Source organism: Clytia hemisphaerica, unplaced genomic scaffold, assembly GCF_902728285.1.
Source record: "Clytia hemisphaerica strain Z4C2 unplaced genomic scaffold, Clytia hemisphaerica genome assembly, whole genome shotgun sequence".
Taxonomy (NCBI): Eukaryota; Metazoa; Cnidaria; class Hydrozoa; order Leptothecata; family Clytiidae; genus Clytia; species Clytia hemisphaerica.
The window spans coordinates 30908-319265 of record NW_027104383.1 but is presented as its reverse complement, the minus strand read 5'-3'; the positions used below and the strand labels follow the sequence as shown (position 1 = coordinate 319265).

The 288358-nt window shown below is 35.5% G+C and overlaps 18 protein-coding genes across 22 annotated transcripts; 7 read left to right on the top strand and 11 right to left on the bottom strand.

Annotated features, from left to right (window-relative positions):
• Positions 1-7337: 7337 nt before the first annotated feature.
• LOC136819315 (sodium- and chloride-dependent GABA transporter 1-like) lies at positions 7338-32462 on the bottom strand. The gene is made up of 14 exons (XM_067075562.1): positions 32366-32462; positions 31217-31347; positions 29827-29961; positions 28144-28348; positions 26859-26991; positions 26219-26353; positions 23828-23931; positions 22051-22181; positions 20440-20552; positions 12055-12186; positions 11315-11414; positions 10330-10430; positions 9756-9926; positions 7338-8010 (listed from the first exon to the last, which is right to left on the bottom strand). Exons 1-14 carry the CDS (start codon positions 32434-32436, stop codon positions 7927-7929), a joined length of 1746 nt encoding a protein of 581 aa, XP_066931663.1. The 5' UTR covers positions 32437-32462; the 3' UTR covers positions 7338-7926.
• On the top strand, positions 17669-19481 carry LOC136819306 (mucin-2-like). Its single transcript, XM_067075551.1, has one exon. It carries the CDS (start codon positions 17673-17675, stop codon positions 19479-19481), a length of 1809 nt encoding a protein of 602 aa, XP_066931652.1. The 5' UTR covers positions 17669-17672.
• A 13467-nt stretch (positions 32463-45929) lies between the features above and the next one.
• Positions 45930-47537, top strand: LOC136819284 (meiotic recombination protein SPO11-like). Its single transcript, XM_067075515.1, has 2 exons — positions 45930-46741; positions 47024-47537. The coding sequence occupies exons 1-2, from the start codon at positions 45982-45984 to the stop codon at positions 47467-47469; spliced, it is 1206 nt and encodes a 401-aa protein (XP_066931616.1). The 5' UTR covers positions 45930-45981; the 3' UTR covers positions 47470-47537.
• Positions 47538-51591: 4054 nt separating this feature from the next.
• Positions 51592-79817, bottom strand: LOC136819314 (uncharacterized). Its single transcript, XM_067075561.1, has 4 exons — positions 79225-79817; positions 78492-78615; positions 77592-77647; positions 51592-51821 (listed from the first exon to the last, which is right to left on the bottom strand). Exons 1-4 carry the CDS (start codon positions 79717-79719, stop codon positions 51684-51686), a joined length of 813 nt encoding a protein of 270 aa, XP_066931662.1. The 5' UTR covers positions 79720-79817; the 3' UTR covers positions 51592-51683.
• An 8853-nt stretch (positions 79818-88670) lies between these two features.
• Positions 88671-89645, bottom strand: LOC136819220 (uncharacterized). Its single transcript, XM_067075439.1, has one exon. The coding sequence runs from the start codon at positions 89643-89645 to the stop codon at positions 88671-88673; it is 975 nt and encodes a 324-aa protein (XP_066931540.1).
• A 371-nt stretch (positions 89646-90016) lies between these two features.
• Positions 90017-90664, bottom strand: LOC136819218 (uncharacterized). Its single transcript, XM_067075438.1, has one exon. The coding sequence runs from the start codon at positions 90662-90664 to the stop codon at positions 90017-90019; it is 648 nt and encodes a 215-aa protein (XP_066931539.1).
• A 9999-nt stretch (positions 90665-100663) lies between these two features.
• LOC136819285 (cysteine sulfinic acid decarboxylase-like) lies at positions 100664-112158 on the bottom strand. The gene is made up of 15 exons (XM_067075516.1): positions 111979-112158; positions 111462-111695; positions 111116-111206; positions 110164-110270; positions 109294-109339; positions 107315-107384; positions 106733-106815; positions 106067-106121; positions 105029-105145; positions 104543-104607; positions 103790-103868; positions 102944-103099; positions 101945-101994; positions 101746-101797; positions 100664-101049 (listed from the first exon to the last, which is right to left on the bottom strand). Exons 1-15 carry the CDS (start codon positions 112127-112129, stop codon positions 100786-100788), a joined length of 1620 nt encoding a protein of 539 aa, XP_066931617.1. The 5' UTR covers positions 112130-112158; the 3' UTR covers positions 100664-100785.
• Positions 112159-112702: 544 nt separating this feature from the next.
• Positions 112703-114430, bottom strand: LOC136819198 (uncharacterized). Its single transcript, XM_067075410.1, has one exon. It carries the CDS (start codon positions 114369-114371, stop codon positions 113211-113213), a length of 1161 nt encoding a protein of 386 aa, XP_066931511.1. The 5' UTR covers positions 114372-114430; the 3' UTR covers positions 112703-113210.
• Positions 114431-116276: 1846 nt separating this feature from the next.
• Positions 116277-119576, bottom strand: LOC136819241 (uncharacterized). The gene has a single exon (XM_067075456.1). It carries the CDS (start codon positions 119381-119383, stop codon positions 116447-116449), a length of 2937 nt encoding a protein of 978 aa, XP_066931557.1. The 5' UTR covers positions 119384-119576; the 3' UTR covers positions 116277-116446.
• A 1218-nt stretch (positions 119577-120794) lies between these two features.
• On the bottom strand, positions 120795-151900 carry LOC136819247 (talin-2-like). 2 transcript variants are annotated; one of them, XM_067075469.1, is made up of 47 exons: positions 151759-151900; positions 151416-151491; positions 150958-151188; positions 150482-150564; positions 149986-150088; positions 149702-149771; positions 149138-149264; positions 148923-148993; positions 148598-148661; positions 148403-148507; positions 148028-148117; positions 147507-147572; positions 147063-147164; positions 146585-146848; positions 146043-146203; positions 145648-145801; positions 144928-145293; positions 142273-142482; positions 141855-141986; positions 141401-141643; positions 140884-140997; positions 139985-140119; positions 139510-139638; positions 138878-139189; positions 138493-138618; positions 137854-138191; positions 136652-136790; positions 136157-136324; positions 135651-135794; positions 135037-135198; positions 134709-134849; positions 134071-134252; positions 133689-133821; positions 133040-133315; positions 131997-132143; positions 131541-131666; positions 131122-131241; positions 130120-130620; positions 129796-129921; positions 128755-128871; positions 128129-128314; positions 127189-127399; positions 126571-126692; positions 126056-126181; positions 123306-123365; positions 122845-123027; positions 120795-121396 (listed from the first exon to the last, which is right to left on the bottom strand). In XM_067075469.1, exons 1-47 carry the CDS (start codon positions 151816-151818, stop codon positions 121160-121162), a joined length of 7539 nt encoding a protein of 2512 aa, XP_066931570.1. In that variant the 5' UTR covers positions 151819-151900; the 3' UTR covers positions 120795-121159. The 2 variants fall into 2 exon arrangements, with proteins under 2 accessions (XP_066931570.1, XP_066931569.1); XM_067075468.1 differs by lacking the exons at positions 120795-121396; positions 122845-123027; positions 123306-123365 and adding exons at positions 123700-124604; positions 124922-125104; positions 125450-125506 and having other exon boundaries at positions 151759-151862.
• Positions 151901-164196: 12296 nt separating this feature from the next.
• Positions 164197-195787, bottom strand: LOC136819246 (talin-2-like). Of its 4 annotated transcripts, none has more exons than XM_067075465.1 (47): positions 195623-195787; positions 194199-194274; positions 193875-193975; positions 193477-193551; positions 193314-193368; positions 192877-192968; positions 192584-192683; positions 191716-191912; positions 191216-191286; positions 190831-190894; positions 190539-190643; positions 190085-190240; positions 189695-189796; positions 189005-189403; positions 188470-188630; positions 188149-188299; positions 186422-187012; positions 185935-186066; positions 185293-185436; positions 184722-184934; positions 184324-184458; positions 183857-183985; positions 183229-183540; positions 181977-182102; positions 181160-181497; positions 180881-180975; positions 178850-179061; positions 178315-178458; positions 178103-178123; positions 177699-177860; positions 176981-177121; positions 176380-176561; positions 175740-175872; positions 175297-175398; positions 174608-174928; positions 173924-174172; positions 173553-173699; positions 172822-173175; positions 172306-172431; positions 171856-171972; positions 171384-171566; positions 170541-170751; positions 169873-169997; positions 168407-168532; positions 166079-166132; positions 165340-165522; positions 164197-164710 (listed from the first exon to the last, which is right to left on the bottom strand). In XM_067075465.1, the coding sequence occupies exons 1-47, from the start codon at positions 195686-195688 to the stop codon at positions 164477-164479; spliced, it is 7713 nt and encodes a 2570-aa protein (XP_066931566.1). In that variant the 5' UTR covers positions 195689-195787; the 3' UTR covers positions 164197-164476. The 4 variants fall into 4 exon arrangements, with proteins under 4 accessions (XP_066931566.1, XP_066931567.1, XP_066931564.1 ...); XM_067075463.1 differs by lacking the exons at positions 164197-164710; positions 165340-165522; positions 166079-166132 and adding exons at positions 166318-167116; positions 167312-167494; positions 167751-167798; XM_067075466.1 differs by lacking the exon at positions 178103-178123.
• A 10628-nt stretch (positions 195788-206415) lies between these two features.
• Positions 206416-214972, top strand: LOC136819197 (uncharacterized). The gene is made up of 5 exons (XM_067075409.1): positions 206416-206538; positions 211758-211862; positions 212188-212451; positions 213062-213169; positions 214236-214972. Exons 2-5 carry the CDS (start codon positions 211761-211763, stop codon positions 214365-214367), a joined length of 606 nt encoding a protein of 201 aa, XP_066931510.1. The 5' UTR covers positions 206416-206538; positions 211758-211760; the 3' UTR covers positions 214368-214972.
• A 3025-nt stretch (positions 214973-217997) lies between these two features.
• LOC136819217 (general transcriptional corepressor trfA-like) lies at positions 217998-221639 on the top strand. The gene has a single exon (XM_067075437.1). It carries the CDS (start codon positions 217998-218000, stop codon positions 221637-221639), a length of 3642 nt encoding a protein of 1213 aa, XP_066931538.1.
• Positions 221640-224662: 3023 nt separating this feature from the next.
• LOC136819310 (uncharacterized) lies at positions 224663-230845 on the top strand. The gene is made up of 6 exons (XM_067075556.1): positions 224663-225002; positions 225306-225336; positions 225887-226027; positions 226915-227050; positions 229044-229159; positions 230574-230845. Exons 1-6 carry the CDS (start codon positions 224997-224999, stop codon positions 230633-230635), a joined length of 492 nt encoding a protein of 163 aa, XP_066931657.1. The 5' UTR covers positions 224663-224996; the 3' UTR covers positions 230636-230845.
• A 3117-nt stretch (positions 230846-233962) lies between these two features.
• On the top strand, positions 233963-238337 carry LOC136819309 (uncharacterized). Its single transcript, XM_067075555.1, has 3 exons — positions 233963-234165; positions 234693-235016; positions 236946-238337. Exons 1-3 carry the CDS (start codon positions 234147-234149, stop codon positions 237872-237874), a joined length of 1272 nt encoding a protein of 423 aa, XP_066931656.1. The 5' UTR covers positions 233963-234146; the 3' UTR covers positions 237875-238337.
• A 16626-nt stretch (positions 238338-254963) lies between these two features.
• On the top strand, positions 254964-262601 carry LOC136819308 (uncharacterized). Its single transcript, XM_067075554.1, has 3 exons — positions 254964-256031; positions 256938-257882; positions 262402-262601. Exons 1-2 carry the CDS (start codon positions 255262-255264, stop codon positions 257614-257616), a joined length of 1449 nt encoding a protein of 482 aa, XP_066931655.1. The 5' UTR covers positions 254964-255261; the 3' UTR covers positions 257617-257882; positions 262402-262601.
• A 3576-nt stretch (positions 262602-266177) lies between these two features.
• Positions 266178-268029, bottom strand: LOC136819286 (beta-1,3-galactosyltransferase 9-like). The gene has a single exon (XM_067075517.1). It carries the CDS (start codon positions 268016-268018, stop codon positions 266873-266875), a length of 1146 nt encoding a protein of 381 aa, XP_066931618.1. The 5' UTR covers positions 268019-268029; the 3' UTR covers positions 266178-266872.
• Positions 268030-273219: 5190 nt separating this feature from the next.
• LOC136819307 (uncharacterized) lies at positions 273220-287857 on the bottom strand. Its single transcript, XM_067075553.1, has 2 exons — positions 287776-287857; positions 273220-275249 (listed from the first exon to the last, which is right to left on the bottom strand). The coding sequence occupies exon 2, from the start codon at positions 275235-275237 to the stop codon at positions 274179-274181; it is 1059 nt and encodes a 352-aa protein (XP_066931654.1). The 5' UTR covers positions 275238-275249; positions 287776-287857; the 3' UTR covers positions 273220-274178.
• Positions 287858-288358: the final 501 nt, after the last annotated feature.

Here is a 288358-nt window from a genome sequence, read left to right as displayed (position 1 = left end):
ACCAATGAAGTTTAATGTTTATTAATCCAGGGAATCTTCACTGCATTCCTTATCAAAGCATGGGAATCTCCATCTCTCCGTTCGTCGTCGTGATTCCTCGAGCTCTAGATCAAGGAATCCATGGATGAAGTGCTGGGGAAGCAGCCAGGATCCCGCCCAGAGGGCCCTCGGTACTGTCGGTACGTATTCAGCGGATTTTCAGCCCGGGGAGGAGGGGGGGGGGGAAGGCAAAAGGAGGGTACGGGTATGTGCCGCCCTTAAGGGTTCACTAAGGCAGACTAAGGGTCGTAAAAATTGTCCCATTCCCAGTAATTAAAGGGTCACAGAGTTCACAAAAATTCGGGCAAACCCCCGAGGTTTCAGGTTTTCTGTCAGCTTATTATCCTTTGCAGATTTGATATAAATCGCAGCTGTAAATCTTTTACAAAAGCAAACTTTAGTAGTCTTGGTCTGCTAACCGATGCACGGGAGTGATTTTTCTATTTTGGTTTTTTTGCGACCCTAATTGGGAATTGGGACTGAAAAAGGTACCCTGTGCTGACCAGCTCTGCAAATCCCGCCCGTACCCTTTTTTGTGCAAGTACACCCCCACCCCCGGGCGATAACGAGGAGCAAAAAATGGCGTGGGTGTAAGACACCTTCTGTGGTGATTCCTCGAGATGACAGTAATCGTTCATATTTTGCACACAAGCAATTAACTTTCCATCTCATGTCATAGCATACATAAAGGCCATAAAGCAAGAATTGGATAAGTACTTACGTTACGTCAATAAATGAGGCAATTAATTAAGTCATAAAAATATCTCTTTGTTGTGTGTTGTGTATTGCATGTATGAAAACACTGTTATTAAAAATAAACATCGCGTTTTCATGCCATGGCATCATCAGTGTTACTGTTACAAAAATCCTTTTGCCTTATATATTAGTATTGTATTGCTTCTGTCTCGCACTCTAATATTCTTTGGGTTGAAATGTGGCCTATCTATAGACCATGCACAAAACATTATGATGAATACTGAAACACTGAAAACCGAAGGTACATAGGGTGCGAGCTGACGGGTAAATACCGGGTAACATTTATCAACACCCCTCGTGGACCCGATATTTGGAATACGCCCGGGGGCGGGTACTAGGGTTGCGAGCTGACAGGGGGTGCCGCCCAAATTTCGACCCTCGGACCCTTACTGGGACTAAAAAGAAGAAAACAAAGGAAAACTTTTTGAATTTTACGACCCTTACCGGGACAAATTCGACCAATTTTGACCAAATTTCGAGCTTTTCTGCGGGTAAAAAGTTGAAATTTTTCTATTTCTCCTACCTTTATTGGAACTGAAATTTGATTTTCTGATTTTCCCGACCCTTCTACCGGACACGATCGGGGAGACAGTTAATCAGAATTGCCTGTCTTTTAGAGTGTTAGTTGAGAAATTTTCATATATTTCGTGGTCCTTAGAATAACAACTGTGTCTCATCAATATATATGTTTCTTTTTCGATATCATCCAAAACAATATCCACTTTCTGTATATACTTAGTTACTATAATAGTATCAATAAAAGAAAGTCATCATCCTGTCTCATAATTTCTTCCTTGACATGACTAAGCTGAAAATGATGACGAAGAATAATTTTTTCGTAATTTTTCCATTACAAAAGCTCATTAGCTCATTTTTCAAAACTAACTTTTGTGTCATATAATTGCAAATTTAAACCTGTAAGTCTATCACCCGGGGGTACTAGGGTTGGTGGACGAGGGGTATGTGCAGACGGGACCTCCGAAAACCTACCCTTAGAGAGACTGATTTTTGCTGAAAAGGTGACCCTTAGTTACACGCTTTTTTTTTTATAAGAATGGTGTAAATCCATTTCATCATGGATATTCTTAACTTTTTTGGGAAAATCATCCTAAAATATTCTTACAACATTCTTAGGTTAGGATCCTAATTGACAATTTAAAATTTAAAATGGTCTAAAAATGGCATTCTTAGCTTGAGTAACAAAATTCTATGATGGTGATATTCTTAGCATATTCTTGATTTTTTGGCCATTTTCATCATGGACATTCTTATAAAGTGTATTCTTATAAAAAAAAAGCGTGTAGAGAGACTTGAAATCAAAAAAAAATCCTAAAACGTAAAATCGTGAATTTTCCAGCCCTTGGAGAGACTAATTTAAATCTTCTGATTTTTCTGATCTTTAGAGAGACTTTGAAGGGTGAAAAAACCGACCCTTACCGTCTGTAAATACTTAGCACTCATTTTTGCCCAATAGTACCCCCCGGGTCTATCATGACAAAACTATACATGCAAATTGTTTTTACAAAAGTTTACAAAACAATGCAAAAAATATTTTTTGAACAGGAAAATTGTGGGACAAATCACTAAGTGTGTAATTAAAACACGTGTTGTTAGCTAATAGTGTTTCACTTTGTCGCTTTCGACATCTGACTAAAGTATGGCAGGAAAACCACCCAATGATTGCCATTTTCTAATTCTGTCCTTATGATGCTGAAAAAAAAGTCTCAGGTCAATCAATGGGCTGTTACTTTAAATCTCCATACAGGAGGGGGGGGGTGGCACGAACCTTTTCAAAGCAAAAAAAGATTCTTAGAAATTTGCGGATAATCCTTGGAAAATGGCTAAATTTTTCAAAAGAACCCTCGAAAAGGGAAATTCTTTTCATACCTTAAAAGTTAAAAGTGAGGGTGGAAGGACTAAAATCAGTCTTTTACCACCTGGAGATTTTAGAACAACCTTTTATCTCCTGGAAAAATGAAAAAAATAGTACTTTTCGACTCCCTGGAAATTCTTCTCTGATTACCCCTTGGAAATCTCGTCAACACCCCTGTATGGATATGAAATGGAATGGCTTAATGGACAAAAAAACAAAGAGAATGTGCGCATCCCTGAAAGAATCGAATCCAGACTCGAAAAACACTTCCGCTTGGCAATTTTTTTTGTGGTGTAACCCCTCTATCTACTTAACTTTTGTCACCAAATTTGAATAAAAGAGCAAGTATGATCAATTGTGTGTACCAAAATACCTAGACTGGCACGCCAGTCGGGATGGAACGGTATCACACGAGAAAAGTGAGCGTAGGATAGGAGTTAGGTAAGCGTAAGAAATTTTGTCGGCGGCAAGGGCTGAAAGCCCTCTGTTAACCAGCAGCCGCTCACCAACTTTTACTCGTTCTCCTACGCAGCTCCTATTCTAGCAAACGCCCGCCGCCTTTATGTTCCCGCCCTCTGACATGATTAATTAACGGACTAGTTTGCTAGTCTACAAAATACCTTTCTCATTGAAATTTTAGGGCAATAAGTCCCATCTTGTATACGTGATCTTGAGGACGATACGCGCATCTCTTATAACAAACATATCAGAGGGATGCTGGCAACCTAAAACCAATGACAGATACAGAAAACAATAGCGCTTCGTCGTGCAAACGTCACGATTATAACTTCTCTCATTTGACCGAAATTCAATCCCACAATCCTTTTTTGTTTTAATTCAAAAGTCGTGAAAGTTATTACTTTTTCTTTGTAATTGAGTGTAATTTGCGTGCAAGCATAATTAACGCAAAGGTTGACGGGATTTTTAGATTCGCTACGGTATGCTATTCAAAGTGTAAAATAGATAAAAATTAAGTTCTATCAAGATTGGATCGATGTGACACTTGCTGTATATAGTTTGGAGAACAGTCTGTTAAAAGAAATATCATTTATAAAATGTCCAAATATTTTATAAAATGAAAGAGATATCAATGACATTTGTGTCCCATTTTCTGTAATCTTTTTAACACAGCCACTAGTTGTGATATATGTCACAGAAACACATTTTCAGGCATGAAATCGGGCACGAATGGGCTTTTCCAGAAAAAAATTGAATATAGGGGGGGGGTGGATGATATAACATTTTTTTAGAAATTTAGCGCCTAAACATTGTGACTTTTGGCCCCCGAACAGCAGGTCTACCCCCCCAAAAAAAAACATCATTGACCCCCGGAAATTCAAAATTAACCCTAAAAAGAGCAAAGTTACCCCCAAACAGAGCAACTTTTCCCCAGCTCCCAGCAATATATCCTCCACCCCCTTCAATGTACGTACATTTTCTGGAAGAGCCTAATCAAAGAGCCGGTGTAGGAACCCCGTACTCACAGAAAATCAACGATACTTGTTCCCATTAGAGAATTATCTGGAAATTACCTGTTAGAAAACGAACACAGATTTATAAAGACCGAAAGGCTAGATGTCGTGCTTTAAGCCATCGCAGGTAAACAAATTGAATATCGGGAAAATATTGTTACTATTGTTTTCGAAAACCCACGAAGCTGATTCGTCAAGCGCTGACATTCTATTGTAATGTTACGTGACCTAGGCAGGATTTTCTACCTAACCACAGCCGAAGCCCAACATCTAGCCCTTCAGGCTTTATAAATCTAAATCTATGAAAACGGCACTAACAACTCGTCATCACTCTGAATAAAACTATAAAAAGAATTACAGTGAAATGAATGGAATCACAAAGTGCTCAAGAAAATGCAAAGAAAAATCGAGCGAAATATCAAGAAGTAACTCACAATTGCTATACGATGTTTCATGCTGGCGCAATATTCGGCCAATGCATTTATATTGTAGTTTTAATTGAAAGAAATTTAAAATTGTTACTGGTTTCAGCTGTAAACATAGAATTTGCGATCCCTACCTGTAGCCACTAAACACATTTTTCATTCCCTTGGCATCAGCTCAATACTCTCGCCCAGGCACTACGACTTAGGGTCTGTAACATGTAGAAATCGAATATCGATGGGTATCTACTATTTAAAATGTATCTTTAGGTCAAAAAAATATATAGGTCATATTTACACTGAATATATATAAAAGCATATGGGAACAAGCTCAATAATTTTGAATTAAAAAATATATTAACAATTTTATAAAATTTAAGATCAATTTCGATTAAAATATATCTATACCTTAGTTTTTAAGAATACAAGAAAAAAAGTAAAACCCTATTAAACTAAATCAGATAAGCATATAAAACCTAAGCATATTAAACCCTAATTTCCTATAGGACTTTTCCAAATTTCCCTTTCTCCAAATTTTTTTCGCACTTTTCACTTAAAATCTCAAACCATTTTCTTATAGAGTCAGGGTTTCTTAGATCTTCAAAAACCCTACAATGGCACGGGTCAAAAAATCCACAAAATCTAATTTCAGTCTCCCCACACAAATTTGCGGTTCCTCAAAAAGCTGAATTCTCGCAAAGAATTTCGAATAAAGGTCACAATTACCTCCCCAAGAGGGAAGAATACTAAATGTTTTGTCAAATTTGATCGCCTAATACGAAATAAACAACAACACGTACAAACTCATTTTTGTAGTCAGTAGTGCTAGTGGAAGTCATACTTTGTCAGTATTACGCAAACGCAGTGCTAGGTATTACCGTCGTTTTGCATAAGATTCCCTTTCTCGCTCTAACATTCTGCTGACTTTTCCAGGATTTTTCCGTTATTTTTCCAGGGATAGCCGGTACGAGATCGGAAAGAGATTTTAACTAAAGGTACAAAGCTTTAGTGGAAAAGCGTGCCGAGTTTAGGTAGGAAATCCTACCTAAGTCACGTGACATTTCAATAGAATTTCAGCGCTTGACCAATCAGAAGCTTCACAAGTTTTCGAAAACAATAGCAACAATATTTATTTTCTGATATTAACTTTTTTTTGCCTGCGATGGCTTAAAGCACGACATCTAGCCCTTCGGGCTTTTTAAATCTATGGTTTAGTTACGAGACAGTTACAAATTCCGAACCTCTTTTTCCCGCGGTAGCAAAGTGGTAGCGGAATCTTAGAGCAGAAAAGGGACTCGTCAAAACGACGGTAGACATTGACCTCTATTAAAACTCTGAACAAAGCTATATCCGCCATCTTTGAACCAAATTCTAACAAAAGTAATGCGGGAAGTAATGTGACCACATAAAGGCCATTGATTAGCGAAACAGCATACAAGATTGTAGCGAGAAGTAGATTTATAACGCTGTCGATGCATTAACAACGCTCAGGGTGGCCACTCAAAAAAACAAGTCAAATTCCAGGACTTTTCAAGGACTTTTCCAGGATGTTTTTAAACTTTTCCAGGACTTTTTATCCTAAAAGAAAAGCATTTTCTCTCGGAACTGAGCTATGTATGTGAAAAATATTAACGTAAAAATGAGGTGCAAAGCTTTCTCTAACTTGCTCCAAAGCAACGAAATAGAGAATGGGCTAATTTGATTTTAACCAAGAAGACAAGAAGCCCAGAGGGCACGAGGGCCCAGAGAATAAAAATATGAACTGAACAAGACTTAAGTAACAGAGAGGATTTGAACCTAAAACCAATAAAGACGATTGCAATTGTTTTTATTCTGCCAATCATGTTCTAAAAGAGCCAATCAAATTTTTCACAATATGTACTAGCCTGTGCTTGAAATAAAACGCGTATCGCCTAGTAAATTGTTATACACTGACACCGGGCAGAATGCTAATGAAAGGCCCACTACGCTAAAGCTAGCTGGGCCAATAAAGAAGATTTGCATAGACAATCACATAGCTTTAAAAAGAATCTTACAAATTGTCTTACTTGTTGAGGATATTTTTAGGCGACAAAGATTTTGTAAAGTGAGAGTTAACCGTACATTACTCTTGTATTTTTGTTTTTAAAGTAACCAACAAAACCGAAAGTAACGAATTTCGAATTACTTTTCGAGCGAAAAAAATTGGGTTATATGTTTTAAATTGCATTCAGCTAATTGGTCATGAGGCGCACAGTTAGATTACCATTCGAAACTGCTAGATTGTCAAAAAAAATTGCAAAACTAGATTTCAAAAAAATTACCAAAATCTTATTGCGAGCAAAGCGAACATGAAAAATTTGAAAAATTATTTCACCAAAATTGATTTCAGGGCGCAGTTTAAGACGCACAAAGTCCAACTTTTAATAAGATTTAACAAAAAAGTTTTGGTGCCCCTTTCCCTTTCTTCCCCCAAAAAGCCAATTTAAACAATTTTAGTGGTGCAGCATCGTTTTCATCAACAATTGGAAAATATCACTTTTTTAGAAACAGAAACATAGGATTATCTCTTTGAAACGCAACAAGATAATATTTTCGAAGATAGGACGTGATATTCTGAAAAACTTCGATGGGTGTATTCATAAAGCTGGTGTTTTATAAGTGTCTCATAGGAACCAGTTTTTAGACGATAATGCTTTTGGCTTTTAGCCAAACTACTCTTGGGTACCTAATAAGTGTACCCCTCGCTAATTAATATTTTGAAAAATTTTCCACCCATGACATTCTTATTCCACCCCACCCCCTGCTAATAAAGTTTTGGGAAAATGTTTTTGATAGTTCCCTCTTTTGCCCTAATTCTTCTGTATTAGCCTGCTTTTCCAAAGTTTTCCACCCAGGGCATTTTAATTCCAACCTCCCTGATTAGATTTTGAGATTTTTTGCAACCGCTTAATTCCAGACCCCGTCCATTGGTACCCGAGAGTATGCCATCATTTTTGACGATTTTGACAATATTTATGACTTCTGCAAACACAGATATTAGAATACAGAAAATAAAAGCAATAATTATCTGATCAGAATACAAATTCCCTCACGCTTGATCGCTTATAGAGAAAGGTTAAATTCCAGGACTAACAAGGAAAAATATTCCAGGACTTTTCCAGGACTTTAATCAATTTTCTGAATTTCCAGGACGCTTTTCCAGGACTAAAACAAAATCCAGGACTTTCAAGGACTTTCCAGGACTTTCCAGGACGCTATCAATTATTGGTGGCATCCAGGTTAACACTTTCAAAAAACTCTGATCAAAGAATTTGATTGGCCGGGATAAAAAAACTCCCTTTAGTTTTATATAAAACTCACAGTGCTCTATCTTCTTTTAACTTTACATTTCGACAGCGTACAAGGGCACATCCGCATCTTTGTCCACTTTGAAACAATCCACTGCACTCATTGAATCAATCAATTTCTAGAATGTCAATAAGAAGTATACATGTATCTGGGTTAAGAGTTTTCGATTTTTTGAATTAAATAAAAATCAAATTCCATTATTCCAATACTGATGAGCACAAAACCAAACCCGAAGGGCTAGGCTCGAGACTCATGGATGGGAAATGAGGCCACCTATTATTCCCATGCAGAACGCCTGCGTGTGGTTTTTATACAAACTCCAGATAGAAAATAAAATCTATCGCTAGATTTCAAAAAATGCAGTCCTCAAAAACAAAGGAACCGCTAGATACAATCCTTCGTCATGACTGCGGCGTGTTCTAGACGCGTTCTGGATGGGAAATAAGTGGCTTCACTTTTTCTTGCCTAAGAAAGGTTAGAGATTCTACTATAGCCCTTAGGGCTTTAAACTCAATGTCAAGAAAGACTTTAGGCTGTGCACATCACTGAAATAGTTTATGGTATAAGTAAAGCAAATCAGACTCGAAAATGGTGTGACCCTTGTTATTAAAGTGTTGTTATCAAAATCGAATCAAAGTTCATGACCGTGTGTACCATGATAACTTTCTAAATTCTAATAATGTCCAACCTCAAAAAAACGTGAAACTAAAAAAATTGCTAAGCCGACCTGATATTTGAGATCAACCGGCAACCCTAGAGAGGGATGTTAGAAATCTAAAAAGGTTAAACGATGATTCACCGATCAAAAAAGAGAATGAGAACAATAAAATAAAAGATGTAAGTATTCTGTAAGTGATATAGGTGGTTCCACTCAAAGGAATTACACCATGGATTGAACCGAAGAGTGTTCACTTGCAAGGATAGTTACATGAAAAATAACAACTTCTGTGTGTATAAAATAGGCTCTCGCTTATTCGAATTTCTATTATTCGATTCGATCTACAATTCGAACTTATTCGCAGTCCCCGCCAAGGAGAAACCAACCTAAAATGCTTTCTTTAATTTGAATCTTCTGTAATCCGAACAAAAAAAAAAAGTCTTCCAATTCGACTTCGAATTAGCGAAGTGTCAACTGTCCATTATGTGAGGTGCTTTACTTTAAAGCGTGGCGTTTTCTTGCGTCCGCAGTCAGAGGTGACTCAAAGGCTCCTCTTTCAATAGCCATCTACCCGAACGTAGAAGAGGGCTCCGCTCTTTCTCCCTGGATTTCTCTGGACCTTCTCTATAGGATGGTTATGCCTCAGGAAAAAATCCCCTAAAATCCCACTGGTGGAACATCCCTTTTTTGGGACATTTCTTTTTTCCCCAGGCAAAACCCTAAGGGCGAATTTTTTTGAAAATTCCAAACTCATTTTCAGACATTATCAAGTATACCACCATTCGAAAGCTCTCGAAAAACTATATAGAAGACTTTTAAACGGGTATAGCCGATTTCATTACCTAACTCAAGATAATTCACGCAGAAGATGCTATTCATGGTCAATTTTAGACCAAAGTGTGGCGAAAAGTGGAACTTACGCATGAAATATCTCGAGTTTAGTTATTTATTTTTTTCCCGTAAATTATGCTAAACGACCCCACTAAGGGACAAGATGGAGTTTTTACAAGCTCTTATTTGATTTGGTTGGTCGTTAACCAGTAATAAAATAATTTTGTTACTTTTTCTTAAAAATTCGTCATTTTTATTACTTCAACTGACCAATTATTAAAGTATCTTATAAAAACTCTTTCTCATCTGGCAACATAGCCTGGTGATGTAATTTTTATTCTATGCTGTTAAAATTGGGTCGAAGTTATGAATACCTCTCGGCTTGTATTTCCATCAGCACTATGCCACGAAAGAAGAGCAACAACGGGCACACAAATCATCGAAGCGATCGCCATCAACCATCCAACAGCTTGTGACCAATCAGGATACATATAAGTCTCGTATGTTAAAGGTTTGTTTGTGATCAAACTCGACAAGAAGATGGCCTGGAAAAAATGATGCAGAAAATGATTAAAGTCTGATAAAGATAAAGGGTAAAAGATTTTGTATTTATTTTATGATATCAAAGGAGTTTTTCAAGGGGTTTTTAAAGATGAAACGCCTTGCCATATTACTTCATACTCCGTCAAATGTTATTTTTAAGGATGTTATCAGGAGAACTTCTCAAGGAAATTTTCAGTTGTTTCAGGAAAATCGTCTACATTCAACTCTCTCTCTAATTCGAACTAAAATATTGGTCCCCTCAGCTAGAAAGTAGTACAAAATAGTCTCTGTAATTCGAATTTTTCTCTAGTTCGAAGAAATTTCTTGGTCCCTTAAAGGTCAATTAGAAAGACCCAACAGTATAATAAAATTTATCACAAAAAGTACTAATTAATTATGTCTTACGGTAACAATGACAGGAGTGACAAATTTCCACATTATGATCCAAAATGAGGAGATTTGAAATCCAACCAACGATTCAATCTGGGTGCGGAAATTGTTAGCACCTGCGACGAGAAAAAGGTAAAAGTTAAATAGAAATTAAAAATACTCATTAAAACCCAGACCTCATTTTAAAAGTGAAGTCCCAATGGAAGTTTAGGAAGGCCTTGGAAAAAATGGAAAATAACTACTTTTATAATGTTTACTGTAATAAAAGAAGCGAGTATTTCAACAAACAACATGCATGATTTGACAGTAAAAGGCACAAAATCGTTCAGTATTATAAGTCCCCGCGACATCTTAAAATTTCGCGGATGAGCTCAACCGCGAAATTCAATCTCCGCGAAAATTAATCCCATTAAAGTATATATAGATCATATAAGAACGAAGAACGAAGAAAAACGAAAAACGAATAAAAACGACAATAACGAGAAAAAATGACAATAAAGAGCAACATATTCAACCATCCCAATCTCGACCTAAAAAGTGACACCACCCTACGTATTTATTACTCTATGTACTTTATCCTGTTCAACCTTCAACGGATTAAAGGACGATAATTTACGTATGCGCATCATATGGAATCCAACTGGCGCATCCATTGTATGTCAGCTTATGATTTCTCAGTACTGTACAGGGTGTCCCGAAAAAAAGTATCGAGTTCGAACATAATTCTGAGTAGAAGGTTGTTGCGTTTGTTTAACAAAATATAAGAAAATATATACCAAGACAATAATTGTTTTACAACAGTCATTATGATTAAAAAGAATCAACAATTGTTAAAAGTTATTCATAAAAGATGTCTCATGACAATTAATATGACAAAGAGAAAGTTTGATAAACATTGCAAATTTAGTGAAACACACACAAAAACTTCCTTTCTGTAGAAGTGGTACGACTCGATACTTTTTCGGGACACCCTGTAGAGTCATTAACACCAGTATCTTACCAAATATCCATCCAACGGTGATTAACTCGCAAAGTCCCAAGAAGAGAAGAGATATACCAGCAGAAAAATTATCGATCAAGTTGAACCAATACATCCCACTCTAAAATTTGAAGAATAATAAATTCGTTGTTGGGCTTTTCATGAAGAAACCCCCGTTTTTCTGCAACATTTTGTGCCTGAAAATAGTTCGAAAGTTAAATAATTAACTCGAGAAAATCGTCCTCAAGGTCTAAAACACTTGTGAACTCTAATGTGCTATAAGATGATATGTTAAGCGGATAAATTTTCGCGTGGCCTTTTTTTCGCGAATTGAGAATCTAAAATTTTCGCGTGGACAAATTTCGCGAATCTGACACTTTTATACCCAATTTATTTCATTTTCCTAGGGGCTTCGGCCAAAATCTTGATTTTGAATATTTCGCGAGGACTAATTTTCGCGAAAAGGGCTAAAATTAGCGAAAGTCGCGAAAATCAATCCACGCCAAATTTAACTCACTTAAATAGTGACTCCCCAGCTCCCGGACTACTAGTGAATCGGCTTACCCTTAGTTGCTTATGAAAGCAGGGGTTGAAAAAATCAGGCTATTAGAGCAAAATGAGTGATATTTCCTTCAACAGCTAAAAATGTTTCCAAAAATTAAAAAAAAAAAACGAAAACTTTATGAAACAAAGTAGGAAAACCGATTCGTAGTTGCAAATGTCACAATAATTTCACAAAGGCATATAATGGTCAAACTCACTCTGGTCATGCATATTAATCCACATAAGAACAACAGCACACAAACTGCAAGAACAACCCATTCTTTTCGTTTCTTTAACTTCTCAGGATATTGTTCAATGATGGCTGCACAAATCAATTCTACTTGACCAAACTACACATAAAGAAAAAGACCAATAATTATTTTTCTGGATCACAGATCTTTAAAAAATCATGATTTACAGAAACGTGAGCAGCCTATTAAAGGTTTTATTTTTACAGAAGTGTTCCCGTTTCATATCAGACACATATTTCATATCAGGACAGTGTCTGCCTATTGTTATATTATGCTGATATAAGTAAAAATATTATCAATCAATGAGCCATGCCAACATATATAGATTTAAAAAACAAAATATATAGTAGGGGGAATTTTATTCGATTTTTTGGAATCGCTTGACTGTTTTGTTAGAAGCACTTGTTATACATTTTTGGAAAGCTAAGGGGTAGGGGAATCGAAATTACTATGTTTCCAATTTTTTTTCGGACACTTTGGTGTGATTTTCGGACAAATATGACGGTCTCAGGCAAAAATCATAGGGTTAAAAATTAATGAAAATTTTAGCTCGAGAAAACGGAGACCTGTTGTATATTTTTGGAAAGCTCTCAAAAAATTAAGATTAGAGATATATTGCAAGTATAGGTGATTTCTGTACCTAACTCGAGATATTAACCCTTGTAAACCGTGTTTTTCAGCCAGAAACAGCTACTTTGTCCAGTTTTTGCACTTTTTGAAGCTCAATATCTCGAGTTAGGTACTGAAATCACCTATACTTGCAATATATCTCTAATCCTAATTTTTTGAGAGCTTTCCAAAAATATATAACAGGTCTCCGTTTTCTCGAGCTAAAATTTTCATTAATTTTTAACCCTATGATTTTTGCCTGAGACCGTCATATTTGTCCGAAAATCACACCAAAGTGTCCGAAAAAAAATTGGAAACATAGTAATTTCGATTCCCCTACCCCTTAGCTTTCCAAAAATGTATAACAAGTGCTTCTAACAAAACAGTCGAGCGATTTTACAAAATGCCCTCTACTAATATGTTTTTAAGATTTATATAAGTAAAACATGTTTTTCTTCTCCTCTTTCTGACCAATCTTGCTCCACATCCGTGTCAATTCAATTTAAAAATACTTGTAAAATAAAATTGGTGAGAAACCAAACGATTTCACTTTAACTGTTCAGAAAATTTTTTAAGAGGGTTGTGACAGAAACAGTACAATTTTATATTGTTGTATGTTTTTCTCATCTCAAAGTAAATTTTCGTGAGCTTTTCTCTAACAGTGAAAAAATAGAAGAAATACGTTCCTTGCAGAGAAACTTTTTTTGAGCAATTTCAGTTTTGGAGGTAACAGGTAGGAAAGCATCATCGAAAGGACCGAAAAATGTAAAGCACTATTCCTTAGTATGCATTGGTTTCAAGTTCCTTTAAAACCCTGGTTTTAAAGCGACCGTAGTGCAGTGGTAGAGCATCCGGCTATGGTTCGCAAGGTTATGGATTCAACCCCCAGCCGGATCATACCAAAGATTCTCAAAATGGTACTCGATGCCTCTCTGCTTGATGCTCAGCAATTAAGAAAAGGATCAAGGGTAAGTGGGACGATCCAGGGAGAAAGAGTGGCGCCCTCTCCTACCATCGGGTAGATAACTATCGAAAGAGGAGCTTTCGGGTCGCCTCCGACTGCGGTCACAGACTTATTTTAAAACCATAGAGGGGCTAGGCTGAACGAACCCCCTCTAATTTGATATGATTTGAGCAGGTTGACAGTAAGTCAAAAGAATCTCTCTATTTTCTCAAAGGGTCAGGATTTCTTCATTTTTGGGTGTTTTTACGGGTACGAAAACCATGAGCCAATCTTATATCTGTACATGAAGTGTAACTTTTTCGCAAAAAAGGGTCCCGTCAGCACATACTCGACAAGCTCCCGGATATAAAACATGGGCATTAAAGCCAGTATAAAATAATTTCAATGTCTGTCATTTATTTTTACTGTCTGAGTAACGGAGATAATCTGTTTTAGAGAAATCTCGATAAGATCAATTTAAAACATGATTTTATCGATTTGAAATTATGATTGAATGACTGATAAAGATTTTGATGAATATTCCATGAGTATGCTTCGTGACGAGAAACAGACTCGTTAAAAAACTTTATTTTCTAATACAGATTATAAGTATATGATAAAGGGTACACCCATAGATGTCGGCCTTTAAGCGATCACAGGCAAAAAAAAGTGAATATCGGAAAGAATATTGTTGCTATTGTTTTCGAAAACCCGCGAAGCTTCTGATTGGTCAATCACTGAAATTCTATTGTAATGTCACGTGACTTAGGTAGGATTTCCTTCCTAGCCACGGCACACTTTTCAGCAAAAGCTTTACATCTAGCCCTTCGGGCTTTATAAATCTATGGGTACACCGCTTCTATGGAAATATCGTAAGCAATTATGTAGATCGTGAGAACTAAAGGTCAGACCCTTCCTCTACCCTTTCTCTGAATCGTTATAACAGGAATAAATACTTTAATTAATGATCCACAAATTAAATTCCTAAACATTTCTTAGATGAAACTATCAGCAATGCTTGGACGCAGAATTCTCAGAAGATGTTATTACACGCATCTTTTATAAGAATACTTTATAAAAATATTCATGATGAAATTGGCCAAAAATTAAGAATATACTAAGAATTACACCGTCATGGAATTTGGCTACTGAACCTCACCATACCATTTTTAGAGCATTTTTAGCTGCAAATTGCTAATTATCGCCCAGCAATGCTAAAAAGTTTCACAAATATGCCAAGTTTTGTGCATAAGGTATGTGTTCCATACTACATTTAGCCGGGTTCTAATCCGAACCTAAGAATACCGTAAGAATATTCATGATGGAATGGAATTAAAAAAGCGTGTAATTAATTATACACAAATGCATCAATTTATTATCAAAACGGGATGGCAATCATTAATGGAGATATCTTTATAATATTATGATTTGTACAAATCAATGAAAGTTTATCAAGTAAAACTCCACTGGACGTTTCGCTTATGTCCAGCAGCTGTAGCTTTATTGTCTAATTCTAAAAAACACTGTACAGTTATCAGGGATTGCCTAATTAATCTAGGAGCTTTGCGCGTTTGCAAAAGTGTCTTTGATTGAGCTTGCCCCCGCAGCACAAGCTCAATATCATAATCAGCTCTTGGCTGAGATCCAATTAGATTGTGTCCACATAATAGTAAAAAAAAAGCAACGTGGTGCAAACATACTAGATAATTCAAGAGACTCCTTCGAGCGTGGGTAATAAACAAAGATACAACCCTTAGTCAGGCTAATCCAGCTCATACTTTAACAAAACAGTTTCTAGGTTGTAAACAGCTGGTACACAACGTTGTTTCAACGTTTAATTAACGTTATATGGACGTTTTGAATATAAGATAAACGTTGAAACAACGTTGTCAGCCACCTGGGAGGTACATGAGTCCGAATACTCTTTTTTAACCTACCTGGAGGTCCTATAAATTATCTGATGTTCGTTCGTTCGTTCGTTCGTTCGTTATCAACTTTTCTCGAGATTGGCTCATTAGTTTTTCCTGATTTTTGGCACAAAGATGCAAAATGGTAATGCCCAAATGTAACGGAGATCGATTTTCCGAAAAAAAATTCTCATATATGCCAGTAAAAAACGGTTTTTTGGCATTTTCTCGAGATTTCATCATTTGTTTTTTCTGATTTTTTCTTTTGCTCAAAGATTCATATTAACAATGCCCAAAACATGGCCGAGTCCGATTTTCGAGAACAATTCTTTTCAGACCGAAAATGTCGGAAAAATGCCGAAAATCGTCGCTTTTTGCAGATTTTCATTGTTCCTTTTCCTTAAATCTCTTTGTTTTATTCACACAAAAACATTATAGATTACAATGCCCACCATCAAGCATGGTTCAATTGTCAATAAAACTGATTTTTGAAGCCAGAACTTTCTATAAATCGCCGGGACAGCCGAATATCGCCGGAAAAAACGGTTTTTCTTGAATTTCTCGAGGTGTACTTTATATTTTTCCATGAAATCTAATTTTTGAGAAAATTCTTTTCCGGCCGAAAATGCCGGAAATATGCCGGAAAACCGTTTTTTGGCATTTTCTCGAGATTTCATCATTAGTTTTCCCCGATTTTTTAACAATGCCAACCATCAAGCATGATTTAATTATCAATAAAACTCATTTTTGCAACTGCAACTGGAACTTTCATTTCTTTTTTCCCTACTTCTCTTCCCTCCTCCCATCAACAATCAATGATAAAATTTAAGGCATTTTGCATTCTCGCTATGAACGCTATATTTTCTGACTGATAGTTTTCATTTTTCTACTTATTACTATCTAACTTTCATTATCAGGTAGGTCCATTCAGCATCTAGCTTGTTATTTGGGATTTCCTTGTTTTCGATCTTTTTAGAATGACCTCGTGTATTATTCAAAAATATGTTTATTTACTGATAAATTTTACTTAGCAACGATATCCCTTTAAAAGTATAGTCCTGTAACCATCTGATTATCAAGAGTGAATTTGAATTGTGGAAGAAAATAATTTTCATCTAACTATAAAAATGAAAGGAAAGCATGGCCCAACAACCATCAATGAGTCATTACCCCACTCCTTTTCAGACAATGATTTAACTTATCTTTTCATCGATATATAAAGGGCAAGGAGCTATCAAGAAAAGCATCATTTAAGCTACACAACTGCCAAGCAAGGAAAAAGGTAGGAGATTGTTTCATCTATGCAACCTGACTATTTTGAATTTTATTCTAAATAGTAGGGGGCATGTGTTGTGTTTTTCATAAGTAAGTAGGTTTACGACCGCAGTTAAATGGCGACCCAAAGGCTTCTTTTTCTATATTAGCAGTCTACCCAGAGGTAGGCGAGGGCGCCACTCCTTTCCCTAGACTGCTCTACTTACCCTTAACCCTTCTCTTTAATTGCTGAGCATCATCATTTAAATCAAATTTCTGTAAATCTTTGGTGTGACCTGTCTAAGCATTGAATCCAAAATTTGGCGTACCGTAGTCGACTGTTTCAGCTTTATGCCACGGATCCCAATTGGCGGATTAAAGGACAGGGCTTAAAGGACCATCAAAGGATGATTCATTACCCATTTTTCGAGAAAAAAACTGACCTCCGATGAAATTGTCAACAATTAACACAACAATTAGCACTTCCCCTGCCCCCTGTCACCACGCTACTGTTACCATATTTTACTGTTTTCAAACCAACTAGTGAGTTTTAAGGATTTCGCTATTATTTACAGCCCTAACCGATGTGAGCTCAAAATTAATCAGCGGCGGAATAAGGATCGGCGTAAGGAAAGGCCGATAAGCTACTATTTTGGTCTATGCGATATTTTCTCCGGATCTCACAATAAGATAAGCTTCAACCTCAAAGGAAGATTTTTTTGTAATAAAATGTATAATTCTTTTTCTTCTTTATCTCAAACTTTATTCTTCCTTCCTGGAAATTTTTCCATGTTCTTGTTCTGTAAAGCAGCTGAAAAAATCTTTTTTACCCTGAAAAATAACTTTCCTTGATTTTTTTTTCAGACGGATAGATGTGTAAGATGATTGGAAAAGCAGTATTCGCCTTGGCATTATTGTATACTTTACATGGAATCTTGGCAAACAGCAAACCAAACCAAAATCCGTTAATTTCAAAACACGAAGCACACATGTTTATAAAATCGCGGCAAAGAAGAAGCACCCTAAGTATAGTCCACGAATGTTGCGAAGAAAAGTCATGCGATTACCACGAGCGTGACGAATCTGCTGACAGTTCAAGCTGGGGTGATGTAATAGACGCGTTGTGTGACGCGACGGAGAAGGATCCTTCTCGATGCACGTGCAAACATCGCGGACGGTATCATTATTGTGGATCGCTTTACCATCGCCGTTGTCGTAGAAGAGCTTGTCGATGTACCGGAACACTGTCCAAAGATCTTTGGAGTGTTATCAAAGTTGATTATGATACTGCTAAAGGTACTGTCGTACGAACACAAACAAAACATGTTCCGACTATCACCATCAATAACTGTGACTCTGAGATTCCCTCGGAGCCAACAACCCGGTCGATTAAAGAAAGCGTCACTTTTACGGAATCATTCTCACAACGTAGTTCAGTATCTTTAGAGAGTGGTGTCAAATACACAACTGGAGTCCCTGATGTTGCTTCTGGTGAAATCAGCTCCACTTTGACAAACAACGAGGAACGTACAACCGGGAAGGATAAGAGCGTAACCGACGAGATCACAGACACATTCAGCTGTCGTGCAAATGCAGAAACTTTTGTCACATGTAATGTCTACCTTAACAAAACTGTTGTCACTATCCCCTACACCATGACTTTGAGCCATAAAAGATTCGGATGTAGGTGTCACGTCAGCGGGGTATACAGGAGAGTGGATTATGGTTTTCACTTGGATAAGAAAGTCGAAGATTGTTCGAATTGTACTTTTTATGGAAACTGTACATTCGGTAACACAACCACTGAAAGTCCTGTTACTACACCAATCTTATCATCTAGCACCTCCATTACCAGTACACAATCACTTACTGTCAATACTGAAACACTTGAACCAATATTGACGGCATCCAGTATTCCATGTTCGGCTCATATTTCGACTGTTACCGTTCACACTTGCCCTTCAACCACCATGATAGTGCCTTCTTCGTCGAAACATGTTCCAAGTAACACTGTTTCACCGAGCACGAGCATCCTGCCGACAATGGCAACAAACCAAACAACTACAACAGAAAAACCATCCACGACTCCACCGAATCGAACGACAACAACTGCTCCAACTCCACCGAATCCAACCACGACGACAGCTCCACCGAATCCAACGACGACGACAACTCCATCGAGTCCAACGACAACGACAAATCCTCCGAATCCAACGACAACGACAAATCCACCGAATCCAACAACAACGACAAATCCTCCAACGACAACGACCAATCCTCCGAAGCCAACGACAAATCCACCGAATCCAACGGCGACGGCAGCTCCTCCGAATCCAACAACCACGACAACTCCACTGAATCCAACGACGACGACAACTCTATCGAATCCAAGGACAACGACAAATCCACCGAATCCAACGACAACGACAAATCCACCGAATCCAACGACAACGACAAATCCACCGAATCCAACGACAACGACAAATCCACCGAATCCAACGACAACGACAAATCCTCCGAATCCAACGACAACGAAAAATCCACCGAATCCAACGACAACTAATCTATCAAAAACAACTACGGCCACAAACCCGCCGACAACCTCTGCTAATCTACCGACAACGACAACCGATATAGAAACAACCGATGAAGGTGTTTTGAGCGGACAGTCCAAAAAATGAACAAACGATCGCACTTTAAAGGCTACACTTTAATACGCACACATTGAAAGTATATAGAATGGCTTTGACAGACGATTAAATATTTTGAATAAGCTAATAAGTATTATGTTTTTAATAACTAAAATCTACTCAAATTTATATGAATGACAAAGTCCCAGGTGTCTGATTTCTGCTAAAAATGATCAAACAACACGGCCTTTATTGAAAATTTATAATATTTCTAAACTACAATAAAACCTGTGCTTAGCACACTTTACTGTTTAATACATATCTAATACACATATGAGTCTTCATATCCAACTGTAGCGTTCGAATTATTGAAGTTAAGTTACTAACTTTTATTAAAACGAATTTACTTAAGCGTCTGAATTCACTTCGAACGATAGAGCCGGTTTTTATATGACGCGAACCGTCAAAAACTAATAAAATAGCGACAAATCTAAGATGGTCGAATTAAATATGATTCAGGAGCTTTCAGGAGTTTTTTTATCGTTAGGAGTGGTTTCCATCCAGATTTTAAAGTAAATTTAGTTTTTAAGTAAATTAATTTTGTTTTTAAGTAAGTTTGATTTCATTATAATTTCTAATTTATTCCTTTTTGCACCGTTTGAAAAAAATGTATATATAAACCACAATCAAAGTCATAATATTTGAGAAAAAAGGGAAATTCTTACAACCACAAACAATTTGGAAGCGCTCTAAATTGGGTTAGACGGGTAGAGTTTTAACTCTGAGTCTAACGCTAGACTTAAGACTTAAAACCTTAGGATCTGAGGAACTAAAAGTCCAAGAATGGTCCAAAAGGGCTCGGAATATAGCCTGGAAGTCTATAAGCCGCTATCCCGAATTGTGGTTTTCGAATAAATTTATCAATTTTAATTGCTGAAAACAAGGAATGAACCAAAATTCCCGATATATTTTTTTTGACCGACATTGCAGTGAAAGTAATAAAACTTACTTGACTGTCCAAACCCAGTGTGATTAACATCAAGAAGAATACTACAGACCATATTTGTGGTTGTGGTAGCGTTGCCAAGGCAGCCGGATAAACGATAAACACTAAGCCAGGTCCTATAAGAAAAGAAAGTTACTAGTACTAAAAAAATCAGGCATAAACTATAAAGTGAGTCAAAAATGGTAGAATTTTGTTGTTTGTTAAGACTCTTATCTTTCATTTTTCGTGCATTTTGGCTTTTAACTATCTATTCTGTTTTTTCAAAGCCTACTTTGCGCCTGCCTTTACCATCAGTGATGAGAGTTCGATGACCAACGTCACTCCTTGAACATAAACACACTGTTCGTACACCATCTTCGCGCCCTCGTCCACCTCACCCCATTTTTAAGTTACCCTTGAGCTTCAAATAGCTATCCTCTTAAACCATATTATCCTATTTAATGAAATGGTCGCGAATTGTGAACATAGTATGAGGTGTGGTGATAAAAACGCCCTTGTTACGCCCTTAACCTGCCATCTCGCTATCGTTAGCAACAGTGAGATCGTCAACATATTTTTCTTGAAATTCAGCCAGATAGCCATATTAACCAGCCGTCTTACATTCTCTTCTCACCCTCGTGCTATCAATTGCGATTTTGGGGTCATCAACATTTTATCCTTGAACTGCAGCTAGATCTTTTACACCCTCTCACGCCCTCGTCTCGCTCTCTAACCAACAGTAGCAAGAGAAGGACCATCAACATCTTTCTCTTGAAACTTAGCTAGATAACCAGCCTCCTCAACACCTTCTTTGTGCTCTATTTCAACCATCTTACGCCCCTTACGCCCTCTTCATACCCGCCTACCGTCAGTAGCAATAGTGATATCATCAACTTAAAACTTAGTGAGATAACAACACTCTTTTACACGTTCTTACGCCTTTTTCACACACGTTAACCGTCAGTAACGATAGCTGAATCTTCAACGTCTTTCTCTTAAAACTAGATAACCACTCTTTTACACCCTCCTCACGCCACTTACCGTCAGAGGCGATGGTGGGATCATCAACATATGTCCCTTAAAACTCAGCTAGATAACCACTCTTTTACACCCTCTTACGCTCACTTCACGCCCACTTACCGTTAGTAGCAAAAGAAGGACCATCAACGTCTTTTCCTTGAGCTTCAGCCAGATAACCAGCCTCTTATATCTATCCACGCCCTCTTCACGCCCGCTTACCGTCGGTAGCTATAGTGGAGTCATCAAAGTCTTTTCCTTGAGCTTCAGCCAGATAAACACTCTTTTGCACCCGTCCACGCCCTCTTCACGCTCGCTTACCGTCAGTAGCGATAGTGGGATCATCAACATCTTTTCCTTGAGCTTCAGCCAGATAACCACCCTCTTATATCCACCCACGCCCTCTTCACGCCCGCTTACCGTCGGTAGCTATAGTGGGGTCATCAAAGTCTTTTCCTTGAGCTTCAGCCAGATAAACACTCTTTTGCACCCGTCCACGCCCTCTTCACGCCCGCTTACCGTCAGTAGCGATAGTGGGATCATCAACTTCTTTTCCTTAAAACTCAGCTTGTTAAACACCCTCTTACACCTTTCCACGACCTCTTCACGCCCACTTACCGTCAGTAGCAATAGTGGGGTCATCAACTTCTTTTCCTTGAACTTCAGCTAGATAACCAATGATTGTAAACACGACAACACCGGAGAAAATACTCGTCAAAGCATCTATTATACTTATCAGCAAAGCATCTCTATGGTGAAAATAGAATGTGAATTGTAAGGGGTAAGTACTGACCTTTAGGCCATGTTGAAACGTTACGCTTATGTATCGTTTCGGTATGGTTTACGTTACAGATCGAGAGTGTTCATATCGGTTTCGGAACGTTTCAGAGCAAGAAAAGAGAACATTTCCATTCCTTTGTTTTGCTTTGTAATGGGCTCTTCCAGAAAATATCCGTACATGTGGGGGTTTAGGATATAGTGTCCAGGGGGTAGTGAAAAATCTAGTAAACTTGTTCTGTTGATTGTCCATTGGATCAACAACTGATGTTTGTCTTGGGGTAAATTTCCAAAAAAAATGTTATATCCTCCACCCCCCCACCCATACTCAAATTTTTCAAATTTCTCAACACTGTATTTGCTTCTTTGCGGGTACCACAAAACCAGTCAAAGATGGCGGATATAGATTGGTCCAGGACATATAAAAGTTATCGGGTGTAAGGAGTATGATTTTTAAATTTAGAGAAGTCAAAGAAAATAGAACATTTCTTTATCAATATTTCGGCCTCTTGGCTTTCTTCAAGATAACAAGTCTTGTGATTACTCCTACTCCTAATAAACAGTTGTGCTGATGCTCTCGGAAAAGTTAAAGTCGAACTCCTTAAGGGAAGATATTTTCACCGGAACAAATTTTCGCTGAATTTTATTTCGCGGTTTTTTGACAATTCGCGAAATTAAATTCCGCGAAACAAGAATATTCTCATGATTTAAAAAATAACATATAAAATTGGTGTTTTTGGGACACCCCTGTCTCAGTGCCCCGGTGGCCTGATTTCAGTACATGATTTTTTTCAGTACATGGTTTCAGTACATGATTTTTCCTACGTCACTGCAGTAATCAAATTTTTATTGCACTCATTTGTAATCATCCTAAATGGCTTGGGAATTCAAGAACTGTTTTTTATTGTCGCTGTCTTTATTCAATTTATATCTCAATTCACAAATGAGTGCAATAAAAATTTGATTACTGCAGTGACGTAGGAAAAAATCATGTACTGAAACCATGTACTGAAAAAAATCATGTACTGAAATCAGGCCACCGGGGCACTGAGACAGGGGTGTTTTGGGGCAAAATAAGCCATATTTTAAACAAAAATTCCTCTCAACCGCAAAATTAAATACCGCAAATTAAACACCGCGAAAATTTATTTTCTTAAGTTATATAAGGATTTAAGTAAATAAGTATGAAAAAAATGCTTAGCTTGTAAAATATTGCAGTTTTTAAAACTTATAACTAGAAATCACTAATGATTCGATCAAACATAGTCATACATAATACTTTCAGCCCTAATGTTCGATATAGAAGCCAAGAGAAATAACTTTTTAGGAGGCTGAATCCATTCGGTTAAAATTCCTTTATTGAGAAACTGAACCATCAGGGGGTAGTTGGAAGCCCAAACTTTTTGGGAATTTTAAGGGTGGCAAAAAAACGGTGACAAAAAAACTTGATATCTTTGGGACCTTTTTCGGGACACTTTCTTTTCTTTGCAACCCTCACAGGGAGACTTAAATTGTGATTTTTTAATAACATAACATACAGGGCCAGCCTATAAGGGTAACATGTGTGCCACCCCCAAATCTGTGTTCTTATCCTTAGAAGAAAAAGTGATCATCTTACCTGACAAGATTATTATCTTGTTTGTTGTAACTAGCGAACGTTAGCATTACACCAAATCCCAAAGTTAACGAATAAAAAACTTGCGAGGCTGCATCTACCCAAACCTAGAAGACAAAGCAGGTAAGCTGCAGTTTTCTAGACGGCCGACTTTCTGTATTGTCTATTCTAAATGTCAGTGAAGGCAAAAAGTGGACATAAAGTCGGCTGTCTAGAAAACTAGATCTAAGAGTTTAACAGCCAGCCAACTTTCTGTCCTGTCTATTCTAAATGTCAGTGAAGGCAAAAAGTGGACAGAAAGTCGGCTGGCTGTTAAACTCTTAGATCTAGTTTTCTAGACAGCCGACTTTCTGTCCTGTCTGTTCTAATTATCAGTGAAAGCAAAAAATTGGCAGAAAGTTGATTATTAAACTCTAAACTCTAGTTTTCTATACAGCCGACTTTCTGTCCTGTCTATTCTAATTGTCAGCGAAGGCAAAAAGTGGATAGAAAGTTGGCAGTTAAAATTTTAGATCAAGTTTTCTAGACGGCCGACTTTCTGTCCTGTCTATTCCAATTGTCAGTGAAGGCAAAAAGTGGCGAAATGGACGCCGTCTAAACCAGAGCTGAGTAAATCTCTGCTCTGGTTGCGTTGACTGTTTCGTTGACAGTGGTCTCCATAACTCGAACACGCAAGAGGAACACAAATTTGATCGAGTTAAGGACATTTCGAGGAGTAGGTTCACGACACATTGCTAACTGAAGGGGTCATGGAACATGTTCGAGTTAAAGAGACATTCGAATTTTAGAGGTTCGAGTTGAAAAGTCGTATTGTTTTGATTAATTTTTCTTTTCTTCTATTGGGCTTTTCCAAAGGAGGTCTATCATTTTGAGGCTATCATAATGCAGTTACCCCCTGGAATTCCAGGCAATTTCAGGTTTAAACCCCTCTGGAATTCTGAATTTTAGTAGGATTTAAAAGGCTACCCCCACGGAATTCCAGTTATTTTTGACAGACTTTTGTATCTCCCTATGGAATTCCGCCACATATCAAACATTACCCCCTTGGAACGGAAATGGACCTCCTCAACAGGGGGCATACGGTTTTTTTCTGGAAAAGCCCATTTTTTAACGCGTTATAAAACAAGATAGATATAGATAGATATGAGCCCCCCCCCCGAATGAATTCGGAATGGGTCCTATCACGGCGCTGATAGATGCGAGCTGCCAAGCCATGGCGTATACCGTGACACTCGAATGACACTGGGAGAGCGATGCTCGCGCGAGGCATGTCACAATATCTTTAAAACAAGACTTGAAGGGAAACTATAATTCAACCTGTTAGAACCATCAACTAAAAGACAATTCGCTCAAGAATCGCTAAGAATTTTCTTAGGCTAAAATTTTTTTAAAGGGGACGTCTGGTCTGATTTTAGGTATTGTTTTTTTAGAATTTTTGGAAAAATTATTACAGGGAGATTAAAATGAGCTATCTCACTTCAAGAGATTTTTTTTCAATCACTTTCTATGGCCATTTAAAAAATCCCTCTTTTTCAAAATTTATGACGTAGCTTATGTTATATGTGTGAAATCAAGTGCGTATTACTTATGGGTAATACTACGTATTACTTATGGGTAGTACTGGGAAGTACATTAGTGCAGGATCCGTTGATTCATTACTTATGTTATATGTTTTCTATGTACTTTCAAGTAAACAAGATTAACTCCTCTTTCTGTGCAGCTGGCATTTTTATAAGAAAATTTTAGGTAAGTCAGAGATGTGCAAGAGCATTTAAAGTCGTTAAAACATCTTTTTCCCAACATTTTGTCAATGAAAGCTTACCTATCTTCATAGAAAACTGAAATATTTATATAGTTGTGGACTGGAAAAATCATCAAAATTAGAGGTTTGAATGTTCTTATCAAAAGTTGTTAAAATACAGTACTTTAGACTACAGACAAGATTTCTGTTCTTATAAATTACGAACAAAGGTGACGTCAAAAATCAGGTAAAAGAGAGGAAATTGTAAAACACTAAAATCTGAATATGTCAGTCAAAACTAAATATTTTGAGTTCGTTTTTTCTGCAAACTTTTTTTTACTAATTTAGCTATCTGGCATATAGAATTATGACTGAAATGATCTACCAAAGCAGACGTCCCCTTTCACTTTGCGACTTTTTCGAATGTTTGGGGGCCCGGGTTTTCGGGCTCTAAACATTCGATTTCTTGACGTGACTTTAAACTGTCGAAGCTCCTGCAGTAGCAAAAATATCGAATTTGCGTCAAAGCACTTGTGGCTTCTATTTTTTCGCGAAAGTCATCAAAATAGAACTCACTAAGAAACGAGATGAAAAATCCCGGATTTTAGTGAGGTTATCGCACTAGTTTCATCTGGATTTATGTGTAATCATACCTGAGGCTTTGCCAACATACTCCACACAGGTGTGATGTAATACATTATGCCTTTTGTTGCACCAGGTAATTGAACGCCGTGTATGAAGAAAATGAGAAGCATGACGTAAGGTAAGGTCGCTGTAATATACACCACCTTAAAATAAAAGAAAGAAAAAATCAGAATGAATACGTTCTTCTTGAAATGTATAAAATCAATGCGAGCCTCGTTTTCAAGACATTATTGCGAACATTACGGTATTTTGTGAAAACATATCAAATGTGCAAATGTCATTTGAAGTTATTGTTCTGTTTGAAAACGAGGCCTGCATCGATGTTAACTCATCCCAAGACGCGTGTATCAGCTTAAATCTTGTTGACTACGAGATAAGACTAAAAGAACTAAAAAGATAGTAATGCATCAAAGATTTATAAAAAAAGCAAACAAATTTGTCTTAGGGAATTTTCAAGCCAAGTACAATCGATCAATGATAGATTTCCAGGATTTTTAAAATGCACTAACTGTACTCAACTGCAAGAGTCAACTTGCACTTGCACTGCAAGGGTCTAAAATTTGAGAAGTATGAATCAATCTTTGGGTGAAATTGGGAAAATCTCAAAAAAAACCTTGTCCGTAACAGTTAGATAGATGGGAAACTTACTTTCCCGGTGGTTCGAATTCCTTTGAAGATACAAAAGTAAACAAGCGTCCATGCTAGCAATAGACATAGGGTCACTTTCCAATTGATGACACCGTAATCGTCCACAGCACCACTGATGTTCAAAACTTCATGTCTATTATAAATCAAATGAAAATGACAGTAAAAAATGTACATCATGCTAAGAGTTTTCTGTACTGACGTAGCTTTCTTTCTAAATTAAACTCTAGCTAACTCGTAAATCATCCTCCCTCTGGCTTTAAATAAAAATTTCGGTGGTTTTGAAACTTTGGTTCTCCATCCCGTAACAATTTGAAATGACTTAGTTGGAATCGGTACAGAAACCTAGGATGGCCGACCACAAACAGACAGACTGTTGGAAGTGGATCGGCCACAGCTGAAAAGTACGATTATTCGGTTTATGCTGGAAACAACTATTGTTTGTTCTAGCCGTCTTGTCTTAAAAACACCTAGAAAATCTTAGCGGCGCAGTTGGCTTTTTAGAGGGCTGGAAATGAATTTGAAAGGCAGATGTGTTCTCGAGGCACAGCATTTTTAAAATACAACTAAATCAAACTTAGCTAATTCCTACCAAAACTTTAGAGACATTTTCTTGAGTCTCTGCGGTGGAGGATAAACTTTTAGCATTGAATAGGTTAACTATATTGACGTTTCTTTATCGTTTCAATACATCACCGAAAGGAATTTTCTTTGTATATTTCGTTACCAGTCTCCTCGTGCCGCTAAGGGTTGATAAGTGTGTACTAAGGGCCCGCTTACATGGATTGTCGGTACGGTCTGAGATCCAGAACGGTCTGAGATCCAGAACGATCTGAGTTATTCTCTTGTTTACATGAGGTGTTTCGGTACGGGCTGAATTTTCGATTTTGGTTCGGGTTGGTTTGGTTCGTAGTACTTTAGCAGGCCAAATGTTTAACACAGATTTCAAAAATAAAAATCTCAGCCGTGGTTGGAAAACTTTGGAAAATGCCGTTCCAGTAAATTTATTTTGAGTTCTTTTAAATAATCGGCCTGAAAAGAAGAACTACGACCAACCCGAACTGAAATTTATTTTCGTTTACATTCATTTTCTGGACCGCACTGAAATTTCGGTGCGGTGGCTTTGACCAAACCGAAAGTTAGGGCGTACTGAAATCTCAGACCGGTCTGGCATGTAAACGATATGAGACTTCAGACCGTAGACCGTCCCGAAAAATCTCAGTACACCCTGTACCGAAGATCCATGTAAACGGGCCCTAAGATACATTAACTCGCTTAATCTACTTACTCAAAAAAGTATTTGCTTTGTGAAGTCACGTCAACAGTTAAATTATTGGTCGAATTGGTGAGATTGCCAACAGTACTAGCCATCCCACCATCCCAAGGAAGAGTTGATTTGAACGAATTGAAAAAGTAGAAACAACTCCACGCTAAGATAACATTGTAATAAATGGACACCAAAAAACATACGACCACCATCCCGTAACCTATACCTAGAATAACGAAGAGAATATCAAGTAGGAGCGAGTATGAAATATAGTAAGTAAGTCTGCGACCGCAGTCGGAGGCGACCCAAAGGCTCCTCTTTCAATAGCTATCTACCCGAAGATAGGGGAGGGCGCCATTCTTTCTCCCTGGATTTCTCCACTTACCCTTGATCCTTCTCTTAATTGCTGAGCATCAAGCAGAGAGGCATCGAGTACCATTTTGGAAATCTTTGGTATGACCCGGCTGGGGGTTGAACCCACAACCTTGCGCAGCGTAGCAAGATGCTCTACCACTGCACTACGGACGCTTATTATATGAAATATAATGCAATGCTTAGTACTAATCCCTATATTAAAATGCTTATAAGGACAATAATAAACAGTTATTGGACAAAGTGTTAATTCCTATTTTGTGACGCAACGTTAAAAATTGTCATCAAATTCGTTACGTGGTGACGTCAATTTTGGAAATATTCAAAAAATGCGCTATTTTGACGCGCGTCGGATAATACCGTTAAGTATTGATTCGAGCTTGCTTAAGACAGTTGGTGCTAAAATCGCATTGCCTCAATCGAACGACAAATGACGTCGTAAATAAAGACCGCTACAAAACCAGCAAAATACTAAATTCAAAGCAATCAATTTGAAGTACGCGCCTTCATACTGACTTCACCCTCTCGCTCAAGTATTGCTTTAAAGGTTTTGTTTTTACATAAGTGTTCCCGTTTCATATTAGACACATATTTCATATCAGGACAGTGTCTTCCTATTGTTATATATTATGCTGATATAAGCAATAAAATGTGCTTTTCTTTTCCTCTATCTGACCAATCTTGCTCCACATCCGTGTCAAACCAATAATAAAAAGCTTGTGAATTAAAATTGATTAGTAAGCAAACGATATCACTCTTATTTAAAAACAAAACCTTTAAAATCAGCTTTAGTGTAGTTAACACGAGGTGAGGTGAACGTGTCGCAGCGTATACAATGAAACTAGCACTGGTCATGAAATCAGTTGTTCAAACAGTGAGTGCCAGGACAAGTAACAGTATATGTATTTTAGATAGATAGAGTCGATCCATTACGTACGGATAGCCCAGTTATCATGGCCCCCGTCACCGGGGGGCCAGGTGGGCCATGCCCCCCTAATATTTTGCAAAGTATTTTTTTTTTTACTTTAAAAAATCTACCGTTTAGAGGGGTATAAGGGTAAAAAGTCTAAAATTTTCTTCTTCGCCCAACCATGATGGGCGACATATTTTTTTGGCCTCCTCGATTCGATTTGCACGCCGGGGGCCGTGGTAATCTAGGACTTTTAGGCAACCTTTCCAACTGTCTTTTTTTGGGGTCCACGGCCAGCCGGCTCGGCTATCTATCAATTGAATTGAACATTGGAAGGAGCAGGGATTCAAGCCACGAATTTATATAGTAACGGTATGCTTTTTTGAGAAGTTTAAAACTTATTATATATGCCCTAAACAAACCTGTCATCAAAGGGCATATCTTTCTCCATGCTTTCAGTGGACCAGCCTGTGTCAGTTGACCGAGCCCCAGTTCCAACATAAATAGTGGAATACCGGCCAATACCAAACATATCAAGAAGGGAATCAGGAAAGCACCTTAAAAAACAAAGCGAATAAAATTTATTGTGTCAATAAAGCTTGATTTATCTGCTAGATCCACCGAGCTTCATTTATATAGACCCTGGAAGCAGTTCATCAATCCCGGCCAAGCAAAATATTTTTATCGGAGTTTTTTTTTGAAAGTAGTACCCGCATCGAGAGCGCTAGATCCACTTTTGCTTTGCACACTAGTGAGACGTGGCGCCGTTTGTCGCTAGGTAAAATTTCAACAATGTCCTTTTTGCGGGTACCACTGTCAAAAAATCTCCGATCAAATATGGCGGATATAGCATGGTCCAGGGTTTATGAAGGTCAGTGATTTGACCCAAGATTTAAAGTTCGGACGATAAGGTCGATTTAACCTAATTAATTTAACCAAATATTTTAATTTGGGAGGGATGTATAGCCTTATTGGACCTTTTTTGAACTTTTCGATCCTGAAATGAAATCCTAAGGTCGCAAGTCTTAAAGTTTAGCATTAAAACTCAGAGTTAAAACTCTACTCTTCCAACGAAAGTTAGAGAGCTTACAATTCGTTTGTGGTTATAATAATTAAAGTTAGTGGCGGGGAATTTCCCTTTTGTCTTAAATATTACTAGCAGTATGTGCAGCGTCGCACACTGCGTGTCCCAATTCAGCAAATCACTATACATCTAAAAAACTCTAACGTAAGCTGCCGATTGATGATAAGATTTTGACATTATAAAAGAGAGGAGAAAAAAAATAACATTGCATTGCAATTTTTAACTACAATTAAGTAAATGGCTTAGAAGAAATATATTTTAGATCTATTTAGGCTAGCCATCGTGGCACGACGGGCACTACAGTTGCAGGTGACTTTGAAAGACTTTAAAAAGTTTAGAAAGTGATAGGGAGCCACTATATTAAACAGAAAGATTGAAAAAGCATCTGAATAAGAATTCTTCAGAATGAAAAATTATATTTGAGAAGAAGGTTGATTTAACCCGTCCAGCTCCCACGCATCTTTTTAGAAAATAGCATCTTGGCATCTCAAAGTTAGTTCATTGTTAGGAAATCTGCATAAGGTGCAAAAACATGATAGTTTAACGCCACGAAGAGGAGGCTTTGTAGAGCTTTGTTAGATTTTCGAAAACTTTTTACAAAACGTTGTAAACACACGCGTTTTAGCGTATTTAATATATAGATTATTATGAAAAGAATTGTCGACTGACAACTAATTAAGACAAAGTAAAAATCAGGCACAAAAAGAAGAAGAAAGAAATATAATCACCTCCTCCATTTTTGAAGCATTTGAAGGGGAATCTCCAGAAGTTTCCATAACCCACTGCAAAACCAACACAAGCAAACAGAAACTCAATCTTTCGTGACCATTGCTCTCGTGGCGGTGCTCCTTGTGATGCCCTGGTAATGAGAGAAGGATACAGGTAAGAATTGTATTTCTCGACTTCATTTATCTATGTTTTTCATAAGGAACACCAGTCTCCAGTATGCACGTGAAAAGGTTGTACTACTTTAGCACCAAGTTTGCAGAGTGGCGTCCATCCTTAGACCACGCCATTTTATTGGTTAAATTCAAGTTTGACGTCACTTCTAACCAATAGAATGGTTGGAAACCTTGTCTTATTGTGTTCATCAAATTACGGTTCAACTAGAAATGTTAGAAAATATTCTTTAACCAAAAGGCTCCCATGAAAGACCCTTCAAAAAAGAAAGTTAAGCAGGTATTTGCAATTCAAAGTTTGTAAAACATTTTAGCGCAACAGATTCGAAGGAGGATAGACAGGAAGTATCCATCTATATTCGATAATAATTCAAAATATTAGGAGCAACCCTGTTACGTTGCTTCTAGATGATAACATATTTATTTCCAACTTAAGAAGCCTGTCAGTGCTGGTCAGTAAATGTGGTTTAACGGTAGGCAGTAATTCATGATATTCATGACGTAATGTTTTCTACGGAAAGACCCCGGTTTTTGCGAGTAGTGGCAAATTTTATACAACTTTTGTCTAGTTTAAATTTGCCACTACAGGCTAAAACCGGGGTATTTCCGTAGAAAACATTACGTCATGAATATCATGAAAAGCTATCTATAGTAAAGAAGAAGCCAGTCATAATAAAACAGGATTTGAAACCAGAGATTTATAAAGCCCGAAATGCTAGATGTCGTGCTTTAAAAGCCATCACAGGCAAAAAAAATTTAATATCGGAAAAAAATATTGTTGCTATTGTTTTCGAAAACCCGCGAAGCTTCTGATTGGTCAAGCGCCGAAATTCTATTGTAATTTCACGTAACCTAGGTAGGATTTCCTACCTAGCCACGGCACACTTTTCAGCCGAAGCACGACATCTAGCCCTTCTGGCTTAATAAATCTATCAACGCTCAAGTTTGTAGAGTATAGATATTTTATGTTTTTGTTACTCGGTAGTGCTTGTTCCTGGTTGTTCTGGATCTTTTGAAGTGTTCGGTGCTACTTGATTTGCTGATGCCATCTATCTCCACAGATATCTTATGATAAAACACTAAAAAGATCTACTCTGTATTTCCCAAGCAACGGCAGGTGAAGCAAAATAATCCTCCATCTTTGCTGAAAGTAAACCACAGTAGACCTCGGTTGCCGGCACCGATGGCACTATGGTCAACTTATTAAAGATGGCGGATTATTTCGCTTTAGGTAGGGACGTAAAAACTTCATCTAGTGTTTTATGTATAAGATATCCTTGATTATCTCTTGTTATAGTCAACTTGGTTTGAAGAAACAGATACTAAATAAGTCAAATTCGATCCTCTCCCAACACTACCATGTCACATGTAAGTGAATATCCAAAACAAATGAAGTAGCAAGTCGTGCAACTGCAATAACTTTTTCAGTAAACCCCTTGTCGCGTGAGTAAAAACGGTCTCAATAAACTCCATTAATCCAAAGGGTAAATCAAGGTCTTGATTTATCCCGGCTTAGTTATAAATATGACCTGATAATGTAAACATATTAACTGAGCACAGAGCTTTTTGGTAAACAATAGTTGAGATAGTTGCAAATACTAGTAAAAGTTTTAATCATCAAAAGATTAAAGTTCAGAATTCATTAACTCAAACAGCAATAAATAAGCAGCCTGGATCTTCCAAACACTCAGCTGTATCATTACCTGTAAACAGACTTGATATCTACATGAATTTTAGACCATGTTCAGACGTTGCAGTTCCGTTTCATTTTGGTTCCGAAACAAGTGTGAACGTTAAAATTCGAAACGCCAAAAAAGAAGACGTTACACAGCAAAACAGATCAAAACGGTTTCGCTCCACTATTTTCATCGGATCGGAACTACTCCGAAACGTTCCGAAACTAATATGAACACTCTCGATCCGTACTACGAACAGTAATCGTGAATAATTTGTAGTGGTTACTACTGGCCTATATCCCTTATTACACTTGGATAACTAACCAAGTATTTAACGCGGGAAAAATGAAAATGAAAATGAAATATTAACGCGAAAGGCAGGGTTTTCGAAAATCACCACAGCTCAAATCTTGTTTAAATGGTTGCAATTAAAGCGAGTATAACCGATTCGCTTTAATAACTTGAGTAGTTGTATAAGTGTAATTAGCTAACCCCTAAACTAAGCTATATGCGCCATCTTTGAGATTGGGGCTTTTTTTAAAGTGGTACCCGCAAAGAGGCAATTACAGTCTCCAAACTTAACAACAAACGGTGCTACATCGTTAGTGTGCAAGAAAAATCAGATCTAGCGCTCTCAATGGGGGTACCACTTTAAAAAAAAATCCGATCAAATATTTTGCATGGCTGGAATTTAGAAACTGCCTGCAGCGTCTCCAGGGTACAATACTAAATAGCGAAGAGAAAAACAAGTGCATTCAATCAGTGGAAATTTCATTTTACAATTTTAAGGATGTTATTTTTAACAACCATATGGCATTACAAATTAAAGAATTGACGTTCTTAATCTTTCACACAACGTTGTTTCAACGTTTATCTAACGCTCACAACATCCATATAACGTTAGATGAGCGTTGAAACAACGTTGTGTGCCAGCTAGGTAACCTTTCACACATAATTGAGATATTTTTTTTAGAAACTTACCCACTATAAGCGTGTTTTTTCTTACACAAGACCATGTTTAAAGCAGAAAAACTATGTACAATACAGTTCTTCTGTCCAACTGACCCTCTAAATTTAGCCACATCAAAAAATGATAGATTTTTTTGACATATTGCAACGTGCCTCTAAAAGATGGTGTGATATTTTACACCCACAATTTTATTCCAACAAAAACATTAAAGACATTATTTTTTGAATCTCATTGAACTCGTATTACTTAAAAAGGGTGTCAGATGTCATCTTTAACGAGGTGATAGAAGCTTGTTATCAAACTTGTGGTTGAAATGAAATAAATTTCCTTAAAATGTCTCCTTGTTATTGAGAGTCTCTCAAATATCTTTTTTTAACTTTCGAAAGTCAAGGTTCAATAAATGAGAGCATTTCATTTGTCAAAAGGATTTAAATAAAATTGGATATTTGATATTTAGTTTTTCATTGAAAGAAAAAAAGAAACAAACAATAAATTTTAGACCACATTTCGTTTAGGAAAAAAAAAGCTGAAATAATTTTCAACTACTTTTACACCTACACGTTTTTTTTTTATAAGGAACCTTAATTTTGCTCTGAGCCTGGAGTTCCTTATTTTTCCAGAGAATTTCAGTCTCAAAGTTCCTTATGGAGTTCCCTACTACATAGGAAATTTTGAACTTTTTGCCCCTTGAAAGATCAAAATTTGGTCAAATTAGTCCCAATAAGGTACATTATTTTCAAATCCACTTATTCTCAGCTTGAGCAGTTCCTTAACAATTCCTTATTTTTAAACCATTTTCAGCCTCGAGTTCCTTATAAACGTGTTCCTTATAAAAAAAAACGTGTACATAGTTTTGAGGTGCACGCATCCCCTTTGATATGTTTTATTATAGAGGATGCACATCGTGTATAAAATTTCCGCCCGAAAGTTACCCCCGCCTTGTTTTTTTTATTTAGGAAACTTGATTAGCTTGATTAGTAAAATTTATATGTGAGATCTTTATAAATTTCATTAAATTTGAATTAAAAATTTGAATGGCTAGAGGTTAATAATGTCATCAAAACATAATTAGAAAGAATGGGACAAGCTGGAGTTTTTACAAGATAGAGAAATGCTGAATTTTGCAGAACAGCATCAATTCATCCTTTCTTACTACAATATTTAAAACTACAAAGTTACAGTCATTGAAATACTGAATATATCGAAATTCTATCAAAAAAAAAATCACACCATACTTAAGTCCCGAAGTCCCGAAGTCCCAAATTGAAATACATCAACTAAGTCCCGAGGTCCCGAGGTCCCGAATTGAAGTACGTCAAAATTCTATCAAAAAAACTTTACACCAACCTAAAGTCCCGAGGTCCCGAAGTCAGGAATTTCAATAAATCAAATTTCTGAGAAAAAAAAAAAAACACCACCAAAAGTCCCGAGGTCCCGAAGTCCCGAATTGCAATATATCGAAAATCTATTAAAAAAAAGTCCCGAATTGAAATACATCAACTTTCTGAAAAAAATATTACACCAACCCAAAGTCCTGAAGTCCCAAAATGCAAAATATCGAAAATCTATTCAAAAAAAATCACACCATACCTAGGTCCCGAAGTCCCGAATTGAAATGCATCAACTTTCTGAAAAAAATATTACACCAACCCAAAGTCCCGAGGTCCCGAAGTCCCGAATTGCAATATATCGAAAATCTATTAAAAAAATCACACTATACCTAAGTCTCGAAGTCCCGAAGTCCCGAATTGAAATACACCAACTTTCTGAAAAATATATAACACCAACCCAAACTCCCGAGGTCCCGAAGTCCCGAATTGCAAAATATCGAAAATCTATTCAAAAAAATCACACCATCCCTAAGTCCCGAAGTCCCGAATTGAAATACATCAACTTTCTGAAAAAAAATATTACACTAACCAAAAGTCCCCAGGTCCCGGAGTCCCGAATTGAAATATATCAAATTTCTGAGAAAAAAAAATTATACCAACCAAAAGTCCCGAGGTCCCGAAGTCCCGAATTGCAATATATCGAAAATCTATTAAAAAAAAGTCCCGAATTGAAATACATCAACTTTCTGAAAAAAATATTACACCAACCCAAAGTCCTGAAGTCCCAAAATGCAAAATATCGAAAATCTATTCAAAAAAAATCACACCATACCTAGGTCCCGAAGTCCCGAAGTCCCGAATTGAAATGCATCAACTTTCTGAAAAAAATATTACACCAACCCAAAGTCCCGAGGTCCCGAAGTCCCGAATTGCAATATATCGAAAATCTATTAAAAAAATCACACTATACCTAAGTCTCGAAGTCCCGAAGTCCCGAATTGAAATACACCAACTTCCTGAAAAATATATAACACCAACCCAAACTCCCGAGGTCCCGAAGTCCCGAATTGCAAAATATCGAAAATCTATTCAAAAAAATCACACCATCCCTAAGTCCCGAAGTCCCGAATTGAAATACATCAACTTTCTGAAAAAAAATATTACACTAAAACCAAAGTCCCCAGGTCCCGGAAGTCCCGAATTGAAATATATCAAATTTCTGAGAAAAAAAAATTATACCAACCAAAAGTCCCGAGGTCCCGAAGTCTCGAATTGAAGTATGTCAAAATTCTATCAAAAAAAACTTTACACCAACCTAAAGTCCCGAGGTCCCGAAGTCCCGAATTTCAACAAATCAAATTTCTAAGAAAAAAAAATTACACCAACCAAAAGTCCCGAAGTCCCGAATTAAAGTATGTCAAAATTCTATCAAAAAAGAATTCACACCAACCAAAAGTCCCGAGGTACCGAAGTCCCGAATTGAAATATATCAAATCTCTGAGAGAGAAAGTTTCCACACATGTCTCGTCTTAATTGATTTTTACCCCTACTCTTTTCATACTATTACTACCACCTCCCTTTACATCCATCTCACCCCTTTCTCACCCCCCTTTTGCATCTATCTCACCCCTGTCTTCATGTATATCTCTGACCTCTCTTTACGCGTCATCTCGCCCTTATCTCGTGTTTCATCCATCATTTATCCAAGCCCCTCTTTTTGCTTGAGTTTCATCCTACCCTTGCCTAATTCAACAATCCGATCCCCCGTCTCACCATGTCTAATCTATCATTCTTTTTCTCCGGTCCTTTTTCAACTTTAGTTCCACCCCACCCGTTTTCCTTCCTTATGTGAAAATTTTATTCATGTCCATTTCATTAATCTCACCCCTGTCTCACTGTATTCAATTTATCATTCATTGTCTCCGCCCCTCTTTCACCCCCACCTCTTTTGATAGATTTCCAATCTTTCTTTATGTGAAATTCACTAAACTCTCCCCTCTTTCCACTCGAGTTTCCCCCAACTCTGTGTGGAAATTACACCCTTGTCTATTTCATCAATCTCATCCCTGCCCAATCAAATTTAATCAATCAGTCATTTCCCCCGGTCCTCTTTCTACTTGAGTTTTCATATTTCCATTGGGACTTCGAGACCTTGGGATTTTTTATTGGGGTAACTTTTTTTCAGACTATACTTTGGTAAATTTCCATTCAGGACTTCGAGGCTTTAGGTTGGTGTAATTTTTTTTTTCTGGTAGATTTTGATATATTATAATTCGGGACTTTCGGGACCTCGGGACTTTAGGTTTGTGTAATTTTTTTCTTCGAAATTCGATATAGTTCAATTCGGGACTTTCGGGACCTCGGGACTTTTGTTTGGTGTATTTTTTTTCTTCATAAGTTTGACATTTCGGGACTTCGGGACTTTAGGAGGGTGTAAATTTTTTTTCTGATAGAAATTTGATATATTTCAATTCGGTTGGTGAATTTTCTTTTTAGATAGAATATATCTCAACTTATTCTGTTTTTGTGTTCTGTGAAATACACATCAAAAATCATGGCCGACGTTGTAAAAACTCCAGCTCATCCGGAAAGAATGCGTGCAGCCTAATATGGCTTTGGCCATAACAAAAATATTTTCATCCAAATATCGAGCCACCTAATCTTAAAGAATTTCTCAGACCACAAATAACTCTTTGTCACTCCACTGTCTTTCCTGTATATGCTTCACATAGGTTTTTACCATAGGTCTCCAGGAAAATATGATTTAATCATAGGGTATGTAGGAGAAATAGCGCATTTGAGCCAACCAGAAATACGTGCTAGGCTGTTAAGAAAATTGAAATTAACAAAATTAATTCATTCCGAAATTACTTCAAAGATTCAAAGAACATAGAATTCTTTCTTGCAACAAGCCAGCGTTTTTGCCAGAAAGGATATTTATTTAGTGTAGCCGACATAGGGTGGAAAAAATGCCGTAAAAAAAACAGAAAAGGTTTCAACATACTAGCTATTTTGGCTATTTTTCTCTGTTACCGGAAAATTCCTCAGCCAAAATCCTCTTCTAAAAATAAAATTTACCTAATTTTCTGCCGGCAAACTGTTTATCCAGTTAATGACATTTGCAATTATTAATTACTAAGCAGAACAATGAAATATGTACTGATACATTTGCCAGTACTTAAAATTACTTGCAGATTGCTACGCCCCATCATACTTGCATCATTGTGCAAAAAATCAGAAAAAAATTATGAGTCAACATTGAGAAAAGCTATATTTTCTTATTTGGTTAAAGGGAATTTCCCCAAAATACGAAAATCCGTCTTTTAAGGCGAATAAGAATTTTCCAAGAAAAAACACTTCAGCCATTCTTTAGAAAATCTTGCCCTCATCTTTGTACAAAAAATCAGAAAAAAGTAATGACAGGATTTTGCACAAAGTCCAAAAAACCCTATTTTTAGGCAGTTTTTGGCCCAAATTTGCCCAAATATATATTTTTTCGAAAATCGGGCTCCGTCACATTTTAGGCATTGCCATTTTGCATCATTGTGCAAAAAATCAGAAAAAAATAATGAGTCAACTTTGAGAAAAGCTATATTTTCTTATTTGGTTAAAGGGAATTTCCCCCAAAATACGAAAATCCGTTTTTTAAGGCGAATAAGAATTTTCCGGGAAAAACCACTTCAGCCATTCTTCCCAACATCCAAGCTCTCAAACATCACAAGCCGAATGAAATTACTTTCGATTTCCCGTAGAAATTATGCGATGAACAATCCGGGGGTCAATGAATCGACGATCGAACGCAATCGAACGCAATCGAACATCAATCGAACGCAATCGAATATCAATCGAATCTGAAAATTGCGGTAATATTCGATTGAGATTCGATTGCGTTCGACAATCGAATTTCAATCGGTTGATTGCTTTCGATTTGGTTCGACTGGTTCGATCGTCGATTCCGTTCGATTGAGATCGTCTGGCCATATCAAAATGACAGCAAAACTTTCCTAATTTTTGCCCTTATAGCTAGAAAATAACCCGAAAAAATTAAACAGTCTGTATTTCTTTATTATCTTGGTCGTTTTTGTATAAAGGTAAAACTCTAACACCAAAGCAAACTTGATCAATCAGGATGTAGTGTAAGTATCAAACAAACCAGAGTAAATAAATCTTATTTTTCTTTTTGTTTTTGTTTTTGTGAAAATTCGAATTTCGAATGTGCAAAAGACATTCGAATTTTCAAAAAAAAAATTGAAATTTAAAAAAATTCGAAAGTTTTTTGTCCCCATTTCATTTATATTGATATAACTTTTTTTCATTTTAAATAAAGTATATATCAGTCTAAACAGGTTTCAATTGGATTTGTTTTAGCTTTTGAGTATAATGACTGTAAATGAGTAATAAGTATAAATGACTTTGAAGTTTGTTTATTTTGGACTTTTTCAATATTTTCAAGTTTTATTTTTGATCAAGCCTGAAACAAAAACATTTTTTCTGTGATAGCATTTGGTATGAATCTATTGTTCTAAAATTATGTACTAATAATAGCTTCTTCTAGTTTTTGCACATCAATTATATTCAGATAATATTGATTCAGATTGATTTTGCTAGCTTCATTGGGTTTGTATTTATTGTATTGTTTTTTTTTCATCATTTTCTATTTTAGCATATGACATTTTTTGTGTTGTGTTGAAGAAAGAGTATTTCAAAAATGAGTGTTTTTGAAGTTTCTCTTAATACCCTGTTTGTGTGGGAGGGGGTGGGTCCCCTTTAAACAGCTTTAAACTCAAATTTGTCAGACTGGTATTGGTACTAAATTAGGGGGTGGCTCCCATGATATTTTGTTAAATTCAAAATGTCATGTTGGTATCGATACCAAATTAAGGGGGTGGGTCCCCCCTTTTTCTGAAAATTATGATTTTCAAGTTGGTATCAATACCAATTTTGGGGTGGTGGTGTTAACTTAGCTCAAAAGGTTAAAAGTCGGGTTTTTGGGTTATGGGTTGGTATTATAAATGTTGACCCCCCTGGACTTACTTAAACCTTATACAGTTTCGCTGCAACAACTTTTTTAATTTTTTGTTTTTCTTTGAAATAACTGATAATGATTGGAGAATCCAAGAGCAATACGATGAACAAATAGCCAGCGTGTTATTTTCCTCCGTCAGTGACATATAATGTGCTCCATTGTTCTGCTGTGGATTTCTTCTTCTTCATTTTCGGAGAGGGCAAGTTGGGTTCAATGGAAAATAAACAAGCAACATGCTGAATGGACCTACCTAATGATTAACTTCAGATGAAAATAAGAAAAAAGTGACAATAATTGTACAAAAATTCAGAATGGAAAAATAAAGCTTGTGTGTTGAATAATGTAAAATGGTAAAAAGGAATTTCCCCAAATATGAAAATCACTTAAACCATTCAGGCCCAAAAAACCTTCTAAGCTGTTTTTGGCCCAAATTTGCCCAAAATAATTGTCCTTAAAAATCAGAGTCAATTATGAGTCAACATTGAGAAAAGCTATATTTTCTTATTTGGTTTTTTAAAGGGAATATCCCCAAAATACGAAAATCCGTCTTTTAAGGCGAATAAGAATTTTTCAGGAAAAACAACTTAGCCATTCTTTAGAGAATATTGACCTCCATCTTTGTACAAAAAATCAGAAAAAAGTAATGACAGGATTTTACACAAAGTCCAAAAAACCCTATTTTTAGGCAGTTTTTGGCCCAAAATTGCCCAAATATATTCTTTTTCGAAAATCGGGCTCCGTCACATTTTAGGCATTGCCATTTTGCATCGTTGTGCAAAAAATCAGAAAAAAATAATGAGTCATCTTCAAGAAAAGCTATATTTTCTTATTTGGTTAAAGGGAATTTCCCCAAAATACGAAAATCCGTTTTTTAAGGCGAATAAGAACTTTCCGGGAAAAACCACTTCAACCATTCTTTAAAGAATCTTGCCCTCCATCTTTGTATAAAAAATTAGAAAAAAGTAATGACAGGATTTTCACAAAGTCCAAAAAACCCTATTTTTAGGTTGTTTTTGGCCCAAATTTGCCCAAATAAATTTTTTCTCAAAAATTGGGGTCCGTCAAGTTCTGGGCATTGCCATTTTGCATCATTGTGCAAAAAATCAGAAAAAAATAATGAGCCAATCCTGAGAAAAGCTGGTAACAGACGGACGAACGGACATGGGTTAATTTATAGAACCTACAACCTACTACTTTATTGGGATAAACTTTTGCAGGGATTAAATTTTGCAGATTTAGCAGATTTGGGTGTCATACGCGAAATTCCGGGAAATTATGTCCAAATGGAAATTTGGAAGGGCCTCATTCGCGAAATTAAAGTACCAGCAAAAAAATTGAAATCTTTCTTTGATCCAAAAAAATTTTAAATTTTTATCGTCGTTTCAAAGTTAAAAACAAAATCATTCTATTTGCAATTTACTTTCTTTAATTTTCTGTTTCAAGACCCATTTTACCAGCGTCCAATCAAATTTCTTTCATACTATTACGAGTTTTGATTTGCCCGATTCTTTAATGAAAAAAGAAATCTTATATTTAGCCACTGAAGGTCTGCGAATCAGACTACTCAAACCTCGATTTGAAGAAAATCTCTTTGTTCTTATCCTAATTTTCGCACACTACCATATCAAAATTTTGAGAGAAGTTCTGTTTGCAAAATTTGGCATCACTTTAGAAAAATTAGATTTAATCCTGATTCGCGAAATTACACGAAAAATCAGGGAACTCCTCATTCGCAAAATTAGGTCTGAATTTCGCAGATTGGTCCTACCCTGAAAATTTAAACCCCTGCTAAAGTTTATCCCATTAAAGAAATAAAAGCCACCATTCATATTTACAAACTTTGGAAGCTTCCCAACTTGCTATCGATTGCAATTGCAGTTACCTTATTAAGGGAACTAATTTTTTCACCTTTGAAAACAACTAATTGTGCCCCATCCGTCACACATTTTCAGTTATAAATCACGTTTGGTTCTAGACAGGAGAACCGTCGTGTGTTTTTTTATAATTTGATGTACACAAGACGGGTTCGAGCTGTGAGTCCAATATTGGACAGTGGGAAATTCGAATTTAGCGCTGTCTTCACTTACTAAAATAAAAACCAGATTTCGAAAGTTGCGCTTTCTCTAAGAAAGTGTGACCAGTAAAAGAATAACAAAATTTGATTGGCTATGTTTTCAACCGTTATTAGGATCTGAGAAATTCAAACTCTCAGCCCGTACCATGCTATACATTTCGACATCAGTTTATCAAAGAAGAAATCATAGCATGGATTCCCAGGCTAGTTTGGTTCAAGAAAATGGCTTGTAATTTTCAAATCATATAATTCCATTATAGAGTAATATTTTTACATAAAATTGACAAGAATTTGGAAAGCCATATTTCAAAATGAGTGGTACTGGTAGGAAGACAGGCATATGCATGACGGGGCGTCACAGATTTTTGCCAGTAGTTCAAAGACAAAACAAAATATCAAAACAGATTTGGCACAATTCATCTTTGTCAATCTAATTTCCGGGATAGCGCTTTCATTCGTTAGACCTTAAAATTTCATACTAAAGTAAAAATAATTCTGCACATATGTAAATGGGTCAGTGTTTCAGGTCCGGCAACCTTTCTGAGAAATAGCCTATCCAGCGTTGCACAGATAGATGGCTGTCTCCACTATAAAATATTTTTCTTGGAAAGTTGTTCACCCTAATTAGTGTCTGATCTTAGCTCTGTTCAATTTCTTTATTTATGGTTCAAAATTTAGGTAATATCTCATAGTTTTAAAAAATGTTAAAATTTCATTAAAGCGCATCATGGTTTTTTTCATAAATCCATTTATTGTAGAAGTTTTGCAGTGCATTCTTTTGCATGCGAGTGAATTAAACAATGAAGTGCTTTCAAAGCATTAAAATCTTTTGGCAGGACGCTAGTGTGACTGATTGGTGATGGTGACAACTTTTGTCTTCAAGTGCTTATGAAGCTGATGAGTGCGCCTAACTGTAATTTTGTCTATTTTCTTTTGTTTCATTCAGCAATTTTTAAACAAAATATTGAGCTCTTTCCCAGACGATGCCAATTGAAAAACTTCGAACAAAAATCGCAATCGAACCAATTGAATGTAATCAAACGCAATCGAATAATTGCGATTCGATTGTCGAATGTAATCAAATCTCAATCGAACGGCCGACTCCTTGGTAATATTTGACTGTGTTCGATTGCGTCCGAGTAAGGTTAGATTGGTTTGATTGATAGTTGACTATGTTCGATGATATTGGTTCGATTGATTGTCAATTACGTTCCATTTCGATCAATTACGATTATGTCTGATGAGTTTGATTGCGTTAAAATGAGTTAAATTGGATCACTCCAATTGAATAGAGCTTTTTAGCGTGGACAGCCGAGCGCTTAAGTAACGTGAAAGCGTGATAAGATCTAATATATTGAATCACAGTTGACACACAACCTGCAGTAAACATGTGGGCCTGCATGATCTGCATGTTCTAAAATCCAAGCTAAACTGATTCTTATCATCTCGTTTTTAACTCTTCAAATGTTGAACGAGAATCACATTATTTAACAGAATCAATTAGTCGAACCAGTCGAATGCATAAGCCAACAGAACATAGTCGAATCAATCGAATCAATCAAATCAATTGAATACATTTAGTCAATCGAACGCAATCGAATCAATCGAAGACAATCGAATCCAGGCACCACGTGCGTTTGCATAGGGTAAAATGGCGAAATGCGAAAATCGATTTTGGCAAAATCGTTTTGAAAAATGACCCTACAAGATTTGACTATATCTTTTTATTCCATGAAGAGATTACTTTCAAATAAAAAATATATTGACAATGAATGAATGGGTAAGCTTTCTAGAAATCCAAACATAAGTTGCATAGCTTTTACCAAAAAATAGCACTTCAGAACAGAAACAGTCAAAAACCAGCTTTTTCCAATTTTCTTCGAGTTACAGGAATTAATTCCTTGTTTGTTTTGATCTGAAATTTTCAGTAGGGGTGGCCAACATGGTCCCCTTGTTCATATCAGGGGGGGTGAGACGGGGGTAAGAGAATTAAAGTTTCTAAGTAAAATCTTAATTATCACCCAAAAAGGTGCCTTTTTTTGTCCATATCTTTTAAATAGATTGTCCCAGCCTTATCCCTCTTTCAGTTAAGCTTCCTTCCTTCTCTAGAATTCTCATTCGAAAACAAGATGGCGGTGAGAAAAGCACGTCTTTTGCTTTGGACGAAAGGTTGTAAATTCTGGTTGGTTTTAAGGTTTTATCTTATCTTATCACATTTACTTTAATTAGTAGAGGCTTCTTCAATGTTTGGGAAGGTAAGTCTGTAAAAGTTATTTGTTTTCGGTGGAAAAAAGTGTTTAAAAAAGCATTTTTTGTGCTCAAGGTTTATTTTTCTTCGCAAATTTTTGTCTTCAATCTTAAATAGATGAACGAGTATTTGACTGATGCTTATGATTTTTTCACAGAACATAGTAAAACTATTCAGGAACTTAGACCTTTTTACAGAATTTCAAAATATCTGTTAGTTCTGGAGATATATTGAAAAGTTTAGACATGGGTAGTTCGCGTTCGTGTTTCGCGTTCCCAAACCAAACGCACGTGGCACTAATCGAACGCAATCGAATCAATCGAGAAAATTGCGGTAATATTTGATTGGCATTCGATGGCATTCGGCATTTGATTACGTTTGGCAATCGAATTTCAATCATTTGATTGTGTTCAATTGATTCGGCATTCGATTCGTTCGATTGACATCGTCTGGACGTAATCGAAGCAATCGAATGCAACGGCGGCAAATCCTGGGTAATATTTGATTGCGATTCAATTACGATTTGATTTGAGTTTGACAATCTAATTGTAATTATTCTATTGTGTTCAATTGGGTTCAATTGATTCGGCGTTCGATTTGTTTGCTTGACACACCGTCTAGCCTGGTGTCTTTCAAAAGTTCGCTCAGTAGTACAGTATTGCCTGCTTGGTCTAGAAGTTGTAGTGGTAGCTGACTTCCTTAGGATCCTATCTAAATAGTGTAAAGAAATGAAAAGTTGAAAAATGCAAAAAGTTTAAAATACCTTCTTGGTGCAAGAAAACTGCAACCCTCATTTCCATTTTTATTCTTCTCCTCCTCCATTTAATTCAAACTGGTGGTCATAGCATTCATTTATATTCTCGATCTTAAATCAATTCATTTGAATACTGAATCCTTATTTAGGTAGACTTAATCATAACCTTTACCATATTGGTCACTCAGTTTAACTTATCTAAATTTATCGAAATTTCGGCGACTGCCCTTGTGTCTGGCCCTCGACTGTTGACTGTTGACCGGGAGACCTGGATTCGGATTTGGATAAAGTTGTTCGCAACTGATCTACCATATTTGTTTATGCTTGGTCCTACCTACTAAAACATAAACCTCTTCTGTCATTTGAAAAGTTAAATCATTTTCTTAGTGCGTGCGACCCTAGCATAAACAAACTATTAAAAAACCGCGGGAAAAAATAAAGTAATCGCTTCGTGGAGCAAGACTTTTGTCTTTGTTGCAAAAGCTGAGAATCAAATCAAAATTTCCAATTGAAAAATGTATGGGTTGGAATTTTGGTATAAACTTCAAGAGCTTGAAGATGAATTGAAGTCAAATGAGAACGCATACAATCTTTTACAAAGAATAAAAGAGAAACAAGGGACCTCAAACGAAGCTGCAATATTTGCAGCAACAAAAATAAACAAAGAAGAAGTTCTTCAAAAAATAGAAGAGATAATCATACAATTCTTAGAATGCATTGCAAATGATACATTACCAAAGTTTTTATTTAACAAAAGAGGCTCTTTTAGTAACACAACCTATAGCAATGAAAGAGGGATGCAAATGGTAAATGATGTTGCACTACAAGAAGTATCCTTGGAGAATGAGAGCTCAGTTAAAAAGTATGCTGTGATGATGAGCTGTTTACAAACGGTTTACTCTTTGATTCAAAGTGGAAAACATGCTACTAAACGGGATATTTATTATTCCAATGTTAATTTTTTCAAAACCCAACGTGTGGTTGATGAAGCAATCTCTGATATTTCATGCATGTTGTGCATTCCGAGACATTCTCTCAATGTTTTATCTTCTTCCAAAGGTTTTGTTGGGGGAAATTTATCATTCAAAGATGCAGAAAAAAATATTGTTAATTGTAATGTCAATGAAGGAGTGCAAGTACCATGTTATGTTGATGGACTGAATAATTTTGAATCAAATGCCAAATTTGTACTCATTATTGAAAAGGAAGCAATTTATAAGAGGCTATTGGAGGAGAAGATAAATGAAAAGATTGGACCTTGTATTCTTATAACAGGTACTGATGGCATAAGAACTTGCGCCTCAATTTTAGTTACAATTGAATATGATAAAAATTCAAGATTTTAAGCCTTTTTATGTGAAAAGGTTAAGCCTACAGTACTACGAAAATTACGAAAAAATAAAAAGAGCTCTACGAGAATTCATCTGTTTTACAGAAGATTTATGTTGTTTTTGTGTATAGGTCAAAGATTCAATTCACTGATTACAATCTATAAACAAGATAACAAGATAGGATTTATAAGCTCGCAGGCTGAAGTGTGTTTATGTTATTTTTCAGGAAAAGGATTTCCAGACATCAATACACGAATGCTGATTCGAAAATTATGGCAAGGACTTCACATTCCTATTCTGGCTTTGGTGGATGCAGATCCACATGGGATTGAAATCATGTGTGTTCACAGATTTGGTTCAAAAGCACTCTCTCACGAAGCTTCTTATCTAACTTGTCCTGTGATACGTTGGTTAGGAGTTTTACCTAAAGATGTGAACGAGGTAAATATCAAAGAGGATCAGTTAATCAAACTGAGTGATAATGATCGAAAGAAAGCTAACGATATGATCAAGAGAACTTACATCAGTAGTAATCCTGCTATATTAGACCAAATGAAGTTGATGCTCGAAAAAGGATTTAAAGCAGAAATTGAATGTTTCGATTCCATTTCAAGAAGTTTTCTCACTGACATTTATTTGCCACATAAGATAAAGAATGGTGACTGGATTTAGAACGATCCAAGAATTAGTTAAGATGTATTTAGTTATAGTTTTTGCGTTTTGAAATAATTGATTGATGAATAAGGATGAAAACCGAAACTCGATGTGTTTTTAAACCCTACTGGAACTTATTTTTGACCATTTAAAAAGAATAATCGTTTTTACTTTTTTATTATCAAGGCATTATAATGAAAAATTTCACACGAAATAATTAGTCAGGTTGCTGGACCACTTTTTTAGAAATCTTAGTGCGAAGAATCTAAAACCTTTTGGAACTTGTTATATAACACCAAAGGATTCAGAAAAGTTTTACTGGCCATTTTCTATCCACCTCCTTTACTCGTTTCCAGGCCTTTTTAAAATTTTGTGACGTCATCAGGGTGGTCAACCTAAGGTGAAATTTGAACCTCCACAAAAATGGTCATATTATACATCGTTGGATCGGAAATTTAGATTAGATTTCAAAAAAGGTTTATCTCATAGGGTAAAAATCAAGTGAAAAAGAGTTATTAATGCAGAAAGTGAGCAATATGACGTCATAGTTAATTTTTGCTTACAAAATCACTTAATATAAACTAGGTCATGTTATACATTGTTAGATCGGAAATTTGATGTAGATCTCAAAAAAGGATTATCTGATAGGGTCAAAATCAAGTGTAAAAGAGTTATTAATGTAGACACTGAGCAATATGACGTCATATATAGTTTATTTTTCCCTAAGATGTTCCTGAATAGCACAGACCGAGACGTTATACTTGGTGTTTTTTTTTTCTTGCGACTGCCGAATTTACGGAACGACAATTTAGCTGACCAATCAAAGAGTAAAGCCATTTTCTTTTTATTTTGTTCTCAGTATCAATCCTTCCATTCGGGTTTAAAAAGATTTATCATGACTCTCTAAGACACTATCAGCCTGGCGTGCGGCTCTTAAAGGTTCCTTTTCCAAGCTTCCCATAGTGCACTTTCAGGGCTCTGACCATAGTCAAACAATTGATTTTGGTATTTGAGCATAAAAGCTATGTTTCAGGTTCCTTTACACTTTTAACAAAGAATTGCCTTTACAAATTGCTTTTTGATCAAATCCCATAAAAGTAATTAAGAATTTAATTGCAAAAATAAATAACGTTATGAACTTTAAAAAGACGTTAATAATATTTTGTTGTTCAAATGCCCAATTTTGTGCCGCTCGTAGAGTCGTTTTTGAAACGAGTGTCCCTTGGGACTATCAGGGTATGCACAGACCGGGACTAACCCCTGAAGAAAGTGGTATATTGGTATATACAGATCATCGGATCAAATGTCTTTGAGGGATAAATACTTATAAATCTTGCATTTCATTTTTTAAGCAAGAAGTTTACAGATTTTCTGTTTTGTCAACAATTTTTCGCGATCACAAATTTAATTTGGTAATCCACCCGCCAAAAGTTTCTATCCTTAAGGTTATTGTTATTGATAGACAAATTACATAGTTCATGAACAAATACAAAACCCATGTATGTGATCTATAAGCACGCTAGAAAATTTTTTCTTACATAATATTGCTCTTTTATTAGAGTAAGATAGTATATAGCACTATTTTTCTTATAGAATATGGCCCTTACTGTTCGACCATCTTCAATTAAGCACGTAAAAGAGCATAGTATAGTACTAATAAATTCTTACCCAATCTGTTAGCTTTTTAATGCGAACGTTCGAAGTTTCGTTCAACCATGATGGTGAAAACTTGATTCTATTGATTCTTGTAATGATAATACTATTCAACATTTGGAACTTTGGAAGCATCTTTTTTTTATTATCACTAAAAAGCAAATTTTAATTTAAGTAAATTTTTTATTTGACAAAGCTAGATCAAAACACGCGAATGAGATTAGGAGAACGTTAGATCTCTAGTTTTCAACTATCGAAAAAAGTAATAATAGTGAAACTTATTTCAATTCACATCTTTGACGATCGAATGGGTTAAAAACTAAAGTCTGTCTCAAAATAATTTGCAGCCGAGACAAAAATGACTGTAACTTTTGATAGAATATGAATGAAGTTGCGATTTTGTGCTCGTTGAAAAGATATTTGTGAGTGGAATATTATCAAGCAAAAAAAATTGAAAAATATAGAAAAATTAAAATGAAAAATGAAGAAGAAACAAATCAACTTCTTGTAGAAATGTGGTATAAGTACCATTTTCACAGGAATTTCACAGTGATTCTTTAATCTTTGACCATCATCACTGTGAAAAAAATTTTCAAAAATAATCATTCCAATCAAAAGATATCAAACAAAGTTTGTTATTGGTTGATTGACAAAAGGCTGATTTTTTTATTTTTACTACTTTATAGAGTAAACCAGCAATAATTTTTGTTTGATATCTTTTGATTGAATTAATATTTTTGAAATTTTTTTTCAGAGTGATGATGATCTAAGATTGAACTCCTTTGAAAATGGTAATATTTCTACAAGAAGTTGATTTTTTTCTTCTTCATTTTTCGTTTTCGTTTTTTTTTTATTTTTTTTATTTTTTGCTTGATACTTATAGTAATATTCCACTCACAAATATATTTTCAATGAGCACAAAATCGTAACTTGATTCGAATCCTATCAAAAGTTACAGCCATTTTTGTTGCAGCTGCAAATTATTTTGAAACAGACTTTAGGGACCTGATACTGAAGATGGTTTATCAATCAGCCAAAAAAAGCAAATTCAGATAGTAAAATTTTGGTTTCTTTATCAAAACATTTCTTTACAATAACTCTATAAACTGTACAAATCTAGAGATTTTGTTACAATGGATCTATGTATCATTCAAGAAAATAAAAACGTTACTTTAAAAACTTTCAAAATCTCAAAGAAAATGCCTACGGAGTATATCCTAAAATGGAAAGCGAGCAAGAATTCATAAATTACCCCCGAAAAACAGTTTTAATTGATTTCCGAAGGTCTTTTGTATCTCTATGATACAAAAAGATTCACCTTTTCCAGGGTTGAACTCTCGCTAATTCGAACTCAAACAGGGAATATCATTTGTTCGAATAACAGAGAGATTCGAATTACAGAAAGTATATTAAGAGAGTCTCTCCTCGACGGGAACTGACAGTTAGTTCGAATTATAGAAAGATTCGAATAATACCGGGTGAGCCACAAAAAAGTTTCTCTCTTTGAAACTGATTTTTTCGAAATCTAAGAATTAAGAAACAACCATTCCTATTTCATCAGAAAGAAGAAAGATAACTTAAATTTTGATGGGTCATTTAATAAATTCAATTCATTAGACCAAAATTTATGCTCAATCGAATAAAAAAGTTACTTTCAGAAAGTGCCCGAAACGTTAAAAATCGGGACTTATCAAATTTTTATTTTAAAATTGGTAATCGCAAGAGGCTTTAAATGATTAAGACCATTTTTCAGTAATTAAACACACAAATTTTGAAACTGATGGAACGAAAGGGTTTAAAAGGTTCATCAAAATCATTTCAATTTACTTTTAAGGAGATTTTCCTCAGATTTTTGGTTCTAGACTGGATAAAGTATATATAAGGCTTGATGTACCTCGAAACCCATATTTGATGTATTTTTATGAATTTTACCAGATTTTTTGGCTTTTTTCGACGAATTTTCTGCCTTTTATTGAAATTCAGTCTTCCTTTATATAACAAACAGTCATTTAGACAGCTAATTATCATTTTTAATGACTGAAACGAAAATACTGATGCATTATGTTATTATTTTTCTGTTTAATTTGATAGGTCGATTTTTAACGTTCTTTAGCACTTTCAAAAAGTAACTTTTTTATTCAATAGAGCATAACTTTCGATCTAATCAACCGAATTCAAAAATAACCCATCAAAATTTAAGTTTATATTTCTTCTTTCCAATGGAATAGGAATGGTTCTTTTAAAATTTTTAGATTTTTGGAAAATTAGTTTTAAAGAGAGAAACTTTTTTGTGGCGCACCCGGTAGAAGTTCGAATAAGCGAGAGTCTATACTGTACAGTTGAAAAGAGCAACAGTTGATGTTTGAATCGAAAAAGATCGAGTAGTTAAACGTTTTAAGTATTCTTAATTTGCAAAGAATCCAGAAATAAGTTAAACATATCTTCAAAATTGACGTCTTGATACCAGATAATTAGTTCCTGTTATGTTTTCCAGATAGTCTCTTGTTCCGAGGCAAAACATTGCAACCAGTAGCAACGAAAGATTTCAGATCGTCTATCCATCTAGTAGTGTCAAAATGTTAAGCTAGCCATAATTTCAATCTCCAAGCATCAACACCATTTAAATAATATCTCAGTAAACGTTTATCTCGAACAAATCCTAAGTTTTCGTATAATTTCAATGCAGCTCTATTGGTGACTTCTGTTTCCAAAACAACCTGCAAATGCAAAAAAAAAATCAAAATTCTACTCGAGGAGACACTTGAAATTCATCGAAACCAAATCAAAAAATGAGAAACTCATATTTTTTCTTTATAATAAGCATATCTACGGAAGCTTGTTAGTGCCATCTTGTTAACATGAGATAAAAAACAAGTTTTCTTGAGATAAAATATTATATCTCGAGATAAATCTTTAATTATAAATTTATCTCCAGATATAACTCAAATAATTATTATAAATTTATTTAACATTATATCTCGAGATAAATTTATCTTTGGGTATTATCCAGGGATAATTTTATCTCTAGATAAATATCCAGGGATAAATATATCTCGAGATAAATATCCAGGGATAATTTTATCTCGAGATAAATATCCAGGGATAAATATATCTCGAGATAAATATCCAAAGATAAATATATCTCGATGTAAATATCCAGGGATGAATTTATCTCTAGATAAATATCCAGGGATAAATTTATCTCGAGATAAATATCCAGGGATAATTTTATCTCGAGATAAATTTATCCATCAGAGGAGAAATATGACATCTTGACGAAAGAAGAAGGAGCTGTGCATTCCAGGAGACGACGAGTTCTGCATTCCCTTCGAGTTTCCCCTGATCGTTGGTTTGTCCTTCTAAACTCCGATGTTTTCTATGATTCACAACCAAAGAGAGCATAGTGGAAATAATTATATCAGAAAATGTTAGAGGAATTAACTCTGATGCTAGACATCAAGAACTGTTTTTAACGATATTTCGAAAAGGAACGCTCTCACAGTTTGCCTCCAGGAAACTTGGCGAAGCGGTGGTGAACTTTTTGAGCATGAACATATGAGGGAAATATCCAAAAGACACGCTGATTTTATCCCTGGAACAATAGAACTTGTGGATTTCACTTTTATTGGTAGAAAGAAAGATGGGGTGGAGACACGAGAAAGCAATTCAGGTTGGTTGGATGGAGCATGTTGCGTTGCACCAACGTAAAACTTCTCGTGTCCCCAAGCTTTAAGAGCATTTGAGTCGGCATGACAGTTTTCCTTTGCGGACATAGCTAGAATATCAATTTTTTGAAACAATGGCAAGACACTACTTTCCTCCACCGTTTCATAGGGTGTTTATACAGAGTCTTTATAATAAATCCTTGATCTCACTAAAAGCTTTGAGCTCGATCGGGACGTTAATTTTTTTTAGATTTTCTTTTTGTATCTTCATTCTTTAGCAACACACAAAAAAGGGAATAGTGGGAAAATGGACAACTGGCTGAGCGTGTTTCCTCATCCTCCCTACGAAATATGCCACATTAGTTTTTTAAAATGTCGAGTAGGTGATAAAGTGTCATGTTAAATCTGTCAAAATAAAGAGGATATCAAAATGCGGTAGAGAGAACAAAGTTACATAACATTTTTTTACAGGTACATGTATTTTTAATAAGAAAAAACTATATGAGAACATAAGGCTTCTATGGCCATTTCAAAGCTATACCGATTCTAAAACAGCCGGTTTCTTAGAAGAATGGGCAATTATGCAAATAAAATGGTGAAAATAAGACCCGGGGGGGGGGAGGGTTGGCGAATGAGGGGTATGTGCGGACGGTACCTCCAAAAACCGACCCTTAAAGAGACTGATTTTTGCTGAAATGGTTACCCTTAGAGAGACTTTTTGAATTTTTTTTTTCGATTTTTGAAAAAAGTCATACCCTTAGAGAGACTTTATTACAATTTTTTCTCTGGAAATCAAAAAATTTCCTAGAAATCCTGAATTTTCCGACCCTTAGAGAGACTAATTTAAAACTTTCTGATTTTTCCGACCCTTAGAGAGACTTTGAAAGGTGAAAAAACCGACCCTTACCGTCTGCACATACCCATCATCCATTTTTGCCTAAGTACCCCCCCCCCCACCCCGGGAAATAAGAACATGTTAAGAACATTTATAGGTTTAAAACTCGAAAAGTTTATAAGATATTGTTTGTACTTTCCTGATATTTTTCTTTCGATTACGTTTTGCCATTATGCTTTCTTCGGTTGTGAAACATAGAAAACATCGGATTTTAGAAGGACAAACCAACGATCAGGGGAAACTCGAAGGGAATGCAGAACTCATCCTCTCCTGGAATGCACAGCTCCTTCTTCTTTCGTCAAGATGTCATATTTCTCCTCATAATAATAATAATAATAATAAAAAATTCAAAAGCTTTTAGGCAGCTGGAGAATTGTTTCCGCGAAGGACCACTATGAACAGAACAAGAACGAATACTGAAACTGAAACAAGGACGATAGGCAACAAAGAATGACTTCAAGAAGATTTAAAAAAGATATATAAAGTTAGATTGCAGTCTTCGATGGATTATAGTTCGTCATTTTTCAGAATTTTCAAGATTTCAACTCTCTCAAGATTCACTCGTTCACCAGCTCTTGCGGTGAGCGGTCACGGGTGTACGGGGCTTCGAACCGGGTTCTAGTCCGATTTTTTAAATTCTCATTCTTTCCCCACTCTTTCCATCTTATTTTTTGAACTGTAAAATGTGTGTGAGAGCCACAGGGTTGGATAGTGGCAATCCAATCCCAGTTCCTTCTCTTCTAGTATGCTTTCTTCAACGTTGTGGCAGAAACGTGTCAAAGGTGTGGCGACTTTGTCTAGTAGAAAGTATACTTCTTTTCTCATTGTTATTTTAGTTTTTTCGGCTGGTTCCGTGTTTTTTTACGTTTTAGTTTATTTTATATTATTGCGTGCGTTTTATACTTTCACTAAACACATCTTTTTACATCTTTTTATCTGTGGTGGTGTCTAATTAACACTGCTTGGCCTACCTACACAACCCTATTTCCATCATATAGGAGGATATTTTCGTTAAAGGCCAAAATCCTGTGTAGGTCGAAAACTGAGGAACATATTATGTATTTTCTTGAAATATTTTTTGACTCATATTGAGTTACTTCTTTCCATCTTAACTCATATTGAGCTGCTTTCTTCCTTATAGTCATTTTAGATCACTAGTTTTACATTGACGGATTTCTATGTCATTACATTTTTCTTTTCAACTCCAACCTGATCGATTTTCTGTGAATGTTCATTCTAGATTTTTGTTGTAATTCGTATTGTCTTTTTGTTTTGTGGGTTTTGTCTTTAGTGTTTCCATTTTGAGTAGTTGAAGGTATATATATTCCTCAGTTTTCGACCTACACAGGATTTCGGCCATTTGTGAAAATATCCTCCTATATGATGGAAATAGGGTTGTGTAGGTAGGCCAAGCAGTGTTAATTAGACACCACCACAGATAAAAAGATGTAAAAAGATGTGTTTGGTGAAAGTATGAAACGCGCGCAAATAGAAAATAAACTAAAACTTAAAATCCACGGAACCAGCCGAAGAAACTAAAATAACAATGAAAAAAGAAGTGTACTTTCTACTAGACAAAGTTGCCACACCTTTGACACGTTTCTGTCACAACGTTGTAGAAAGCATACTAGATGGGAAGGAACTGGGATTGGATCGCCACTATCCAACCCTGTGGCTCTCACACACATTTTACAGTTCAAAGAAGAAGATGGAAAGAGTGGGAAAAGGATGGGAATTAAGAAAAAAAAAAAAAAAAAAAAAAAAAAGTCGGACTAGAACCCGGTTCGAAGCCCCGTACACCCGTGACCGCTCACCGCAAAAGCTGGCGAACGACTGAATCTTGAGAAAGTTGAAATCTTGCAAATTCTGAAATATGACGGACAATCACCCTACGAAGACTGCAATCTAGCTTTGCGTTATCAGCACCCTGACGGCACATTCTTTCAATGAAAACTTTAGCTTTAACTTTCAAACAAACGAAGAATAAAAAATGGATTCAGGCATGTTGCTATCTTTATGTGGCATTCGAACTATAGAAAAAGGAAAAGCGTCGCGCTTATCAAACAACTTGTAAATAAAAATCCCGTCGTTGATGGAAATATCTAGGTTTAAAAAAGAAGCATGAGATCCAGAATGTTCAATTTTGAGTTCGTTCATCTGGATAGATTTCTCCATACACAGATTGAAACAAGTTCCCATCATTGATAGCACACAAATCGTCAATGAATCTCTTTGTTGAATGAAAATGGCGAGCTTTAACTTTATCTTCCTCGATGAGCTTGCTCATGTACCGTTGTTCATATTGGTAGAGGAAGAGATTAGCCCAAAACGGTGCTGGATCAATTCCCATGGGAATTCCTATATATATAATATATAATATTAATATTATATATTAATCTCTGTATGATTATTGGAAAAAATATGATTTAGCTTTGGACTTGAAGGTGATCAAAGATTTAGTTTGGCGGAGGTCGGTAGGCAAACTATTCCAGATGTTTGTAGCATTGTATAAAAAGGTTTTAGAATCAAATTTATTTCTTGCTCTCTGTATCCGAATTTTCTTCTCTGATCCAGCTCTAGTATTTACACCTTGCTCATCGGGCTCACTACCATTTACACAGAGAACGAAACGCTTGGATAGATAAGAGGGACATATCTTTTGAACAGCCTTGAAAGTCAGTAGAGCAGTAGAAGAGCAGTATGTAATCAGCAACTTTTCCAAAAGGCTTGTTCATTGGAGTGACCCGATCGATTTGTCTAGACAAAGAATCAAATCGCCTATGAACATGCGATAGAGTGTTGCTCCAGGTATTAACGCAATATCCGAGATGTGGATATACCATTGCATTTACCAATAACCATTTCGTGCTATCTTTCAATGTTTAACTAACCCTTTTGATTTTATTGAGTCCAAGATAGGCTCTTTGTCTAACAAGTCTCGCAAGTTTTTCCCACGTTAAACCTTCGTCGAAAATTACACCGAGATATTTCATGTCGGATTTAGGTTCAATCGGGACGTTTTGAAAGGATAAAGGTGGCATTTCCTTACATTCTTTAACCTTTTGTTTCCTACCAAAAAAGATAACTTCAGTCTTGGTTGTATTTACTGATAGTTTGTTGCAATAAAACCAGGCACTTAGATATTCAAGCTGCTTTTCTAAGCCTGATTTGAGAGTTTGTGGATCTTTTGCACTTTGTATCATGACAGTGTCATCAGCGTATAGATGGCAGAAAGTTTTCCGATAGATGCAATCAAATATATCATTGATGTAAAGTAAAAACAAAAAAGGACCAAGTAAAGAACCCTGAGGGACACCGTACTTACCCTCCCACATAAAAGAAGATTTTGAATCACCAACAACCGAACACTGTTCCCTTTCACTCAAATACGACTCAAATCAATCAAAGGGAACATCTCTAATACCGTAACAAAAAAGTTTCTTCATTAAAATAACATGATCTACCGTGTCAAAAGCCTTTTTCAAATCCACTAAAACCGCTTCAACATAATTTTTCTTAGCTACTTCTCCTAAGACAAAGTCAGCAACATAGGACACTGCCGTGTCTGTCGAATTTTTATTTCTGAAACCGGATTGAAACTCGCTGATGATGTTGTTCTTTTCAAGAAATTCAGAAACTGGGAAATGGACTATTTTTCAAAAACTTTCATTGGGATTGGAAGGATTGAAATCGGTCTATAGATGTTAACGTCATCAGCATCCCGCTTCTTGAAAAGGGGTATGACTCGTTTTCTCTTCCAACATTTTGGAACAACGCCCGTTTTAAGAGAGAGATTATAAATGTGGATTAAATAGTAAGCCAAGATTGGAGAACCTGCTTTGAGTGATTTTACACAGATATCGTCCAACCCCGTTGCTTTTTCATGATTTAACCCATTTATGATCTTAGAAACGGATGAGAGTGAAACAGAGTGAAAGAAAAATTCATCCTGAATAGGCTTGGGAGAAGTATCAGAAGTATCAGAAAAAGGAAAGGCAGCGGTTAGTTTAGAACCAACGGTTGAGAAGAATTTGTTAAAGGTTTCAGCGATTTGTTTTTTGTCACTGATCTCTTTTCCCTCATCAATGAGAAAATGAGGAGCTGTTTTTGATTTTTTGTCATTTGGAATGAGTGAATTGAGAGTCTTTCAAAGCTTTTTGGAGTCGTCTTTATTCTCATCGATGACGTTCTGAAAATACTGTTTCTTCGACCTATTTTTCAGGTTAATCACAAAATTTCTTTATTGCTTGAAATTTAGCCAATCATTTTCGCTTTTAGATCTCGAAGCAACTTTTTTTGGATAGTCTCTCCACTTAATTGATGTAAGGAGCTCCTCGGTGACCCATTGAGGATTGGACTCCCGTATTCTCTTTTTGGTAACAGGCGCGAGAGTGTCCAAGATTTGAAGGACATTTTCATTGAATGCTTCAGCAGCAGCATCAACACTTGTTGCATTCACTACATTTAACCAATAAAGGTTTCCAAAAAAACACTTCTTGACTAAAGTTTTTGAAAGATCTACTCTTTATGAACTTAGGATGACGTTCAACTTTAAGTTCAGCTCTTTTGATGCTAATGAAACAATGGTCACTGAGACCAATGTCATAAACGTGGCAGTCTAAAGCATGATCGCTATTTGACAGAATCAGATCAATCAAAGTGGATGATGTTCCTAGTAGGAACTTCAACGAATTGTAAGAGACCCCTTTACATAGATCATTGATAATGCCAGAGAGTCTTTTTTTGCAACATATTACAATTGAAATCACCAAGGATGAAAATCTCAGTAATTTGTCAATACATGACATTAAAAAATATTTATGTCGTTCAACGACATCAAGATTCTGTCCTCTGACAGGTGGACGATACACGGCACAAACATAAACAGACTTGGACTTTTTCCTTTTAATCTCCACCCAAAGAGTCTCGTTCGATTTCTTTGAGACTTGCGAGAGTCTCTTCGTCGTAAGGTGGTTGCCAGCAAAGATAAGGACCCCTCCGCCATGGCTAGTTCGATCTTGCCTGCGGATGGCATATCCAGGTACAGAAATTTCTGAGTCCGGAACCGTGGACTCGATTTTGGTCTCATTAAGACATAGAATGTCAAATTTGTGTTGTCTCAAGAAAATTCTTAGGAAATCTATTTTAGAACGAAGGCCATTAATATTAAGATGAACAATGTTAAGACAAGATTTGTCTGTTAGTATAAGGTCTTAATTCAAATCAAGAGAGAGAACAACTTCTTCATCAAGAACTTCTAAGTTTCGAAACACCTTCAATCAGCACGTCAAGCTTTGAAATTGGCTGTTAAATCTTCAGAAAAACGAATGGATTGATTCTCATTGTAACACTCTAAAACATTTGGGGACGAAAAGTGCATGGAAAATCCCGACAGAGCACTCTGCACCAATGCAAAAAGAAAATGCTACTGTTTTTTGTGATTATTTTGAAAAGTTGTATAATAAAAACCCACATTTCGATCCAAAAAATTTGATAGAAATTCATCAAAGACAGATTTGATTTTTTATTTTCGTACATTTTAGCTTTTAATCTAATTATGCGGTCATGATGCCGTTATATCATTAGAATCGCTAGAAAATTCTGAGCAAGAAAATATTGGTATCTTTTATAAAAGAGGTCTCCCCAAAATATAAGCCGCTAGAGTTAACGCATAATTTGACCTGAAACAAAAGAATTTCGTCATACCACGCTAATTATACAACTATTTTGAAGCAACAACAAAAGAAATCAATTAGCTCGAAACAAACTCCCTTAAGGGCAAAGGACCTGGTATATGAAGAGCCGTTTGTCTATTGTTCTGAAGAAGCTGTTTTTCCTTCTCTTTACATTCCTCTGGACAGACAGTGTGTCAGTCTGACTCCTGGATGAGAAGAAGCCACATATTTCCTATCCAGAACGCCTACACGTGGCAATTACACAAACACCGAATTGAAACTAAAATCTATCGCTAGATTTCAAAAAATGCAGTCCTAAAAAAAAAAGGAACCGCTAGATACAATCCGTGGTCATGATAACGGGGCGCTCTAGGCGTGTTCTGCATGATAAATAAATGGCTTCACTTTTTCTTGCCTGGGGAAGGTTGGAGATTCTACTCTAGCCCTTTGGGCTTTAAAATCAATGGCTTGTACATGAGAAATTGGCAAAAATCAGTTAGTCATTTTTCAAGTGTCTATAATAGTTCTTAGGTGAGATTTCGTCAACAGTCTATGTCTAGAATCTATTTCTAGCCCTTTATAAAAGTCGACTGTTTTTTTTAAGCTGAGTACTGAGCTGCTATACTTCCTGGCTGGTCTTAGTTTTCAAAATAATAGGTTTCCTTGAGTCATTTATAATATGTGTTATACTGGAGCTATACCGGTTAAACGTTTTTGATTTGATAATATAATGCAAAATTGTCACGACACCACTTTGTCATGGACCCAGAAGATTTGTCCAAAATCTCTTCCACGGTGGAAAAGTACCCTACAGTTTCAAAATTGACTTTTTCCATCCCGCTATTTAGAATTCAAAAGCAAAATTTGAACTCCAAACCATCCTATTAGATTTTTGCCATGAGAAAAATAGAACTTTTATTCCCATTTTCAATTCAATAATATATTGAATGTATGCCTATTTTAATCTGAATTTTAGAATTTTTGACCAACTTGGTTTCATGAAAATTTAACTCGTCAATTTAAGGTGCACCATAAATTGACGAGTTAATTAACTCGTAAGATTAAGGTGCACCATAAATTAACGAGTTAAATTACCTACTTGTGACGTCATAATTTCCCATTGATGACGTCACATTTAACGTAACTCGTGTTTTTTAACTCGTGTTTTCCGAGCCTCAAATAAAACTGTCCAGAGTGCACACACTCACCAAATCAACTTACAGAAAAACTTTCGAAAGTTTCCCGCGCGCTCGTGACCTTTGCAAAACATTCGAATTATGAATCGAATCTTTTTGTGTCATAAGGCTCTAATTAGACTTGCGGGTAAAAAACATTCCGGGGGTCAAATACGCTACTTTTTCAAAGTGGAAAGTCTTTTAATGTTGACCTGAAGGTATATTGTTATTCGAATGTTTACCCCCGTCTTTTTATAAAAATAATTTTCACTTCATAGACTTTATAGTAAACTCACAGTTTTTGTTCAATTTTTATTTTTCAGTTCGAACCCCTTTATTTACTAATAAACGAGTACACTTTACAGTGCTAAAAACGTGGCTACCGCCTTACTGACTCCATGTATTCATCTCTAACCTCGAATAAAGGGACTACATCAAATATCTTTGTCGATTTTCACCCTTTTTAGAACCTAGGAGTACGTTTTCCAATTTTTCCACCCCCTTACGCTTTTTTCACATGCACGTAAAATTTTACTTAAGCAACGAGGAAACTACTAGTCGAGTTTTTTGTCACTCGTTGTCACACGTACAAAGAATAAACGTAACGTAAGCGAATGAATGAACACCAAATTTTCGTAAGGTCTTAAGTAAAATTTTACGTGCATGTGAGAAAATTTGTAGAAGCAGAAAAGTCGCCCTTGGCTTGGCACATCCCTGTGTTATTGAAAAACAATGGAGGGATCGTGTAAGACCCGTTCGGCTTTATAGAAGCCCTGGGGATACTAGGGTTGCGAGCTGACGGGTATGTGCCGCAAAAATCGAGGAAAAAACTGATTTTCGGGATTTTGTGACCCTTATTGGAACTTTTGGCTGTTTTTACAAGCCAAAAAAAATGGAAAATAACTCGGAAAGCTAAAGGAAGCAAAAATTCCCGAGTTAAAAATTCAAAAATAACTCGGAAAGCTAAAGGAAGAAAAAATTCCCGAGTTAAAAAATGAAAAATAACTCGGAAAGTTAAAGGAAGCAAAAATTCCTGAGTTAAAAAATGGAAAATAACTCGGAATGTTAAAAGAGGCAAAAATTCCCGAGTTAAAAAATGGAAAATAACTCGGAAAGTTAAAGGAAGCAAAAATTCCCGAGTTTAAAGATGGAAAATAACTCGGAAAGTTAAAAGAAGCAAAATAAACCGAGTTATGAAATGAAAAATGACGTCACTGAATTCCAAAAATGACGTCATAACTCGGGATAACTCGGTTTTTTTTAACTCGGAAAAAATAACTCGGGAATTCCGGGCCTCATTCTTAGGTTACGATCCTATTTCAGACTAGATTTAACATTTAGTACATACGTCTCAAGCATAAAATGGCATTTTTGTGAAAGGAGTGAGTCTTACTTAGGGGTAATTGACAATTTATAATTGAAAATGCTCTAACAATGGCATTCTTAGCTTGAGTATTAGTGATATTGTCATTGTTCTTAATTTTTTGGCCATTTTGATCATGGACATTCTTATAAAGTGTATTCTTAAACACGTTTTTTTTATTAGAACACCTAAAATTTGGCTGAGCCTGGATGTGCTTATTTTTTTAGAAATTTTCAGCCTGAAATGTTCTTAAATGCGTTCTTAACTTATCAGACTACTCTAAATCGATGATATCATACAAAATGAAGAGCACGTAAAAGATTGGTAAAATTTGGACAATATTTGACTCTCGATTTTAGAAAATCCATCCCTAAGTTCGGTTAAAACTGCTTGAAAAGAGGAAAAAAGTGTATTTTTTCCATTTTTTCCAAACTGAGGCTGGGCATGTTCTTACGATGTTCTTAAAATTTCGACGAATTTCAGCCGCAATGGTCTTATAAACTGGGTTTTAATAAAAAAAAACGTGTAAAAGAAAAAGCGTGTAACCAGTAGTGTTACGAATGATTCTATTGAATTTCTAGAGGAAAAAAAATACTAATTTTTCATGCTTTGTATCTGATCAGATCGACTTTCGATTATTTCGACAATTTACAGGGTTTCAAATTAACCAAACATTTTATCTGATAGTGTCAACTTTCCTAACACCAGGGAAATTTCATCGTCGGCTGTCAAGGTCACTGCCCCCTTGTCTGGGACCCCTTGATATTGTCAATATTGATGGACTTGAAAAACAAAGAAATGGAAAAAAAATTTAAATAATCAATTAAACTCTTTCCTCTTAAGTTAAAAACAAAAGGAAGAATAAATGATAACAATATGTAATTAATTAGTAAATAATAGAAACAATTATATTCAGCTCAATGAATTTTATACTTAGTAGAAATTTGCAATTTGTTATAAATTATTGCGAGGTTGGAGAAAATTTCTCCTGTGAAATAAATCCGAAAGGTTTTCCTGAAATCCAATTCTCATAAAAATGCAAAAAGATGACGCTTTTGCTTCTTTATTAAATTGTCGTATACGATGAATTGAGAGAAAAAGTTTTTAATTTGTTTCGCTATCATTGACGTTGTTTCGTGATATGAGCGTGCGATACCAGTATTGCCGTATTTTGGTGAAACAAAACAAATACACAATCGGGTTTGAGAAGAGATAGGCCACAACAAATAGTCTTTTTTCAGAAAAGTTCATCATTTGAGGAAAACTCACATCGATGAAGGAAACGACTATCTGTGGTAAAAGGAAGACAGACGTCCCAATATTTAATACCCAAACATCTTTGATGCTCATTGTAAGTCTTTTGATGATATCTAGACGCTCGGCTTCTGCACCATGAAAGTTTGTGATGTTCTGGATTCTAGCCTCGTTTTGACTTCGAACCCTGAGTGTCAGTTTAGCGAAAATAATGATATAAACACAAGTTATTATTCTCAAAAGAGAGAAAAGAGCCAGAAGATAATTGTTGCTGGGCACTAATTTCCCCTGTTGATCACCTGATGCACCAAAGAACGATAATGTAATGTCCACAACAAAGCATGTAATACTTGAAACGAGGATTGCAATATTGATCTTTCCTTTGGTGACAAGTGCGTGATATCTTAGAGCAAACTGCATTGCTATCCAACGGTCTGTCACGATCAACATTGTTATCACCAAAGACATAGAGTAAGAAGTGTTTAAAAAGGAGAATAAAATAAGATTTAATGCAGTAGCTCCCAAACTCAAGTCAAGAGCTTTCAGTAATCCAAAGAAAATTAACAAGACAATAGCCAAAGAATCAGCCAAGGACAAAGCGCGAATCAGATAATAATTATTGCTCGTGTGTAAGCGAATTTTGTAGATGCTCCACTGAACGGCAAGATGAAGACATAAAGTCAAACAAAAGATTACTAAAAGGACCAGAAAACCAGACTCAATGTCCTTGGAAACTGAGCTGATTTGTGGTCCAGTTGAGTTGTTCATATTTTGCTACAAGTTATAGTTGCTGATCCAACTAAACAAATGTGAAGTAAAGAGAGGGGAGGTTGGTTGATTTAAGGTAGATAAGAAACTTGAAAGAGGGAAAAAAAGGAATTAAAATGCACCAATCAAAATGCACCGAACCACCTGCATTCGATTTTTGATAAGTTAGCCATACTTGGCACTAAATCCCACCTTCATTATCCCTTAGACTCCGCTTTCATTTCAGCGGGCATAGATTTGGACGTTTTACGAGAATGGTCATAACTTTTTTAATCATTCGAACAAAAGTTATAAATTTAATCTACCTTATCGGGGAAAAAAATGTCAAATTCGTCACTTTACCCCGACTAAACTGTCCAAAAAAAACGGTTTCCTTCACTAGCTCGAAAATGGATCTTGTAATTCGAAGTTTAAAGCACTAACTTCGGTAAATAAAGGTGTAAAAAAATTAAATTTGAATTTTGGTAGCGGTATAAAATTTCGGCTAAATATTTTGGTCGGGAATAAAAAAATCGGGTACAAGTCTTGGTCGGGTGATAAAATATCGGGGAAATATTTCGTCACCCCCTCAAAATTTTAGTCACTTTCCCCCGACATTTTTTTCCCCGATAAGGTATTTTCTTATTAAAATCAGTCAAATTGCATGATTACTTTTGAAAATATTGCATTTTACATCCATTCAAAAACTCAAAATTTTGACCTTTTTTCGAAACAGTGAAAAATTAGGGTTTTTAGCTGGTGATTTTCAGCTACTAAAACATCTATCCAGCCAAAGGTTTTACTCAATACTATAAAAGTCTTTCAAAGTCACAATGGTTAAACTACTACTTAAATAGGCAAATGGTGGGTAGGGGTATATACCACCGACCTTAATGACGCTTTTATTATACCTTCAAAATTCCGCTAAGGGTCGCAAAAAACTTAAAATAAAATTTTAGTAAATAATTCACACAAGGGTTACGAAAAAATGACGAAAAAAGGAAAAAACACATCAGTTTTGCCTTTTGCTACATATTTTGAAAAATTCTGAAAAGCTTTATCAATAGAAGAGTACCACATATTTTCGCTTTTTTTCACGACAAGGCTTTCAGATTTTCAACTTGAAGAAAGCAAAATGTGTGACTAAACATTGCAAAATAATCATCGTTATCTTGCAACCCATAAATTCAACCAATCAACCAAGCCAACAAATCCTACCAAAGTTGCGCGGCCTTGAGCAGCGCACCTGTTTTTTACACAAATGACAGATTGAAACTAAAATTTACCGCTAAATTTCGAAAAAAATATCAATCGTAAACAAAGGAATTGCTAGATTCAATCTGTCGTCAAAAATACGGCGCATTTTTTAAGGCTTCACTTTTTCTTGCCTGAGAAAGGTTATAGATTCTACTCTAGCCCTTCGGGCTTTAAACTCAATGATACCTACACTGCCCCTACACTGTTTGAATACTTTGCAAACCAGAACTCTCCTTCGCCTGTTCGAAATCTCTATTCTAAACAAATCAGTTTTGTAATATCTGAACACAAGTCTTTGCTTTATATTTATTTGAAAAAAGTTTTATCCAAAAGAATCTTGGCCTCATATAAGTAAACAAGAAGCCCAGAGTTTAAGCGTCTTGGAGTAATTATCAAAGATTTGGTGAAAAATGATAATGAAATCCAGTAGCATACCTTCAGGGTCTGACCCCTTCCCTTATGCCAAAATTGAAAATTCTCTATCCCCCCTTCAGTTTTCCCTGCCCTGGCTCCCAAATTCCCCCCTACTTAAATACTCCCGGGCAAAAGTTTTAGTGCTAAGAATGGTTTCAAACAAATTATCTCAACACCAACCCGTATCACAAAAGACACAGCAACTTTAATCGATCATATTTTTGTTACAAAACCATCGTCATTCACAACTTCATGTGTTGTTGCTACATCTCTCAGTGATCATGATTTCGTTTATTGTTGTCGTAAGATCAATTCTTTTAAATACAGTTACCGCACTATCAAATGCAGAGACTACAGAGCATATAATCCAGTTAATCTACGCAATGACGTTCAATCAATATTGACTGGTTGCCAATCTACAGTAACGTCTCTGATTCGAACAAAGCTGCTGAATATTTATCATCTGAATTGAAATGTACTTTCGACCGACATGCACCTCTCGTCGAAAAACGTATCAAAGGAAAACCATGTGAATGGTTAAACGATAATATAAAATCAGAGATGAACATTCGCGACAAACTCGAGCGTAAAGCAAGAGGCTCTAAATCAAACGCTCACTGGGGAGAATACAAACGTCAAAAGAATCGCTGCATCAATCTTATTCGTCGAGCAAAGTCGGCTCATTATCGAAATACCTTGAATGAACATGACCGTGTATCCCCGAAAAAGTTCTGGAAAACAATTAAATCAATTTTTCCAGCAAAATCCAAACACTCTGCTTCATCTGGCACCATTCCAGCCACTGACCGTGCTAATAAATTTTCAAACTACTTTTCTACAATCGTGAAAAAGATGAAGTCGATTAGCTTTCCACTCAGAAACTGTACGTGGAGCTACGGCCGGAAACGTCCCTTGCGAACTAAAAGTATCTTCAAGTTCTCGTTCATCACTCCTGGCTATATCTTAAAACATTTAAACAAATTAAAACGTAACAAAGCAACTGGTATGGGTTCACTCCCGCCAAATATGTTAAAAGACTGCGCTGAGCAGATTGCTGATCCGATATCTCACATCATCAACCTATCGTTAATGACCAGTACAGTGCCCACCATTTGGAAAACTGCAAAAGTTAACCCAGTCTTCAAGTCCGGAAACGTAGATCTTGTCGAAAACTATAGACCTATTTCAATATTACCGATTTTGTCAAAACTGCTTGAAAGAACAGTACATGAGCAGTTATATTCTTTCTTGGAAGACAATAAACTTCTTTCAGACTGTCAGTTTGGCTTTCGAAAAAGACGATCCACCAAACTTGCTGCTACCCTCCTGTGTGATTCTGTGCGGAGAGGCTTTGAAGATGGACTTCTTGTTGGATGTCTGTTTTTAGATCTTTCTAAAGCCTTTGATACAATGGGGCACAGTTTGATCATTGAAAAACTTTTATTACATGGTGTTTCTGGGCCAGAACTAGCCTGGATCACCGACTATCTATTCAATCGTACCCAATGTGTTGAAATCAATAGCATCTTTTCGGAAAAAGAGGCTATCACATCAGGAGTCCCACAGGGGTCAATTCTTGGGCCACTCCTCTTCATTGTCTTTTTTAACGACCTTTGTGATTCTATCCAACACTCTTCAATCATCCAATATGCCGATGACACTGTTATCTATTTTGGTGCCAAAACAACAAATGAAATCGAAACTGCCCTCAATAAAGATCTGTCAAATATTGTGAGGAGAATGAACTTTTTTTTACTAAATTTCAAGAAAGGTAAAACTGAGGTAATGTTGCTAGGTACTGCTCAACGAATGGCAAGGTATGGAAAAAACAGTTACGATAAAGTACAACAACACCATCGTTAACTCCGTGACCCAATATTGTTATCTTGGAAATGTCATCGATCACCACCTCAACCTTTCCACTAATTTTGACAAATCCTACAAAACTGCCTCAGGTCGATTACGTTTGTTATTTGGTGTTCGAAAATTTTTAACAGCCAGTGCTGCACAATCAATTTATGAACTGATGATTGTCCCACTGTTGACTTATAGTTGCTCGATCAAAACCACCTTCAATGAGGGGCAAAAATCAAAGCTTGCTTCTCTTGAACGTCGTGCAGCTAAGATCATTGGTATCCCTTCAGTTAAAAAGACTGAATCTTTGATGGAGAAAGAACTTTGCACAATGGTGAAAAATTGTGTAAAGAAAGTGTACCAATATGATATTTTTGATAATCATTTTAAAGTGATAAAACATGATCGTGGTACAAGGAACAATAACAAATTATTACAGCTACCTAGTATCAAATTGCAAGCATCGAGGCCAAGTTTTTACTTTGGTGCTGCAAAAATTGTCAATAGTTTAAGTATATCAAACAGAGAATTTTTAGGTTCATATTAATTATTTTACCCTGGCACTGTGTAGTCTGATCAAATTTTTTCTAACTCCATTACTACTTTCCCGTAGTCTTCGAAGTTTATTACTATTTGATTTACTTCTGGTCTATGCATTTAGCCCTACGTTTAATTTTCTCTTTCCTTTTTTCTCCAGTGCCTTTAGCCTTTTAGATTTTTTCAATATTTTAGCTAATTTATTAATTATATTTTTTGATTTAGGTTTTTATATTTTATCAGGAATGCAACGGAAAACAGTTTTATTGTATATATTTATGTAAATATTGTACATTTTTAGAACTGAAAAGTAATCATCCTGAATAAATATTCGTTAATAATAATAATAATAAAAAATTTAACTTATAACAGTTGTAGCAATGCCCTTAAAATGCCTTAAATTTTGTATTTTTACTTAAAAATTGCATTTTGATACTTTTGGCTATCAATTTACAGTCTGAAAGCAAGAACAAGTTGAAAAAGTTGCTTCCCTCCCCTGGATGATCTGCCAAACCCTTTCCCCCCTAAGTTTGTCTTACCCCATCATCAAAAATAGCAACATTACCTTGATGGATTGATGCTTTCACTATTTTTTTGAATATACAGCACTGTTTCAGAGCATACCCTGGTAAAATTCTTGATAAGATCTGAAAAGATTGTTGAAGATCTTTCAAGATCTTTAATAAGTAAGAATCTTTAAAAATCTTTGTAAGATCTTACAATGATTCTTAGGCAATCTTGAAAATTTCTTCCAACAAAAAGATTCTTTGCGTAACTTATAAAGTTTTTATAAAGAGACTTTCCAAACCTTAACTAACTATTATGTGCAAAGAAGCTTTAAGATTTTTAGTGGTTCTTATCAAGTTCGGGTTAAGAATCTTAAAAACACGTAAATTTCTGGTTATGATTGTTTTTCATAAGAAGGAGTCTTTAGACTCAAGGAGAGCAATCTCTTAGGATATGTAGTATTTACGAATCAGTTTTTGGTCAGCTTCGAAATACGGTAAGTGGTTTTTCTTTTGTGTGTTTGCTATCATTGACTGTATTAATGCTTGGATGATTAATGGGAAGTATTCACGAGGTCATCAGTTGAATGCTGTCACTCGAGCGAAGCTTTCGGCTCTTATTCAATAACTGAAGGGGAATAGTAGTAAGATTCCGTCAGCGACCGTAGTGCAGTGGTAGAGCATCCGCCTACGGTGCGCAAGGTTGTGGGTTCAACCCCCGGCCGGGTCATACCAAAGAGTCCAAAAATGGTACTTGATACCTCTCTGCTTGATGCTTAGCAATTAAGAGAAGGATCAAGGGTAAGTGGAGCAATCCAGGGAGAAAGAGTGGCACCCTCCCCTACCTTCGGGTGGAACTGCGGTCGTAGACTTATTTTTACTTAAGATTCCGTCAAGATCTTGAATCACTGTAAGGGACAAGAATCTTATTCAAAACTTATAAAAAAGTCTTATCAGATCGTTAAAGATCTTGAAAGATCTTGGCACGTTCGTAGTAAGAAACTGAAAAAGAATAAGCAAAGTTTCTTGATAAGATCTTTTCAAGAACTTTTCAAGAATTTTTACCAGGGTACTGTTACATCTTACTGATTATTTCTGGACAGAAAATTTTAACTTGAATTTATTTTTTCCAACGAAAATCTGAATGGAAGTTGATTTGATATTACCCGAACTGAGACATTTTTTAGATAAATCCTCTCTAAATTGAAATCTATTGGAATTAAGTTATGATGATAGGGTATTTTCTTAGTCCTAATGAACTAAGGAAATGGGGAAAATAGTCCATTTCAATATTTACTGTTCTGAGTTAGATATTTTGACGAAAATGTTTGACCTACATTTTGAGGTTTGGCTGACCTATATTTTGGGGGTCTTTTTAACCCAACATAAAAAAGTCTGTCAAATAATATAAAACTTGTTTGTTGTACTTTTATAACATGAAAGTACTACCTGAGATGGTCGATGTTGATATGTTGAGCTTTTACGACGTGTCCCAGACCCGTTGGGGCCCCCGTCCAATCAGAAAATTTGCCTAAGTTTGGAGCAATAGAATTTCTATTCCAATTTGGACTTAAGTAGAAATTTTTGGACCCGATGTGGGAAAAAGTTCCACCGGGGCTGTGAGGCAGGGGTGTTACATTATTCACATATTTCAACACAAAATTTTCAACCTACAAAATAAAAACAACTTTCTTGTCTCTTCTTTTCGTGATTCCTTTTACTTTTCCTCATTTGTAGTACGATGAAATTAATATATTTGTGAATTTTTTGTCAGCGTATATTTCTAAAGTATGAATTTCACTTAGAGAACAATAATTTCCGATGAATACCGAAATTCCATTCTCAATAACCGAATCTTTTCACCTACATTCTGGGGGTTAAAAAGTGAAAAAATCCAATTTTCAGAATAACAAAATGCTCTTTAGAATATTGTTTTCGCATAAAACATTTCTAAAATTTGCTGTTAGAATTAATCCAATTGAAAAAATTATCAACATTTTACTATTAATAGATTTAAAGCCATAAAACCAAACCTACATTCTGGGGGCTATAACGAAAATGGGAGTCAACTTCAAGGACCAAAAAAATTGGTCTATCTATCAAAAGTAATGAAACTAACCCCTGGGAAAGGATTTTGGGAGTTCAAAATTTCGTTGAAAATATTTAATATCTTTTAAAATACAAATCTACATCTTTCAGGTCTGATTCAAATTTCACCTACATTCTCGGGGTCAGGTGCTGTAGTAACTGGGCCCAGATTTGTTTCTAGCACAAGAAAATTTTTTGGGGGGAGCCAAATTGTTGGGGGGACCTTATTTCATGCGCAAGTTCCACTTTTCGCCACATTTTGGTCTAAATTGACCATGAATAGCATCTTCTGCGTGTATTATCTTGAGTTAGGTAATGAAATCGGCTATACCCGTTTAAAAGTCTTCTATATAGTTTTTCGAGAGCTTTCGAATTGTATACTTGATAATGTCTGAAAATGAGTTTGAAATTTTCAAAAAATTTCGCCCTAGGGTTTTTGCCTGGGGAAAAAAGAAATGTCCCAAATATGGATGTTCCACCAAAAACATTGAAGAGAATAGGACCTAAAATAGATCCCTGAGGTACACCAAATAGCAAAGGTAGCCAATTACTGAAAGATGAACCAACCCTGACCCTGTGCTTTCTATTGTTTAGATAACTATGCATAAAGGCCAAGCTTCTATAACCCATTCCATATGCGTAGAGTTTAGCGATCAGAAGATCGTGAGGTAAAACAGTCAAAGGCATTAGACAGATCCATCAGAATCGCTCCAATCTTTTCAGATTTCGATAGGGAGCTCTGCCATTTTCGTGACATTTTAGTAAAGCACTCTGTGTACTATACTGTTTACGAGAACCACAGAGTCCATTTGAGAAAAAAGATTCTAGAAAGTTGTTTAGTTGATTTGATATGAGTTTTTCAAAAATTTTAGCCGGAGATGGGAGGAGACTGACAGGCCTGTAATTATCCTTGTCATGTTTACTGTTTTTCTTATGGACAGGGATTATATCAGCCAGCTTCAAGCTGTCAGGAAAATTCTGAGTTTGAAGAGAATGATTAAAGCACGATGTCAAAGTTGGAGCACAAACAAATTTGGTTAACTTTATGATTTTAGTGGGAATGCTACCACTGACTGACTTAGACTCATTCAGATGATTGATGGCTTTTAGCATATCTGAATTTGTTACTTGCGAGAGCTTAAATCTATCAACATCACGCCTTTTTTTCAAGAATTTTGATGATACTAGGGTGATCAGAATATTTAAGTATGGCAGAGTTGACACTATCAGAGCTTTCGCCTGTAACAGCATTCCAACTTGGAACGTCCAATCTGTCAGTAACAGTGTTGTAATGATCGTTGAATGTTTCAGCAATCTCCAAATCTTTGGACAAAATGCCTCCCACCTTCAACGAGCTGAATTCTTTCACCAGAAAAAATGACTTTATTTGAAAACAAAGGTTTAAATTAGGGGGGCGTACGGGGGTCGCAGACACCGAAATACCGACGCATATTTCTTGGATTACCGTCAACACCGACAGCAAAATTTGGTAAAATCCTTATTTTATCACCGCATGGCATGTTTGACACCGAAATACTGTCCCTTTTTTCTTCAAACATCGAAACCCCCTTACTCTTGTCTCCCGAATAGACGGGGGGTCCGAATAAGCAGGGGGGTAGGAAGATTTTCTAAATTGTAATAAGCGGGGGGGGGGTGGAATAAGAGGGGGAGGGTAATTTGAAGACATATTTTTTTTAACTGACATCAATTTCAACAACAAAATAGAAACTTTAGCAAATAAACACGTAAAATAGGAACCAATACTAACAAAAAGGAAAATTTTAACAAGCTTAAGGTCTATCTACACTGTAATAAAATGTTGAATTATTCGAATTTAATTAGCGCGGGGGGGGGTCTTAATAAGAGCGGGGTGGATGGATTTTTTTTTGAACAAATTAGCGGGGGCGGGGGACGTCTATTCGGGAGACAAGAGTAAATGTGTCCCAAAAGCCCTTTGGGATTGTTTCGGGTCATTTTTGCTGTAGAAAGATTTCTTAGTTTTCCTATTTTTATTGACAACAAAGTTTCTCTGCCGCTTATAACGAGTAATATCTTCAGGATGCTTGGTTTTAATAATAATAGCTTTCCTGATTTCTTTGGTTACATGTTGCTTATTATCAGCACGGACAAATTTTGTTTTTTGAGGTGCATGCTCATCTAATAATGTAATAAAAATATTTTCAAATACATTATAATCAACAATATTTCTATTTTTCAGTTGACAATTAAATTCATTAAGAAATAATACAGAGTTAAAATTTTATAATCTCTAAAGTTCTTTTTCACAGGTGATGATTTCTCAAATTTAGATTTCATCATTGTATGGACAAGTAGATGATAATCACTTAAACCCGTTTCTATAGCATCGGTGAATTGAAAGGAATGCTTCCTGTTCGTTAGAATCAAGTTAATACAGGTGCAATTTTTTGACTTGAAACAGGTTTTTTCTTTAACCAGATTATAAAGGTCACGTGCATCCATAAAATTTTTAAGTACTTGATTTTCAGGTTCTAAGTTAAAATCACCTACTACCGTAAAGTTATCATAACTTTGACTGTAGAAATCTAATCCAGAAGATAAAGAAGATAAAAATTGTTCAATCTTTTCCTTAGTTTTATAAATAGTAGGGTTTTTATAAATCATAAATATGCACCACTTAGTTTTCTTGAGATCGTTTTCAAAAGGAATGACCTCTATACCTTTAGGAAAAACAAAAGATGTAAGCTGATGCATCAAGATATCAGATCTTGGATAAACTAAAAGACCACCACTGGTGTCAGTAAAGTCTAACCTCAAAGGTTTTTTGTATCCTGGAAGAAGCAGACGGCTTGTTGTGTAAGATTCGTCAAGCTTAGTTTCAGAAATTGCTAAAATATCTATGTTTTTTCCTAAAAAAGTATGAATGTCATTTAACTTATGTCGTACAGAGTTTATATTAATATACCCCATTGTTAAATTCAAAGGAAATTTCAACTTATGTTCTTTGAGTTTTTCGATGCAGTTTAAGCAGTCTACCGGTTCATTATACCGTGAATAGCACAGGTCAAAATCATATATTGACGCTGTGCCGACGAATCGAGATTCTATTCAGCGCGCAATCAACGAAGACAAAAGTAACCATGACGACCATCCAAGATCTTAGATGAAGTTCAAAGTTGATATTTTTATTCCCGTCGTTGAAAACACAACTTAAAAATGTCATCAATGCTTTGTAAAAAGAGTCAGTGATAGAGAATTATAACATAAAGTCTGTCTATTATTTCGATTCAATTAAAGTGACATTTCCATAATTAAAAGTTTAGTAATTACTGTTATACATTTGGGGATCATGTAAAAGATTTCTTTCGAAATAAACTAATTTCAATTACAATTGGAGGTTTATGGGGAATTCGTAAATAGTAAACTGCATACTGATACAGTCTGCTAGACATTAATATGGTAATATTTGCTCTTCATCTTTGATTTTTTCTACAGTAATTAGATTGACACATGCGCGATAAGATTTCTATTATTGGTCTTCAGAGGTTAATATATTCTTTGAAAACTTAACCTCTGATACTCAGGGTAGGTTCAATCATTACTTAAACTTGGAGGAGAGTCGAATCAGAATTTACTTAGAAAATATTTGAAATTTAGTGCCAAGGTTTCCAATCCCTTAGGGTTCATCTGTAACTTTTTCTTCGAAAGACAAGAATAATCCACATTATGATTGTCGACTAGACCAATATTTCGTTCCGAGCAGAACTTCCTCAGGTCAGCATTTTTGTCATTTATTTTACTAAAAGTTCCACCAAGATCAGTTCGTAAACAAAGCTCAGAGAAGCAGATTTGTGTACCAGGACTAATTTCATGCACTGCGTCAACGATGTTTTGAAGGTTGGCGGTAGTATCCTTGATACCTTTGGTGATGTCATTTGTTCCAACATGTATTATGATTTTATTAGTTTGTTTTTTCTCGCTGTTGGTTTAACATAGTCAATCATATCCTTTGAAGTAGTACCACCAAACGACTTCACTACTGTGCAGAACTCTTTCGAAGAAACACCGTCACCATCCACCCCATTCACAATACTGAAATGAACACAATTTCTCTCTTTTTTGTTCAGATTGTTATCTTTCTCTTCTCTTTCTCTTTCTGAATAACATTTATACTTGTTTGACAATGACAATGCCATTGTCAATGAGATTGCTTTTCCTACTAATTTCTTCCTCATAAAAGATTATTTGGTTTTCCAGTATATTTATCATTTTATCCTTACATTTGATAATGGACGATTGATTGTCCTCTTGTAAAGAATTTGATTCTGCTCCCCTCTCGATTTCATCGCGAATAAACAAATTGTCTGAAGCCTTTTTAACCTCAGATTCAACATACATCTGATCTATATAATCCATAGTACTCTTTATATCATTACCTTTTGAAGTTACGACAAAGTCCAAAAAATTATCATTTTCAGCCATAACAATGTGAAAATTTCTCCGATCTTGTTCAAATTTACATAGGATTTGTGTTTTAGTATCCTTTATTGAATTCCTACAGTGGTATGTTTGGAGCGAATCTGTGTCGGGCTTGAAAAATCAAAAGAAACAGTTGCCAGCCGTGATGAAATTACAACAAAGTCCAAAAATGATCATTTTCAGCCATAACAATGTGAAAATTTCTCCGATCTTGTTCAAATTTACACTGTAATTGTAATTTAGTATTCTCTTTTGAATTTCAATGGCTGTGTGTTTGAAAGCTTCATTGTAAAGTTTGAAAATCCAAAAGGGACGACCACCATGAAAAATGGCGAAGTCCAAAATGTGATCATTTTTACAGCATAGAATCATGAGAAATGCACCAATCTTACTCAAATTTACACACAAGTAGTATACTGAATTCAAATATATTAATAGTTTGCTCTCAAAAAGTTTCCATCAATCTTGAAAAACAGAGTTTTTTGGTTTTGTGCGTCTAGAAGAGAAGTTAGCCATAGTTATATGCATTTTAAACACTCGATCAGCTGACGATTCATGGCCAAAATTTTTCCAAAGTCTTTCCACATTGTTAGAGAGCCAGTATGCATCAAACTTCTCATAAATCATGTCCAAAACATCATGAATAATGATGAAAATGATCAATTTTTCACTGAGATTTGCCAGTATTTGCTACACAGTCAGCTAGTCCACTTTCGGCAGCCTTCTTTTTCTTAATACTTTCGGCCAATCAAATCACAGTATTATCGGAATCAGATAATACGCTTTTATTAAATTGGAATAGATCATTGGATTAGATAAACAAACAAAAATGTCTTGACCGTCGTCGTCGCCGGACGAGAGAGAATTAAGGCTCCTAGGCCGGAGCAAAAAGAAAAAAGAAATATTATTTTTTCTAGTTTTTACGATGAATAAAAGGTTGCTTATATCAGTTTCAGGACTTCTCATAGTGTTCTCCCCCTGGATCTAGGGGCAAAAGATTTTTGGAAAAAGATGAATTGAAGGCACTTAGAGGCCTTTCTATTGTTTTTTAAGCCATTTTCGGCACAAAATTTCCCAGGTCAGAGCCTGAAAAGCATACTCGAAAATCAGTGAAATCAAAAACTTTCATCAATTAATTGTACCACTTTTGATTATTTCTATGATGGTACTAAGAGGGGGTATTAATCTGAACACAGAACCTTAACTTTTCCTCTGGAATGCAATTTCCGATATGGTCTTGTTTGCCGATACCAACTAGAAGTCCAAAAACTAAATAAAAAAGAGATAATTTAAGCAATTTTTCAACATTTTAGATGAAAATTTGTGATTTTTACCATTCTTGTATGTACTGATGATGCGATGCCATAAACATAAGCAAAAAATATTTCTAGAGGTCTGGTCACAGCACAGCGCTAATATTTTCTATCATTACCGCATTTCCTCCATTAAACTTATAAGCACCGCATCTAAAAATATGAACTTTGATATAAAGCGCCACCCTCCAATAAGCTTCCAAACTCTAAAAGCAGTGCTCACCACAAAATGACGAAATTCAAAATGTCATCTTCAATGAGTAGATCTAAAAATAGCCAAATTTGACAGTTGCAGATAAGACTTTGTACTATTTTTTTGCAATTCATCCATATCATCAATGTCAGGCATTACTGTAAATCTTAGAAGCAGCCTGTTATAGCACGGCAAGCATTTTATATTGGATAGATTCAAGCTTCTAAAGTCGACTTTCCAGGATGGTCGTCTCGTATATGATGATATCCCCATAGTCTAAGTGCGGTCTAAGATTTATAAGTTTATTATAAGTTTTAAGATATTATTCAGGGATAAATATCTCTAGATAAATATCCAGGGATGAATTTATCTCTAGATAAATATCCAGGGATAAATATATCTCGAGATAAATATCTAGGGATAATTTTATCTCGAGATAAATATCTAGGGATAATTTTATCTCGAGATAAATATCCAGGGATGAATTTATCTCTAGATAAATATCCAGCGATGAATTTATCTCGAGATAAATATCTAGGGATAATTTTATCTCGAGATAAATATCCAGGGATGAATTTATCTCTAGATAAATATCCAGCGATGAATTTATCTCGAGATAAATATCCAGGGATAAATTTATCTCGAGATATAATGTTAAATAAATTTATAATAATTATTTGAGTTATATCTGGAGATAAATTTATAATTAAAGATTTATCTCGAGATATAATATTTTATCTCAAGAAAACTTGTTTATTATCTCATGTTAAAAAGATGGCACTAACAAGCTTCCGTACATATCAACGTTAAGCAAACTAAGACCTGGATTTGGTGAGGAAAAAAAACAAGCATATCATTACATATTCTTGTTTGTTTTCCATTAAAAATGAACAATTTCTTTTTCGGAAAAATAAGCATAGCAAAAGCATAATTTGTTAAATGAAAAAAGAATAATGATGCATTTAATCTCAGAATATTATCTCACCTTAAAACCTAACTAATTTGCAAAGGAAAATTGTTAGCAAAAACTCCGAGAAAATCAAATAAAAAATGAAAAGGATGTCAAAAAGATGAGTAAATTAAACTTCCTTACCTCATCACAACCTTGTTCGATCATTTTTCGTATCGCTTTTTGAACCAGTTTTGTACCTGTTCAGAATTTAAGAATCATATAAGAATATTTAAAGGTTCAAAAAAAGAATTTAAGAATCACGACTCATTTTCTTACAAAAACTGTGTATGCTGCAGTTTTCATTTTTGAAGTTATTATGGTAGAATCATGATTGGTAGACTATCCACATTCAAGGGAGAATAATATGTATAGTCCACCAAAATCAGGGTACTAAGGTGTACCCTAATTTTGTACCTGGAAGACATTCAAGAAACTCTGTTATATCTTTGGAACTTGAGAAGTGTGAATGCCTTGAAATGTCATGGGATGTCAATTAAGAAGTGAGATCAATCAGCACTACCTATAAAAACTGAGGCTTAGCAAATTTTTAGGCACTGCCTATAAGCTTTATTCTTATAAAGAGGGTAGGGATTATAAAAGTGTAGTCCCTGTAGTTCCAGAGGGCTACTATGTTCGGAATCCTTCTGTGGAAATATATATTATACCGACGCAGACCGAAGAGTCCTAATAAGGACGAAATGCATACTATTTTGCTTCTCAATCTCCTGAAAGAAGATAGTTGGACAGAAATTCTAAGAATTTACTAATTAACTTTTCGAAAATGTTCCACCTAAGACATTCTTATTCCAACTCCCCCCCCCCGCTTATTAATTTTTAGGAAAATGTTTTTGAAAGTTCCCTCTTTTGTCTTAATTCTGCAGTATTAGCCTCCTTTTTAAAAATTTTCCACCAAGGACATTTTTATTCCAACCCCCCCCCCGCTTATTAAGTTTTGTGATTTTTTTCAACCCCCCTGCTTATTCCAATCCCCCGGCTATTAGGTACCCGAAAGTATACATGTATTTCTATTTAAAATCTTACCTATTTTGTATCTCCTATAATCTTTGTGAACGACTAACATAGCAATATAACCACGCCAAAGGTCTTTTCGGTGTTGATCTAATTTACAAACAACTGCTCCAACACACTCTTTACCACAATAAGCCTGGGGAAGAAGAAAATCACCAGTAAAAATCGAGAAAACATTTTTTTCTGACAACTGTAGACTTCCTGGTACTTTTTAGATCTGGTTTCGTGCATGATAAAAATTGCAGCTATTTGAATGATGTTTTAGAAAGGGTTTACGGAGGGTACTTAGGTAAAACGGGTGTCGGTATGCGCAAGCTAAAAAGGGTCCTTTTTTTACATCCTCGTAAGTCTCTCACAAGGGTACAAAAGCAAAAAATTAGCAATTGAGGCTCTGACAGGGTCCCAAAATCAACGATTGACTCCCTCAAAGTCACAGTGGTTATTAATCCTCGTAACTTGGATTGAAGTTTGAAAATTTTGGCTAAAGATTGGGAAAACCAATCTCTCAAAAGGTCATAAAAACGTCGAAAAAGGGTCAAAAGTTTTGAAATCCAGTCTCTCAAAGGATCAATCTTTTAACTTTAGCTCGGATATACCCATCACCCAGACCTAGTTCCCCTGGAACAAAAGGCACTTTAAGGTATAACTTGAAAATCCCTTTAGAAATATTATCATATACTCGTCCAGAATGACGAAATTCAACAGTGCATAAGGAAGAACTAAAGGATATAATTACATAGCTTACCAAAAAAGAAAGTTGCGGCCAATTATGTAGAAAATATCGATAAGTGTATATAGAATAAGGTTCTGACAAATCTTTGGTGATTAAAGCCGTCAAATCTGGTAAACTTTCTTCAGATTGGTATGCAATAAATTCGATAATTTTCTCTTCATTCGTACCACTCTCCTCTTTGGAAATAACAACTTTGGATAAAGATTCATCTAAGGTCCTTTGTAAAAATTGAGGTAAATCTCTGGGACTATAAACAGGTTGTTCATGTGTCGTGTTTTGAGTCCTTAAAAATATCTCATTATTACTACCAAGTGTCATCATTTGTACATTGTCCGATAAGTCACTCATACCTATTTCACCATTAATTTTCACCTCGCTATCCATTGCAATTTTCTCATGTTGAGCATGATTAATAACTTTTAGAGTCACTCCTCCACCTTCTTCGATTCTTTGTACGCTATCGTCTAAAAATGCTTCATTTTCAGCTATGTTATCTTCATTTTTCATCTTATATTTATATCCACCTATATGTCTTGTTAGCTTTCCTTTTTTTTTTGTTATTTTGTTGGCACAGTGATATTGTTGTTGAATTATTTCTTATTATTCTGAAAAGATACAAACGAAAACATGGATTAAAAGCATAAAAATGAAAAACCAATTTTAAATGACTATGGGCAGCCAAAAAGAGTTTTTGAACAAAAGGTTAAACATACCCTGGCATTCATTGCCAGACATTTAAACTAAATAAAATATTAATGCAACATACATATATAAAACTTTAAGCCGTGTGTCCACTCCAGACAATTTTCAACGGATCGGTTTGGATCGGAATATTTTGGTAAACCGATCCGGACAGTTTTGCAATATCCACTTCAAATTTTCTGAGCCAGATTCTTTCTGTTTACAATATTTATACAAAAAAAATTAATTAGTTTAATCTTCTACAGATGTTCGAAATCAATAGAACCGTTTCGATCCGGCACGGATCGCAAAAAAAGTTGAAAAAATCCAACTTTTTTTCTATCTTATCTGTTTGGACCCAAAACACGTGAACATTCGAACCGTTTACGTGAAACAAATATGTGCAAATGGGTTAAAGATAATCCCCAGAATAATAGAAACCGTTCCGAACCGTACCGATCCGTTGATGGAGTGAGCTTTTTGAAAAATCATTTTGCGTGAATTTGTTTCCCGAATAAGCAAAAAATCAGTTAAAATGGCCCTGAAAAAGCCATTTTTCTCACAAAAAGGAAATTTTAAAGGGTTTTTGAGCCAAAATCTGATCTTAAAAATTTATATCTTTAAATTTATGAAATAAAAAATTAAAAAAAAATTAACTGAGATTTTTGTAATATCGTTCATAGATTTCCTTTCGCTGCAGTTTAATCTCTGTTTTACTCAGCTTGATTTCTTTATTTGTTGGACCAATCACTAGCTTCCTGTCTAAAAAGGTTTGTGCATGACCATAAAGAGGTTGTTCATAACGGCTTAACTTCTCTTTTGCATCGTCAAGGTATTCATGAAAAAACTTGTCTAGCTTGTTTTGTTCATACGCCTTCTGCAATTTCTTTTTTGTGTACCGTTTTGAACAAATTGAAGTGACATATGGATCATCACCTGCATATATCTCATACTTTAAAATTTGTTGATAAATTCCAAATAACACGATAGCATTACTGTTAAGTGATATATCTATATTTGGATAATCAGGTTGAACCTCTTTAAAGCCAAAAACATTACCAATGTTTGAATCCATGTACCCCTGTTGAACGGCATGAGAAGGCAATAAATCCAAAATACATGCCCTTGAAAGGTTAGCGACATGAGTAGTTGGTAATACACAGTTCCCTTTATGTTTGCTCCAATGTCTGGTTTGGCATTCTTTGGAGCAGTAGTTAGCTAACTTACATTTAGAGCATTTAAATGAAGAATCTTTATAGCATATGTCACATTCTTTCATTATTTTATTTGTTATCTATACATATGAAACTATATAAAACACACTTAAAACATGTAAAAATCCAGTGTTGGTATCTTTTAAATGTGTTTAATTGTTGTGTTTGTACAGTATATGGGATGGATATTTTTTAATCTATTCGATTGACATCACCTGGATGAAGCTAAAGGCGGCCTAGCTTAATGTTAGATTTTGTTTCTTTAATTATTTCAACGGTAAACACATGAACATTGTGTTCATAAAAGAAGAAGAGCCACCAAACGATGAGAGTTTTCCCTTTCTAGATGCAAAAATCATGAAGCTGAGAGCAAAATTTGTCACTAGCACACATTACAAACCTACCCACACTGGCCTATTCACTAATTGGTACAACTTTACCCCTAGAAAGTGCAAACTTAATTTGGTTAAGAATCTTCAAAATAGAGCCTGGAATGGAGCCTGTTCCAATAAAAAGCTTTTCGAGAAAGATAAGGATGTGATAAAAGGGAACCTTTTGAGGAACAAGTTTCCTGAAAAAGTACTGAAGTTGGTAGCAGATGGTTTTGTAAGGAAAAGGAATTGGTACAGGATGAGACTGTTGTCATGACTGTTCCAAAGAAGGAAGTTTCTCTGACTTTACCATTTCTTGGTAACTTGTCTGAAGTTTTAAAGAAACGTATATTGGTATTGTTTAGGGTTACATACCCACAAATTGATCTTTTTAAGGTCAAGTTTTGCACCATTTTTCGGATTGCATTGTTTAATTTCAAAGATGAAATACCATTAATAACATTTTTTTTCTTGGATTGTATATGAAATGCACTGCACAAATTGCAATTCTTTTTACGTGGATAAGACCAAAAGACATGCCACCATTAGGTACAAAAAGCATTGCATTCCCAAAAACCCCTCTGCAGTTACGAATCACATAATCACTCAAAATCATGATTTCTCCCTAGATAGCCATATTTTAGTACATTACATTGTACTAACTTATCTCTACGACCAGATTTTTGATACCACCCTTTCAGTACACTTTACTGTCTTTTCTCAATTTAACAGGATTTTTGAAACCACCCTTTTAGTACACTGTACTCAGCTGTACTAGCTGTTGGCGTACTGTGCAGCCAGGACCCGGACCGGACCCTAAGAAGACCCTGGACCCTAAGAAAACCCGGACCCCGGATCTTTATGAAAACCCCGACCCTTCGTAAATTTTGGCAAAAACATGGACCCCCTCAAACTTTTTCGGCCTACACAGCTTTTTGCGCAATGCAATTGGTTCTTTTCGCATGACGACGGGCCTACACTGCACAGAGTTGCCCGTCGGTAGGAAAATTCATTGTGACGTCACTTTTTTCAAAGGAAAATGAACACTGCGTGGACATCATTTGTCTCATTTTTCATTTTTGACGTCAGTAATTAAAACAATTTTGGATTTCTTTTCGCTTGTATTTTCGCTATTTTTATCTGGATAAAGAACAAAAAAAAACGGAAAAAAAAGAAAACGGTTAACAAATACAATAATGACCGGTTTTTTCGGGCTTTACTGTGAAATATTGCCCTAGGTCGTTACTTGACCTCGGGCAATATTTCTCAGTACAGCTCTCATAACCGGTTATTATATTGTATTAATTTATCATTAGTTGTATAGGTATGCCTAGAGTCTTTGTAACAACTTTGTAAGCCTAGAAGATGAACGTTATATGTACAAGGAAATTCTTATTGTATTTTCTCTTTGGGATTGGGTTTCTATATTCTGAACACCACCCTTTTTAGTACAATGTACTAACTTTTTCATTATATTTTTCACAGAGGACCACCCTCAATTTAACCTAAACAAGTGATACTTTTATGGACCTACCTGGTTATGCATTTAACACATATATATAATTGATATCTACGTGAGTGTGACCATTAAACAATCATTCAGAACACAAATAGTGACAATCTATAAAAATTAGTCGTTTGTTTCTTATAAAAAACGTTTAGAAACCAAAATTTCATGCTCTTGAAATATTCTTTCACATTCAAGACTTTGTGAGCAATAAAATATCTATCTCATCAAAAAATTGAGTAATTTGGCTAAGAACATTGATGTATGCTTATTAATAGTGATTCTTGTAGATAAAGATGCGTTTTTTGAGCTGAAAATTGAGCTCCGTCACATTCAAGGGCTTCTAATTATGCATCTTTGTGCAAAAAATCAGAAAAACTAATGAGCCAATCTCGAGAAAAGTTGGTAACTAACGAACGAACGGACAGGGGTTAATTTATAGGACCTCCACCGGGGTAGGTCCAAAAATACATCACTCCACCCGCTATGGGTCAGTACACAGTACACATGACTTCTGGTGCAATACTCAATATTTTACTCGTTCCGAGATTTTACTGATATTTTTCCTCACCTAAAGGCTTGGAAAAATATTACGGAAAAATCTCAGAACTCGTAAAATATTTCTTGTATTGCACTCGAAGTCATGCAATAACTAGTAAATATTTTTGCGGGTACTAAATTTTTGTGTGAACTTAATTTCATGAGTGTTTCTTAGGAAAAATTTAGTCCAGTTTAAATTTTTGAAAAACAACAAGCAACATGCTGAATGGACCTACCTGATGATGAACTGTATAGTATAGTTAAAGTTGTATGACTTATAGTCGTAGATACTGGGGTGAATAAATATTTTAGCATGATTTCCTATTTACAATAAAAGGTGATTTTCCCCAAAGTCCAAAAACTAGGCACTTTTTGGCCCAAATTTGCGCTAAAAATTATTTTTTCGAAAATCAAGCTCCATCAGAAATTAAATACCTTATTGGAACTAATTTTTGCAGGAATTAATTTTAGCGTTTTTCGCGGTTTTGAAAAAATTTTGAAAATTTGATACAAAGTCCAAAAAACCCTATTTTTAGGCACTTTTTGGCCCAAATTTGCCCAAGAAAATATTTTTTTTCAAAAATCAAGCTCCGTCCGTCACTTTTTGAAAATGACCATTTTGCATCACTGTACAAAAAATCTGAAAAAACTGGTGAGCCAAAAAACAGCTCAAAACCAACCTCAGTTAATTCGAAAATTTTTAATTTCTGTCATTTTGTTACAATTTAAAACTATTTGCACCCTAATCAGGGGGGGGGTACAGAGGCACAGGGTACTAACCCATAGGGTACTAACTTGATTTTTCACTCAATTTCTTTTTAGTACCACCCACCCATATTTAGTACCGGATACTACTTCATTTTTGCTGTAAAAAATAGAGACACCACCCCCTAAAATCTTATATTTTACATATTAGACCAAAAGAGAGGGTAGTATGTTAGTTTTTCTGACTGGAATGGACAGATAATTCAAACAAACTATCATTGATTAAGTCAGAGGCTTTTGTCCTTTGATTTTAATAACACACTTCTTGACCATTTCGGAAGTTTTGCCTTCACAAAAATAAAAAAATCTCTCAAAAGTATGATGGCTCTGAGGGAGAATTTCCTCTCCATTTCAAATTCTCTTCTCCTTTTAAAACAAACAATAGGTCCTATTGTTTAACAAAAGGAGAAGTGAATTTCAAAAGGAGAATTATTTTCACCTTTTGTCAAAAGGAGAATTTTTTTCACTTCACCTTTTGTCACAAGGAGAATTTTTTTCACCTTTTGTCAAAAGGAGAATTTTTTTCACTTCACCTTTTTCACAAGGAAAATTTTTTCCCCCTTTTGTCAAAAGGAGAATTATTTTCACCTTTTGTCAAATGGAGAATTTTTTTCACCTTTTGTCAAAAGGAGAATTATTATCACCTTTTGTCAAAAGGAGAATTATTTTCACCTTTTGTCAAAACAAAAGGAGAATTGTTTTCACCTTTTGTCAAAAGGAGAATTTTTTTATTGCCTGGATTTGGACTAGTCGTCATGCATTTTAACCGTGAGTTGATGAGGAAAAGCTTAGTATTTCCCGTTGTCTTCGGACCATCTTTAATCTGGCGTTTGTACGAAAACCATGCAGGCCGGACAACTTATGTAGAAAACAATTTGCTTCAAATTCTACATAGGAGATTCACTTCTATCATTCGGCTTTACTTCATTTTTCCCTCCTCACTCAAAAATGCGGTCCGTTTTGTTTCTGGGAAATCTAATAAAGGTCATGTCATGTCATGTCATGGCCTGGCTATTAGCTAGTACTGTTTATATTCAACACGAATGATTGTCCACACACGTGTGCATTCCCTTAGAATTCCCGTTTCCATTTTGTCAAAAGGTGAAGTGAAAAAAATTCACCTTTTGTGTTAAATTCAAAAGGAGAAAAAAAATCCCCTTTTGATTAAAAGGAGAAAAAAATTCACCTTTTGTGTTAAATTTAAAAGAAGAAAAAAAATCACCTTTTGTGTTAAAAGGAGAAAAAAATTCACCTTTTGTGTTAAAAGGAGAAAAAAGTTAACCTTTTATATTTCACTTCTCCTTTTCATTAAAAGGAACGGAGAAATTTTGAAAAAGAGAATAAAACCGCTTTCAGAGCCATCGTACAAAAGAGTAAAAAAAAGTTTCTCAATTAAAAAAAATTTCAAATCAAAAAAATGATATTTGAAAAAAGAGCAAAACTCTGTGAAAAAGTACCGGCAGGTTCAAAATGCATAAAACATAATGCATGTTGCATAATGCATAATGCATAATATTTGAAAAATGTCAATTTTAGACGCTATAATAAGGAGAATTTGAAAGATAATACTTTCAGCAAAACAAATATTACACTTTCTACCAGAAAATAAAGGGTAGAAAGCTGTAAATTTGAATTTTGGATGATGAAGAAAATCCAGGATCCACTGAAAATCCTTGTCGCCATTTTGATTTTCATAGTTGTATTTTACAGAACGTAGTATAGTGTAGAAAAAACACGAAAATATCTCCTCCGTATATTACTTTTCTTACTGAAAACGTAAATTTTATAACAAGATCTTTATTCTGGGTTTTTCAGAGATCTTTTCGAACAATTTCTTATAAAGTTCAACGGGTTTTCCCTCTTATAAAACCATTAACCAATGTGGATGCCTTTTGTTAAAGTCAATATCAGGCCAATATAAAATAAAGAGCTTTATGCGAAAGCTAAATCAAAGAAAATAGACTTCGAATCTTTTTACATTGGAATGTTTATACGATTACCTTTTTTTGAGAAAGATGAAGGGGAAACCCTGTTTTGTTATGATTCGAATGTTTTATTTTCGTTTGGATTCGAAAAGTAAATAGCATATGTTTCTGGGGAAATCCCTCTTAAGAAACTCCTGAAACTCTTCTATTATAGTTCTAAAGAGCTTTGGCGGTTTTACCCTCTACAAAGGAGAGTTTTAGAAAATATAAAATCGTTCTGTAAATTACACAATACTATTATGCATTATGCAATATGCAATATGTTTTATGCATTTTGTACCTGCCGGAAAAAGTACCCAAATAGTACCCTGTACTTACTAGAAGAGTGAAAATACACACCCCCACCCCTAAAGTAGTACCGGACGTACTAATTTTTTTGAAATGCAAAATAGACACCACCACCCGGCTATGGGCAAATATATATTTACTGAATTGCAAAAATTAATACATGAAAAAACTTCTGGAAAGTAGCAAAATCGTCCCGTAATTAGTAATTACCCCAGATGACTATGATACAGCCATGCATAATTACTGTATCATGCATATTTAAAAAATAATGCATGGCTATATCATTGTTTTTATGCTGGAGTACATAATTATTCAACATGGCTGCCTCTTTAAAAACAGGTCTATTAGAGGAGGGATATCGACATTAGAACAAGTTACGGTACATCGCTTGACGTTATCTGTGGGGGGGGGTTCAGAGGATAACGTCAATTTGACGCTATGCGTTGTCGAATGAATATGGACGGGTCCCCTTATCCAATAGAGGATCAATTGATTGAAAAGAAGATTGATAAAGGGATCATAGAAGGATTGATATAATACTCAAGATTTTTAGAACTCAATTTTCTATTGTTATTGATCCCTTATCCGAAAAATAATCAACGGGGAAATATAGTTTTTTTTCGATCCCCAGACAGTGTAGCTGGAACCTCGATATTCCAGGATTAGAAAAAGCTATACCTGTTATCTTTTTTCTTTAATGAATCAACAAGCCATCAACATCAATAAATTACACACATTTTTCCTCAGAAACTTTTAAAATTATCTGCCATTATGACTTTCTTGAAGCCGTTCCGAAATTAACCAATCGGGTTAGGTATCAATCGGAATTCCTATGGGAGTTCTTTTCCGAGATTTGTAAAATAGCTAAGTTGGCAAAAAAACTTTTCCCGGGGGTTTGAGGAATAAAAACAGAACTGTTATCATTTGTTTTTTATATATATAACCATATATTTAAATTTGCGCTCAAAAATACTTATAAAAATAAGTTAATAATATTCCAGACCCGATCAGTCGAACTAATCGAACCGATTTTTTAATCGAACTAATCGAACTTAATCGAACTTAATCGAACACTCACAATTTTAAGGAAAATCTGAAAGTTCGATTAGTTCGATTAATCGAACTCTAATCGTTCGATTAGGTTCGATCAGGTTCGATTAGTTCGATTAAGAAATCGGTTCGATTAGTTGGACTGATCGGGTCTGGAATATTCAATATACTATTTGTATCTCTCAGAAAATAAACACTTACCGTGAGAGGTCCTAAAGCCGACAGCCCAGCCTAAAGCCGATGGGGTCTTTCAAAGATACAAACTAAAATAAAAACAAACCTTTCGCTGTGACGCAACGAAGATACTAAAGTGTCAACTTAACTGAGAGATTTGATACATTGAACCAATTGAACCAAATAACAATAATTGCTTCTTATAACAAAACATATTTTTTTATTGCAATATGCACAACGTCATAAATGACAACAGTGGTAACAGCATCATAAAAAGTAACGGGATGTTTTGATTTTCCAAAGCACACGAAAATATAAAAGAGGTCTGTGTACGAGCGTGCTCATTTTGAAACGTTACGTAATCAAGCCTGGTTTCTATTACTTTACACTGGCACTTGGCTTGATTGCGGGGCTAGGACTTTGTGTAAGTAAGGATACATATAGACGACGTATATTACATTATATTATATATTACAGGATAAGAATACAAATAGACGAAGTATATTACAACTATTATGTATTACATGACACCTTGCTAGTAAAGATAATATATGTCGTCAAAGAGTACACTTAAATGAAGAGCTGTCCGATTGCCGGCCTTTCGTAAATAAACATCCGGACTTATAGGTGGTAAAGAGGACGTTGATAGTTGCCGCCTCATTGATTCGATGTTTGTTATTCAAATTAGTGCTACCGCATCCGCCCTTTTTTCAACTTCACGCCATTTTTACAATTTAGTCTGTTTGTTTCTTGATGGAAACCAGTCCAAGTTGTTTCGTATTTTTCCCGCACAAGTCACTTTTATTACAAAACTGTTATCGTTTTTAACTTGCACTTTACTTACTTCGTGATACTTCGTTATTGATTATGTACTTTATGGTACTCATCCAATTCGTTGAATCCGATGATTGACCATTACTGTTGTACTGTTAGAGTCAGCTCTCCTGAAGTTGAAATAATTAGGAAGCAGCGGTTCGTCTGGCAGTGTACTGAGGAATTGGTCAAGATGCTGTTTAAAAGTTTGTTTGGTACAGTTTGTGAGGTTTCTAAGGGATTTTGGCAGAGCATTGAAGAGCCTTGGTCCTTCTTGTGAGAGACAACCTCTCCAGATATTTTTATGTTTGACATTTATAGCTTTCAAATTGCATTTTCTACCCAGTCTCTGATTTGTGTAAGAATGCACGCCGCCTGCCTCGTCATTGTAGTTGAAATTGGGGGCAATGTCTTCTAGTATGCACCACGTGTAAATGATTCTGTACCTGTCTCTTCTTCTTTCAAGACTGTAGATTTTCAGTTGGTTCAATTTTTCCCAATAGTTTAAGTGGCTCAACGAGGGGATACCGTTCAGGAATGATTTTTGTAGCAGCTCTAGTTCTTGAATGAGACATCTCTTTGATGGAGACCATAGTTGAGAGCAGTAGTCAAGGTGTGGAATGGCAAGTGACTTCCAAAGGGTTAACATGACATCTTTGTCCCTTGTCTTGAAAGTACGAAATATCCAAGAGCTGATAGATTTCACTTTGTTGATTTGGTTTTTGATGTGTTGATTGTAGCTCATATCTACATCTAGAGTAACTCCAAGGTCTTTGACTTGGCTTTTTGTTTCAATTTGATCTCGAGTATCAGAATAATAAACTGAATAGGGTTTCAGCTCTTCATTTTTTCCATATTGCATATGTTCGAATTTGAGTCCATTCAGTTGCATATTATTGATCTCTGACCATTTGTATACTGAGTTGAGATCGTTTTGGAGAAGTTGGACATCATTTTGACTGGCCAGTGCTTTCATCAGCCTGGTGTCATCCGCAAATGAAGACAGGACAGCGTTGTATATATCTTCATCAATATCCTGTATCATTACAAGAAACAGAAGGGGACCTAGCACAGAACCCTGAGGCACCCCGGATATGATATCTGCATTTTTGGATAGCGTTGTGTTGACAGAGACTCTCTGTGTTCTCCCTGTAAGAAATGACTTTATCCAGGATAGAAGTTTTCCACAAATGCCATTTCTTTCAAGTTTCTGTAGCAGTATCGAGTGATCAACACGGTCAAATGCTTTACTGAAATCAAGATAGATGACATCTACATTGTAGCCATTTTCAATATAGTGGATTAGACGTTCAGTGTGAGCAAGCAGTTGGCTTAAGCAGGATCTTCCTGACCTAAATCCATGTTGGTTGCTGTTGTAGAGGTTGTTTCTTTCCAGATGATCTTGCAAATTTTTTCTTACAATCTTTTCAAAACTTTAGTGACGTGTGATGTAAGAGCGACAGGGCGATAGTTTTCAGCCAATCCTTGATTTCCTTTTTTGAAAATAGGGGTGATGTAACTTGTTTTCAGTATCTTCGGAGTGAATCCTTTGTCAAGAATGTTCTGCCATATCAATCTGAGTGGTTTTGCAAGCTGTGATTTGTTTTTGAGTAGAAATATAGCTGGAAAGCCATCTGGGCCAGCAGCTGAGTTTGAAGAGAGGGTTTGTGTCTCTCTAATAAAGTCGTCCTCTGTGAGGTCAAAATAATCAAGTTTCTCCGTAACTTGCGAAGGATTGAGATCAGGATTTTCATATTGTGATTTTGGTGGTGTGAATACAGATTTATATTGATCTTGAAGTATATTGGCCATCTGAAGGTTATTGTCTGTTAGCTTATTTGTGATGGGATCTAATAATGGTCCCACTTTAGGTTTGGTTTTAGAAAATCTTTTTGCGTAAGAGTAGAAGAATTTGGGGTTCACTTTGATTTTGGAGATTGCATCTAGCTCTTGGTTGTACCTTTCGTTGGCATAGCTGCTTTGTAATTTTAGTTCGATATCAATCAATCTTGACTTTGTGTTCTTGTTGAGCTGTCTTTTCTTCAGTTTCTTTCTTTTTCGCATAAGAATTCGACGATCGCGTGGAATAATTGTTTTCTTTATCGGTTTTCGTAAAGGAATGTTGCTTTTGGTGATAACATCAACTTTTTAATTACATTAATTGACATCTTGACATTACAGCTATCTTGTTAGATGTTTTGTTTCGAGAGTTCTAGCAATAGTTTATCTTTCAACTTGGAGAGGGAATGTTTGTAAACATAGAATTTTTTTTCATAACAGTTATTTGGGGGTCGGAATTAGGCTGGGCTGTCGGCTTTAGGACCTCTCACGGTACTCGACAGTTTACCGTGAGAGTGGGTAACTTGCATCAGTGGAGGCTAACATGCATAGCCCTAAAATGAGTGACCTGGCTGGTCATTAAAATAAACTATATTCAGCTCCGCTCGCAGCTCTAGTCTACCATTTTTGTTTTGATTTAACTTTGTATTTTAATGACCAGACGGGTCATTCATTTGAGGGCTATGCATGTTAGCCTCCACTGATGCAAGTTACCCACTCTCACGGTATCATTTGGAATACCCCCGTTTTTGGACCATTCTATCATGGGCGAGCAAAATAGGGCGGAAACTAAGAAGCACCCTCGCTCAGTTAGTCACACTAGCTTCCCGCCAAAATGCATATCAAAGATTAATGCTGCGAAAGCGCTATATCGTTTACTTGACTCTCAAGCAAAAAAATGCGCCGCAAAACTTCTAAAGGGATTCATGAAAAAATAACCCGGCGCTTTTTAATGAAAATAACATTTTCAAAAACTTTGAGAAATCGCCTAAAATTTAAGCCATAGATGAAAAAATTTAAGCCAAGCCAACCTTGAAAACTAATTTGAAGAGCAACTTCCCAAGAAAAAGATCTACGGGGGAGGCGGAACCTACCTAGATCCGCGCACCGCCGGATAGGCTTTTTCCCGGAAATTTTGCCGGACCTCAAACAATGACCCATTTACATGTGCGGAATTATTTTTACTTTAGCGTATAAACAAGGCCTTAAAAATCGAAGCGCTGTCTCGGGAATTGAATGACAAAATTTGGTTGGTTGATATTTGGCTGCTGCACGTTCGCAATCGGTAATTTTGTCTCATTTTAAGTTTGCAAGTTTTAATTGATTGTCTTGGGATCTTGAACTTGATTCAGGTAACTCTCATCCTTGTTGTTGAAATACATCCTGTAGATGACTGATGTTGTTTTTTCTGCAAGCTTAATTTCCTAGTGTGACTAACTGTCGCTCAGTGCAAGATTGATGCCTCATCTCACACAGCTCTGCTCACAGCTTATACTCTACCATTTTTGTTTTGATTTAACTTTGTATTTTAGTGACCAGCCGTGTCATTCATTTGAGGGCTATGCATTTTAGCCTTCACGTCTCTCATGCAAGACTCATGCAAGTTTAACACGGATCGATCTCACGCACACCCACCACGTAGCTAAAACTATTAATGGAAAAACATGAATGACCATCTATCCACCTACCAGTGTACATCGTTTTCTTCAATCTCAGTCAATGGATGTCAGTTTGTTTTTTTATTTTTATCCAAACACTTGCTCCATGTTGGATTTTTTGCTGTGCTGACCCATTTACCTGAATACAACGTTCTTCGTAGAAATCCAATCCGTTTCCGAAGAGGACGTCTCTGATTCAGCTGTGATTTAAGAGATCACGTTATTCGAGACAATAAAGATATGCTATGCATTGGGATTTAGCTCCGTCGCCAAATACCACAGATATCTAGCCCGAAAGGCTAGATAGGCAACTTTTAGACGATGCTATCGTCCGTATAATGTATTATTATGATATAACATAGTTTGTGTATTATTGCCCCCGCAAGGAGCGTAGCGACTGAGGAGGCATTCATAGCTTCACGCAATATATTGGACTGGAATCTCGATTTTTTGCGAATTGTTTTTGTTTTTGCGTCGTAATCGGCTTTCCGGCCAATTAAGTGTTCCGCAAAAATATGGCGGTAAATTATACAGCGGTAAATGTTATACATATTTTTATATTACGTTATATGCTATTACCATTATTGCGTATTACATTTTATTAGTTTTGATTAAGAATTGAAAAGCTGAAGCGAGTGTTATAAATGCAAATTATAGAAAAAGTATAGTGATTACACCATAACACGAATTACAATATTACTTGTGCAAATCAAAACAAACAAAATGGCAGACTGGTTATGATGATGAGGTGCGGTTAAATCCTGACAATGCGGATCTATTTTCCACCTCCTATCTCTCGATCTCCTTTTCTATTTTCTAGTTTCTGAGACTTAGTTTCTCATTTCTGACTGAGTTTTCATACCTGTCAATCATTTGTTCATCAATTTCGACCAGTCTAATTTTCGCACCGAGTGGGATTCGAACCACCACCAAAGAAAGACCTTCGGATCCGGAAGCCAGCGCTCTATCCCTTGAGCCATCGCCGCACAGCAAAATCACGCAATTCATAACATTTTATACCAAACTGGCAAAATACGGGGGTAATGTTATTATAATATGGGTAAAAGTACCCCTTTTTTAACCTGACTGAAATTCGAGCCGTTACTAGCAACCCTGCGGGGCCCAAGGCGCCGAGTATGCACCCGGCACAGTGACAAGCCGTTACTAGAAACCCTGGCCCTACATCGAAGACGCCAAAAAATAAAAATTTAAAGTTTCCGCATTGTCAGGATTTAACCGCTTCTATGATGATGAGCTGATTCATTGACTGGAAAAAGTGTTTTGTATGTCAAATTTTGTTTCTTGTCTTGAAACTGAATACTAAATACTGTAATTTAGTCAGAAGTTCATTTCAGCAATGATTTCAATTCTTTTTCTGGAGTCTTTAAAGAAGTTTGCTCAAGTTTTCAAATGTACATTTGATATTTTTGTTCAAACTGTAATTTATCTTTGTCTGTTATTATAATATTAATAACTAGCTTTATTGTTTATAGAGCTTCTTTAGCTTTAAAGATCATCACATGGTCGTAACTCGAGAAAGTCCTTCTTAACTTGGTAAAACAAGATACCGGCAAAGTACAAAAAAGTTGAATCTACACATAAGTAAAGTTGAATCCAAAAGTGGTTGAATGTGTTGAATGTCAATGTTTTTTTTTTTGATCTTCAAAATAGATTTACCTCACTTAGAGTGTTTTCACTGTTTGTTCAGTGTGGTAAATCTATTTTAAAAACCTGAAAAAAGTTTTTTTACATTCGTTTAACTTTGCATGCGCACATTCAACTTTTTCATGCAGTTGTGATAGCCTAAACAACTTACGCTCCAGGGGTTTGGTGAAATAGCTCCAATTCTAGCTTTCCAAGTTAAGGCATTTAACGGTGGTTAGACTAGAAACACAGACAGTCATACAGGAACATCATAAAGTGAGAGTATATAGCTAAAAACTCAAAAAGTCTATTTTCCTGAAGGCCCGTCTCTTCATTGTCTGCGCTGCAATCATATCTTAATGGCTTCAATCCTTTCAGCTTGGAGAAAAGATTGCATCATGAAAAAGTACTATGCACTTGAAAAAGAATTAGGCACATTTCAACTTTTCGACTGTAAGTCTGAATGGACCACAATGACTTCCTTTGTTTTTCTTTTGACTGCAATCACAGCGTACGCAAGTGGAGCCCGGGCCTTAACTAGGATTGGTCTATTTCAGATGGCGCAGAACTTTTTGATAAATTTTATCATCTTATCATCTTACTATTGTTTATTAGGCAAAGTAGCAAAGAGAATTGTTGAAATATATAGCAGCAAATGAAAAATAAACAAGCTATTTCTGATTGGTTACCTTGTTGATTTATTCACCGCTATATATTTTGCCTACAATCTAAGATGTCTGCAGCATTATCGGAAAAGGTCTATTTAGTGAATGATCATGACATATATTGTTGTAAGACAAAACAAACAAACAAGGAGATGTGAAGTAAGTCAGTAAGATAATGACACCATGATTTTTGAAATATGTTTTTGAGAATTTTTTCCAGCTTTTCCTTGAATTTTATTAAATTGTCAAGCTGCATGAATTCTTTTCAAGTATTTTGTTAACGGAATATGATTTTTTTTTCAACCAATCAATAAATAATTAAATCAATCAATTATTCTTGATTATTTTCTATGCTTTAATTTTTGAAGCATTAAAAGCTTTATAAGTGCATGACATGACCTTTCTGTGGGGGCATTTAGTGAAAGCTATGACTAGTCTAAAACGTAATATGTTTCGCGGCGGATAGAGTCTGTGTTTACGGACGATATCAACTCGGCGTTTTTCTTGATTTTACTTTGCCCTGACCGACCATGGAGAAAGGTCGGTGATTTTTGCGAAAAAATCCCGTAGATTTATTGCCGAGCTTGGTAGTCAGTTCTGCTTGTTAAAAATAAATTCAAAACAAACCATTTACATGAAAGACCTTGTTGCAAAGAAGTTACAAACTAAAGTACTAACTAATATAGGAGGCTAAGAGACTCAAATACTAAAGAATTGCATAAAACATTTCCACACATACAGATCAACTTTTTGTCGCCCTGTTTTGGAATCATTATTCCAGCTGGGTCAATCTGTATTAGCAGCAAGAACTGCCGCGGGATTTACCAGTCAGACCCGACTGTTTGTTTACATTTGTTCGAACCGGGTCGGCCGATCACACCGCTAACCAAAATCCAAAATTTTCGGTTTTTGCCGAGTTGATATAGTCTAAGACAACAGCTACCCCCGAAAAAAATTCCCGTCTTCACGTTTGTTCCTCTTAGATGAAACTCGTCTTAGACTATGGCATAGTCTAGGCAACTTTAAGCTTTCTCAAGCAAAAAAAGTGAAGCAAAAATTGGACTTTTAAATTTCGTGCCAATGGATAGGATGGGGATAGGATCTAGCATTTTAATGCTTGTTACTATAACGAGGAACAAGAAGCAACGAGAAGGAACGAGAAGTAACGAGAAGTAAACGAGAAGTAAAAATAAATCCCGGGGGCGGGGGGTGTACTTAGGCCCCGACTTAGGCAAATGGAGGGTACGGTATGTGCCGCCCTTAAGGATACCTTTTTTGGACAAAGTCCAGCTAAGGGTCGGAAAAATCAGAAAATCAAATTTCAGTCCCACTAAGGCCGTAAGGGTCGGAAAAATAGGAAAATTTCAACTTTTTACCTCCTGAATGATCGAAATTTGATCAAATTCAAAATTGGTCAAATTTGTCCCGCTAAGGGTCGTAAAATTTCAGAAGCAGCCACCGACCTAAATTTGCAAATATCTGTTCTGATTTCCCAGCTGGAAGAATTTCCCCGAAATTAAGAACAGTTCCTCGTTTTCCAGGGGAGAAATTTTATCAAGTAAAAAAATTGAGAAAAAAAAGAGGAAAATGAAAATGAAAAATGAAGAAGAAAAAAATCAACTTTTTGTAGAAATGTGGTATAATTACCATGTTCACAGGAGTGATTCTTCAATCTTAGATCATCATCACTGTCAAAAAAAAGTTCAAAAATATTCATTCAATCAAAAGATATCAAAGAAAGTTTATTTCTGGTTGACTCTATAAAATAGTAAAAACTGGTAAAAAACGACAAGTCACTCCTGTGAAAATGGTAATTATACCACATTTCTACAAAAAGTTGATTTTTTTCTTCTTCATTTTTCATTTTCATTTTCCTTTTTTTTTTTCAATTTTTTTACTTGATAATATTCCACTCACGAATATCTTCTTACGAGCACAAAATCGCAACTTGATTCGAATTCTATCAAAACTTACAGCCATTTTTTTCTCCAGCTGCAAATTATTTCGAGACAGACTTTAATGATCAGTTTTTGGAATATACATCCAAAAAAATCTTATAAAAGTCGCTAAAGCATTTTTTTACCCAGGGTCGGCTTTTTATTGTATTTTGGTCGAGGGTCGGCTTTTTTCCAAGAAGGGTCGAGGGTCGGCCTTTTTCAAGGGTCAGGGACGAGGTCAAGGTCGGGTTAATGGAGATTGCCGTTATATTTTTCCAGCTGGGAGGTAAAAAAAACTTTCGGAACAGGTACGAAATTACCAGGCGATCGGTTTTATGCGAGTTAACTGTTCTTATCTACCAGGGCCACGGTGATCTGGTGGTGGAAGTATGATTTAATAACTCGAGTTTCAATAGCCGAAGAAAGATGGAAATTTGTTTATATAGTGCAATTGATGTACGAAATAGACTAAAATCTAAAATCTCCGAAAGCTATAATATGATTTCTTGAAACAAAGCACTTTCGTTTTCTCAGATCCCTCAAAATCCCTAGAAATATCCCCTCTCAGATCCCGCAAATCGGAATTCACATAATTCCGACTGTAGTGGTGCTACAGATCTAAAATTTTGACTGTAGGACCATAGTATAAGAAAGCCGCGGCTGGAATGAGTACAGCTGAATTTCTGTTGTTCTATCTATGTCGTAAGAACGAATTTTTTTATGGTTCGGTGACAATTTCTATTGTCAATTTAATTTGACTTTTAACAAACTACCTCGTTAGACGTAATTTTGCTCATAAACGCAAATCTCTTGATAATTCAAGCATTCATAACATCAAAGCAAAAGAAAAGACTCTTGGTTTAAAAGTACTAGAACGTCAGAATGTCAGTGCTTTAAGAACTTGAAGAAAATTGAGTGCCTTGAAATGCCTTCCTGATTATTCTGAAAAATTATCACTGGTATTAGTAAATAAATATTCTAGCTGCATTCTGTGAAAATTCCATTCGAAAAACAACAGTATTAAGGTGACAGTAAGCATTCAAAGTTTAACATTTGGAAAATAGTTCTTTTAATAAAATGTGTGTTATTTGGTCCTAAATTTATAAAAATTTATTTGGAATTTATAAAAATATACTTCAAATAAGGTAATAAGAGAGGATAGTGGGAAAAATTTGAGACTTGAAAAGTAGTTGTTCTTCAATTGAATATTATAAACACTTTTAAGTTTAAGGATTTTGTTACCTTCGACTTAGTTCTTATAAACCATGGAGACACAGATAGAACATCCATTTACGACAAAAACAATAGCGTCGTCATTCCAGCCGCGGCTTTCTTATACTATGGTAGGACCAGATCATAAATACAATAAAGATAAAACAAAAAGTTTTTGTTGATTGATAAATGTTTTTATAAAAATTAAAATTTATCGATATTTTGAATCCGATAGCAGATCGCTGTGGGCTGACAAAATGTTATAAGAACAGATCGCTAAATTTCAGCTCGACTGAAGGACTTTTAAGAACAGAAACTTAATTTCCAGCTACAGTTTAAATATCTGTACCAACAGATCGACTATTTCCAGACGTTCTACACAGATGGAGAATTTTCAGCTGCCACTCCAGGCCCGAGGGGGGGGGGGTACTTAGGCAAATGGAGGGTACGGTATGTGCCGCCCTTAAGGGTACCTTTTTTGGAATGGACTTCCAAAGTCCCGCTAAGGGTCGGAAAAATCAGAAAATCAAATTTTAGTCCCACTAAGGGTCGGAAAAATAGGAAAATTTCAACGTTTTACCCCCTGAAAGATCGAAATTTGGTCAAAATTGGTCAAATTTGTCCCGCTAAGGGTCGCAAAATTCTCAAAATTTTCCTTTGTTTTCTCCTTAAAGAACAAATCTCAAAGACTTTTTGCTTTTTTTGAAATTCCCTCAGAACAGATAGGAATAATTCTTAGACACCTTATTTTTTGGATATCAAACTATTTTTTCATAAAAACAGATCATATTTTTCCAGCTGGTCCCAATCTTCAGTAGAACAGATCATAATTTTCCAGCTGGTCCCAATCTAGAGATAGATAGAACAGACTGCCATATCCAGCTGGAACATGCCTTCAGAACAGATATTTTGAAGTCCCTCTTCAGTGGATGCTTTCGGATTTTGTCAATTTTGGTGATGGCGTCATCATTTGGGCCCTTTTTGTTACTGGAATCTGGACACGTTTATTTTGTTTTTTAATTCTTTGTCAAATCCGTCTTAAAATTTCGTGGGGGGGGATACAAAACGTGTGACGGTTTCCTGCGGGCCATAAGGCCAAAATCACGAAAATCAAAAATCTTTCTCATCTCAGCTTCGACCAAAGTATGGGGAAAATCGACAAAACTTTTGAAAACAATTTCTCTAAGCGTACGCATAAAATGTAAAATTTTTTCACTCTCTAAGTATCCATTTTTAATTTTTGGCTCGGACATACTGGTCACGTTGTGAACTTTTAGTCCTCTAGTCTAATGGTTGTAAAAGTAGAAAAATTTCAAATTTTAGCTCCTGAGAAGGTCGAAATTTGGTCATATCAGTTCCTGTCGAGTTTTTTAAAATTCACAAAATATTTCCTATTTTTTCTCATTTTAACCCTTTTGCATACCACTACGTTGGACTCTTGTCCCCTTCTTAGCTTCATAAAGCGTCATTCTCATCATGAAGAAGAGCCAATGTACTTAAGGTTTTTTACTGATCTATTTTTAATGATGACGTCATCACCAAAATTGACAAAATCTAATAAGGCTAATTTCAAGGCATTATTGTCAAGGTGTCACATGCCAAATTTGAAAGAAAACGGACAAGCAAATCACGAGATATAGGTGTCCGGATTCCAGTACCAAAAAGGGCCCAAATGATGACGTCATCACCAAAATTGACAATAATCTAATTAGGTTAATTTCAAGGCATTATTGTCAAGGTGTCACTCACATGCCAAATTTGAAAGGAAACGGACAAACCAATCACGAGATATAGATGCCTGGAAAAAATCTAGAAATGGCGTCATCAATCTTAAAACAATTAACTGGTGATAAAAAAAAGCAAGAAAATTTCTTGACTAAAGTACTCGTTACTTCTCGTTACCTACTCGTTACTTCTCGCCACCTAATCGTTACTTCTCGTTACCTACTCGTTACTTCTCGTCACCTACTCGTTACTTCTTGTTACTTCTCGTTACTTCTTGTTACTTCTTGTTACTTCTCGACGACCATGATTGTAGTTAAACGCAAAGTTATATTTCGATGAACAGGGGATGGGGGGGATCCAGAAACAGAAAGACACCCCTTCTCACAGTCTCACCCTTTACTATCTAAACACCCCTTTCTCAAAGACCCACATGAGAACCCTTCCCACTAGAAAAATTGACCAAAATATCGTTCCCAGTGAAAAATAATACCACAATTTTTGTGTCCACTGAAAATGATCAAATAAACCTATCCACACTGCAAAATACAATGCTCTTTTTTCCATCCCACTGAATTTTCTGATTTGAAAAAAAAAAAAGAATTAAATTGAAATCCCCAGCCATAAAAAAATATGGGAATATATCGATCCCCATCGAGTTTCAGTCCAATATTTTGACCCCACCGACTGAAAAAGTCCTACCAGGTTTGCGAGAAAGGGGTGCAGAAAGAAAACAATAATACAGAAAAATGAAATTGACACTGCTGTTGAAATCTTTATAAAAAAATTAGGAAGACATATATTTCAAATTTTCAAAACAGGATTAGAGACTAGTCATATATATTTATTTTGAAAATCAGATTCGTTAATGGTGTGCCGGGAAAGCCTCCAGAGTTATAATCATTATGAAAACGTTTATTTTGAAATCACTAGTATCTGGAGTCAGTATTAATTCAGGCACTAAAAGTGTTGCCGTTGTTGGCTTGATGATTTGATAGAAGCCTATCCGTCCCCCTGTGTATAATACTTCCAAAGAGTTAAAGAACAATGTGATCAAGTGGAGAAACAGAAGAAATCATACAAAGAATTTTCTTTAATACGTTCTATATTTAAAATTTCAAGTAATTTAAATTTTCAAAGTTCCAATAATATTGCAATATTTGTGATTTGTGCAGTTTAAGAGTGAGCAATATGACTTTTAATCATAAAAAAACTCTCAATTGCCTAATGAGAGCAAATTGCACTTCTGGATATCAGATTTATATAAATATCAAGCAAAATTCAATTTCATTATTTTTGAAAGTTAACTTGAATAAAGGGATTACCAAACCGTGAAGTCGCTTATTTGGCTCTTCCAAAAAAACGGGAATGGAGAATATCGTTGACTTGCGGTAATAGGATTTCTGACCCCGCGATTTGTGATCCCATCGAACAATAGGAATTTTTCCCTTTTAGAAGGTGTAAATTTACAGGTGATTTAAAACATTTCAATGCCAATTATAAAAATTTTACAAATTCTCTCCCAGTCTATCAATCTCTTCAACTAGAAAATGCATGTCTTGTTGTGTCTGTGCAGGATTACATGAAATGGCACGAAAAAAGTTGGTCGTGTTTTTCAAAGGTTGATATGATATCAACATACTGCCCTTGTCAGTCATTCTCTTCTTAATTTGTGGGACTATTTTGGATACAGCTTCATCTTTTTCGATACCATCTGCCATTTGTCGAAGACTTGGCGGAACATATTGGAAACAAATATTTGCGCATTCAACCTGAAAAAGAGAAAAACGTGAAACGTGACATATTTTGTTCTTGGCTTCTTGGGGTGGAGGCAACCTTTCCCTTAAAATAGTGAACAAACAAACATTGTAAACAAACCGTGTGCAGCGGGACACAAAATCAAAACAAATGTCACATGTCAAAATGAAAAATCAAAACAAACATGGCTGATTTTTTTGACTGTTTCAATTGTTTTGCAAGTTTGTTTTGGACACGTGATTTCAATTGTTCTCTTTAATGACATGTGGTTTGCGTAATGTTTACATTTTACTACTTTTATGTCCCTTTAAGACTTGTGCTGTATTAAGAATGATAGATTGAATCTAGCGCTTTTTTTGTTTTCACTCGGCACATTTTTCGAAATCTGGCGATAGCGATTTTACGTTCAATCAGCCAGCGTTTGTATGAATGTCATACGCGGATCACACGTTTTGTATTGGCAATTACCTTAAGGGTAGAAATTTTGGCGGGAATTTACTTTGGTGGATGACGGGTTTTTTAATCCGAAATCAGGGTGAAAACATTGATATTGGGGGTAAATTATGAAAAATTGGATAAAATTGGATACAACAAAAAATCTGCCAAAAAATTTTTCCCGCCAAAATTTTTTCCCTTAAGGTAGAAGCTTAATTTTCCATTCAATAATTTCAACGCTAGCCATCTCGGAGTTTTAAATTCAATGTCCATACCTCGCGAATTAATTTGAAGTTCTTCCTTTCTTTTATAATCTCTCCTAAATATCTGAAAAAAATAAAATGATATTCAGATATTCCCAAATGGTTGCTATGGATTCTGATTCTATCAGCTTGTTCAGAACAGACTCTTCTCGTTACTGTCATATTGTCAAAGCCTACAATATAGTCAGAGTTGAAAAAAAATTTCCAATACCTTGCATTATCGAAATATCGTGTTATCTCTTCATCCATTCCTTCCAATCCCTTAGAAATAGAAAATTTATCCTTCTTTAGTCAATATTTTTTTGATCCGATACCAGGAATTTATTTTCTAAGATTGAGTTTTTAAAACTCAATCCAAAATAAAAGAGATTTCTTCTAGCAAAATTAACCTTTTTTTGTTGTTTATCAGCAACAATTACCCTAATTATTATCGACAAATTCAATAGTTTTTGGGAGCTCCGCCCTCTGAACACCCACAAGACCCCCAGCTTCATCAACGTACAGCTTTTCTCTGAGCAATTACCCTTTCAGGGATTAAAAATCCAACCTAAAGTTTACAAAAACGGCCCCAACTCAATGTGTTTAGAAAAACCCCTGGATACTTAGCTTTAAAGTACTTGTTATTAAGGCTCATCTTCATAAGCTATAAACGATGTTATTTTCCGTTACAGTTGATAAGACTAAAGGCAGGAAAATATGGCGGTACGGCGTTATGGCGGTTATACAGAAAAAAAACGGCGGGAGAGTTTCGCAGACTGTCAAAAACTCTTCCAAATGTAAACTATTTTCAGCAAAAAACTCGTACGCGAATTTTCTTCGGCTTTGAGCTTATTTCTTATAGATAGTGATTTTTCTTAGACTATAGCATAGTCTACATAAGCTAGTGCAGCGATTGCTCCTTTTCAATCAAAACGCCGATGCTGTTCCATTGGTTCGAGCTGCCACTGTAATGGTCAAAATTACACCCCTGTGTCACAGACCCTTACTGGAAAAGTCGGGAAAATCTCTTACCTGGTGGGAAGAATACCCTACAATTTCATCCTCACTGGGAAATTGACTATGATTTCATCCTCATTCAAATTCAATGTAAAAATTGCATCCCCATTGGGTTTTTAATAGAAGATTTTATCCCCACTGTGGGAAAAAGCTTCACCGGGGCTGTGAGACAGCAGGGATGTGAAAATTGAAACGAAAAAAAAGCAAACAAAACCTTAGCTTTTAACATGAACCATAACTTCAGTGCATCATTTCTTCGAGCACCTTGAACAGTTTTATCACCGGTGTCCCATTTCTGGCCGTCGTACGTCTCTTTATCCTTCAGGAAAACGTACGACGCGTCTTCCGAATTGCATTTCTCCAAAAGACCCTAAAAGGTTGAAGACACGAGAGTCAATTTAAAATAGTGCAATCTTGTATTCACTTCTAGGTTGTATAGTTTGATCGCATTTTGTTGTCCTGAAGTCAATTAAACAGGTTATTGAATTTCAAAAGTTTAAAAGTATTCCATGAACTGAAAAATACTTCTTAGATAAATACAACATTTTATTAAGTAAATTTTGTCAGGAAGAAAGGAGTATTTCGACATCCCCTTCTCATCATAGACCCGGTGGGATTTTAGCAGCCAGTGGGGGTAAAAGTAAAGGACCAAAACTCGATGGGGATTGATCTTCTCATGTTTTCTATGGCTTGGGATTTGAGCTCCATTGTTTGCCGAGCAGGAAAATTCAAATGATAGCACAATATTTTGCAGTGAGGATTTGCTCATCTGATTATTTTTAGCGGAGACAAAAGTTAGAGAATAATTTTCCACTGGGGATGCTATTTTGGCCATTTTTTTCCAGTGGGAACGGTGCCCCAGTGGGTCTGTGAGAAGAGGGTGAATTTCGAATTCAGTTATAAACCTTGCACCAGCAGATTGATACGAGAGTGACTACAGTGATTGCATGCTCTTACAAATACAATCGAATTTGTGCTTCTATGCTACCGCCGTTATGTAGAGGTCTGCGATTCAGATTTTAGAGTGACCTCGTATTAAAAATGACAAAAAAATACACACCTTATCTTTGACAAGAACAAAAGAACATTGTTGCAGTAATCCCATCATTTTGTGAGGATCCCATGTCATCGAATCTGCTCTACAATCGTAACAAAAATTATGATATTACCTTTGTAGACAATCTACATACAGCTTACAATATTTTCTAATATTTCAACCGAGGGTCGAAAGTCAGGCGGCACATACCCGTCAGCTCGCAACCCTAGAACAAATTTCCCAAAATAATCGACATTGATTTATAAAAAATTTTATACTAGGGCGAAAATAAAAAAATGTAGTGTTTCCGGAAACCGGCCGGGTGAAAAGAAAATTTTTTCTCACCCGGCCGCAGACTATGGGTTCATCTTAAAGAAATTTAAGTTGACTGTTCAAGCTATCAAACGTCGTTTGGTTAGATATTTCCGCTTGTAAATCAAGTTTTGTTCGTTAGTAGTTGATACATTAGTATTCAGGGCTTATTTCATACTGTTTGTACATAAAAGTTCTCTTTAAAGTTCTATATATTTCAATGATCTTAAGTTATCAAAAATAGCAAAAAAAGATTTTTTCCGACCGGCCGCATGAGAGCTTTTTTCCTTCACCCGGATTCCGGAAACACTACATTTTTTTAATTTTCGCCTAGGGAAACAAAAAACCATCAGACTGTCTTTGTGCAAAATTTCAAGTTGTATTTCAATGTGATGTTTGAGATTTGAAGGGATTTCTAGTGACATACCTCAATTAAAATTTTAAGGGAAACATAGGGCAACGTACCTGTCACACCCTGCCATGAGATGTTTATATTTCTCAGACATTAAAGCTGATCCTCCCCAAGCTCCCTAAATAAGAGTAAAAAAATTACAACCCTAACTGTAATTCTCAGATACCATCGTTAAATGTGATTCGTTAAAAAAAAGAATAATTTTCAGTAGTGCTGAACCATCTATTATAATTTCAGTAGACTTTGGCTTTCCTCTTTCTGGCTTAAAAACAGTTCAGTTTAAAAGTAGGACGAAATACTGAAAGAACGGAGCGAAGACCTAGTGGTCAATGAGTCAGTGGCTCAAACCAGAGTTAAAGGTTTGAAATCCCCCTACTTTTTATTCTGTTCCACTCTTTGATAGTTGATCCAGCTAGCCGTGGACTAGAAAAGACTGTCTAAAAGTTCCTAGATTACTGGGCTATTCGCTTAGAATATAGACTCTAATCTATCTGAGAATCAATAAATCAATGATTTTGGTTTTAGTTTAGAAAAGTTACATCAACATGAAACCATAATTTGTGATGTGCACAAATATCGGCGATTTCAATCATCGGGTCGTAAGCGCCACCAACAGTCGTTCCGGCGGTTGCAACCACCATCAATGGTTGATGTCCCTTAAAAGAAACACATAGAGATAGAGAGTTGAGTTCTTGTTTCTTGTTTCAGGCTATAGCCTGAATAGAACGAGGACAAAAGGGTAAAAAATTGATAAGGGGTAGAAAATCTTTGTCCCAGTTCGACTCTTAAAAACGTGGTACAATAGAGTCTCTATAACTCGAACACGCATACGTAGAACATAAATTTGTTTGAGTTATGGAATTTTCGAGTTATGGGAACTAGTTATAAGGCATTATTTGGTGAAAAACACCCTTCTCACAGACCCAGTAGGATTTTTCAGCCAGTGGGAATAGAAATAACGGACTAAAACTCAACGGGGACTGATATTCCAATATGTTTTATGGCTGGGGATGTCAATTCTTTTGTTTTTAAGTCAGATAATTCAGTGGGGATGGGAAAAATAGTATAATATTCTGCAGTGAGGATTGTTTTATTTGATTATTTTCAGTGGGGACAAAAATTGGAGGATAATTTTCCAACGGGTACGATATTTTTTCCAATTTTTCCAGTGGGAAGGGGTCCCACCGGGTCTGTGAGAACGCAGTGTAAGTGAAGGGACAAAAAATCTTGTCAAGTAGATATTCGAGTAATAAAGGTTCGACGGTTCTGGAGACTCAACTGTATCGACGGCTTTATAATAAGTCGTTGACTGTACCCTCCACCGATTACACCCTTCGTGTATTTTTCGCATTTTTGTATTTAACGTTCTTTTTTATAAGAACAAACTATATAAGAACATAAGGCGTTGTGAACTCTAAAACACCTATTTATGAGGAAAATGGAAACAACTCGCAAAATAATGAAGAACATGTTAAGAGCATTTAGGCTTAAAAAGATTAAGAACATCCACAGGCTTAAAAAATGTTGGATGTTCTTATGAAAAAACATATATATTGAAGATTCCATTCAAAATTCACCTTTTTCAGAGATGCTTCAATTTGATTGGTCAAATCATCCATCCTCATTTTGCCCCTAAGAAGAATAAATTGTTTCAAAAGCTCAATTCAAAAGCTCTACTAAAAATTTAAAAACTTCTTAAAAACTAAAGAAACTCGACTGTTAGAACCGTTACACTTCTTTCTGTGCCAGAGTAATATTAAATACGCAGCGTGTGATCTGGAGAATCTGAAAGACACTTTCCAAAAGTCGAGTTGGGCGACCAAATTGTTTTAAATATTACCAGGTTGAGATTCTAGAACAAAGTCAGTCCGGTGATGAAATTTTCGTGTTTTCAATTGATATTCAATTTCTCAGAAACAAGGTTGTTGAAGGGTGAGTGATTTATCCAATTGGGTGATAAATTTATCCAATTGGGTGATAAAATTTTGAAAATATTACTGGAATAGATGGGATGGAGGGGGGGGGCGTTTGGAGTTCGACTGGGTCAAAAATACGGTCGTGTGAAGTTAACTACTCTCGTGTACCTAATAAGCATCCCCTGCTAATAAATTTTTTGAATTTTTTTTCACCTAGGACATTTTTATTATCCAACCCCCTGCTTATTTCAGCCCCCCGGCTATTAGGTACCCGAGAGTACTCAAGACTTGGAAACAAGGAAGCAATATATTCAATGAAATTTTTACGTCAAATCATCAGTTTTAATTTTAACGACATTGTCAGATCCAATACCAAGAAGCGATGCCCATTTGATAAACGAATAATGGCACTAATAAGATAAAAAGATTCAAAAAAGTAAAAAATCTATAGAATATTGTAATTAATAAGATATAGCCAAAAACGAGAGAAAAATCTGCATGCAACTTTTTCCAGGCAAGAGGCAAAAGTGAGGCCTTAATATTTTTCGCCGCATTTCAGATGACTTTCTTTGTTTTCGCGTTTTACTTTTTTCAAATGTTTACTTGCAATCCAGTGTTTGTTTGAAAATTACGTGGGACGTGGGTGTAACTTATGTAAGAAAAAACTTACTCGCTAAACCTGTACAGAAAAAATTCCACTTCAGCCTTTGGCTATAACTTAAGAGCACTATAGAGAACAAATTGGAGAATTTTAAAACCAGCCTCACAAGGGGTGGTCCAACTGTTTTTTAGTCAAAGATTGTTTTGACACGCGAAACTGAACAGAGTAAAGAATTAATTGACGATTCTTAAAAACCGTTTCATGATAGTTTGTTGAAAATATCGCGTTGACCACGGGTTGACCATTACCTCTTCTGATACGTATATGATCAAACTCTTGAAGCCGCTCAGTCCAGTTTTCTTAATATCTGGGCAATGTCTAAAATTATAAAAATGATCAAACTTTTCACACAACTAAATATTAAGTTTTGAAATTATTTACTCATTGAAATACACCTTTTCGAACGTAGCCGCCGATTGCTGTGTGGGCATTTCTTTGTCCGTTTTACCTCCCTAAAACCGCCCCAGTCTTTTTTCTCGCACCTATAGACAATACAGTAAAACCTCTAATTAACGGACACTCTAAAAGGCGGACACCTCTGATTAGCGGACAATTTCATTTTCCCCGGGCGTTTCCTAGTCAAATCCTCATAAAAAAGTTTCTAAAAGGCGGACACTCAATTAGCAGACCCTCTGATTAGCAGACAAATTTTTTCGCACGAAATGGCCAAAACCCCTATTTTAGCTCTTCAATTAGCGGACATTGAATATCAAACGGGTCACAGACGTCCAAAATCGAAAAAAATATTTTAAATATTTTATTTCAAGCACTTATTAGTCTTATTTTTTCAAATTATTTCTACAAATTTCCAGTTTTCCCTTGACTAATTCAACGAATTTAGGTGGGCCAAAGAAATCATAAATTACTTGTACTTCAAGACCGTACCCACCACCTCGATTTAACCTCAATAATAACCGTTTTAATAAGCTTTCTCTTGTTCTTCTATGGCCTAATGTCTGCATATAAGTACTTTACACCCCATTTTGTATTTTTGACACCCTGGGATGGCCTAATTTCAAAATTGGAGCTCCAAGATCAAAAGTTTCTAAAAGGCGGACACTTCTAATTAGCGGACACTAACCCCTTTCCCCGACGGTGTCCGCTAATTAGAGGTTCCACTGTATACACCTATAGAAAAAGGTGTAAAAATGGATTGGATCGAGTTTAGGCACGCACCTGATCACGCGACTACGGTCGAAAAGGTGTATTTCTTTCAAAATTCTTGACATGCATAAGTCATTTTCTAACGAAAAAATAAAAACATACAAGAAGGTCAAAATTCAGCTTTTTGCAGGTGCTCCCGTTAGAAAACATGACATCATCTTATAAAAACAAAGTTAGTTAGATTCTTGTGTGAACATCTTTGTAAGCAAGGTCTAGTTTAGATATAAACTTATTTCTTTTCCTACCGGGTGCGCCACAAAAAAGTTTCTCTCTTTGAAACTAATTTTCTCGAAATCTACAAATTTTAAAAGAATCATTCCTATTTCATTCAAAAGAAAAAGGATAAACTTAAATTTCGATGGGTCATTTGTTAAATTCGATTCATTAGATCAAAAGTTATGCTCAATTGAATAAAAAAGTTACTTTCAGAAAGTGCTTGAAAACGTTAAAAATCGACCTATCAAATTTCTATTTTAAATTTGGCAATCACAAAAACCTTTACATGATTAAGAGCATTTTTCACGAGTAACTAAACACATAAATTTTGAAACTGAAGGGTCGAAAGGGTTTGAAATCTTCATCAAAATAATTTTAATTTACTTTTACCAAAATTTTCCTCAGATTTTTGGTTCTCCTTCTAGACTGGATAAAGTCTATGTAAGACTGGATCCACCTCGAAACCCATATTCGATGTATTTTTATGAATTTCAGTTTTTTGGCCTTTTTCGACAAATTTTCTTCATTTCAATAAAATTCAACCTTCCTTTATATAACAAAAGGTCATTTAGACAGCTAATTATCATTTTTAATGACTGAATCGAAAATACTGATGTATCATGTAATCATGCTTCTGTTCACAAAAAAAAAATCGGTATAATTTTTGTTGGCGAGAATATTTAGAACATCCCAGACTTAGTCAAAAAACTTGCGAAATTTGCAAAAGAAAATGTTATAAATTTCTCGATTATTGGACCTCTCAAAAGTCACTAGTGTCAGTTTGCATACCTAAAGTTCTCAACATGCTGATAATAAAGAAAAAAGTAAGGAATCAATAATCTCTTACTTGTATCTTGCTAAATGAATAGTCATTCCATTGCACATTGAACCACCTTACGTAATGAATAATTAAGAAAGTTTTACCGTCAAACCTTTACTATTTACGATTAAGCCTATATGCCTTAGATACACCCCCTTCTCACAGACCTGGTGAGATTTTTCAGCCATTGGGGGTAAAAATAGCGGATCAAAACTCAATGGGGACTGAATTATTCTCATGTTTGCTCATGACTGGGGATTTGAATTCCATTGTTTTTTAGCAAGAAAATTCAGTGGAAATGGAAAAAATTGCACAATAATTTTCAATGAGGATTAGCTTATGTGATTATTTTCAGTGGACACAAAAATTAGAGTAAAACTTTCCACTGGGGACGATATTTTGGCCAATTTTTCTAGTGGGAAGGGTTCTCATGTGGGTCTTTGAGAAAGGGGTGTTTAGATAGTAAAGGGTGAACACTTCACAAGCGACTGAAATAAGAAGGATTTTTTTTCAATAAAAATATCTGACACTGCGTTTTGCTTGTTTTGTTAACACTAAACAAAGATGCCGAACTGTGAGCACCACATGTTAGTTTTTATTTCTGAAAATCGACCTGTGGCGACGAACTAAAAGTATTTTCCTACTCATAAATTACACAAAATAATTAACTCAATGGTCTAGAAAACTTTATGCTTCGAGATTTTATTCGTTCATTCGTTTATTATCGTTCGTTATTTTTCTGATCATGATTATGATGATGAAATTCATTATTCGGAATTTCTTTCGTAGTCTTTTACTAGAAAACTTGTCCAAATTTATCCTTTAAAGAGGAGGTGTTTGAGTTAGAGAGACCCATAGCGAAAAAGCATGAAAATGGTGAGCATGTTACTCGATTACCTGGTAAGAATAGACCATCACCATCAGTAAAGCCAGTCAGTGATTTCATTGTTGATAAAACTTGCTGTTCGATAAGTAATTGTATTGGTGCAATTTCGTATGTCAACCTATAACAGTAATAAAATGTTATTATTTCTTTATTTCAATTCAACTTCATTCAATCTGCTAGGCACAATAGGTGCAATGCACAGGTAAAGCATAAGCCTCAAGTTTCTAAGGCCCTAACCTTCTCCTGTTTTTGGAGCTCGTGACAACCAGCAGGGTGTGGTTCTTCTCAACATCGTCTTTATATAAAATTTAGTCACCTCAATGAACATAAATTTTAGATAGCTCTAGTATTTTTTACTATTTGTTTCTCCTTTTAGTGATAGTAGTTCTTCCTTTAGATTTTACCTCTATCCCAGCTGGCACACAAAGTTGTTTCAACGTTCATATAACGTTATATGGACGTTGTGAACGCCAGATAAACGTCGAAAAAACGTTGTGTGCCAGCTGGGATTTTATTAGCTTAGTACCCTTGGCGATATCACTTATATCTTTTTGCGATTAAAATGATATAATACGCCAACACAAACGATATACCGTGAAAAGTTGGTAGTGCTATTTGTTAAAATTAGCTCTCCAACCTAGACGCCATTTTTAATTCAATTACTACCGTAAATTAGTCTAATGTCGACACCCCTTTTATAATTTCGACACCTTTCTTTGGGGGTAGGAATGGTCGGAATCACTGATGGAAACTATTTTTCTTTCCTTGGCGATCTTAGTGGAAAAAACTTTTATCTATAATAGTGATCCTGACCTTCCTAATATTCCTATCTCTAAAAGAGGGTGTCGAAATTAGAAGATGGGGGTCGAAATTAGAAGAGAGATGTCGACATTAGACCAACTTACGGTACTACCGTTTAAATCAATTGTAAAGGGCATTACTTATCACAGTCAAAACTCTTACATGGGTGTGTTTGTAGTGGACGAGAGCCAATCACCACACAGAACGATTGGATCTATCCCTGACCATAATTGATTGAAGAAGCGTGGATGGGCTAGATGTAAAATACAGAACATTAGTTATGGAGTTGGTGACAGTTTTTTAAGAATTTTATTCAGGAAGTCATTAAGTCTTTCCGTGCCGCTGTAAGCATATGCCGACAGAAATTTAAACTGTGAGATCAGAATACAATGAAAATTTTATTGTGCATGTCTCAACCAAACTGTTATCCAAAAAAATCAAAGATGGAGAGTATGTATCCTTTACTAGGAAGATTAGTTTAATGGCATCAAAGAAGCATATAGCTAACCTCCTTTCACGGAATATTTCAAAATTTGATCAGCGTGTAATTCCATTTGTTCAAGGGTGTCGCCCGAACGTTTGATTTCTAAATCGACAAGTTCAGCTAGTTGTTCAGGATTTTTGAAATCAACAACTGTCGATGTTCTGTCATTTGAATCTTCTAAGTAGCCACATATTTTATTGATAATTCTGTGCATAAACGTCTGTGTGCTTTTTCCGTCAGTACTGTAGGGTAGAAGACCTATATGCGTAAAAAAAGACAAAAGAGGAAAGATTTTCAAAGCCTGAATATGACTGTTCCATTTAATAAAGAGGATGTTCGAAAGACTCGAAAATGGACAAAAATTAGCAAAAAATACCTTGGAAATATTCATCTCTATTAAAGTAAGGCATGTGGACCAAGCTAGCTATTTTTTTGCTGATTTTCGTGATCGTGATTGAAGATAAAAAATTGCGCGATATCGTGATCAGAGTTACCGCTTTAAAGCTCACTTTCTTTTTTAGATATCTATATAAAAACTTACACTTGAAATCATTATTTTCATTTGCGTTGCAGTTGGAATCCTTCGAGTGCTGATTCAAAAAACGTATCGTTGAAGAACTTCCAAGTATTCGGGGATCTTTCACAAAACATTTGACTCTTTTGACCAGTGGTATTATTCTTCTTGTATCCATAGCAACGGCTTTATATATTTTTTTCTAAATAAAAAACGAAAATTATGCTTTTGAAGGGATAACCAACTATTTTTTATTTTTAATGTCATATATTGGCCAATTTAGAGAAGTAAATCCGTATAAACTCACACCCCCTTCGCACTAACCTGGTGGGTGCGTACCTCTCCCACGGAAAGATTGGCTAAAGAATCGTCCTCCAGTGAAAAAGATTCTCCAATTTTTGTCCAATACTATCCCTCACTGGATTTTTGTTTTGAATAATGGAATTTCTATCCCAATTGGGATTTCAATACAGATTTTTATCCCCGCTGTGGAAAAAACTTCGAACAGTGGTTTGCTTAGTTCCAAGGGGAGGGGTAATTAGGCAAAACTGGTATGTGCAAGCCGTAAGAATACCCGAACATACCATTTTTTCATACCTTAAACTTCTCTCATATAGAGTTTAAAAATTTCAAAAATTTTAGGGTCAATTTTCGATTTTTAGCTCGGACACATCCGTCATCTCCCCAGGGCACGGTTTTTTTATGGCGTTACAAAATATTCCTTTTAGGAATTTGGTTCATATTATTTTAATATTAACTTTAATCAAAAGTTGAGCGAAAAAAAAAACTATTCATTAACATGCAAGCGTCACAAAAAAATTTCCAATAATAAGATACACTATCCCTAAAATATAATTCGTATGAAATTTATGATATTTATAACTAATTTTTTAAACTTGTTTCTTGAAGGGAGATCTGCACAGATTTGTGAATGTTTCTCCTGTAAATTGGATAGAAAATACACTTTTTTTGAATATAAGAACAATTTTATAAGGACAATGAGGCTCAAAATCACCAGAAATAAGAACAATTTAAAAACAATGCTGATCCTGAAATTACTAAATTTTAAGCAATTTAAAGGGGTTGAAGTAGTAAAAGTTAGGTATAACGCCTAAACTACCTCAATTACACCCTATAAATAAGAACAATTTTAGGCTCAGAGTGCCAAAAAACAAACAAACAGCCGAGCCTCAGCAAAAACTTTACTGGCTCTTATAAAAAAAAAGTGATGCATCTAAAAGATGCACACATATCCTCGTTTAAATTGCACGTGAAATATGCAATTCTAGAACACGAGATAAAGCCTTATTCACATAATCAATGTCATCACTTGAAATGTTACGATGCATGCAAAGTCGCACACGTTTGTCAGTGAAGGCCATAGCTTCAATATTATACCTTTCTCTGAGCATGTGAACAATTTCTGACGATTTACTGTCTTTAAGCTCGATAAATACAATACTCGTTAGCCCGTGCTCCGTATTAACAAAAGCAGAATCTCCAAAACCAAGAGAATTGACGTTGTCAGCAACCGCTCTAGCATGTTGGTGATCTATTTCGATCCATTGATGTGCATTTTCTAAAGCATATATTCCAGCAGCTGTCAGATAACCAATTTGTCTCATACCTCCTCCTAAACTTTTCCGGATATGAAGCGCCTTATCGATTAATTCTTCAGATCCACCAATAACACAACCAACAGGACATCCCATTCCTTTGGATAAACACATTGATACTGAGTCAGCATTTCGAAGTATTTCCTTCATTGTATTGCCTGTTGCTATGGCAGCTCCCAACAGCCGAGCACCATCTATGTGGAGTTTGACGTCGTACTTTTTACATAAGGAATAAGCATCTTGGAGATATTGATCACGCAACGGTATTCCGCCTTTCACCATGTGTGTGTTCTCCAACACAAGCATTGAAGTTTTACAGTGATATGGACCTTGTCGGAGTATGATCTTCTCGACGCCTTCCAAACGAAGGCTTCCGTCATCTTGATTAGGTAACGGGCGAGCAACGATGCCACCATACTGCATAAAATGACCCTGCTCACCAAAGTAGACGTGTTGGTCCGTCCCAATAATTAATTCTTGACTTCTCCCTTGGCAATGTGCTAAAATACATAGAAGGTTTCCCATAGTACCACTCGGCGCAAATAAAGCTTTTTCTTTACCGAACATCTCAGCAGCTTTAAGTTCCAGTTCGTGCGTTGTTGGATCTTCTCTGAAGACGTCATCGCCAACCGTTGCTTGAAACATCTTTGTAAGCATCTGATCACAAGGTTTGGTCACTGTATCTGATTTAAGGTCAATTAATTCATCTCCACTTTTAACATGGTAGTAAGCGCATGCATAACGCATGCAACTCCGTTTAGAATTGAACTTTAGAAGGTTGACAAATCTAGTCGTTAGAAGCATACTTGAAAATATGATAAATTCAGAACGAAAAAAATATATACATACACAAGCAAACCCCTTCTGTGCTAACATGAAAGTGATTAGTTCCTGCGTCTCAGGTTTTAGATTGTATAATTTAAATATCAAAGAAAAGTCGTGGGTAGCAAAGAATCCGGGGGGACACTCATATGGTCCGACTCACCGCCCTTAAGTGTACGTTTTTCGAGACCTTCAAAATGTAAAGGGTGTACTTTTGATAGAATGCACTACAAGGATCTTCTTTTAGCTGGATACACAAGGTTGTGTTTTGGAGACTGCTTAATTGCAAGTACGACAGTAAAAATCTGATGAGCCTTTAGTAGTTTTGTTTTGCACCCATTTTGATTTCTTGTGAACATTGTGTCGACATCTCAGGCTCATTTGAGCCAAACAAGATATGGAATCAAACTAAACTGTGAGGGTCAGAAACGTTCGATAAAATGCATTGTAAGGGTACTTTTTCACTGCTCAAGGGCTGCACTATAAGGGTCCGATTTTAAAAGCCATTTTTTCGGCGGCATATTTCACCGTTTAGAAATCGAGTGCCCCCCGGCAGAGAATGTGTGTACAACAAAGACAAAAAAAAAAAAATCATAATAGCAAAACATTGACGTAAATCAGATTTTTCATTTCATCATGGATATTCTAAACTTTTTGGGGAAAACCATCCTAAAATATTCCTATGATATGTTCTTAGATTAAGGATCAAAATTTAACCTAAATTTAACAAGAATGCACCTGAAACATAAAATGGTAAAATTATTGAGCCCAATTTACAGCTAAGAATGAATGCTTTATAAATGGCATTCTTAGGTTTCGTTGCCAAATTCCATGATCTTAATATATATCTTAGCATATTCTTAATTTTTGGCCAATTTCATTACGAGTGATTTTAGTATATTATTATAAAAGAAAAAGGCGTGTATCCTTAGAGTTGTCCATAAGTTAAGTAGGTGTTTTTCAAATTACAATGAAAATACCTTATGGTTGGTTTCAAGTTCCTTAACAATAGGCGGAGCGAGATACCCTGCAAAATTTATGAGGGAGTGCAGACGTTTATGACATATTCATTACCTTTTGATAAAATAAAGACAATAATTACAGTGTCGTAAAAACCGCTCTCATCCATAAATTTTGCAGGGTATCTCGCTACGCCTATGCTTAACACCTAATTCAGCTTGAAATAATTATGTAATTATGCCGTGCATAAGTTATTTATAATTTCTATGATAAATCATGCCATCACAAAAACAGCTGGGGCTCTCTTAATGTAAACATGGTCTGACTCACTAAGAAGACAAACCTAGGAAAGAATATATTGTAACAATTTTTCAAATAAAAATAATTGACATATTGACATAATTTTGAAATTGAAGCTTGAGAAAAGGTCAAGTTCAAGAAGAAATTCAATCTCAGGGGTTCCCAAATCATCCCAGGCGAGATAGAGCGCTTTTTGATTGCCTTTTTGATTTTCTGACAATAAATTGTATTCTCTTTAATTTGAGACGAAAGACCATGAGACCACTAAACAACTGCGCTTTGAAAATCTAAACATCAAGTTCAACCAAAAGTTACTTTCCAGTACACGTTTTATTATAAGAACAAACTATATAAGAACATAAGGCTTCATTGGCCAAAATGTTAAGAGCATAATAAGAACATTTTAAAGCTTTGTGGACTCTAAAACACCCTATTTCTAAAGAAAATCGGCTCATAAATGGTGAAAATAAAACATATTAAGAACATTTTTAGGCTTAAAACTCAAAAAGTTAAGAACATCTCAAGGCTTCAAAAATGTTGGATGTTCTTATAAAAAACGTGTATTAAAAAGGTATTTTATAGATATTAACCTTTCCAGTGCACAGAATTTTTTGAAAAATTTTCAGCTTCTTTTTTTGAAATCCAAAAACTTCAAACTGGCATGAAAGCTTATAACTTGGGAGTGCAAGGCAGTGGTTTCTAATTTTGAGCGTATATACACGTCACTCGTGTTTGAAGGGTTAATCTATATTAATAATAAAAATTTTGGTAAAATTTAAAATCGTCTCAAACATAATTTAACTACAATGATCGTTATCTAACTGCTGAAGATTATAGATTCGTTCTTGAACTTTAACAATTTTGGCTTGTGTTTTTAATATTTTCCATTGCAAAGACAATATTTCTGAGGCTGTTTCTGTTGATTGTGGTTTGCGATGAAAGACACTGGGTACAAGTGAAATGTCACGTGATTCGTATTTATTAGTTAGTTTTTGAATTAGTGCAACCTGATTGGACGTTTGTTCGATTGTTGGACGTTGATTGGTTGATTTTTGAAGACTGTCTTCGATTTTGGACTCCTCTAATTCTTCACGTGTTAGTAGTGTAATTTTCTGCATTGATTGTTTATTAATTGCATCATTGTGTGTATTTAAGAGGTTTTTATCGAATAGAGGTTCATTATTTACAAAGCTTTCTTCTAGCTTTGTTCGGTAAACGCTAGACTCACGTTTCAAAGGTTTTTTGTCAGAGCTCTTGTGGTGTCTCGTATCATTCTTTGGTATAATATTACTCTGACTTTGAGATATATTGTTTATTGTTTTTAAGGGAGGGTACATAACAGTCGATCTTTGCGAATCTTGCTTCGCGCGGTATCTGGCGTTCGCTCGTCTTATAATTTTCTTTTTCTTACGAAATTTAAACATCTCTTCACTTACATCATTGTCAATATTATTATCATAAATTGTCGAGTAACTCGATTTGTGACTCGACTTTTTTATTCGTATCGTAAGACTTGATGGCTGAGATGATCTTTTGGTTGCAGTACTTGTAGGTTGCGATGGTCTCCTTCTTGAGTCTTTGGATGTTGTGGCGGTCGCGCGAAGAAAATTATACGACGAACTTTCAATGGGAGAAGTCTGTTCACTTTCTTCAGGAATATAATCTGAATCGATTCGATATCTCAACGGTTTATATTTGTCTCGATATTTTGGGTTTATCCAGGAATTTACGCTTTCCATTGATGTATTTTGAGAGTGTTCTCGTAACTGCGACAATCGTTTACTACGCCTTTTATATCGACTTTTATAATCGTAAACATTTTCGCGACGAGTGCTCGTACTAACTGTTGACATTTTGTCATCCAAAACATCTTTTAATTTCGGTTCTGTGCCACTATCTTGGCCGTAGATTGTCCTTAGACTTTGCTTAGGCAAATATCTTTGAGTTTCAGTTATTGCTTTATTTCTGATTGGTAAAGTTTGTGTGGGAGCAAAAGATCTCGATAAATCTTGTTTTATTTTCAAGTTTTCTGCAATGTGTTTTTGACCAGTTTTTTGTGTGACAAAACTGTTTCTTGTAGCTGATTTGATTGGCTGCTCGTAGTCACGTGGTGTCGAATGTTGAAACATGGTTGGTCCATTCGGTTCAAACTGTCTGTTCTTGTTAGTGATTGGTAGATTAAAATCACGTGATGTAGAATACTTGCTTATGATTGGTTCTTTTTTATCTATCTTTGATGTCATTGGTTGAAAAGAGTCACGTGGGAGAGGCTGTTCAATGATAGTCGAATCTTTCGATTTTCGTTTCTTTTTATTACTGAAAGCGAGGAGATTTCCTTTGATACTTTTCTCATACATGATTGTTTCATTAAAACTAACTCCAAAAGTTGGACCCCATACACTTTTAACAAGGGGAGTCACTAAGAACCAAATATACAATAAAATGCACGCAAAACTTGAAGCCATTTGAACCCAAACTGACGGCCAATTTTTGACCAGTGTTTTCATACTAGAGTTTTCTTCAGGCGAATGCCAATTTGTTAAAACCATTAATATATGCATTGATGCTAGTGACATAATTATGTGAAAGAAAGAATAATTATAACCGACATAATCAACCAATGAAAATTCATAATCTCTCGTCCGAGTCTCATCGTCAGTTTTCTTAGTATCTTCATATAAAGTTGCCATGGCATACGTTTCACTCTCCGCCAATGCGAGGCCGTATTTCCCTAAATGTGACGTAGTAGTTCGAACGGTACAAGCGAAAATCAGTAAAACCAAAGTTAGCAAGCAACCGAAAATTGCACCACCACTAACTCCAGTATAGGAGTCGTATTCTAGTATGATGTTACCAAGTGGATTACACGATGAGTCTGGTTCTGAGGAAAGTGTGTTCCAAGTCAAATAAAGTGCATACAAAATAACTACGGAACTCTGCAATAACCCAGCACCGGGTAGATGATTTTGGACAGACGGTGTAACGGAGACAGCCACCGCTAAAACACATTGCATCCCCATAAAAGAAATATAGAAAAAATTAGCATTGCATTTCATAACGTTTGCTGGGTGCGTGAAGTATATGTAAAACGCGATCAAGGCAACAAAACAAACTGCAAAGATCAGCAATGTTACGATTGCCATGGCAACATACCATAATTTTGTTTGCCCTGTTTCTAACTTTTCGGCCCATGTGAGGGACCACGAATTTCCGAAATCAATCACCAAAATAATTTGAAACATAATAAACATGAATCCGCCAGTTAAACTCAAATACATCCAAATTCGGAATATCCCAATCCGTTTCGGTATATAAAATGTCGCAAATGTCAACCCGAAAATCAATCCCATTTTAAACATCCATAATCCATTGTTCAATCGAGCGCGAAAACTTGTCACTTTTTTAACACGAATCATCAGCAAAGCCAATATAAAATGAAATGCTGTCATCGCAAAAATAATCCGATAGACGGCACCAAATCCGACAAATTTATCACAAGTGTCAGATGAAACTACTTTGTTACATAAGTTCGGTATTTTGTCCATTTTGGCGCGTAATCCAGGGATCATAGCGATAACGCAGGTTACTGTAGCTAAGAGAAGGAAAGAGCAATATCTGAATTTAGCCCGAGTTGCTGAATCTCTAGCCGCTAGTCCACAGATAGATGAGCAAGCACAACAAGTAAGTTCTGCGGCTAGTTCAGCTACCCCTGCAGTTTGCAATACTGCTCCCATGTAAAATATTGCTTCTCTTGTTCATTAGTATTTAAAAACATTTGTTAAATCTTCATTGACCATTCTTCAAAAAGTTCGTTAATTCCCATGAATAATAAGTTTATCCAGCAACATGTATCTCCTTTTCAAATTTTCATAATTTCATTTGTTGGTTGGTAATGTTTTCGAATCATTAGATTTCTGTTTTCTGTTTTCAAATAATTCCACTAAAACATGAAAGAAAGTAAAGAATCCATAAAAAAGGATTGAAGACGCTATAATAACATTCGAATATAATCAACTATTGAATGAAAACAATCGAAAAATCTTCATCGTCGTAAAGAAACAATTAAAAACACTCCATCTCAGAGTTCGAACTCACTTTCAGCATTGCTGCCTTGGCAACAAAAATAGTTCTTGTATTTTCAAAGATCTCTAACTTTAAAATGTAGGAAATCTACGGGGGGGGGGGGTGCAACTATTCTAAACATTTTCATGAAATGAACCACTGCATATTCCTGCCAAATACACGTTTTTTATAAGAACATCCAAATCTTTTTAAAACTTCGGATGTTCTTAACTTTTTTAGTTTTAAGCCTAAATATGTTCATTAATTGGGTGTTTTAGAGTCCGCAAAGCGTTAAAATGTTCTTAACTTGTTCTTAATATTTTGGCCATGGAAGCTTTATGTTCTTATATAGTTTGTTCTTATAAAAAACGTGTAGGTCACTTGAAAATAAAGTCAGCTAAGGGGACCGATGTTTCAGTTCGAATTACAGAAAGATTCAAATCATGGAGGTTCGAATTAGAGAGAGTTGCCAGCAATCAGCTATAGTTAAGACATTTCAGGGGTGTATATCCCGAATTCTAAAAAAGCAAATGAAGAAAGCTCTTTTATATACCTTATGTGCGCACATAGTGGAATATTCTTGTAGCTAAAAAAATTATCAGCAAACAGCTCTTATAATATTACATATACATTGTATTCGTAAAAAAGAAATTGAAAATTTTAAAGATTTCCTATGATATTCTACTTATTAAAAATAGAATATACTTTTGAAGATATTCAGATGGCATGGCTTTCAAAGTGCCAGAACAAAACCTTTGATTTCTGTATAAGTATTATTATATAGGAAAATGAGGGATGCGTGGTTATATACACAGGTTAGAGACATTAGAACTATGGATTAAATTTGGGGCCATCCACATAGTACGTGCGCAGTGATGGGGGGAGGGGGACTTAACAAAAGCGTACGTCTATTGTTTGAATGATTTCATTTCTATTGTTCTGCGTACAAGGGGGCAATATTTGGAAAAGTTTTGCGTACGTACTATATGGATGACCTCTTTGCAAGCAAGTTCCTTGTTGCAAGTGAATACGTTTGAATCTAGAATCGTTTATACGTCATTGAGGGGAAAGCGTATTTCAATGTAAAATTCTTATCAAAAATATTTCTAATAGATATTTAGGGCCCAGCTCGCTAATTTCATTAATTTCGAAAAAGAAAAAAAAGAAAAATTAATGACTTATAAAAAAACAAACAAACAAACAAACAACGAAGAATTAATTAAAACCATAAAATGTAGAAAAATAAAGATGTCCTTGTATACAATCATCCGTTACAGTTTTTCTATTTTATTATTAAAGTGGCTCGGTTGAGTTTTCCTTATCTTGTCTCTGCCAGTCAAAGTATTTGTCCTGACTGAGTTATCGAGACCACACACTTCCGTCTCATCTTACAGTAAAAATGACCACAGCCCAATAATTTCCATCGAAAAACTTTGGGTTGTGTATTCCTATCGAGGTGTAGCGCCACCTTTGAATTTATTCTTTTGTTTACGATGTTCGGCTAATTTGCGGCGTAATTCGTCTAGCTCTGCCTCTGCTGTGTTGACTTGATTTTCTGCTTCTCTCTCCTGGAAAATACCACCCATTTTCTTTTGTGAGACTTTAACCTGGATGACTTCTTCACGTTTATTCGTAGCAGAGTCGACCAAGGATTCTGTGGCCTTGCGGACATTGTTACCAGCAATCTAAAAAATAAAGTATTACTGGGTTTAGTCTCCGAGCAGATCAAAATTACTCCATGCACGACACGTATTCATTTTAAAGGCCACCGCTCCGTCGCCTCTTACCTTTAGACTACACGTTTTTTTATAAGAACATCCAAATTTTTTGAAGCCTTCGGATGTTCTTAACTTTTGAGTTTTAAACCTAGAAATGTTCTTAGCATGTTCTTAATTTCACCATTTTTATGATTATTTTGGTCCATTTTCGTAAGAAATTGGTGTTTTAGAGTCAGCAAAGCCTTAAAATGTTCTTGACTTGTTCTTAAGATTTTGGTCATCGAAGCCTTTTGTTCTTATAAAAAAACGTGTACTAGTGCTTGGTGTTACGATAGTATGACCGCATTATAATTGACCTTCTTTGGAAGTTAAATATATGAACTCTTATAATAGTACTACAAATACAAAGATTCTCTCAAAACTGGACACCTTTATTTGGAAGTTTGGTAGTTTAATATTATTGTTTTAATGCACCAAATTCAGCTCATCGAGGATAAAGGTTGTTCTTAAATTGTTCTTATTTTTTGGCATTTTTGAGCCAATGTTCTTATACAATTTTTCTAATAAAAGAAAAAAGTGTATCCTTGTTCCTAGTGTCTCAATAGACATATTCATAAATTACGTCACGAACATCACTTGCCTCGTATTCAAACAATTACCATGGTGATTATGTCCTTTGAGACATTAAATGATTGTTTTATAAATAGAAAGTAGTTTTAATAAAATCCGCTGGGAGCCCGGGGGGGGGGGGGCTCTCATATGATCTGGCCTACGTCATGTGCCGCGCTTAAGGGTGGGGTTTTTCAGCATCCCAAAATGCACTGTAAGGGTGTGTTTCTGTCAGATTGCACTGCAAGGGTCGAATTTTAAAACAAATTCAAAATAATTGTTAAAAAGAAAGGTTTTTACTTCTCGTTTGTTTGAAAAACTTTCTATTGTTTGATAATTACGGCTGACTGAATAATTTTCTCAGTTTTTCTTTGAAACAGAAAATTTCCCAAGCTTCTTCTTTCACGCAGATTTACAGCTGAGAAATATAGTGCACTATAAGGGTTGGGTAAATCAAGAGAAAATGCACTGAAAGGGTACCTTTTCAGCCATATTGAACTGCACTGTAAGGGTACGATTTTGAAAAGCAGATTTTACGCGGCACATACCGTCGTTTCGAAATCGAGTGCCCCCCCCCCCGGGGCTGGGAGTTAATCACCATGGCAATAATCTTAAAACGAGGCAAGGGATGTTCGTAAAGTAATTTATGAAAAGGTCTTTGTTTCTTTTATGTTTATGTTTATGTATATTTTGGAATCAAGTTCAAATCATGCTTTGGGTGATAGGCTTATTTTTCACCAAGTCCAGGTGTCAGTATGCTTATAAACGTAATGAATATAAAAAGAAAATCAATTAATGTCAAGTACCTGTAAATTCCTCTGCGGGAGACTGTTCAAATCTGCTTTAACACGTGAGGCCAGCAAGAGTTGTGCAGTGGAACTGGCCACACCCTTAGCTGAAGCAATGATTCTTTCTTCAGTGGCATTTCCATTACAAGCACTGTTTGCTGTTTCGACCAAGGTACCGATTGCAGCGACTACCATGTGTGCCTGGAATCAAAAGAAAAATGTATTACAGTCAATGTTAAGAATCAGTTTTCCTAAAAATCTACATTGTATTATAAGCACTTCTAAGTGAAAACCATGTAATTTTAATTGTAATTGGAAATATCTTGAGCCTTTCTTTCTTTCTAGGACCTGATTTTTTTAATATATCAACTACTCAACTACAGTAAATCAAATGAAAGGATAAACATGTAGTCTGACTCGCTGACTATTATAGCAGAAGCCTGATAACAATGTAACAGTAAAATGGCATGAAAACTTACCGCAGAGATAAGACCTTGGGACCATTGTCCATCAGCATCTGAATCTGCTCCTGAGCCAACCTGAAATTTAAAGAAAGAAAATCCGAATGAGAACATTAGAAAATGATAACATTTTTAACCACATTTGGAAAGCTTAAGAACAGGGCCGCAAGTGTGACTTGAACCATTATCAAAGGGATAACCAGATGGTTTGTAGGAATCCTTCTGTTGTCCTGAGCAAAATCTCAAAATATTTTTGCCTAACTGTTTTTAGAATTCGAGATATTTAAGTTTTATATATTTAAAAAAGCTTCTTTGTTTATTTTCTCCCCAATTAAGTGGCTGAAAACAAAGCGCATTGCAAATGGGGCCTTTATCGATCGATATCGATAAGTAAAAATATGGGAATAGAATGTACGGTCGACGAAGTATTCGCCATTTTATTTTATATAAAAAACTTCCTTTGTACAATTATGTGTCATATGCAAGCTAAACATAAACTAACAAACAAGAAACGGGTTAAGACTAAAAAAAGATTTATCTCAGTTGGTATCGCAAGTATAGGGTGATGAGAAAATTCATACTGTCAAAAAAAATAAAGTGATGTCAGCGAATTCAAAACGAAAGTTAGGACTGTTAAGTGTAATGGCAATTTTCTAGCAAAAATATAGAAGTTTCTATCGTTTATAATTTTCCTATTAAATATACTTTATGGCATGACAAAAAGACAAAAACTAAAATTTTACTACTGTTAAAAAAAAAAAAAAAAACGTATAAGAAAAATATCAGACTCCCGACAGCAATTTCAATGTAACTTTGGCGAAAATAACAGATCCCAAGAAAAAAGAAGTCCTTTGAAGTTTAGAGCCAATAATTCATAAAATTTTAGGTTAATGGCGTGTCTGTCGTTCATGATCCAAGATATTATATAAGTGTGAGAAGCATAGTATTAGTTCCTTATTTTGAGGGTCTTCTCCATCATCATTTTGTCTAAAGGTCTCTCTCACGCTGAGTCTCTCCCACAACATCATTCAAACATTACTAATCCTACGGTCACCGAAACCTATTTTACAGCATTTCGTCTTCATCTTCTTCTTCACCTCGGTACCGTGCATTTTTAATGATGGTCAATTTACGGCGGGAAGCTTCTAATTCTCTCTGTTTCTTTAGGATCATCTCTTGAAGTTCTAATTCATAATTGTAGTCGTCGTCCATGCTTTGATTCAAGTTGACATCGTCCTGTTCACGGAACCAATCATCAGATCCGGTCGCCGCCTTGATCAGAATCTCTGTAGCTGATTTGACGGCATGTCCAGCATTCTGAAAAATAACACATAAAACATAACAGGTAATTTTATATCTATTTAATACATTTTAGAGAAGAGACTATTTCAAAGAAAACATTCAGTAAATTTTATATCCTTATAAAGTGAAAACCAAATCTCAATGGTTCTTTATCCATCCTTAGTATCGTTTGGGTATTTAATCCAAAGCTATCAGCAAAGTGGATGACAAATTTGGATAAGATAGAATTCGATTCATCAAAGAATCACCTTAAAGTTCACGGAACAATTTTATAAACAAAACGCAAGGAAAGACATTTTAGGGGTTACTGTCTGCTACCATCTTTTTTTTACCTGTAAGCCTCGCTGCGTGTTACTGTTTTTATCGGCTTTCGACTGGCAAGCGATCAAGAGCTTTTCAGTAGAATCGGCTACACTCTTCGCAGAATTGATCAATTTGTGTTCACTGTAATCTCCTTGGACAGTAGCGTGAGCAGCTTCGCACAGACTACCTGTTGCTGCGGCTACCAGACGTGCCTGAAATGAATAACATTAGGTAGGTAACAATAACATGATATACAGTTGACGCTCTCTAGTTCGATTTTCAAAGGGAATTTAAGATTTCCATCAAATAAGAGATCATATCGAATTAGTAGAGCATCGATCATGAGTTTCTTGATGTATCGAATTGTAGAACGTCGAATAAGAGAGCGTCAACTGTACGTTCTATCTACCGTGTTTTTATATAGAATCTGAGATTTAGCATTCTGGCATCTTAGCTATACCATCCAATATCAGGATGTGATTGTAGGAAAATACAAAGTAAAATTTAGTATTACCATTTGAATGCTTTAAAGCGAATAAAAGAAAGCATAAACTTACAGCATCGATTAAACCTTGTGACCATTTCTCGATTCCCCAACTTGATTTCGGATCGACCTATCAACAGAGGTGCAGAAAATGAAAATTTGCCAACTCTGTCAGCAATATTAAGGATGTGGGCCTATCGGGGCCTATAATAGGGGATATAAGGAGGGGAAAATGTATTAGAAAAAAAGAGGTTGGACTTACTGAGCTGTTGGTAGGAATCAAACTACAAGTATATCATTATACTATCTATAATTTTATAAATAAAAATATTTTTCTAGACTTTGGACATATATACTGTATAATATTTTCAGCCGAAGAGCCAAATGTAAATTTTGGAGATTGAAATATACCATTATTATTATCATTATTATTTACAAAAAAAGTATATTTTAGTTACAGTTAAACAAAATACTTCATAAATTAAAAAATTAAAAACTATGTAAATCAAATAAAAATCTACTAAAAATAAAGACTAGGCAATGGTAGTATTTCAGGGCCTCAGAACTAACCTATTATAGGCCCCATTTGCGTGGCGCGCGGGAAGATGAGAAGACACACAGAATGGAGGAAAGTTCAACTTTAAAAACAACACAAATCGAATGCCAACACGAAACTCACCCTTCCGGTGGCGACAAGTTCCCTTTGAGCAGCGGTTGCGGCTTTGACGAGTGCACCGGCGGCCGCCGTGATTGATTTAGCGGCTTCGACGATTTGTTCTTCGAAGTTCAGGTCTTCATTAGCAGCCTGTGGGGAAAATGGAAATAAGAGTCTATCATTTAACAATAGACAACGGGATAAGGTTGGTATGGCAACCAGTCACTAGCTCCAACTTCTATTATTACTTCTATTATTCTATAATTGGAACTAATTCTCGTTTCCCGTCGAGGGGGAACCCTCTCAAAATACTCTCCATGATTAGAGTCTCTCTGTAATTCGAACAAATTAAACCAGTATTTCGGGTTCGAACTAGCGAGAGTAAAACTGTACGGCAACGAATGAAATCTGATGAAACAGAATGCTCGTACTCCAACTTCTTAAGTAATTTGAAGTTTTACAAAAACGCGTACCTCCAGGTTAAACGTGGTATTTCAGAGGGACAGCAATGATAGTAATATCATGAAAATCGCATTTACCTTAGGTCTAGCACGTGGTTTAAGTTCAGCCAATTTCCTTGCGGCGGCTTCGATGGATGCAGCGGCACCCAATAACTCGTTCTCTGCAATCACGTTTGGATCGTTTGGGTTGACATAATCTCCTGAAAGCAGGAAGAAAGGTTATGATTAAATTTCAAACTATTTTGATAAGCTTTGGAGTAGCGAGGATAGAATCAAAATTCCCAGATCAGAGTTCCCTGCCACAGATTAGACTTCTACCGGGTGCTCAAAAAAGAAGTGCAGAGTTTTGTGGAGATATTGTGAGCGTACAGTGGATGATTTTTTGTTTATGCCTTTTATTACTCTATAGAGGAAAACTTAACTTAAATTTTGGCGTGTATAATTTTAAAATCAGTTCAGGCAATCAAAAGATCAAAAGTAGAAAATGAAAATTTTGACCTACTCAGAATGGTAAAAGAAAAAAAACTTTTCTTAACAAAACTTTTGATCGACTGAGCCGATTTTAAACATGTATTTTTTTTGGCGCACCCGGTATGTCAGGGGTAATAGGTAACTATACCAAAATAAGGTAAATAATGGGTTGGGTTCTATATTCAATTTTACAGAAAGAGCAGATGGTATGTTTCAAAGAATTACCTTTGAGTTGTTCTGCTTGTTTGACAAGATCAGAAACACTGACGGCCACTTGCTTTGACAACACGACAAGTTGTTGTTTCTTCGGTTGTGAAGGGTGCATGACAATCGACGCGACATGGTTCAAAACGTCACAATAAGCCTCCGCTGTTTCACGACCTTTCATCATGATGGATATCTTTACCGACTCGTTGTCCGCGTTGAATACAGCACCCTGTAGAATTTTTGAGAGAACGATTATTCAATTGAAAGAGCTTTTTGATGTACAGATAACGCTCTCTAAATCAACGTTCTACTATTCGATACGCTCCCTTATTCGTTAAAGTCACCGTCAACAAGAAACCCTCTAAAGCTCTACTATTTGATACACTCCCCTATTCGATGAAAATCCTATTCCCCTTGAAAGTCGAATTAGAGAGCGTCAACTGTATTTTTCTGAAGAAATGGAAAATAATTATTCGATGTAAGCCATTTTATTTAAGTAATATGTATTCCTGGTTGCCAATACTAAAATGAAATCGTTTCAACAAAATTTGTTCAGCATTCAAGATGTAAACCATATACTGTTAGTTAGGGGGGGGGGTGATCTTTTGGGAATATCAAGTCTGCCAACTACCATACTGAAAATCACCAAAAAAGGGTTGAGCCCTAAAAATTCATGAACTTATAGCTACTTCGCCAGAACCAGATGGAATGTTTTATTTAGGTATGCGTGACCGATACTTAAATTATCCAGAAAAAATTTGTACCCCCTATGTTGAGGTGATTTAAAAAAAAAAATTAAAACCCTGGATTCTCAACCCAATTTTACTGACCTGGATTTTATCATTCAAAAAACCAGACCACCTTTAATTTTGCATTTTCCAGGCCACCCTGGACGTCACACCTCCTCAGCATAGGGGGTACAGACTATTTCTGGAATAGCCCATTACTAAAACTTTACCTTTAGCGTTACAAGAAGTTCGGTGGTAAAACGACGTCCAATGTTGGCGGCTTGCAGAACATCGTCTTGTTTGCCACTGTTGCCAGCAGAAACGGCTTTGGCGGTTGCCAAGGTGACACCTTTGGTTGCTCGGATCAGCTCTTCTGGCGAAGCGTCTTTGTATGGGGGAGAACCGTTTTGTAATTCCTGGGTAAATAATGGAAAACCAGATTGAAATATTTTATGAATAAAAAAAACTCAATTAAAACTACAAAGCTCAATTAATTCCCTCCTAATGTAGTTTTCAGCTGACTGCAAGCTTTTTTAGTATCTGTACAAATTAAAGTCATTCTGCATTTCACTATTGAGATGAAATATGCGGATCCTTAAAATTGAATTTTCGCAGCGAAGAAAGCGAAGAACCTGCGTTCAATACATTATAAAGAAGCTCGAGTGAAAGCTTTCTAGACTTAAATTTGCACTCAAAAATAGGGTTCTAAAGTTACTACATACAATTTGGTTTTTTAGAAGAAAAAAAATCGTATGGTGGATAGTGAGGGTATCCATTTATGGACAGCTTTTAAGATTTTGTATGAGTTTTTCATTTTAAATGATTTGCATAGGCGTGAGTTGTCATAGCAACTTACCACAACGGCTTGTTTGACGGCATCAACGGTTGCTTCGATGGCGCGCACTCCTCTCGATGCTTCGTCTTCGACAGAATGAATGGTCTTCAATAAAGATGACACGTTGGTCACCATCGTCTGGTGGAGAGAAAGAAAGAGAGAAAAATGGTGAAAATATTATACTGTGTTGCAACCACCTTTGGTGAATCAGGACGGATAGTTTAAAAGTAGACACAAAGTTAAAGAAATTTCAGTCTTCAAAAGCTTGCAATACACTCTTCTCGAGATGCATAAATCTATTGTTGTCCTCGTTTTCAAACAGTTTCATTGCTATTAAATTATACATTTAAACCAATTTAAATTCCCAAAAGGCAAACGTTAACTCTAAAACAAAAGTACTTGAAATTCAAAATGTCTCATGAGGTGTAAGCAACACAATTATCATTGTGAATATGTAATTTTATAGCAATGAAATCTGTTTGAAAACGAGGACAACAATAAATTTATGCATCTCGAGAAAAGTGTATTAGGATGGAAATTTAAGGGATTTCAGCCTATAGACGGAAAAGGTGGAAACGTTATAGGCAAACTGAAATCTCAGCTGGACGAATTTCTGCTTACAGATGGAGAAGGTAAATAAAAGGGAGGATATTGTGACTAACAAGTGACCAGCCATATACCTATGAACTTGCAAACATTGAATGGAACAGCATGTTCCTTCTTACACAAAACGCAGACAGATCACTATGGTAAAATGTTACACATTATCTCTGTTTTCTATCACCAAGATGTAATAAAAAAACTTCACACTTGTTAATAATACAAGGGGACACACGAAACTTTCTTTCCAAAACAGGAAGATTAAAAAAAATTATAAATACAGTAAGAGCCCCATTAACTCGAACCTCTATAACTCGAATTGTCTCATTAACTCGAACAAGTTTTAGGTCCTTTCAGTAAGCTATGCCTTATAAAACCATACTGCATAACTCGAATAAATATTGGTACGCGTACGCGTTCGAGTTATGGAGACTCCACTGTAATGACTATCATATCATTTACCTTGGCAGAGACTTTGAGAACTTCCATTGCAGGATCAGTAGCAGATTTACCCGAAGAGTTCTTAGTGGCGTTGACCAAATCAGTTAGCGCATAAGCTACATCTTTTGCTGCTTGTAAGAGCATCACCTAATGAATCGAAGAGTGGTTAAAAGAAATGAAGATTCTTATACTCGTAGTAGTTTATTTCTCACTTTTTGTTTATTGAAGAACAATTTCTAAACGGTGGCAAACTTTTGCTTTAAAACTAGATTATCTATGAAGAGTATTTGAGCCAAAATTAACCAGATCAGATTATAATCAGTTCATCAAATGTTATCATCTTACCTGTGCTTCGACATCATCCGATCCCAGGCTAGTTGCCCCCAATTTGATCTTATCAGCCAGGCTAGTCATACTAGCAAGTACTTTTTGTGCTGACGTCGCTAGCTGTTCTTGGCTACCCTGCGCACCAACAACCAACGATTTCGTGTCTTCAACTAAATCTCTCGCAGTCTTCAACATATTCTCTTTAAGTTCGCCAAATGTCTCTGAACCAGTTTCTGGGTTTAATGTGCCAGCTTGGGCAAACATGATAGTTGTATCCAAATCACCAATAATACCGTTAAGTGTGTTTACAGCATCTATGCAAGCCTGTGTACCAATAGATCCGGCCTGTAGCGTGGCGAGTACGTATGAGACATTTTCGTTGACTTGCTTGGCCTTATCTGAGAGGTCTCTCTTGGCGTACGAATCGTTTGGAGACGATTGAACGTTGCCAGCAGCGACCACCAGATGAGAACAGGAGTCACCCAAAGTGTCCACGCTTGTCTTTAATCGATCAGCGATCTAGAAGAAAGAACAGAAAATATATACGATTTATAAAGTGCGGCCATGAAAACGGGGAAGCAGGATTGAAAAGAATTCTATACATTTCTCATTTTAATGGATTCCCTGTAAACGATTACCAATGCAGGCTTTTACTGAATCAAACCACATAAATGATTATAACCCTAAGCTTTGAAATCGTTGAAGTTTTTCACGGGCTGAGAGCATGTTCAAAGAAGAAGGAACTAAAAAAGGTATATGATGAAAAACTTAAAGATATTAGTTTGACACAAGTGTTTCCCGTTTCATAACAGACACATGTTTCATATCAGGCCGGTTTCTCTTATTGTTATATTGTGCTCAATTTCGTGCTGAATAAACAAAAAAATGTTTTTCCCTCTTTCATGTTGCTCCACGTCCGTGTTAATTCAATGTGGAAAAGCATGTAATTTAAAATTGATGAGTAATCAAACGATATCACTCTAATTTTAAAACATGACCTTTAAATAATAGTTGACTTACATCAGGTTGGTTGGTAAGAAGAACAGCATATTTGGTATCTTCAGCAAGGAGATTGTAGTTCTTACACATGTCCTGTGCGATTCCACCAAGTTCTTTCGGCTTACTATTAGATTTACTGACCTGTTGGGAGAAAAGAGGGATAAACAGTTAAGTAAAAATCCATGTTCAAACAAGTCAACGGAACTTTTAGTTAACTTTGCAAAATCTGAATGGATTACCAGTGTTGCAACCAGCTTTGGTTAATCTGGACGGAAAGTCTAAAATTTCTGCTTTAAAAGCTTGTTATTTGGATGAAAATCCATGTTAGAAAATTCAATTGGACGGACTTCCAGTTGCAACATTGGACTGATAACATCGAAATTTGCGACAAACTGATCATCAACAGTGGAAATAAAATATGCATTTGTAAGCTTTCTTACCATATCTTGGGAGTTTCTTGTGATATTCTTCAACCCTTTGACCATCTTGTCTTGATATTCAACAAAAGTCATACCAGGTGGAAGACCATGGCTTCGGTCACGGTAATCTGCTACAAACATGCTAATCTAAAGAAAAAGGGGAGAAAAAGTATTGAATAATTGGGGCTTACTTGTCAAGGCTCGAGATGGATGACTCTACAGTCACAACTTCGCTTAGTTTTTTTTATAACTGTTGTCCACAAATGCGTTAGTGGTGGGGTGGTCATCGCTCTTAACTCCCATCTGGAAGGTCATTAAGACAATGTGGTGCGTGGTGGCATTCATCCCGTCCTACGCTCGCGGCGAGCTATTACGCGTAGATCACTTACTACAAAAACGAAATAAGGTGTCAAAATATACAGTACTATAGGACCTGAAATAGAGATGTTATTCAAACAAAGATGGATGCCCACTTACTCCAGTTCTTGCTTTCTTTATGGAATCAACAAGAGCAGTGACAGCACCAGTATCACTTGCAGTTTCTTCCAATTGTTGAGTGAGATCATTGATAGCTTCGTCCAAATCTACAGCAGCCTCGTCAACAGCGGGATGAGTTTCTCGTGCCTGGAGAATGTGGTAATGGAAATATATGAAAATTTGGAAAACTTTTGGTACGAGTTGGCAGGGAAAAGGAACAAATCATCCCTAGGACCAAGCAACTTAGAATCCAGGGATATTATTCAGGCCCGGTGAACGGAGAATTCCGTCGGTCCAAGACACGAAAAAAATACAATTCGCCATTCGAAAAGTTTGGTTCGCCGCCTCAGGTAAATATTTACGCCAATCAATACACTTGCTAAGAGTTTGTCGACTTAGAATCTAGAAATCGCCAGAGTCAATTTTTCATTCACCAACCTACCAAAAACAAAGCAAAACCCCTGAGAATCGATTTGAAGGAAATGCACAGCCGGACCAATCAATTTATATTAAATCTCAAGGTTTGAAGCTTTAGCAACTCTTTTGACCCTTAGTGAAATACGTTTTTCTTAAAGAAATGGCGTCTAATTCCATCTAACAGACGGCCTTATCTTTCTCTAATAAATTTGAATTTGTGAAATGAAATATGCCATGAATTATTGAACAAGAAAGGCGTGTTTAGATTAGCGATATGGTTTCCTTATAATTTTCCCTTTACTCCATATTTACGATGGATCAAGTTATAAAATTTATTTCGATATCAAAATAGTTTTCGATGCATCAAGAAAAGTAAATATAAAATGAAATGTATGATATACAGTACTCGATCAACTTATGGAGTGTTTTCAAAATGCCTTAACTTGGCATGAAACTGAAAAGCTTTGGCCATGATTACAAATTAAAAGAAGCGTGTTTAAATTTCCCCAAATCATGTATTTGAAGTTTAGGTTTTTCAACTTTCCAAGCTAGAATTAAAATTGGTACCCTTATCTTACAAGCATCCTGGCTATAGGTTTGTCAGTTTAAAGAAAACAATGGGTTACCTTTGGATTACCGCCCGCGTCTTTGGTGGCATAAACCAACGAGGCGGCCGATTCACAAACCGTCTTCGCTTTGTCCAATAATTCGGTCTGTTTCTGCGAACCACCGGGAAGTTTTGAGGCGAATCCAATCGCACAATCTGCAAGAGGATCGGCAAGGTTAGCCAGCTTGATGACAGAGTGCCCGATCTTTTCTGGTGCTCCTTTGGCGTGGTCTACAGTGTCCGGTACAGATTCTTGTAATTGTGCACAGATCAGCATTAATTTCTCTTCGAATTCCTGGAAATATAAAAATTCAATAAATCATGACGCGCCTATAAGCACTTATAAGTTAGACACGGCGGTGGTCTCGTGCCCATATTCAGCTATTTAGCTGTCTAGTTTCAGAAGGAGTGCGAAAACGAAGGAAAAGCACTTATAAGTTAGACCCGGTAAGGCAGTGCAGCACAGACTTTCCCGCCGATTGATATATGCTTGTTTCATTAAATGGAAGTCAAGGATTGGTAAGTTTCAAGTATTCCATTTTCACAAAGATTACTGTGGAGAGAATTCAACCATGTCGCCATTTTAGGAAACCTTTTTTATCTGCTCTTTTAGATAAGTTGATAGCAAGCGTTGAAAAATAAACCCTTCTTTGACCGTTTGGTCATACCTTTAATGAACCTTGCGTGTCAGGTCTCAGATTGTTACTGACAGCTGACAGTGAAGCTTGATCGATTTTGTTGATGGCTCTGTTGATCATATCGCCAGCTTGGTCACATTCTTGTTGTCCTGGAGCGTTCTCTCTGCGGGAAGAGAAAAAAAAATTGAAAATGAATTTTAGTTTTTACTTTTACATACTAAGACTGGCAAAAATTGAAGTCTGTGTTTTTTCATTCTAAGCTTCTAAAGCAGATAGTTAATTTTTAAAAATCTGTTTCGAGGAAGAGGGCTGAATAGCGCAAAGAGGTTAAAGCGCACATATGTAAAATATCTTAGGCACGATTGCACAACGCAAGTATAAAGGCTGGAAATTACAAAGGAACCTTCCTTACCTGAGACTGAAGACGATCTTTTTCATAGCATCAGAAACCGCACGTGCGTATTGAGTGAACGAATTCCACACTTGTGGATCTTTATTGTTGTTTGCCAGTTGCTTAGCAGCAAGGAAGAGTTTGGTGCTGGAGTTGACCATATTTTTGCCAGAGCTGATGAGAGGCTGTTGAGCTGCTTTAGCCTACAAGGTGCAAAAGAAAAGCGTTCGAAATATTAAAAGACATTTTATTCGGAAAAAAAAAGATTAATAGCCTTTCAAATTATTATCTTAGGTGGATCAAATTTCGCGTATGGATAAATTTTTGTAACTACGCCTTATTTTACTGTCTTATTGGTAATTGTTATTCAATTCAAACTGTCAAAAACCAATAAAAAACGAATATCTAACCAAACAAAATCAAGGGCTAAAGTAGAGAGAGGCTAATGTATTCTCAGAAGTCAAAGACAATGGTTCGGGTTCGAGTTGTGAAAAGACGTTACGAACGTCACTTGTCACGTTTAGAAATCATTGCCATGTTGATTTACTCACAGCGGATTTTATTAAAACTACTTTCTATTCATAAAAAAATCATTTAATGTCTCGATGGACATAATCACCATGGTAATTGTTTGAATACGAGGCAAGTGAAAGTATTACCTGAGGACTGATCTTAGCTGGAACAGACGCGAACTCAGGTGAGGAAGCGAATGCCACAAGGTTATCGACTGCTTCTAAGAGTGGTTCTGCAGCGTCAGCGCAATTTCGACGATTGTCTGGTGTCATTTTCACTGCGTATGCCTAGAGAACAAAGGAGGGGTTGTATAAAACAAACAATTTTTAACTCCCTGTGAGCGATTTCATAAAAGCTTTGGCACTCACCAAGATTAAGTATTATGTAAAGCTACTTGAAGTTGTATATTTTAGATTTTCCAGTAGGGGAATATTGAACTTCATTAAACCGCGATTCATCCAACAGATATCATACCTTGATGAATTTAGCGATATTGGCGGTATTAGTTGCAACGTCTTTCGCTGATTGGACAAAGTGTCGCTTGGCAACAGGGTTGTTTGTTTTGGTCGATGCTTGTTTGCAAGCATTGCAAAGAATGGCTGTGTGTTTGGCGATCACACTAGCTGCTGATAAAATCTATGTATGAAAAATTTGGTTAAATTGAAATGTTAAGTTGCTTACTTTTTAAAGTGGAAGCATGTGAAAATACAGGCTAAATATTAAAGACTCGGAATTAGGCACTTCTGTAATCATCTTCTGACATTACGTTATTTTTATGACAGCTGATTGGTTGCATATGACAGAGACTGGGTAGAAAAAGCCATTGCAGTGGTGCCTATCACGACGGAATAGAGGTGTAAGCAAAATGAAAGCAAATTAGAATATTCTAAATCATAAATTTGAGCAATACAATAGAAAACAAATGCGGTGGCGCTCTCAAATTCGGCGTTCTAGTATTCGACACCACTCTATTATTCGATAAAATTGAAAGCCACCGCTGACTTATTTGATGAAAATCCAATTCCCCTTGAAAATCGAACTAGAGAGCGCCAACTGTATCGGCATCAAATAACAACGACGATTCTTACCTGCTGTTGTTTAGCATTGTCACTTAACAATCCGTCACAGGCCGCGCGGATTGCATCACGTGCTTTTGCAAATTGTGATTGGTCGACCAGACCAGCTTGTCCCATGGTACTCGACGGGTCAGCAATGGCGACTAAGTATGCAGCCTAGAAAAGAGAGAATATTTGGAGGTTATAAAGATGAAAAGCTGGTAGTGTTCGGATCTATCGCTGAGTTTTGATTGAAGATGGCTCCTAACTGGATTTCACGGAATCAGCCTGTACGGCCATTACTAAGGAAGAGGTGCATTACACCACGATCATTTTTGACTGGATACCGCTTGTAGAGACCCAGGAGCACCGCAACTCATGTACCATTTTATAATAGCACCGATCTGATGGAGGCGGTACAATCGGGCATAGACAGAATCTCCAATCGTGATTGTTAATTCTCTGGAAAGGCCCTTTATCATAGTACTGTTGTCAGTTAGATTTGTTTGAGTGACCATATAATTCATTATAATCCATACCTGAGCGGTTGATTCGGTGAGATTACAAACAGCATCAGCTGCCACACCAACAGAGTTGACTAGTTCACCAGTGTCCTCTTTCTTCAATGAATCACTGAGATCTTGTACCGCTTTCGTCATATCTTGTGATTTCTCTGCAGCAGAGTCCAAACATTCGAAGAACGATGCCTATAACATTGACAAGACAAGTATGATTAACCTGAAGTTATAAATTGGATACGATTTTAATGCATCGAGAACTTTTGTCCTTATGAACAGTTGAAAGAAGACCTCACATTTACATTGCTTTTGAGGCGATATTCTCCGATTTTTCACGATCAAAGTCAAACTGTCAAAAAGTCAAATTGTAGCTCTAGGAATAGAAATTTATATCTAAAACAACAAAGTAGCGAAGGTTATGAGTTATGATCAGCTGATGGCTAAGCAATCCCGATTAAAGGTTTTGGTAATAAAAGCAAGAGTTGACAAGGCAAAATATTTAAAAAAAACTCAAACCTCATTGACAGGTTCGACTGGGTTATCGAGAACGTGTGATAAGCCTTCAATGTTTCGGATAGCTTGGTCGCATTCTTTTTGTCCTGGTGCGCTCGTCAACACCTGATCCAAAAGTTGGTTGATTGCATCAGTTACACCCCTAGGAAAGTGAGATGAAAAGTTTAGAAAAAGCAAAAACAAACATTCGATTTTCAGTCATAAGATCCTAGGATATCATAATTATAATACAATGATACAATTAGATTTTGTACCGGGTGCGCCACAAAAAAGTTTCTCTCTTTGAAACTAATTTTCTCGAAATCTAAAAATTTTAAAAGAACCATTCCTATTTCATTGGAAAGAAGAAAGATAGACTTAAATTTTGATGGGTCATTTATTAAATTCGATCCATTAGGTCAAAAGTTATGTCCAATTGAATAAAAATGTTAATTTCAGAAAGTGCTCGAAAACGTTAAAAATCGACCTATCAAATGTTTACTTTAAATTTGGCAATCGCAATAGCCTTTACATGATTAAGAGCATTTTTCATTAACTAAACACATAAATTTTGAAACTGAAGGGTCGAAAGGGTTCAAAATCTTCATCAAAATTAAATTGATTTAGTTTTACCGAAATTTTCCTCAAATTTTTGGTTCTAGACTGGATTAAGTCTATGTAAGGCTGAATCTACCTCGAAACCCATATTTGATGTATTTTTATGAATTATACCAGATTTTTAGGCCTTTTTCGACGAATTTTCTTCCTTTCATTGAAATTCAACCTTCCTTTAAATAAAAAGAGGTCATTTAGACAGCTAATTATTATTTTTAATGACTGAAACAAAAATACTGATATATCATGTAATTATGCTTCTGAATAATTTGATAGGTCGATTTTTAACGTTTTTGAGCACTTTCCAAAAGTAACTTTTTTATTCAATTGAGCATAACTTTTGATTTAATGAATCGAATTCAATAAATGACCCATCAAAATTTAAGTTTATTTTTCTCCTTTCCAATAAAATAGGAATGGTTCTTTTAAAATTTTTAGATTTCAAGAAAATTACTTTTAAAGAGAGAAACTTTTTTGTGGCGCACCCGGTACATACTTTGGTTCGATAAGAATACTTCATTTTACACAGGATAACAAAAGTGATTAAGCTGCAGTGCGACAAGAATTGGAGGTTCAGGGTAATTTATCTTTGAAAAACTAGGCTGACTTACTTAGCAGCTGCAGCGAGCAGATTCTTTGCGTTTGGTGCTCCAGGGTCGGCGGCAAGTGCTTTAGAAGCCAACAACAATTTGCTGCTTGCATTAGAAGTGTTCCTCAAGTTATCGACCAACTGATCTTGTGCAGCTCTGTCGTTATACTTGCCAGCCAAAGCCAGACCACTGTATTGTACATCACCATACGTGTGGGAAAGGTTCTCTGATGCTTTTGCAAGCTGGCCAGACGTTCCTTTAGCTGCATGGACGACATCGTTGGCAGCAGTATTAAGAGCAAGACTCGTCTCATTAAGACGTTCTTGAACTGCGCTGAAAGGCTCTTCAGTGTATGGGAACTAACACAAATGAATTAATGACAGTTAACAGTGTAAATCAGCTTGGAAAGGTACCGATGTAGACCATGGTGCGTAAGCAATGGAATTATTGACCACAATGACCATTTACATTTTACAGGGGTGACGGGGACCGAACCCACTACCCTTTGATTGTAAGGCGAATGCTCTATTGACTGAGCTACCCGGCCGCATGGATGGAATACGTTTACGTCGCACAAACAAAAGAATTTATGAAAATTTCTAGATTCACCGAGCATTGGTATAATTAATCTAAAAGTACAAAAGCAAAACATGATCTTACTTGGACATTAGGATCTCCGAGAGCTTTGGAGATGGCATTGATATCATCGATTGCACGCTCAACAACTCGTTGCCCTGGTAAACAACCGACCACGTGACTCAAAGCACGTGACACTTCTCTCGCAACCTAAAAATTCAAAATGGTTAATTAGCTCCGCGTAAACATAAAAATTCGCGTTTTGGTTATCTTCCACTTAATTAAATCCCTAAGATTTAGTAGACCATAAGAAGGCTAAAAGAGCGAAGAGAGGCTCCTTTTAAAGAAAGAATATCATATATGTACTTGTTTGGGAAACATGACATTTCATTGATATGCTATTATAATTTTAAAGCTTCCAATTTCCGAATGACGTTTTGGTATGAGAAAAAAGGGAAGGAAATCTTACATGAGCAAGGTTCTGTTGGTTTTCCGGGTCATTCGGATCCTCAAGGGCATGTTTAGCTTCTGCGATCAACTGTGCCGATTTGTTCATGACCACTTGCGCTGCTTTCAAAATGGCCTGTTGGTCCGAAGGTTCGCCAGACGTGGCAGCAACACCACGAACGGCATTTGTTAGAGCTTTCAACGCATTGGCCGTGTCCCGAGCGGCAATGCCGGTGTAGCTGTCGTTGCCTTGAGCGGCGGCCGTCAAGAGTTGAGCCATGTTGGCACCAACAGTCTTTGCGGAACCGGCAACTTCTAAGGCTTTCTCGTCGGCCTGTAAACAAAAGGGATGAAATTTTGGAATAAAGAGATGAATGTTATAAAGAATATTGCTCGATATCAAGTAAAGACCTAGCTTGCAATGTAACCCCGCCGTCATGCGAAAAGAACAATTGCATCGCGTAAAATCTCGTAAAGGCCGCGTCAAAAAATAACCCGGTTAACAATACAAGACAATAAATGCATTATTAATGATGTGTCTAAATAGGAAAGACCTGAACTATTGACGTAGGCGAAAACACTGATTATCTCAAAAATAGTAGAGAAGAAAATCCAAGAGCAGGATAAAGATCATTGTTCAAAATCACGGCTTACGTCATCATTTGGTAATGGTCTCAATTGGCCATGGTTTGCCGCTTCTCTCATTTCTCGAATTTCTTCTTCCAAGATTTTGACTGCGTTCAAAGCTTCATCGATTTCCAATGAACCACACGCTTCGGCCGCCTGTGCAATAAAGAAGTTTTTTTTTTTTTGTTGAATTTAAAATTTTCACCGGCAAAATTTGATTTTATAATCAAATTGTCAATGTACATTGAAAGCACAACCTTGAGACATAAAAAACTTAGGATAGTCGAGTCACAAGTGGATTGGGTTTAAGTTTATGGGTGCATAATGAGTCTATTCTGTGTGCGTGTCATTACTTTAGCTTCATTTTAAGTCATTAAACTATGGTTAAATTCAGTCTACTGTAATCCCTTTTCATGTAGCTTTGGCACAATACTTGATATACGTATTGAAAAAATATAACAATACAATTAATAATAATTTTTAAAATCTTAGAAATCCAAACCTTATCAGCGGCAGATCTTAATTCATCAAGTGCAACTTGTGTGTTCTTTCCTGACTTTGTGAGTTGTAAAGCAGCTGCATTGTCTGCGACTGTTGGTACTGCAGCCTTTGAGTTGGCCACCAACTTATTACCCGGCTGAAAAAAAAGAAGAAAATTCGAACATTAGGAGAAAGAATCAAGGATATGAAGGAAGAAATAATCTTTACTTAGTAGAAAGGAACGATCTACTTTAACCGGATTAAATTTCGCGAGATTAAATTTCGCGAGCTAAAAAAATCGCGAAATTTTCTGGATTTAATTTTGCGAGTCAGAGTTTTGAAATATTTCGCGTGGATTTAATTTCGCGAATAAGCCAGAAACCTGAAAATAGCCATTTTTTGCCATAAATGGAGACTTGGAACTAGTTTCTCCGCCAAAAATACAATTTTAAAAGTTTTGTGGTGGATTTAATTTCGAGAATCAGGAATCTCACGCGTGTTCGCAAGTGGCAAAAAATCGCGAAATCGCGAAATTTAATCTCGCGAAAATTAATCCGATTAAAGTAACCAAAATATTAGATAATTATACCCTAATGTTAAAAAAAACCAAGGCTGACCCGCTACCCGTAGAAATGTTCTTCCGACACGAGAAAGTTCTGAGGATCGGGAAAAATTTCAACATCTGGAAGGTTTCGATTTCAAAATTTCGACAGAACGCGTCAAGGAATTGGCAGAGGGAGCGGAACTGAACCTTCGTTTTCATGGATTCGCGGCTCAATCAAAAAAACATCATGATTTACGCGCAAAGACAGTGGAACCTGACCGGGAATGCAGCATATCAAAAGCTGACCATTATTCCTTTCCGATGGGAACTTCACCAACATATCGTCAGAATATTCGATAACTCAAACTCAGTCTTACTGGGATAAAGTTCTTTGAAGCAGTGATCAATCCCAATTGTGCTTTCTGGTGGTCCGGATATTTTTGACTGTCTTTGATGCTTGCGATAAGATCATGACATTGGTCATTGACGGGCTAGAAGAAAAGAACAACAATCACAATTTCATTGTACTCCCTTAGTCGGAAGACTTGTTTGTTAACAGTCAAACGTTTTACTAATAGCGATGACTCTTAAATAACGAGTTTATGCATTTGCACTTTTGAGGACGGGAGAGTGACTGAAGCGACTTGGAAAAACCCGCAGTTGTGACCCCCAAAAATCGAGGACGGTAAAAGTGCTAATTTATCGCCGTCCTCAGTTGATCAGGAATTAGCCAAATTAGAACCTTACCGTGCCCGTCGCAGAAAAACACACATACATAAACTCGGTAATAAGGGTGATGGTACAGTAGTGTTTAGGCATAGCATAATTCTAACTAACTTTTACGACCTTAGAATTATCTGAACGTTAAACTAAGTCACAAAAGTATCAACAAACCTTGCATGAATCTGAGAGTTGCTGTTGAGATGCTGGATTCTTATTGGTTGGGCCAGCAGCTTTGGATGCAGTGATTAATTGAGTTGACGAAGCAACAGCTTGACGAGCCGCATTTTCAAGCCTCTTGATCAGTTTCTTTTTCAATGCATTCTGGGTAGCAGCATTGGTGGCCACTGCAAGGTCTTCAGCCGCACGGCGTAACCTCTCCTGTTCGGCTTGGTCGTTGGGATTTTTGGCTGTACCCTGCAAGAAGAAAACAAAAAATTGGATTTTACAAAGATTTCATTAGAGTAAGTGTAGCCAGGAAGACGGACAGGGACTAAAAAGTAATTCAAAACGATATGGTTAAGGATATTGGTAGAAGGCAAACAGATATGCAGTCTTGAAGCTCCACATTCAATCAATGAAATACGGTATTAACAATAAAATTAAACATGCCTAGATAAAGACCTACCTTGGCTGCATCCACTAACTGAGCGGTGGCATCGGCGAGCACCTTGGCTGCAGCAAGTAGCCTCTTACTGGAGTCATCATCATCCTCTCCTTCTGCTGCTCCTTGGATACCGTTGACCAGCAAAGAGTTGGCCTGAAACGAAAAATTTACAATTGAACATAAAATTTTACTTAACAGTTCTTTTGGTTATCACGCATATAAAGCCTTCCGTTACTACGTCTAGCTATATAATAATCAACTCCATAATAGTCCATCGGATAATTATCGTTAACAAAAGGTTTTGGCTTTTGAAAAATGATTCTTGACGGATTTAAGGCAAATCTATTGTTTCAAATTTTTTACTTTCACTCAAAGAGAATATCTTTACCAAAACTGTCTGACCCAATTTAAAGTCAAAGATAAAAGAGAAAATATTTACCTGTGCGAGGATTTTGGCTTGTCTAACCATTTCATCAGCATTTCCCATACTATTGAACAATTTATCGCTGGCGTTCAAAATGTCATCGTACTGGTCTTCAGGCTGTTTGCCACCGTTCCCAATTTGATTGAGAAGGTTGTTCAAAGCGTCTGACACTTTGGCGGCGGCATCTTTGATCAGGTTTTGAGAATTCTCGTCATCCGTGGAATCCTGTGGAAATTAAAAAGGTAGGTGTTATTTTATTTCTTATAAATAATCCTTGAAAAAAACTACTATAACTCTTTCTACGAGTGAGTGAATATTACGTGTTCAGTCCATAGGCCGTCTACGGAAACTTTTTCGAAAAAAATGATGATTGTATAAATACTGTAGCAATCTCTCAGTCGTGGATGTAATTTTTCTCGTTTCATTCCTGAATTGATTTAGCACTTCTTCATTGACATATCAGATCCCTTAGGCGAGACCAATTTGATTGGTTGTTTTACGGGCCCAACCGACCCTGAAATTCCAGAAAGCGAAAGCGAAATAAAAATAAAATTGATTTTGGTAGTACTAATTTATTTTCATTGCTTTACAGACTGCCAAATTTATTCAATTCATCCATGAATTCGAGCTTTTTGTCTTTTTATTTTCTATTCCGCATTTTTGTCAAGATGTTGTAGTTTTTGCTGCCTTTTTAGGAGATTTTATAGGTGATGTTCTACTTTTATTTTTTCGCCGACCGACCAATAGACGCTCTTTTTTGGGTAGCTTGGCCCTTAAAACAACAAATCAGATTGGCCTCGCCTTATATCTTAATAATACTTTTTATAAACAACAAAATACAATGAGTAAATACGTTTAAGTGTTTAGTCTGTAGACTGCACAAATAAAATCATTTTTGCTTTTCCTTTTTGATTGAAGAAGAAGGGATCTATGTTAAAAATGGATTTTTGGAATCATAAACTGATTACCCCTTCAAAATGTGCCAAAACATGTATAATTTCATAAAAAGTAGAACAAATTCGGTAGAAACTTTTTTTGACTTCCCTACCGGGCCTTTATGGCCACGCCCACCTCGGAATCTCACTGCTAGGTGGCCTAAAAAAAGAATTCTCAAAAACCTATCAAGTTACCCCTCATTTGAAAGGTAATTTAATGTAGATTAAGAAAAACATCATGACTATGCAGCAAAAATGAAGTGATAAGGTTGTAGAGTACATTATATTGCTCTTGAAAAAGGTTTTTTTAGTGAAATATTTTTGACAACATTTTATCCTCGCAGTTCCAAGATATTGGACTTTGATTTTAGTCGCAATTACTTGGTCGACAGATGTTTTATTTATTTCAGCCTTTTCAGGGAATGTCCAGTTGTGTCTGCTTTTATCAGTTTGTGTCATGTATGAAACTGTTAATGGTTGAACTTTAAATTCTACTACTCCTAAATGCCATTTTGTCTCATTACCCTCGTGCTAAAAGGTGATATCACAAGTTTTATCTTTTTGTACTGTTTCATTCCCTTGACCTTGTAAAGGAGAATTGAGTTCCAGTTTTAGTGATTTACTATCATCCCTCTTACCCACAGTTCCATGCATAACATTGCTAAGATCTCCAATAGTTATCTAAGGGCAACAACGTGCAGTTAATAGAGCTCAAGTTTTCAACATGCTCTTTCGTGGAGAGGTTGCGATAATCTTTTTTCAAACTAAAGAATGCAGCTGTTCGCTTGAGAGACAAGACATGCATGTAATTTTAGCATATTATACATCCTTTTTTCATCTTAAGTTTATCATCCAAGTTTGTTTTTACATACTTCTTAAAATTTCTTCTTCTGAGGTAAATGGGCCTGGGATACTTTCCTTTTTTAAAGTCTCCAATAATGAGTACTTTTTGACCTTTCACTCAAACTTACCTTTCCTTTTTCAGTAAAGGCTTCAGTTTTCTGTTGTTTGACTTTATCAGCCTATTCAAGTTTAATTACCTTGACTTCTTTGGAGGGTTTTAAATTTTTTTTAAAGTTATTTGGATTTGCTTGCTCAAGAATGTCGTCTTTTTATTGAGTACCATTTTCTTCATACATATACTTACTGAGCTCTTGAAAAAATACTGCTATCCAAGGACAAAAAGTCTGATTTACTCAACTCTGTATGATTGTTTTGAAAGTATTGATCAAAGATTAATGATTTTGATAGGTAAATGATTGTAAGAGCTTAATATACTCAACATGTGTTTTTAGAGGGAAAATCACAAAATCATCATTTTTTAGCAGGCATAACTATTTATAACCTCATTTTTAACCACTACTTTTGACCTTTTTTGGAATCTGCATGAAATTCTCTTTCCAATGAGGGGTCACATGACTATTTTTTGACAAAGAAAAAAATCACTCCTAGGACGGCCCCTTTGAGCCGTCGGTGGACCCTAAAAGCCCAGGTAGGGAAACCAAAAATGGTTCCTACCCTAAAAATTGATGTTTTTTCAAGTTTTTATAACCTATGGCACAATTTAAGAGGGTAATCAGCATGATCTGTTCCTAACATAAATCCCTAGAAAAAGTTGTCTCAGAAGAAAAACACATTTTGAATGGAAAAGGTATATATTTTTCATTACACTTTTTACGTATAGAAAAAGGTTTGAATTGTTGTTTCGTGTAATCTGCAGTTAACCAGAACTTACCAGACATATTCCTTGGACATTATCAACACTGGAATCCACCAATTTTGCAGCTTCTACCATTTGTTGCTGGCAAATAGGGCTGTTCATGTGCGGTGCCAAGACCTTTGTGCAAGCCACAAGTTGTGAAGTTGTCAGTGCAGTCTGTTTTGCAGCATCGATAATCTCATCCCTGGTTCCTTCATCTGAATTTTCAGCGACGTTTTTGGCTTGTAACACTAATTGTGCGGCGGCTGTGGCAACCGCTTTGGCAAGTCTCAACAAGAGATCTTCAAAATCAGCGTCAGTGTTAGGATCACCAAGAGCATTCATGATTTCAGCAGACAATAAACCAATTTCCCCGGCGTAATTCAGTAAATCTTGACGTGGCTATGGAAAAAAGAAAGTTAAACGAGAGGATGTTTAGAACACAAGAGTTTTAGGGGGTTGATTTATTAATCCATTTAATAACATTATGGATATTAATTAGAGGTAGATCGAATGGCCATGTCTGTGCAGGTCTATGTGATTTTGCACGAATAATTTTAACGTATGGCTTCCATCGTGGTAAATAAGACTAATCTAAAAAATAAGTGTCTGAGAAAACAGAGATTTTACGATTGGCCCTTTTCTTGCAGTGAAATAAGGGTCAAACTTTTTTCTCAGTCACTTATTTGAGATTTAGTCCTTTTGCCTCGATGACTGCAAAAAATAAAATGTTTTACGGCTGGCTCAAAGATATACCTTTCCGGTGGTTGGGTCAAGAGCACCAAGAAAGTTTCCAAAAGCATCAGAGAGGTTTCTAGCAGCTTTCAACAAACCATTGCTGTCGTCCTCGTCTCCTATCAAGGTGTTGAACATTCGAAGACCTCGCATCAAATCTTCCAAATTGGAGTTACTAAAATGAAGAAAAACATTATTTGGTTCTGGGTGGTTCTTAGTCTTAAAAACAGATCTTTTTCAACAATTTTAAGGTTATTTTAAGTCCAAAAATACTGAAGATGGAAAATGGATATTTCAAAAGCCTGACAGAAGTGATTAGGAAAAGATTTCACTCATTCTACAATGACATTAAAATATATGACTGTCTTCCATGAGAACAAGAACCACAATAGACACAAAAGTTTTGCAAGACTTACATGACAGAGACACCAGCACCAACTTCAGTATAATTGACGTCATCTGGGTCACCAGATGTGGCAGAAACGATACCAGCTACTGCAGCTGATGTTGCAGCCAGACGGTTTGCTATGTCGTTCTTTGTAAACTCTTGTTGGTTTTCCAACCATCTTTGTGATTGCTGAAGACAGAGGAAGGTTATTAAATGCAATACAAAAATGGGCTTTGTGATTGCTAAGACAAAGAGCACTTATTATACAATACAAAAGAACAAAACTAAAACAAAAAACTTTTTTCATTTCATACTATCAAATGACCTTACTTGTAAAGTTCTCCCTGGCTTGAGATTAAAACATCAATAAGAGCACTTTTAATCAAAAGGGCATAAAATAACCTTTCCACAATATTATGAGAAATTCAGCTTCTCAATGAATGATGAGGTTTTTGATCAAGTGGCTGTTTTCGTGTTGTGAATTTTTCATGAAAGAAATAATATTATGAAACTAAAAGCAAGGTTTTGAAATATGGCGTAATGCATGTGCAGGTATAATAGTAAACTTACAGGGTCACTACCATAGACAGGTAGTTCAGGAGAAGCAGTCAAAAAGTCTTCTATTTGTATTTTTCGGTTATCGTTGATACCATCCATGAGAGCTTTTTGACCAGAGTTCATACCCATGCTTGGTTGTTCGTTTTGTTGGTGTGATTTGGGTTTCTTGGGAGCTTTGTTACGCACAACTGTTGTGGATCGGTGAGGTGTGATATTATCTTCTTTGATGATTCCTTGCTCGTCCTGGTCATCGTCAACAAATTCCAAGGCTTTCCTCTATTAAGATAATAGATAGTAAGAGTTGGTATTCAATTTCTCTACATCTCTTAAAATGCATGGTCAATATCTTGTTAAGCAAATTTGCTTGTAAAAAATTGAGTGTTTGATTTAAACTGAAACAAAATTGGTACCAAGAAACTTACATCATTGAGTTACAATATGAGAGACTTGAACTAAGCAAAATGTAAATGTGAATGATCAAACTACACACCTTTTTCAAGATGATATCAACGTAGCCAGAAATCAGATTCGCAATTTGATCAGCTTCTTGAGTTTGTACAGAATAATAACCCTCTGTGTAGTCACCAAAATCCTAAAAATTAAACGCAAATTTTGTTTTGTTAAAATGTAAGAAAACATTTAGTTAAAAAAACTGATAAATTCTCATCGTCTTACTTATTAAGGAAAAAAATTTCTGCAGAACAAAATTACCGAGAAATTTACTTTTGCTATTTTTTAACAAATCCCCAAAATTAAATTCCCTGAAACTTCCAAATTTTGAGCTGTGATTTGCAAAATTAAATTCCACGAAAAATTCTTCCAGAAAAAATATCTTCCCTTAAGTTAGTAGTACTATGGCATTCCATTGAGCACCCCCCTAGAAAGTTACTCCATTATATAAATCGATTTAACAGAAAATGCTACAATAACTTACAAGTGTGAAACTTTTTGGAGAAGCAGCCCATCTCTTGACTTGTGTTAAAGGCCAGGTTTTCAAAACCTAAATAAAAAAAAAAACACAAAACAAAGATACATAATTATATCTCTCATTTGTTATATATACAAAGTACATTACATTGCGAAATAAATTATCAGTGTGGCAGTCAGCTTTGGTGTAATGTCTAAAGTTTCTGCTTTCAGGGCTAACTATTGGGACAAAGATCCATGTTTTATGAATTGATTTCTGTCTAAAGACAGATGAATTTCAACACTGATATATACACAAGTTTTTCTCCTCAAACAGATTCTTATACAGTGGAGTAACGCAAAAATTTGTTAAAAAAAGTTAAATTTCAAGTTTACGGAGTAAGGTTTTTAAGACATTGTTAACTGAAGGGACCGCAAATCTTTTTCGAGTTAAGGAGACATTCGAGTTATAGAGCAGGTTCAAGCTAAAGAGACTCCACTATGATACGGATTAGCCTCCGATGTGATGATGTAGAAAGCTATTCGTACTTGTTTTGTTTTTTCATCAACACGTAGTACATCATCTTTATTGATTCCAAGTAAACGAGGCACCAATTTGTTCTTCCCTTTCATTTTCTCCTATGATGACAAAAAATATGTGATCGCTTATCTTTAGTAGTGGACAGGTGAATTTGAAAATACCAAAAAGTGAAGATACCAAAAAGTTTCTGTTGGAAAAAGACCTTTAAATAGTACTCTCAATAGCACACAAAAGGAGTTAAATGTATTTGTTGATGAGCTAAAATTTCTTTTATTATGAAGATGAATATCAAAATTCTACATCTCAACTAAGATGGATTACTATTGCTTACTACTAACAGACCAAAGTTATAACGGTGACAATTTTCATTCATGAATTCTCACCTTGACAAGGAAGAAGGTTACACCATAGGTGGGAAGACCTTGACAAATTTGAATGTATTTATATTTTGCTGTCAATGCATCTAATCCCATGATAAGCTTGTGTTCCTAAGGATAAGAAGAATAAATTTGTTATAAAGAAAATGAAGAGCGATTCTTAAAACTTGCAGTCAAATGTCAAATGAACTTTTTTGTTACCTCCTTGACTTTCTTTTCAACATCTTTTCGTTTGAGATATTCTTTTCCAAGGGCATCTTTGAAACTACAAAAAAAAGACACATTCATTAGTAAAACAAGAGGTTCTTAGAAGCCTTTGGCATCAGTACCTACAAAGCTATCAATCTTTATCACAAGCCTAGATCACTTAGGTTGGCCACACTTTTAATTGTTTCAAATAACAAAGCTTTGCTTCCAATAGAGACCAATGAATCTATTTGAGGGATTCCCTGATAAGACAAATTTCAAAAAGTTTTGATATATTTTTCAATTTTTGATAAAATGCTTCAGTGAAAATTGTACGTACTCAATTTGACCAGATCTGTATCTTCCTTCATCATAATCACCATATTGAATTTGTATTGTCAATGCAGCAAACTAAAATATGAAATTTTCAGTCATTTAAAAGAAATAATTCCACTTATCATGTCTTTTTATTGAAGAAGTGCATTGTTGAATGGGGTTTTCTTTAATTTTGATTTTCTTAATTCCACAATTAAAGATTTAAATAAATCTATTAACCTTGGCAGCATCTTCCATTGGACATGGATAAACTCCTTCCAAAATAGCATCTCGTGATTGTGAATACAAAAGATTGATTTCAACTGGATTCTTAATGTTGGCATTTTTTTCGTAAATCAACTTTCGCCTGTATAAAGAAATGGTTGATAAAAAAGAGGCTGATTATCAAAGTATACACTCAGAAAGACACATAAGCGTCAAGATATTATTCAAATAAAAACATGCTATGTTTTATTTTGATTTGGTTACATTCTTATGATTCTTTATGTTTCACATAAGTATACATTGTGAATCTTTTTTGTGCCATTCTTCCATCTTTCTTAACAATCATAAACATTGATCAGTGTTGCAACCAGCTTTGGTTAATCTGGACGGAAAGTCTAAAATTTCTGCTTTAAAGGCTTGTTATTTGGAATGTTAGAAAATTCAATTGGACGGACTTTCGTCTACAGGCGGAAAAGTTTCAACACTGATTGATTGATGTAGAAAAGCATAGAAATGAGGCTAGCATAGACATCCACAGCTGTGTAGGATACAAAAGATTTAATGTGGTAAAGTCTATACCTCAAAATAACAATGGTATTGTCAATGACTCCACATTCCCGCAAAGTTCTCTCATGGTCCAGCCATTTTGCTATGAATAAAGTAATAATTAGTTGAAAAATAATTCAAAATTACCACCAAAATCTGTTGGTAGAGCCTTTGGTTACTGTTCCACTCTTATCAACTGTTAAAAAGAAGAGCCTGAATTTTTAGCAAAGACAGCTATAGAAATTGCACTCTAACGATCAAATATGAATTTCTCTTTAGAAACATGCTTAGATTTAACGATCAGAGAGATTTCCTACTATTATCTTCTGTATGTAATTTTCTTTTCAGAGTGTCCATTTTCTTCTTCTCGCGTTCTTCAACTCTCATTAGAGTAGAGTGTTTGATTGACATCGATTTATCCTAGAATAAAATAATAAAAATTTGAGACAAAGAAATTATCAAAATATGTTTGTATTCTCTGTGGAAATTTAGTTGTGATGATATGTCTTGTAAAAAATAGATTTTAAGCTAAAATTTAGCATGCAATTTTTGAAATCTAATTGAACATCTCAAAAATTATAATAAATTTTGAAATTTTGAAAGTAATTATCAACACAACGAAATTACAAGAATCTGATTGGTTGAGAAGGATTTCAAAGAGTACAGTTAACTCTTGAAGAGTACAGTAAGTATTACTTATAACAAGGATAAACTTGTAATTTGATCCTCACCCTTTTCATAAAAGCTCATCCTTCTTTATAAAAAATATCAAGGTTTATAATTAACTGAAATTTATATGCAAAAAATGATTACCCTTCTTGAAAGAGTTCCAGTGGCACCATCCTTTGCTTCCTCCTCTTCAATAAGCAGTGAAAACTCGTCAACATTGGATATAGCTAAACAACAAGCCAGAAAAGTTTTATTAGAGCTACTGATCACTGTCAATAATATGATTCAGATATAAATGAAGGTTCAATACACAATTATAAAAATTTTCACTTTCAAGAATATTGCTCACTATTGCAATAAAAACTTGTAATATTTGAAAGTTTTTATATTAAAGATCTCGTTATTTCAACAAGAGTGAGTTTTCAGGACCTTTTGGGAAATTAAAAGTTACTCTTGTTTCAAAATATATATTTTTGATCCAAAATTTGTTGAAATAGCTAGATTCATATTTCAAAATTGAAGATAATACCAAACAACACAAAAAATGTAATTTCAAAATCTAGCTTTTTAAAACAAAACCTTCAATCTTGACACATTATAAATTTTTTTTTGATACATACCAACTTTGTCACAAATTGTTTGGAGAGCAACAGCAACAGTTTTACTGTCATCGACCATGACTGTTTTGACAGAACCATCCAACATTTTGACTTTTAGAAGTCTATTCTTGTTGCGGTAGATCATTTCTTCTCCATTTGTAAAGTTATAGAACCCCAAGGTTCGGTCTGTCTCCAACCAGGTGCTTTTAGCTGGGTCATTGTTCGGAGAGTAGAAGATTCCAAAATTGTCCTCTGGGAAATCAAAAAGGACAAAGAAAAGCTTATATTTGAGACATAAAATAACATAATACTTTTAACAGCATACTAGGAAAGCAATTTAACAATTACCAACTACAGACCTCTTATTTCTACAATTAAATCAAAATATAAGGAATGATCCCAAAGATTGCATCACTCTTGATCTTGGTATTATTACCAACTTTGAAATTTTGGGAAGTTTAGAGACCATCAATACATACCTCCTTTGACCACCGACTCAGGAACTTTTTTATGAACTTTATCAATCACATCTTTTACTGTTGCTGATGGTTCAAACTACAAAAAAAAACAAATCAAGGTTCTTGCTGAAATATTTCAAAATTATTTCAGTTCACATTAATGAGTATTAACTAACAAATATGAAATGCTTGCAAACACCATGATACATCATACATTATGTGAAACAGTTTTAAATGTGTGGTTGTCTTCGTTTAAAAAAAACACAGCCATGCACGTGCAATTGGTTTGTTTTATAAGAAATTAGAAGAAAAAAGCTCTTAAAATGTAAAGAGTAAAGAGTAGAAAAAAGACAATAAACATTACCTGAAAGGTTTTTGTGATTTCAAGCTTTTCTAAGTTAACTTTTAGAACCAGTTTCGACATCTTGTGTTTTTATATCATAATTTTTTTTCTAATGCAAGAAAGCCAAGGATGGTTCATTATACTAAAAATCATAACTTCAAACAGGAGAAAACTATTTTCATTCTCTTTAGCAAAAACAAATATACACGAAAAGTAAATAAACTTCTTTATTTTTAGAAATTTGAGATGGTTCACCACTTTCTCAACTGTAATAAAATGCAGACAACTATTTGGATATAACATAGTGGATCAAAAAAGATTTCTTTCACACGAGAAAGCTTCTCCTATTTCTTATTTTCTTGATATTTATCTGACATGTATTATTACAAGGAATTGTCATAGATTAACAACTGTTTTCTATTAATAATAGCACAGACAATGGGTTCAAGTTTAATTGCAAAACCTTCAACAGTTCAAACTGTCTTACATCTGTTTATATACTGTCTAAAAGAGCATACATCATAAAAGTGTACAGATACTCTTACATAAAATACTATATCATGACAGATTATTGTATTCATCAGTTAGTTATTATAGAATACAACAGAAAAGCAATTTGCAGTGATTATTCTGACATAATCAATGGAAGTCATTATTTCCTGCTATAACAAAAAAGGTTTTTAAAAGCTGATTTATCTTTTGTACTAGGGGTATCATTTTCTCATAGTTTATCATTTATAAACAAAAATCATTACAGCTATTAGCAGAACATTTTTCAACACTTTTCATTGAACACTGCCCTAAGGAGAACTAAATGCTAAAACAATTCTTCTCTAATGACAATAATGACCAGAAACTCGGCCAGCAGCATATCTTATGCCAAAAAATAAATTCTCTACCAGGCTTTTCTTATAGTGATTAAAAAAAGTTAATTGTACTTCAAATCAGTACCATTTAAAGTTGGATAATCTGAGATAATGTCTAAAGTTAAATCTTTTTTTCTAACTAATTTTGAAAAAATTCTGAGGTATGGTTTAGTGGTTTAGTGAAGATTTATAAACCTCTATATAAACTTTTTTTTGTCTTCTATAAGGTAAACAGATTTCTAAACATGCATGGTTATGCAAATGGGACATTATTTTTTCAAAAATGGGTGCTGAAGTTAGACCAAATCAAAAAGGATTGAAAGAACCTTTGTTTGGGTTTAACCAATAGAGGATATAGGCTTTCCGAATTCTTCCCGAATGATTACCCATGATGCATTGCGCAAAAAAATTCAGTAAGTTAATATTGTCCGTGAATTTTTTTGCGCAATGCATCAGGAGTAATCATTCGGGGAGAATTCGGAAAGAGCATATCGTCTATAAGATCATATCATTAGTAAATTTGAAATCAATTTAGACGATGCCAATTCATTTGGTCTGTATACAGATTTTAACTAACTGCAAGTTTAAAATGTTATTCTAATCAAATTCTACTATCAAGTTTCTTCAAGAAATTTATCAAGACTACTCTTCTCCTGATTGAACTTTGGTTAAATCTCATAATTTCTCATGACACTCTTGTGAGTCTGATCAAGTCGCAATTTTTTATGTAAAATGTGTAAAAAGACCAAAATAAAAAATAAAAAAAATACTTGCAGACCAATTTTCATGCCCCCACTTCTTTAATTATAAAAGATTATTGTGGAAACAGCTTGTGGCCTGACTTGGATATCATATTGCAAAATAATAACCTTGCCAAACCTCCTTTTTTTACCTTCTAAAAACAACTATAATCTGTCTCCCAAATTATAAATTTCCCTGAGCAAAATCAATGCATATACTTACAGAAAATGTATTATGCCATCTGGTCTATCAAAAAGCTTTTAGTTGGAATCTCGGCTTTTCTTATCAGACCTTCTTGGAGGTCTTCCGATACTTTGATTGACTTGAAAGATAAAGTAATTAAAAACTCTTGTGTTACATGAAATATCATACAAGGTTGTTTTAGGGTATCTATGGATCCAAACAAGTAGCAAAAACATTACATAATGAATCCAAAATGTCACATAATATTAGCGCCAGGATTACCTAATAGTATTGGTCGATCAGAATTAGACGAGGGATGTTGAAATGAAAATTACAGTACTGTATGAAAATTACCCAACACTTAGAAAGTAACCCCAATTTTAGGACACAACATCATACTGAATTAAATAAAACCTGTTATTGTTGTGATAACGCCAATTGAAATATGTTCAAGGAAGATGCCAAAGAGCAATTAAGAAGATCAAAATGGTGATCCGGGAGACAAACAAAGGGACAACAACAAAAACGACTTGATGAGGTCAAAGGAGAGATTCAGGGTCAATTGAAGCTAAAATCAATAGTGAAAATTCTACGGAAAGTCTGCCAATGAAATCGAATTGCTTCAATCTTGAGAAGCAAGCTTTCTGGGACGCAATATTTAGTTGTTCACCCTATGAACTGTCCTCTCAGGGGTTTTATCATCTCCCAATCACAATCAGCTCTACAATCTCCCTGCCGAGATGGCAAAAGAAATCATCAACCATTTGATTGAGAACTGATGTCGAAGTCAAAGACTTCTGGGTGAAGGGAAGCCATCCAGGATCCTGCCATTCTATAAGCCAGCAAAAAGTAAATGACACTTGTAAACTTAAGTTTCTTACCATTTCCCATCGTAAACAACCAAAAACATTACTACTTCCCAAAGCCGGAGACCAAAACAAATTGTCTTCCAAAATTATGGCGCCCTTTTGGATCTATTGTTAAGGCCATCTACTAAAATGGTGGAAAGAGTTGCGGAAAGACAGAGGCGCCAGCTGCTTCGAGGGTGTTAATGCCAAAACGCCCAATATGAAGGCGAGTTAGTTGCTGCGCGAGTTACGTCATACATTCCACCGTAGCGCACAACGAAGTGTGACAGTTAGTCACACTAGCATCCCGCTGAAATGCATATCAAAGATTAATACTGCAAAAGCGCTATATTGTTTACTTGACTCGCAAGCAAACAAATGCGCCGCAAAACTTCTAAAGGGAGAAATTCAGCAGTGGGTGTCTTTATAATTCCACAACTCTGTCCACCATTTTAAACGAGTTAACAATCAGGGAAGAAAATTTGCTTGATTCTCCATGGTTTCCCTAACTGTCATTGAAGATGAAGAAGGCAAGAAGATAAAAAATGCGCTGGATAATTTTCATTGTAACAGTTTGGTCAATCATCGCCAAAAGTTTGAAAAAGTTTTTCTGACGCAAAAAAAATTTCAGCCAATTAAAAGTACAGTGTGCTTATACTTACTATGTTTGCTACATCGTCTGGCAGTTCCATCAATATGACCAAAACATTTTGTTCAGCCATCCTCACTCTCTAAGAGAGGCCATCACAGAATGAACTTCCTTATATAGGATGAACCATATTCATGTGTACAAGAAATTTTTCTCTGGGCTAGTTAGTAAAATATCTCAAATAGGCTCTGTTATGAAGTGTACACATGAATATGGTTCATCCTATAAAGGGAAGTTTATTCTATGGTGGCCTATTTTGAAGTGAAAGTGGTTGAACAAAATGTTTTTGGCATATTGATGTAACTGTCTGGGCTAAAAAAAGTGCGAAAAGACACAAACCCCATTTTTTAATGACAGTGTAGCTGGAACCTCATATTCCAGGATTAGAAAAAGCTATACCTGTTATCTTTTTACTTTAAAGAATCAACAAGCAATCAACATCAATAAATTACACACATTTCCTCAGAAACTTTTAAAATTATCTGCCATTATGACTTTCTTGAAAGCCGTTCCGAAATTAACCAATCGGGTTATGTATCGGAATTCCTATGGGAATTCTTTTCAGAGATTTTTAAAATAGCTAAGTCGGCAAAAAAACTTTTCCTGGGGGTTTGAGGAAAAAACAGAACTGCTATCATTTGTTTTTTATTTAACCATATATTTAAATTTGCGCTCAAAAATACTTAAATAAATAAGTTAACAATATTCAATCAGATTCAATACACTATTTGTATCTCTCAGAAAATAAACACTTACAGAACGACATAGTTTATCATTTGGAATACCCCCGTATTTGGACCATTCTATTGTGGGTGCAAAAAAGGGTGGAAACTAAGTAGCACCCTCAGTGCAAAATTACCGCCACCTCGTTTTTATTCACCCGTGCAAGAATACGAGCTAATCATTTTTTTCTCAAGCGCTCCAGGGGAAAAGGAAAGTGATCAATATTCTTTGAAGGAAAAACGTCAGAAACAAACCCAAAGACCAAAAGTTGTATTTTGTTGTTGACAATCAATCCTGTGAAGATGAAAAAATTTCTGCTATGCTTTTTTTTCGGAACGCTAAAAAACTCTAATTTCGATCTTTCCAGATCTTTCCTTAAGGTAAAGAGGTTGCGAGATTTGGGTTAGCAAGGCAAAAATCGCTAAAAAGCTGGTAAAATCGTAATCCTCAAAAATCGAAGTTCTAGCAGTTAGTCACACTAGCAAAAGCGCTATATCGCTTACTTGACTCTCAAGCAAAAAAATGCGCCGCAAAACTTCTAAAGGGATTGATGAAAAAATAACCCGGCGCTTTTTTAATGAAATGAACATTTTCAAAAACTTTGAGAAATTGCCTAAAATTTGAGCCATAGATGAAAAAATTTGAGCCAAGCCAACCTGGAAAACTGATTTGAAGATCAACTTCCCAAGAAAAAGATCTACGGGGGAGACGGAACCCACCTAGATCCGCGCACCGCCGGATAGGCTATCTCCCGGAAATTTTGCCGGACCTCAAACAATGAACCATTTACATGCGCGGAATTGTTTTTACTTTAGCGTATAAACAAGGCCTTAAAAATCGAAGCGCTGTCTCAGGAATTGAATCAGACTGAATGACAAATTTTGGTTGGTTGATTTTGGCTGCTGCACGTTTTATTTTGTTTCCAACTTTCAAGTTTTAATTAATATTGTCTTGCAAACTTGATTCAGGTAACTCTCATCCTTGTTGTTGAAATGTATCCTGTAGATGACTGATGTTGTTTTTTCTGCAAGCTTAATTTCCTAGTGTGACTAACTGTCTAGCCTCACTGAATGAGAAATGTTATGATTTTTTTTATTGCGGCCAAGTACAGAAACTCGCCAAATGTTCCTAACTGCTGCCCTCCTAAGGGGCCACTCACATATCCATTGTTCCCACGCTTTGAGTCATTCTAACGCTAATAAAAAAAACACCTACCCCCTACCACCTACCCTTCGCGTCATATACCAAAAATGAAAACATTTTTTCCTTTCTCACTTCAAGTATGCATGATGTTCCACTGCCAGAGAAGTTGCTTCCCCCTTCAGCTTGGTACATTTTGCTTGTTTTTTCAAATGGTTGTTTCAGTAATGACTTTTACACAGATTGGTTCCCAGACCTGCATTAGTTGTTATGACCCGGGAAAAGAAAAGCCCCAAACTTTTTTAACATAATGAGCGTCTCTGGCATATATCACTATATACCGGTTTATTATCGATGCCGTGAAAAAGAGACAAATTTGAAGTAAGAATGTTTTGTTAAATGTTGAATATGGAGAGCAGGCTGCTAAAAAAATAAGTATGAAAGTTATAGTTTTCTGGAAATTTGAACATCCTTAGCGCCAGTCGATCTCTGGAAAAATAAGAGTGGCCCCTATAACTGATAAGGGGCCGTTGACATTCGACTTTCGAATTTTTTAACGGCATTTGGCCGTTATGGTTCTGACACCCTCCCCCCCTCTACGTTAACGGCCATCAAATTCTCTAAAGTTAAAAAATTGTCAAAAATCGATGAAGCTCTAAATTTTCTCCTCCACTTTCATCGTTGTTTCGTCAGCCATCTTTAATATCGCTACGGCTTTGCTCAGTTTACATTTTAAAAATAACGGAGATAATTTTTAAACTTTTTTCCGAAAGTTGCGCGAATTAATTATCTCCGTAATCATAATCAAAAGAAAAGAGCGGCATTTCAAAGAAAAAAGACCGACCGTCTGCGGAATTCAAGGGCCGCGCGGACTGTCTAAACAAATGGAACACGAGACATAAACATCTAGTCGTTTGTCTTGGTTAAAATTATTCTAAAAAATAGCGAAGTGAATACTTTAGGTATGCGACTTTAGCAGATCTTAGTTGATAAAAGGAGGAAAAGAAATATGGAAAGTAACATTTGTATGGAATAAACGTCTCAAAAATCGATATTTTCTAGTGAAAAGAATTGATATGTGGTGAGTTGACCCCTACTGTAAAGAGATTTTCGACCTTCCCTTAACGGCACATGGTCGACCCCCTCCCCCCCCCTTAACGGCCCAATGCCGTTAAAAAGTTGAATGTCGCTGCCCCTAAAAAGCAAAGTATGACAGAGTGAAAGATTACAAAATTACATTAAAGATACTCATGGAAAAACTTTGAATCATAGTAAAGCAGACAGAGTAATCATAGTTGATATTTATTTGCCAGCTAGTCAAGACAGTGATTGATGAACTTTTTTGTTTGTTTCTCTTTTTTATTGACTCACCCAGCAAGTATCATAACATAAAATTCTCAGTCAAAACCAACTCTTAAAATTACTACTACATATAAATTAAAAAGTCACAACTATAAACTAAAGAAAGAATGGACAGATAGAAACTGTAAAATTGTTGGTGAAAAAAGGAGAGATTTGTTATTGTTACAAATCTGTTTTAATTCAAAATAAACTCACTCCAAAAGTGACATATTGTAGCAAAACTTTACCTTCGAACATTCAGACAGAAGGAGAACCAATTTTCATGCAGGCTGAACTAAATAAACCATTCTCAAATCTATGAAAAACATCACAACAAAGATTCAAATGCATTTCCAACCGACAGCCAGCAGAAAAAGGTGTGCGATATGTGAAAACTTCGAAACGGGTAATCAACGGATTTGTTTACCTCTTACACATCACCAGAATCGGGAAATCGGGGTAACATGGCGCCTATTTGAGCAAAATGCCGTGCCGTTAAAATTTTATGAGTACAGCTAGTATTTCATTGAGACAAAATGAAGTATTTTTTGCATGTATTTGTCAACCTTTGAAGTAAATTTATCAGTTCCCTGTTGCAAAGTGTTGCCCCATTTTGTTTGAAAATTCATCAAAAAGTTATAAAGAAGCAAATATTCAGTCAATGAATTATTGATAAGGAACGAGAAAAAAGAAAGAAATTCCACAAAATTCAAAACAATCCGTATTTTTTTCTCAATATGATTAAATTCATCAATGAATTATTGAAAAGAAAAAGGGGGCTAATAACAGTTCTTGTCCCTTATACGATTTCCCTATTAGTTCCATTGTTTCGAATGAAATAGTACGGAGTTTAATAATAGAGAGGAAAAAGGTCCGACAAAATTGGCCCGTCTCGAATCAGGTTGTTGAAATTTTTGAAATAGATATATCATAGGGTGATAACAATTCCAAAATTCAAAGGAAAAAGTTTTTAATCTATTAAGAATCTTTAATAATCTACTAAAAGGTCTGAACGGAATTTCGACGGCGTTTAGGGTGAAGATGATTATCCGACGAAAATAACACCCTGTCTCACACAGGACACAGCCCCGGCTGAACTTTTTTCCTTGATGGGAATAAAAATTCCTATTGAAAACCTAAATGGGGATAGAGATTCTATTGTTCCAAAGTTAAAAAATCCAGTGGGGATGGTTTTGGACATTGGAGTGCAATTTTTAGACATTGCTTTTCGGAAGGGGGCGTAGGGGGTCGCAGACACCGAAATACCGACGCATATTTCTTGGATTACCGTCAACACCGACAGCAAAATTTGGTAAAATCCTTATTTTCGTCACCGCGCATGGCATGTTTGACACCGAAATACCGTCACTTTTTTCTTCAAACACCGAAACACCGACAGAAAAAGGGTTAATACCGTCACACCGTCAAACCCGTACGCCCCCCCCCCTTTTCGAGTGGGGATGAAATCAAAGTCAATTTCCCAGTAGATTTAGGTGGCCCGCATCTTTTTGATTAGCTAGACTATAAGGCGGTCTCCTTCCATATATTTTTTGTGCATATCATCACTTGTAGTTGTATCCTTTTTTGTAGTGTTAAATGATAAATAGATACTTACTTACCAGAGGGGCTGAAATTTTGAGTTCAACGCTAGACTTAAGACTTAGGACCTTGGAATCTAAAGGATAAAAAAGTTCAAGAATGGTCCAATTGGGCTCAGAATATAGCTTGGAAGTCTACAAAATCCTCCCAAATTGAAATACTTGACTAAATTTATCAATTAGCCACTTTCTGCCCGCGAACTCTAAATTGGAAAAACGAGGAAATAAGCCAAATTCTCAATAGATTTTGATGATGATTGTACAATATTACTATAATTCGAATTGAAACCCAGAGAAATTCAATATTGCTATAATAGCTTTTTTCTCGTAATGAAGGGGATTTTACAATCACCGGACGAAAATTATAGATTTCCACCTCTTATTTTCACTATTCGGCCTAGTGAAAGTGTGAACCGATTTGAGTACGCTTGTTCTATGATACCAGAATAATAATAAAACATCCATCCAAGGCATTATAGTCACTACTTTCCGTAGCGTCTTTAATTGTTAAATGGTATTTTAACCAGCGCACGTAGAATGTAGAATGTTATATTTCCATCTTGTGCTAAATATTTACGGGCGATAATATCGTCTCACTTAAACAGACCCAAGAGGGATAAGCGTTTTCATGAAGACCAATTATCCCTCTTTTAAATCTTGTTTTCATAAATAAAAATTTTAAGTTTTATCGTCAACAAACATCAACAAGTTATGAACTAAAGTTAAGTCGAAAAAACCGCTAAAAACTTCCCCGATTTTTCCCGATACTACATTTTTTAGACATTGACATGTTTGCAGTTTTACATTTCTTCATTGAATAAAAAAGTAAACAAAACCTGTCAACGTTTTTTTGTTTACATTCTTACATCGATGAAGAGGATTATACAAAGTCTTGTTTACACGATGAGACTTCCTTAATAGTTCCGTGTGGACAGACCTCTAAATATCAACAAACAAAATTGCCATTTTTGTGCAAATCAAATTCGGAAAAGATGACGTCACATGTCATTAACATTTTTGTGGTACATCTTGAAAAGAGTTTCCTTCCACTTCTTGTAGAGGAGGCGTGGACATTTCCTGTGTCTTACTTACATTTGACGAAAATTGGTTGGAAATTGGGAACGGTTGTAATTCCATATTAATGTGTTTCTGGTTTACAAATTCTTATACTGTATGCAAGAAATTATTGTACGACTTTTAAAACTGTGTGGTCTGGAAGCTTATTGTTTTAACTCTTTTTGTTAGCTTTTTCATTCGTTAATATTAAAAGATTAAAATCGATTTGCTCAGTTTTTGATCACGTTACCAAGTATTCCTCTTGGGGTTGGTTTAAGATTTAATCACATGATCAAAAAGTGAGCAAAACAAACTAATTTCTCAACGCAAGTTCAAGTAAGAAACAATGAAAAAAAAACTAAAGGCTTCCAGACCATGGTTTTCTACACGGACTATGAATTGAGTGTCTTGGCTACTTGGCTCCGTGGTATTAAAATCTTCAGGAGGTACATGGTGGTGGAAAGGTGGTTTTTTGAGGTTGAAGTTTGAAAATTTCCGTCAACATTCTTTGCGTCTTTCTCACAACTTGAAACGTCATAACGACATACAATTGGCAATTAAATAGAAGAATCTGATTCTGATTCTCACAGGAAAATTCTCTTTTGAAAATCTTTTTGGGGAATTTGATGAGTAATTTTCAATGAAAAATGCAATTAAAAAGCTACGAAAAATCATTTAACGAGATAAGGAGAGTGAACAATGATATCATCATTGCGGACATAGCTAGAGCATGAGAAATCGGCAAAAATTAGCTAAGTACTTGTACAGGGTGTCCCGAAAAAAATAATCGAGTTCGTTCTGAATAGCAGGTTGTTGCGTGTGTTTAACAAAATGTAAGAAAATATGGTCTGGTGCCAAAAAAATAAGAACAGCCGAGCCTCAGCAAAATTTTACAAGTTCTTTATTAAAAAAAATGTACTGTAAAACAACATTTAAAAATCTTACATTCTTGATGAGCCTATTACTATTAGCAATGTTACTTTTATGTTGTTTTTCAAAAATAAGGTTGGATTTTGAGGATTGAATTTTTCTAGCTGTGGTGATTTGACTAATGAATGACGAGCCAAGAGATTCCAAGATTGGTAGAAGCCGTCTTCCCATTTATAAGAAAAGGTATGTGCTCACAGAAGATACATCCCCTTCTCACAGACCCACTGGGAATTCTTCCAACTGGAAAAATTAGCCAAAATATCGTCCCCAAGATTATACTCTAGTTTTTGTCTCCACTAAAAATAATCAGATAAGCAAATCCTCACTACAAAACATTGTACTATTTGTTCCCACCCCTATGTACTGAATTTTCTCGCTAGAAAACAATTGAAATCAAATTCTCAGCCATAAAAAAACATTGGAATATCAATCACCATCGAGTTTTGGTCCGTTAATTTATCTAACACTAGCTGATAAAATCCCACCGGTTTGTGAGGAGGGGGCGTAGATGATGCGTGTACTTGCTTCTAGCATCGTCTAAACTGAAGTTAAACCTGACTCTCTTTAATACAAATTTCAAGAGACCTAGAATGTTCTTAGAATTGGAGAAAGATTCGAATTACGATAAAACACAGACCAGGTAGAACCAAACACCCATTCATTGTTAAACATAATTTAAATTTTCAACTAACTAAAAACACAAGAGATTTTTAAACCAAAAAATTCTCGTCAAGTCACTGATGAGAGACAGGTATGTAAAAATTATAGACCCATTTTTGTGATTCACATCACACAAACCTACTATTGGCACAGTTAAGGGCTTTAAGGTTCTGCAATCCGTCAAACAGGATGTTATAATCTTCGACCAAACTTTGAGCGATGTTTCCAAGTCTTAAGATTTGATGTTGGATTTTCCTATCATATCTTCAGAGTGTCGTGCAATGGAGCTGAGATGTCTAACCATGTGCATTTTCGTGTTTGAAACTTGAACCACTTTAGGCTTCTGCTCATCCTCTAGCGAAAAAAGTTTCTTATCTTATAGAATAGAGAGTATATCTAAAGAAGTTTGCGATTCAGACTAGCACCGCTTTGGAGACTTGGACGGGTTTTGGAGCACGTCGATTTTCTTTGGTGAATACAGTCAAGCAATATCTGATCTGATAAATGGATTGGAGAGAATATGATTAATTTTCTACTCCAATTGAACTCAGGGATATCCGTTGAATCTTGCTGAAGCCTATATTCTAAAAATTGGCAATCCACAATTTTAATACAGTGCAAGCAAGAAAGTTAATCTTAAAAATAATAATAATAATGAAAAAGTAAAGTACAAAGATCTCCGTTTTAATTTTTTTTGAAACTTGACCTTTATTATTTTTAAACCTTGATTTACGCTGATTTTAAACTCTAGGAACTTTTTGGATCAAAAGTTATGACCATCAAAAGTGGGTCGCCAGGCTAAAAAATAGCAATTTAACCACATAGCTTTAGGTCAAATAAAAAAAAGTTAATGATCTTACCTCACTTTCGTACTGCAATCAATAAGGATACTTGTAAGAACAATTCGTAACTCAAACTGCTTAAAAATAAGAACAGTCAAGTCTCAATTAAATCTCACTGGTTCTTAAAAAAAGAAAGTATTAACCTTCTCATCATATTTCAATCTCTGAAAAGAAGGGTTTCGAAATTAGATGAGGGATGTCGACATTAGACCAACTTACGGTATGATATCTGAGCTACACTTTCACATTGTGGTATATGCCATAGGGTCCTCCAGGGTTCAGGTACTCCAAAACTTTTAGAATTCTAAAGTAGCTTTCAACTTTCAGTTACTCGCTTTTTATAAAGTATTCTGAATGAAATGGTTCAATTCAAAATTAGAAAGTTGGGTTACTTAAGGAAAATACTTCATACAAAAACAACAGCCCCCACTGCCACTAATGAAAACGCAGGTACCCCCAAACTTATCAGGTACCCCCTAAATTTAAGAATACTTCCAGGTACCTGGCTTTTTTAACACTTTTTAGGTATCCCCAAATTTCTGGGGGGGGGGCGGACCCTATGATATCTTCCTCTGACTTGTCAAACGTTTTAAATTGATTATTTTTTTCATAAAGTTTTTTTTTAAGATTTGAAGAATTTCTTTTCCTAAAAAATTAACATAATTCTGCTTTAATTTAATAATACTATTGATAATGATAAATGATTTCGGTGCAAATTTACACAGCACTTTCACGTGGAAAAAATGTTTCATACAAAAGAGGAGAGCATATAAGCTAACTAAAGACAAAAATTCATATAACAAAAAACATTGTAAAAAAAAAATTTGGATATTCTTAAAAAAAATGTCACGTGATTTTCTGGTCACCGTGTTACACTATGAAAATAAAACCAAAATTTTGTAAGATTTGGTTTTGTTAAGAAAATGAAAAAAATAACAGAACGATTCTTCGGGTTGTATTTTATAAATATATAGTCAATTCTTTTATTAATTAATTTGTAGAGTTGTAGTAGCTCGAACAAGTTCAATGACAATTTAACTCGAAATGACGTCATAGCAGTCCCTCTACGCCATCCCCAAAATGGATGTAAATGACGTATTGTTTGTTTGTTCATCCCCGTACACACGCACGACACCACAAAAATAGACGTCCGTGTTTTTGTTTATTTTCCCTTGAATTTATTCTTCGTTTTACGTGCTTGTAATAATTTCATTCGAGCCTCTTCTAATTCACGTTCGATTCTATTGACATCGTTTTCAGCTTCACGCTCTTGTCGGATGCCGTGCATTTTGCGTTCTTTGGTCGTTTCAACTTTAACCTCTACTACAAATTCCCCTTGGTTGGTGGCCGCACGCACTAACATATCTGTCGCTCGCTTCACGTCGTTACCAGCAATCTAGAAGTGAAATAGAAGTCAGTGAATAATTTACTTGATCATCGAACCTATCAATTTATTGGAAAATTTACAATGCCAGATGGATAGTCTTAAATGTTCAACTCGGTTAATCCAGGGACATCCTATTCCCCGTCTTAAAAAAAACATCTTCCTCCTCAAAACGAGATGCCTTGGAGTTTTTAAAAGATACTTCACTAATTTGTCATTTAAAGTGATAGAGATGACGCGTTCTTTAGAAAAAGTAATAAGATTCTTTTATTACATCTTAACGACCAACCAAATCAAATAAGAGCTTGTAAAAACTCCAGCTTGTCCCCTCAAAACACCAAGTTTTTGACTGCTTACACCGTTGACAAATCAAAAGCAGGCCAATCACAAGATTAGTGTTTGAGAAAGCTAAGAATTTTTCTGTCTAGCTAGCCTTTCTCAGACAATAATTTTGAGATTGGACCTTTTTCAACGGCGACATTCACATACCAATATAAATATTTGAAAATTTAGCAAATACCCCGGAAAAGTACTAAAATGTAGAAAATCATACATTAATGTCAACTTCTCTTCCTAAATGTCCCCCTTTCTTGGAATCCGCCTTCTCTAGGAGGGATATTTCCCACATTAAAACGACATACCTGTAAATTCCTTTGTGGTTTACTATTTGCATCTGCTTTAACACGTGAGGCCAGCAAAAGCTGTGCAGTGGAACTGGCCACACCCTTAGCTGAAGCAATGATTCTTTCTTCAGTAGCATTCCCTTGGCAAGCGCTATTAGCTGTTTCACATAGTGAACCAATTGTTGCGACCACCATACGGGCCTAAAATTGAAACAAATCGAGGGTTCATATTTTCTGTAAAACTATTAGCTTCTATATGGCATTCTTTATCTTTCTGAGGAAATCTCAAAACAAGAGTTTTTGTGGGATCTAGTTTGGAAAGATACTAATGGGATAAAATTTCGCAGATTTCGCGCTTTTATGTGTCATCCGCGAAATCAAGTCCCAATAGAAAGTTTGAAAGACCTTATCCGCAAAATATTTTAAATAAAACTCATTTCTATATGTCAAGTAAGTTATTTTCTAAAAGTTTTCTAGCATAAAAAAAACGTTACCAATGCGTATCTCAACAACCTACATGCAAGATTTGGCAGTATAAGGCACAACATCGGGAAAATATTGTCTGGCAATTGTGTCAACCGCGAATTTAAATCCCCACGAAATCTTAAAATTTCGCGGATGAGCTCAACCGCGAAAATTTATCCAATTAAAGTAACACAAGAAACAATACCATTCAAGTCAACAATGGTTGAAGTTTAAATATCATTTCAACAAAAATTTGACTTTACAATTGATAATATAAATATATGAGACTTACAGCTGAAATAAGACCTTGAGACCATTGCCCATCCATTCCTGCATCGCTACCAGCCTGTTCAAGAGAAGAAATGAAAAGAAAAATGAGTACAGCTGAAGCATTACCAGTTGAAAAATGTCATATAAGGCAATATAATGTCAGAGATGGGGGCCTATATATTTATACCCGGTACAAAGTAGTTGGAGTTTGGAAACGACGCAACGGGATAAAAATAAAACGTGATTAAGGTCGAAACCTCATTTCAATTTATGTTAATATCTCTTGTAATTAATTACTTTATTATTCTAGAAAAAAAAACAAAAGACAAAAAAAGTTCTGTACAATTCATTAATAATAATGCTGTGTCTATAAAAAAAAGAACGGAAACAAAAACCAGAATCCGTTAATCTTTTCAGAAAATAATTCTCAATTTGGCAATCGAAATGAATTTATTTTTGGTAGGCAAGTGAAGAAACAAAATCGTCAAGTTCACAAAAAAAAGGAAATATATATAAAAGAAAGAAAATCTTTATAAATTTTTCGATATAAAATAAAAGATTCTAAAAAAATTTCTCTAGCAGCTGTTCAAATGGGCGCGCCTTTGGCACCCAATATGTCTTGTAACGTCAATGTATACGATCAACGAATACTTCAAAACAAGTTTGAAACAAACGCGTGGCTGGTAAAATTAACCAATCAGAAGTCCAGGTATATTCTATTTGATCAAACACGCGCCACCTAGAAGTGACCTGATTGGTTACACACTAAAAAAGAAACCAACGGAGGAGTGTGTTCGTTTTATTGCTGTTGCTCTCCTCCTTCTTCTTCCTCTTCTTCGTCGTCACGGAAACGCGATGTTTTGATGATCTTTAGCTTAGCGCGCGCTTTTTCCAGTTCACGCTGTTTACGTAAGATCAATTCTTGCATTTCAAGTTCTGCGTTGTAGTCGTCTGAAGTTCCGATGGAAATGTTAACTTCGATTTCTTCTTGGAAGAACGCAGAGCCTTGAGCGGCCTTTACTAACGCATCGGCGGCCCGCTTGACCGCTTGACCAGCATTCTAAAATGAGAAAAATACGATAAAAGTTTATCATTACAAATGCTTTAAATACTCAAGTGCTACGTTTCAAACTAAAAATTGAAAAATATCAAAGTCGCAGTTTAAGACAGATAGAACAGTTTTTAGATTATGAAGCTTTGAAAGGAAAAATATTTCAAAAGCAGAAATATAAAGCAAACAATATATCAAATTTACTTGTAATCCTCGTTGAGTTTTGCTAGTAGGATCAGCATGCTGTTTGCAAGCAAGTAAGAGTTGAGCTGTAGAGTTGGAGACTGCTTTACACGAAGCGACCAGTTTCTCTTCACTGCAATTACCCTGAATGGCGGCATTTGCAGCCTCACAAAGTGAGCCTGTTGCCGCAGCAACCAAGCGAGCCTAGAAACGGACAAATAATTTTGGTTCAATTTCAATGAAATATTGTTAGTGCAAAATAAAAAAGTAGTTCTAACTTTCAGAGACAGTAAACAAATATGTAAGCTACACGATTCATCTTAAAGGTTTTTAAAGATACGAGAATCAAAAACTACAATCTAAAAACATCAAACTGAGACTATATTAAGGTGAGTTTGGAGAGTTTGCGAGGCTAAAACTGCACTTATTTAATCAATAACAAAAAACAAAAAGGGCTTACGGCAGCAATAATACTTTGTGACCAATCTTCGCCATTTTCTGAGTCAGCCTGTGGAAAGAAAATAAAAATATGTCGACATTTTAGAAAGTTTCTTCTTTAAAGTAATTTTGTTGTTGTTTATGAACCGACCAAGCAGACGGGAGCCTATAATAGGTGGCAGGGTTAGAGGATATTTCCTCTGAAAAGTATTTCATTAAGTATTGCTCAACCGAAACAATCACGAGAAAGATACCTATTTTTTGGGAAATGAAAATAGAAAACGTTGTCATACCACCAGCATCATCTTTGTATCCACAATTCCCAAGTACCATCATTTCCATAAATTCCACGCACAGTTTTCAAAAAAATCGCGCGCGTTTGCAGAGCAGTAAATGTTAAATTACATATTCAAACAGTTTACAGACAGAACACCGGGGTTTAAAGGGCTTCTTGGTTTTTTTTTTTTAACTAGGAGACATCAAATCCTATTATAGGCCCCCATCTTGAGTGAAATTTTGTTAAAAGCTGTCAGCTATATAAGCGGTTTATTTCAAATTTGTTTTCGGCGCTTGTATAAGACCACTTTTAACAAACTTCCAGCCTTAAAACTACACTAGTGTTTAACGGGACCGAAAACAAAACAAAATCGTTGAGTTTCAAAGAATATAAGCACTCACCCTTCCGGTGGCGACAAGTTCCCTTTGAGCAGCGGTTGCGGCTTTGACGAGTGCACCAGCGGCCGCCGTGATCGATTTGGCGGCTTCTAAGATTTGTTCCTCGAAGTTGAGAGACTCATCAGCTTGCTGAAATTCAAAAGTGTAGAGAGCATGACTGATTAGTTACTATAGCAACAGAATGGAAAACATTATGCATACCCAAAAAGAAAATGTTATCAACAGACTTTCAAGTAACATTACATTCAACTCGATATATTCACTCTTCGCAATTAAGATTGGTAGAATGAGTAGTCATCGAATATATACCCTGATTTCCAACAGATAGCTTTTGAAGTTTGACACCATTTGGTCATCGCCCGAAGGAACATAAAAAGTGTATAGGAAACATTCTTTTCGTTGCTTTTTGCTTGTGAAGTGAATTACGGAGCAGTGTTCAACAGATCGAATCATTTTTATAAAACTCTTCATCGACCTTCTCCGAAAAGTTCAGATTTGAATTCAAATTTCTACTGTAGCGCTTTTTTAATGTTGTGGCCAAAAGTTGAACTTAACAGGATTGTTTGCTCTGAGTTCCATAAAAGTGAACAAAAACCTTTTAGATTTTTGGGAAGGTATTGTAGAAAGTTTACAAACATTCTGATAGAGGTTCTATGGAGTGTGCCAGTGGCCTTTAGATAGTGTCTTTTCATTCAAAACAAGACACGGAAGGTTTGAATTAATATGAAATTGCGTAACAAAATATGCGCTCAGGACGGATGATCACGAAAAAACAGATTTCATAATACACGCTTCTTTTTATGAGAACCGCTTACTTCTGACTAAAGCTGGCCTGTTCTTAATTTGTTGAAAATTTCGGGCTTAAAATGTTCTTAAGATGTTCTTGAAACACTGAGTTTCTTAAGTTAAAAAACAAAATAAATCAGGACGGTCTAGGTGATTTCGGAAATCTTTGAATCAGATTGTTCTTAACTTTGTTCTTAGGTTTTGGCCGATTTTCAGATTCTCAGTGTTCTTATGAAATGGTTCTTGTAAAAAAGCGTTTATTCTCATTGACTTGTGTCATAACAGAGATGTTGAATTGACAAAAAAGGTTTATAGAAAGGTCAATTGGCGATAATCGGATTATCGAGCGATTATTTGAAGAAAATCCTTTCTGATTGAGATTGGTTTATGATTTATAAATTAAATACGCCCGATTGGATAAAGTTGCGATTGTCAGAGATAGGTCCTGCGTTTTTATAATACAGAATTCCTTAATCTGTTCCGAGCATTAATTTGTAGAAGTATACGCTTTTTCATAAGTAAAATTTGTTCTTAAGTTTATATTGTTCAAAACAATAGAGCTATCGTTCTGAGGGCCTAAATCTGAGGCAGGCGTCCTTATAAAATTGCTCTTATAAATAAAAAAGAATGTATGTCCTTTAAATGAGATCAAATAATACTTCAAATATAACATCCGTATTTACCTTAGGTCTAGCACGTGGTTTAAGTTCAGCCAATTTCCTTGCGGCGGCTTCGATGGATGCAGCGGCACCCAATAACTCGTTCTCTGCAATCACGTTTGGATCTTCTGGGTTCACCCAATCTGAACCTGAAACGAATGGGGAAGAAAGATTGACTTCCGGCTATAGACGTTTTGCTCCAGAAATAAACAAAATCTATGTAGTCTACCTTAAGGAAAGAAATCTTCGCGGAAAGAAATTTTCGCGGTTCACAGCTCAAAATTCGAAAGTTTCGCGGAATCTAATTTCATGGTTAAGAGGATTTTTTGTTTCAAACATGTCCTATTTTGCCCAAAAAAGACCAATTTTATAGGTATTCGTGTTTCGCGGATTTAATTTCGGGGATTTTGTCGAAAAACCGCGAAATTAAATTCCGAGAAAATTTCTTCCCGCAAAAATTTCTTCCCTTAAGGTACTATTCACTAGAAGTTGCTCTTAATTACCAAAATGATGCCCGTTATAGGAGTAAAAAGGGCGTTTAAAAGATGGTAAAATGGAGAGAACCAAACGAAATTTCCCTGTTGATTTTAAGACTCACAATCCATTCCGAGTTTACGAAGTTCTTGTTTTGAAGTCTATTCTAGTCAATTCCCTGTTAAAAAGAATTGTGGGATTTTGAACTGATGACAAACCTTTAAGATCTTCAGCTGATTTGACCAGTTCACCAACAGAGTGAGCGACTTTTTTGGACAACACGGTCAAATGTTGTTTCTTCTGTGGTGTGGGATGGACAATGACTGAAGCCACGTGATCGAGTACTTCACAATACGCTTGTGCTGCGTCACGCCCTTTCACGATCGTCGCAACCTTGATCGATTCCGATTCGGCGTTGAATGCAGCAGCCTAAGTAGGTTGGGAAATAAAGGTTTTGTAAATTGTCACTATAACCAGGGGGGGGGTCAAGCAGTTAGTACAAGACACTATGCCTACTAACTGCTTAGTACATCCGAGTACTAAGTGATTTCATCCAATTCACATGGCACACCACGGTACTAATCGGCATGGTGTCTTGTACTTACTGCTTGACCACTAAATAAGTTTAACTAAAATAAACTAAACTAAATAACTATAAATAAATAAGTTTAAGTTCATCAACTCATTGATATTCGTACTGTAAATTAGTTAATGGTGGCTTGCATCACGAGATCCACGTTTGGCTATATTTCTCCCTTTAAGGAGATTGTACTCAACGTATCAACGTGACAAAAACAGTCGATAGCTTGAAGGAAGCACTATTTTCCTTTTGACAAATAAATATTCTAGCCAGAAATGCCGGACTCTAAAACTAGTTTCTTAACGCCCTGCCCACAAATTTGCGAATGAGCAAACTTAATACGCTTACTAGAGAAGAATGAGAAAAATCAAAGAAGACTTAGAAATTCGTACTCTTTATAAAGCATGCGATTAAGATCTGAAAACTTCATCGGTGGTTTCCTAAAAGTATCATTTTGCAGTGTCATCAAATTTACACTAACCTTGACAACGACAAGAAGTTCCGTGCAATATCGACGCCCAATGTTGGCGGCTTGCACGACATCTTCTTGTTTGCCACTGTTGCCGGCAGAAACGGCTTTGGCGGTTGCCAAGGTGACACCTTTGGTTGCTCGGATCAATTCTTCTGGCGAAGCACCTTTGTCTGGTTCACCAACTTGAAGATTCTATCGAAGAAAAGAATTTGAAAGTGAAACCAGGGAATCGACAAGCTTTTGATCCTGCCTTTTAGATCCTTTCCTAGGCACCTGTTACTACAGTGGCCAAGCCAATTTCTTGGTGTTAGAGAGTGACATGTAGCAAGCGAATTGTCCGATATTCTTCAAATTTTGCAGGATTTCACGTAATTTTGAGCATAAAAAATTTCTCTTTAAACTTCACTGAGACGGAGGAGCTGTTTAAAAGATTTTTGAAGTAAAGCTGACAATCTGTAAACACGAGAAGTGAAGCACTTACGAGGACAGCTTGTTTGACGGCATCAACGGTGGATTCAATAGCACGAACTCCTCTCGATGCTTCGTCTTCAACACTTCGTACGGTCTTCAAGAGTGACGAGACACTAGTCACCATCGTCTACAAGAAAAAAAGAAACATTTAAAGATAAAATGGACAGAAATGTTTGAGAAAAAACACTGGAAGTTAATTCTTGCCGAGAAGTTCCGTTAGAAAGAGACCTCACGCAAGTTAAATGGTATTTGCACATCCTCTCTTTTTCCCGAAATAGATATTTGATGTCCATTATTAGGTATTGACGCTAGCTAGTAGAGTTCAGTGACATTGACTTTCTTATAATCTCCATTAAGTATTACTGTCACCGCGGAAAACATTTAGTTAAAAATCCTGATATTTGGCTAAAACATAAAATCGTCAATTGATAAGTGTTAACAAAACAAACGAAGTGTATACCTTAGCAGAGACTTTAAGTGTTTCCATTGCTGGATCATTTGGAGGTTTTCCAGAAGCGTTCTTGGTGGAGTCGATCAAATCGGTCAGTGCGGTGGCAACATCTTTTGCTGACATCAGCAACATAACCTGGATGGGGAGTGGAGAGATGGTGGAGAGTTTGATTAAGTTAAGATCAGGTTCTTTATCGATTCATAATATTCATGACGTAATGTTTTATACGGAAGCACCCAAACTACGCACAGGCCGTTTGTCACTGGATATACTACTTAAAACTAAAATTGGTGGCAACCACGATACGATGGATTTACTTTAATCCTAATAAATTTATCCCAATCCTTTTGAGGGTCAATGGCTTTCTTAGTTCCTTAATCGACTTCGGAAACTTAGGCAATTCACGTCATAGGTTTCATGTATTTTAGCTTCGCAAATAGTAAAAAGTAAACTATTTGAGCAGACTAAATGAACAAAAGATCATCTGGACCTGAACAAAATAAATGAAATAAATCAGAATCTCACTTGAGCTTCGTTGTCTTCTGAACCAAGAGCTGCAGCACCAAGTTTGACGTAATCAACCAACTTGGTCATACTTCCCAAGACATTCTGAGCAGCAGAGGCCAACTGTTCTTGACTTCCTTGTGCGGCCACGACAAGAGATTTCGTATCTTCGACCAAATTCTTGGCTGTTTTGAGAATGCTTTCACGGTGATCACCGAAAGTTTCTCCGGGTGTTTCGGGGTTTAGTGTTCCAGCTTCGGCGAACATAACGGTAGTTTCCAAGTCACCGATAATACCTTGTAAAGTGCTCATTGCGTTGATACACTCTTGGGTACCGACAGATCCTGCTTGTAAAGTGGCTAGCACGTATGATACCTGAAATTTAAAAAATCAACGATAAGTAATACATGATAAATTTAAGAAATCTAACACTAAACTAAATACAGTTGCCTCTCACTAATTCGAACTCGAACGGGGAATCTAATTTGCTTGAATTACAGAGAGATTCGAATTATAGAACGTATATCAAGAAGGTTTCTCCTTGACGGGGACTAGAAAGAAGTTCGAATTGAAAAAGATTCGAATAATAAAACTACGAATAAGCGAGAGTCTGTAGGAGAGATCCCCATGAAGTCTCTCCATAAGACATTTCAGTTAGCCGTCATAGCGTCAATACGCTCTAACCCAACCCGGAAACAAAGGTATGCAGATCAAGCCAAAGAAAGCGTTTTGAAGGGAAACCACAATCTTACATTTTCGTTAACAGTCTTGGCTTTGTCAGAGAGGTCTTTCTTGGCATAAGAATCGTTTGGTGACGATTGAACGTTTCCAGCAGCGACCACCAAGTTGACGCACGATGATCCAAGAGAATCGACACTGACTTGAAGACGTTCTCCAATCTTAGAGAAATAAATTTAGTTATGTAAATTCTAATGTACAGCACAGTTTCATTTGTTACGCAAAATCCAAAATCAATCTTTTTATGTAGGAATGAAAACCATCGGATCCGAAAGACTTGATTTCAAACTCATTCAGACAAAACATTGTGTCATTTGAAATTTCTTCTTATTTGGTATGAATTAGGGATTTAAGTATTAATTTCGTTAAGATGATGGTGACATACCTCAGGTTGGTTACTGCATCGGATAGCTTTCTTGGTATCGTCTGTCAACATGTTATAATCTTTTACCAAAACTTGAGCAATGCCTCCCAATTCTTTGGGTTTGGTGTTGGATTTTCCGACCATATCTTGAGAATGTCGTGCAATGTTTTTGAGATGTTTGACCATGTGTCCTTGGTGTTCGACGAACGAAGCGTTGGAGTCTTCTGGTGATTTCCCTTTGTCTCTGTAATCACCAACTGTGACTGTGATCTACAATGGAAATAGTTGATAAATTTATAATTATCTATTTTTTTATCGATTTGAGTAAGCACAAACACAGCGCTATTAGTATTTTGACCAAGGTCAATGCCGGCCTAAACTTTGTCTTGAAAGATTACTCTATGGACTTGTCTTAATTGTAGGTTCAATCTGTAAATAAAACTTGATCCTTCACTAGAAATCAAGGAGTTGATTTAATCTTAAGCTGGCATGGACCTACTCTATGATATGTATTACAGTCAACTCACTCTAATTCGAACCTCTATTACTCGAGTCTTTCTGTAATTCGAACTAAAAAAATGGTCTTTTCAGTTGGAAGTGGGTTTAAATTACTCTCTCTAATTTGAAGAAAATTTTTGAAGATCAAATTAGAGAGAGTCGACTATATGTATTTAAAAAAACTCTGTTAATGATGAAGAAACCTACAGCGGATCGTGCTTTATTGATAGAGTTAACGAGAGCAGTAACGGCTCCAGTTTCTCCAGCGGCTTCCTCTAACTGTTGAGTCAAATCTTTGATGGCTTCCACAAGATCTTCAGCCGACTCTTCAACAGCTGGGTGGTGGTTAACCGCCTTTGGATTGCCGCCCGCATCTTTGGTGGCGTAAACTAAAGCAGCCGCCGACTCACAAACGGTTTTAGCGCCGTCAAGCAATTCGGTTTGTTTTTGTGAGCCTCCTGGAAGTTTGGAGGCGAATCCAATAGCAGAATCGGCCAATGGATCGGCAAGATTCGCCAGTGTGATAACCTGAAAACGAATTATCACAAGTGTGAAAGCTAAGGCTAAATCAGGGGGTGTATGTACCCCCCTTTCGGGTATTAGGGATTTTACCAGGGTGATATACCTATATTTTTTTGGTTGGCAACTGGCCTCTAAGTAGGGTAATGGGGGTTTCTTTTTTTCCAGTTTTTTCCAGGTTCTAAAATAGGAGTGATGGTGCCTAAGACAAATTTTCCTAATCGAGTTAGTATCCTGCAACAGAGCCCCCTCCCTGGCCAGATCAGTCAAAATATTGATAACCAAGGCTTCCAGGAACGAAAATAAATAGAATTACAAAAGAAGACCCTAATGATTACTTAATAAACAGTATAAATATAATGATATAAAATACATACAGCATGGCCAATGCGTTCAGGAGATCCTTTGGCATATTCGACAGTGTTGGGAACACTTTCTTTCAATTGATCGCAAGTCAACATCATCTTCTCTTCAAGACCCTACGAAATATTGAAAAATGTCATCATGATCATCTTTGGACTTACATCGGAAAATTTGCGAAGCCCTCCTTCTACAATACCCGATCTTGCATGACCGTTTTTATTTCGTCAATCTCGAGACCTGTTTCCCTCTTCATTTAAAATGTAGTACATTATAGCGGACATAGTTTCGAAGGTGTGGTGAACATAAGGCATTCTTTAAATCGACATAACGACTAGAAATTTAAATCATAATATTGGCTAATAACTATGTGTAGAAAAACAAATTTAGTAAGAAATTCCATAGCTGTCATAATTTTCTATGTCGAATCCCCCCAAAAAGTGGTAGTTCCTTTAGATACCTTCAGTGATCCTTCGGTTGTTGGTTTCAAGTTATTGCTAATAGCTGCCAGTGAAGCTTGATCGATTTTATTGATGGCTCTGTTGATCATATCACCGGCTTGGTCGCATTCTTGTTGTCCTGGAGCGTTCTCTCTGCGGGAAGAGAAAGTTATGCATTGAAAACATGACTTCAAACCCATGAGTATAATTTGAATGATAAGTACACGCGAGACAAGACTTATTTTTGTAGGTAGTGTAAAACTTGATTTTTGACTTATATTTAAAAAAAGTTTGTAATTTCAAGAATATATGGTATATCATAGAATGGGAAAAAAAATTGGAGTTTTGGCTGTGCCATAAAATGGAACCCGGAGCTGTGACAATTTCCGGCCTCACAAGATATACGCAGTTTTTTCATTTAGATTTTTATTAAATGTGTTTGGCGGTAGGCAACTCTCAACTATATCATTATAATAATTAGTTCATTTGGCGCCCTGATAATCGTGGAATGTAACGTGTTTACATTTTGTAAGAAGATATTTTAAGCTCACACGATGCGAATTTGTTGAGTTTTTTGCTGACCTGAGTTTTTATTGCCTGATTTCTCTGAGTTACAAGACAGTGCTGAAGGGGTAAGATGGAAAAGAATACATAACTTACTTCAAACAGGTAACAATCTTTTTCATGGCATCAGCCAAAGCTCTTGAGTGTTGAGCAAAGATTTGCCATGTAGGTTGATCTTTGTTGTTGATGGCCAATTGTTTGGCGGAAACAAAATAGTTGGTACTGGATGTCACCATAGATTTACCGGACATGATCAATGGATATTGCGCTGCTTTGGCCTATGGGGGAAATCGGAGGTTTAATATATTGTCCGATATTCCTTGAAATATCAAAGTAGTCTAGACGATCCCATAAATTACGTCAGAGTCAATACTTGTCTCAGTTTGAAACAATAACCAAGATGCAAGAAGGTGCGATTTCCTCACTTGAGGTCGGGGTAATTGTTGTTAATGATGTAAGATTGCAATGTCCCTCTAACATTACAGCATAGACCTTACAGCTGATTGGTTGTAAGTGACGTAAAATCAGTCAATACGTCACTTGCAACCTGTAGGGTCCGTGATGTAATGCCAGAAGACATTGAAATGCTGCATGTCATGAATGAAATCGATTTAAGATGTTTTTACTCAAGTAACTTTAAATGTTATTTTAAAAGGATTAGACCAAAACGGAAGAAAACAAAGCAGCGCATTCTTACCTGTTTGCTGATCTTAGCGGGAACTGAAGCGAATTCAGGAGAGGATGCATAAGTGACTAAGCTATCGACAGCTTCGAGTAAGGGTTCAGTAGCTTTGGCACACTCGTTGCGATTGTCCGGTGTCATGTTTGCAGCATAAACCTGGATAAAATTAATCAAAACATCATTTAGAGAGTCTTTCTATGTACAAAGGTTTTTCCGTTCGAATAAGTTACATAGTTTCCACCATAATTTCTGTCCCTACAATAGAACACTTTGCTTCCATAATAGTGTTACTTTATAATTTAAACAAAATCTGTAAACAGCTATATTTTGTTTATTAGTTTATTGTATACTGGAACTCACTGGGCTATTCCAGAAAGAAATTGTACCCCCTATGTTGAGATTTTTTTTTAAAAAGGTGATCACCTGGATTTTTTCCCAATTTTAGGACCCCTTTGATTTTTTTCTCCCATTTCTTTGGACCACTCTGGATTTTCGACCTCGTTATAATGACCCCGATTTTACTGACCCCCCGGATTTCATCATTCAAAAAACCAGATCACCCTTGATTTTTTATTTTCCAGACCACCCTGGACGTCACACCTCCTCAACATAGGGGTACAGACTATTTCTGGAATAGCCCATTATATCTGAACCTGCAAAGGGTTTAAAAATGCAACGTTAAAAAAGTTATCAATTGAACACTGAAATTGCTTCAATAATATAGGTTACATACCTTGATGAATTTGACGAGGTTTGCAGTATTGTTAGCGACATCTTTCGCTGATTGCACAAATTGTCGCTTAGCAACGGGGTTGTCAGTCTTGGTGGATGCCAGTTTGCAAGCATTGCAAAGACCAGCGGTGTGCTTAGCGATAACTGTTGCTGCGGAAAGGATCTAAAAGACAAAATTTGTGAATCGTTCGTTATCAACCAATTATTCCGAACTCTATTAAATATAGTTTATTGTGTTTTATATTTAATTCTTAATACAGGAGTTGCTCGTTTAAAAACATTTAAAATATTTTTTTATCTTTCATGTTGGGATTAAATTTAATATTTCATTTTAAAATTCAAAATGGTTAATGGTTTATTTGAATTTAAAGGTTTAAAGATTATGACTAGCATTTCATTTCTTACCCTATAATACTGTTTTTCATCCTAAAAGAAACAAGTTATTAAAATTTGTTTAAAATAATTAATATTTTTAGCAGGCTGTGGTAATTAATATCGCAAAGTAAAGTAATTATTTAAAAAAAAGCAGAAGTTCATTCATACTTTTGTGAAAGATATTTTGAAAAAGTTCTTCATATTTTGGTTTATCTAGGACTTTTTTGGTATTGAGCCATTACCTGTTGTTGAGAATTGTTTTCGCTAAGAAGTCCTTCACAGGCCCCGCGGATTGCATCACGTGCTTTTGCAAATTGTGATTGGTCGACAAGACCAGCTCTCCCAGCTGTCGACGATGGGTCAGAAATTGCGACTAAGTATGCAGCCTAAAGAGAAAGAAAAGTATTGAGGTATCATGTTTTAAGAATATCTAATACTTTCTTCTACGTAGAGACCTGAGACATAGACATTCACTGAGATAGGAAATCCCCGGAAATCCCATCTTACTCAGAGCACAAAAAAGGAATCGTAGACAAGGCTTGGTATAACGATACCAAGCAGGTCGGACAAAATGCCCGAACAGGGTTGCTTTAGCTTACAAATTATGATTTTTGGTCGGGCAATATCCGACCGTTATTTCAAATCCTGCATAAATTAGAATTACAAAATATAGATTTCTCACCAGAGCACTATTATAAGGGCATATAGAAGGGTTGTACTACTTTTACTGGTAGTTTATAAACTTAAGATCGAACATAATTTTGACATCTTTTTTACCTGAGCAGTTGATTCAGTCAATTGACACACTGCATCAGATGCCACACTGGCTGCATTAGCCAGCGTATCGGTGTCCTCTTTCTTCAAGGATGCAGTCATATCTTGCATGGATTGAGCGAGTTGTTGGGAACGTTCAGTAGCTGTGTCCAAACATTCGAAGAAAGAAGCCTCGTTAACTGGCTCAACCGGATTCTCCAACACATGTGCCACACCTAATAAATCATACAAAAACACATATACATCATCTCCCTTTTCTAGGCCAAACAACAAATTCTCTTTAACCCTTTAAGTGCCGATGTCGTATATATACGACATGGGCTATATAGGAGGGCGAAGCCCTCCTGTAATGCCCAGTTTGATTTAGAAATCGTTATTTTTGGTCGAACTCGTAGGAATTAGATTGTCCTTTATGGTCAAGCAAAAAAAATTTCAAAAGTGAGTCTTTCCAGCGAGATTTTAAGCGAAAAAGTCAAAAAAATGCAAAAAATTGACAAAAATTCACTTTTTTGAGATTCTGACCGTTTTTTGACTATTTTTGGTCAACGAGTGATCCAAGAACCTCCAAATTTGGCCCTGTTTTACTTTATTCTGTCTTCTAGTGAATCGATTTGAAGTTTTACCACTGGGCACCTTTCCATCAGTTCAGTCAGGTCCGCGCAGGGGCCTGACTGCTGCTTTAATTCCCTAACCTACCCCCCCCCCCCCCTGGCCGCCGCCCACCACGCCCTTCCTAAATCGGGCGGCGCCGAAGGCGCCCAAAAGAAAGAGGAGACTCTAAGCTATCCAACGAGCTATATACGAGCTTCTAATTCATTCTAGATCAGAAGATATAAGCCCTTAAAGTTTGAACTAGCAATTTAAAAAAAAAAACTTAGAAAAAAGGACCCTGGCACTCAAAGGGTTAAAGAAAAATTGCAAAAATTATTTTTTTTCTTAAATTTCTCAATTTTTGGCCTAAAATCACTCAAAAATGCTGAAAAACACCAAAAAATCACATTTTCAATTTTTTTTTTCACTTTGTTTAACCCTTTAAGTGCCGATGTCGTATATATACGACATGGGCTATATAGGAGGGCGAAGCCCTCCTGTAATGCCCAGTTTGATTTAGAAATCGTTATTTTTGGTCGAACTCGTAGGAATTAGATTGTCCTTTATGGTCAAGCAAAAAAAATTTCAAAAGTGAGTCTTTCCAGCGAGATTTTAAGCGAAAAAGTCAAAAAAATGCAAAAAATTGACAAAAATTCACTTTTTTGAGATTCTGACCGTTTTTTGACTATTTTTGGTCAACGAGTGATCCAAGAACCTCCAAATTTGGCCCTGTTTTACTTTATTCTGTCTTCTAGTGAATCGATTTGAAGTTTTACCACTGGGCACCTTTCCATCAGTTCAGTCAGGTCCGCGCAGCGGGCCTGACTGCTTTAATTCCCTAACCTACCCCCCCCCCCCCTGGCCGCCGCCCACCACGCCCTTCCTAAATCGGGCGGCGCCGAAGGCGCCCAAAAGAAAGAGGAGACTCTAAGCTATCCAACGAGCTATATACGAGCTTCTAATTCATTCTAGATCAGAAGATATAAGCCCTTAAAGTTTGAACTAGCAATTTAAAAAAAAAAACTTAGAAAAAAGGACCCTGGCACTCAAAGGGTTAAGTACAGAATTTTAAACCCAAAGTTGGCCTGTATACGAAACAAGGATTAAACAAGGTGTTTCTTTTCAAACGGAAAATAGGATAAACGTAAAAAGACATTGACTAACTTGATGAATTATTGCTAAATTCGAAAACGGAATTGTTGAGACGAAAACACTTCTTTTAGACTAGAAATTTTTAAAACCATCATAACAGTACAGACTAGTCATACACGTATTACCGTGGCTTTTCTTCGAAAAATCACCGTCATTAAGAGATTCTCATAAATGACGCTATATTATTCGGTACGCCAATTCCCCTTTAAAATCGACTTTAGCGAGCGTCAACTTTGTTTTCAACCGCGCGGTTTTCAAATCATGTAAAAATATATATGTAATCAAACGTACCTTCAATGTTTCTGATTGCAGAGTCGCATTCTTTTTGACCGGGAGCTGTGGTCAAAGCTTCGTTCAATAGTTGGTTGATAGCGTCAGTTACACCCCTAAAGACAATTCGAAGAAGAGAAAAATGAGATGTAAATTTTTAATTTTAAAATTGTTTTGAACACTTTCACAAAATCATGACCATAACATTTTCCGTGTTCAACAATGTAAATAAAACCATTTGAAATATTATCATAAAACTATACAGTGAGTTTTTTGAAATCAGAATTATAATGGACTTACTTAGCAGCTGCAGCGAGTAGATTCTTTGCGTTTGGTGCTCCTGGGTCGGCGGCAAGTGATTTCGAAGCCAACAACAATCGACTACTGCATGTCGAGGTCTTTCTCAGATTGTTAACCAGTTGGTCTTGAGCCTGTTTGTCTTTAAATTTGCCAGCAAGTGTCAATCCACTCGTTTGGAAATCTTGGTAAGAATGTGAGAACTTGGCTGATGCTTTGGCAAGCTGACCACTTGGTCCCTTTGCAGCGTGGACGACATCGTTGGCAGCGGCGTTCAAGTTGAGACTTGATTCGTTGAGACGTTCTTGGACTTGACTGAAAGGATCTTCTGAGACGGGGAACTGAAAATGCACAGTGAAATCAGTTCGCAACGATCGAAAGTGTTTATTTTATAATACACAGCTGCTGGAGTATCTGAAAGGGCTACCTATATTGGGCTTTTCCAGAAAAAAAACCGTATACCCTCTGTTGAGGACAGGTCCATTTCCGTTCCAAGGAAGATACAAAAATCTGTCAAAAATAACTGGAGTCCCATGGGGGTAGCTTTTTAAATCCAATACTAAAATTCATTATTCCTGAAGGGGTTTAAACCTTAGATTGCCTGGGGGGTTACAGCATTTCCAGCCACAGGAAGGATAGACCTCCTCAAAAGGGGTATATGTTTCTTTTCTTCTGGAAAAGCCCATTAACTAAATTTAAGTCTAGACGGTTGTAATGCAGAAAGTTTTAAAGAGTATCAAAATATAAACGGATGGAAAAAAAACTTGCTCAAGATCTCAAGAAAAACTTAAAAGCAAGTGACAGATTCTGCAAGAGGTACCTTGATGTCAGGATTTTGCAAGAGTTGACTTGCAGCATTGATTTCTTCGATGGCATCTTCGACAACCCTTTGGCCTGGTAAACAGTTCACAACGTTGTTCAAGGCTGCAGATACTCCACGAGCGACCTGAAGAGAAAAATATGAAGAGTATAGGATGGTTTGAGTCGAGGTTTTGTTAACCAAATGTTTACTAATTGTACTTTATATAATATTGACTGCAATGCAGCAAAATTTGGCAATAAGTCCCATGAAATGGCGAACATTTCACCGTAATTAGGTTAAAGTTTTCTCTATTCGATGTCAATGTTTTTTCTAGCGATGTAATCAATTTTAAGTTCAACTAAGGTGATGTAAAATTATTACTTCGCTTTTCGATTCTTCAGTTTCAGCTTTTTTCAAAGGAATACAATCGAGCAGCTCTGTAACCCTGTTCTGTAATTTTAAATTGACCATTTCCACAAATACATAGTGCAAGCAAAAATATTTTATTCTCATAGAGGAAGTTTCACTTTACTTTTTCTCTTTTTTTTATAAAAACAAATTTTTCGTGTTTACTGACACCCTGTCGAGCTCATAATAAATAATGGAAAGTTTGGAGAGTCGACATAGGACACTTGGGGTGCCTTCAGAAAATATTATTACATTTTGAATGAATCAGTTATGATTGGCAATACTAGCTTACACGAAAATAGTTTTTGTTAGCTGAAGGAGGTCATCACAACGGAACTATTAGAACATTATCTTAATAAATAAATAGTGGATGGTATACCACCGATTACAAGCGACCCCATTTACATGTTATCAAAAGAAACTAATAAGTCCAAGTTATATTTTTAGAAGGTTAGGTCACGAACAGACACGTTTGAAAACAAAAAAGTTTTCAAATGTTGCAGCTCCCTTTCTCTCATAGAAATGGGTTCACCATTATTTTAGTTAGAACTGATAGAGCTGTTTTATTAAAGTTCCTTGGTGATTGAAGTGACACAGTCTAGCATGCCAGGTGAATGAATTTATGAAAACTGAGCGATAAAGTACAGTCTATCTAAAGTAACATTATCCCGTAATCATTACTGTAAACCATGAAACACCTTTAGTATAATCTACGTATTATAACCGATTCCAGTCTTATTAACCCCAGAGCCCCGTTCCGATTCCGAAAAGCAGAACCATTATGCTAAAATGTGGTATGATAGATTTTCCAATAAGAAGTCTATTGACAACATTAAGGCATGAAAAATTAGATTAGACTTACTTGAGCTAGTTTTTGTTGATTATCAGGATCATTTGGATTTTCCAACGCACGTTTGGCTTCTTCAATCAAATTTGCTGACTCATGCATGACCACTTGTGACGCTTTCAAAATGGCTTGCTGATCCGACGGCTTTTCTGACGTGGCAGCAACACCACGAACGGCGTTTGTCAAGTTTTTCAACGCGCTTGCCGTGTCCCGAGCGGCAATGCCAGTATAACTGTCGTTGCCTTGAGCTGCGGCCGTCAAGAGTTGAGCCATGGTTGCACCAACTGATTTTGAAGTGGCACCAACCTCAAGTGCTCGTTCGTCAGCCTGAAAGTTAATGTTATTTATTAAAAACAAGTTATTAGGTTTTTGCAAGAAAATTGTAAAGAATCGCACAATTATCTTCATGAAGAAATAAGAATCTCAACTGATACCATAAACCAAAGCACCACCAAAACCACATAGATAGATAAAGTCGATATTCTACGCCGAGAGTCCAGTAATCTAGGATTTTCGATTGCTCCTTTATTCTTTTTCACCTAATCTTAAAACTTTAACACATGACATCACAGTACTGTTCCCTCTAGGTAGTTCCCAATCAGCAAAATTGCAACTGCAAAGTGAAAAAAAGTTTGCTACTCACATTATCATCAGGGAAAGGTCTTAATCTTCCTTCGTCAGCAGCAACTCTCATTTCACCCAATTGTTGTTCAAGAGCTTTGACTGCTGCCAATGCATTATCAATCTCCAGTGAACCACATGCTTCAGCAGCCTTGAGAAAGTGAAAAATCAATCAAGTTGATCATGTAGAAGCAAGTTGAATCACTCCTGAGCAATGGTGTTTTTGGGGCTGATTTCTTTAACCGTATCAAACATTTCATAGTTAAGGCAGAAATCAAATAAGTAGGTTCGAGATAAAAAAGGTATCAAGTAGAAAAGGGAATAAAAGGGACAAAAAAATTTTCAATAAGTTTTAACTTTATAATTTCTTACATGGTAGAAAATCTCACAAGGAGGAAACATTTCAAGAGCTTCTTCTCGCAAAGGTGTTCATCATGTACAAGAGAGTCCCCTTTGATAAAATTATTCTCAAGAGGCTTTTCCACCCACCTTTTCAGCAGCTATCCTCAGTTCATTGAGGGCATTTTGTGTGTTTTTACTTGAGTTTGACAATTGCAAAGCAACTGCATTATCTCCGACTGTAGGAACTGCGGCTTTCGAATTTGCGACAAGTCTGGATCCAGGCTATAAGAAAATTGATTATCGGGATAAAATACTTTGCATTTCAATCAAGGCCAAATAACGAACTGCTTAATCCAAATAATAAAAGATTCGACGTGTCCACCAGGCAGATTAAGCGTACTGCAAAAAAAGGAAAACTTTTTCGAAGCCTTTTATTGCTAGGAAATCTTTCTAAGCGCCGGGCTCATTTTCATATTTTACTGCAGGATAAAAACCGCCACCGTATCGAATTGGGGACAAAGTTATGTATGTACAAAACAACTCACAGGAATAAAGTTCTTGGAAGCAGTGATCAAACCCAATTGTGCGCTTGGCTTGTCCAGATTATTGTGACTATCCCTGATACTATGGATGAGGTAATGTGATTGTTCGTTGACGCCTTTAATGGAATCTTCGCACTGTTGCTGTGACGACGGGTTTCGGTTGCTTGGACCGGCAGCCTTTGCGGCTGACGTCAGTTGTGTGGCAGAAGCGACAGCCTAAGTATGAAAGCGATGAAAGTAATCAATTACTCTCGGGTTGGAAAAAAATCTCAAAACTTAATAAGCGGGGGGGGGGGCTATTAGGTACCCGAGAGAAACTGCTGTTTTTGCGGTTTGAATCACGAAATCAGGGTTTCTTTTTTAAGAATTTACGATTCTTTGAAACAAAACTCGTCACTCGTTCAGCGGGCAACAAAATAAAGATCAATTTTAGAACGTTTGTTGAAAAAGGGGAATTCACCTTGACCACCGTCTCGTACTCTGGTGATTGCAGAGAGCCTATTGGTATTGCAATCTGGTCGAAAAGACACGAAAAACTAAAAAATGATGATCATTATGAATGAAAATAGCAAACCTGCTTGGCAGCGTTTTCCAACCGTCTGATGAGTTTTTTCTTCAGTGCGTTACTGGCGGCGGCGTTGGTGGCCACACGCAAATCTTCGGCAGCCCGCTTCAATTTCTCCTGCTCATTCTTGTCATTCGGATTCTTGGCAGCACCCTGGTAGAGAAAGAAGGTTAGGAAAATATTCAATGTATTTCATCAAATTTTTGCCAGAAGTTCTAGTTCACCACAAGGCCAAAATACCTAAATTCATCGCATTCATTAATGACACTCTCACAAGAAACAGTTTTTGGAGTTATTCGACCTTGCTAAAATCACGAGCGGGCTTAGACCCAAACACAACGCCAAGCGGTCGAAAGTTATGTGTTTACCTGCCCCAATTTAAATATAAATGAGGTATTTGTTGTTGATAGATTTATATAGTCAGAGTAAGGGAGTCTGCTCAAGTCGACTTGCAGGAGAGAAAATAATAACTTATTTACGCTCTTCAAAAGTAACTAGCAGTCGCTTCATTTGTTGTTTTTATACTTGCTGCTTTTACTTTTAAGTTACTACGTTTTCAATATAGGTCGGCAATTTTTAGTTCAAATTCGAAAATCTAGACAAGATTTAACCTAAAATCACTCGGGGCTTGAACTGAAAACAAAAAAGTACCTTAGCTGCTTCAACCAATTTGGCAGTGGCATCAGCAAGAACTTTTGCAGCGGCTAACAATCTCTTCTGCGCATCGTCATCTTCTTCCCCTTCTGCGTCTCCTTTGATACCATTGACAAGCAGGGAAGTAGCCTAGAAAATTTTGAGTTGAGATAGAGAGGCCTTGTTTCCCTAACACCCTACCTGGGAGTGCTTGGGGTTCAAACACAGTCCACTACGGTGCAAGTCTGTGATAAAAAACTTCACACTACTAATCGGCAAAATGTTAGTGATAGTGATAGCCTTATCCAAATGGTGAGTGAATTTATACCGAGTTTAGAGCATCCAACGATCATTAACGCTTAAAAAGAAACATTTCTGTAAAAATGACTATTTTCATCGTTTCAGAAACAATTCATCGAAAATAAATTTAAAGAACGTTACCAAATGGCTAAAAATTGGCCAAGTTTCAAACAAAAAGAGCTGTGATACTCAAATGGACACTAACCTGTGCAAGGATTTTGGCTTGCCGGACCATTTCCCCAGCATTACCCATACTATTGAACAACTTGTCAGTTGCATTGAGAATGTCATCACATGCGTGGTCAAACTGACCGCCTTTACGGTTCGCTCCATCACGGATGTGGTTCAACAAATTGTTCAATGCATCAGACACAGCTGTGGCAGCATCTTTAATTTTGCTTCGGTAACCGTCATCTTCGGTCGCATCAAAACAAGCCCCTTGGACACCGTCTACACTGGAAGAAACCAGTTTTGCAGCTTCCACCATTTGTTCTTGACATAAAGGACTTGAGATATGAGGAGCGAGTACCTTAGTACAAGCCACAAGTTGTGATGTAGTCATCGCTGTTTCCTTAGCATTTTCAATGATCTTGTCTTGTGAATTCGTGTCTTCGGTAGTACTGGCAATATTCTTAGCCTCCAAGACGAGCGCGGCGGTGGCATTAGCGACCGCTTTGGCCAGTTGTAATAAAAGTTCTTCAAATTCGGCATCTACGTCAGCATCTCCAATAGCGATCATGATGCTGGCGCTTAATGTTCCGATTTCACCGGCATGTGTCAACAAATCTTGTCGTGGCTGAAGACAGAAAAAGTTACAGTATCAGGGGGGGGGTCATGCAGTTATTATATAAACACTATGACAATTACTACCGTGGTGGTATATAAACCAAAATTTGGGAAAACAGTTCCTCCACCAGTGGACTAACTGCAACATGGGTGGTGCCTAAGCCCAAAATTGTCGATTTTGGTAGGATATGGTGTACTAAGTGAGCACATTTTTCAATTTTTCACTTAAAATTTTAGGTTTTTAAAAAATTCCGGAAGCAAAAAAATTCAAAACATTTTTTTCAAAAGTAAAAGAAAAATCAAATTTTTTTCTTCAATCAAGGCATGAAAGTTATTTTAACAAACTTGGAAAATGATTGAGATATTTAACTCTTGAACGGTCGTTAATAAGACGTACCCAGTGAAATGGTATCAAAAATGAGGAATTCCGTGAAAAAATTGCCAAATTTGGCATTTTTGGGGTGGTATACACCAATTTTGAGGGTAAAATCAGTTAGTACACTATGGAATAACTGCAAGGGTGGTGGTGTCTGTAGAAAATGTCCAAAATTGCAGTTACTCCACATAGTGTCAAGGAGTAACTGCAAGACCCCCCCCTGACAGTATTATGTTAGTTCAAAGAGTGTCTGCATTATCATTAATCTACACCCCTGTGTCACACACCCACTGGTAGAAAATTTGGCCAAGATTTTGTTCTCGGTGGCAAAAATACCCTACAATTTCAGGTCCGCCGGGAGATTGACTTCGATTTCATCCCCGTTCGAAATTCTACGCAAATATTGCAATCAAAATCCATCCCTTGGAACAATAGAACTCTATCCCTATCCTATATTTGAAATTTCGATAGAAATTTTTATCCCCTCCGGGGCTGCGAGGCAGGGGTGTTACTAGTCAAATATTTTATAAAACATCCAAATAAAGTCGTCAATAGCCAATCATAGCTATTATGGCTTGTAGAAGGGACGTCTGTCGATGAACACGCCAGAACATGGATTAATCGAGTGGCGGTTACCCAAATCGAGCAACGTGTCCCGATTGAGTTTTGATTTGTATTTCTATTTCTCTGTATTTCTATATATCAATTTGCATAAACTTTACATAAAGTTATTCCAAATATGTTTAAAGTAGTAGGTAGTGTAAACTTACTTTTCTGTCATTAGGGTTGAGCGAAAACAAGAGGTTATTGAAAGCGCCAGACAAATCTTTTGCAGCATTCAACAGGTTGTTGTCACCTTGATCATCCATTAAGGTGGCCAACATACGAATTCCACGCATCAATTCTTCCAAGTTCGAATTTCTAAAATAAAGAGAAGTTGCATATTTTGAACGAACAATTCTGCGTCTTGAAGTTTCATGCTGTTACAATCATCAGCTGGTATAAGGCTAAATGAACAAATTTCCTTTTTGAAAAATATCCTTGTGAACAGTTGTGAAAGAATCGAATTACAAAAAATAAGGGAATCTTACATAGTTGAGACACCAGCACCAATAGCTGTGTAATTAAAGCCCTCTGGATCACCAGAAGTTAGGGAGACGATGGCAGCTGTGGCAGCACTCATGGCAGCCAAACGATTGGAGACGTTGCTCTTTGATATCTCCTTCTGATCGTCCATCCATTTCAAAGATTGCTATACAAAAGAAAGATTTAGTAGATTTCTAAGTTTTGAAAATTACTAATAATACTTCAGTCGTGCTGTTTTAAGGACTCTCGAATTTAATAAAACTGTCTAGCTAACTAATTCTAGTGACTAAATTATGTCCGATGTTAGGACGAAAGATTTACTCAGCTAAAATAATTGATTTTAAAGAATCAGGTCATCAAGAGGGCAACTTTTATTTTTTTGTTGAAGGAAACTCAGACCATAGCTTAGAAAGGCAGGACCGTTGGTGGCCAAAAAAGTACTTTTTCTAGTACTTTTCAACTAAAAAGGCCGTTTTTACCAAAATTTCAATGATTTCTGGTAGGGGTTTAAAAGGACACGAAGAATGGTCTGAAACTTACTGGGTCTTCAGCGTTGACAGGGATTTCCGGTGCTTGATTCAACAATTCCTCAACAACGGGTCTACGTGAACGTCCATCGTCAATATTCTTAAACAACGCCTTCTGGCCAGCCGAAAATTCTCCAATTTTGGCGGTGTGACCAAGAGGTGGTTGATGACCTGAATGTTGAAGACCCCGCTGATTAGAAAATTGTTCGTCGCCCATATTTCCCATGTGGTAAGAACTCGGTCCTTGACCACCAGCTCGGATGACGGCTGGTATAGCGACAGATCCTGATTGAGGCATCTTCGATCTGTTGGAGTTTCTTGATAAAACGGTAGCTTTGTTAGGGAGGACGGTATCTTCCAGCATGGTACTCTCTTCGTCATAATCGCCATCATACATATCATGTGCTCGTCTCTGTATGTGTGAAAATGAAAAAGAACAAGCGATTTTAATTTCAGTGGAAACTCGTTAACTCGAACCTTTATAACTGCAATCTTGTCTTCTTAACTCGAACAAGTTTGCTCCTCGTCCCTTCAGTAAACAATGCTTTACAAAACCTTACTCCATATTTGAACAAATTTGTGTCCCCCTTCCTGCGTGTTCGAGTCATAGACACTCCTTGGTATGAATTTCAATTTAAAGTAAGCATATTAAAGTTACTATTTAAAGTCTTCAATATAGTCATATAAAAACAAAATCATTTACCTTTTTGAGTATGATATCAATATATCCAGCAATCAATTGACTGATTTGTTCTCCTTCAGCCGTTTGTACAGAGTAATAACCTTCCGTGTAGTCTCCAAAATCCTATGCAAAAAAAATTAAACAGCGTTTTGTGCATGAAAGAATGACATATATTGTGATTGGAACTCTACAATTATAATATCACATGCATAGTTCAAAGTCCCAAAATCCTGGATAATATACTGTGTTATACTCTATATAATTCAAAAGATTTTGCTTCAATAGTAGGGGTTGAAAGTTCTTGCTTAACAGTTTGCTTAATCAAAGGTTCAATCAACAGGTGAAATCTTTTCAAATGTCATTAATGGTGTGGCGATATTCTTAAACAGAGAGTCCGGGGGAGTCACTTACCAATGTGAAACTGTTAGGAGAAGCAGCCCAACGTCTGACTTGAGTTAAAGGCCAGACTTTTAAGACTTGCTTTGTCTTCTCGTCGACACGAAGGACACTCTCTTTGTTTACACCAAGTAATCGAGGTACAAGTTTATTCTTCCCCTTCATTTTTTCCTACAAAAAAATTAATATTGATTTTTATTAAATTCAACATGAAAAACAGATTGAATATTGAGTATTATCAGACATACAAAATCTTAAACATTAAAGAAATTTTAGTCTAAAATTAGAGAATTTGGCAGCGGTAGGCAAGGTCGAAGATTCAATTCCCTGGCAAGATGACCATACTAAGAGAAGGATCGAGGATAGCTGGAGCAATCCAGGGAGAAAGAGTGGCGCTTTCAAAAAAGTCTTCAGGTTGCCACGCCACAGTTATTACTCAAACATCTAAAAATAATATGACCTATTGTACCTTGACTAAGAAGAAAGTGACACCATAAGTTGGTAAATCTTGGCAGAGCTGGATGTATTTGTATTTAGCATTTAAAGCATCAATTCCAATAATAGACTTGTGTTCCTACAAGAAAGAAGGGAGTACTTTATAAGATGAAACAAGCATAGAACATTATAGCCAATCTAAGAAAATTAGAAGTTAATGTCGCAAAGGTAGAACCAAAAAACTTTGAAATCTATACACCAAGTTATATGATTTGTTATAAAAACCAGCCTGAAAATACAGAGAGCTGAAATGATTTATCACTTACCTCCTTTATTTTCTTCTCGACTTCCTTTTTCCTCAAATACTCCTTTGGTATCAACTCTTTAAAACTAAAAGAAGAAAGCAAATAATTAGTGAAAGTTCAGTTGTGAAAAACACTCCACTGCTTAAGAATAAAGCTAAAACACCCCATAAGGTATTAAAATAAAGTAGTTAGAAGAAGTAAGGACGCATTGTTCACAATGCTCATTTAGTTTGTTTTTTGTTTAATTTTGCCTAAGTTTTCTATTGTTTTTTTTTCTTTCTCGTTTTTCTTTTTATAAGGTTCCTCTCTCCTGGCGGTATAATCTAGCGGTTTTTTGCGGGAGGGCTGGAACCTTTTAGTGTTTGTATTCTATGTTCGTGTCATTACTTATGTAAGTAATACTCACTCAATATATCCAGATTTATATCGTCCTTCATCGTAGTCTCCATATTGTACTTGAATACTGTATGCTGCAAACTAGAAAATAAATAAATGTTTTGAAAACAGTTACAGTATAATAATGTCATTATTCACAAAACACTTTAGATATGCTTTGGCCTTTTATGAAAACAATTGTATGTAAAAGGAGTTATTGTAGAGTTTTACTTTTGCAAAGTTTCAGGCTTCTTTAAAGACTTTCCAAACTGAGGTTAACTTGAAAAAATATAAATTTCATATTGCGGAAACTCGCATTAAAGAGAACTTACTACAATCTTAGGTGCAGTCAACCGATCCTAGATTTGACATCTTATGAAAGTTCAGTTTGAAAAATGAAAACGAATGAGCCAGAAAGGAAGCTTAAGATAGAAATAGACGGACACAAATAGAGGTTCCGATTTGAAGAAATAATTTTCTTTTTAATAATGGCAATAAAATTCCAGTCCAGTTTCAGTGACAGATTCTCACCTTAGCTGCTTCTTCCATTGGACAAGGGTACGTTCCATTGACAATACCGTCTTGTGATTGTGAATACAAAAGATTGATTTCGACAGGGTTTTTGATGTTTACACTTTGTTCATACATGTATTTTCTTCGCAATACAACAAGTGTATTATCGTCGACTCCAGCTTCTCGAAGTGTTTTATCGTGTCCAAGCCAGTTAGCTATAAAATTTTTGTTGTTGTATTTCTTAAAGCTTTCATTTCATTATAATATTGAAAGTGATAATATTTGATTTGAAACAGAGGTATTGCAGCAAGTTATTATGGTTCGAGAAGAGGCTTTTTATATACTTTAACCATTTGATATGATAAAATGAGAGATTTCACTTAATATTGCAATCCTGGATGGTATGAAACTTTGAATATGAAATTAACTTAAAACTCATTTTCTTTACTCAAACTAGAAGAAGGAACTTGAATGTATCCATAGTCATTATAAAAACACTGGTCTGGAAGGCTTTTGTCTCTTTTTATTGTTAAAAGATGGAGCTTACGTACCAAAATCGATTTATTTTGCAAACTTTTTGATCATGTGATTGGAAAATAGACCAATCCCAAGAGGAGATTTTGGTAACGTGATCACAAAGTATGGAAATTACAACTTGTCTTTTGTTTGTAACAAAAGAAAATTTAACATAAAGCTAAAACAATACATTGCCAGACCGCGTTTTTTATAATGACTAAGATGTATTGTATCTTCGAAATCACACCATAGACCCAGCAGCTGATTGGTTGTAAATGGCGTAAAATCATTAATTTTGCAACCAATCAGCTGTTGGGACCATGATGTAATGTTAGAAGACATTGCAATGATGCATATCACAAATTCTTACTCTCATCATCAGTATGAAGTTTCTTCTTTAGTGTGTCCATTTTCTTTTTATCTCGTTCCTCAACTTTGTGCATTGTTGACGATTTCACTGATTGTTTTTCCTGAAATATATTGTGATGAATAGAGCCATTACGAAACGATTACATCTATTTCATTTCCCCAGTAAAATCAAAAGAGATAACTTTACAAAAAGTAAAACGACAGTCAGGAACGTTCTCAGACATTAAATTTGCAGTATCTTAATGATTTCTGGTAAAATACTTTAGCAGCATTTTGAATACTCTTCGATAATACCTTTCGGCTGAGTGTACCAAACTGCTGTTGGTCTTGTTGTTGTTCTCTAGTTTCTTCAATGAATAATGAATACTCTTCGATATTTGTGATACCTAGCAAAAGAAATATGAGTTGTAAATTTCAAAATGTTTAGATAAAACCAAAAATAAGCCAATCAGGCTATACAAAAAATCTTCAATCTGTTTCAAGGGTGCCAGAAGTACCAGAAGTGCCCGCTGGTGCCTGGTGGATAAAAATGGCTTTTTTATAAAGTTTTCTTTTTAAGTAAATAGGCAGTTTTTATTAAAAATTTGGTAATTTGAAGAGGGGCAGCGCGCTAGAAAACCAGATGCTAAAAATCATGAAATAGTCTTTTTGATTTTTATAACAAGTGACAAATCTGAAAGAAAACGATTTTACATCCCTCTGGAATACATATGGGAAATAAACCCACTTACCAACTTTCTCACAAATGGTTTCCAAAACTTGCCCAACAGTCAAACTGTCATCGATCTGAAAAATAACAAGTATTGTTTATTATAGAGAAAGTTGAAGGGAGTTAAACAAAAATGTATTCACAGGGTATGATAATTTAACATTAAGGTTCATAAGGGAATTTACCATGACAGTTTTAATAGTTCCATCCAACATTTTGACTTTCAAAAGTCTGTTTTTGTTGCGATAAATTATTTCATCCTGAAAAAAGAAGATCGAAATGGTTGTAAGAAATAAAAATTTGGCAATAAATTTGAGTTATAGCTTGGTAGACAGTGATTATAGCCATAAAATATAAAAACATAAAACAGGTATAATTATTCCTTTAAACACTAGATACACTCTAACTGCTTACAGATCTCCCGGGGAGGGGTGACCAGTCTACCATATTTTTTCCTGTTTTATACTAGATATTTTTGAATGTTTGAATTTTAAAACATTCAACATTCAAATCTAATACAAGATGGTGGACATACTAAGGGAAGCCTGATCCAGTCAAGTAATTTAGAGATCAGCGCACTTACCCCATTTGTGAAGTTGTAGAATTCCAATGGCCTGTCATTTTCTAACCAGGCACTTTTGGTAGGGTCACTATTGTCACTACGGAAAATACCGTAATTTTCACCTAAAGTTGAAAAGAGGTCATTAGTCTAGTAATTAGTCAGCTTTTTTGAGAGGCGAATAGACAATTTCCCATGCTTTTATTAATAGTGTGACTATCGGACACTTATTTCAAGAAAACAATTATGAATAAGATAAAAAATAAAACAGTGTTTAGTGAAATGCATGGATCGGACACAAACATCATCAGTAAGAAAAAAAAAGAAAAGACAATCGCCAACACTTACTTCCTTTGGGAGCAGACTCTGGAACTTTGAATCGGACATGTTTTATGACGTCATTTATTGTCTGTGAGGGATCAAACTGCAATAAAAAAGAAGAACAGTTTCCACCATTGTAATACAAATTAGATAAAAAAGAAATGTCTGGCACAATTTAGAATGTTGAAAGGTCCCAAATCTATAATAATACATAGAAATCAGAACATTCTCTTTAATTTAAACTCCAAGTGAGAATTTATTCCAAGAATTTCCAGCTAGCAGTTTAGGGAATGTATAGGAAACATAATGGGACGTTTCAGAAATGACAAGAGGGATGCTACTTTTTCCTGTATGAAAAGTAAAGACATTCATTATTTGTTTTTCACAAGAAAAGTATTTTCATTTGGAAAAAAGGAAAAGCTGACAGGGAGGATTCAGTTAGTCCTAAGTGATAGGAATTTTTAGGTTTTGGCTGTGTATCACTCCTTTGAGAAATTGAATAATGGTTTGTTGCAGCTAGTAAAGTTGGCAATTCAATCAAGCATGTTAATTTCCACAACTTTGTTGAGTGGTAAAGTAATTATACAAAATGAGGTATTTTTGCAAACATCAACAACTTGATAATGAGAAAGGAATTTCCCGGATGTAATAAAATTAAATTAAAAATTAGATGTTATTAATGAATTATTAAAGAACGTTTGACAAAAAAGAGGAGTGGTGTTACAAGTTTTTCAAAACTACAATCAAATTTCTGAAACATGAGGACCTGTTCTGTCTGGACATGATTTGTAAATTAATACTGTTTGATGAGGTTACTTTTTTTAGTGCAACGATAGTATTGATCAACTTTGTGACCATTATTGATTCCATTAAAGTTCTTTAGGGTTTTGTAAATTTGCGTGAGTGATTATAATTCAGATGGTATATTCTTTTTTAGAAGGATAATGAACATTTTTGTGCAAATCTAAATAGACATCATGTTTTGTGAGTCAATATTAACACATCCCTTATAAGGCTTCAAAATGATAACATGTTTATAAAGGAGTCAACTCCAAAAGTAATTTCTACTGCTCTGATAAACTGTGTCCATGTCAGCCAAAAATGACAGTGTTTAAACATATAATATTAAAATGGTCTTTTCTCTTAACTTTTGGTGTGGTGTGACAACGAGCAAAGTCATTGATGAGTTAATGTTTATAAGTGGATTGTTATTAAGGTTCACGTAAAAGAGAACAGTGACAAATACTTCCTCACACACTTAATAATATAAAAAAATATTATAAAAAAGAGAATCCCTCCTTTTAATACAATATGATAAAATAATGTTATTCATGTATAATAGATGGCTGTAAAAGAAAGCCTTCACTAAGCTTTTCTGGAAACCTTATTCGTTTTCAATATAAAACTTTTGGAGGTATCAAAATGATATTGTAAAGTAAAAAAAGACTTACTTGAAAAGTTTTGGTGATTTCAAGTTTCTCGAGCACAACTTTGATGACAATCAATCCAGACGACATTTTGATGTTTTTCTCTTCCCACCTTCTGAGGTCTTCAAACTTTTCTTCAATTTACTGTGATGGAATTATCAAGTTTTCATTTTTTGATTTTCCCTAATAATTGGATATAAAAAGAAAAAATGAAAAAACTTAGGGAACTAAATGAAAAGATGTCTTCTAATTTAACAAAATAGAGGTTTAATAAAGATATAGATCTCAATGAATGTGATTCACTTCAACTTTAGGAAGATTCGAAGTCCTTCCCATCTGCCAAACTATTAAATTTCAAAAAAAGTTAAAATAAAATTGATATCTCTTTTTTGAGATAAGATACATATCTTGATAGAAAACCACAAAGAATCTGTCATACCAATCAATTCCAGGTCAACAATATAATAAAAAAACAACAAAACCTAGGCATACCAAAACCTGCCAAAACCATATACTGCTTGTTTTACACCCAGCCCAAGAAAAGTTGTATTTTGTAAGTATCATTAACAACATTTAAAATAAAAAGTGTTATCTAGCTCAATCGCATCATCCCAATGATGTAATGTGCAGTCATTACACCAGACAATACCTTTTATGTAGATAAAAAAATAAGAGAAAAAAAACGTAAATTCAGATTACACAATATCAAAGTTGGTTTCACTTTTTCAAACAAAGTTAAACGTCACTTTAGTACTGCAACAATCTACTATACAAAATTGTTTACATAAGAAGCATAACTATCAAAAGTGTTCCATCAAACTGGTATAGTCCGTCTTAAAAAAAACACGGTAAAAATATTTCAGAGATGATTCTACGATAAGTTGTAAAAGCTTATTAGCAAAGTGTGGAGATTATTAAAAGAGTAATGCATTTGATGTTATTAACTTAATGATGTAATGAACTTAATGTTGTCTTTGATTTTCTCAAAGACAAACAAAACACCCAACATAAAATTCTGTTTCCATGGTTTTAATAAGAGCAAATCTTAACCTTGTAATTAAAAGAGATGACAATCTTTAATGGATTTCTTTATTCTAACAAATGAGATCCTAGCAATAACTGTTAGCAATGATAAAACCAAACTTGTATTTTTACAAAATATCTGAAACTTTCCAAATTGCTTATTTTAAACTTGCTAAGCCAGGATAATCAAATGCTCAAAGGCCAGCAAAGGCAAGGGAAGTGAAGTTGGCCCAAAATTACTCTAAGGTGCCTAATAAACTAGGGGGGTTGGGTCACAACAAAAAAGGGGTATCTAATTAACACAGGGGGGGGGTCGGTAGTAAAATCTCAGACATAATGACGTTTACTACGGTGGTGGTGTGACGAAAAATCGAAAAAAAATTTTACTACCCAGGGTAGTTAAATACTAAAATGGGTGGTATCTATATGTTAAATGTTGAAAAAATTTTACTACCTGGGTAGTTAAACTGGTAAAATTAGCAAATTTTAGCTATATTATTGTAATTCTCTCAATTTTTTGGATGACTTTTCCGAAAAAATCTGAAAATTTTTATAATTCGAAAAATTTTCTGTTGGAAAGTTGTTTGCTGCAAACAAAAAATCCTCGAAATTCTTTGTCAATATAAAAAAGATTTTGATTCTAAGGGCAAAACATTAATTTTTGCACTAAGTGACAAATGTGTCACAGAAATAATCATTTTTCAGCTTTTTTTGTAAAATCAGTCCTAAAAGCAACCAAAAAGTAGGTGGTCTCCATGACAAATTGTCCCAAAAACTTTTACTACCAGGGTAGTAAAATACCTCTTCCAAGAGTCTGGGTGGTGGTATGTAAAAATTCGTAAAAATCCTTTTACTACTCATATATGTCTGAGATTTTACTACTGACCCCCCCCCCTGATTAACATGGAGTTGAAAATTGTACCTCTGAATACCCCAAAATAAGATAAGCAGGATTTATCTCAAAGCAATTTAACCCTTTCACTCACACGAATTAAACAGCCAATATCCCAAAGCTGCAAACCAGCTACTAAACTTACTTATGTTGGAATATCTCAAGAACCACTAAATACTTGCTCTTGTCATGTAGTTCAATACTAACTATAAGATTATTGAGATTATACATGCAATTATCATGAGAGGTCTGAAACTGGATTTTTTTGTCATGCTTTGAAAAACTACTGTATCATTGATTTAATTCTGAAGATTTTTAAATACTTCCATGTTATTACTAAACTGTAAAAATGATATGGAAAACCAGCAAAACGGATTTATTCCCATTATTCTAAAGAAGAAGTTCTAAAATTTGCAACCTTTAAATCAAAACCTGTATCATGTGTGTCTCATTTTATCTTAAGCTTAAGAACAACGTCTTTGTGATAAAATTTGAGCCTTGAAAAAAATATCTACTGCTTATGCCAAACATTTGCGTCATTGTCAAGATTATGATTTAAACAGCAGTTTTTTTGTGACAGTCATTACAACTTTTCCAAAAGACCGTTTCTTTCCAATCTTATATATATACCGGGTGCACCAAAAAAAAGTATACAACTTTGTCGAGATATTGTGAGCTTCAGAATTTAAATTTTCTGTTCATTCTTTTTTTATTGTATAGAGGATACTTTAACTTGAATTTTGAGCTATCATACATTAAATTTGAAAAAGTAGTTCGTAAGTTATTTCCAAAAAACTGACTTTTTTTCCATGTCGAAATTTCAAAAAATCATTAAAAACAGCGAGCAAACTTTTCTCTTGACACTTCCCTTCTTTACACATTAAAATACCAAAAAAATGGAATTGTGTTCATCAAAACTCGTTGCGGAATTTAAGAATATGGTAAAACAAGCTATTCCCACGTGGGATAATATTTTTGGAAAGGCTGAAAGATTTTTTTGGAAATCTCCAAGAGAAGTTTTGATGTTTTGTGTGTGCTATGTGAGAAAATTTTGAAAAAAATAGATCACCATTCCTCGACTAGTTGCTCAAAGAACTTGGGTCTGCATTGAGTTTGCTGGTGTTGGAAATGTTCATGACGTGCAAATAAGATGGACAAACTGTTGGCAAAATATAAGATAAGAGAAAAAGGAATAAAAAAAACAATGAAATTGTGTTTTTGTCATTTTGTCTTATTTATAGCGTGATTGCTGTTTTTAATGATTTTTTGAAATTTCGACATGGAAAAAAAGTCAGTTTTTTGGAAATAACTATTGAACTACTTTTTCAAATTTAATGTATGATACCTCAAAATTCAAGTTAGAGCATCATCTATACAATAAAAAAAGAATGAACGAAAAATTTAAATCCTGAAGCTCATAATATCTCGACAAACATGTATACTTTTTTTTGGTGCACCCGGTATAAAAATATGTAAAAAGCACTAAATTACAAGACTTAAATTATAAGACCTCAAAGTCATTCTAGGTACACAAAGTTGATATATAAGAGCATATCCAAGAACAGTTAAAAAAGTTAAAAACATGTGTGAGTGCATGGATATACTGCACATTCAAATCAAGGAAAACTGAACTATGTTAATTTTATGGAAAGTGTGCCTATCCCTCACCTCAACTACTGTTCACAACTCTAGTCACCCTGGAAACGTGGCCTTGTTCAAAACTCTATTAAGTTCAGAAACCAGTGCTACATGGTATTCCATCCCTCAGACACCTAAACTTTTGGGAAAAACTAAAATCATTGAAATTATACAACCTTCAAAGACCGAGAGAACTTATCATATCATTTACACCAGGAACGCTATTGAAGGCAATGTCCAAAATTTTAGTTTTGACAAAAGAAAATGAGGCTTTTTCTGCCATACAAATCAGAGATTGGAGAGAATTTGGGAACTTAAAGCTGTCAGCATTTAACAAAAAAATATCTGGAAGAGAAGTCTTTCCCAAGAAGGCCCTGGTTTGATCAACACCCTTCATTCCAATATGAGATTTGACAAACTGCCACAAAAAACAACTAGACAGCTTCCTCACAACCAGTGCAAAACGAACCACTGCTTCTCAACTATTTCAATTTTAGGCAATCTGACTCCAACAGCCTCTAGGAAATGTCAAAGCATCAGATTAGACTCAACGAGTTGGATAAGCCGTGGAAGCAGAAGCCAAAAACAGGTACAAAGAGGTAGGTAGGTGGTGTTAGAATTGGTGAAAGTCAGTATAGCTCAAACTCTTACCCAACATACAAAGTTTACAGGTAATGCATATTTAGACTTTGTACCCAATGCTGAACGCAGGTACTTTCAAATCCAGTAAAGAATACAGCTTTCCTATTTTTCCATTTTTTTGCAAATTTCTAGAACTGAAAATAAAGGAATAATGATTATTGAATGCTATCCACTGATGATCTGTAGGCACTGTTCTATAGCTATGGACTCGCTTCAAGTACTCTTTGATTGAGAAAATGATCAACAAATTAAAGTTTTCCATCCTTGAGGTAGTTTACAGAGTGTTTCGCAGGGCACAGGGGTAACTTTTTTGACTCAGCCAAATCCATTTAAACTGTGTGTATTGTTTTCAAAATCTTCAAAATGGTAGAACTTAGATGCAACAGTTCATTTTGATGGAAGTTGTTGGAATGTTCACAAAGTTCTTGACAGAAAATCATTGATTGATTTGCATTCCCGTCCTTGTTTGCCATGTTTATGCAGATGGACTGTCAAAGCAGTCCTTGGATTTAACGATACATCCCCTCTTTCTAAATGCATTATTTCTGCTTTTGTGACTCTAGGGAGATATTAACACATTCCCGAAAAAACAAGTGATACTTTTATGTACCTACCTGGTTATCAAACTAATCATTGAACATTGAAACAATGAAACACATAAGACATAACTGGTCAAAATACAAAAAAATAAAGAAAAATGAAAGCATATCTATTGGGAGAAACTATCAACCCAATTGAAAAAGACTTTTGAAAAAGAAATAAAAAAGCTTTTAAACGCTTTTCTTTATAAAAACAATCCATTATCAGAAAAATGCACAGCTTAATAAATAAGGTTTCCAGAAAACTGAAACCATCACACTCTACCATGACATTTTCTTCTTTTAGAAAAATTAATAATAAAAATAATAATTTGGCTAAGAACATTGATCTATGCTTTTAAATAGTGATTCTTATAGATAAAGATTCGTTTTCAGCCAAAAAATAATAAGTGTTTCTAGAAAACTCAAACCAATGCCCTCAACCGTGACATTTTCATCTTAAAAAAACTAATAAAAATAATTATATGGCTAAGAACATTGATGTATGCTTATTAATAGTGATTCTCATAGATAAACAAAACATGCGTTTTTTGAGCCAACAAATTTTTTTTGCAAAAATCTACTTCAGCTATCTTTTACCTATGATGGTACCCTACTTTCATGCAAAAAATCAGAAAAAATTAATGATCCAATTTTTCACAAAGTCCAAAAAACCTGTTCTTTAGCTGTTTTTTTGGCCCAAATTTGCCCCCCAATTTTTTTTTCTCGAAAATCAGGCTCTGTTACATTTTGGCTGCCACCATTTTGCACCTTTGTACCAAAAATCAAAAGATTCCAATGATTCAATCCTGAGAAAAGTTGGTAACAGACGAACAAACACAGGTTAATTTCATAGGACCTCCACCCCACCGGGGTAGGTCCAAAAACTATAGAAAAGGGTTAGAGATCTCTGTTATAATTTGAAATTGAATTCTTCTGTAAAATAAAACAATGTTATATAATCAATAGCTGTTGAAGTGAAGATGATGACAATTCTGAGAATTTTTTTCAAAGAATCAGAAAAGTAAGGAAAATTGTCATTCAGTCGGACGATGTGAGCATAAGTTATTTGTGATGGCCCCCTTATTAGATGTAATTTTAGAGCTATTTTGACAGTTCCTTTACCTTCAGCTGTCAAGAAAGGTTAAAGGATGACATGAAAGGATGACATGAACATAATTAATTTGATACCTTACAGGGCTGCAAATAAATATTTTTAGTCAATCGGACATCATGTCCGACAGAAATGAAATCCTGTCGGTCAAACTCAAAATCCTGTCGGTCATTCAGTGTATATTTTTTTTTTAAGTTACGGAGAAAGTGAGTAGGAAAAATAAAAGTTACCTTTAAACAGTTTGTTACTGTATATAACAGAGAAATTGATTCGATAAAAGTGATCTTAGAAACACTCTTGGAAGTTACTTATAAACACTCTTGAAAGTTATGAAGTAAGCAAGTTGATGAAAATGGTCTTAAAAAAACACTTGAAAGTTACGAAGAAAGCGAGTCGATAAAAGTTTAACTTTGAAACACCCTTGAAAGTTACAAAGAAAGCGAATTGATAAAAGCAGCCCTCGAATTTCAGGTCGGCATACGGCAGTGCCGACCTAAAAGCTGACCAAAGAGTGCGTATGGTCGGCAGTTCATTGCCGACCATATTCATTGATTCTCTCGGCAGCCGACCATAAGTTATCTTTTAGGTCAGCAAAGCCGACCTTAACAGCAAAAAGTATTAAAAGAGAAAAACAATCTTTATTTGTCTTAGAGGGAACTTCCCAAGCTCGCGAAACTTCTTTCTTGTGAAATTTGTTTATAGGAACGATTAAAATAACTCAAATAAAAAAACAAACATTGCCGTAGCCTTAAACAACTTTGCCGACCTAAAATATAGCTCAGATCGGCATTGCCGACCTAAAAACAAGCTTAGGTCGGCAAAATTTTTCTTACTTTTACTTGAATTTCGAGGGCTGTAAAAGTGATCTTAGAAACACTCTTGAAAGTTACGAAGAAAGCGAGTTGATAAAAGTTTAACTTTGAAACACCCTTGAAAGTTACGAAGAAAGCGAATTGATAAAAGTGATCTTAGAAACACTCTTGAAAGTTACGAAGAAAGCGAGTTGATAAAAGTTTAACTTTGAAACACCCTTGAAAGTTACGAAGAAAGCGAATTGATAAAAGTGATCTTACAAACACTCTTGAAAGTTACGAAGAAAGTGAGTCGATAAAAGTTAACTTTGAAACACCCTTGAAAGTTACAAAGAAAGCAAATTGATAAAAGTGATCTTAGAAACAAAGAAGGCTATGAAGAAAGCAAGTTGACTATTAAGTAATTTTAGAAACACCCTTAAAAGAGTTACAAAGAAAGCGGGTTGATAAAAGTGATCTTAGAAACAAAGAAAGTAACGAAGAAAGCAAGTCGATAAAAGTTAACTTAGAAACACCCTGAAAGCTACAAAGGAAGCGAGTATTAAAAGAATAGGCTAAGTAAGAGACAGGGGTGTAAGAGATTTATTTTCAACTCTCAAGTTAATGGTTTATTCCTTTTTTCATTCGGACATCATGACCGACACAAAAGATTTTCAGTCGGACATTGACTGATGACCGACGCTTATTTGCAGCCCTGCCTTAAAGGAAGAAATTTTGGTGGAAAGAAAATTTGGCGGATTTAAGGGATTTGGCCAGAATCCGCCAAATTAAGTTCCCGCCAAAATTAAATTTTTCGAAAATATCATCTCTTTAAAGCTTTTTGCATTTTTTTTGCTGTTTTTACACCATTTTAAGGATAATAAATTTTTCAGCAAACGCCAAATTGATATCCAGCCAAATTTAGTTTTTTCATCCATCACCAAATTAAATTCCCTCTAAAAAACTATTTCGGCCATCTGCCAAATTAAATTCCCGCCAAAATTTCTTCTTTTAAGAAGATAAGCTGGCACTCTTTTTGGCTATTAGCTCATTGAAAACATTTTTTAACACTCTGAAAGTTTTAGACTTTTAAATCCTATTAGCAGCATTTATACCAAATTTTACAATTATACACTGACCAGATCAGGTTTTATGACTTTTTTGTGCAGGCATATCATAAAATCCAGCTAAAACCCAGTAAAATCCCAAAATCTTAAATTTAGCATAGCTTTTGACCTAGGCATTCAACTGACTTTAAATTTTGACAGGTTTTAGGTATCAATGATAAATTTTTAAAAATATTCTAAAAATTTTCAAAAACTGCTGACGTCATCAAAAATGACGTCATTGTTTTTTGAAAAAATTTACTCATTTTCTGCTTGGATTTTAACCTTTATGATGACGTCATCAACCCAAATTCTTTTCTATGAACTCCTTTTATGGTAGAGAACATTTCTACCAAATTTCAAGTTCATACCTTTTCAAAAGTAATGCAAGGCTGGTGGAAAACACCCCCCTTGAGAATACAAAATCCGAAAAAGCCTGATAATTAATAATCCAGGCGTAGTTAATTGATATAATCGATAATCTTGAGTAATCGATAAATAATTGATAAGTAATCGATGGATTAGATATCGATTAACCGATAGAATCGATTAACCGATAGAATCGATAGGTAATCAGACCTTCAAAAAATCTTGAGTATCAACCAGCGATCAATTATTTCCAAGCTATCGATTACTTATCAATCACATATCGACTACATACAACCTATCGATTACTTATCAATCATGTATCGATTGTTAACAATCATCGATTACTTATTGTTCATGCATTGATTACTTATCAATGATTTACTTATCTTCGATCACGTATCATTATCGATTATATATTATATTATATCGACTGACTATAGACTACATTACCGGCCCTTTTTACGCCGGCCCTTATTCCATCAACGAGCCCAAAAATAACGCTAATAACGTCCGGCATAAAAATTGCCAAGATAAGGTATTTAATGAAGTAAAGAAAATTTCTGGAATTTGCCAGCCAAATCTCATACCGATCGTATTACTTGTTTATTCAAAGTAATACGATCGGTATGAAATTTGGCCCGCTTTCAAATTAATAATGCTCCTCCAAAAAGGCAAACCATTCAATAACGCTCCTTCTCTAAATAAAACGGTAACTTTGTTGTTTTTTTTTACTTTTTTTTGTTCAGCCTTTCAGAGGGTTTGAGAATGCTTCAGCCGAAATTTACCATAAGCTTATAAAAAAATGAGTGTAGTAGCTTTTCTAGGCCCTATGCTACGAGGGGATTGGATTCAATTCAAAAGTACATCCCAATCGAGATCAGCGAAAAATGTTGCTTTAATTTCGCGAATATGGCGAAAAAATTCGAAAAATCGAAAAATTTAATCTCGCGAAGGCGAAAGTTAATCCAATTAAAGTACCATTCCCTAAAATCTGATAAATAATCGATCACAAATCGATAGTTGATCAATCGATTAACTATTTGATTGATGATTAATCAATTTTTGATCGATATGTAATCGATCAAAAGCTGTGATCGATAGCCGATTGATTTTTAATCGATACTTAGGCGTAGATCACAAATAAGTTGTGTTCGCGTCGTCTGACCGACTCACTTTCTATCTTAAAAATCCGACACTTTTCAGTTGGAAAGTCGAAAATCTATCGGATTTTTTACCAATATTTTTCAAAGCATTTTGTACATCCATCGTTAGTCGCCAATTTGATCAATCCAGTGTTAGTTCAAAGAAGCTTTCCGTCTGTAATTTTTCAAAGATTGTTTGCGTTAAAAAGCGCTATGTGACTGTTTTTTGCAACCGTGATATGTAACAAAGATCATAATGCAGCTAGTGCGCTTGATAATTCTTGCTGCGCGAACAAACCTATATTCAGGGCGCATTTTTCCAATGATTCTAGTGCTGACCGACCGACCACTTTTTGGGGCTGGAAATGACGAGAACACAACTTATATGTGATTGACGCCTTAATTTAATTGAAGTATAATCGATCTATAATCGATAAACAATCGATGACAAAATTGATCGATAAATAATCGAGCTTTGAAAAAATCTTGAGTACAGTATCAATTACCTATCTATTCTATCGGTTAATCAATATCTAATCCATCGATTACTTATCGATAATTTATCGATTACTCAAGATTATCGATTATATCGATTAACTATGCCTGTAATAATAGGGTTAAAGGGAAGGGTTGAATGGGGCAGGCGCATACAAAAAAGGGGCGCGAAATTATCATGATAATGTACGTTAGCGTATTATGTGATCACTTAATAGAAAAAGGTCAAATGAGTTTTGTCCCCCCTGCTCCAAAGCACCCACTCTGCTACAGGATTAAAGCTTGGCATTTTAAAAATACATCTGTGAAAACTAAAAGTAAACAAACAAACAAAATTTCACACACAATTTGTGGTGAATTTCTTAAAAAATGTGAAAAAATTACAAAGAAAACTTTGATTCCCTTGTAACGCAGTTTACTTCAAAATAAGAAAGTTGAACATATTCTATCACGCAGATACCTTTGGTTAAGCTTTCGACATCATGATTGCTTACTTATGGTGTGGTGAATGCTTTGCTCACCAGCCACTGGCTGCACATTCAAAACAAAATGGTTGCACGAAACATTCTAAACCGCATAAATTATGTTTTGATGGGCGTTTTACCGACTGCCGTACGTCATACATATAACGACACTTCATAGCTTTTGCAAACAGATTTACGCTTATTTTTAGGTTATTTTTAGACATTTTTTTTTGATTTAAGGAAGAATTCATTCAACCAAAAAATATTTCAACTCCTTCTGTAAAAGATTTGCAAACTTCAGTAAGCTAGACAGCTAAAAAATGCAAAAAAGGATAAAATTTATCATGAAATTTTTCCGAACACAAGGGATTCGAGTCGAGAAAATGAACGTCATAAAGTTTGAAAACTCCGACATTTTCATGTCAAAAAATCACGAAAAACCCAAAACAATAAAATGAAAGTGAATTGTGGTGCTGACAGTTGAGCACTATCTTTTGATCGAGCTCCGATGTAGATCGAGTCACGATCGCCGTCGACCAAGCAAGGATGTAAACATTCTAGCCTCTCTGCGGACACTTAAATGCCCACTATGTCTGATAGATAGATTCTGATAGAGTTCCAAACTGATTGTGAAGACGAGTGAGAAAACGAAAAAACTAAAAGTTTTGTTCATCTGTTCATTATATGTAAGTATTTTTTGACTTTTCTATGACTTTTTACAGGGCAATCCTTTTCAACCTTCGATCAGTGATCTATCAACTTGATGAGGTTGAACTTAAAGCCTGAGGAATTAGCTAGAGAGTGGAATCTTCAATATTTCCTACAGTAGATAGAGCAAGAATTATATACGCAAGAATAGCTAGTCTTTTCTGGGAGATCGCCACAGTCTTTTGAACATACATACATTTTTAAACCAATTTCATTTATCTTATTTTTGTTAATGCTTTTATATGTCTGTATGTAGGGAGAACAAACATTTATGTTGTTAACTACTGAAATATATAGATAGATACATTGGGTTAGCCGAACCTAAGTTCAAGAAACGATACGCTAACCACAAGTCATCCTTCGCCAACGAAAAGTACGAAAAAGAAACTGAACTTTCCAAGGAGATTTGGAGGTTGAAACGAAAGAATCGTGCCCCAAAGATTACTTGGAAGACAGTCCGTAAATGTCCACCGTTCAATCGTGCTTCGCTGGAATGTTCACTCTGCCTTAGCGAAAAATTAGAAATTGCCACATTCGACCAACCTGAGAAACTGTTAAATTCAAGGAATGAACTGATCTCGAAATGTCGGCATGTGAATAAGTTCACCCTCAAACTCCACGACACCAAAGACTGAAATGACGTCAATTACTTTGACGAAGACTTTACAGTGTACAGTATATTTTTGTAAACTTGAAACGAATTTTTGTATAGAATTTTTGACTGAAAAGTTGCGTGAAACTTTGAGTATCAAACAATTCTTATCTCAACTTCAATTTATTGTGTAAAATGCTTCCTCCGGGTCAAGCACTCTCTTGCTGAAGAAGATATAAGCAACTTAAGTAGATAGATAGATAGATACATAACTTATTACTCCAGCATAAATGTTTTTAATAGACCTTTTTTCAAAGAGGACGTCCTGTTGAATAATTATGTAGTCCAGCCATAAAAACAATGATAGAGCCATGCATAATTACTGTATCATGCATATTGTAATAATTATGCATGGTTTTATCATTGTTTTTCTGCTGGACTACATAATTATTCAACAGGGTGGCCTCTTTGAAAAAAGGTCTATGACAAACCGCGTCAATGAAATTGGACCAGCAATTTTATTTTATTTTAAACAATATATTTCGAATACTTGTGATTCATCTTCAGGTTCTAAAATATAAAATAGTAAAACAGTTAAAACCATTTAGTAAAAATATATATTTTCCATAACACGCATACATACAACCTACTCTGATCAAAGAACATGTAACTGAAAAATCAAAATCTAAGTTCACTAAATCAAAAGTGAATTCCACTACAACTCCCCTAGGCAATAAAATCTATTAAATCTTTATTGTAAGAGTTCTACTTTTATATTCATCTTTGGTTTTCAGTTTTGGTTTTACTTTATTAATCCACAGTGCCTCAAGGGACATTAAGCATTGTTCAGATTTAATTGTGCGATCTAGAATCATTACATTTTCCATCAAAATTTCACAATTACAATTTTGAAAATGTCTTCCCACTGGAGTGTTTACGTTGCGGTGCTCTTTGATCCTGGTAATTAAGTGCCTGGCAGTCTGCCCGACATAGCTCGATTCACACCGAGAACATTTAATAAACAAACCGCGTCATAAAGTTGATTTGTTTTTTTCAACACATCGAATCTCCAATATTTTAATATCACCACAATTTTCCATATTTGATTGATATTCGATTGTGTTTGATTGAGGTTTGCTTTTGTTTGATTGTCATTCTATCAGATTGTGGAAGTACTTTGATTTGTGAAGTATCTTTACGTCACATAGAACAAAAGAAAATAGCAAAAGAACAAAGGAATTACCAATAGCTACCATTATTTCGGAACCATGATATGGGGAATCGCGATTTTATGGAAATGGAAATCCTCATATCAAATAAAGCATCTTCTAAAAAATTTCATTCTTTCCCATAAATGGGAAAATGAAAAACAAAGAAACTTTGAGCCTTTAAGACCAGGGGATGTCAATGGAACTGTTTGATTACCAAACTAATCAAACTTAATCAAATTTAACAGTTGTTTTGGAGAACGCAACGTCCTATTATTGAATAACAAATTACTTCACATACCTTAAAAGAAGAAATTTTGGCGGGAATTTAATTTGGCGGATGGCCAAAAAAGTTTTTTCAGAGGGAATTTAATTTGGCGGATGGACGAAAAATCTAAATTTAGCGGGAATTTAATTTGGCGGTCGCTTAAAAATTTAACCTTAAGATGGCGTCAAAACAGCAAAAAAATAGCGAAAACACCTTAAAAGAGATCATATTTTCAAAATGTTTAATTTGGCGGGAATTTAATTTGGCGGTTGGTGGAAAAAAGAAATTTTGGCAGGAACTTAATTTGGCAGATTTCAGTCAAATCTGCCAAATCCGCCAAATTTTCTTTCAGCCAAAATTTCTTCCTTTAAGGTACATAACTTTCCCTCAGCCAATAAAAATATGATAAATTATCTTGTCTTTAGGTAACTATTGTGGAGTAATTAGTTATTCAATAGGTCATCGCGTTCTCCAAACAACTATCCAACAATAGGTGTTCAGTTACCAAACCAACTACTAGAACAGTAATCAAACCAAGAAATTTCGGTAAAGTTCAATGACTTGTTCGATTGATCTGTTAATTAAAGTTTGATAACTATTCGATTATAGTTTGATAGGTCCGATTGTAATTTGATAGGTTTGATCATAGTTAGACATTCATTCAATAATAGGCAATTTTCGCAATATATTTGCTACTCTAGTATATAATACCTGAGAATAGCAGAATGATTACGGAAAAGAACCAAGATACTACTCGAACACTCGTCGAACAACTCGAACATACACCGAACAACATCGAACTGTATTTTTAATCTAACTAATCAATATATTTCCACGGTAAAGCTCTATTACTGTTCGATTTAGTTTGGTAATCAAATGTCCTATCCTTCAAATAAGTTCGATTGAGTTTGATGGTTCGATTAATAAAATTGGTTCGATTGGGTTCGGTTGACATCCCCTGGATAAAAAGAAGTTATAGTCTAAAAACCTGTAGTATTATCATGTAATGGGATGTCCTAATAAAACCATTACCCCCTGTGGACGACACCGTTTTTTGGAATTTTTTTTCACTTGGAAATCCTGAGAAATTTTGAAAAAGGTTCCAGAAAATGCAAGATTTTCCTAATTATTTGGTCATCCCTATCAGAAAATCTAAGATTTTTCCTTAAAAATTCTTGAATGTTACAGAAATCCTGAAGTTTTTTAAAAGTAAATTGTTTGAAATTGAAATCCATTTCCTCCACAGGGGGTAACAGACTATAACTGGAACCGCCCAATAAACATTATAATATTACACCATAAATCTAGAAATTTTAATATTTCTGAAATTTATTTTTCTTCAAAAAATTAAAACATTACAGAATGTTTCACGCCAAATACGATCATCAGATGTATGAATAAAAAATTTGAACAAATTCTACTATGTAAAACATATTAGAAAGTAATTAACAGGCTATAAAAGTCATTAAAAGTAATAAAATTTGAGTTGATTGGCTAAAGAAATATGAATGGTAAAAATTGTGTCTAGAGAAATAAAATGTATTGATAAGTGCATTGTAATTTAAATGTTAAAATTATCACACATCTGGGGGGGACTGTTTTGTAATTTTTCAATATAGGAATTTATTTACGTGTTGGCATTTTGAAATCAATTCCGATTTTGTGTTAACGAGCTCACGTTTAGAGGTGATTTATTTATTTAGCTCTACCTTGGTATAGAGCACTTTGTCACCACAAACTACTGAAATTGTTGTTGAAATTTGAATATCTTGTAAAGTACAAAAGTTGTATCAATGTCAAATTTTGACCATAGATAGATATTAATGTAAAAAGAACTTTCCTTTCAAAATTTTTGAAATTTTTTATAGCCAAAAATTGAACATGGCTAAAATATGATGTCATCATTAAAAAAAAAAGAATTACAATTTATAGCGTCAAAATTTCATATTGAAATCACAAATAGTTTTAAGTTTGACGTAATGTTAGGTAGTAATCTTTATGATGTCGTAATATGTCACAATACAGGTTTTTGGGCTATAACTTCTTGTAGGCTAAAAATCAATTTTTCTAACAGCTATGGAGAACATTATACTTCTTTCCAGCCGTGACATCATAATAACTTGGTCTTTTTTCAATAAATGCTTTAAAGGGGACGTCTGGTCTGATTTTAGGTATTGTTTTTTTAGAATTTTTGGAAAAATTATTCCAGGGAGATTAAAATGAGCTATCTCACTTCAAGAGATTTTTTTTCTATCACTTTCTATGGCCATTTAAAAAATCCCTCTTTTTCAAAATTTATGACGTAGCTTATGTTATATGTTTTCTATGTTCTTTCAAGTAAACGAGATTAACTCCTCTTTCTGTGCAGCTGGCATTTTTATAAGAAAATTTTAAGTAAGTCAGAGATGTGCAAGATCATTTAAAGTCGTTAAAACATCTTTTTCCCAACATTTTGTCAATGAAAGCTTACTCCAACATCTTCATAGAAAACTGAAATATTTATATTGTTGTGGACTGGAAAAATCATCGAAATTAGAAGTTTGAATTAAAATGTTCTTATCAAAAGTTGTTTAAATACAGTAATTTAGACTACAGACAAGATTTCTGTTCTTATAAATTACGAACAAAGGTTACGTCAAAAATCAGGTAAAAGAGAGGAAATTGTAAAACACTAAAATCTGAATATGTCAGTCAAAACTAAAGATTTTGAGTTCGTTTTTTCTGCAAAATTTTTTTTACTAATTTAGCTGTCTGGCATAGAATTATGACTGAAATGATCTACCAAAGCAGACGTCCCCTTTAACACTGTTCGTACTAGGGGGTTTCTGTTTGGAAGGGAAACTTTTATGCTAATAGCTCCTGAAATGATAAAGCTTTGGACATGAAATTTTTACATAAGAATTTTCACACCTTGATATGATGATATTGCTGACATTATGTGTCATAGAAATTGATACAGGTCTAATACAAAATAATTTTTATGTTAAATGTACATATTTATGTTCAAAACCATTATTTATTGAATATTTAGGATAAAATAAGGCTTTTGTACTGGGGAACCCTTTTCTACAGTAAGGCCTTTGTTTGTTCACACTCTGGAATATAACTATGATTTTTTCGGTTTTTTAGATAATGTCGAATGGTCAGGAGGAAAGGGATGGAAATGATAATTCATGTACACCAAACATAAGATTTATTTGTTCTTTTGAAGGCGTACTAAAGATCATAGAATTTGTAAGTGTTTAGAATTTTCAGCAGAGCTTACTCTATCATAAACTAATGAAATGAAAAAAGTCAAACAGGGCCGCCTATAAAAACTGTGGAAAAGTTTTTGTAGATTAAGTGCCAGTTTGGTTTTCTCTTATTTCAAATAGTGGCTGTTCCTCAACATTATCCAAACCTTTGTCATTGTGGTGCGTTTGAATGTTTAGGTCAATATACAATAGAGGGGTAAATTGTGTCTCATCACTATTCTTATTCCATCAAATAGAGGGTTAAAATATTATTGAATCAAGTTTTTGGAACTTTTCCTGAGTTTTCCCATCTTCTATTTTTCTAGGGATCCATTATTTTTGTAAAAAACCCTGAAGTATTTTTATTTATTTTCTTCGTACTGTTCACTGTTCTAATCGCATGGATTATTTGTGCTGCTGCATTTGACAACATACAAGGTGGTTACGTCATAAACGTCAAACCGAGATACATCATTTTTCTCATTATCGGTATCTTTTGCTGGATATGGGTCATTTTTGTCATTTTGTTTAATATTTTGGGATGTTTCAATAAATGCATTTTCAATCGACTCACAAGATTGTTTGGTTGGGTAAGAATTTTGAGCACGTTGTTTTTGCCCTGTGGTTTTTTATGAAATTACAGAGAAAAGAACTTCCCAAGAATACTACGCTACTTAACAGTACGTCTTTTGAACTACTAAAGTTGGTCTAAAAAATAATCTGCGATGGAAACAAAAGCTGTAACTTTAAATGAAATTCGAACTAAAAAAAGGTTTTTGTGCTTGTTGAAAAGATATTCACAAGAGAAATGTTATCAAATACCATTAAAATTTCCAAATTTTGAAAAGATTCCGCTTTAAAAAGGACTACAGCAACCTCGTACTTCTGGGACCTTATAATTCGTATTTCGTAAATATGCAACAAATATAATCATCCACTGATCTTTATAGTGGTGTAATGCATCGAAAGCGCTAGATCTACTTTTGCTTAGATATAAGTGATGTAGCGTAGTCTGTCGTTAGGAAAAGTTGTAACACTACAATGTCTTCTAGTTACGGGTACCACTTTCAAAGAAACGCCGATCAACATAAGATGGCAGATATAGCTTGGGCCGGGGTTTACAGAAGTCAGTGATATCATCAAGGGCGTACCAAGACTACTGACAACGAAGTGATTTGATGTGCATGCATTTTTTTTCAGCACATCTTTTTATTGGCGTATTCACTTAGTTGGTTGTTCTTTTGGATGTTTGGATCCATCTTGTTAGCTTGGCATCACAAATTCTGGAGTGGAAATATCGCAGCATCCGTAAGTTCTCTTTTGAAACAAAATATATTTATGAATCCTCTCATAGTTTCTTGGATGGTTCAAGCCCCCTATATAATCAACCCCCCCCCCTAAAGGCCAACTCCCCCCTATATATAAATTTCTCAGGCACAATCCCACCCCCCCCAAGTGTTAATAACCGAGGTCGTGAACCCTGGGGTAAAATTTTCGACGGGAATGACACTGAAAATGATAATTTTATTTGGTAAAGAACTTTGAACCCTATATAACCATATCCTCTCCCCTAAAGGCTGAACCCCCCTAATAATGAGACTTTTTCAACCCCCCCCCCCTTACAGGGTTGTCTGAGAATTTGAAGACCCCCCACCGCTAAACATAGGGGAAATGAAACTATGCCTCTATGAGCTACGAGTCCAATTATTATATGCCGTTTTAGACTTTTGACTTTGAATTGGATTGCTAATTTTGTGCTCGTTGGAAAGGAAAAATTACGAGAAGGATATTATCATGTGAAAATCAAACGAGAAAAAAAATTAAATGAAACTATTGATCAAAATTGAAAGTTGTTTGCATTTGTAATTTCACTGACAGTTAATTCGAAAAAAAGTACCTTTGTCTGTATTAATTAACGTCGTGCAAGAGAAATCTTTGTAGGACACTATAGATGGTAGATATAACAGTCTCTAAGGTCTACCATTTGGTTCTCTTTTTTTTGCATCATATAACGAACAACGAGTGGTTTTTTGTACCACAGGATATTAAACGACACTAAAGCTTGTCCAAATACATCCAAGAACATTTCAACAACAAATTAAAATAAGAATGAGCCATCAGCAATGTTATTTCATGCAAAGAAAAGGCTTTACATCAACAAAACACAAAGTCTCAGAACTTGCTGACTCTGGCTGCCTTTTTGTTTATACTCTCTCCGAGAGTTCTGTTTCTAAGAATCGCTTAAGTGTCTAAAGTACGCTTTGTATCTACAATTATAGTTATATTTAACAATTGTAATGTCTTAAGCGCTGTATTTGTTAGTTACATTCTGATAGCGTAAGTATCTTATCCATTTATTCTTTTTGTCTTACAGATTTTTGGATTCGTCAACTCCATTTTATTTTTCATCGATTCAATCATGTATTATCGAAGATGTCGAAAATATCGAGTTCAAATTCGAAAAATCCGTCGAGGTTTGATTGAGAATGAGGAAGAGGAAATTTGAAAAATCTAAAGATGTATTGATTGCATTTGTTTCAATATTTACGGAGCTGGTACAAATGGCAATAGCTTTTCCTGTAATGGAGACAGTTAGTTTATGATTTATCTAGATCCTGACTGATTGTAGATGACAATAGACCTTATCGGAGTTTTTTATTTTTCTAAAAAAGCGATGCATCGTGGGATTGTTTCAGGAGTATTACAATAGAATTCCCTCGAGGAATTCCTAAGAGGTTTCTGTTGTAATACCATTGAAACAATCCCACAATGCATCGCTTTTTTAGAAAAATCAAAAACTCAGATAAGATCTATTAATCAGCACTCTTACCGTTTTTCAGTTAAAACTTCGAGCTGTTCCACACCGCAAACCTCAAAAGGGTACATACATAACATAAACTCGCTTACGCGTGCAACTGAGAAAGATTTTAACTATCAACTTGTCCTTCCTTTATTAGCCCTGAATTACGCCTTTCCCGAGTCTATACTATTATAGGGAATATTCCAAACATTAAAAGATGGGATCGTCCCTGATCAATTGAAGGTAGGTATGGACATGAAATAGACTTTAATTTACGGTGCATTTTCATAATATTTAGATTTTGCAAAAGAAAATTCTCACTTATACGCCTTTACAGTGCACTTTCTTTTTAACTTTTTAACGATCTTTAAAGTGCACTTTGAGGAGCCTAAAATGTACCCATAAAGCATTCCCTACTTTTGAGTGATTGTTATTAATTTTAGTATTTTTATCACTTTTTGTAAGAAATAATATTTAAATTATATGTATACTGTATGTTGTAGTTTTTGTATACTTTTTTGCACAATTTTAATACCTTTTTGTTTTTACTTAATTTTTGTTACCACCGTGTATGATATTTAGAGTTTTCATGCTTAGATATTTAGTATAATATTTAAGTTTTTCTGTAGATATAATATAACAAATTTCCAAATATGAAAAATTCAAATTTCTCCCTAAAGCTTGGTATGCTTTTGCGTCTGTCTGTTTTGATATAGGACTCATCGTCAATGGAATATAAGCCCGAAGGGCTAGAAGGGGATCGACGGATTGAATCTAGCGATTCTTTTATTTTCGAGTGAAATTTTTTTCGAAATTTAGCGGTAAATTTTAGTTTCAATCTGGCATTTGTGCAAAACTAGGCGGGTATCGCTAGGCCGCACAACTTTGTAGGATTTATTGGCTTTAAATCTTACCAAAGGAGATTCGCTTCTAGCCCTTCAGGCTTATACTTCATCGTTCATCATTCAGATTTTTGTGTTATTCTAAGCGAAAAATGAATCAATGAAGAAAATTCAAGTTTCGAAGAAAAGTCGGGCATTTTTGAAAAAAATGTTTCTTTTTTAAATTTGAAAATCTTAATGAAATTAATTGCAATGAAAATTTTCTTTTGAAGAGTGACAAATTTTTTTTTACTTTTGATTATAACGGGTGGTTAAAAAAAAAACCAAACTCTTCAGATCTTTGGCAACGCCTTTGAACAGAAGGGATCAAGATATGAACTTGAATCTAATGTCATAAGAAAGGAAGGTCTAGCTTAAATTTTGAGCTGTTACTTTTCAAATTTGGTTTATTAGTAGTTTTTGAGTTATCGGGTTTTAAATTAAAATTTCACTTTTTAAAAAATGAGCGAAAATGGCTTTCCCCAAATTTAATGAAGCAAGTTCGACCTTAAAGATCACATTGATAGCTCTAAAACGTCCGAAGGAAAATTATCCTTCCATTTTTGTCCACACTGAAAATAATCAAATAAACATTTAAAAATATTATGCTACTTTTCTTTCCCCACTGAGTTTTTAGGAGTGAAAAAAAGAACTGAAACCCCCTGACTAACAAATATATGGGATTATCAATCCCCATCGAGTTTCAATCCGTTATTTTTATCCCTACTGGCTGAATTAAACCTACCGGGGATGTGTTTATGGGAAGTCAGGGGTTTTCTTTAGATTTCTATCATAGTGACCTGAAAAATTTCTTAACCGCGGGGAATGGAATATATAGAAAAGGAAGAATAAAATGATATTATGAATAACAAATCTGTTGTTTGATGGGTGTGGCATAGGTGCGGATAATTTTTTGGATTAAAGATGTCCAGGATCTGGGAAAAATTTGCCCATCGATTTTGGCAAATGTTTCCGTGCCTTCCGTGAGATCTCCAACGTTGACAGGGGTGTTATAAAATAATTAATTTTTCACTTTTTTCTGTGATAGCCTACTAGACTACACCCCCCTTCTCACAAATCCGGTAGAATTTTTTTAGATAAAAAATAATTGACTGAAACTCGATGGGGATTGATATTCCCATATTTTTTATGGCTGGGGATTTCAATTCTTTTGTTTTCAAGTCAGAAGTTTCATTGGGGATGTGAAAATAGCATAATAACACCCCTGTTTCACAGCCCCAATGGAATTTTTTTCCTTAGTGGGAATAAAAATTCCTATTCAAACCCCAATGGAGATAGAAATTCTATTGTTCCAAGGTTAAAAAATCCAGTGGGGATGGTTTTGGAGTACAATTTTTAAACATTGAATTTCGAATGGGGATGAAATCAAAGTCAATTTCCCAGTGGGGCTGAAATTCTAGGATATTTTTCCACCGGGGACGAAATTTTTATCAAATTTTCCAAGAGGGGCTGGTGTCCCAATGGGTCTGTGACACAGGGGTGTATAATATTTTGCAGTGAGGATTGGTTTGTTTGATTATTATCAGTGGGGACAAAAATTGGATGGATAATTTCCCACCGGGACGATATTTGGACAATTTTTCCAGTGGGTCTGTGAGAAGGGGGTGTTAGACTTTGACGACTGCAGACTAGATTTTACTGCATCAAGAATGTAGGATCCCATATAGAACCACAAAATGACCCTTCCTTGGAAATATTGCGCAAATTCTGATCAATAAATCAAAAGTTGGTATCTATTTCCTAAGGTTTGGTATAAATTAGTAAAACTGGTCAAAGCTATTTGTAAAGAATATCGTCAGCCTTCCTATAGAGTGAATTTGGCAGAAATTTATAATTTATGTTATCAAATTTTTGTTTGTTGCCCCGTGATATTTTGCGGTTATGATGAGTTTTTTCCATAAATTAAAAATACAGTCAGTCAAGGGAAAGATTTTAGATTATAAAAAGTTCAGGATTCAATAATATATGATTTAAAATTGAATAGGGTTAATGAGTGAAACGAGGGAATCAAAAATTCAAACACAGTAAATTATAAATATTTTACTAAAAAATTGAAATTCAATTTGATTAGTTATTCCATAATCTGTCTCTATCTTCCTTTATTCATTGAAGGGATTTAAACATTTTTTGAGGGGAAAATAGGGAAACCAAGGGATAGATACACGATAATATAAGAAGATGAATTGAAAAATCATTCGCGAATTCATTCACATTGAAAGAAATTTTTTCACTGGTTATTTTTTAACATCAAATTTTACCGTTATGTGTTTATTTGGTTACCAAGTTGACAAAGCGATTGCTTCTTGCTGTTTTAAGCATTTTAACATATAGTTATTAGTGACTAAAAAACGGAGAAGAAGCAAATTTATATGACTTTATATAAACGAAAAGATACGAGAAATCTTTTATTATGTTGTCAGTACAGAAGAAAGAAATGACTGTTAAACAGCAACCAACGAAAACGAAATCTATTCGCAAAAGTACAGTTGCCAGTAATGCTAAAGCAACCACAAATAAAAAACCAAAGAAGACAGCAGCGAAAAAAGATGTTGGCATTGTGGGAATCACTAAAACCAAAAAGAAACCTGACCGTAAAATAACACGAACATTATCTGGGTCTTCGGACAAATCAAAAAAAGATGAGAAAACAACGGCAAATAAAACGAAAACTTCGACAACAAAAACGACAAAGAAAACTAACAAATCAGTAACTGTTTCAAAGAAAGAAACCACGACAAAAAATGAGGAGCTGATCAAAATTCCGTCAAAACCGACACAAGAAGAGGACTCTCGTGAAAAAGAAATAGCCGAGGAGCCAATCACCAAAAATACTCCCATCCAGACAGCTGTATCAATCAGTAAGCAACCATTGGCAAAAAAGCCGCCACGACCTGTTGGACCTCCCACCGACCACAAGAAAGTAGCATTAGTTAAAACAACCGGTTTAAGACACCAAGATAGCGTTAGTTTATACCGCAACGGATGGGGACCTGCCGGCCAAAATAATATCGTCGTTACAAAGAGCAGCGCTGAAGTTGACCCGGCGCCAAATCAAAGGAATCCCAACAGGCCTATATTCCATCTACCGCTAAACTTAAATGACAGTACCGCAAGCTTCCAAGGGACAAGTCCGAGTTATCTTGAAATGAGTTCCGGATTAGTTCCGCACCATCCACAAAATAAATACAATTTCCGTATTTCACTTGACGAAACAAATGATATGTCACAAACAGCGAATATGTTACGTAATTATATCTTCAACAATAATAACGAGTGGAACTCAGATCGTACTGAATCTTCACATCGTACTAAACAGCCGGAAAATGAACAACAATATAACCTACCAGACGGTTTTGATGAAAAAGATTCCAGTTTCATTATTCCCAGTACCGAAACAACCAATCGAAGTTTCATGGCTAACATGGGAGGACGGACATCGACCAGACTTTCATTTTTGTATAATAAGAGCACAGGACTTTTATGCAAGAATTGTTTTTCATCGACTTGCAACCATATGGATAAATTCGATACGCTTGCTACACCGAAGCTTAAGAAGGTGTTCAGAAGCTCGTCCTCAGTTGATAAACTCGAAGCTGACTCATCTGATGTTAGTCACAAACATATCTCGTTTGAAGATCTTTTAGAGGAGTCTGAGACTAGTAATAGAATAACAGAAAGCATGCGCTTGTTAGAGGTGAATGATTTTTACCATCATGATGTCAGTTCGGGAGAACGTGTCCCGTTTCGGGAAATCAGTATGGAGTATGAGAACTCCGATTCCATGATAAAGTTCGAGACCTCCACACCGAATGATGATAGCCCACGCAAAAGCACCGATACAAGCAAAATGAGTATGTCAGACAGTATGTTGCGCTACACACCCGCCATTATGAATCAACCTGGTCTCCAACAGCAACGACCCAAGACAAACGAATCGTTAAAATATGATTCTGATTACGACGATGATAGTTATTTACAAGCTGCATGTCAAACAACATCCGCTAACAATACATTTGAAACACTCGATGTCAATAGCGGTGTCTTCTTCTCAAACATTGAACCAAACGAGAGCGCTGATGCCCCCATCCAGTCCTCTACACCAACACCGACAACGAATTTTAATAATTCGGCACCAGGACCGTCTAATAAACTCAAAACTAGACGAAAGTCTTTGATTACAATGCCAGAGCTTCCGACAGTATTTGAGGAAAAGTCAGCTCCAAATTCAGCTATTAAATCAGACAGAAGTGAAACTCAAGAGAACAAGGACACTGATGGCGGATTGGAAGAGATTCTTCAAACAGTGACAGGAAACTTGGCTAACATGTCTGTTTACGAAGAACCAACGCCACTTGCATCGGGCGAGCTAGTGAAATCAGAGAAAGACGAAACAGTTAAAAACAATGTTTCCAAATCAAATAAAATAGCAACAGAAACGGGCACGACTGACGAAGAAAAGAACTCAGAAAATGAACACAAGAGTGGTAACAGAGAGCTTTTACATAAGGAAAAAGAAGTTGTTACGGAAGAAGAGACCAATTCACCAGAATTAAACGACGCTCTCCAACAAAATGAAGAAGCTCTTCATGATAGTTTAGATGAAGATGAAGAAAAGGAAGTCTCAAATGTTGATCAGGATTCGAAAGAAGACTCCAAACCTACCAGTGGAGATTGTATGACGCCCTTAGAAAGCCAAGGAATCTTCAAACGAATTAAAACGGAAGATGAAGTTTCAGGGACACCAGTAGCTGATGCGGACCTACAAGCTGTTCTACAGGAAAATCGCAAACATACCTTCGAAAGACAATATTTTTATAACAAAGTAAGAGAAAATACAAGCTCAGTCGAACTTGACGTGTACGACCGTGAAGTCTTGGAAATCAATACGCCAGAATGGGCCGAAAAACAAAAACAAAATGACACTCAAAATAATACACAACAGTTGCAACCGACAGTCCCACTGAAAGAGCCTTTAACGGTTGATGCAGCGACCCAATCTGATGATTTACCAATCCAACTATCACCACCCAAAAATCAAACACCACAAACAGGGGAATCCTCTGATACAATTAAAACACAAGGATCCTACCGACAGATAGATTTATTAGTTCTAGATCGTGGAAGACAACAGCAACAACAAATCCAGCCACAATTTGATCCGCATCTTCTGGATCCCTTAGAAACACGGGATACAGATTCAGGCGTCCATAGTGATCACACTAACAGAAGCTACCATAGTGAGGGTACTATTTTGAATTACCCTAACAACAATGTAAACAACAATTATAACATTCTTAGAGGAGAGGAAACTCCTGAGTATGAACAAGAAGATAACATGAGCAGTGCTTCACAAAATATTCGGACAGAGAGTGGAAATTCCGGACAGTCTCCGAGACAAATGTACGAGAGCCGACAACCACAACGAGTTTACGAAAATGAACGCGTCTATTTACCGGCAATTGGGAAACGATACTTCAATCCTTTATCAGGAGTCGAGAACGATATGTATTTCAGTGAAGGCTATAATAACAGGCTTGTAATCAACAGAAGACTTACTTCTCCTTACTATTCATCCGAGTTCGGTGAAGGGGACATTATGGCGCAGCCACATCGCGACGTCGTATCGCCGATACTTGAACATCACATCAAAATGGCGCATTATCATAGAGAAAGAGTAGCTTTACTTACTCCTTTATATAACACCCCAAATTTGTATTCGAAAAGAAACACTCCAGAACCACACCCACCCGAGACAAGGTCTCATGCTTTTGACCACAACTTCCGAAGAAGATTTTCTGCAACGAGAAACATGTTTTATGATAATTCTGCAAAAAGATCCGACTACCTAGAAACTTTATCGGACATTTCGCCTCGGACACGCCCTTTCCAGCCACACCCACCTTCTTATAAACGTTTACATAATTCAAAACGTCAACGTCACCATTCAGAGGATTTGCCTATGGAGGAGGAACTGAGGTGGAAGAGGGGCGTGGGAAACGCCCGGCGCCCGTTTCAAATTGATACAGAGCATGACCTTTATCTAACAGCGCCATATCGTTCGTTATATCGTAAATAAAACTACTGACATTTTTGTCGAAATTCACCCAAAAAAATTTATTCATAATTTATTTTATGAATTCTTTTGTAAATATGAGCCCCATGATAATGTTTTTATTGTCATTTTATTTGGTATATTTTTATTCTAAAACAGAAAAAATAACTTTAAAACAAGAAAAATTGACATAATTTTTATTTCTGTTTCAAATTTCTTTTATTTTCCTTTTCCTACTTCAAAATAATAACAACAGTTTAAAATTTTTTTTTTTTCGAAAACAAAAGTATATAGAAAACATAAAGGGATAGACATTGAATTGTTATCGGTTAAAACCCCTTTAGGAGGAAAACACTGACCACAAAAACAAAAAGTTTATTTTGAAATTTTGTTCTTGTTCCCCCTTCAGTTTTATCTCATTTGTAAAACGGATTTGCTATTGGAATTTAGAGGGGAACTAAGAAGGACAAGGACGACAAATGATCCTGTAGAGGAGACACAAACGTGGGTGTAACTTAGGATTATCTGGCACCCAGATGCATAAATTTTCATCCGACACGCTACGGCTGAAGATCGGGAAAGTTTTCTGGTATCCCAGTCCTCGTTTTTGGGGATTGGTGGGTCAAACTGAAACATTTTCAGGTTAACGTGCAAAGGTAACTTAACCCGACTGAGGATGCAGCACATCAAAGGCAGACTATCAGTTATCTCCGATGGGAAATTGACCCGCTCCTTTAGAGCTTTAGCGTGGGCGGCCGCCAATCCGCCATCCGAATATCTGATAAAACTTGATATCTAATTATTTTACCCTAGTCTAATATTGGGGGAAGATCTGCTATAATTAATCAAGATGTCTTTGCTACCGGAGATAAATCCCATGTAGACGACTTGAACGAGAACGGGGTATTGTACAAAGCAAAGTAGCCTTGCATAATCACCCCTGTATCAATATTCTGGTGACAAATCAGTCAGTTTTTAAATGTCTATAGACATGGATGTATATTTAGTCCATGATAATTTTTGATAAAATTTTCAAAATGGGGTGAAATTTAAGGTTTTTTCTGTCAACTGAATCGACTTTCTTGTCTACTAGAATTGTCGAGTTAGAGCTTGATAAAAGCTAAAGCCAAATCGAAAATATATGATAAGATAAAGGTCACTAAGTTTGAAAACCGATTGACAAACTGATTGACACTTTGTTCGTTCTACTCTTTCCAGGTTTGGCTTTAGAAAAAATACAAAATTTTGAAGATACCTGTTTTGTCAGATACCTGTCAGATAGGTACAAATTTTGCCTGAGTCTGGATTTTGTCAATCAGGATCTACATCTCGTCAAAATTTTATCTCACAGTGTCTCACTGTTTAAGGTTAAAGATTGGTTCCTGTCAGGTAGGTCCGTCTTTCGAACTCCCTTGGTACTTCCCCGTCGGCTGTTAAGGTTTGCATCCGCCTTATTTTAAGGAATGGTCCCTTTTTTCCAAGAAAATGTAAAAATTTGTTTCTAAATTCTTTTTGACGTCATCTTTTACAATTTTTTTTTTCGATTTGTAATAAAAAATTAGAAAGAAGAATTGATTGGTCGCAGATGACAGATTTTTATACTCATTTTTCATTTTTGAAGACAAAAAGCAGATGGCCAGACTGTCCACTTAACAAATAGGAAATCTACCCTCCCCAGGAACTGTTTTTTAAGAAATGGAAAAAGAAAATGTTTTTAGTTACTGTTTAACAAAAAATCAAAAATTGAAAAAAGATGAACGATTATCTCTTTTCTTTTTCCTTTTCCAATTTTTTTTCAGCAAAAAAGCCCTTTTTTATCACCACCTCGCATCAAAGGGGAATTATGGACGCTTCATTTCTCGTTAAGTTTGCTTTTTTGTCTAATGTCTGAAAAAGAATTTTTTAAGGAAGCTGTACATGTGTACTTATTTTTAAGTCTAGCAAACAGCTTCTTGAAGGGTCGGCGTTTGGAACTTTAGTTTTAAACGTTGATATTGTGTATTATGTAGCCGTTATGTCACATCATTCAGTGTCATCTGGAGCAGGGAATTGATTAAGACATATTGTGGAGCAAGGAATTGAATAGGGTATGTTGTGGAGCAAGAAAAAGTATTGGGTGTGTTGTGGAGCAAGGGATAGCATTTGGTGTGTTGCGGGGCAATGAAAAGTATTAGGTGTTTTGTCCAGCATAAAATGGCATATGTTGTGTTGTGGAGCAAGAAATAGCATTGGGTGTGTTGTGGAGCAAGGAATAGCAGTAAGTGTAATGTGGAGCAAGGGATAGCGTTGGGTGTGTTGTAGAGCAAGGAATAGCATTGGGTGTGTTGTCGAGCAAGGAATAGCATTGTGTGTGTTATAAAACAACCAATGTAATTGTTTGCGTTGTGAAGCAAGGAATTATTATAAGCTGTGTTATCGAGCAATGAAATTCTATATTGGGCTATCGAGCATATATTCTAATACAAGAGTATGGTACCGCTCAAAAAATGATATATGGGTTGACATGGGTGACTTGCTGTTGACATGGTACATTTACTTACGAAACAAGATCAGTAACGGAGAACAAGCCCTCTGTTCTGGCCTCCCAAGAGAATCAAAAACGAGACGCCAATACGCCAATCCTCAATTTTTGTAGGACTTTTAACTCCTGTAGGGGGGAATTCTTATGCTCCTCTCGGCTACCCTCCATACCCCAGAGTCTTTACTTGACAAGCGAATTCTATGCTTGCTATGATTTCCTATCAAACCGATGAGTTGAATAGATCCAAAGAAGTCCGAATGGGGTTTATGGAGTTCATTTAGAAAGCAAATTGACAAGACACAAAGCGAACTGAATTAGGATCTAGCAGATTCACATGAAAAGGTTCATTTTTAAGAAATTAGATTCCATAGAAAAATCAATTAAGAGTTTGAAAATAGATTGAGGGTATATTATAAAGAAGGAAAGCGGAAGACGGCAAAACTAAAATGGGGGTTGAAAAAAAGTAGGACCCTGGATAAAGCTATCCCCTTCTAGTCCTCGCTTTTTGTCTTATCTTTTCAGCTAATTAACGTGAATTTGTTGGTTTGAAAAAAGGAGCAAAAACATTTTTAGAGCAAAAAAGAAAAAATAGGCTAATAATAAAAAATGGGTTGATTCATCATTGGAATTTGACTGGACGAGAAAAAACGATTAAAGGAATAGAAAGGCTGAAGAAATCTTTGTGAACATTTTTTTGAAGGTAAAAAACACCCCTCCACTTGTTTTGGCATTGGTCATTGACTGTAGACACGAGAAACCCTGGGAACGCCTTTCCACTGGGTTATGAAGAAAATAAAGCACTGCAAGTACAAACCTTGAGAGACGAATTTTCAAATAACGAAGATCAAACTTTCTACGTAATGTCGGTAAGTAATTGCTGATGGATATTTTACGCTGGACACGATGGTGTTTCAACAATTATCTTTACATGTGATCAGAATTTGTAGCTGACGCTCTTTTTAAAACAAATAAAAACATCAACTTTGAGCTTAATTCAAGATCTTGGTCATGGCTACTTTTCACATTGGAAAAATTTGTTATTCGTCCTCACAGGTCGGAAAATGATATTAAAACATGTGATTTTCATGGTATCGTATAATGTTATCTCGATCTCGATCCCGCTTCGATTAATTCTTTGATAGATTCACACTGCATTTCTTCTTTTTCAGAGGAATTCATTCAGTGATGAGCAAATTGCTGGTAAGTTCAAGGTCCCTTTTTCAAATTGACTGACTTCTTAGTCTTAAGCGATCTCGTCCCCGTGTATTTCAGGGTTTATTTACGTTACTAATAGCGCTATCAGTAAGCATCAAAAAGCTGATAATACGCAGGGAACGAGGTTGAGTCTTCATGTTGATGCAAAAAGCTCATTATTTTATCCTAATGCGTGGAAATTGTCGATACCTCTTTCACCTAAATTGAAGGTAACTGTATCCGAGTATACATGAGTACATCATTCAGATCAGAAAAATGAAAGACAGGTGGCATAACGATCTCGAAGACGCTCACATAATCATTGTTGTGTCATTTACAAAGCCAAGTGAACGTCTATAAGTAGGGTATGCAGCTACAGTGCACATGATGGTTGTGGGCTAGAGCCCCCCTATGGATCATACCAAAGATCCCTAAACAAGCCTTGGTTACCTAACCTCTCTGCTTAGTGCTCAGCAGCTAAGAACAGGATAGTAGCGCCAGACAATGCAAAGGGGGCTTTTGGATAACTTTATATAAATTTTTATGATTTTTCTAGAAATTCGGAATGCTTTTTCAATGTTTGACAATGAAAAAGGAGTTATATCCCATGTGGACATCATTGAAGTTATGAAGAGACTCGGTCAAAATCCAAGTGAAGAAGAAGTCTTGAAAATGATCGAACCCATTGATAAAAACGGTAACAGCAAGCGCCCTAGCGAGCGACAAATACTTTTAATTATTTGATAAGGGGAGTTTAAAGGTTTTATTTTTACATAAGTGTCCCGTTCCATATCAGACACATATTTCATAGCAGGGCTGTGTCTACCTTTTGTTATATTATGCTGATATAAGCGAAAAAATGTTTCTTTTCCTCTTTCTGACCAATCTTGCTCCACATCCGTGTCAATCCAATGTGAAAAAGCTTGTAAATTAAAATTGATGAGTAAGCAAACGATATCACTTTTATTTAAAAACAAAACCTTTAAGTCTGGCTCGTTCTCTTCCTGGTAACCTAAACTAAATATCAGTACTTGTCAAAATATAACTCCATTTCTCGTATCATTCAATGTCAATAGACCTTTTCATAAATTACGTCACGAACATCAATTGCCTCGTCTTGAAATTATTGCCATGGTGATTAACTTCCAGTTTAACTTTTGGTGATTTTATTAAAACTAATTTCTATTCATAAAAAAATAATCTAATGTCTCAAAAGACATAATCACCATGGTAAAGGTCTATTGGCCGAGTTTTCAATTTTCTGCCCAAAGGAAAAACTTTGAAGGAAGACCAGATACCCGGAACATCAAATGTTTATATTCTATAGTGAAACTTTCTTTATTTTCTTTAAAGGGACATTAAAGTTGTAAAATGTAAACATTGCGCGAACCACATGTCATTAAAACCACGTGTCCAAATCAAACTTGCAAAACAATTGAACAATCAAAATTAGCTATATTTGGTTTGATTTTTTATTTTGACATGTGAGATTTGTTTTGATTTTGTATCCGCTGCATACAGTTTGTTTACAAATTTTGCAAGTACTGTTATGTCCCTTTAAATTCTAATCGTTCCTCTGTTTAGGAGACCAGAAAGTGGAATTTCACGAATTCGCCGAAATGATGAGAAATTATTTACAACAAATTGAGCCTCAGCACGAAAACGAGGTCATCAAAAACATGTTTCAACTATTCGACAAAAACGGCAATGGCTATATTTGGTAAGCTTGAAATATTACCTCTCTGTCCCGAAGTTCTCAACAATTCTTGAAGATTTCTGAGTTTTTCATTGAACTACTAATTGAAAATTGTGACAAAGCGTTAATAGTTGGTGAGGGCATGGTATAAGAAAGCCGCGGCTGGAATATGTACCGCATTGTCCTTTCAGTTAATTGCTGTTCCATCTCTGTCTCCGAGCTTTATAAGAACATCAAGATGCTCATTTTATTATTGGTAGATAGTTTTTGAAATTTTGCTCTTATTTTCCTACACAAAAAGTTTTTTTTTTGCTAGATATCTTTGAATCTGTACCCAATAGAACACTTGAACTAATCTTAGAATATTTTAGGGGTATTTTGTGGAAACAATAGTTTTTCGCCAAAATTGAGATTATAAGAACTATATTCAAGATGACAACTTTCCTGTCAGTTTGAATGATAAATTGTGAAGGTTCTGGCTTGAAATTTTCACAGTATTATCTTGATGTACTTTTACATTGATTTTTAAAATAATTTCACTCGGGTGAGTTAGGGCGTGTCTAGATTTTTAAAAATCACAAATCCCGAATCCGTGACCAATAGCACCCATTCTCAGGGATTCACTTATGGATTTTTAGATGACCTATACCTTAAAGTTTCAGGACCCGGTGTTACGTAATTAAATATTAACCTAAAAATTAATTATTAAAGAAAGTGTGAATTGTGACGTCATCAAATTATGACGTCATAAATCGTAAATTAGCTCTAACTCTATAAGTACATGTCAAATCTTTGTCAAATTTGGACCAAAGACGCATCTTAATGGTGCCAAACTTTTCAATGAAAAATTTTTTGAAGATTTTGATGACGTCAGAAAAAAATGCAAAAAATCGAAAAATGCAATTTTTTGCTGACGTCATCAAATTTTTCCAAAACTTTTTTTTCAAAAAGTTACATTTTAGTTAGATGCATCTTTGGTTCAAATTTGGGATAGATTTGACATGTATTTTTTATATTATAGCGATTATACGATTCATGACGTCAGAAATTCGATCAAATTATGACGTCATGATTACAATTTCTTTAATAATTAATTTTTAGGTTAATATTTAATTACGTAACAACCGGGCCTTGAAACCTTAAGGTATAGAGGTACTTTAGAGCCCAAAGTGGATCTCTGAATCTGGCTGCTATTGGTAGCGAAAACTTAGGGTAAACTGTTAGGTTTTTGAGACTTCCCCTAAGTCACTCGAGCACTGAAATATTGTGAAGGCGTTCGAGGCACTTTATTAATTTTTGAGTTCTTTCAGCCCAGCCATTTTGTGCTTGTTTAAATTTCTTATTGTTGATCTTTCCTTTACAATGATTTCATAATGCAAGTGTATTATCAAGGGCATACCATTAATGTCTAAAATACACTAAGAAGTGAGTCTTAATGACAAACCAATAAAATTTACCATTAAAGATGCTACATTACTGATTTCTTGATCAACAAATAGTCATCAAATACGACAGAGAACAACAGAAATTCAGATGTTATCATTCCAGCCGCGGCTTTCTTATACTATGGTGAGGGTCGTGACATATGTACAGGAATATGTACTCTAAAATTGTGACATCCTTGTCTCACTACTCTGTACCAGAGTGTATCTCACGTTTATCGCTTCGTAGTTTCTTAGTACGGGTAGTACACTCTGTGCACATTGTCTGTTTGGTAAAATAATTCCCGTGCGGAGACCTCTGCGATGAAGTATGAATTATAAATAGCAACACTTCTCTTATCGTCCCCCCTCTCTTACCAACATTCCATCGCAGCGGTCGGTTTGAAAAATCTTAAATGAGAAAAGACAATGACAACAGACCCTCTACGCCAATGAATTTTGAAATTAGCCGTAGATATTGGATCTGTGTACAGACAATCTTCTCACTGACTTACATGATATCCAAGACATCAAGCTGAAATAAAAAATACTGAAGTCTCAAATAAATCTAAATTTAAATTTTATGTTTTTTTCAGTATGAAAGAATTACGGAAGATGCTAAAAACAATGGGCGAAAAAGTATCACACAAACAGGTCAATGAAATGATGAAATTTGCAGACCGGAATGGAGATGGCCATATTGATTTTGAAGGTAAGAGAATACATCTTTTCGACCGTATTCGCGCGGTCAGGGACATACCTCTTAATTATTTAATTATTCTCCTAAACTCGATCCAATCCTTTTTTGATACATTTTTAGTATTCTCTATAGGTGCTAAAAAAGGACTGGGACGGTTTTAGTGGGAACTAAAGCGGACAAAAAGATTTCAGTGCGGCAATTGGCGGGTACGGTCGAAAAGATGTATGAAACATCAATGACACTTAGGCTAGAGGCGAATCTTCAAACTTTTCATATTTCTCTAAATTCACATTGCCTAGCTTATTTGTCTCACAATTTTAATCAAGAGAAGCTTGGAAGCTGAGCTGAAATTAGCTGAAGTGACTCAGTTTTGAGTTTGATATGAAATCTTGTGGCAAAGTCAAAGTGATTTCATTTCTTAGCTTTGATTCTTGTGGATAGATCGCTTGAAATCAATTTAGGAGGATCTTAAGCATTATGGCAAAAAAAATGGTAAAAAATAGTGAAAAAGTAAACCCTGATGGAAGGGAGGCTTCGAACCACTCAGCTATAATCTCCCACCCGAATTTTTGGCGAAATTCCTAAATACGCTATACGGTCATTATTATTCACGCTATATTTTGGAATCTCGTACCCAACTCCTAATTGATAATAGGTCCATTGTGTGAATAATGTACGAAAAGAGGACTGAGTAGTAGAAACCCGTAAAGGTAATCTTTTTTTCTAATGACCCTTTACGTCAAGCCATAAATAGTGCTATTTTTTGCTTGTGGTAGAAATTAAGGTCGGTGTAAAAAGGATCTGCGTCACCTTAGGCAGCCGGAACCACTACACGGAAAAGGCAACTATTGCCTTAACGGGAAGTATTTCCCGAACGGGAAGGTGAAAATAACCCGAAAAGGTAACTGTCTCCAGATTGAAAATTTCATCACTTTTCTGTTTCCCGTTTTGGTCAAGAACTTTTCATCGTTCCCGAACGGGAAATAGAATTTTGTAAACAAAGCAGATTTTTGTTTCCCGATCGAGAAAAAGTTTCCAAATAGGGAATTTTTTAATTGGGAATGGGAAAAGTAGAATTAAGAAGCGATTAGGTATTTATTCACCCTCTTTTACAATAGGTTTTTCACCTTCCCGTTCGGGAAATATTTCCCGTTAAGGCAATAGTTGCCATTTCTATGTAGTGGTTCCGGCTGTTAGGGGATGGTGTTAACCTAGGGCCGGCGAAAGATGGCCAATGAGATATTTAAATTTGTTGATGTCAATCAGTAGCGTAGCCAAGAAGGGCGCAAAATTTGTGTAGGAGAGCAGATTTTCATGCTATTTTAATTATCTTTTAATACCATGAATGAAAATCTGTTCTCCTACATAAATTTTGCGCCCTCTTAGCTACGCTACTGTTAGATAATTTTCCACTTTCTTTTGTTAGAGTTCAAGAATTTGGTCAACGAAGTACTAATAACAGACAATGTATCTTTGTTTCTACGGTAACAAATGTGGTGAATGTAGCGGACGTTAGAAAAAGACGTCTTTTATACGACGATGTAGAAGTAGGCACACAAATGAGTTCTCCAAATAGCAGGGTCCACGTGTTGAATCTGAAAGTGGGTAAGTGAGTGGGGATAATAATAGCCGACAGGCAAGAAAGTGTCTAAATGAGCTTTTTGTTACGACTTACCCGAATAAAATATACAGTTTGTCTACTGAAATTATTTTTTTTACTTTGGAAACAATAAGGGTTGATGCACCCTTTACTCCACACTCAAACACCCATCTCCCCAATGAAGTGGGTCGTAAATAGAGAAGAGAAAAACCAAGTCACCATCTGAACGATTAGACACTGATTACTGATTTTTTCGAGCGCGCACAACCTTGCCTCACTGACCCAAAGAGTAATATCGCTTTTTTTCTAGTTGCCCTTAAAAATGAAATTCGAGGGTAACATTTTCATATAGAAGGGCAAGGATGCTAAAGAGAAGATTTTGACTGACATCTTTAAATATTTTTTTGTTGTAAATATGATGACAATGATATGCGAAAAGCTAAAACAACGATGAGTTATAATGTATAATATGAAATATTTATCTAATTTTTACCATATTTGGACTTTTAATTTATGGATTTTGGGAAATAATGAAACACGCTGTATATAATAAACGAAAAAAATATGATTATATGAAAATGTGGTGTTTTTCAACCCCGGGGCGTTATTACCTTAATACTCAAGTATAAATTTTCAGGGTCGATGTATGTCGATGTAGGATGTAAACACCCCTTCTTATACCGGTAGAATTTTTTCATCCAGTGGGGATAAAAATGACGGACTAAAACTCGATGGGGATTGATATTCCCATATTTTCTATGGCTGGAGATTTTAATTCTTTTGTTTTCAAGTCAGAATATTTAGTGGGGATGGGGAAAATAGTAAAGTAAATAGTGAGGAATGGTTAATCTGAAAATCTGTAGTGGGGATAAAAATCGGTGGATGATTTTCCACCGGGAACGATATTTTGGCCAATTTTTTCCAGTGAGAAATGTCCCAGTGGGTCTGTGAGAAGAGGGTGTTGCACTGTAAGGCATTTTGGCATGCAACTTCACATTTGTTAATTCAGTCTTATACATTGAGAAATGTATATTTTTCATGTTGACATTTGATATTGAAAAATCCTAATTCTCAAATTTTCAGTGCAATACGCAATAACATTTTTTTTCTTGGGGAATTTAACCTGTAATCATTTCACTAGATTGGAGATTGAAGCTTTTCACTGGGCATTAACTTAAATTTTCTGGTATCTGTTTTCTTGGAGAAAATATTTTGGTGATTTGGTGTTTATCTACTTTAGTTTTCTAGACCAGCGTCCGAGATTCAAAAAAGGCCTTAAAAATGGTTTTCGTAGGGCACCCCTTAGACCAGGGCAAATTTTTTATATTATGCTCCTAATAGGGTGTAGAATTTACAAAAAAAATTTGCCCTTTGAATCTCCTGCAGTTTTCGAGTGAATCGATTTTTAGTTAATCGATAGAACTTATCAAGGGTCCCCCCTTTACTTACGGTTTTTTCGAAGTCTGAAAATCAAACATCTGAGACTACAAACGGATTCAGCGTGAAAAGTAGATAAAGAAAATGGTTTGTCAACTTTCAATGTATAGATCTCGAGATAATTCATTTTTAAGGTAGATAAATATGCTGAAAAACTGCTGACTCAGCAAAAAATATCGATAATTTTCAATATTTAAACCAAAATAACTCGAGATCTAGAGATCGAAAGTTAACAAACCATACCATTTTTGGATACTACTAATTCAGGGCTATCCAGTTGTGGGAATGATTTTTTCTGAAAACGCTCCTAGGAAAATGCTGACGTCATCGGAAAACGCCAAAAACGTCGATTTTTCGCCTCAAAAATGCCATTTCTCGGCACCAGGTGGTCGAAACTTAACAAAGAAACCCATTTTCTTTATCTACTCTTCACGCTGAATCCGTTGGTGGTCTCAGATATTTGATTTTCAGACTTCGAAAAAATCGTTACTAAAGGGGGGACCCTTGATAAGTTCTCTCGATTAACTAAAAATCGATTCACTCGAAAACTGCAGGAGATTCAAAGGGCAAATTTTTTTTGTCAATTCTACACCCTATTAGGAGAATAATATCAAAAATTTGCCCTGATCTAAGGGGTGCCCTACGAAGTGACACAATCCACTGCCTCGGCCGCTGGTCTATTCATGGAACTAAACACCCCTGTCTCACAGCCCCGGTGGAACTTTTTACACAGCGGGGATAAAAATTCCTATTGAAATTCCAATGAGGATAGAAATTCTATTGATCTAAAGTTAAAAATTCCAGTGAGGATGGTTTTGGAGTGCCATTTTTAAACATTGAATTTCGAATGGGGATGAAATCAAAGTAAATTTCCCAGTGGGGCTGAAATTCCAGGATATTTTACCACCGGGGACGAAATATTTGCCAAATTTTCCAGTGGGGCTGGGGTCCCAGCGGGTCTGTGACACTGGGGTGTAAAGGGCTACATACACTACACAATATATTGTCAGGCAATATATTGATGATATATTGCTGAATGTCGGCAATATATTGAAAAGGTGTCCGCAATATATTGTCAGCTCGATTTGCAATATTCCAACAATAAAGGGGGATTGTTTACAGAAAGAAAATTCCTTTTTATAATAGAGTACCAGTTGTTTACTTCGTACATTACGGTCCGCAAACCATATTGTCGAATATTGTTCGTCAATATATTGTGTAGTCTAAGTAGCCCTTAACTAAGGTAGACTCAAACATCAAATGATTGAAAATGTCCTAAAAAAAAATCAGGTAAATAAAGTTTTTCTGAAATTAAAAGTTTTTAGTCTGTAATTTTCGAGATAATGTTGAAAAATACAAGTTAGTTACGTAGTTCCAACAAAATACCCTTGTCATGATAAAATGAAGGAAACAAAATTTGAGAAGTGTAATTTTCTTATCAAATACTGTCAAACGCTTTGATGGACATTTGCAATAACGAAAAAAAAGATGACTGTAATCTTGACAAGCTTCTGTCTCTTGCAGTTAAAGGAAATAAAACCTCTGCTCTAAAGTCAAAATTATAATCAAAACATGAGAATTAAAAAAGAAAAGGTTCAGTTGAAGGGTGCAAAGGTTTGCTTGTTGGCCATCCATTTAAAAACATGAAATATTTTTATAAAAAAGGGTAAAAGTAAAGTTTTGTCACACGACACATAAAGAAGTCATCTCGTCAACACAAATCGCGTTATTTTTACAAACGAATGTTAAATATTTTTCTCCATTAACATCCATTTGAAAAACATTTACGTTTAGTGTGTTTTTGAACTGTCTGTGTGGTACGATTTTTATTTTCATTCATAAAAAGATTTTTTTCTTTCGTTACTACGACACTTCACCTTGAAAATAAACACAGGACATCTTTAGCGATTAGTTAAATTTATTCATTTTTGCTGTATATCAAACATTGTAAGAAGCAACAAGATGGTAGTCCGAAGACAAGGTAAGATTTTTTCAAAACACCCCTGTCCCACAGTCCCAGTAGGAATTTTTTTTCACAAAATCTATACAGAAATCCCAATGGGAATAGAAATCCTATTGTTCGAAAAATCTAGTGGGGTGGGTTTGGAGGCTGATTTTTTCCTTGAATTTCAATGAGGATGGGACGAAATTCAATTTCCCAGTGGGACAGGGGTCAAAGCTGGTCTATGACACAGGGGTGTGTCAAAGATTGTCAATAAATTCCAAGTATGGCGTTTGCCTTCATATAAAACTCGTATCGTATTGAACACATAAACTTGTATCGTATTAACTCTATCTCACTGACTCACTGAGACAGGGGTTTTAAATGTCCTTTGCACACATAAATTCCAGGGTGAAAGATAGAATTAACAGCAAAAGAACACCTATCTGGCACTCATCGCAGCCACACCTAACAGTTTGTCTTTCGTGAACTGTGCTACAAAAACACCATATAGGGGTTGTTGTAGAAAAATGTAGAAAAATTTGAAGTCAAATATCTTTTTCCAGGATACCTTCTTCTCTTTGTTGTTGTGGTCAAATTATGTCAAAGCGTTCCCATAACAACCACAACCCAACAACCAATCACAAATCGTCCTCACAAAGATTGTTTTCCTTCGGGATTCGAATTCGCTTATGATGACGTCATCGATCATGGGAATTTCCCTAATGGTGAAACATGTTGGCAAATTACTTGTGGTCCGTCGGGTAGATTGATCAAGTCTTTAACACCTTGCGAAAAAGTGATGACTCAGCGAAAACCTACAGCAAAACCTTCAGAAGAAAAACAAGTAGAAAACCAATGCATTTTCAATGGAAGAAAATTCAACCCAGGTACATACATAATGTTTAATTACATGCTTTTCATATAAGGAAGATTTGAGCTGTTTTAGGTTAAAAATGCCGTAATATGATTACTTTTGGACACACCGGGGTCGTTCAGACATGTATTTAAATTCAATTTAGCTGCTGACTTCAATGCAAACATAACTGTTATGACATATGAAGGGGACATTTGACCTTGTAAAAAATTTAAGATTATCAATCTAATGGTTTCAAATTACACCTGAATAAAGGTCCCAGTATTGTGCTAAAAACCTTTTGTCGTCATCAGGTAGAAACTGAAAATAATTTTGATACCTATTGTAGTTCAATTTACAAACATTTTATACAACTTTTTGAATGTAGCTGCCAATTGCCGCGCGGGCATTTTTTTTGTCCGTTTTACCACCCTAAACAGGGCCCCGGTTTGAGGGCTGCAGTGAGGGGGCCAAATATTGGGGTAAATTGGCGTTACCCAATTTTGAGTTTTGAGGGGTTAACTTTTTCAGGACGGCCCCAGCTAACTTCGTTCCTTTTGGAACAATACTTTTCGGCTGCCGTAATTTTTTGTAATTTAAAAATTTGGCACGCTGAATAAATAGAGCATTAAAACGAGCTTTCCAACGAACCCAAACATGACATATTTAGATTGTTTTAAAGCTGAGATAATTGCATCTGAAGTTGGAACTTCTAATGAAATGTAACTGAAAGTTTTCAAAATAGACTTTCTCGGAAAAAAAGTGAGGAGCCATGCCCCCTGCCCCCCCCCCCTATTCTAAAACCGACCCCAGTCTTTTTTCGCACCTAAAGACAATAGAAAATAGAAAAAAGTGTAAGAAAAGGATTGGATCAAGTTTAGGGTGGCACGCACCTGACCACACGACTATGGTCGAAAAGGTGCATTACATAACATTAGAAAGATAATCTATTTTCCTTAAGAAATACCCGCCAAGTTACCGAGATCCTAAACTAGTAGTTTAAATCATAAGGGTTGAAAACGTTACTTAAATTTACATGCTAAATCTTAATCATCGGGTGTGTGATCATTAAAAAACTGGTTTGCTACTTTGAGGAACTTAGAAAAAGCCTTCCAGGATCTGGCTGTGACACTCACTTTGCACCAATCCAATAATGTCGGGGTCGTACCTACATGCCATTTTTGTATCGATTAGAAATGTTGAAAAATCGTCCGATTGAGCTCTTAAGGGCTCTGACCATAGTCCAAAAATTGATTTTAGTATTTGAACATAAAAGTTATATTTCAGGTTCCTTAACACTTTAACAAAGAATTGCCTTTATAAATTGCTTTTTAATTGAATCCCTTAAGAGTAATTAAGAAATTAATTGCAAAAATGACGTTATGAACTTTAAAAAGATCTTAATAATATGTTGCATCACCCTCTTTTACAAAAAGTGTTTAGTTTTAATGGGTAATTAACTTTTTTGTTTCAAAATTTCTTTACCCTGTCCGCAAAGAATTGAACTATTTTAAATTTTGCGGAAAATTTTTCTAAAAAGATGTGTCAAAAGTTATGACTGTTTTTTTAAGCAAAATCCAGATGAAAAATTGATGAAAAACCACTATTTTGAAGATTTCGAGACAAAGAAGCATTTACAAAAATTTTCCGCAAAAATTTTTATTGTTCGGTAAAAGATGCACCATCTACTGCGAAAAATTTTTCAAAATGTTTTTTCTTCGCCGAAACTAAGCTCTTCAAAGTTGAAATACTCTTCCTCGCAAAAGTCTTCATTTTCTTCTTCATCAAATCTTTTCAATGCAATTTTTGAATTTTCAGATTCAGGAATAGTTTGTCTAACAGAAAATGTATAACATGCCATAGTTTTGTTGGTTACATCAATCAGAAAACACATTTTAAACACGGCAATTATGAAAAATTCACTATGGTCAGAGCCCTTAAAAGTCGTTTGTTTGTTTTCTAGGGGAAGACATTCAGACGCTCTCTGATTGGCAATCTGACCGTTGCTATGGTACCCGATGCAGTAAAGATGGTACCATAGTTGCATGGGAAAACATCAATTGTTATTCCACACCTTACTACAGCACTACGGAGAAGGGTGGTAGTGTCCAAACTCCCGAGTTTATTACCACTCCATCGCATGTAGAATTATCAACAACTGAAGCTTCTGGGTGTTATGAAAATAGTGTGACTTACCAACCCGGTGAAGAGATTAGTTTCCAGTACTTTACGGAAAATCAAACGTGTTGTGGACGCTATTGTAATTATAGCAATAAAATTGTTTCTTGGGAAAAATCCGAGTGTGAACAAGGAAAATCGACTGTCGAGCCTACTTCGCAAATTACTACATTTGGTTCAACCACAGATACGGATCAAGGATGTTATACAAATGGCAGAGCGTACAAGCCAGGAGTACACATCGATTCAGGTAATGATGGTTCAAGTTGGTGTTTCGGTCGATATTGTAATGAAAACTCTGTTATTGTCTATTGGGATGATTTCCATTGTGACGTTAAATCTTCTAAAAAGCCGTCACTGATTATATCAAAATATGACTTCACAAAAACACCGATGACATCAGAATATGACGTCACAAAGCAACCAGTAACGTCAACTAGTGACTTAACAACGACTTTGATCACATCGACAAAGTTTGATGAAATTTCAACATTAGATCCTAACCATTTGAGTACATCAAGTGGAGGCCTTTCTACTACTACAGAGGAGGAGGTTAGGACTGAACAGCCACCAGTGGAAGGCTCTCTATGGGAGCAACTTCAGTTTTTAGTGAAAAACAAACTATATTCAACTGTAGTCGAGGATTCTGGTTTAACGAAATCAAAGGATGGGAAATATCAAGTGAAACTGTCTATTTTCAAAAAGAAATCATAAAACGCACTATAGATTTTTATGAGCTAAGCATGGATTTGAGCTTACAAGCAATGGCACAAAAAATGCTGATTGTAATTTCACACTTTGTTGAATCGATGCCTCAGAAGTGGCACCCCTGTGTCACAGACCCACTGGGACCCAAGCCCCACTAGAATATTAAAAAAGTTTCTTCCCCGGTGAGAAAATGCCCTGGAATTTCAGCCCCACTTGGAAATTGACTTTTATTTCATCACCACTCGAAAATTCGATGACTAAAAAATACACTCCAAAACCATCCCCACTGGATTTTTGACCTTGGAAGAATATAATTTTTATTCTTATCAGGATATTCATAGGTATTTTTTCCCCACTGAGGAAAAAAAATTCCACGGGGCTGTGAGACAGGGGTGTGAAGTGGCACATTATTCAACAAATGTTTCGCGACATTTCCGTATCAATCGAAGTAAAGTTAATGTTAATGACACATTTGAAGATAAATCATCCTTCATATACTAGCGAGCCTAATAAACCTTTTCGACCGTAGTCGTGCGCGGTCAGGCGCGTGCCACTTTATTATTTAGTTTACCACGCTAAACTCGATCCAATCCTTTTTTTAACACTTTTTTCTATTGTCTTTAGGTGGTAGGAAAAGAAGACTGGGATTTTTTTAAGGTGGTAAAACAAACAAAAAAATTCCCACGTGGCAATATTGGCGGCTACAGCCGAAAAGGTGTATCAAGAACCCTCTGATAGTCAAAAAATTTGATTCGTTTATAGTAGGTATTACTGTGAAGGGTATAATCATGGACGAAAAGGGCGAGACAAGAATATAAAGCTTCACTCCCTCCCTCCACCAGTGGCAATGTTGAAGGGCAGTGGAAATGTCAGTGGGATGGCCATTCGAACTCAACATTTCCGCTTGGGGAAAAACTCGGGGGAAAGGGGGGGGGACTTTTCCATAGTTTTCCTAGCATTTTCCTGTGTTTTTCTCAAACATTAAACTCTAAGCTTTTCCAAATCAAAAAAAAGGGAATATCGCAAAAAGTATTGTTGCTATTGATTTTTAAAAACCCGAAAAGGTTCTTATTGGTCAAGCACCGAAATTCTATTGTAATGTCACGTGACCAAATAAGGATTTCCTACCGAACCACGGCACACTTTTCAGCCAAAACACTATATCTAGCTTTTCGGGCTTTAAATCTGTGGTATTGACGTAGATATCATGTACTAGAATTACAAATCCCATGAAATAGACTAATGATGTACCATATTAACGTTCGCTTATCATTTAGCCTTCACAGTGTAGAATTTTGATGTCAAACTTCTTAAGAGCTTATACAATAAAATGTAGTCTGATGTTTTGAGCCTTTGCAAAGATAGAAGAAGATTAGGAGGGTTATATTTCATTCAATGGCGCTCTTGGCTCATTATTATCAAACCATTTAAATTCTCAGCAAAGAAAAATTGACATTGTAGGACAAATTTTATTGAATTTATTTGTCTGACATTTTGACAGAGCTGAAACAATTTTTTACAAATTTATTGCCATTTATCATAATATAATTTTTTTTTAATAATCTAACTATTTTTGCAAATAATATGTCAATTTATTTAGGACGATATATGTATCCCTATTTATATATAGAAATTTTTAAAGAGGTAGAAAATGGATGAATGAATATTATGACCAAATCAAATGTATGGTTCATTTAAACGCCCCCTTAATAAAGAACTTTGAACATTTTCAACCCACCGGTCTGATCATTATATAAACTCACTGAAAATTGCAACCGAGGGCCTTCATCTCTTAATAATTTCTTCGAGCTCATACTTATAATATTTTTTTTGATACAGTTGATGCTCTATCGAATATTGATAAGAAAGATAGATTTTAATCGAATAAGGGAGCATATTATCATCATCATCGTCTACTGCTTACACGATATTCTGTAAAATTTTGGAAAGCAAAATTAGGCCTTTGAATTCGGGCCCTTACAGAGTGGAGAAAATCTAGCGAGTAAATTTGGGCAAAAAATAGACACTTACTGTGCATTTTTTTGAAATTTTTTGACCATTTTAAAGGTTTTCTTTTTACACAAGTGTTTCCCATTTGATATCAGGCACATATTTCATATCAGGACAGTGTCTTGCTATTGTTATATTATGCTGATATAAGCAAAAAATGTTTTTCTTTTCCTCTTTCTGACCAATCTTACTCCACATCCGTGTCAATCCAATGGTAAAAAGCTTGTGAATTAAAATTGATGAGTAAGCAAACAATATCACTCTTATTTGAAAACAAAACCTTTAAGACAAAATAGGGTGATATTTTAAGTTGAAATTTTACAACCTTAAAGTGAAATTATTTCGCATCTTTGCTCATTTCGATCCTTACGGTGCACTTTGGGAAGCTTGAAAAAAGAAACTTTAAGGGTCGCACGTACGGTAGGTCGTTTACCTTGAGTGCCCCCCCCCTCCCGAATCTGAAGCTAGAAAAAAAACTTGTCAAACAACTTGTCATGTTTTGATAATCGCCATTTTTCAAAGGAGAAGTACAAAATGTTGATTACGCAGACTTCCTCTGTTTCGTTGAACAAAAACAGGATCATTAAAAAACATTCTGATGATAATTGTTTTTGATATTTTGTAATTAACACAGACAAAATGTAAACAATTAGATTCTTCAATTATTTTTGAAAATAATGACTGTTTGTTTATTTTCGATAATCTAAAATTTGTCATCACCAAATAAGGGATTTCAGTGATTGTTTGAATTTTAGGGACTAAAAATATTTCTATACCTAATCGGCCCTTATTTTACACCGGTCCTTATTGGCGTTTGTTTTGGGCTCGTGGCGTAATAATTGCCGGCATAAAAGGGGCCGGCGTTAAATTAGGGCCGGCGTAAAAAGGGCCGATAAGGTATTCTAACTTTATTGAAAACTTTTTTTGGGAAATTGTGTGGAAACTGTAGCCTGAATATCCAGACTGTAAATAAAACTATTGTGATCTTACTTGTTTAGGGGCTGGTTTTTCTAAATCGATTTGCATTCTAAAATCAAATGACAGGATTTATCAACATCTAGATAGACTAAAGTTCTAAAATGGTCACACATGGCTGAGAAAATAGCATGGAAGCCCTCAACTCCTCAACCCCCCAAAAAACCACACCACATTCAATGTCCAGCATATCTCCTCATACTCTTGTATCAGAGTGATGGTACCCTATTCCCCTCACATAGTATGGTTTGACCCGGGCCAAGGTACATTCACTTACCAAGTGAATCGCAGCACTGAGTGGGAATCGAACCCTGAGCTCCAGCACGGAAGTCAAGAACGATGACCACTACACTACTGCACCTAAAAAAATGTAAGAGTTGGTTAGAAAAGGGGTGGTAGTATAGATAATAATAATTGTAATATAATGTTTTTATGTTTTCCTCTGATTTTCCCACCAATGTAATGTGGCAACAACAGTAAATTGGCAAAAGTACGAAATATTTTTCTCGTTTCGCGTAAAAACACTTGATGAAGTGTCAACAATAGTAGTCCATATCGACCACAAATTTAAAAGCCGTCCCCACTATTTTTCAAAAAAAATAATTCTTATGTCAAGAGAACGAGAGAGACATTGCTTGAAAGTTTGATTTCAAAACTATAATATCAGTTACCAATAGTTGTCAGATAGTTGGGAATACAATATGAGAAATATTTTACGAGTTCCGAGATTTTTTTGGACAATATTTTCCAACCCTTTAGCCGGAACGAGTAGAATATTTCCATATATTGTACGAACACATGTCTAATAACTGGTTTATTGGTGACCCAAAAAATACACTTTTTGTGTTGGAAAAAAGTGCACTGTTGTAGCAAAGTGACATTAGATTGCAGATTTACATCTTTTCGTCAGTTTATATTTTTACAAGTAAAATACAAGATATATTGTACTCTTTTTAACCAATCAGATTACTGATATTTTTTGAATCGCTGATAAAATGTAAACTTTGATGGACGTAAAAGCGAAGTCAAAGTCTACTTTGCTCTACGACGGTACAAACACTAAAAAACGGCCATCTGTTTGGGTGAGCAAAAGTGGTATAGAGCCGTACATCAGCTATTGACTCTGTTTTGTGTTGACTTCACTTGCCGTTGCACTTTATATCCTCCGACAAAACTCGGTAATAAAGGGGGAGAAGAGATGGGACTTGGTTCTCAAAGAATCACTTGAGGAGCTTTACAAGAGGTCTCAAGTGGTTTGCGTGATGGCTGATAAGGACGTTTTTTTACCGTGATTATGCGTCTTTTGGAAATTCTTTTTCGTGATTGCGTGGTCATCAGAGATCAAAACGTGATTACCTTATCGGCCCTTTTTACACACCGGCCCCTTTTACGCCGGCCCTTTTTACGTCACAGCCTAATTTTTGGCTTACGCCGCTTAGGGCTAATAACAACGCCAAAATTTGAAAAAATGGCTACTTATGCTTCAAATTAATAAATAATGACTAAAATTTGAATTAAAATTTCATTTTTCAGTAGTAAACTGTTGAAAATTCCATCGAAAATCACTGATTTTTAAATATATTTAAAAAATATTTCACTGAAGTTTTAAATATGGAGTAAAACAATGAATAATTATCTTCGAATCATACCTAAAATCCTTTAAATTGAGAAATAATGATAAAAAATTAATGCCGTTTTTAGGTTAAAATTACAAAATCTTGGCCCTTTTAACGCCGGCCCTTATTACACGCCACAATAAACCCAAAAATAACGCCAATAAGGGCCGGTGTAAAAAGGGCCGATAAGGTATCAAAGATTTTTTTTGATTGTAAACAAAAAATTGCATGAAATCGTGATCAGACTTACCGCTTAGGAAGCTCTTACAGTGCTAGGTGGATAAAATTGCATCATCGACCTACAATAGAATCTGACGGAAGTGAAGTCAAACAAAGCAGTCCTTGAGAAGAGAAAAAGATTTACAAAAATCTTGAGAAAAGTTTAATCTCTAGAAGGGCCCTCAAAAAGGTTCAGTGAAAACCGTTACAGAGTTTAACATAGAAAATGGATGTTGTTAAGAGTGTCGGGAGTATAGAAAGGTAAGGAAAAAACAGAGATTACATATATTGAAAAATCATTGTTATTTAAGGCGTTGTCTTGCAACATTGGATCTAGAATAAAAAACCTACAAGTTAGCTATCTTTCTGGTTTTTCATCTACCTTATCGCGATCGTCACTGATATTCAGTCTAAAGGGACGCTTGACTCCTTATTGCACGTGTTTTGGTGTTATTCGTGTTATTTGATTGATTTGGCCTTCTTCAAAGATTTTCAATGATTGCCACGACTGATGTTATTACGAGATACGCGTTAAATATAATTGGGGTTTGTCATCAGCCTTGAGTGATACTCGTGCTAATGCGATGGTACCAAGGACAAAACGCATATGTTGTCCTGTTACCCAAAAGATCCTAGTTTGACAGAATTGTTTTTCCTTCCTCACTATATGATATGGCCAGCTTTCTGGGCCGGACTAACACAATTTTTCTGTCCTGTATTCTATTATGTTTGTAATGTTTATAGTCCGAAATAAACTTCCATTTCCAACTAAAAATATTCTCTCTCAGTTTTTACTTTCCAACTTTAGTTCGGAAATTCGATCTGCTGTCTCACTTAATTTTGTGGGTTTTCATGAAAGAAGGTCCGAGGAAAGAGTTCAGGAGTTTTTCTACGGGAAATTTTGGAATGTCGTGAGGACCTAGGCAGAAGTTATTCGGGGGTAACTTCTTAAGCAAAATGTGAACAAGATTTAATAATTGATACATTACGAAGAAGGTTTTAACATTGTATATTTGCATTCAATGAAAGCTGTACGAAGATTTTCCACTATAAATGGATCTCGATAAAAATGATTTACTGAAAGATAAACAAAATTTCATACTTGTTGATGTGTTGTTTGTGGGTTGTTTGGAACTGTTATGACACGTTTTTAGCAGATCATCAATATAAGTTTCTTCTTTCCGATGCATCTATGGTAAAAATATAAATAGAACAACGTTTTTGAAGGTGGCAGTACTTTGATATACACTTTTTCGACCGTAGCAGCCAATTGCCGCGCGGGCATTTTTTTGTCCGCTTTATCCCATAAAAACCGTCCCAAGTCTATATTTCGCACCTATAGACAAAAAATAATTTATCAAAAAAGGATTGGATCGAGTGATTCCCGGATAATTCCCCCCTGGTGAATTCCCCCCGGAAAATTCCTACCCGGTGAATTCCCCCCTAGTGAACTAAAAAATCATGTCATTTGAAATAAGCGATTTTACTATTTATTATATTTATATAAAAATCTGTGTAGACGACTATCATGTAAAAATCTTTCAGTTCTTTTCTCAGAATCAAAAATAATGGGCGTTGTGATTCTTAAAACTTTGTAGACTATCATGTAAAAATCCTTGACCCTAAAATTGGAGGTTTGTTTCGATTGAAAGTTTTAAATTAGTCTCTCTAAGGGTCGGAAAATTCAGGATTTTTAGGAAATTTTTTGATTTCCGAGAAAAAATTGTAATAAAGTCTCTCTAAGGGTATGATTTTTTTCAAAAATCGAGAAAAAAAATTCAAAAAGTCTCTCTAAGGGTCACCTTTTCAGCAAAAATCAGTCTCTCTAAGGGTCGGTTTTTCGGGGGTCCCTTCCGCACATACCTCTCATTCGCCAACCCTAGTACCCCCCCCCGGTTTACAGTCCATGATTTCGAAACTTAAAAACACATATGAAAATGTATGGGTGGGAATTCACCAGGGGGGAATTCACCGGGTAGGCATTTTCCGGGGGGAATTCACCAGGGGGAATTTACTGGGGGGGGGGAATTCACCGGGGGGGAATTCACCGGGGGGGATTTGTCCGGACACCGGATCGAGTTTAGGGGGATAGTTAAATAATCAAGTGGCACGCGCCTGACCGCGTGACTACTGTCGAAAAGGTGTATTGGTAACAGTGATAGGCTACTTGGATGTTATTTGATGAGAATTTAAAGCAGTAGTAAGATGTATGTTGTGGACAGCATGATGAATTGGTTATCAATCGATTGATTTTTTATAAAAACAATTTTATGAGAAAATTGTAGCTCAAAAATGTCCAAAAACAAAACAGCTTATAAGTAAACAACCACTGTCAAGAATGAATAACAATGAACAACAATAACTACATTGTTTAAATCTGAGATTCAAATTGAGCAAAAAAGTAGTACAAATAGGGTTCTTACAGCCAGTAGCATGGTGGATCGACTAAAATTCGTGCAAATCGGTGAGGCAATTTTAGAAAATTTTGCATTTATGCGACCCCTATGAAAAGTAAACATCTTGCACGAAAATTTTGGGGTATTTTCTATCTTTTTGGCCGAAAACTGCCATATCTAAGATGTAAGAGAGCAAAGTGGCGCTAAAATTAGTAAACAGAGGCGTCTTTTTTCGCCCTTTTTATTTCGGCGCCCCCCCCCCCTCCCAAGAAAATCGGCCGCCACGCTACTGCTTACAGCTGAATACCCCGAATAGGAACAGCTAACTTTCCATAAAAATAGGTTCTTATAAAAAATGTATAATACAAAACTGAATGGCCCTTAGAGTTCGGGAAATAATTAGCTTTGTTTATCTCTCAAACTTCAAGCCGTATCACTAATGATAATGATGCTGTTTTACTGCACGTTTTTGCGTGGGCCTTCTGAAAAGAACCTATTGGATTTTGTTGTCAAACTTATTTTGGTGTTTTGATAGTATTTGTTTTGTTAATCTTGGCGGTAAAAATCTACCTCTCGGGTGAAAATTATTGAAAGTTCACTAGATATACACGTTTCTTATTAGAACATCCAAATTTTTGAAGCATTTGGATTCTCTTACTTTTTGAGTTTTAAGCCTAAGAAAGTTCTTAACATGTTCTTAATTTTATCAATTTGTTATCAATTTTGTCTAATAGTTTTTCTTAAGAAATTGGGTGTTTTAGAGTCCACGGAGCCTTAAAAAGTTCCTAACTTGTCTTGTTCTTAATAATTTTAGCCATGGAAGCTGTTCTTGTTTTTTATGTTCTTATATAGTCTGTTCTTATAAAAAGAAGATGTAACCAATTGTGTTTTCCTTACCTTGGGTTTGATCAGATGCACGAATGCTATCAAACATGCTTAGAGAAACCAAAGTTGTAAAGTTTGAAACAGTCTAGACGTATAACGTATGTGTTCTATTTTTCAATGTCTTCGAAAAGCTTAACCTTATTGATGGCAGGTTAAATATCAAACATATTTCAAATAACTTTTGCCATGTAATAATACTCTGTATGTATCGTGGAAACTAAAGCAGTACTTGAAGTTTTTAAGAGTAGTACGGTGAAGTCTCCATAACTCGACCCTTCACGGCGAACACAAATTGAGTTAAGGAAATTTCTAGGTATGGAGATTGTTTTAAGGCATCCTCAGTGAAAGGGATCAGAAAGCTTGTAAGAGTTAAGTAGACATTCGAGTTAAAGAGACTCTATACTGTACTTGTTGGAATATGACAATTTCGGTCAAAATATATTGGGAATTTTGGTTAGTTCCTCGTTTTCATAGTAATTTAAAGTTGGGGCGAGAAAGTCGCTTTTTGGCTAATTGATAAATTTATTCGAATATTTCAATTCAGAAGGGGTTTGAAGCGACTTCAAGGCTATATTCTGAGCCCTATTGGACCATTCTTGGACTTATTAGTCTGAAGTCTAGCGTTAAAACTCAGAGTTAAAACTCTCCCCGTCCAACCTAATTTAGAGCGCTTCCAAATTGTTTGTGGTTGTAAGATTTCGTGGGAATTTCCCTTTTTTCTCAAATATTATGACTTTGGTTGGAGTTCACAGGGGAATGAGCTGGCTGTCTTACGCTATCATATAGACGGAAAAATTAGTCACAGCCAGATCCTGGGTTAAAACTAATTTTTTTAAAGTAATTTCTTATTAAAGGGAAATTCATGTCAAATGATTATAGCAAATTAATCCATTTTTTATGGTATCATTTTTTTATGATGACTGTAATCATTAGCGTGTAGAATGTTAATTGTTTCATCTCGGTCAAACGCATATAAAGGATATTTCTTTTTTTTTGTAAATTGATATTTCTTAATAGCCCATCATCATCCTTTATTACGCATTTTAGAAGCTCATCAAAATCACATTAATAGAAGAATTCGTCGCGCTAAATAGAAAATCGTTAAAAATTTTACTTCAATGAAAAAAAAGTGCTGGTAAACAGGGTGAAACATGCTGATAGAAAGGGTACCGTATTTCAATCTCATCTTCATTTTGATTTTATTGGAAATTTATAGAACTGACACCAGAGCTTTTAGAAGTCGATTTCCATTAAGAGACAATGGTGTTGAAAAGAATTCTGTTACTCTGGAAACCGATATGAATTTTACGCCGGGCAGATGCGTTCCAATTACGTTTAACCAAACGGTAACGAAACGTGGCTGTATTTCCGTTAAAATACGGAACAATTTATGTTACGGTACATGTGGCTCAATGTATATACCGTACGGGAATCCGTTAAAAAATAATACTCGGAAAGAAACATTTTTCGATTGCAGACATTGTATTCCAAGTAGATATCAATTGATCCGGCTACCTATGTATTGTCCGGGTAGGCGCCGAAAACACCGGACAAAACGAGTTTTGCTTATTCATGATTGTAGTTGTAGTAGTAGAACTTGTTATTTGCATTCTTGGAACAAGCGATGAATGGCGGACAAAAAGGGAAAGAGATTTCGAGATGTCAACATATCATTCAAAGAAATATCGCTATTTAACAGACTTTGAAATCGTGAAAATACGTCAATACTGCAACCGTTTCTTTCTGATACACATATTTATAGCAGGAATGTTTTATCAGCCTCAAATTCGAATATTATTTGCGATGAAAGTTTAGAAAATCATCTCGAAGCTTACTACAGAAAACCACAAATTGTTAAATCTTTTCAAACGGCGGTATCACCTTAACTATTGATAAAAGTTCGACTGGTGCTGGTAAATACATATTCACACGTGTGATGTCTATTTTACAGACTGACTGTTTTTCAAATGATATGGTAGATATAATATGTGTAGAACAAAGTATTTTTTTAAGAATTAAGACGAAAAGAAGACTTTTTAGCGTGCTAAACGACACTCGTCATTATAATGCCAACGCAACAATATACACGTTTCTCTATGAAAAAATATCGAGATATAAATTTGAGTCAACCCGGAGTCAACTTATCAAGAGTAAAAATAAATCATGATGGGCTTAGGCTTTGCGTAATTATGATAATTCTCCATATTTTTAATTTTTTTATAATTTGCTTTTAAAAATATTATCAAAATAGCTGGCTATTTTATCGAATTTTATGTTTTGTAAATATAAAGATTATCTTAATTATTTTCGTAAATTGAATAACGAACACCGAGAACAGCTTCAATTATAAAATGCGTGTAGAAAATCTCAAATTCGCCAATAGCCAAATATAGCCAAAAACTCTTCACTCTTTTAATTCAAGAGAAAGTAACGCCAAAAGAGATTTTTTGATTGATGGTGAAAATTAATTTTGAAAATATTTATTTGGTTTGGTTTATTTCCCGCGTGATAAACCACGGATTTTAATTCCATCAAAACACGAAAATTTAACGTAAGTTTTAAACCAGTTAAATTTTTTTGACATGATGATATCAGATATTTCATAGTCTTGAGGGATCTGAACCATTCAGTTTGAAGCCCGAAAGGGCTAGAAAGGAAACTCCAACCTTTCTCAAGCAAGAAAAAATGAAGCCTCAAGTTTGCCCAACCTTTAGAAATTTTGTTTAAAAAAAATAATCACACAGGTCACACAGGTGTTCTGGATGAAAAGTAAGTGACTTCATTTGCCATGTAGGAGTTCCGGATCTAGCCCCTTCGAGGTTTTTTGAAATCATTGATCTGACTATAATATTCATAATACATCATTAGCCTGGTGGTTGGTACCCCTTTCAAATTTTTGAATGAGCAGCAAAAGCTAAGTCACACCAAAAGGCAAAACTTTCCTTAAAGCAAACATGTTTCGATAACACTGTGGAATTTGAAAATCAACCGGGGTCTTATAAACTCACTGGCATGTGATTTTATACCTGGATTTTCACACCCAGCTGGTACACAACGTTGTTTCAACGTTCATCTAACGTTATATGGACGTTGTGAACGTTAGATAGACGTCGAAACAACGTTGTGGGCCAGCTGGGCAGGGGCAAGGGCAAAATGTTTACTTTCAGGTATCTAGCTCATACATTATTAGAATTTTCAATTGAATTCAAGGTATAAAGTTTCTTAGTATAGTTACTTATATACATTGGATGTTTATGGTGCCCTGTTTTTTTACACCCGGCAGAAAACTTTTATCATTGTGCCCAAATGGAGAAATTTTGGGCTCAAACCCATGAAAACCATATTTTTCTGATAAAACAAAAATGATTTTTTTCAAATATTTTTTGACTTCACCTGAAGTCATTAGCAATCATCCACCTACGTGTTGCTTACCGCAAAGAAAACTCGATTATTCATTGTTTTAATTTGCAAATTGCAAAATTATAGAATTTATGATATTTATGGGAAATATGCGTACCATTTATTTCACACTAGGAAGTTATTGAGTTGAACTCCAAATCCGGGGTTGGGTGCAGGGTGCAGGAGGGTTGACACAAACTCAATTTAGACATGTAATCTCTTTGCTGATCCATTTTTCCTTTCGTAATGGTGGATTTAATGAAGATCGTGGTGTGGATCAGAAGATTCATGCCAGAGCTATATGCTCAAAGACAACCAAAAGTAACCTAAAGTAAGAGTGGAATCCTTGTAAACTTTAGGGGGCTACAGGAAGCGATGGTTCTCCAAATAAGATTACGTACTGCTGATCACATCATTAATACACAGGAAGTTTAATTTCAGCACTCAAAACTCATTAACCCAAATTAAAAAGTCATTACTGATGCCTAATCATCAAAACTTTCGGCATATTTATAGTTTGGAGGCAATCGAGAAAATCTTTATCAAAACACATGACTTTGGTCACGATTCAGCGATTTGGAGTCTGTTGTAAGCAAAATAATTCTTACAACCATTAAGTTTGTGTTTTAAGTCTGAGGGGCAAGGGAAGATATTCTTGGATGGGAAACGAAGGCAATTATTTTGCGCAATACTGTCACCGTTGTCATTTAAAAGTCTGTATTAATATACTAATTTGATGCAGTGGAGACAAAAAGGGCTGTAACTTTTGATTGAATTTGAATTAGATTAGTAGTTTTGTACCGTGAAAAGCACAAGTCGAAATCATATATCGACGCTGTGCCGACGAATCGAGATTCTATTCAGCGCGCAATCAAAGAAGACAAAAGTATCCATGACGACCATCCAAGATCTTGGATGAAGCTCAAAGTTGATATTTTTATTCCCGTCGTTGAAAACACAACTAATAAATGTCATCAATGCTTTTTAAAAAGAGTCAGTGGTAGAGAATCATAACATAAAGTCTGTCTATTATTTCGATTCAATTAAAGTGACATTTCCATAATTAAAAGTTTAGTAATTACTGTTATACATTTGGGGATCTTGTAAAAGATTTCTTTCGAAAGAAACTCACTTCAATTACACTTAGAGGTTTCTGGGCAATTCGTAAATAGTAAACTGCATACTGATACAGTCTGCTAGACATTAATAAGATAATACTTGCACTTCATCTTTGATTCTTTCTACAGTGATTAGATTGACACATGCGCGATAAAATCTCTATTATTGGTCTTCAGAGGTTAATATATTCTTTGAAAACTTAACCTCTGATACTCAGGGTAGTGGTTTTGTGCTTATGTAGAAAAGATTGGAATATCATCAAAAAGAAAACATATTTAAAAGTATCTGAAAATAAAAATTGAAATTGCGAAGAAGAAAACAAATTTAAATTTTAATGTCAAAATGAAGATATGCGGGGTTTCCCGATTCGAAGATACGGGAAACAAAGTTTCTTTTAGGATCCTGGTAGTGCAGTGCGCATGAGCAAAGTCTCAGTGGCATGAATGCCACGCTGTTCCAAGATGGTACCATCTCGGCTCATCTGATTATCGTGTATACTTAAGCATTTCCTAATATCTTATATTTTCCTTTCATGTCTCACATCTGTTTCCATGACGTTGGAAGTTCACGCTGAAGTCAACTAACCTTTGGAGGACATTCGGAGAATCGCCACAACCAAGAAATCAGGCTACCCATATCAAATCTATCGCCTGTTCTTTCCATTGATGTGCTGCGTCAAGTTTTGGCACCTTTAGAATGAACCCGTTTTATTTCATTTTCCTTGTTGATCACACGCTGTAACACTTTCAGGAAGGATTTATCCTACGATATATTGCACGCTTAAAAACACTCCAGGGTTATTGCACTTCAAAGATGATCTCAACCCGTCGTATTCAAAAGGATTCTTCTTCCGTTGTCATTTTACAAGTTAATTTTATGAACAGCTTCCGTTACATACGAAAGAAAAAGAAAGCTAAACCCATGTTTTCTCGCAGAAGTTTATCGAAATGTTTATACGATTTAGGTTAAACGTTGTATTATAATATTATTGTTATCTCAAGTAATTGTATTATCGAGGGTAGGAATGTAGGTAGCGGACTGGGCTGCAATCTTAAGGTTTTTCCTTGTGAAAACATCATAAAGCACCTCTGTTTGGCAGACTAAAACAACAAGAACACAAGGTTTTCATCCTGGGTAGGAGTGAGTTGCACACTTTCCAAAAGCAGCTTTACTTCGTGCCTTATGCCCAGACGCCCGCTCCTACACAACTTTGTACGTAACGATGTCACCTCACATGATCAGCCGCCAAATCGCTGGCTTAACATGATCAGCCGCCAAATACCAATTTGCACCAGAAATAAATATGTGTATTTATTGGGGGCGGGTTATATGTTGATAACGAAGAATGCAAAAGAAGAGAGGTTTGCGTGATAATATGATGTGATTGGGGCGTGATTCTAAAAGGCGATTGGGGCGTGATTCTTTAAGTTATTTTGCGTGATGGCGTGAGAAGGAAGAAAAAAATTAAGGCATTATGCGTGATACGTGATTTCAATGTTTTTGAACAAGCTTTGGAGCTTTTCGCGAGATCTTGAAAAAGATTTGGTCATGTTGTTTCACACTCTTTGAATGATGAAGAAGCTTTGGAGCTTTTTGCCTGATCCTGAAAAAAATTTCGTCTCGGGGCTACCGCTTGGGTTTTTTTAAAAACACTCATGTGGTTTTGAGTTCCATAAGTCTTATTTCTAAGACTTATAATTATGAAATTAATCGAGAAGAAATTTCTAAAATCCTCTCAACAAAAACTAGGGCGTAGTGAGAGGAGCCATTGAACTTAAAAATATCCATAGTTAGGACGCCATAGTTGTGAGGAGGTGTCAGGAAAATTGCCCCCGAGAAAACTGCCCCCCGGAAAACTGCCCCCCGGAAAATTGCCCCCCGGAAAACGGCCCCCCGGAAAATTGACCCCCAGGAAAATTGCCCCCCAGAAAATTGCCCCTAGAAAATTGCCCCCTAGGAAAATTGCCCCCCGGAAAATTGCCCCCTATTTTTCCATTTTTCGAAACTAAGTCTAACTCAATTTTCAATATTTGGGAGATTTTGGATTACGCAATTTTACGTGATCGCGTCTTAACGGATTAAGAGATCTAGAATATTTTGGGGCTATATTTTGGTCCAACGGTTGCAGGTTGCAGCCGTAATTTTCATTAAGTTGACGCTTTTTATAAGGAATAATGTGGTTTAACCATGGAATACAGAGAAAGCGTTTTCTCTGTTTAGGGATAGTCAATTTCAATGTGTTTTATACAAAAACATTGAATCGTCAAATGAATTAAAATTCTAAATTCTTAATTCTTAAAGAAAAAAGACGCCTCAAAAACGACTTTTACAAGTTTTGTATGAGGTGGAGAAAGATAGTCGAGTAATAAAATCACTTTCAAAAAAATCTTTCCCCATTTCTTAACCCTAAGCGCCCTATCCGTGCTATCTTAAGCTAAGGGAACTAATTTTTACTAACTCGCCAAAATAAGTTCCCACCAAAATTAAATTTCAGTTTTCTTGGCTAAATAACCCCTGAAATTCAACAAAGTTGCTCAAAATAAGATGAAATAGAACAGATTTGCGCTGTCATTCGCTAAAATTAATTCCAACCACAGTTAAAAAATTAATTACAGTATTCCCCAAAAAAAGTTCCCACCAAAATAATCTATTTTTCGAAAATTTTCTACCCAGGACATTGTTGATCCAACCCCTCCTCCGCTTATCAATTTTTCGGAATCTGAAACTTCTTTTTTGTACGGATTATGCTGTTTTAGCCTTTTTTCCAATCCACCCCCGCTGACCCCCGTTTACTAGGTACCCTAAGAGTAATTCAACAAAACTACTTAATTTTACAGCTACAATGGCCATTTGAAGTTTCATTGGATTTTATAAAAAAGTGGAAAAAAAGATGGCGGGGGGGGGGGCAATTTTCCGGGGGGCAATTTTCCTAGGGGGCAATTTTCTAGGGGGCAATTTTCCTAGGGGGCAATTTTCTGGGGGGCAATTTTCCGGGGGCAGTTTTCCGGGGGGCAATTTTCTCGGGGGCAGTTTTCCTAGAACCTTGTGAGGAATCAAAATGAAACTTTATATCGTTTTTCAAATCATGTACTATAAAAAGGAATCTCCTTTCAGGTAAAGAGAAACCATAAAAGTTTATTAATAATGAAATGTTAGGCTAACAGTTTGAAGATGGAGCATAAAATAGTTGGGATGGATTTTTATTTGTTTGGGTAAAAACACAGAGGACTGTTGAAAAAACCGAGTCTTGTTATAAAATCACACTGATTACTTTATTAGATATTAAAAAAGCAAAAATATTATTTAGAAGAATTTCAGAGATAAGGCTTAGGCGTCAATGTTTGAAAGATATATTTTAAGTAAATCAAAAAAATTGAAATTTTGAATTTCGAATTTGACACTTAGAATAGGGGAAATATCTCGGATATTTGTTTCCGTGCCGATGTCGGCATTTGCCGGCATTAGCACTTTCCATTTCTTTCCTGCTAGACTTTACTAGATTTAATTAAAAAGCACAGTTGAATAACTAAAACATATTTCAAAGATGTTTTTCATAATAATATATTTTCAGCTCAAAGTAAACACATATCACTTATATTTCTGATATTTTTCAGAAAATCAAGCTAAATGTGATGGTAAACTCTGTGGTCGCTCATGTCAGCATGTGTCGACATCTGGCAAAAAGGTCGCATCTTCATTTTTTCCGTGGCAAATAGGTCAAACCTTAAAAAATACTCACAGCGGTTAGAGCTAGTCAATCTATTGTCTAAATAGTTTTATATGCAATTAAGAAAAAAAAAGTGAACACAAATTCAGAACCTCTAAAATTCGGATCAAAATTTGGCAAAAATATCTCTCTAAGAATCCTTAACACCCAAAAACGTCAACACTTTTCTCAAGTTGACGGTATTCAAAGTCTGACTTGAATATATCCGTTACTTGACGGATCTAGGGTTCTTCGACCGTAAAAACATAATGCGCGAACCTTTTTGTAAGACCTTTTACTAACATAACTGGTTGGAAATCCAATCCAGGAAAGAAAACGGAAAAGGATAGACAAATGAACAGCGGGATACAAGTTTCGAGACTCACAATAAGAAATACGTAATTTTTCCATAGGAAAATTCTTTTTCACCATTATGGAAATAGAAAAGTCTCTTTGAAGAGACATAACGGTAGGCTAACAAACACTTGGAGATAACCATAAAAGGATGAAGGGATAATCACAGAGAATTAAAAAATGAAATTTTATATTATATTTATATATTAGTTTTGCTTGAAATTGATGATTAAAGTATATAAATAATTGATCCCCAAAACCAAACGATAAAAATGGAAGCTGGCTTCTTGATAAAGTACTAATTTTCTGTTCCCCCTTAATTTAGGCCTCTGAAAATCTGCGTCAATTCTTTTTCAGTTGGTTTCTTTATTTAAAAGAGAGGTTTTTCATTGTTGGGAAACGATTGTAATAAAAAAACGAGAGAAAAATAATAGAGTACCAGAAGCAATCAAAGGATTATCAAGAGCTAATCAAGATTTCCTACATACATGTTAGGACTTGTAAACACGACTGATTGAACAGATATAAAATCACATTCGAGCACGTAGAAACTACTATTATTCAAAGACTGGGAAATTGAAATCGTACAAAGAGAGACGATGGAATGGGTCCTACTGAAAGTATGTCTTTTACTTGCAACCCGCATGTGTCAAGAAACCTTAGCTGCCGTAATATCGCCGAATCATGATGGTAAAAAAATAGATTTAGAGAATAATGTTAGACAGAATTCAACAAAGGATCTTCGAAGTTTCACTACCAAGGCAACTAAGAATAAACAAAAATCAGGCAATCATTGTGAAGGAACCACGAGATTTTAATATCATTTATGTTGAAAATCGAACCGCTATCGTTGAAAGGTTCGAAAATGAAACAAAAACAATTGTTGATAGGAATGAAGTGGAAACAAGATTATCTTTGAAAGATAAGTTACAATCCTTGGTTAAGAGAAAAGGTATCACTATATCGTTATTAAATCAAGACCAAGAAAATATGCTGAACCTACGAACGAAAGATTGTATTTTACCAACCACGTTTGATGTTCTGATCGAAATTGTAACAAGATTTGAACCAAAAGAACTAATTCTCATCTACCATTCGAAGATTTTAAGTCAGGTAGATATAATAGACTGGAAAGAAAAAACCTCAAAACACAAAGAATTTAAATTTATCGATTTTAAAATCAAAGAAGATGATCTTTATGACCATACAGGGAAGATACTAAAAGAAATAAGTCGCTCGACCGATGTTAAGCTGATTATCTTATTCACACCTTTGGAAATCACGAATCTCATTTTCCGGTTACGCTCAGAAAAGTTCCGGATGATTACTGGAGGAACTTGGATTGTTGATAAGCGAATATATCCTGAAGCTGATCGGCCACCAAAAATGGCGAAATTTGAATATTTTAAATACCGTGTAGTGTTGAACTCAGCTTCAATGCCCTATGGAGGCTCAATTTGTGATTTGGCAACTAAAATGGCAAGGTAAGAGAGTTTGAAATAAAAATGGCCCCAACCAGCTTACTCTGTAATTTGTACCAGAGTGTATCTCACGTTTATCGCTTCGTAGTACCACTCTGTGCGCATTGTTTGTTTGATAAAAAATTCCCGTACGGACACCCCTGCGATGAATTTTGATTTATAAATAACAACACTTCTCTCATCGTCTCCCCTCTCTCACCAACACTCCATCGCAGCGATCAGTATGAAAAATCTCAAATGAGAAAAAACAATGACAGAACAAAAACAGACCCTCTACGGCCTCTATGGGTTTATGTACAGACAACAACCGGCTCGTCCAATGTCTATCAAGCAAATCGTCTTAATAGCATTGGAAATTTTCGAGAAAAGACAACAGATTAAGCTTATGTAGGAAATATCTTCACTGTCTCAATTTATCTCAAACATCCTTTTCAGCCCTTTTACATGGGCTATCTTATACTTATATATAGTCAGACAGTCCACTTTGACTAACAATTTTAAGGGGTCCCTTTGTCCTTTACCATGGCGAGTTTATGCATTTGCACTTTTGAGGACGTCAGAGTGACTGAAGCGATTTGGAAAAACCTGCAATCGTGAACTGCAAAGAGGACGGTAAAAGAGTTGATTTACCGTCGTCCTCAGTTCATCAGAATCTAGACAAATTAGATTAGTTTACCGTCTCCGTCGCAGAAAAGCACAGATACATAAGCTTGGTCATGTTATAAGATTTGGTTCGGTGATTTACACCTAACCGAGATTTACTTTTGGAAAAGCTAAACTCAGTACAAACAAAATCATTCAATATACACGGGTTCAAAATTTTCAGTACTTTAAGTTTTGCTATTATCGTGAAACCTACTAAAAGGTTTTATTTATTTTTTAGTTTTTGTTCATAATTTTTTGTTATAGGAAAGTAATCGAAGAAAAGCTATTGGCTGATGAAATACGAATGATCAGGCTTTGGCAACTCCAGACTTGGCGAACTGTATACAAAGTCTCATATTTGAACCAGCAGTACCAGCTTTCATCTCAAAGTATATTCGGTAAAAACCAAAAGATCTCGGTAGTATCCAGACTAGATGAGCCATTTTTAATGGAGAATTACATACCGTGTGAGCATTTCCAATGTCAAAAACATATCATGTCTTGTCGACTTCCTTTTCATAACAAAACAACTCATATACGTGAGTGGAGGTCTTCTAAATGTAGTGGATACGTTGTAGACCTATTGTATGAGTTATCAGTAGAAATGTATACAGAATTTGAACTTTACGTCGCCTTTGATGGGGAGTTCGGAAGATGCGTCAATCGTTCTACCAATGAATGGACAGGAATGATTGGAGATGTCCTGAGGCGAGAAGCTGATTTAGCTATCCAGGGAATCACCATAACAGAAGAACGATTAAAAGTTGTCGATTTCACTTTACCATATTTGCAGAGTCGGATCGAGATTCTAACATTAAAGGAAATGCCAAAAGAACAGTTGTTCTCCATGTATTTTCTTGAGTTATATGACTTAGAGGCAAGATATATTTTGGTGCCATTGTTTTACTATCCATCTTATCAGTATATGTATCTGAAAACATAATCATCTTCAAATCTAATATAACAAAAGGAAAACAGAAGCGTAGAAACAAAATGGAGCTCAGAGATCTAGGTTTATATTTTGCAGGATCGGTGTTCCAAAAAGGTGACTTAGGAGCAGCAAACCCGAAGACTTATAGTGGGCGTTTTGTAAGCTTGTCATGGTCATTTTGTTTCTTGGTGTTGACATCACTGTATACTGCTCTTTTAACAGCTGATCGTGTGGTGACTGGTGGATATAGCTCATTCCATGGCATGAAAGATCAGCGGGTAAGATTTATACTTTTGCTCTAAATGCCGGTCTCAACTTTCGCGCGACATGAGCGAAATGACGTTTTTGTAAGGTCATTGGTCGGTCGAAAAATGAAGCAATTCCATTGGCCGAAATTGACGTAACAAATGAAAAAAGTAAAACTTCCTTCAACTTTTTTGCCACCGGAGGAAGCCTAAAGCTTCTGAGGATGGCATTCATAGCTTCACGCATAAGGAAGTTGGGCAAACATCTCATAATTTTGCGCGCGTTTTTCAGTATTTTAGTTCCGCTTAGCGGTAGCATTCTTATCTTACGGTCTCTCTATTGTTTTATTATCATCAAAAAGACTTTTCCGGAGTTATTTTGATCTGATTACTCATTTTGAAATATCAGTTTGTCTTTTTCTTATCCCTGGAGAGTTAAATGAATCTAAGGAAATTCCCTTTTCTGGGAAATTCCCTTTTTATACCACAAGTAGTTATTAAGCGCTCTTCATAGGTTAAAAACACTACTCCTCAACGTATTCGAATAGTTATGTTGCTAAACGTGTACATTAGTAAAATAACATATGAAGTATCTTCAGATATATACGCTTTTTATAGGAAAGACCAGTAAGTCATATGAATCTGGCTGGGCTGCTCTTAAATTTATATGAGTTTTTCAGCCTTAAATGTCAATATTAATTAAAATGGAAACATGTACTTCTCAGTAATATCTGAATTCTGAGGTTCAGATTCTTCTTAATTTGTTCTTAGGTTTTGGCCAAATTTCAGCCTCGTATTCTTATGAAATTGTTCTTATAAAAAACGTGTAAGACAAGGCACGGATGTCACTCTAAGTAGACTGTAAATCACTCCCTTGACACATTTGTTAGCATTTGAAAGAATTTTGTCTCAGATGAGAGGTCACTCTTAACAAAAATTACTGTAGGGCTAAGATCATTCCTTTTGAATGCAAATTCAACTCTATGTATTCGTTTTGCTGCGGTGGCACCTTAATGAAAGTTATGGCTGGTTTATTGATGCGAAACTTTTTTATGACGTAATCTTTTCTTCAGGCAAAAAAAGGTTAAGAAAAAAACTGTCACCCATTTCGTGGGAAAGTGGAGACCGGCCTTGAGTAAAAAACTTTTAAGGTGTTGATTTTTACTTTTACTCTTAATGACGAAATCAATGCTTTCCATTATGGGAAGGTAGAGAATACCTTGAACAAAAATCAGCTAGGTGCTTTGCTTAAGGGCTCTGGACATTTTTCGATTTTACACCAACTTTAAATGGCAATCTCTGCATTTTAAAAAGATTAATGTATAACTTTTTTTATACGTTCTTTTTATAACCTACCTTTTTAGAATTTAAAAATCGAAAAATTGAAATAAAAAAATGAAATAAAGAAGAAAACGAATAGTTTTTCGAAGAAGAGTGTTTCACCTTTCAAAGCCCTAATCTCGGTAAAAACCAAACATTTTGTAATTTTTTTTGGTTCAGGTGATGTATCTATTTAGTATCTAAAAATGAAATTTCGGAAAATTTTTGTGGAAGTATCTTCCCTTTAAAATCTCAAAAAACCTCATTTTTGGCAACTTTCTCCACAGCTATAACTTTGGATGTAGCCAAATAGAAAATTTTTCCGAAAAAATCATAATAAAGAAATTATTTGTCATTAACTTAATAAAATGATTTCCCCAAGGAGATTAGGCTTTTTTTGTGAAAAGTATATGAATAGCGTCGTTATAACGTTTTATTAAGGTCCATGTCACACTTTTTTCTTAATTACTCATGATGTAATTACTTAAATTCATTTTTTCAAAAGCAGTTTGTTCTTAAACATGTCAAAGAAGCGAAAACATAAGGTTTTATCTTCAAATTCTAAAATAGCGCACCGCGCTGAATCTAAAAATATATTGTGTTTTTGACATAATCATTACTCTCGATGTGTTTGTACGAGTTCCAATCCCATCAACGGCTGCGTTTAGACCAGCCTGGCATTTGTAATTGCTTGCAGTATTCTTTTGAATTCTATTGTTCTGCGCAATTGTTCGGTTTGTCAAATGCCTAATGATGCCATCGTGTTGGCATTTCGTTGGCATTTGAAATGCCATTTTGAGCAAAGGAATCCCCTTTTCTGGCATTTCGAATCAAACAAAGGAACCAAAACAGAGAGAAAAAGTGACATTTTTGATTTTTTAAAGTATTTGCACGTTTTTTATTCAGTTCTTTCTATAGATTGTAAAATTTGCAAGATTTGCCATAGCCTAGCCCTACGGCAAAAAGACTGACTGCAGTTTTTGAGAAATTCCATGTTTTTCATTGTTTGATCTGTCAAAGTTGAACTTGAGGGAATCACCTTTTCAGTAATGACTCTAAAAAGACGATTGCTTAAATGCCATGACAGAAAATACAATGAAAAAGCTATTAAAATCGAATCCCTCATGAGCAAATGCCAAATTACAAATGCCAGTTGGTCTAAACGCAGCCAACCTTTGTGTTCATCTTTTTTGTACGTTAATTGCATCATTTGACAAAAGATATATAACAACTTGCACGTATCTTTAATTGAGCCGCATTGAATTGTGGGATTGCAACTTGTACAAATTTCAAAAAAAGTGAAAAGTAATAATTATGACGTACGTGTTGCGGAGCGCTATTGATTTTTCACAAAATTGGGTATGTCCAGAGCCCTTAAGGGTGTGTGGCCTGAAGGGGAACGGTTTTTATTTTCTTGTTTTTAAGGCCCATACTCTAAGGTCCGGAATAGGGGAGCCCGAATAAAGGGGGGGGGTTGAATTTCTTTCCAAACACTCTACAGCATAAGAAAAGGCTAGGATAAGAAATTGGGTCTAAAACTAGCATAGGTTTTTCGAAAACTATAATGATTATCCTCCCCTATGATAAAAATTATGAAAAGATTCACCCTATCAGATATGGAGATATGCTATCGATGTTGAGTAAATTTGCAGAAAAGGGTCCTGACTAGTGGCACGTCCATAAACCCCATTTTTCCGGAGTGACTCAATTTTCATCTTGAAATTATTTCCCTCATAATCAGAAAAATAGAAGTCAAAGGTTTCAGGTCATAGAGCTCTTTTTCAGATGTCCTGCTGTTTTCCAGTCAATACACAGCATGGAGCTACATAAAATATTGAAATAAACACTTTCGCTTCCTGAAAACCTAAAAACAAAAATCAAAACATCCCAAATGAGTGACCTGAGTGATTCTAGATTTTAGTAGTGTTCTGGCTACTAATATCAGAAATCTCATTTGGCTACTCCACATCCTTTAGTTAAAATCTCGTAGTAGACTCGAATAAGAGTACACCCCCTTCTCACTGGGAACGCTTCTTACTAGGAAAATTGGTCAAAATGATCGTACCCGTTGGAAAATTATACTTTTGTCCCCGCTGAAAATAATCAGATAAGCCAATCCTCAATGCAAATTATAATATCTTTTTTCCTTACTCACTGAATTTTCTAGACCGAAAACAATGGAATTAAAATCCCCAGTCATAAGTAAACATGGGAATATCAATTCCCATCGAGTTTAGGTCCGCTATTTTACCCCTACTGGCTGATAAAATCCCACCGGGTCTGAGAGAAGGGGGTGTAAAAGTGACCCGCTTCACTGAAGTCGTTTGTGAAAAATGTTAAATACAGTTATATAGGTGATATACAGGGTGTCCGGAAAAAAAGTAGCGAGTTCGAACATGATTCTGAGTAGAAGGTTGTTGCGTTGTTTAAAAAAATGTAAGAAATTATATACCAACACAATAATTGTTTTTACAACAGTCATTATGATTAAAAATAATTAACTTTCTTTACAATTTTCATGTAGTTAAAGTTATTGAGAATTGTTTTTTGTAAAAGTTATTCATAAAAGATGTCTCATGACAATAAACATGACACAGAAAAACTTTGATAAACAATTTAGTGAAACACACACGAAAACTTTCTTTCCATACACCATAGACTTTTTTTCGGGACACCCTGTACGATAATACAATAACTGTTATGTGATAATGTCCTTCAGCTTTCCTTATTACCATACCAATACAGGGTGTCCCTAATTAAAGTATCAGGGTTGGAACATGCGATTGAGTAGAAAAGTTTGTGTGTGTTATCGCTAAAATATAAGAACGTTCTCCATCACACAGGTTTATTACAAAAGGTAGTTACAACGTATAAATTAATCGTAATGACAAAGAAAAAAGAGGGAGAGCTTAAAATACAATTTTGTGAACACGCACATAAAACTTTGTACTCATAGTTGTGTTTCGACTCGATACTTTAATTAGGGACACCCTGTATTACCAATAATCTAAGTAAAGCATCTTTGTAATTCGCAGAAAATTAGCAAGACTCAGCAACTTTGGTTTTCATAAAATTGGGGAAGCCGAAAACGACCAAACCAACAATTTAAGAAAATGAGGATGAAATCTTGGGGGTACTGTGAGGGACGAATCTAGCATGGGATCAAAAGCACATCATTGTCTCAACCACCCGAAAACAGAGTAAAACACCCCATTTTCCTTCTTGTTTCCAGATCTTAAACCCAACATCAGCTTTCAAGTTTGGTACCATCAATAATACAGTCCTATCTGACTACTTTAAGACAGCGCCATTGGCAAGTGCTCTACGCATCCATCACTTTATGAAGCGTTATCACCAAAATGATTATAATGTTACATTACCACTCCTCGAAAGAAGGTAAGCCTTAGATTACACGCATCCGCTCTGATATGTTATGATATAGGGGCTGCGCAACATGTATGAAATTCACGTCCAACAGTTTCCCTTGTCTTTCTGTTTTAAAAACTTAATTAGTAAGTTGTATTTGAGAGATTTTTGAATTTCATTAAATTTAAGTTATAAATTTGAATGACTAAAGGCTGATGCAATAATTGGATTTCTAATCCTTTTTATGAAAGTCGAAACAGGTTACCCCAATCTGGGTAACCCTCGGACGGGACCTTTACACAATTAGCATACCCAATATCAACACATATCACAGGGGATGCGTGCAGCCTAGTTAATATTTGGCTTTATAGAATTGACCATTATTCAATATTTTATCCACTCTGTTTAGAATTAGAATTGAGCTCATTCAATATTTACCCAAATCAGGATGAACAAGATCAAATCAGTTCAACGAGGGCAGATTTTCATACTTTCATACGGAGCCACTACTTTTAGAAATTATGATTATGCGTGCCAGAGTTGAGTAATCAGAATCTACTGAAAAATTTGAATAGTAGATTTAGGCTAAGAGTGATTGAGTTTCATTGCCTAAAATTGAAAGCTCCGTTTTATGAATCCTGTATGAACTTTAGAATTTTTTTGTCAAGCAGACCGATAGTAACTACACCCCCTTCCCACAGACCGACTTATCCTCCAATTTTGTCCCCATTGAAAATAATCAAATAAACCAATCCTCACTACAAAATATTACGCTACTTTCCCCATCCCCACAGACTTTTCGGACAACAAAAGAATTGAAATCCCCAGCCATAAAAAATATGGGAATATCAATCCCCATCGAGTTTCAGTACATTAATTTCATCCCCACTGGCTGAAAAAATCATACTGGGTCTATGAGAAGGGGGTATGTAACTACAGCCTTACAAGCCTTACAAGATATCACCCATTTTTCTCTATTTCTCTTCTTTTTCTAGCCATTTGCATGCTTTCTTTGCAGAGCACGTTTTCGTGCTCCCACACGTCAAAAAGTACGAATGCAAATTCAAGGCTCATAAAACACCAATCCCAGAGGCTAATGGTGCTGTAGTGGCTAAAGGATCACCTCTAAAAGGACTTGTTTCACAGGCTATTCTCAAACTTAACGATGCTAAAATTTTGGATGAGTTAAAGGAAAGATGGTTTACAAACGCATGTGAGAATACAGAATCGACGAATATAAACCCATTCAACTTAATATTCTTTTCATCACTTTTCATGGTTTTATTGTTTGCTGTTGTACTATCTTTCATCGTATTAGGAATTGAAATTTACGGTCACTGCATTTACGAGAAATCCTTTATTTACGAACAAGTCAGATTGATACGAGTGACGAAAAAACAAAGCGTGGCTCGTAAAGAAGATGAATGGGATTATTTTGAAAGAGAAATCGTAGAAAATGTTTTCACACACTGGAAAAATTTTGCTCAGAACAAAGGCTATGGAAGCAGGACTGCTTATGTTTGATTTGTCACGTGCATTCGTTATGGTTTCGTCTGTTTTTGGAAACGAAATAAAATGATTTTATTGGTTAAAAATATCTATTCCAATGATTAACCAATAACAGCCCCTTCTCACAGACCCGGTGGGGGGGGGTCGCACTGAAAAAGTTGGACAAAATATTAACCAAGTGGAAAATTATACTCCAATTTTGTCGCCACTGAAAATAGCCGAATAAACAAATCCTCAGTGCAAAATTATATGCTGTTTTTGCCATCCCCATTGAATTGAAAACAACATTATTCGAGTTCCAGCCATTAAGAACATCGGAATATCAATCCCCATCTTATTTCAGTCCGCTTTTTTTTATCACCAGTCTGGCTGACAAAATCCTACCGGTGTCACACAAAAATTTAACTCCCCTAAATAATGACTCCCCAGTCATAATAAACTAATAAATAGTGACTCCCCACCTCAAAATAAACTAGTAAATGAAGACTCCCTAGAGTTGCTATTTCCTAGGAAATCTTTACCCCTTTGGTTTAAAATGACTCCCCCATTATGTACCTTAAGGTGGAGTCCTGGAAATTCGCCTTTTTGACTTAGAATGCTTTTAACAAGCTTTTTCTGCTTTTGCTTTTGAGCACTTCATCTCGACCCCGGGGGGGTACTTAGGCAAATGGAGGGTACGGTATGTGCCGCCCTTAAGGGTACCTTTTTTGGACTTCCAAGGTCCCGCTAAGGGTCGGAAAAATCAGAAAATCAAATTGGAAAATTTCAACTTTTTACCCCCTGAAAGATCGAAATTTGGTCAAAATTGGTCAAATTTGCCCCGCTAAGGGTCGCAAAATTCCCAAAATTTTCCTTTGTTTTCTCCTTTTTAGTCCCGGTAAGGGTCCAAAGTTCGAAAGTCGGGCGGCACCCCCCCCGTCAGCTCGCAACCCTAGTACCCCCCCCCCGGGATCTCGACTTACTCACAGAGTCACTAGAATCAATAAATGATCCCATTACTAGGTGATTTCTGTTTCAAAATGTATCTGAGATAAAGACTCTGTTGTGCAGGTGTGGTGGTTATCATTTTTCTTGCCTGTAGGGTGCCAATTTTCTTCATTAGGAAACTTTTGTCTGCGTACCAAGATTTATCTAATGAGGTGGGGTTTGTTGTACCTTTGGACAATTGAATTGACTGAATTGACAACGCACGTCAAATAGTCCTCATTTACTTTCATTTGATGTTATATGTATTGTCCGAATCTTTCAAAACATTCTAAACATTCGATCGAACAGCACTGCAATGACTTCAGTTCTTTGGGGGGGGGTCATGATAAACTAGTTTATGTTGACTCCCTCGACTTTTTTACGGGGAGTCATTATTTACTAAGGGAGTCAATATTTCCTAGGAAATTTCTACTCTAGGGGAGTCATTATTTCCTAGTTTATTTTAACCGGGGGGGTCAACATTTACAGGGAGTTAAAATAATCCGCTACACCGGATCTACGAGAAGGGTCCAATAGTCCAATAGAATAGCTTTATTTCGTTTAACTATATATTATAGAACCGTCGTAGCGTATTTTTGGTATAGTTTCGATTGGAAAGAATACTTCTCAGAGTCGCGAATGTTGGAGCATGGAAATGAAATAATTTCGGCAGATTATCTTCTGTCTTACATTTAAGTTGGTGTCTAAGATTTATAACGATAGTGAATGGTAATAAATGGATGAAACAATTTGGATTTCGAATTTTTGAAATTTTTTGTTAAACATTCTAATTTTAAGTTATATTAAATTAGAATATTCATACAAATAAAAGAAAAAAAATTTGCGATACAAATTCATTGAATTATTTTAAATGTAAGATAGATTTTCCACGTTACGATCAACCTTCTAGCCTTGAACCTAACCCTGTGGGCACGCACCGTCTTATGGACATTCAATGGACGGCTTCAAAACCTTTGGACGTCCTAGAAACGTACTTTAGACGCCCAAAAGACGTTTGTGCCCATTAGGAAGAGAGTGCAGTTCCTAAATACACAAATTTTTATAGAAGCAATTTGCGGGTCAACTCTGCGGTTGCTTTAGCCACCCTTGATATTATACCATAGTTATGCTTATTGGGCCAAGAGCTGTGGCTTGCGGGATCTCTTGCGGGATCGCTTGTCATTATATAAAATACTTTTGCTTTACCAGATAGGGAAAAAAAATTGGCTAATTTGAGCCCTCAAGCCTATAAGTAAATGTGTAGTGCCTTTTAGAGAGACGATTCAAAAAAGATTACTAGAGAGGTAAAGAAAATCTGATAGTTATGGTCTGTATAACCCATTGTTAACCTCGGTCAACGCAATAACCTCACAAGCTCGATTGTCACTTGACCTCGGGCAACATTTCTCATTACAGCCCTCACTAACCGGTCATTATTGTATCAGTACTTACTTGTGCATAACCCCCCCCCTTGGGGACAAATTTATAAGAGTCAAAATATACACCGGATGTAAGTCAAAAAGAGTGTAGTTGACACCAGATTGTGCATTACTTTATCATCTTTGTTAATTTTGGTATTTGCTGCTTCTTTCAAGGTCTAGTCTCTGAGTCTTGATATCTCTTTACGCTAAACATCTTTCCTTATCCGTCTAACGACTGCGTCTTTTTATTTGACCATTCCTAAATACCACGGCTTTTTTAATCAAGTTTTCATAAGATAATGGGACTTTTTCAGGTGCCGTGCCAAAATGACTGCAGACAAACTCGTCATAATCTTGTTTGAGGGTTCCTGACTGAAGAGAGATATCTCGTCATTGGTTGTTAAAAGGTTAAAAGTAGCTCAAAAAAAGTAAATAAGGTTCTTAAATTTCAGGAATCAATCTTGATGATTCTTTGGAATACATTCTCATGCATTGGTCATGTGTTTGAATAATAGCGCCATCTTGAATCAGCCTCATTTCACAGATCTCCCGAACGTCAAACGAAATAAAATTGGATAAAGGCCATACATCAATACCACTTTGTAGCACCAGTTCACCAATATAAACATCAGGATTAGGATGTGGTTTTGACCAATGGAATTTACGAATCACACTGTCAACGACATCAAAAGACATCAGATACGCATTCTCAATAAAACGTGGATAACCTTTAATTAGTGTCTTTTTAGCACTATGGAAAGTCGTGGTTCGGTTTGAATCATACACTACATGACCAGCGTACAGTTCAGTGCTAGGTATTCTTGGGTCAGAAAGTAAGGAGAACATCTTTGGTGTGTTTAAGAACATATGACTTTTCATTCTAGCCAGGAAGGTGTACTCACAATTTTGGTCAACCCACTCCATACTTGCCATGAGTTTTAATGTTTCTTTCCGTGATGAGCTTGACCAAAATCCAATGACGTCATTATGACGTAATTGCTCTTCTTTGAAAGCAGCTCGTTCAGCTAGCCCGTTTGGCACGTCGACAACAAATACAATTTTCCAGTCTAAAGCTTTCATACCGTCTGAAGTCAAGATTCGCTCCTTCTCTGATGCCCATGTCTGCCGATACAGATTTCTTCTTGTCGTATTTGTATTATCGAGACAAAGCACCAAAAGTTGGTACGGATTTCTACAAATTCTTGTCTCGATTTGCCTGCTGTTACCATGGTAAATATAATCTCGATGGTATGGCCTCGATTCATCAGGTTTGATATCAGCTTTTTGAATATCCGAGTCAAATTGTTTAATCAAGTCCATCGATAAAGATTGAGTTTGCTCGATTAATTTTTCGATCTCTTGTAAATTATTATTTTGCGAGTTTGCGTCAGAGAGATGATACTTTGAGCTTTTTTTTGAAGTAATTTTGACTTGAATACGATTATCAGCCCCTGTTCCGATGTCTAGCCTTTCTCCTTGATGATTTAAAGACCAAACATATATGAATCCAATCAAAACAAAGAATATGATACATATTGTGTATAATACTTTGTTGGACCAATTTCTTTTTCCTCCTTCTGATTTCATTGCGTTTTTCTTTTTCTGAAAAATTATTTTACAATAAATATAAATTACCTCAAGGGAAGAAATTTTGGCGAAGAGAAAATTAGGTGGATTTGCAAATTAGATCAAAATCCGCCCAATTAAGTTCCCGTCAAACTTGATTTTTCCCGCCCTCCGTCAAATTAAATTTCCGCCAAATCTAAGTTATTGTATTGATTCGCCCAATTAAGGTCTGTCTACCCAAATTTCTGAGACAGAGGTAAAGCTTTGAAATCAAAAATTGTTCAATTTTGTTGACAATGTACAAGTCTCGAGAAATCCAAAAAATTGAGACGATACATCTATTTTTGAGATAGCGACGCACTGTTTTCTAAAAAAGTTGAATTTTCGGGTTTCTATCGTGTCCGTCCGACACAAAAAATAGTTGGAGCAATAAAAAAATTCAGTTCCAGAACTTCCAGTCACTTATCAATTTTCTTAAAATATAGCTTATGGCGAAACTTTTCCCTGCGTTATATGTTTTGGAATCAACAGAGTCAATTTTCACAGGGGTCCAAAGTATCGATTTGTCCGTCCGACATAAAAACCTATTTTGTAATAGACCCTATTTCAGGCCATAAAACAGATGTCCGTCATCCACCAAATTAAATGCCTGTCAATTTTTTAATTTTTCGACCATCCGCCTAATTAAATTTCTGCCAAAACTTCTTCCCTTAAAGTAATTATAAAATCTTTGCCAATACAACGTATTGTACGAAACATTCAGATCTCAAAAAGAAGAAATCAAAACACAAGAAAATAATAATTTCACTCTAGAGAGCTACTGTTTTAATGTAATGAAGAAAGAAAACTTTTTTATGATGACTGTAATCATATTGCGCGTTCGTAATACTTCCGTAACGCTTAATTACATGTCTTCGTTATAATTGCTACCTTGTTAAAGATAGACAAAAAACCAAGGTGATGGAGGGTGAATTGAAAGGAGTGCAGTTATATTTCTCTTGGGTCTAGGAGTAGAATGAAAAGACCTTTTCATGAATTACGTCACGAACATCACTTGTCTCGTATTCAAACAGTGACCAAAGTGAATATGAGACATAAAATAATTTTTAATGAATAGAAAGTAGGTTTGACAAAATTCGCTGGGAGTTAACACTATGGCAATAATTTCAAAACGAGGCAAGTGATGTTTCGTGACGTAATTTATGAAAAGGTCTATTCATTCTACTCCTAGACCCAAGAGAAATATAACTAAGGAAATAGAATATAAACCTAAAATTCTTGGAACTCAATAATGTGTTCTATTTATTTCAATTATCGTATGATTATTCATTACATAAAATACTTGCATCTACCATGGTGGACCAAAGTTTTTGAAGCCTTCTCGGATGAAACAAGGTATGTTCCAAATATATTTTGCATGACAGGCACCGCTTTCAATTATTCCTTAACGTTCATACATAACTCAAAAGAATCATATCAACGAGCGGATTTCAAAAAGTGCTGGGTCAAAAATTTGCACTAAGCCAATCTCAAGATATCGGTCAAAAATTGATTTTGACGTTATAAAATACATCACGAGTAAAAACACGTCATGAGTAAGATTCAAATGACGTCATTATTGAAAAACAGCGATAACTTCAATTTTATTAATGCAATCAACACCAAATTTTGACTGGAGTTGTAAATTAATAATTCTGAAATATTTTTCAAAAATTTTCAGAAAATTTGAATGACGTCATTTGTTGTCGGTAAAAATTAAAATACGTCACAAAATGCTGACGTCATCATGAATTTTCAAGATTTTTTTCATGAAATATTTTAGAATCGTTAATTTACATCTCCAGTCAAAATTTTGCTTTGATTGTAGTAAGTTAATCGGAATTATCGCCATTTTTCAATAATGACGTCATTTAAATTGTCTTTTTGACGTATTTTTTCGATGTATTTTATAAAGTCAAAATCAGTTTTTGGCCGATATCTTGAGATTGGCTTGATGTAAATTTTTGACCTGACAGTTTTCGAAATCCACTCGTTGATACGATTCTTTTGAGCTATATATGACAGTTAATGAGTAATAGGAAGCGGTGTGCGTCACGCAAAATATATTTGGGACATGCCTTGTTTCACCCGAGTTTGCCTCGTTAACTTTTTGAGTTTCAAGCCTAGAAATTTTCTTAAAATATTCTAATTCTTTTCGCAAGTGTTTTTGCACATTTCCCTTAAAAAACTGGGTGTTTTAGAGATTCTTAAGTTATTCTTAATTTTTGGCCATCGAATATTCTCATATAACAGTATGTGACCCCCAAACCGTCGATCAAATTTGAAATTTCTCTCAAATCTAGAGGAAAAGACGTTTCACAAAAATTTTTGCTGTATGATGAAGAGCTTTATAAATTTTCAAAATTTTCAATTTCAACAATATTTTTCAATCACTTAAAGATAAGTAGCTTTTTTCTAATGCCCCCCCCCCCCGAAACGGAGGTTTTAAATTTTAGTGATTTCTCGAGATATCTTTAAGATATGAATACAAAATTTTGACCATAGTTTTGAAATCTGATTTAGAGGGTTTTGGGCATAAATTAGTTCGATAAAATTTTTAAAGTATACCCTGGTTGTCAAAACGCAGGTTTGGGGCCCTCAAAACGCAGGTGTAGTTAAAATCAAATTATCAAGCCCAGCAGTAAAAGGGGGAGAAACTATAATATATTTGTGTTTTCTCTTAAATTTAAGACCCGATGTTGGATGTAAAATTTATGATTTTTATAAAATATTTCAAAATTTTTGATGATGCAAAGTCCAACTGAAAATTTATAAATTTTCAAAATGGTAATTTAGATTTAATAACGTCTTAATCAGATTTCTGAAAACCAATCTCTTTTGAAAAATAAGTTCCATTCATGTATGGAATATGATGTGAAAACTTTAGAATAACAGCTTAACTAAAACTGAAAATATTAAGCTTTAAAGGGTAAATTTCTCCAACATTTTGCACAAAAAAAGACAGAATTTGCCGTTTTTGCTGATTTTGATATATAATATTGATTTTTTGTTATAAACTATAATTTCAAGCTGATAGGAATGGAATTCCAAGATTTTTTGCCGTTTCTCATATTTAGAATTTTCGGTTTTATCGATATTGGTTTTACGACCCCAAAATACTGGTTGACCTTTAAGATGCTATATCTTTTACCTATCCTCTGAAGTCACAGATGTATCTGCATTTTCTGAAAGGTATTAGGTGTAGAAAGTTTCCTATACCCCATTTTCATAACGTATTTTCACTATCCAAGGAGCTAGAGTGAGCTATATGCAATTTTTATCTAATTTTGGTGTTGAAATATTTCCTCCAGACGCAAATATGTTATTTTGAATCTGTCTGAAACCATCAAAACATGCTCATTTTTAAGTATGACCATTATTCTTTCAAAATAAACAAAAATCGTCTAATTCTGATAAATCTCCAGGTCAGAATCCTCATTTTAATGACGACCTACGTTTTGGGGCCGTCTCCTTTTTGGGGGCCATATACTGTAATCTATTTTTATAAAAAACGTGTAAAAACGGGAGTGTTAAACTCTCATTAAAATTCGGAAATCACTTAGGGATATTTTTAGAACAATTATACGACTCTCACTTCAATTTATATGAATCTCTTATAAAAAAAGTTTAATTTATTTAAATTTATCCTACACGTTTTTTATATAAGAACAAACTATATAAGAACATAAGGCTTCGATGGCTAAAATGTTAAGAACATTTTAAGACTTACAAACTCAAGAACACTGAATTTCATAGGAAAATGGGCAAAATTATTCAAATAATGGCGAAAATAAGAACATGTTAAGAACATTTTTAGGCTTAAAGAACATCCCAAGGCTTCAAAATTTTTGGATGTTCTTATAAGACATACATGTATCCTAGTTATAATCCCTGTACAATACTTTAGCACATTTTTCACTAGCATCATAATTTTGTATAAACTTTTTGTCATTTTCACAACATAAAAATTTGCAGGGAAGTTTTTTCGTAAAATTTGCTACATTTTGTGCTTGTATTCCATACCCCATTGCAGCTGCAGCTACCATTATGTCTTGATTAAGTGATCGAAAATTGCTAAGATAAGATAAATCATTTATTATGGTTTCCAAGGTGACACGTGACAATATGGCAGAACGTCCTTGAATATATTCAACCCATTCTGCTTTCCTATATTTTTTCTGTGAACGATCTAGACTAGGAAGCTGGATTTCTTTCTTAGCCAAGCTACCAGCAAACAGAAATCTCTCATTGTGAGCATCTGATGATACAAAGTTATACAGAGCTGGAAGATTGACAAAATTGTGTGCAGTTGTGTACATGATGTATTTGAAATTACAATTGTTCAGTACCCATCGAAGGGCGGAATATAATTTCAACGCCCTCTTTGTGTGATGTTCTTGGATTTCAACTTCTAATATATCTGGTTGCATTCTAAGTTCAGTTTCGACGAAAGAGGCGCCCGCCCATTCTTCTCCACCCCGACTAATCACGAACAGTTTGCGCCACTTGAATTCTTTATATTGATTATTCTGTCTGATATATTTAGCAGTTGGGGCGTGTTTATCCGCCCATGTCTTCCGAATATCCATACGTAACGCGAGTTCTTTGTATTCGCTTAAAACGAGTATCAACACTTTCAGAGTCGTTGTTCCACAAAGAAGCTGTCCTTTATCGTTGTGTAAAAACATTCCCGTATCTTGGCTTTTCCGAACCAAGTGCGTAACCGGTGTTTCAATAATTTTTGTGTTCTTTTTAAAACTTGTCAATAATGATACTTTCAAGGAAGATAATAAGTTGTAGGTGAAATCGAATGTCGAGGAGAGCTCTATTTTTCCTTTGTTGTCATATTGATATAAATGTCCATTGAAATCAAGGGTCGACCCAAACTCAGACATCAACTTATAGTGATAAAAATTAAGTGCAATAAAAATGGCTCCGAAAAAGAAAATACAAAAGAAAATTATAAAATTTCGTCTTTTCTTAAAAATCCATAATCGTTTCAAACTTGTCGCTATTTCGTCCGCCATCTTTGTTTACACGACAGAATGTCGTTTTCTATTTTTCTTCATTAACAAGAAAATCTGCAATTATTTCCTCTGGAAACGAGCACTTAATTCTTACGTAACGAAAAGTAATTATAAACATTTTTCATTTAGCATACACTAATTGTTGTATATTTTCTCAAATGCTTAAGTTTTTCTTTTTTACAAAATAAAAATAATTGCAATTTAAAAACAAAAACATTGCATTACATTCTTCGTCATATAAAATTATTCAAAAATATTAAAATCAAATTACAAAGTGAAAGAAGTAAATATTCCTTTTTGGCTTGAAAATGTATCCTCATTTCGAATCAATAAAGCCATTTCATGGAAAATCTGTGCAACATTCGACAAAGGAAATGCCGATGACCCCTGTGTCACAGACCCGCTGGGAGCCCAGCCACACTGGAAAGATTGACAGAAATACGTTAGAATTTCAGCCCCACTATGGCCCCACTTGGAAATTAATTTTTTTTTCGTCCCATTCGAAATTTAATGTTTAAAAATTGGACTTTAAAACCATTCCCACTAAATCTTTTAACCTTGGAACAAAGGAATTTCTATTCCCATTGGGATTTTATTAGGAATTTTTATCCCCACTGAGAGAAAAAGTTCCCCCGGGGCTTTGAGACAGGTGTGTTTGTGGGCACCTGAGCTGGGGGTCTGGAACAAGCGGGTGTGTGGAAATTGTTAAAATTATATAAAAGTCGGGAAATGATCCTACCCCAGCTGGCACACAACGTTGTTTCAACGTTTATCTAACGTTCACAACGTCCATAAAACGTTAAATGAACGTTGAAACAACGTTGTTTACCAGCTGAAAAAGTAAAAGGAAAATTTTTTAAAAACATTTATCAACCGGGGGGATTGGTTAATAGGTACCCGGGAAAATATGTTTGGAGCCCTTACAGCATTCCTGTAAAGCCTTATTTTTTGATTTAATACCAACATGATTTGGATAAATAATAACAAATTACACTAAAATATTCACATTCTTAAAATAATCTATGCTCTTTCAACGTTTATATAATGTTCACAACGTCCATATAACGTTAGATGATTATTAAAATAACATTGCGTGCCAGTGTGGTGTGGTGACACTACTTCATCAAAGGGTTTCTAAAACAATCGTCATTGTGTGTTTGCATCAACAATGTTTTTTCGATTGTGACTTTGCAATCATTAGGCAGTTTGGTCAAGAAATGTTTATACTCCAGTGGAGATATAAGCCGATCTTTCATTGCCAGAGCTAGCATGGCCATTGGTTGCTGGACACGTCCATGGGTAGAATACCATCTCAAAAGGTGGAGGACTTTGGTCAAAACATCCCTGGACATTAGGAATTGAGTGCTGGAGAATCTTGAAATCAATTCAGTTTTGGTGATTGAGGTTTTGACTGGACGAAAAGTTATGGATGATTTTTCAGTTAGTTTGTGCCCCATTACAAGGTTTCCTTTAGTCATGTTTGGTGAATGCATGATGTTGTAGATAGCTTTGAAATTCAGCTTTGTGTTAGAATCTGTCATTAACAAATATTCAAATTTGCATCCATTAGCCGACCAGCGGAGTGCAGAATAAAGCTTCTTAGCAGACTCGCTTTGGCGTTCTGGACGTTCAACAAGTAGCATATCTCTTTTGAATTTCATCTCAGTACGAAAGAAATTTTTTTCTTCCCATCCCTGATCTGGCGAACTGACAACAAATACCATTTTCCAATTCAAACGGTTCGAATCATGGTCCATTTGTTGCTTCCAAGCTTCCCGAATAATCATCCTTCTAGTGATATCTTTATAAGGTGTTTGTACTAAAACTAAAAGTTTAACAGTTTTGTCACTGGCGCAGGAGATCTGTGTATCACTGTTCGGAGTATAATCGCCCAATTTTGAATCGATCTTCATGAAAACACTTGCTTTCTTATCCAGTACATTGATCTGTTTTGATGTTTCGATTTCCAGACGTCCAGACATTGATTTCAGCTTTTTCAAATTCATGATGGTCTGTACAACATCTTCATCTGATGGCAATGTGATATTGGTGACAGATTTAGTAGACAGACGGACAGATAGACGGAATTCTTCAACATAGGTTTTGGAGAAGATATGGACCATCGTTACCACAAACATTACCAGAAACATAAACGTTACTTTCATATCCTTCATATTGGTCAATCCCTTTTGAAAGAAAAAACTTGTTTGTTTTAAAGTATTTCTTTCTTGTCTTCAATAATATGTTTGGTTTTGCTAAGGAGAGGTCTTCACCTTGTGCTGAAAAGTCTATAAAAGGCACTGAACCTTTGAATCTTATCAGTTTCTGAGTTAAAAAAAGTAGGTTTGCAAAGAAGTATTGATGCGTTTTCACCAAGATTTCAAATCCAAAAATAAAGCCAATTCGATTAAATCTTCGTTCGATTATTGAATATCAGGAAAAGCAGCATTCAATCGTGGTCATGACCATGTATGCAAAACAATGTATTACAAGTTATCAAGAAAACTTGTTCTCAAGAAATTAAGAAAGGAAGCTATTAAACATCCAATTAAAGGCTAACTCTCTCATTAACCACTAACAAATGAGTTATTATTAAGTTTCTTTTGTTTACAAAAATAACACATGCCTCTGATGTAAGAAACTAACTTGGCCTCTTAACTTGCCTCTAATATTTGCAGGAGTGGTTTTATCTTAATCAGAATGGGATTTAAGGGCATACCCGATTCCGTAGATGTGTCAGTTTGATCGTTATATTCCGTCAAACCGTCTAAACCAGAACAAGAGAATTCTACCATCTAAACTTTCGGGGTGTTCTGGAGTTTTTATAAGATACTTCATTAATTGGTCATTAAAAGTAACAGAGATGACGCGTTCTTTAGAAAAAGTAACAAAATTGTTTTATTACAGGTTAACGACCAACCAAATCAAATAAATGCTTGTAAAAATTCCACCATCTAAACTTCCGAAACATCCGTCAGATATTATATTACGAAGTTTCCTCCGATTTTTTACAATATTCCTTTTTCATCTCCAATCGCCCATCCGATTGTTACAGCCTCAACTTCATCATACATCTCGTTAATTCATTTTAGCAGAACAGTATGATTTTTTAAGAAGCCTACACTTATTTTCTATAAGAACAATTTTATAAGAACAATTTTACATATATTTTAATTTGTTAAGATTTAAAATCCATATATTACTGTCAGTTTCACGCCTTGTGCGATCATCAGATATACTATACTACAAATAAAATTTTCTCTCATAAGATGTATACACTATGCTAGAAATTGCAAACCGTTACGAATGAAAAAAAATTAATAAAATGCTCTTGGGAAAAAATTGATAATAAAAACAATAGTTTAAGACATTAACAATTAAGAACAATTTTTTATAAGAACAAAGAGGCTCAAAATCTCCAAAAAATAAGAACAATTTAGGAACAATGTTGAGCCTAAAATTAATCAATTTCAAGCAATTTAGGGGTAAAAAAAATGGGTGAGAAAAGAAGAAATAAGATCTTATCGTGAGCAAGATCTGTTCAAAGATAGTCCTTACAGAAAAACATAGCATTTCAAAAAGCAAGACAACATTACGACAAATCTTAATACACTTGTTTTTGTTTTCTTCTTTAGACTCGGAACAATTACAATCCGGAAAATAATAGGAATTTTAATGCGTATCCTGTATATAGGAAAGTAAACACATCGTCATTACAAAAATATATGATTATTTGATAGATACAATACTGATTGGATTGATAAACGGATAAATCGAGGTATTTCCTCATTTCATAGGAACATATCTTATCTGAGAGTAGGATAAAGACAAAGATAGTTCTTACAGAAAAAATATAGCATTTCAAAAAGCAGACAACATTACGACAAATCTTAATGCACTTGTTTTTGTTTTCTTCTTTAGACTATACAGAACAATTACAATCCGGAAAATAATGGGAAATTTTAATGTATTCTGTATATGTAACAGTTATTACACGGAGACATGGTACCGAGTACAATATGGGATATACTTTTCGAGTTCAGATTTTTCGTCATATTTTTCGAGCCTTTATATATCCTATTATTTGTACGAGTAAAAGTGTACAGATAACTGGTTTATCATCAACTTGAAAAATATCAACAAACTTTTATCAAACTTTTGAGCAATTCTTATAGAATTTGGAAAAAAGTATCCTCGATTTTTTGATTTCAGAAAAAATGTCTCACCGATTAACCAATTTCGTCAAAAATGATTAAAAATAATAATTTCCTTATTTTTCCCAACTTGGAAAAAAGTTCCCCCGATTATGCGATTTCGGAGAAAAATGTATAACTGTTGTCAATTAAGAGAAAATAGTTTTTCCGATATTTCCGAAATGTCTCCCCGATAATCCGATTTTTGAAAGAAATGTTACCTGATATGGGTACCCTCCGTACAAAATTTGATGAAAAATTAGTCAAAAAGAGGAAAAATACCCAAAAAATTGGTATCAGAATTGCAAGTATTTTTTTACGGAATTTCGGAAATTTTGGCAAAACTATTCGGTATAAATCGTGAACTCCGTACGCCCCCCCCCCATTAAAGTGGTAAAAAAGTTAGAGGAGGAGTCCCTTTTTTTAAGTGGTGGCAAAATGGATGACATCATCAGGTCGTAAAAAACGTTTAAAATTCTCTATATTATTACAAAGTGTGTCAGATGTTATTACAAAGTGCGTCAGCTTTTTTTGTATTACAAAGTGCCTCAGGTGTTATTACAAAGTGAGTCATCTTTTGGTATTACAAAGTGCGTTAGTACATTTGTGTTTCCTTTTCTTTTAGTCAGGCAGCTGAGGTCAACTAAAAAAGTGCAGTAGCTACAAAGTTTGCGAGCAAACTTTAAACAGTTGTTTTCAATAGATATGACCTTTCTGAACACAAAATCATCAACCGGACAGTTTGAAAATAATTACCAGACGCGTCCGAAAATATTTTCGTATTTGATGACGTCACAAGGAAATTGAAAATTTTTATGAAAAAAAGTATAGACATATTATATACCAATCGACGCGTTTTTTGACGTAGATTAAGAAAAAGGTCAGTAACTATGTCTAAAGATTTGATGATAAAAAGTTAAAAGCTTCCGAAGTTTTGATGACGTCATATTTACACTTTCTTTAAGATCGATTTTCTCGAATTAGGTTGAGAAATCATATATATCCACTTAAAAGTCTTCTGGGCACGCATGACGTCATCAGGCTCTAAAATATTACCGGACACGTCCGGTAATTAATTTCAACAACTCCGGTTGATGGTTTCTAGATATTTAGGATTTTCAATTAAAAGTAGTTTTGGATTGTTCGCACCCCGTCCAATTTTTTTGTGACCTCAGCTGCCTGTCTATTTGTTTTGCTTTTCTTTCCAATATTCTTTTCTTTTACTTTTATTTACATGAAATCAACATCAAACATTCGAAAAAAGAATCGAATGGTCATTAAAAAGATCAAAACATTGTTTTCATAGACTCTTTTGATAAGTTGTTGATAAGTTGGTGTGTATTGGAAACAAAGCCCGGGGGCATTCGATCTGAAAACGACCATACGTTCGGCCCAAAATTTGGCTTCTAAAATCGGACCCTTACAGTGCAGTGAATCATCCTTACTGTGCACTTGTTCAAAATTTCTCGCCCGTAAGGGCGAAAATCTTTGCAATTTTCCAAGAAAATGTGGAATTCTTCCTCCAAAATTGACCAATTTTGTGCCAATTTTACCAAAAAATTGGGCTTTTATCACAATTTCCTACCCTTACAGTGCAGTTCAGTGCAGTTTTGTAATTTCCTACCCTTACAGTGCACTAGCTGAACTATGAAAAACCTACCCTTAAGGGCCGAACGTCTGGTAGGTCATTTACCTTGAGGGGAGGTCGTCAGTAGTCCGACACTTTCTAGTCCGACAGTAAAAATGTCCGACGTTGGATTTGACGAATGCGTCAGTATTTCGACAACAATTTTGTCCGACAACGAGTCAAAAACAACATATGAAAAACGAAGTATGAATCGGAGGCACATCTTTATAATCGATTTTGAGGTCAGGCCCCTAAACCCGAGTTTTCTTAAATTTTGGGAAGCTTGTTAGGATAGGCTTTCAAGAGTCAAGAAATTGGATTTAGCTGTTTTTACGACCCTTCTTTAGTGATTTACAACCCTGGTTGGTCCTTTATTTCTAATTATGTCAAAATCTTTTATTAATATTATCTCTGTGAAAAACCCTTATTCAACATTCGACACTCTAAAATCTTTCCTTTTCGGACAAAAGTGACGTCGTAAAAAAAGTCTTCCAAATTGTAAATTTATTTCAAAGATTCGGAATATTTTACTGTCGGACTAGAAAGTGTCGGACTAGTGACATGCACCCACCTTGAGTGCCCCCCCCCCCCCCCCGGGAAACAAAGAGAAAACCTTTCTAATCATAAAATTGTTACAAAATATTATCTCTCGCTTTACCAGATCCTTTTTTTGAACGTGGTCTTGTATTTGTACGGTACAATATGAAATTGAAATACAGCATTTATGTACGCCTTTTTAGCCAATCAGATTGCTCATATTTTTCATGTGGATGATAAAGGAAAGTAAACACATCGCCATTACAACATTATAAAAATATATGATTATTTGATAGATAGATACAATACTGATTGGATGGATATTAAGCAGATATTCAATGGGTAAAAGTTGGTTATTGAGATTCATTAATCCGAGGTAATGTAATATTCAACGACAGACGAAGCCGAGTTGAATATACATCACCGAGGGATAATAAATCCAATAACCAATGAAAACCTATTGAATATATGTTTTATTATGTACCTAGAGGCAAAAACAAAAGATTAAAACGTTTCACTTAAAACACTCCCATAATCGAACGTTCGAATGTTTTTCTTTTTTAATGATTTTCTTTTATTTACTTTGATTAATAAAATTTGTTCATGAAATTGACAATAGATTTATTTTAATCTTTGATAACAACAAGAGCGACAAAAAAATCAACCTTTGAAAGCAAAATTTGAAAAAAGAATTCTACCGTGGTACAATAATAGCCATGGTATATCAAAAATTATTCAATGGCTGTTCTTACCTACCGGTATTCTTGATATGCGTCAAGTCAAGATGACGTCGTATTTTTTAACAGAAGCACCCAAAAAAGCCGGTTTTTGAGCTCCGTGTTTCTATTTTTAGTAACAGAGAGAGGTCAAATCCCGGCTTTTTTAGGGTGTTTCCGCTAGAAAAATGACTTACACATATCAAGAATACAATAATAGCGGATAAATCGAAAATATAATATAGATCAATAGCTATATGGAGCCTGTGCCGTAGTTGCCTTCGAATTATTCTAATTAATCGCACGATGGGCTATTTTTTCTCATTTGGCGCCCCTTCAAAGAGATCAGTTAATTGTTAATTGTATCTGTAGAGAGCAATTAATCGTTAATCACACTCTTCAATGACGCGCCAATGTTTACAAAATAGGGTTTAATGTTTTTTCTTTCGTTTTTTTCATTTGAAATTCATTTTGCGAGAAAGAAAAACTACGAAAAACTATGAACAACAATGAAAGAAAAACATAGAGTAGAGAAAAAATACTGTCTGCGTAATCTTCTTCCGCAACGGAAAAAAGTAGCGAAACCCATTATGCAATTAGCTTGTAATCACACGATAACTCGCGCAATTTGAAAATTGCATTCGTGATTTTTTTCTCGAATTTTCCTCGTCCTTTCGGACATAGACCCATCCCTTTTACTTCATCGCAGAGGTCTCCGTGCACGAAAATTTTTATCAAACAGACAATGCGCACAGAGTGAACTACGCTATTATATTCGTCCAAGCCAGAGTTTGAAAATCGACTCCTTGAGAGACTGGATTTCGAAAGCTTTGCCCCTTTTTTGATGTTTTTACGTTCCTTAGAGGGACCTTTTCCTCAATTTTCAACCAAAATTTTCAAACTTTAATCCAAATTACGAGAATTTATGACTCTTGAGAGAGTCGATTTTTAATATTATAATTTTGTTACCCTTTAAGAGACTCCAATTCTGTTTTATGGTTTTTGTACACCTTTGAGAGAATTCCAAGGGTGTACACCACACGATGTAGCTATGAGATATCGTTTCAACTTGATTGTGTCTGAAAATAGGGTGCATATATGGAATAAGAATGTCCTCGGTGGGAAATTTTCCAAAAATTAATTTGTGCCCCCCCCCAGCTATTAGGTACCCGAGAGTACTTTCTATAATTGTGCATTATCAAAATTTTGTTTGTATTTCTTCATTTTTTCCGGACACCTGAAACATTCTGGAATTTTCCAAAAGCATCCTTACCTTATGAACAAAGGAGTAATTGATAGAAAAAAATCACTCTTTCTTGTTTCTTCAGGATTTAATGATATCCTTTGTCGTCAGTAAAAATAAAACCATTACCTAAGCATTTCAAATTTTATTTTTTAATTTGATATCGTACACGTTTTTTATAAGAAAATCCAAAATTTTTGAAGCCTTTATAGATTAACAAGTTTTTATCTTTACCATTTTGTGACTACAGAAATAAGGTGTTCTAGGGTCCGCAAAGCCTTAAAATATGTTCTTAACTTGTTTTTCATATTTTTGCCATTAAAAGCTTGCGTTCCTATTTAAAAAAAAAACATGTAGCTGAAATTCCATTCTCTGTTGCAATTCTTTGCGGAAAGGGCTATTGAAAAATAGAAAATGAAAAATAACAAAAGAAATGACAACACGAAAAAAAACTGTCAATACACGTTGTTTTTCTATAAGAACATCCAAAACTTTTTGCAGCCTTTGGATGTTCTTAGTTTTTTGAGTTTTAAGCCTAAAATGTTTTTAATTTCACCATTTTGAGAGTAATTTTGTCGAAATCGCGGGTTTTAGAGTCCTGAAAGCCTTAAAAGGCCCTTAAAAAGTTATTAGCTTGTTCTTAGTATTTTGGCCATCTAAGCCTTATGTTCTTATATAGTTTGTTCTTATAAAAAAACTATCATTAGGTATGAAGGAGGAAGAAAATAATGAATATTCGATTCAAAATAACCGGCCCGGAAATTTTTGTTAAGATTTTGAAAAGTAATTATTCAAGGCGATTATCATAATGTTATAAATACGACAAGCGAGGGCTAAGGTTGAAAGATCATTCAAAAGCTTGAAGTTAGTACATAGCTTGTGGGTGTAACAAAAACTTGCTCAGTAGTGAAAAACAAAAATTATTATAAAGAAGAGCAACTATAAATCACTATCAAGAAACATGGCGAAAACAATTGTTCTTTTTACAATTGTTTTGATAATGGTAGAATTAACTAATGCGCGACCAGCGAGTGAGTCTGCAAATTGTTATCATATATGCACCGGTGATGGAGATTGCACGAATCCAGATTGTCCTACATGCCAGAATTTTCCTTACTTCGGCAAACGTTGTGCCATAGACTTTGGTGGTGATTTTGATAAACTTAAAGCTCTTGATAAACACAATGATGCCTTGAAGCTGTAAAAAGGGCCGACAAGAACAGATGTAAATGGTACCTTTGGAATATTTCATAATTGGATGATATTATCGAAAATATATGATCAATTATTGGATGAATTGTGTATGAGATTCAACCCAGACTCGACTATTCTTCAGATTGAAATAGTATTTTAACAAATTCGCTGCCAACCACGAGTTTCTCGTAGGTAGAGGGGTCAAAGCAATACTTCAAAGAGCCATTACTTTCCCAGCTGGCACACAACGTTGTTTCAACGTTTTTTTAACGTTATATGGACGTTGTGAACGTTAGAAAAACGTCGAAACAACGTTGTGTGCCAGCTGGTTTTTTTCACGACATTTACTTTCGCAAATTTAAAGGAAAAATATTTTTTTGCCAGCATAAACTTTCGCGAATCAAGACGTAAAATTGCGAATTTTCACATGAAAAAATGGCTTAGAGAGACAAATAATTTATGGATTGGCTTGAAACATTTTTCCTTTGACTTATTACATAGTCTTTTAACGGGCTAATAAGTGCCATATAAGCTACATTTGATTCAAAGTTTGAAGTTTTACAGATTTTCTATTTTGTCACGAAATTTTCGCGACCATAAACTTTCGCGAATGGCCCTTCCTAGAATTTTTAAAGACATTTACTTTTGCGGAAAGGGCCTAAATTCGTGAAAATCAAAAGTTTCTACTCGTGGAAGTTTGTACGCCTGATGTTCTTTTAATAGAGAAACGTTTGCTTGCTTCTTTAATACATTTTTGCAATCTACATGAAATTCTGCTTCGATTGGTATACAATGTGAAGGAATTCGAAACAGAACTCAGGCAAAAGGAGCCTCTGAAAATAAAACTTTTGATAAAATTTCAAGAGGACAAAATTTCTGAAAAAGGCTCGGAAGCGAGTGTGTATAAAGACGCAGTTCCTTATTCACAGTATAGATTTACAATAAAAAAACTTTAAAAAGATTTATTTTGTATAAAGTTTGAATTTTACCAATTTTAACTGTTATATTTGAAGATGATTGAATATTTATGTATAAAATAAGTACAAAAATAAACATTTGGATTTTTCTCATTAATCTCCCGATAAGATAGTTTGAGCTTTGTGTGGGAGGCGTACGGTATTTCGGAGTTTCGGAAATCGACCCTTTTTTCTTCGGTATTTCGGAATTCTGAAATTGTTTCGGTATCGGAAATCCATGAAATTTTGCTTCGAAATTTCGGTATTGTGAAGTTTTTATCCCCCTTTTTCGGAATTCATAAATGTAAAATCAAATTTGATAAAAAATTAGTCAAAACGAGGTAAAAAACCCAAAAAAAATCAGTATCGGAATTGCAAGTATTTTTTTACGGAATCTCAGAAATTTTGGCAAAATTATTCGGGATTTCGGAAATCGCAAACCCTGTAAGTAGGGGGGTCCAAAATTACACTTTTTGAGTTTAACCATCTTTTTTAAATTAATTTTTCATGCTGATTCCGAATTTGAAATCCGTTTTTCCATATCTCTTACCCCTGGGCGGCTATCGGAGACCCTTTTTTCGGAAAACCGCCCAAAACCGCTAAAAGTCATTTTTTTTTAATTTTCCATTTTGAATAGCTTTCTAGTGATGTGATATCTTTTTTAAATCGGTTTTTCATGCTGATTCCGAATCTGAAATTCATTTTATCATAGCTCTCACCCTTGGCCTGGTATAGGAGGCTGTTTTTTTACTAAAATCTTCGAAACCAAGGAAAATTGATAATTTGAAAATGTTTGAATTTGAATGAACTTTGAATGAAAAATTTAATGGTAACTACTTGTTTTAGATCATGCTGATTCCAAATTTCAAATTAGTTTTTGCATATCGCCCACCCCTGGTCTGCTATGGGGCCGGCTACATGAGGTTCCTTATTCAGAAAATATCGCAAAAATGTACTGAAATGAATATTTTTCAAAGGAGATTCTTGTACTTGGATTCCATTTATCAGAACATCTGGTTATACATTCCTTGTTACAAAGAGTTTTGAGTACTTTAATGATCCAACCCTATGGACCGAGCTGCTTTTAATTTGTCTGCTTAGAATATGATTAAAGATGTAAAAATCAAATTGTTAAAAATATCTTGAGCTAGTAAACTTCTTCCAAATGCAATGATTGTCCGCATTGGACATTCAAAAGTTGATATTGGCTTTCACAAGCCGTATATCATTGTTTGAAAGGTCAAGTTACAATGAAAATCATAAGGATGTATAGACCTTATACTGAATAGATAGAATCTAAAAATCCTACATTCAAATAGTTGTTTATTGAACCAATCGAAAGGCGCTATTGTTTAAGGAATGGATATCCCTTAAATACCTGCTTGAATAGATTTGAAGAACTAATGCTTTTTAAAAATAAATCAGACCTTAAGCTGTTGATTTAATTACAATATTATTGGTGTTAATTATTACGGACTTCCACAAATATAACTATTTGTTCTGAACAAGGGGTCTTTGATAAGTCAATTAGAAAAAAGTTTTCAGAAATGAAATTATCTTGTGAACTTCTAAGTAGTAAAACCCCGTAAAACTCCTTTCCAGGGACAACCATGTAAATACTTTCATATTGGTCCATTTGTTGGGAAGTTATTTTTTAGGAATAGGTTATATTTCTTAAACATTGGTACCTTTCAATAGATTCACTATAAAACCTGTTCTTATATGACTCGTTTGAATTAAAATTATTTGAAAGATTCCATATTAGCTATCTGTATAGCCTAGTGATTTTAATTTTAACTTATCTCCTTAAATGATTAAGGCATCCTAAAAACAATTATCAACATTTCAATGTTCAATTAATTTAGGGAATCATTGTATTTGAAAGGAGTTCACTAGCTTGAGATAGTAACGAGATTCTAATCAGGTTGAATGTGCTTCATGACTAGTTGAGCAGATAAATTTATAGCAGCAGTACAAAGGGTTAGCTCATTGGATAAAGATAAAGTACTCAAGGCACCCTATGACGATGAATGTATAACATTAGCCAAGTGTCAAAAAGCCACAGACGAACTAAAAGAAATATCCTCTCAATAATATTGATTTTTGTACATTTTTTTGCAATATTTTCTGAATAAGGAACCTCATGTAGCCGGCCCCATAGCAGACCAGGGGTGGGCGATATGCAAAAACTAATTTGAAATTTGGAATCAGCATGAAAACTTGATCTAAAACAAGTAGTTACCATTAAATTTTTCATTCAAAGTTCATTCAAATTCAAACATTTTCAAATTATTAATTTTCCTTAGTTTCGAAGATTTTAGTAAAAAAACAGCCTCCTATACCAGGCCAAGGGTGAGAGCTATGACAAGATGAATTTCAGATTCGGAATCAGCATGAAAAACTGATTTAAAAAAGATATCACATCACTAGAAAGCTATTCAAAATGGAAAATTTTAAAAAATTTTAATTTTAGCGGTTTTGGGCGGTTTTCCGAAAAAAGGGTCTCCGGTAGCCGCCCAGGGGTAAGAGGTATGGAAAAACAGATTTCAAATTCGGAATCAGCATGAAAAATTAATTTAAAAAAGATGGTTAAACATAAAAATCTCCAAAAAAAGTCATTTTTGGACCCCTCTACTGTAAGCCCCCTCCTCTTTTGTGAAAACTTTAAAATCCTTCTGGATGTTTCAATTTATATAAGATTTAAACAGAAATTAAACATGATCATTCTACTTTCACTTAAGTTTAGTAAACCGCATTTGAATTTGATACATGATGCTTTACTAGAAAAATACTGAAGATTTGATTTATCATAATACTGAAATCACAGTATAAGAAAGCCGCGGCTTTCTTATACTATGCTGAAATAAGGGAAAATAAGTTTTTGCATGATCTATTCTACTCTCACTTAAAACCGTAAAACCTTAAAACCTTTAGACTCAGGGAAGTTTTTTCTAAAGACTTTCTTAGAATACAATAGCTAATATAAAAACAAATGAAATTGTTGTTTTTTTCTCACTTTGAGCATGATGAGTGATCTCATCAAAAGAATATTTTGTCAAAAGTTACTTAAATGACAAGGATCTTGTGTGCCAAATTTTATCCAAAAAGACTAGACTAGAATCAAAAGTTAGGGGGTGGTACAGGAACAGCCCCCGTCCCTAGTTTTGAACTACCCCTATAAAACTAGTATGAATAAACCTTTTCATAAATTACGTCACGAACATCACTTGCCTCGTTTTGAAATTACTGCCATGGTGATTAACTCCCAGCAGATTTTATTACAACTATTTTCTATTCCTACCAAAATCATTTAATGTCTCAAGGGATGTGATCACCACGGAAATTGTTTGAATACGAGGCAAGTGATGTTCGTGACGTAATTTATGAAAAGGTCTATTAATGGTAACTTTGAAAAGAATCACCGATCCACTGAGCCCAGGCAACGTAAGTCCACTGTGAACGAATGTAGCTACAATCATGGACTTTAATGTTTGAGAAAAACACAGGAAAATGCTCTGGAAAAACCATGGATGGTCCCCCTCCCCCCCCAGTGGCGATGTTTAGTGCGAACGACCTTCCCACCGACTTTTCCAATGCCCTTCAACATTGCCACAAGGGGGAAAGGGGGAAGGAGAGTTGTCTCACAATTTTCGTCCATGATTGTATGTGTTACACACTGACCGAATACAACTATAAAATGTTTTGGTTTAGATACAATCTGTACACTTTTAACTAAAAAATCACTTGTGGTTTTAACTTTGCACATGCGTACATTTTAAAACCCGAAAAATCCTAGGCCTGGGAAATGCCCATTTTCGGGGTGGGTTTCCAAATCTCTGATTTTATGAAAAATAAGTCCCACCTCGAAAATGACCATTTTACACCTCAAGAAATCCCAGGTCTGAATAATGGCCATATTCGGGGTGGGAAAGTTTGCATAAAAATTTTACCAGGGTTGTAAAATGGCCAAAATCAACCCCGAAATTTAATCGAAATATGTAATCATTAAAAAATCTCAGGGCAAAAAAAATCCCACTGCGAAAATTGCCATTTCTCAGGCCTGGGATTTTAAGATTTTTTCCTGTGACTGAAATGAAATTAAAATACAAAAAGTGTAATGACCTTTGAACCGCTCATTTTCGTAAAGATACCAGAAAAAACTTAAGCATCATATTCAACTTAATATCCTTGGTATCCGTAATTAGTTTCTTTTGAACACGTACACAAAACAATCGTTATGTCTTACCGTAATTACCGTTGTTGTATATTTTCCACTTTGCTATTTTAATGGTTCTTCTAAGGGTGACTTCAATCTTTGAAAATTTCTTTTCTCTGGAAACAATTGAAAAGTTAATTGATGCCATAGATTAAGTAAAGTCTTTAAGGCACCTTTTGATAGAATGAATATCTTTCCAGACAGCTAGGAGAGTGTGCGGCCAAGGGGGTGAAAATTGATAATAAAATCCCGTTTTGGAAGAGCCTAGCTAAAAGAACCAGTAGGCAGGGATCAAATTTCAATTTCAAGAACGCCTTTCGTTCCTTAAGCTTTGAGGGAAGTGGCCTTTATGGCCTTTAGAACTTTTAAAGATTCTTAGCTGAGAGACTGTCTATATATAAAAAAATTGAGCAATGAGATTTCAACAGACTATATCAATAGGCCATTTCACGGTCGAAATGGATCATGGGTAATCAGGACTGATTGCACCTCCATTACGGCTTCCCGTTGGCTAGACGCAAAAATCTTCAATTTTTTTCAAAACTTTGGACCAATAGTAAGTCGTTATTAGCGCGCAGTGGTCCTGATTACCCATTACGCTTTGCGACTGTGA

Excerpts from the sequence above, each read along its gene's own strand:
- LOC136819306 (XM_067075551.1), top strand. The coding sequence starts at position 17,673 with ATGTGTAAGATGATTGGAAAAGCAGTATTCGCCTTGGCATTATTGTAT.
- LOC136819315 (XM_067075562.1), bottom strand. The coding sequence starts at position 32,436 with ATGGCATCAGCAAATCAAGTAGCACCGAACACTTCAAAAGATCCAGAA. Across the intron at positions 28,349-29,826 it reads GATATGCCCTTTGATGACAG|GTATAGGTTACGGGATGGTG; the intron begins GTTTGTTTAGGG and ends TCGTTATTCTAG. Across the intron at positions 12,187-20,439 it reads CACTGGGTTTGGACAGTCAA|TTTGGTCAAGTAGAATTGAT; the intron begins GTAAGTTTTATT and ends CTTTATGTGTAG.
- LOC136819284 (XM_067075515.1), top strand. The coding sequence starts at position 45,982 with ATGTATGGGTTGGAATTTTGGTATAAACTTCAAGAGCTTGAAGATGAA. Across the intron at positions 46,742-47,023 it reads ACCTTGTATTCTTATAACAG|GAAAAGGATTTCCAGACATC; the intron begins GTACTGATGGCA and ends GTTATTTTTCAG.
- LOC136819314 (XM_067075561.1), bottom strand. The coding sequence starts at position 79,719 with ATGAAAAATGAAGATAACATAGCTGAAAATGAAGCATTTTTAGACGAT. Across the intron at positions 78,616-79,224 it reads GGCCGCAACTTTCTTTTTTG|GCTTATTGTGGTAAAGAGTG; the intron begins GTAAGCTATGTA and ends CTTCTTCCCCAG. Across the intron at positions 77,648-78,491 it reads TTATAGGAGATACAAAATAG|GTACAAAACTGGTTCAAAAA; the intron begins GTAAGATTTTAA and ends AATTCTGAACAG.
- LOC136819220 (XM_067075439.1), bottom strand. The coding sequence starts at position 89,645 with ATGATACAGGATATTGATGAAGATATATACAACGCTGTCCTGTCTTCA.
- LOC136819218 (XM_067075438.1), bottom strand. The coding sequence starts at position 90,664 with ATGCGAAAAAGAAAGAAACTGAAGAAAAGACAGCTCAACAAGAACACA.
- LOC136819285 (XM_067075516.1), bottom strand. The coding sequence starts at position 112,129 with ATGGATACAAGAAGAATAATACCACTGGTCAAAAGAGTCAAATGTTTT. Across the intron at positions 111,696-111,978 it reads TGAAAATAATGATTTCAAGT|GTCTTCTACCCTACAGTACT; the intron begins GTAAGTTTTTAT and ends TTACGCATATAG. Across the intron at positions 106,122-106,732 it reads ATTAAAACTGATGATTTGAC|GGGCAAAATGAGGATGGATG; the intron begins GTAAAAATTTCA and ends TATTCTTCTTAG.
- LOC136819198 (XM_067075410.1), bottom strand. The coding sequence starts at position 114,371 with ATGCTTCTAACGACTAGATTTGTCAACCTTCTAAAGTTCAATTCTAAA.
- LOC136819241 (XM_067075456.1), bottom strand. The coding sequence starts at position 119,383 with ATGGGAGCAGTATTGCAAACTGCAGGGGTAGCTGAACTAGCCGCAGAA.
- LOC136819247 (XM_067075468.1), bottom strand. The coding sequence starts at position 151,818 with ATGTCGAAACTGGTTCTAAAAGTTAACTTAGAAAAGCTTGAAATCACA. Across the intron at positions 150,089-150,481 it reads CTGGAACTCTTTCAAGAAGG|GATAAATCGATGTCAATCAA; the intron begins GTAATCATTTTT and ends ATTTTATTCTAG. Across the intron at positions 133,822-134,070 it reads AAGATCGTCTTCAGTCTCAG|AGAGAACGCTCCAGGACAAC; the intron begins GTAAGGAAGGTT and ends CTCTTCCCGCAG.
- LOC136819246 (XM_067075463.1), bottom strand. The coding sequence starts at position 195,688 with ATGTCGTCTGGATTGATTGTCATCAAAGTTGTGCTCGAGAAACTTGAA. Across the intron at positions 178,459-178,849 it reads TGACTGAATCAACTGCTCAG|GCTGCATACTTAGTCGCAAT; the intron begins GTAAAAAAGATG and ends CTTTCTCTTTAG. Across the intron at positions 173,700-173,923 it reads GATGCAGTAACCAACCTGAG|ATTGGAGAACGTCTTCAAGT; the intron begins GTATGTCACCAT and ends TATTTCTCTAAG.
- LOC136819197 (XM_067075409.1), top strand. The coding sequence starts at position 211,761 with ATGTCGAATGGTCAGGAGGAAAGGGATGGAAATGATAATTCATGTACA. Across the intron at positions 212,452-213,061 it reads TCACAAGATTGTTTGGTTGG|CACATCTTTTTATTGGCGTA; the intron begins GTAAGAATTTTG and ends ATTTTTTTTCAG. Across the intron at positions 213,170-214,235 it reads GTGGAAATATCGCAGCATCC|ATTTTTGGATTCGTCAACTC; the intron begins GTAAGTTCTCTT and ends TTTGTCTTACAG.
- LOC136819217 (XM_067075437.1), top strand. The coding sequence starts at position 217,998 with ATGACTGTTAAACAGCAACCAACGAAAACGAAATCTATTCGCAAAAGT.
- LOC136819310 (XM_067075556.1), top strand. Across the intron at positions 225,337-225,886 it reads CAGTGATGAGCAAATTGCTG|AAATTCGGAATGCTTTTTCA; the intron begins GTAAGTTCAAGG and ends TGATTTTTCTAG. Across the intron at positions 227,051-229,043 it reads AACGGCAATGGCTATATTTG|TATGAAAGAATTACGGAAGA; the intron begins GTAAGCTTGAAA and ends TGTTTTTTTCAG.
- LOC136819309 (XM_067075555.1), top strand. Across the intron at positions 235,017-236,945 it reads TGGAAGAAAATTCAACCCAG|GGGAAGACATTCAGACGCTC; the intron begins GTACATACATAA and ends TTTGTTTTCTAG.
- LOC136819308 (XM_067075554.1), top strand. The coding sequence starts at position 255,262 with ATGTTAGACAGAATTCAACAAAGGATCTTCGAAGTTTCACTACCAAGG. Across the intron at positions 256,032-256,937 it reads TTGGCAACTAAAATGGCAAG|GAAAGTAATCGAAGAAAAGC; the intron begins GTAAGAGAGTTT and ends TTTTTGTTATAG.
- LOC136819286 (XM_067075517.1), bottom strand. The coding sequence starts at position 268,018 with ATGAAATCAGAAGGAGGAAAAAGAAATTGGTCCAACAAAGTATTATAC.
- LOC136819307 (XM_067075553.1), bottom strand. The coding sequence starts at position 275,237 with ATGAAGGATATGAAAGTAACGTTTATGTTTCTGGTAATGTTTGTGGTA.